The 234,647-nt window shown below is 38.9% G+C and overlaps 18 protein-coding genes and 1 non-coding gene across 27 annotated transcripts in view; 10 read left to right on the forward strand and 9 right to left on the reverse strand.

Annotated features, from left to right (window-relative positions):
* Positions 1-5,401: 5,401 nt before the first annotated feature.
* trpv4 (transient receptor potential cation channel, subfamily V, member 4) lies at positions 5,402-27,075 on the reverse strand. Of its 2 annotated transcripts, none has more exons than XM_061729122.1 (17): positions 26,784-27,075; positions 25,799-25,882; positions 21,249-21,700; positions 20,512-20,687; positions 19,275-19,427; positions 18,228-18,368; positions 13,455-13,753; positions 12,344-12,523; positions 12,054-12,212; positions 9,982-10,074; positions 9,766-9,839; positions 9,369-9,534; positions 9,219-9,285; positions 8,809-9,113; positions 8,256-8,383; positions 6,844-6,965; positions 5,402-6,730 (listed from the first exon to the last, which is right to left on the reverse strand). In XM_061729122.1, exons 2-17 carry the CDS (start codon positions 25,805-25,807, stop codon positions 6,630-6,632), a joined length of 2,625 nt encoding a protein of 874 aa, XP_061585106.1. In that variant the 5' UTR covers positions 25,808-25,882; positions 26,784-27,075; the 3' UTR covers positions 5,402-6,629. The 2 variants fall into 2 exon arrangements, with proteins under 2 accessions (XP_061585106.1, XP_061585105.1); XM_061729121.1 differs by having other exon boundaries at positions 25,799-25,880; positions 26,780-27,075.
* Positions 27,076-30,971: 3,896 nt separating this feature from the next.
* Positions 30,972-35,995, reverse strand: gltpa (glycolipid transfer protein a). 2 transcript variants are annotated; one of them, XM_061729990.1, is made up of 6 exons: positions 35,883-35,995; positions 35,635-35,764; positions 34,091-34,149; positions 33,862-33,995; positions 33,616-33,766; positions 30,972-33,486 (listed from the first exon to the last, which is right to left on the reverse strand). In XM_061729990.1, exons 2-6 carry the CDS (start codon positions 35,735-35,737, stop codon positions 33,304-33,306), a joined length of 630 nt encoding a protein of 209 aa, XP_061585974.1. In that variant the 5' UTR covers positions 35,738-35,764; positions 35,883-35,995; the 3' UTR covers positions 30,972-33,303. The 2 variants fall into 2 exon arrangements, with proteins under 2 accessions (XP_061585974.1, XP_061585973.1); XM_061729989.1 differs by lacking the exon at positions 35,883-35,995 and having other exon boundaries at positions 35,635-35,870.
* A 622-nt stretch (positions 35,996-36,617) lies between these two features.
* tchp (trichoplein, keratin filament binding) lies at positions 36,618-43,129 on the forward strand. Its single transcript, XM_061729991.1, has 13 exons — positions 36,618-36,704; positions 36,873-37,067; positions 39,609-39,819; positions 40,470-40,526; positions 40,736-40,804; positions 41,088-41,261; positions 41,352-41,464; positions 41,559-41,625; positions 41,722-41,894; positions 41,966-42,047; positions 42,139-42,324; positions 42,430-42,573; positions 42,659-43,129. The coding sequence occupies exons 2-13, from the start codon at positions 36,877-36,879 to the stop codon at positions 42,689-42,691; spliced, it is 1,500 nt and encodes a 499-aa protein (XP_061585975.1). The 5' UTR covers positions 36,618-36,704; positions 36,873-36,876; the 3' UTR covers positions 42,692-43,129.
* A 287-nt stretch (positions 43,130-43,416) lies between these two features.
* git2a (G protein-coupled receptor kinase interacting ArfGAP 2a) lies at positions 43,417-57,114 on the reverse strand. 2 transcript variants are annotated; one of them, XM_061729123.1, is made up of 20 exons: positions 56,872-57,114; positions 54,085-54,218; positions 52,907-53,019; positions 52,660-52,765; positions 52,465-52,551; positions 52,234-52,364; positions 52,020-52,114; positions 51,800-51,845; positions 51,326-51,377; positions 51,167-51,239; positions 50,920-51,017; positions 50,698-50,809; positions 50,463-50,605; positions 50,224-50,373; positions 48,324-48,563; positions 47,467-47,556; positions 46,122-46,204; positions 45,786-45,977; positions 44,822-44,885; positions 43,417-44,663 (listed from the first exon to the last, which is right to left on the reverse strand). In XM_061729123.1, exons 1-20 carry the CDS (start codon positions 56,921-56,923, stop codon positions 44,451-44,453), a joined length of 2,274 nt encoding a protein of 757 aa, XP_061585107.1. In that variant the 5' UTR covers positions 56,924-57,114; the 3' UTR covers positions 43,417-44,450. The 2 variants fall into 2 exon arrangements, with proteins under 2 accessions (XP_061585107.1, XP_061585108.1); XM_061729124.1 differs by lacking the exon at positions 47,467-47,556.
* A 1,823-nt stretch (positions 57,115-58,937) lies between these two features.
* On the forward strand, positions 58,938-68,270 carry ankrd13a (ankyrin repeat domain 13A). The gene is made up of 15 exons (XM_061729126.1): positions 58,938-59,386; positions 60,211-60,346; positions 60,642-60,766; positions 60,863-60,908; positions 61,219-61,362; positions 61,552-61,741; positions 64,651-64,717; positions 64,819-64,900; positions 65,032-65,093; positions 65,174-65,304; positions 65,457-65,614; positions 65,720-65,851; positions 65,947-66,107; positions 66,252-66,316; positions 66,444-68,270. Exons 1-15 carry the CDS (start codon positions 59,279-59,281, stop codon positions 66,640-66,642), a joined length of 1,806 nt encoding a protein of 601 aa, XP_061585110.1. The 5' UTR covers positions 58,938-59,278; the 3' UTR covers positions 66,643-68,270.
* Positions 68,271-77,954: 9,684 nt separating this feature from the next.
* Positions 77,955-85,582, reverse strand: slc6a4b (solute carrier family 6 member 4b). Its single transcript, XM_061729992.1, has 13 exons — positions 85,266-85,582; positions 84,373-84,507; positions 83,975-84,194; positions 83,682-83,820; positions 83,427-83,561; positions 82,046-82,149; positions 81,177-81,304; positions 80,947-81,059; positions 80,473-80,604; positions 80,137-80,236; positions 79,903-80,003; positions 79,270-79,437; positions 77,955-79,166 (listed from the first exon to the last, which is right to left on the reverse strand). The coding sequence occupies exons 1-13, from the start codon at positions 85,453-85,455 to the stop codon at positions 79,086-79,088; spliced, it is 1,746 nt and encodes a 581-aa protein (XP_061585976.1). The 5' UTR covers positions 85,456-85,582; the 3' UTR covers positions 77,955-79,085.
* A 6,366-nt stretch (positions 85,583-91,948) lies between these two features.
* Positions 91,949-126,764, forward strand: sgsm1a (small G protein signaling modulator 1a). 2 transcript variants are annotated; one of them, XM_061729127.1, is made up of 26 exons: positions 91,949-91,988; positions 92,130-92,173; positions 103,208-103,283; positions 111,815-111,977; positions 112,247-112,399; positions 112,490-112,557; positions 112,993-113,138; positions 113,575-113,712; positions 114,093-114,217; positions 114,824-114,891; positions 115,037-115,200; positions 115,646-115,781; positions 115,880-116,020; positions 116,564-116,693; positions 117,172-117,236; positions 117,364-117,509; positions 118,012-118,140; positions 118,231-118,413; positions 119,201-119,272; positions 119,499-120,455; positions 120,611-120,735; positions 121,246-121,328; positions 121,470-121,579; positions 121,692-121,788; positions 122,862-123,029; positions 125,105-126,764. In XM_061729127.1, exons 1-26 carry the CDS (start codon positions 91,970-91,972, stop codon positions 125,191-125,193), a joined length of 3,795 nt encoding a protein of 1,264 aa, XP_061585111.1. In that variant the 5' UTR covers positions 91,949-91,969; the 3' UTR covers positions 125,194-126,764. The 2 variants fall into 2 exon arrangements, with proteins under 2 accessions (XP_061585111.1, XP_061585112.1); XM_061729128.1 differs by lacking the exon at positions 115,880-116,020 and having other exon boundaries at positions 125,105-126,763.
* Positions 126,765-127,931: 1,167 nt separating this feature from the next.
* Positions 127,932-128,004, reverse strand: trnak-uuu (transfer RNA lysine (anticodon UUU)). Its single transcript has one exon. It is a non-coding gene; the product is annotated as a tRNA-Lys (tRNA).
* A 257-nt stretch (positions 128,005-128,261) lies between these two features.
* On the forward strand, positions 128,262-134,193 carry gatc (glutamyl-tRNA amidotransferase subunit C). Its single transcript, XM_061729993.1, has 5 exons — positions 128,262-128,527; positions 128,615-128,665; positions 133,100-133,269; positions 133,351-133,454; positions 133,598-134,193. The coding sequence occupies exons 1-5, from the start codon at positions 128,354-128,356 to the stop codon at positions 133,657-133,659; spliced, it is 561 nt and encodes a 186-aa protein (XP_061585977.1). The 5' UTR covers positions 128,262-128,353; the 3' UTR covers positions 133,660-134,193.
* A 1,690-nt stretch (positions 134,194-135,883) lies between these two features.
* LOC133451064 (polyubiquitin-B-like) lies at positions 135,884-136,922 on the forward strand. The gene is made up of 2 exons (XM_061729994.1): positions 135,884-136,176; positions 136,267-136,922. The coding sequence occupies exon 2, from the start codon at positions 136,279-136,281 to the stop codon at positions 136,753-136,755; it is 477 nt and encodes a 158-aa protein (XP_061585978.1). The 5' UTR covers positions 135,884-136,176; positions 136,267-136,278; the 3' UTR covers positions 136,756-136,922.
* Positions 136,923-143,607: 6,685 nt separating this feature from the next.
* Positions 143,608-144,607, forward strand: LOC133451066 (polyubiquitin-B-like). Its single transcript, XM_061729997.1, has 2 exons — positions 143,608-143,842; positions 143,933-144,607. The coding sequence occupies exon 2, from the start codon at positions 143,945-143,947 to the stop codon at positions 144,419-144,421; it is 477 nt and encodes a 158-aa protein (XP_061585981.1). The 5' UTR covers positions 143,608-143,842; positions 143,933-143,944; the 3' UTR covers positions 144,422-144,607.
* On the reverse strand, positions 144,452-147,849 carry pxmp2 (peroxisomal membrane protein 2). The gene is made up of 5 exons (XM_061729995.1): positions 147,667-147,849; positions 147,110-147,232; positions 146,312-146,474; positions 145,507-145,626; positions 144,452-145,399 (listed from the first exon to the last, which is right to left on the reverse strand). Exons 1-5 carry the CDS (start codon positions 147,774-147,776, stop codon positions 145,331-145,333), a joined length of 585 nt encoding a protein of 194 aa, XP_061585979.1. The 5' UTR covers positions 147,777-147,849; the 3' UTR covers positions 144,452-145,330.
* Positions 147,850-148,653: 804 nt separating this feature from the next.
* Positions 148,654-155,710, reverse strand: unga (uracil DNA glycosylase a). 2 transcript variants are annotated; one of them, XM_061729999.1, is made up of 8 exons: positions 155,668-155,710; positions 153,353-153,411; positions 152,435-152,635; positions 151,054-151,149; positions 149,805-149,902; positions 149,527-149,615; positions 149,230-149,408; positions 148,654-149,128 (listed from the first exon to the last, which is right to left on the reverse strand). In XM_061729999.1, the coding sequence occupies exons 1-8, from the start codon at positions 155,693-155,695 to the stop codon at positions 148,988-148,990; spliced, it is 891 nt and encodes a 296-aa protein (XP_061585983.1). In that variant the 5' UTR covers positions 155,696-155,710; the 3' UTR covers positions 148,654-148,987. The 2 variants fall into 2 exon arrangements, with proteins under 2 accessions (XP_061585983.1, XP_061585982.1); XM_061729998.1 differs by lacking the exon at positions 155,668-155,710 and having other exon boundaries at positions 153,353-153,577.
* Positions 155,186-156,323, forward strand: alkbh2 (alkB homolog 2, alpha-ketoglutarate dependent dioxygenase). The gene is made up of 3 exons (XM_061730000.1): positions 155,186-155,503; positions 155,576-155,774; positions 155,845-156,323. Exons 1-3 carry the CDS (start codon positions 155,242-155,244, stop codon positions 156,164-156,166), a joined length of 783 nt encoding a protein of 260 aa, XP_061585984.1. The 5' UTR covers positions 155,186-155,241; the 3' UTR covers positions 156,167-156,323.
* A 115-nt stretch (positions 156,324-156,438) lies between these two features.
* On the reverse strand, positions 156,439-162,026 carry usp30 (ubiquitin specific peptidase 30). 2 transcript variants are annotated; one of them, XM_061729129.1, is made up of 13 exons: positions 161,923-162,026; positions 160,570-160,679; positions 160,318-160,491; positions 160,127-160,230; positions 159,931-160,029; positions 159,718-159,763; positions 159,551-159,645; positions 159,404-159,463; positions 159,224-159,310; positions 158,959-159,039; positions 158,586-158,808; positions 158,390-158,498; positions 156,439-157,771 (listed from the first exon to the last, which is right to left on the reverse strand). In XM_061729129.1, exons 1-13 carry the CDS (start codon positions 161,991-161,993, stop codon positions 157,519-157,521), a joined length of 1,512 nt encoding a protein of 503 aa, XP_061585113.1. In that variant the 5' UTR covers positions 161,994-162,026; the 3' UTR covers positions 156,439-157,518. The 2 variants fall into 2 exon arrangements, with proteins under 2 accessions (XP_061585113.1, XP_061585114.1); XM_061729130.1 differs by lacking the exon at positions 161,923-162,026 and adding an exon at positions 161,681-161,876.
* Positions 162,027-164,370: 2,344 nt separating this feature from the next.
* On the forward strand, positions 164,371-169,931 carry svopa (SV2 related protein a). Of its 2 annotated transcripts, none has more exons than XM_061729131.1 (16): positions 164,371-164,504; positions 165,547-165,704; positions 165,800-165,885; positions 165,972-166,070; positions 166,731-166,802; positions 166,969-167,093; positions 167,169-167,232; positions 167,339-167,464; positions 167,561-167,689; positions 167,796-167,869; positions 168,012-168,088; positions 168,182-168,286; positions 168,509-168,620; positions 168,713-168,794; positions 168,906-168,995; positions 169,096-169,931. In XM_061729131.1, the coding sequence occupies exons 1-16, from the start codon at positions 164,470-164,472 to the stop codon at positions 169,294-169,296; spliced, it is 1,635 nt and encodes a 544-aa protein (XP_061585115.1). In that variant the 5' UTR covers positions 164,371-164,469; the 3' UTR covers positions 169,297-169,931. The 2 variants fall into 2 exon arrangements, with proteins under 2 accessions (XP_061585115.1, XP_061585116.1); XM_061729132.1 differs by having other exon boundaries at positions 168,509-168,602.
* Positions 169,932-172,117: 2,186 nt separating this feature from the next.
* On the reverse strand, positions 172,118-177,579 carry LOC133450479 (D-amino-acid oxidase-like). The gene is made up of 11 exons (XM_061729133.1): positions 177,520-177,579; positions 175,921-176,121; positions 175,713-175,827; positions 175,204-175,280; positions 174,816-174,881; positions 173,906-173,960; positions 173,609-173,713; positions 173,423-173,505; positions 172,944-173,061; positions 172,702-172,800; positions 172,118-172,624 (listed from the first exon to the last, which is right to left on the reverse strand). The coding sequence occupies exons 2-11, from the start codon at positions 176,112-176,114 to the stop codon at positions 172,499-172,501; spliced, it is 1,038 nt and encodes a 345-aa protein (XP_061585117.1). The 5' UTR covers positions 176,115-176,121; positions 177,520-177,579; the 3' UTR covers positions 172,118-172,498.
* Positions 177,580-179,415: 1,836 nt separating this feature from the next.
* Positions 179,416-203,886, forward strand: ssh1a (slingshot protein phosphatase 1a). 2 transcript variants are annotated; one of them, XM_061729134.1, is made up of 15 exons: positions 179,416-179,654; positions 183,476-183,513; positions 189,857-189,957; positions 192,406-192,470; positions 193,574-193,695; positions 193,935-194,003; positions 194,192-194,257; positions 194,562-194,756; positions 194,885-194,978; positions 195,345-195,473; positions 195,699-195,745; positions 195,861-196,007; positions 199,508-199,708; positions 199,804-200,497; positions 201,226-203,886. In XM_061729134.1, exons 1-15 carry the CDS (start codon positions 179,574-179,576, stop codon positions 202,330-202,332), a joined length of 3,156 nt encoding a protein of 1,051 aa, XP_061585118.1. In that variant the 5' UTR covers positions 179,416-179,573; the 3' UTR covers positions 202,333-203,886. The 2 variants fall into 2 exon arrangements, with proteins under 2 accessions (XP_061585118.1, XP_061585119.1); XM_061729135.1 differs by lacking the exons at positions 179,416-179,654; positions 183,476-183,513 and adding an exon at positions 187,664-187,978.
* Positions 203,887-213,316: 9,430 nt separating this feature from the next.
* coro1ca (coronin, actin binding protein, 1Ca) overlaps positions 213,317-234,647 on the forward strand; it is a 31,415-nt gene continuing 10,084 nt past the window's right edge. The window contains exons 1-3 of the mRNA XM_061729136.1: positions 213,317-213,452; positions 224,962-225,158; positions 234,537-234,647. The exon at positions 234,537-234,647 is cut by the window's right edge and continues 12 nt beyond it. Of these exons, the coding sequence (XP_061585120.1) occupies positions 224,964-225,158; positions 234,537-234,647 (306 nt within the window). The 5' untranslated portion in view covers positions 213,317-213,452; positions 224,962-224,963. The remainder of the gene's footprint in view (positions 213,453-224,961; positions 225,159-234,536) is intronic.

Below are 234,647 nucleotides of genomic sequence, written 5' to 3' on the forward strand. Positions count from 1 at the left end.
CTGAGAGGAAGTTGGCCACTTTGAGCCAAGTCAACTGGATAAAAACACAAAGCCCAAGCAAATGCATCATCTGGCACAGATGTTGTTTTCAAAGCATTTTTTTTTTATTAAACTAAAAATACTTTCGAGGTCTTTGTGATCAAATTTTTTGATGCACAGGTTCCATACTGTCTGCCTCTCCAGTCTTTTACACATATTAATGAGCTTGCATTAATATGATATATAGTAGCCCTGTAACTGGTCCATTCCACTAGTCCTGATTTGGACAATGGACCCTTAGCTCATATTAGGATAACAGAATTAAATTTCAAATAGATTTGTGACTAAGCTGATCCAGCTATGGCTCACTCAGCTGCAGAGGCAGAGTGGCATATGGCATGTCATTATCTAAACCCTCCCTCCCCCTGTCCTGGGCCAACAGGGTTCAGCAGTGCTTAAACAAACTGAAGGTTAGGACTAGCTGGTTGGCGTCGAAGGGGACAGCAGGGTTTGGGTGATGATGGTGGGGGATGCTGAGTTCTCTGCGCCTCAGAGAGCCTCATCACTGCACCATGGTGCCTGGGCTGAGAGGCCTATGCTAAAAGCTGGGCTGGGTTTGATTGAGGGGGTTTGTTTTCTGTTGGATTATACATGCTTGCTCCCTGTCTGACAGTGGGGCCCTGTGCAATGTGACAGGGGAAAAAAAGGAAAGAAGAAAGAAAGGATACAGGGAGGGATTTGAGGGTCAGAGAAGCCTCAAAGCATCAGTAATCAGGATAATTGCCACGTTCCTGGTCCTGTTTTCAGCCTCTCCTCATTGTCTCAACAGTCTCATATTCAGTTTTAAAATGAAGGGATCATCTTTCTGACTGCAAGACTTATTATACCTCAATCTACTAATTTAAGTGAAATCCTTTATTTTCAACACATTTCTGAAAAACTCAGAAAAGCATTTTTACACATGTTTGACAAGGGAAATGAATAGTCAGACTGCCATCAGCATGTGAAAGAGGACGTATAGATCTACGGTATACCTTATCTCTGTGGCTACAGACTGCTATTGACTGTTAACACATTTTCAAGGGCAATGAGATGCTCATGAGGATGCCTAGAGGGCAAAGTTGAGGAGAATTGACTTATGCCGGTTGTAAAAATCCCTTAGTAAATCCCAATAAGTCCATGAAGACCTTTACCCAGCATAAAGGTCTAGTCGCATATTATGCACCTTAAATACTGCTGAGAAGGAAGGAGAGCAGACGGGCCGTTCAAAGCAGGGTCAGCTATTACGCTCTCAGAACAGAGGGGATGAGAGGGGAGGTTTGGAAAAAAAAAAAGAAAGACAGCTGCTCTCTCTGTAGAGACTTGGCTCTGCTTCTCTAACCTAGGGATGATGGCTGGGTGGGTGGGGGGAGTCCCATCTACAATGCTTTGGTCAACCTCAGTCACGTCCCCTGGCTGCCCTTGGGCTCCTGAGGGGTCTCATCTCAAAGGTCTTCCCAACACCCCTCCTTAATATGTAAGAGAGGATAAATTCATGAGGCCAGACCTCTCCATTTGGCTCATGCCTAGCCTGAGAATACTTTAATCAATAATTCAGATGGTCCTGAGGAGGCTTGTACAGTTAACTCACAAGTCTTATAACTATTGCAGATTTTCTGTTTTCCTTCACAGTTAGAGCACGTATTTAAGTGCTGAATGGAACTGGATGGGTCAGATGTGGGTACCAAACAGTTTAAATGCTGGTTTTAGTATTCATTAAATGAGTCCAAAGGTAAAAAAATCAGTACAGATGACAAATTTAATAAGCATCTTTGCCAGAAGTCACAGCCCCAGAGCCCTTTTCTGAAAAGGCAGTGGAGCAGGGCATAATTTCAGAAGCCAACCACTCTTTACTTCTTCTGTACAAAAACTGCAACTGTTCAACTGAAAATGCTCTTGGCCTCTAAAAATCATTTCATTTATGTAGTGGGTATAATACTGAATCTAATATAAATGCAAAAGTCTGGGGATTTTGTTGTTGTTTTTTCCCTCCTGATTCCTTTGACTGTTTGTAAGGCTCTCTGAATGTTCCTTTGGACAAACAGGGCTTTTTTGTTTTTGTTTTTTCCCAAGATGATCTCATGTGCACCAACGCTGCCAAAGTTTGAGGGTGCCACAACCTTGAGAAAATAATATATATGGAAATAGGAAAATCTATGAAGCATCTTTCTTATTGTTTCCTTGCAGTGTTGTGTTTAAAAAATATTTTGTCTCCTCAGGATGAGAAAAACTGTAAAGAATACCTTGCGTTCAATTTTCTTTTAGTTTTATTTTTTTTAATGATAATATATGAGTCTTAGATTTCAAAATAAGAAGTCTGAATATAAAAAAAAGCTGTAAAAACCTTTAGTCATGGGGTTTTCTACTTTTGAATGTGCCTACAGCCAAGCGTCCCAGTGATTGCTTACCTTCTCCAGTTCTGCAATCTCCCCTCGACCATCATCTTCAATTTGCTGAAACTGCCACTGTTCCCCCTCCATCCCAACAATCACAGTAGATATTTTGTCAATTCCCTGCTTTTTGTCAATCTCAGGACTGAAATTTCTTTACTTTTAATGTAGATGGCTGTTTTTCATTTGACTTCTCCTCTCTTATGTATCATTGTTTGACAAAAGGAAATAAAGCAGATGACTTCTATGTCTGGCTCTTTCTTTCTTTCTTTCTTTCTTTCTTTCTTTCTTTCTTTCTTTCTTTCTTTCTTTCTTTCTTTCTTTCTTTCTTTCTTTCTTTCTTTCTTTCTTTCTTTCTTTCTTTCTTTCTTTCTTTCTTTCTTTTTTACCTGCCGTAAACATCTTAAACAATTCCCGACACACAGGACTAACCTTTGTTGTGATGAAGGTAAGCATATTAGTCTTTGGATTCACTTTGCACATCACCACCATATGCCTGCTCCGACAATCCTGTTGTTCACTTGACCTATTTCACCCATACGGCAGTAACATCCTCACCTGCGTGGGACAAACAAAGAGGAAAAAAACAACACTACCAGTTCTATACAGTAGCAATGAGTGACCCTTTTCCTGGATGGTATGTTAGAGAGAAAACTCCTTAACATGCAAGAGCAAGTTAAGTTCTTTTGCATGTAATTTATCAACAGGGTCATGAAAAGGTGTATACCCTGAAGGCTTGAAACTCTAACCACTCTTAATTGTAATTTGTAAGAGATTGCAGCGCAGCGACGTTGATCTTTCACCCTCATTGCAGCTCCAGTGAACCCTTCACTTTTGAACAACTGACAAAAATAAAAGGCTGCCTTCCTTCCGTTTATAATATATTCAATTATAGTTATTATAAATATCTGTTAACTGTTTTGAGCTGACCATGTTTTAGTTTTCAAGTTACTACCAGGAAATATCCAGGAGAAAAGCAACCTCCAGAGTCACCAAATCTGCATGTTTAGCAACATGGGAATCTTCGAAAACTCAATAACAGACACTTTCCGTGTCTTTTCTCTCCTCACTCCCATCCTCTCCACCCACCTAAATCATCAGATAAGCTGCAGACTGATGAGCCAGCCGCCTCCACCAGAGCGTGCGGTACTGGGAGACTGCACACTGATTTCATACGCGCTTGCTCAGACAGAAAAAGAGCTCTGTGGAGCAGAAATGCTCCTCTTATTAGCAAAACTCATTCACCTGCACGCCACATTGAGTCCCTGGCAATTTCACAATAAATCATGAGAGATCCCTACAGAGGCCAGGCAGCAGGCTGAAACTCTGTCGCCGCCATGCCCTCGCCTGTCAGTTTAGACACTCTGAATCATTTCGGGTTCACTGGCCTCGCTTCATCTTAGATGAACTGAAAGGTCATCTCACACACCACCTGACCAATATGTCTCTAACTCTTCATCTCCAAATGCTTCCAGTGATTGCTCATTCCACTGAGAGATGTTTCACCTCTGTGAAATACTTCACTGAGGATCATGGGAGAAGTGATTTAAAAGAAAGGAAAATTACTGCAAACTTAAGACATACTGAAAACTTGCACATTTCAGCGATAACAGATGCACCTCTTTTGAAATTACAAATGTGTGTGAGCAATGCATGTTTCCTCCTCTGGGTCAGGCAGCAGGACTTCAGGCAGTCTTGAAGCTATCCGTCACTCTGAAGTCTTGTTTAGTGATTAAAGAATAGGTTAGCCCAAGTTCAGCCCTGTATCCGCTTGAAACTCATCAGCCTAAACACCTTAAAGCCTAACTGGCTGAACAATGGCTGAACAATTTGTACTGCCAATATCTAAGCTAGTTAGTATATCAAAGACCATCTGGCTGTCACTGTCAACTTTCCCTTCCATGCAGTTACCAAATGAAGGTCATTACAACACAATCCCCCCTTGGTTTGTTGAGACACTTTTGTTGCAGCGAGCACACGCCTGCTGCAAGCGAGTGAGCCATTTTGTTAACAGCTCACACTTCCTGTGCAAAGCGTGTGGTTCAAGAGTTGCTGACAGTGACACTTGCAGGACCGAGCCCTGCCCTACTTAACAGGCTGCAGGGAGGAGGGCAGGCCAACTTGTCAGCAGCGCTAGGTGCTCACTGCTTAGATAAACCTGGAGGATTAGTGGCCCAGTTAAAGTTGGGGCAAAGAGGATTAGCCTCTTCTCTGAGGTGGTGAGAGATTCCCTGTGTCCTTCAGCGCTGCTGGCCTCAAAGAGAGGAGAGGGAGGAGGATGGGAGGTGAGCAGTGACGCCCCGGCTAACATGAGCATAAAACACTATCAAGGAAAGGAAAAGTGATGTGTGATGATGAAAAGTGAAAGGTTGTGAATCTGTTCATAAATGGCTGTCATCTTGTCATTTCATTAGGAAGCCCAAAGCCCACGATTACTGTAGAGGTGATCCAGAGAAATGCAGTCTGCTGCTGCTACTGTTTAAAAAATAGATGTAGTCTACAAAGTTAAATCTTTCATATTAACATAATTTAGACCGGCTAATTCAATATTTACAGCGGAACTCAAAAGAATTTAGATATTAGTGCCCCAGAGTCGCTGCAGTAGACATGGCTCACGCTCATCTTTCCAACCGGGGTGCATGTGCGCCCCAGCAGAGAAATGTAGAGCTCTGCAGCCATCAGCAGGCCCACAGAGGAACTGCAGACCACACCGGCAAGACTAAAGTCAACTCACATCAGTGACAATTAGCCTTATTGGAGAGGTAATTGGAAACGAGGCTGGAAGGGAACAGACACATCTGAAAGCCTTTTTCTAAATATTGTGTTGAGAGTCTAATTATATGAATGAGTGTATTAACAAGTTCATGCCACCATAATAACATCTCTCAGCAACGCATTTTTTTTTGTTTTACATATTGCTGCTGGTACAACACTAAACAAAAAAAAACATCTGATGTATTACAAGTTGAAAAAAGACAACTGCATAGTTTATGAAATATAGAGTTTACTGTTCTGTTCAGCAACGTACAAACAACATAAAATGCATAGACTTCAGTAACGTAAAGCCAGAGAACGATGACAATGTAAACTTAGTAGGAAAATGTATGAAACATGTGTACGTCATTTATGCAAAAACATACACATGTGCCCATATCTAATTGGTTTGCATTAAAAAGAAAGATTGCTATGTAGAGCAGAGAGCCAATTGTGATGAAAATACTCCAGCAAATAAGGAAAAAGTGCATAATGGCAAGGAGTGATTATGCAAATACCCCAGCTGCAAAGGAACAATAAGTTTGCAAATTCAGACAAACCATAACACGGAAGGCTATTATCTGGCATTTGCATACATGCTTGACAACTATAACCTGCTCATCATGCCCGCCTTGTTCATAATAACATCTTTGTAGTCATACAATAATGCACACATCAGAACATGGCAGAGTGCATTGTTTCAGTTCAAATGAAGACTGTATGGCCTGAGGTGGCAGTCAAATGTTGAGACATTCAAGTAGTATATTCAGTTAGTACAAAATAGAAAAAGAAAAATCAAAATATACAATATATTATAGAAATATCCTGCTTCCACACTCCTAAACCTTCCATCTGACAAACAAACGATCAAATCAGGATAATTTTTATGCCAAACTCATCTCATAAAATGTAAGGCAAGCAAAGCTTTTTTATTCTAAAAAGTCCATAAATATCTCTTAGAATATCTTCTTGGAAATAAAACATTCCATTGTGATTATACCTGCAGACGTATATCAAAGCCTTTGTACGCAGTGCAAATGCATGGACATGATAATTACTCCTGGCGACAAGAAAGGCCTCAATTTTCTTTTCTTAAGAAAACAAGAACACTGGAAACAGTGAAAAGGTTTGATTTGTTTCAAATCCCTGAGTGATGACAAACTGATCTCTGACACGCAGAGTTAACAGGTTTTGTATTATTTTGTAACAATTCAAAAATCAAATCAACACTCACCTACAGCATCTAATTGAAATTTAGTGTCATTATTTGATGGATTCTTTTTTTCCAGTGTGTTTTTGCACGTTCAGTTCTTTTTCCTATTACACTAAACGTATTTTAAAACTCAATACACTCCCTCAGAACAAAAGCCAAATGAGATGTGTGCAGATTGGTACAGTTATTCACCATAGTTTAATCAAATTGAAACGGAGAGCAATGAGAGAATGACACTCCTCCTCTGCAGGGCGTCAGTGTCTGGACGTCAGCGGCTCCATCTCTATCATTAGATCATGAGCCTGAGGATTCTTACTGAACTCCACTGCCCGTGGGACCACAGTGGACCAGCGATCTGAGGGAGTAGAAATCTTTTATCAGCATGAATGAATGTGAGCGTGGTTGATGTGAATATCCAGTCTATTATGTGTGTTTATGGATTTACTGATAAGAGAGTGAGAAACTCACCTCTCCTTAAGACTCTGATGCTCGGCTGTAACCCATTTGTTTGGATGGTCTCATTCTTCCCTGGATCTTCGTTGATTATTGCCAAGTTCTGGTTCCAGTGGCACCAGTTAACCTCATCCACCCTGATGGTAAGACATCATTAGGATTAGAAAGTGTACTGAGTAATGCTGCTGAGTGATGTCCTTGTGTGGCAAACTACACTTTTTTTTTAACTGCAGCTCATGAGAACAAAGTGAAATTTAAAAAAAAAAGCTACCGTGCTCCCCCAGTGGCTAGTGCTTTTTCTAGACAGTGATTTACAGTATGCTAGGAATCCTCCCCTATACAGAGAATCAGAATGACCAAAAAGGCTTTGGCAGAAGTATAGCGTTTACCATTTAGGAATTACTAACAATTTTAGCAAAGTATCTATGTTTTAAACATAAAATGTTTCAGATATTGTGCTGTTCTTTCCTTCTCCGTACTTTTATCTTCCCATCATTTTGATGGACGTTTATTTTGGTTCCATCTGTTCAAACAATCTGATTTCAGAACATATTTTACTGTATATGTTTTATGGCAAAGTCTAATCTGGCTTTCCTGTTCTTGAATGTTACCAGTGTTTTATCCATGTAGTAATCCCTCTATATTTACATGGATGAAGGCATCTCTTGATTGTAGCTTTTGAGAATAAAAACATCTAACTTCTCTGGAGTTTTCTTGACTTCTATTGATGTTGTGAACACGTTCACCACACTTCTGTGATTACCCACTTCAGTTGTGTTCCAGGTCTTTTGATGTGGTTGTTTTTACCAGTACTTTTTTTTCTTTTCAATAATGTCTTATAATAATGTACTGACGATGAGCCACAGCCAAAATCTTTGCTGTCTCATAGATTAGACCTTTAGGCTGTCTCATTGATTTATGTTGTTTTCAGACTAAAAATGACCTCTTTCACTTGCATTTAGATCTCCTTGGACTTCATATTTGTGTCTAGTCAAACAGCTGCCAAATGCGAACCTGATATCTATTCCAGACCTTTTATGTGGACAATTAACTTAAAAAAAAAAAAGAAAACATGTCCAAAAACATCTGAGCTCTTGAAAATGGAGGTATGATGGAGGTAAAGGCCGGGACACACCAGCGTCGGACGCTGTCGGGCAGTCGGGCGAGGTCGGTGACTCGAGTCGGGTTGGTGTGTCCCGGCCCAATGATGGCCGTAATTTCTAAACAGCAAATGCAATTTTGTGAACTCTCTTAAATTAAAGCTGGAACTCTACACCTTTGTTAAATCCTCATTGTTTTACCTCAAATCCACTGTGCCAGTGTACAATGCAAAAGCATGAAAACCAAAAAAATCTAAAATCTGTCATCATTCAGAACAACCTGTAACTATTGGAATACATTAATTGATTAAGCTTCATGGAAGATACCTGAAACACCGTCGTCGATCCGGCGTGCCATCAGAATTCTTCCCCACAGTCACCATTTCACCAACTTGAAAAGACTTGCGGAGACAGACGGGGAATGAGCGCTCGATGTCCAGTATTGTTGTTGCCCACTGTGGGTAAAACATGATAAAAACATCTAAGAGAAAGAAATTCCTCTGAAACACTGAAACATATTACCATCTCATGAAATATGGGGACTTTCGAGCAATTGCACCAAAACATCACCGTTTGTGTAAGGGAAAATATCTGAAACTTATGAAAGGGATATCCGTGGCATCTGCCCCAAACCCTGAGGATAAACTTCAACATGCTGTTGCCAGGTCAAATTAAAGTTCAGTTTCAAACCAAATAACTGTCAAACCCATTACAATCCTATTAAAAATAGCACATAATTAAGGCAATTGTTTACAAATTTACACAATAAAGGTGCTGAGTTACATTCATGCAATTGTGGCCCCTTTTTTTTATTCCCAGTGTGAATGAAACCTTTGACTGAATTCTGATATGCACATTTAAATGGAAACTCCTTTGTCACCTGAAGTTTCCAAATCTTCTTGCTCTCCTTGGAGACCTGCCCCACTGTCTCCCCCATCAAAGCGATCAACATGTTGAGCAGCAGCACAAAGGTGAGAATGATATACGTGACCAAGAGGATGAGAAAGACAGCTGGATACTGTGCGCTCTGGATCATGTCCAGTTCTCCCATCCCGATGGTCAGCTTGAAGAGGTCCAGGAGGAAAGCACTAAATGTGTCGTTGTCCCTGCAGTTGGGGTAGGTGGGACAACCTCCTTCACATTCTTTGCCCGGTGGAGGACACACTGTCAGCAGGGACACCAAGGCTGTGGGGTAAATATGCAGGAGGTTGTGTTTATGAACTCTTCCAGCAACAGATAACCATTCTGAGAAATACACTGAACATTGTGGAAAGAATCCGGTTAGCTCACCAGAAGCATATCCAATCATGAAAAGCACATAGACCAGCAGAAATCTGAAAAGATCTTTAAAAAGAATCTAAGAACCAAAGGAAAAGTAAGATGTTATGACACACCAAAGCATTTCAGCACAGTTATTGTTGGTTGTGTTAATTACGTAACCTTTTGTATCATGATACTGTAGGTGCCAGTGAGCTTCAGGCCTCTGGTGAAATAGAGTGTGTTCATCCAGCCCAGCACGAGTGCAAACACCATCACAGAGACATAGGCCTTAATGCCCGACAGGTAAAGAGCAGCCGTGATGATAATCAGCACAGAGTAGACAAAGCTGGAAAGGACGGAGAATACCTTTATGAATGAATCAGCTCCTTTAGCCTAGCCATATGTGAATGTAGGAAGATTTGAGTGAGATCATTTGCAGTTTTATCTGAATACAAACTTCATGGCTAATGATTCAAATCAACATGGATCACGCAAAATGCCCATTTATTTACGTTTGGATCATGGGACAAATCAAAGTTAGAGCAGGATCTGGAAGGACAGAGGACAGCTGACTTACTAAAGCAGCTGAAAGGATCCATCAATAAATAACGATTTCATCCCAGGGCACTTTTTCAGGAAGAGGTCCTTAACCTGGAAGAAAACAAAGGAAAGAACAAAAAATATTACCAGAGACAATGCAATGCAGTTTAAACAGGTTTATTTCAGAAAAGTAGGAGAGAGAAACCAGCAACCAACAATCACAGAACAGCAAGGCATCAGTCTGTTTTCTTACATTCGTAATGAAAAAGAAGATTCCGGACGCCAGTGTTATAATCTCTCCCGTCATCCGCCAGTAGTCAGAAGGTGTGGTGTAGGAGTACGGAGGCTGGAGGGGAAAATACGTCATTTACAGTAAATACATTGACATTTAGCAAACTATTGGCAATAACAGACAAAGAAAATATAGTTTAGAGAAAAATCTGAAAAATGATCAAGTTGGCTGGAACACACAGTATGTTTAATAAGTCTTTTCCACTTAGTGTTCATGTGGTTAGAAGAGAAGCTTGCCACATGACATTGAATGAAAGCTACACCTAACAGTGATTTATCTTAGATTGGTCTTAGCACGTCATCATGTGTATGAAATCCTATTTCGTCTCAATATAGATTGCAGTTTATATTTAGATGTTTTAAGTTTTAAACTTCACATGGCAGTAAAATAGCCCTATGTAGCGGCTTCTACCTGATCCCAAAGCTTATCACGGCATGTAAATGGAAGAAATGAATCATTGTACATAAAATTATATAATATATGTACATTTATTTAATTAAAATGACCCATTCATGTAGTAGCTCAGATGTGACTCTACATTTTTGTTTTTAATATAGAATGACTAGAAGCATTGAGTTGGCTAAATGAGAAAAAAATGATGTAAAACCTTTTTTAGGGATAAATAACTGCAAGATATTTACCATTTACTATTCATCCCAGCTGTCATGAGGCTGTCATTCATCAATAGCTGATATAACCAGAGACAAGGGAGTACTGTGGGAAAACCACACGATGCAGCTACATCTACAGAGCAACGAATAGCATTTAAAACTTTACTGTGCCTTTGACTTCACCAGATTCAGAGGCAACTTGTGGGAGCATGAAGTGGAAACATGTATTGTGGTCAGATGAATTAGTATTTCAGATCTTTTTTGGAAGAGAGATATTGTTGCTAAAAAGACAAAGATGAAAAGGATTATCCAGACCAGGGGTCACCAACCCTGGTCCTCAAGACCTATCCAGCTCACCTGACCTGTCCCCAAGATTGATTTATGGAGAAATTAAAAAAAATGAATTAATGTCAACCCTATGTTGTTGACGCAAGTAAAATGCATCAACTCTTGCTAAATTCAGTGCAAGAAAGCCTATTAAGTGTTGGGAAAACAGAATGAAAACATTACGAATCATGTAAAGCTTAGCTGGTTCAACTCTTTTTGTAATCTGTTGCAGGCCTGGATGTACGAGTAAAATCAAGGTGAAAAGACAAAACATTAAGTATCTTGCAGCTGTATGAATAGGTCTACGAAAACCAAATAATCATTTGGACTTTACTTGTTATTCTTGACACTCTTGATTTCACATTGGTTGTGTGTCTATTGTTTCAGTTTCTGACCTAACTTAATATTTTAGATTTAAGTTTATATTTAAGTCTTTTTAATATTTACATTTTATATTGAGTCTAATTGCATCCCAATGCTCGGAAATTGTAATCTAATTAATTTTGATGTACAGTATGTTGTGAATGACGGTAAAGGAGCTTTTTTTTATTCTATTCTATTCTATTCTATTCTATTTCTATTCTCTTGGGCTTGTAATATGCACATATCTGTGAGTCTACCATCCTAGCTTCTATTCACTGCAGTTTCCTGAATTAGTTCCTGTCAAAGTTACTGTCTGCTGCAAAAAAGCTCAAATGTCTTTCTTTCTTACCCCTAAAGAGGTAAGATGGGCTGCAGACCCCTGGTACTTTTACCTGGACTTTTGCTTGTACACTGTAGTACACTGTACACTGTGTCATGCAATTGCGTTATATGACTCACCTCTCATTTTGCTTAAAATGCCTCCAACACATAAAAGAATGACATATTAGTTTGCCGTAGCAAAGTTATATTTCATTTTCACTGGAAGGGGTCTCTAATACATTTTAGTAAATTATATGATGGTGAAAAGAACAGATATTTTCAGTTTTTGAAATACGATCTATTAAGTGTCTTGATTATAGCCTGCATGAGAACAAATAAAATGTAAGACAAAAACATGTTCATGTGATGCAAAAATTCAGCTAAGTTCATTTTCAGTAATTTCACACCCACCGTTCCCTCTGTTGGCTGGTAATAAGCCACTAAGGTGAAGATAATCATGGTGATGAGGTAGGACACCACGCTGATGTAAAAAGTGAGGGCAGCAAACTTCTGCCATTTGGCCCTCAGCAGCTCATTGATGGGCTCCACAGCCAGCATCTCATGGCGGTTCTGACAACAGGACCAGAAATGTAACACAATATGGATAAAAAAACATTATAACTTTGATGAATTCTTTTGTTGGGGGTTTTTCACATAGACAGACTGTGTTATTGTACTTTACTCACTCAGACTTTACTCACCTCGTTGCGGCTATTGTAGACGAGGATTTCCAGCACAGATGGTTCCTCCCCACACGTATCCACTGAAGACAAGTCATAGAGCGAGGAGTACACCGGACCGTAAGCCCAGTCCTTAAACTTACGTGAAAGATGACGAACTTCTTCATCTTTGATCTCACGTCGGATAATGTATTGGAAAACCTGAAATAATACAGAGAATATGCATAAGGAAATATGATGATGGAAAAATAAACTACAGAGTCAAAAGTTTTAGAACACTCAAGTTTTTTATTTGAAATTCAAGCTGTTCAGATCCAATGAGTAACTTCAAATGGTACAAAGTTAAGTGCTGAACATCCAGAAGTGAAATAAAAAATGTATATCACCCAAAATTGAAAAATAATGTTCATTTTAGAATTATACATCATGTGTGACATCAACAGTCAACAATGAAGGAGGAAGTGTGACGGTCTGGGGCTGATTTGCTGGATCCAGGGTCAGGGACTTGTACAAAGTGAGAGGCACCCTGAACCAAAACGGCTACCACGGCATTCTGCAGTACCATGCAGTCTCCTCTGACTATCAGCTATCTCTGATCCACTTCAGGATAAAGAACAAGATTGTAAGCTTGAAAACATGAAGCAGTCAGCTCAGTTTGCAGACTTAAACCACATCAAGCTGGTCTGGGATGAACTGGACAAAAGAGTGAAAGAAAAGCAACCTACAAGTGCCTCTCATGTATGGTCACTCCTGTAACAGAGTTGGGAATAACCTTCTGAAGAATATATTTGATTTCCATTGTAGACAGAATACCAAAGAAGGAGCGTGTTTGCCTGTTATTGCTCCAAAGGAGACTCCTTTGATGAGTCAAAACACATTTTGGATGAGAAATTGATTCCATGATGTCTTTCTTCTTTTTAAAAGTCAGTTGTTTGTGCTCTATGCTTTTATTTCAGAGCACAATGAGACAATGCATATAGTTCAATCACAAACTAGATAAAACTGGAGTGTTCTACAGCTTTTGCCCAGTAGTGTGTGTATATATATGTATATATATATATATATATATATATATATATATATATATATATATATATATATATATATATATATATATAGTTAATGTATTTACCCCTATCTTGCCAAGTTTGGCAGCCATCATTAGAGGAGACATGCCATCGTTGTTAAGTACTGTCTCAAGGCTGCGGTCTGGGTAGAGCTTGGCACACTTAATTAGCAGCAAGTCATACATCTTTGTGAGGAAACGGGTGTTGTCCTTGGTGTTGTCCGCAATGTGCACTAGTGCATGCAAAACCGTGTTTCCACGTGAATCCTGCCGTCGCAGGTCAGCCTTCTTGTGTGTATTCTCAGTCAAGTAGTTCACGATGTCCGGCTGGTTGGTGCACGCAGCCAGCGAGAGGGGCAGCTCACCTGGGCAAACAGGGAGAAAGCACTCACTTAAATCGGAAATCCTATGGGACTAGCAGCACTCAATCTCAGGATAAAAATAAACAAATCAACAGGAGGGTTAATTGAGAACTGTGGCTGACATCAGTAGGTTTTCACAAAGCGTACTAAACATGGATCAAAGATCTGACTTAAATCCTTGCCATGAAAGCAGCACAATTAGTGGTTGTTTGAGGGAGGGGCGCAGTGGGACCGGAATGCCAAGAGCAGCTGCTGAAAATGAGTCGTTGCCATGGGTGACAGATTACTTTGTCACCTCACATAGAAACGCTCCTCTTCATGGATTTGCACGGGTGCATACAGAGAGTTAGCGTGAGCCTAAATCCCATTATCCATCAGCCCTGCCAGGATCCTGTTCACCTCGCTGCAAAGCTCCGCAGCAAATTACTCACACTGTGCCTGGACACGCTGGGATGTGGGAATGACAACCATGCTAAGTGAAAATAGAAATCATCTCCTCTGTGATGAGAATGCAATCTGGCATCTGATAGTAATCATAGAGGCAATTTAAGCCCTTTTTAAATTTGTGTTCGGTAAAAAGAAAAAAAGTATAGACCATAAAATGTTACAAATCCACCTTCACTCTTGGGAGAGTAATATATGAATATATATTTGCTTTAGTTAACATCAAAACATTCAAATGAACATAAATAAAGTATATAAATATATATAAGTACATATAAAGAGGGTTTTTCTGGGGAAAAATAATGTACAGGGATGGCTTAGGCAGCAGCCAGCAGAGGGCAGTATTGAGTTTAGATTTCCAGGTCCTCACTACTAAAAAAGCAATATATTAGTTCTATGTTTTTAGCTATCTTATGAGAGGCTTCTTAAGTTCAAACAAGTGAAGAGTTTTAGCCTTCCAAACTTTTGTTGTGACATTAAAACCTGGAGTTGCTGAAGTCTTGTGTCCCTCCCATCCTTACTGTCAGTCATTAAGGTTATTATTAACAGTGACTTGGTTACGTACAGTACCTGGCCAACATGGGAGATATCTTGATTATTTAACTCAAGGTGTAAATTGCAGTAAAATCCACCTGCTAAACTTGCATTTTAAGTGTAGGATAGGTGAACAGACGGAAGCCTCTCAACAGAAAGTTTACATTACTGCCCTAAAAAGAGCATTCAGTACTTAAAATGTGTGCATATGGCTGAATCTTAACTTGTGGATGTGATTCTCGTTCATCCTTGTGTTTGTGGACTGTTCCTCACAAATGATGTTGCAAAGTTTTGCTCTGATTTCTTGTTTTTTGTTTTGTTTTGTTTTGTACTGTTTTTTTTAAGATTTCATAGCTGACTAAGGCCTAATTTGGGTATTTGTAAGTTTGAAGTGTTTTCTTGATTTTGTTTTCTTTGATCACTTTTGTTTTTCTCAGTTTTGGCATTATCAGTTTGTGAAGGACACTTTATGTTCCAGTGTGGTGCGGATCAAAAGCAGATAATTGTTTCTCTGGAGTAAAAACTACATACTTTCCAGTGAATTGCATGTTGCTGTCCACTGAGTTGACGTGTATGGTGCAAAACCTTGCTCCCCAAGTTTGACTTTTGAAACGGATGTCATCCACACATCTGAGCCAGTACACTTTGAGTGAGCTTGCACAAGTCTAATGCGCTGCTTTCCACCTCCTAAATGTAGGGACATGCAACAACAGACCACTGTGAACAACCATGAGACATCCATATGTCTGTCTGAAAAAAGTGTTTAAGAGGCAACGATCAAGCAGGCCACTGTTCTGATCTGGTCATGGGGGACATTTTCCACTTTTTTAAGGTCCTCAACCACTCAACAAGTGTGAATGACTCAACAATAGCTTATATAAAGTTATAAATCATGAGGTGATCACCGCTAGAAACAAACTTCCATGCTAAAATGCTGCACGATTCAGAGCCTAAAAAAAGTATTGAAAAGCTGGACACAGGTGGTGGAAAACTAATTTAGAGGTTCATTATATTTATAAAGAGAGACTGAGTACATATGATATGGAGAATGCAAGCCAATCATATTTTTCTGATATCATTGCTTAAAACAACAATAATGCACGCATTCTGTTCACTACTGGACACAGGCTAACAAATCCTATCCAGCCTTGCCCGCAATTAATGAGTTTGCCTCTTTGCTACTGACAGTCAGTGCTCCTATGCTAGACTAATGCAGGATTTGTGCCACCTCTGTGTCCAATGAGAGAAACCATGGCACAATTCTGTCCAGTTCACCCATAAGAACCTGGATAACATCATAAATCAGCTGAATTCCACCACTTGCTCCCTTGATACTCTGCTAACAGGGTTTTTAAAGTGTGTTGCACATTGTATATCCTCAGATCTTCTAGACATTGTAAATACATCTCTGTTTTCAGGTATCTTTAAGGGGTTCATGAAAAGCTATAAGCCCGTATCAAACCTCTGCTTTCTTAGTAAAAAAAAAAAAGAAAAATCTGTTTTTCAACAGCTGCATAACCTCCTGCCACCAAATGACTGATGATGTTTTCCAGTCAGGTTTCCTGCCACATCACAGCACTTAAACAGCTCTTGTAAAAGTCCTTAATGACATCCGCTCCAATATGGATACTGGCAACATTTTAGTCTTGGACTGGATATTTTGATAGACATCTTGATAGAGCTATTGAAGAACTGTGTGGGACTTTCTGGCACAATACTTACCTGGTTTAAGTCTCATCTAAAAGACAGGGACTATTTTGTGTCTTTAAATAACTACAGATTGAAGCCTCTGTTGTTTAACGTCTATATGCTCCCACTCACTCAAATTATTAAAAAAAAGTGTTACCATAAATACACAAATCTATACAACCATCTCAGGACACTATAATCCAATTCAAATATTGATCAAATTAAAGAGTGGTTGTGCCAGAATTTTCTTCAACTAAATAAAGACAAAACAAAAAATAATCGTGTTTGGAGCCAAGAAAGAAAGATTAAAAGTCAGCACTCAGCTTCAAGCATTGTAGCTAAAAACCACAAGCGAAGCCATAAATCTGGGAGCGCTTCTGGACTCAGACCTGAATTTTAAGTCACATTAAGACAGGAGTGAAGTCAGCCTATTGTCACCTTAAGAGCATATTGAAGATTAAAGGACTGATGTCTCAGCAGAACATAGAAAAACTTGTCCATGTTTTTATCTTCAGTAGACTGGACTACTGTAACGCTGTTCGGGTCTCCCTAAAAAATATCCATCAAACAGCTGCAGTTGGTTCAGAACGCTGCTGCCCGAGTCTCTAAGACCAGGAGAGTGGACCATATAACTCCAAGTCTAAGATCTTTACACTGGCTTCCTGTCTGACACAGAATAGATTTTAAAATCCTGCTGTTTTATAAATATCTGAATGATCTAGGGCAAAATAAAATCTCTGATCTCCTGGTCCATCATGAACCAACCAGAACTCTAAGGTCGTTAGGGTCACGCCTACAAGCAATGTTCAGCTTTTATGCTCCCCACCTGTTGAACAAACTCCCAGAATGCATCGGGCCTGCTGAAACTCTCAGTTGCTTTAGTACAAGGTTGAAAACCTTTTTATCTACTGCTGCATTTCAGTAATCCACCATGATGCACCTCAACCTTATTTCTTGTGTCTCATTTGTTTCATTCATTTTAACTTATGTCTGTCTTTAGTTCTGCTTGCTCATTTTTACTTTTAGTGCATTTTATTCTTAAATGCTTTTATGTAAAAGTCTTCTAATTGTCTTGTACATGAAATGTGCAATACAAATAAACTTTCTCTGCATTGCCTTGCCTTGCCATGAGACCTTTGGATGAGAATTAATTGTCTCAAAAAACTAACACAAAAAAGTACTAACTCTAATAACTGAGAATCTACACTGCCCATGTTGAGGTCACTGAGATCCTTCCCACCAGGGCAGGATGTTTACTTTTCTAGACAGCAGAACACAGACACCTTTCACTGGACACACAGCTTGAACACATGACATAATGCTAGTCTTTTCATTTAATGTTCCGTTTTTGTGGCATTTCTGATGACGGTTTCTCGTACGATACTTTAAAAATATTTGGCTATAAGGTGGAGTTCACCTCAGCAATGAGCTGACTGTATTCGTCCTGCCAAAACCTGCCAAGTTAAAAAGTAAAAGGGTGGGGTTTAGTGTGACTTCCTTTTTATGTGGCACTGAAAAAGTCTGCAGGAAAAATGTTCCATGACTTTAATCTTGGCAGCTGCCATGGTGCATTGCACAAAACACAAATGTCAAGTTGCGCACAACCAAATGCTTCTGGACAAATGCTTTGGAAACTGACTATGTGAGAGTATATTTATAGAATGCCACATCATCAGTAATGTTAATGCAGAAAATGCAGTAGCAACTCTCCAGAGCTAAGTGTATGGCACACTCAATGACATCGGCTCATTTCTTTCTTCTTTGTGTGTGTGTGTGTGTGTTTTGTTTTTTGATGACCAGAAGCTGTTACCGAAGTAGAAGTAGCCTCCCTCATCTTTGGGCTGGAAGAAGCGCCCCCTTGCCTGGGCGTGAACATCTGCTCCCTGCTCCACAAGCAGCTTCACATACGGCTTGCAGCGTCGCTCGATGGCAATGTGGAGCGCCGTCTGGCCTGACAGCAAAACAGAAGAGTTATTGCTGCTGAAAGCACTTCATATCGCTGCTTTGTGATGTGTAATTGAAACATTACAAACTGAATGAATGCGTCTGCCAAGACATTATTAGGAAGTTGGGGTGCATAGTTATTTATGTTGACAGTAAAAATAAAAGTTACATAAGAGAGTTTTTGTCCTTCTAGGCCCAAAACAAAATTGAGTGCATAGGTTAAGGTTTAAAAAATGGAAAATATGCAGGATTAGAGCCATCTTGTGTCAGAGCTTGTCTCTTTAGGACCTGCATCAGCTTTAGTAGACAGTTCTAAAACTGAACATATTCTAATTTAATCTGCGTCCGAAATCGCATACTTCCACCCTAATGAGCATGCAAAATGAATGTGCGAGATTTTTTAGTGCGTCCGAAACATTAGAACGCACTCAATAGTATGCTCTATCAATACTATTTTTTAGTGTGGATTGATGGACACTAGCCGAGCAGAAACTTCCCACAATGCAATGCAGCGGCGTTTGGTTGCTAAGTGATATGTATATGTCATAAGTATAATATTAAGTATAATAATATTATTATATAATATTAATATTATAATATTCGTATTTAATAATATTATATAATGTCATCTTGTTTAGGCCAGAATAAACGGGAAAGAGCGGAGCGGTGCGCTGCTACTGTGACAGGTTACCATGCTAACCACCCCCCCTACGGCAGGAAGTGCCGTGTGCGCTCTTAAAAGTACGTCCGAATTAATGCACACTACTGATATTTACTCAAAAGTGTGCCGAATTTAAGTATACTTTTTAGTATATACTTTTTAGTATGGCATTTCGGACGCACCGAATGTCTTTTTTTTTTTACTATACAAGGCTTTTATGGAATTACATGATTTCATATAAGGTCATCATACCTCTGTAGTAGACATCCCTGAAGGGTGTATTTATGAACTCTCTGAGGTTTCCAGTCTTCTCTGCGATGTCTACAAGCAGCGGGATTGCGTTGTTCTGACCGCCATAAAGGTTCAGCAGGGCTTTAGGCAGACACGTCTTTCCGGTGGATGGCTCTGTTGGACGTATTACATATAAGCAGACAAAATCTAAATGCAAACAGATTAGCAAAGAGAGAATAGCCAATGTAGTTGATGATTAGTCCAATATGTGGTGTGAAATGACCTCTGTCCTTTTTAGCCCTCTCCAAATCGAAAGACCTTCAGCAATTGTTAGCAGCATATTGGACACTGGTAACTTAGGTAACCCTGTATATTTCCAATCTGTGCTTGTGCGTGTATACCTCTTTAAGGCACTATTGTCCTGTCGGATAAAGTAATGTGTCAGTAGTAAAGTTTGCATTAAAATTGAACAGTCGTTTTCATTTATTTATTTGCTAATATTTGCTACATCATGCTCATGAATCACATTAGATGGAGCAGGAAAATAGCGTAATGCCATTGGGTAAGAGGTAGAGTTTACCCTGGACAAGTCACAGGTTTATCACAGTGTTTAGGAATCTCTTTCAACTTTTGAAAGAGCTGCTCAGGCTTGCCTCCTGCTTGTTTCATCACTTGTCACGCAATCTACAATAAATACAATCTGTGGAGTTCACCTGACACGTAACTGACTCATTATTGCAACAAGTATTTTTTCTGAACTGCCCTGGCCGGGCCACTACTGTCATATAAAATGTGGCTTGCTGATGATCCTATAAAAGAAACAGGAACATGCTCAAAATGAAAGAACTGTCATGGGAAAATTATTGTTTGGACTTTCTAGTGATGGACACTTAAAAACAGGTATTTCCATTTTGGTAGACCACCAGTAAAAAACGCAAACAAACAAAAAAAAAATAGAGAGCTATATTTAACTCTCTCACTGTTTCAGCAGTTTGCTGTGAGTTCTCTCTCCTACCTGTTATAAGCCTTACCAAGATTTTTCACATACTCAGGAAGCTTTCTTTTTGCAGTCTTTTTTTTCAACCTTCATATCATCAGAGTCAAAAAAAAAGCGCCCAGAAAGCAGGGTGGGGTAATACAAAAGGTCAAAGGTTTCTGCTTTGGAGCGGAGACCGACTCAGAATTTAGGAGATGGAAATTTCACAGAAACTGCATAACACAATGAGATCATTGGGATCTGAAGGCAAATAAGTCTTACCTCTAAACTCCTCATCTGTCAGCCTCTTCCCTTGATCTTGCAGGTACTCCAACAGGCCCTCGAGGTCCTCAGGTTCTCCACGTGACACGCAGTCAAACAGTAGAAAGCGATTGAATATTTTCACTACTTTTGGTGGGTCAGGCGTTTGCTCATCATCACAAGATGTTTCAGTTTTACTACGAACACACAGAAATCTATTATGGTAACTTGTTGTCACACATTTTATTTGTACAGTGAGATAACACAGCAAAAGTGGGGATTCCCTTTGAACATACAGTTCCTGACTTCTAAATGCCAGAATTAAGAATTAATTGGGTTTATGTTGCACAAATAATGTTTTAAGCAAATACTAGCACCCATGAGTGTTCTGATAAAGGGACTTCTGTCTACGTGAGGCAGGTTGAGCAGCACCATAAATATGACCTAAACGGCTGCAAAGGAACCAACAACATACTCTCTGTTAGGTCAGGGAATGGGCTGAGTGGAGCTCTGCTTTGCCCACAGTGTATGTGTAAGTGTGTGTGTGCATACCTCTTCATGTGGCACCTCTCTGTCTACAAAGCTACAGTATAGGAGGTTTTTGTTTTATGACAGCATTTTTCCAAACTGGCCTTTTTACCCATGAAAAAAATATCCAGTAAGAAAAGCAAGCCCCTAAACCAAGATGCTAGAACACATTCATAAAATCCTGGAAACACACAGGAGTTGAAATATACACATAGTAAAGCTTCTCTCACCCTCTTGGGAGCTTTTTTCTGCGTCTCTTCTGGTTGCTGGTATTTCTACAAGTACCATAATCAAAGAGTGAGTCCATGGGTGCTTTCTTTGCACCTGGAGCCACACTGGACTCATATATGGTGGATTCCAGTAGGTCCATTGGGTTAGAAATGCCTTTCTTGAAAGCACCCTGGAACTTCATCCGCAGGTTCTGTCTGCTGTCCGTGGGCTGCCCGGGTTGGACCGGCTCCAGGACTGAAGACTCCTGACTTGTGTTCTGAGCTGACTGACAGCCATCCTCACTTTCAAACAGGTCTGAGAGTTCAGACAGGGGAAAGGCAGCATCGCTCTCAGCCTGAGCAGCAACGCCATCCGCAGAGTCTTCAGACGGAGCAGCCCTTCCCAAAACCGAACCGACGGTGTCGGTCTTGGTCAAGGCAAGGTGGCACCTTCTGAAGAGTGTAGAACGGCTCTGAAAGAATGATAACGCCAGTTTTATTTATTACTTTTCTTAGAATACAGTGGCCAAAAGTCTTGCTGAACTGTGTACTTTCTCAGTTATTAATGATAAGTATCTCATAACCATCACTGTTCTCCATTTTTCTTGTAGTTTGTTGTGCTGGTCTGGCCCCTCTTTTTTTCTTCTGTACATGTTTGCAGGCCAGAGCCTCAGGAGCTGCACTGCTTGCTTCCACCTGTCTGTATGGATGTCTTGTAGAAGCCTGCTGACATCCTGACCTGCTCAGCGTCTGCTGTCTACATCTGCTTCTATAGTCATCCCTGTAGTGCACCAGCTAACCATTGTGTCTGTGTCTCTCCTTTATCTGTTCTTCATTCTCTCTGTCTGTTCTCTCTTTTCCTGCTTTGCCCAGCTGGCCTCGGGCAGGAGGGTCCCCCCTTATGACCCAGGTCCTGCTCAAGGTTTCTTCCCTCCTAAAGGGGAGTTTTTTACCTGCCATTGTTTATGTTATGTTTAGGTAATAATTGCTTGGGGGTCATGTTCTGGGTCTCTGGAAAGGCCCTATAGTGGTGCAGATAACCAAAACCATTGTGCATTTTGTGATAAAAGTGTCAAATTTGGTAGACTTATAGCCAAAGACATGTAGAAAAAAATTAGATATGGAGCCATCATGGATTTTCAATATGGCGCCCATTTTTCAAGATGGCCGCCGGTGACCACTGTTTTAGATACAATTTCATATAAACAATGGATAAAATGTGATAGAAACATCAAATTTGGTACAGTTATGGCCAAAAACATGAAGAACAAAATAATGATATGCAGCCATCATGAATTTTCAATATGGCTGCTATTTTTCAAAATGGCCGCCATTGACAACTGTTTTTAGGTCAATTTTCATCTTAACAATGGACATAACGTGATATTGAGGCTTTAAATTGAATTTATCTACTATGCATAGCACTTGGGAACTATCGTTAAGATAATACATTTTTCAAGATGGCGGCCAAGATGGCAGCCAACTACCTGTTGCAATATAGCTGCATATACTTGTCTGATTTGAGTTATCTTTGAGTCGATTCACTTTTTTTGGGGGGTGAAGTTCAAATTATGAACTTCACTATTCCTCAGAAGCTACAATTCAAGACTCAAAATATGTCATGACAATATATTTTTTCAAGATGACGGCCATGCCAGTAGCTTATCAAAATTGTAGTTGCATTACAATTGCATTTATCAGATTTGGATATCTGTTAGAGTTAGGGTTCGAGTTCGGTTATTGTGTGTAGAGTTGTGTCCATTCACATTTCTATGAAACAAAATTGCACAAAATAGAGTGGATGTCAAAGCACAACCAGGGCACACTGGTGACACCACTGCTGTGGTGGTTTCAAATGGTTTCATGCAATGGACCATACCCATTATGCCAGGTGGATTCCAGTTCACCTGAGAGACATGGCTGAACTCCCAAGGACACACCCTAAGATAGACCAAGAATTCAGAGCAGGTAACTTCACTGTCCAGAAGACTAAGAGGGTGTTTTCCTCCATGGCCATTGACCAGGCCCATGAGCAAATGAATGCTTGCATCAAAGGAGATGGTGGTGCTGTGGGCCTCACTGACCACCCCTCAGCACTGCTGCGTTGGATGGTAGCAGGACCAGAAGTTTCCCGAACCATACAGGAGTTTGAGACTAGCTCCAAGAAACCAGGAAGACCAGATGACACACGTCACCATGATCAAACAACAAGTGTCCAAGTTGCATTCATCAAGGATGTACAGTACGCTCTCTGGTCAGCGCAGTGGAACACCTTGGAAACCCCTTTGAAGAGGAAAGTAAGGACCTCATTGCACTCCACTCAAAAGAAATTGCTGGGCCTTCAGCTGTTGAGGCAGTCAGCAAGGTGAAGCAGACAGGACAGCACCAGTTTGAATCTTTTACTAGAGAGTGTCTTGTGAAAAGAACAAAGCCAATAGATGATCCCATACCAAGGAATAAGCTGATGGTGTTCATGGTTCATGGGACTTCACCTGTGAGGAGAGTATCAAAAGACAAGCAGAAATTGGTCTCTCTCAAACAAGACATGCAGCTCTTTTCAAGGCTCTTCATTGCTTGCCAGACCAGATATGGAAACCTTCATGAGTTCTTCAGACACGAGAACCAGCCATGTCCCCCAGCGCTATCTGAAGGGGGAGGCCTTTGCTTCGGAATGAAGAGTGATCTTCTTTCATGCCTGGAAGATGTTCATAGTGCATATTCTGATGGCCCCAAGGTTACCTGCACTATTGTAGATGGGGCAGCCATTATCCAAATGCTCAAACCAAAGTCTGTAAAGAGTACACCCAAGAGATCTTCATTCCATATCTGAAGAAAACTTGGACATGTGACCAGGCTTGATTTGGTGTGGGACCGCTACTTGTCTGAGTCCTTGAAAGCTGTTACAAGAGCAAAGCGTGGAGAAGGGGTGCAGAGACGTGTGGTAGGCTCTGCACCCATTCCCAGGAACTGGCAAAGCTTTCTCAGAGTTGACAACAATAAGACTGAGTTGTTCACCTTACTCTCAGATGCTCTGCTCAGGGAGTTTGTGCTGGACAACAAACAGCTTGTTGTCACAAATGATGTAGATGTCCTCAGCCACCACTTCAGGATCTTTCTTCAATTGCTCCATGTACACACGAGGAAGCTGATAGTCGCATGTTATTACATGTGGCCCACGCAGCAAGAAATGGCCATCAGAAAATCATGATACAAACTGTTGATACTGATGTTGTGGTGCTGGCTGTCGCAGTTAGTCAGGGTCTCCAGCCAGAAGATGAGCTTTGGCTGGCATTTGGAACTGGAAAGGGTTTTCGATCGTTCATCCAGTGGCATTTAATTCCTGTGTGATCTGTACACCATCCGGGTAACTAAATGAAAGTCATTTAAAGCCCTGTTACCCTTGGCTCGGCTCTCCCGCGCTGGCACATCCTGTCAATTCAGGTGCGGCTATCTAACTACATCTTTATGTGCATTAACTAGATGTGGGGCTAACATTAGATAGCATTTAGGAAACTAAACTACACTACCACTAAACTATCACTAACAAGCATTATTAAGCAGAGTGTATTTAGCTGACACTGTACTCCATGCTGAGTTTCACAGCAGTGGTGTCACCAGTGTGCCCTGGTTGTGCTTTGACATCCACTCTATTTTGTGCAAACTCAAAGATAACTCAAATCAGACGAGTATATGCAGCTATATTGCAACAGGTAGTTGGCTGCCATCTTGGCCGCCATCTTGAAAAATGTATTATCTTAACGATAGTTCCCAAGTGCTATGCATAGTAGATAAATTCAATTTAAAGCCTAAATATCACATTATGTCCATTGTTAAGATGAAAATTGACCTAAAAACAGTTGTCAATGGCGGCCATTTTGAAAAATAGCAGCCATATTGAAAATTCATGATGGCTGCATATCTTTATTTTGTTCTTCGTGTTTTTGGCCATAACTGTACCAAATTTGATGTTTCTATCACATTTTATCCATTGTTTATATGAAATTGTATCTAAAACAGTGGTCACCGGCGGCCATCTTGAAAAATGGGCGCCATATTGAAAATCCATGATGGCTCCATATCTAATTTTTTTCATTATGCCTTTGGCTATAAGTGTACCAAATTTGATGCTTTTATCACAAAATGCACAATGGTTATGGAATTTCTAGCTAAGCTGCCCCACTACTAGAGACAACTTCTGTTGTAATAGATGCTATATAAATAAAATTGAATTGAATTGAACTGGAAAAACATGTCATATTCTGTAAAATTCAACCTCACAAAAAAATGGTCACTATATATTATTTATTTGAAAATGTGTCAGTTTCTAGGAGGAAAACAACTTAAACAATATGAAAACAGCAATGGTGCACCTTAAAGATAGCATCCAATTTTGTTGTACTTGTACAAATGACAATAAAGACACTCTAATTCTAATTCTGATAGGTTTCTGGGAACTTTGCTTATAAAATTAGTAAATTTGACCGAATGATAACAACATCTCTGTAGTGACTCAAATTTTAGTCTCAGATTTCTTGTAGACACATTTCCAATATAGCTCCACTCTACAGTACCTCATTCATCCCTTTAATCACAATGATGTCCTTAATTCCTCTTCAGGGGAAACTGGAAATAATGTTGACACATGCATGCCGTCTGAAAAAAACAAAAAAGAGAAAATAGCACATAAAACGTTGACAAATAATGTTCAAACAAAAATCTATGTACATCTTATAGGACGCAACACAAGAGTTCCGCTGTGAAGGTTTGGAAAACGTAACAAAGGAGGGATTTGCAAAAATCAACATCTGTCTGAGTCTTACTCACATGTTTTTCTCAAGCAGACAAAGTCTCAACACCTGTCTGTAGTCACTAAGAGAAATAAATCATTATCATTGCTCCAACTTCACTGTCTTTTCCAAGACACACTGTATTGACGGGCTTTTCCCCAAGAGTTTGCATTGCTTTAACTTCATTTCCAACTACAGGACTTCCTGAGATTGTTGTTGAAACTGACAACCTATCTAAACCGGTGTTGCAAAGGAGCAGCACAAATGGGGAAACTGGGGTCCCACGAAAGGGAGAAGAGTGCTGTCATAACATTGTCTGACACAAGGGATTGTCATGCCTTTACACTTCAGTAGACATAAAAACAATGACTAACAAAGATAGGCTACCGTTAATAAACCGTTATAACAACCTAAAATCAAAGAACTGCATCATTACACCAAAGCTCGTCAGAGTTTCATCATAAAATATAGAGATAACCACTTATTTGGGTCCAGAAATGCCACTGTTTCAAAAACCAATAAAAAATGTCTCCCTAGAAATAATGGAGTCACTGCTGATGATACATTATCCAGAAGACAAGGGATCGGGAGTGAAATAAGACATGAAAACAAGGATAAGGCATACATGTATAGATTAGTTGTATTAATTTAAAGGTTTTTGGTGGTTCTGTTATTAATTACAGTATTAAAGGAATGTCAAATTCACTGACAAAATATATGTTTATAAGAAAATCGAGTTAAATATAAACATGAAATGGTACTTACCTTGTTTTAACCAGTTGATATTTTTTTCCTTGAAATCCTCTCAACTTTGTTCCATGGTTTGAAACACCTCGGATCTCCTTCCTCTCTCCCGTCGAGCGCTCCCTGCTTGTCTCTCCAGGTTCAATGTGAGCAGAGCGACTTCAAATCCTTCATAAACTAACTAACCCGTTGCCCTGCTCCAGTGTCTGACCACCGTTACAGTCCCCCAGAACAAAGATCACTTTCACAGATTTTGGGTGGGACAAAGTAGCCGCCACCTTTTTCTGAAAGATGGAGTCAACTGACGTTTGAGGTGCAGTACCGCATATGAACGCTAGAGGATGACTTACTGTAAAAGAAAAAGAAAAGAAAAGCTGCCATGAAAACTTTTTAACCAGGTGTTGTCTTCTCTTAAACCTCTTACTTAGTCCTGGAAATGAACCGACAAGTTACTACAGGTCACATTGCACCACAAACTTTGAACAGGATTCTTCCCCTTTTTCACAATAAGGTGGAGTCCACGCTGTTGAATGTCTGTTAAAGGAAGTGGTTTTACAAATTCTGAGCCCTTTTTTATCTATTCAGAAACCACAAAATATAGTGTTAAGTTTGGCAAATATCTTTATAAATATATCCTTAGGTATATATCTTTAAGTAAATATATTTAAGGAGGGTGTGACAGGCATGCAACCAAGCAGAGTATTATTTATGTCACACAAAAGAAAAATAAATACCGATGTGACAAAGTCCAAGTTTCCCTAGTTTTTATTCACAGTTTTTGAAGCCTTTTCATTTTAACATTTTGCTGATTTATACTTTATCACTAACTTAAAAAATGTGTATGCAAGGATGTGAACTATAAGCTTATGAGATTTCTTTGAAAGAGGATGTTGATATCATTTCAAATCAACTGATTGCAAATAAAACAAATCAACAGTCAAAAACAAAAATCCAAAATTATCTAAATTATTATTATCACCTAAATTATCAATAAATTAGATATCAGATATATCAAAGTGAAAGAAAAAGAAAAAAATAATTCCATCCATCCATCCATTATCTTACCCGCTTTATCCCTTGCAGGGTCACGGGGGTCTGCTGCAGCCTATCCCAGCTCATTTTAGGTGAGAGGCAGGGGTTACACCCTGGACAGGTCACCAGTCCATCACAGGGCCACATATAAACACACAAACCATGCTCACAACCACACTCACGCTCACACCTACGGGCAATTTAGAATCATCAATTAACCTCATATGCATGTTTTTGGACTGTGGGAGGAAGCCGGAGTACCCGGAGGAAACCCACGCAAACACGGGGAGAACATGCAAACTCCACACAGAAAGGCCCCTGCCGGGCCTGGGAATCAAACCGGGGACCTTCTTGCTGTGAGGCAACAGTGCTAACCACTAAGCCACCGTGCTAAAAAAAAATAATATCTACAGTATATGCAGCATTTCAAAGTTGCAGGGCATAAAGATCAGTTCCACTGCTTTTTATTGTGTTGTTTTGCTCATTTTACAACAATGTGTCACATTTTATTAAGTTACTTAGGCACAACACGCGATGTGAAAGCTAAGACACTCTTCAATCAACATTCCGGCAAACATGTTTCAGGTATTCAGCTTTTGCATGTTATTTTTGCCTTTTTATGTGTGGTTTTACAAAGTTTTTATACTTTGTGAGGTCCTTCTGCAATATGTGTGTCATAATCTTCAGAATTATTTCCAACCAGTGTTATCAAACTGGTCCATATACACACCCGCACAGATGTAGACAAAGTCGTTGATGCCAATTCAACAAAAAGAGACTAAAAAGAATAAAGAAAAAATGAACAATAATCTCTGACACAGCTTGAAACTGACAATTTAATTGCATTTAGTATTACTTATTTAATATTTAACTGAAGTAGGACCTGCTTTTGATTTTCTGTTCATTTAATCATTTTCCGCAATAAAACAAAAGAAGTGGGCATCAAAAGTAAACCATGGAACCCTTAATTTAACATTTTGTTGCACATCTTTTAGAAATAGTCATTGCCAATAAGGGATTTTAGGTAAAGGGTCTCATATAGGGTCATTTAAAGGCAGTCCATAGATTTGATTTAGCCATTCCCAGGCGCTTTTGTCTGTGTGTTCTGTTGGAGGACCGTGGATCTATGTTACGCTAAGCTTCTATGTTTTTGTCAGATATCAGATCAGATCTTGAGAGTAATTTGTGCCCTTTACAAATCAAGGCTCCCCATGCCATATGCAGCAAAGCAGCCTTAAAACACAATCTAAATCGTCATTGATGTTTCCCAGTGAGTACATGTGACTTTTTTGATTTTGACGATTTTTCAGAGCTTCATTCTTAGTTATATTTGGACTGATGTGACTTGCCAAAAAGTTCTAGTTTTGTGTTACATTCCCTCAGAAATGTTGTGGCATATATTAACCCGAATTTTAGCAAATTAGAGACTTCTTGGGTTTTCTTCCAATTGTTTAAAATGAAGCAGATAGTGCTGTGAGACAGTGCTGTGCTTTGAACCTGGAGATCAAAGTCTCTTTGGATGTTTCTCTCAATGCTTTGTCTTGGCAAGGCAAGTTTATTTGTACAGCACATTACAGCAACAAGGCAATTTAAGGTGCCTTACACAATGAAAACATGAAGAGCAAAGAGACGAAAAATATGACTTAAAGTGCATTAGCATGATAAAGAAAAGTTAGACTTAAGACTTACAGTGGGTAGTTCTGAAATGAACATTGTTTAAATTCATATTCAGAAGGGTCTCAATAATTCCATCAAAGGCAGCTGTAAACAAATGAGTTTTTACCTTGATTTAAAAGAACTGAGGGTTTCAGCTTTCCTGCAGTTTTCTGGAAGTTTGTTCCAGATCTGTGGAGCATAAAAACTGAATGCTTCTCCGTGTTTCACTCTGGTTCTGGGGACACAGAGCAGACCTGACCCAGATGACCTGAGAGGTCTGGATGGTTGATATGGCAAAAACAAGTCTCTGATGTATTTTGGTCCTAACCATTCAGTGATTTAAAAGTATTTTAAAGTGTTCTCTGAGATACAGGGAGACAGTGTGGACCTCAGAACCGTAGTGATGTGGTCCACTTTCTTACTTCTAGAACCCGCGCAACTGCATTCTGGATCAACTGTGGCCGTCTGACCTTTGACCTATGAAGACACAGTTGCAGTAATCGATCAACTAAAGATAAACACATGGATGAGGTTTTCAAGATCCTGCTGAGACATTAGTCCTTTGATCCTGGAGATGTTCTTCAAGTGATAGAGGCCAACATTTTAATTGTCTTAATGTGTCTCTGAAGGTTCAGGTCTGAGTCCATGACTACACCCGGATTGTGGGCCTCATCAGTAGTTTGTAGCTGTAAAAACTAAAGGTGTGTGCTAAATGCTCTTCTTTTGGTTCAAAAACCACTATTTCAGTTTTGTTTTTGTTTAACTGTAGAAAATGATGGCACATTCACTCATTGATTTGCTCTATGCATCTGCTCAATGCCATTTGGATCATCCATGGAAAGGAAATCCAACCATGAGATGGCATTTTCTCTTGCAGTCATGTCCTGGGGGGTTGTTATCCATCCCATGGACCTTACACTTGTCAATAATAAAAAAGTGTAGTCACATAATCACATAAATCTCTTAATTTCATGCTATTCGTTGTTTACTCAGTGAGACAAAAGCACGCTTTTCATGAAGATGTAGCAATATCTTGAAAAAGCCATTAGCTCCTGGTCAGGGTGGCGTGTGGTAACGGACCACCACAAGATGGCAGAAAATGACCAGAAACAAGACGGTAGAGAGGCTTATGTATAAGAATCCCTTAAAACACACAAGAATTAAATAAAGAAAAAGATTTTTTAAAAAAAGAAAAGGAATAAGCATGGGCATAGAGAATCTTATTTCAGAAACAAAAATAGAAAAACACTATGTTAAGAAAAAAATCTATACTTCAGTATCAGAGGAACATGAGGTTGTACCACTGGAAATTCACGGGCACAAAAGTCTCTAACATCAATAATGGTTGACATAAAAATAAAAACGTGTCAGGCCCAAGAACCACTTTGTCCATTTTACTGTGCAGAAGTGGTATAAATACATTTCTGTGCAATGAAAAAGTAAATTGCAGGGATGTAAAGGATATAAAACTGAATAGAGTCCCTTATAAAGAAGACACGTTTCAATGATAACCCATTTGTGTTTATTTTAAATTAGATAAGATAAAAGCAAGGCATTAATTATGCTTTGTACACACACTGCAACATGATGTCAGAAGAAGACAGAAAACAAGCTTTTTTCAGTTTAGAGAAGAAAAACATTGTAATGAAGGACATGGTCTTCCGACAATGAGGTTTAAAGAAAATACACATCTGGTAACGTGTAAACACCTGAGAGCAAAGAACAGGACATTAAAAAGAAAAACATTTAGAGCTGATGAGGCTTTTCTTTGGAAAAATAGCAAACAAAAAGACGTCTTGTAGCTAAATAGAAAATCAGCGGACGAGAAATCCAATAATAATTCATATTTCTCTTCAAGGTTTACCTGTCTGGTCCACACAAAGTGGCACAAAAAATATACATAATTGACAGCAGGCATTCTGACACATTCACTTCATTAGATTTTACCATGTGTTTAAAACAGTAATATTACAGGCCATTTACGGCACATGTTCTTAAACTGTTAAGGCAAATCTCTTTCAATAAAAAAAGCTGGGATTCTTACATTTACTTGAGTTTTATTTTGATACAGGCAGTATGAAGGCAATATATTTTGTTTAGGATTGTCAAATTCATTTATTTAGCTGGTGTACTATTTTTCTATTTTAACCCTGAAACATATTCCGAAAAAGATTTGAGACAGGGGGAATTTACAGAGATGTAGATAGATGAAAGGAGGAAAAAAAAAGAGAAGATTTTACTGCAAATGTATAAAGTCAACATAATTGATTTGCAGGAGCCATGAATGGCGCAGTCACTGAGGAGCTACAGTTTCTGTAAAATTTGAAAGTATTTACAGATCTCTGCACACAATATCAAGAAACAATTCAAGGAATATGGAGACATTTTTGTGTATAGATGGAAGTGGTGAAAGTCCAGCTGGACACTTCCCAGATGACAAAAGATGTTAATTCAATGTTGAATTATGGTCAAAAAAGTTGATTTTTGGTTGAGGTCGACGATTGATGGTGGATCAATCATAAAACAATCATCGAGTTAACCAATGTTGAAAAGATGTCATTGTCATCACTGTTCTTTTGAGGTCGAATTTTAATGCCAATGTCTAATCAATGTTGAATCAACGTATGCTGTTTGTTGCCGGCCAGGCTTCAACGTGGCTTCAACATGGATTCAATATTTCTGCCTAACCATATTTCAACGTTGATTCACTCACATTTTGCTGTCTGGGTTCTGATTTCTAATTCCTCTGATGGATCAAGAGCTGCCCCTCAGTAATAGCGGGTATAACCACATGCAGATCAACATGGGAAACCTCTTTCAGTACAGACTTATGATCTCAGCCACTTAAAACTCTTCATTTTAACCTTGTTGAGATGCAGAATTGACTTCTATTAATGGAGCATCGCTGTGTGATGGTCCATCTCACATGCCTCTGAGCCAGATGAATCAGTAGTCCAGACTTTTTTTTATAGGAAACTGCCACCATATGCTTCAAATCAAAAACAAAAAAGGAACACCCAGACTGTTTTTAGCAGCTAATCTAAACGCCAGGCTCTGTGATGATATGTGGTTGTGTCGGTGCCTTTGGCAAAGGCCCTTTGCACTTCAGTTATGCAGCATTAATACAAAAATGTATATTGAGAGTTTTATACCAAAATATGCCACATTTATTTATAATAAGAAAACATTTTATAAATGCTGTCATGTTGATTTTTTTCATTTTTAAGTAGTCTCTTTCTTCCTTGTAATTTAGACTAACATGGATCAGTGTGACTGTCCATAACTCTAGATAACAGGTGTCTAGTGTTTTGTAAAACATTTCATTTTGAATAACAGAAAAAAAATCTGCTTATTCTATTTTATAACATTTAATTTATGTAATTTATTTTCTCATAAAATGTCAGTGATGCATTTATCATGTGTTTAGTCTTATTAGTTTGAGTTGAATTTTGATTTTTGCCTATTCTAAGAATAGTTTTGATGAATTACAAATTTGACAGTACTTAGAAATCTAACATTTCCACCTAGTTGAGGCACATGGTGCCCAGGCTGGGTATGGTTGTGCTGGAAGTTTGGATGCCATCAGTTTTTTTTGTTTTGGTTTAATTTGTTATTTTATTTCTTATAATTGATGCAATATAAATGTGATAACTGAATCTTATAGGTGAAAAAAGACCCCCCAAAGTCAAAGAAAAATGAGGAAACAGAGAAGCCACACAGAAGAGTAAAAGGGAAGCACTTGATGTGAAGTATGTGAGTACCATGACTGCATCCACCCGGTGAGAGTTTAATGACCTGAAGGACGCCAGAACGCAAGACAGCATTGTCTCAGTTGAAGAAAGAGGAACATCATGCAATCACACCTTATATTCAAGATCAGCATTCATTTTGTTATATATATCATAAACAGCATCAACTGTGGCGGAGAAGTTAATGAGAAATTTTCTAATTTTTTCCAGGCATTCTTCCTCCTTGACTTCCCGACCCTTGGAGAGAGCCTTCAGGAAATCTGACTTATAAGGAGCAGCAAAAAGAGCAGCCTAAAAGAGTAAAAGCCATTTAGTCACATACAACTATGTGTATCGGATACTCTCTTTGAAAAACGTCTCAACAAATAACACACATTTTTTTAAAGTTGTCATAAAAAATAATTTTATTTCTAAACTCACCTTAAAGAGCTGTTGCACAAACCAGCTATGATAGCGTTTAAGGGCTATTTCATAAGCTTTGGTGATATTGACTCGCACAAGGTGAGGGTTGTTATCATCCTTTTCGCCATCCACCAGGCTCTGAAGGAAGATCTGGATGAATCTAAGACCCCTGTTGCAAAAGAAGATGTGTACAGTTACTGTAGCTTTGATGAACAAATTCAATATTTAAGAGTATGAAACTGAAAGTTCAAAATTCCCCCAGACCTTTTCAGCCACATGAGGGACAGTGTTGCTCCAACTTTGGGCCATTCCCCTCCGTGCATTTCCTTCTCTGCCTCCAAGATTAACTGGAGTGTCTTGTACCGTCCCGGGTTGGTATCATAAACTGCCTTGATTTTCTGTTCCAGAAAATAGTGCGCATTATTGTGATGTAATGTCACCGGGGGAAAAAAAAGAATGACAATCTAGAAGGATAGATTTAAATGACACTTACTGTGATGTTACCAGATATGTCGGCCTTAATTGGTGCGAACACAGCTGAACCGAGGCAGTCTGAGGAATATTTACACGAGACATGAGAGGAACCTCGCAAGGATCACTAACAAATATGACAATTAACAAAATTTGTCTCTACAATTAGCACATGAACTTAAAAAAAAATAGCTCAAGTGAATGTTTTCACTTTTTTCCACATTCACCCAAGGGCAGGATTGATTATGTATAATCGTCTTTGTTGTTATTTAAAATTAGAATGAACCAGCAATCCCCAAAAAACGCGTAATATTTGAAGTTTACGTTTACATTAAAGGGTTTACTTACTTTTGTGTATAAATGAGCTTTTTACTTATAAAAAAAAAATCACAGGTAATCCTGACTGAACAAGGTTAAGAACTGTGTATTGACAGGATGGTGAACAATGAAACATCTTAAGTGCCGATCACACTGGTTGACCTGCTGACACACTGGACTGAGCTGTTAGTGGAAACTCCTCATGACTAAGCCCTCTCTATTGTGCCAAAGTAACACTGATGGAAACATATCTTGTTTCAGACACATCCTCAGCTTGTATGGCTCTCACTATAATTCTAAGACCTACCACAGGTTTGAGACTTTAGTGATACATAAACTGCACTTCTGGAAACTAAAACAGATTAACCAGACTAAATCTAAAAACCTTTGACAGTACTTTCAAAGGGTCCAAGTCAATTACTGTCCACACAGCGCAGGAGATGTGTTCGTGAGTAAGAGTCTGCAGGACCTTGATATCTTACAGGAAAGTTGGCCTACTGTAGAAGTTTCTGGGTCAGGACACAATGGTGACAAGGAGAAAAGAGTTTATTACTAGCATCAGACTTGGTTTATCTCAAGGGTTTCACGTGGCAAATTCAATGGAAGGACTTTGGCATATTAATACAGAATGAAGTCAAACAAAGATGCCCCGGTGCACCATGCCACTCGTGAAAGGACGAGGGGAACTCAACACCGTACTAATCAATTTTCACAACTAAAAATCCAGGCCAGTGGATTAAATTATGCATGGTAAAGGATTGTGGACAGCTTGATGAAGAGAAATACGATCCAAAAAAGATTATCATTTTGAAAGACTAACATTGTTTTTCTGAGCTTTGTGGAAGGGTTGGAACCAATTTCACCTCTGTACAGGTTTCTTTTTTCTTTTTCTTTTTTTACTACAGTTGATTCTATAAATCTAATATAGATGTAAAACATTGTATTTTGGTACCTTTTCAAATAATTGTATTAGTCAACATAACTTAGATTAGATACATAAAAAGTAAATACATGATATATTACTGACACTTTTACATAGTAAATATGAATTGGTTGGTGCTATTAATTCATTTTATGATAAACCTAAAACCTTCATGTCATAATAAGCCTTATTGCTTGACATTTGTGTGGAAAAAAACTCAATTTCCTTCCGTCACTGATATTTAAATATTCCCCAGATAAAATTTGAAAGGAGAAGTGCGTCAGTGGTCACAACTGTGGCATATTGAGGAGGAAAACTTCACTTACCAAAAAACGGTGGAAGGTATGACACAGCCTCCAGAAACGGTCTTGTTTCCACCTGTCTGTCAGCTGGCAGCTGTCTGAACTGGTGCTCCATCAACAGAGCCATCTCTTTAGTGTGGACCCAGTGTAAGCTCTAAAATAAAAGCAACAGGCTGCCAAGTCCTTCACTGAAGATTCACTGTGACACCAAGAGGAGGAGAACCAACACACACATAACCACCCCTACACACACACACATTATAGTCACCTACATTGAACCCTGCTTGTGGCAGGACCAGCAGCTCATGTGATCGCCTTGTTACTGATACATCCAGGCCATGGCCATTTGTCAAGTAAAAGGTGGATAAATGGTGCTCAGAGGTCCAGAACAAATACAGCTGAGGCACCTGACATCCCCCCGTCAGCTGACACTGCTTTTCCTCTGCATTTCATTATATCTGAGGCTTTACTGCCAACTAATGGAGTTTTGTACACTGTGGCTTTTGTGTTTACATGTATTTTCTTTTACTGATTATTTTCTTATATATATATCATCTAATTCATAATATTAAATCCATCAAAATTTGCTATAAAAGTGTGGCACCACATTCTTAGTTCTTAGATGATAACTAATAACTAATGAGATTATAACTAATCTTATTAGATAATCTTATTAGTTATAATCTTATAACTAATAAGATTATGTTTGTGGTTTCCATTATTGTTTAGAATTGTAAACGGCTTTTACTATGTCTTCTATTACTACTATGAACAACAGCAATAATAATAATAACAATTATCATTATTATTATTATTATTATTATTATTATTATTATTATTATTATTATTATTATTATTATTATTATTATTATTATTATTATTATTAATATACTTATAATAAGTAGTAATCGTAAAAAACAACACAATATCTTTCTGTGTAGGTTTTGTACATGTCTTTTTTTTTCTTTTTGCAAGTAGAGATGTTTGTCCCTTCGAGCTTCCCGTAGCGTGGGAGTAACTAGGAAGTGTTTAAGTAACTAAGGTAACAGGGGCGGTTAAATTAAGGCTGCAACATTTCTACAACTTTAATAAAGGTATGGTGTCCTTTTCTAATTACAAATCGTAAATGTTTTAAATACGTTTAATGAGAGGACATAGCACCTTAGTGTTGAATGGCTAAATATGTTTTTTTTAGGGACCTGCGAGGTCCTTAACGTGAATAACCAGCGTCGTTGTGTGTGTTTGTTTTTGTTGTGATCCAGGGCGATGGCTCTGCCAACCATGTCCCTCCGTGGGCCGGGTCGGTCCCGGGCTGTGGCCGAGCAGCTGTGCCGGCAGCGGGAGCAGGAGGCGCGGCGGCGGCAGCAGTGGGAGATGCATGCGCAGTATTTCAGACAGCAGGGCGTCCGCAGCAGCAGGCAGGCGGCGTGGAGCTCCCGCCGCTCCCACCAGCACAGGTCTGTCTGCTGACCGGCTTAAGGATTACAGGGCATGGGCCACACCAGATATCAGTGCCCTTTTAAAGGGGACCTTTAAACCCTGGTGCTGTCTTCGGGTCAAGGGAGGGTGAAGGGAGAAAAGAAGGAAGAAAGGAGAAAAGAAGGAAGGAAGGAAGTAGGAAGGGAGAAAAGATGGAACGGAGGAAGGGAGAAAAGATGGAAGGAAAGAAAGAAGGAAGAAAGGAGAAAAGAAGGAAGGAAGTAGAAAAGGGAGTAAGGAAGGGAGAAAAGATGGAAGGAAGAGAGAAAGGAGAAAAGAAGGAAAGAAGGAAGGAAGTAGGAAAGGGAGTAAGGAAGGGAGAAAAGATGGAACGGAGGAAGGGAGAAAAGATGTAAGGAAAGAAAGAAGGAAGTAAGGAAGAAAGGAGAAAAGAAGGAAGGAAGGAAGGAAGGAAGGAAGGAAGGAAGTAGGAAAGGGAGTAAGGAAGGGAGAAAAGATGGAACGGAGGAAGGGAGAAAAGATGGAAGGAAAGAGAAGGAAGTAAGGAAGAAAGGAGAAAAGAAGGAAGGAATGAAGGAGGTAGAAAAGGGAGTAAGGAAGGGAGAAAAGATGGAACGGTGGAAGGGAGAAAAGATGGAAGGAAAGAAAGAAGGAAGAAAGGAGAAAATGGAGTAAGGAAGGGAGAAAAGATGGAAGGAAGAGAGAAAGGAGAAAAGAAGGAAAGAAGGAAGGAAATAGGAAAGGGAGTAAGGAAGGGAGAAAAGATGGAAGGAAGGGAGAAAGAAAGGAAAGAAGGGAGAAAAGGAAAGAAGGGAGGGAGGAAGGAATGGAGAAAGGGAAGAAGGAAGGAATGGAGAAAATAAAGAAAGAAGGAAGGAAAAGCAAAGAAGGTAATAAAGGAACGAATGACGGAAGGGAGGTAGGAAGAAAAAGGAGTAAAGGAGGGTAAAAAATGAAGAAAAGAGGAAAGGAAGAAGGAAGGAGAGAGCATGGTAGGAGGAAAGAAGGATAGAAGAATTGGGTCATTTTGACCCAAAGACAGCACAAGGGTTAAGCATTCATTCAAGCTAAGATGTGAATCTTTCTGACCAACATAGAGGTCACTGCAGCTCTTTAAACTATAAACAACACATTTTTACACAATTTTCGCCTAAATGATATACTATCTTTTAGCCCTGTGTCATCTAGGAACAACAGAGACACAAAATACAAAAACTTAGGGACCATAAGGATTCAGGAAATGTATCACATCTTAGCTTGAATGAATGCTTCAAAGGTCCCCTTTAAAATGATTCCAAAGACAATATTGTGAAAAGTTGACAAACCAGGATATGCACCAGCATCTAAAATGTAATTTTCTGAAGGGGGTGGGTGACTTCATGAGCCGGTAACTATGATACAGCTGCCACTCGGGAAGGGTTATCATACCAAAATATCATCTATAGACATGGATCTTTTAGAAAATCATAACTAAGTTTTGTCACCTTGAGTGGTACTGACAAGTGAAATGTTGGGCTCGGGCCCATGGACTATTAAGCCTGAATTATGGTTCCGCGTTAAATCGACGCAGAGCCTACGCCATACAGTACGCCGTAGGCTCTGCGTTGGTGTAACGCGGAACCATAAATCAGCCTTTAGCGTCTCATCCAGATTCAAAATGATTGAAAAAAAAAACATTTGTGTCAGAAGATGCATTCTGTCTCTGGCCATATTTGTGTTATTGTCAGATATATCATAAATTCCTGCAGGACATTATACTTCTTCATTCGCACTGCCATCATTGGAAGGGGAACAGTCTAAAGACACAGTTGGTTATAGACCACTGATCTCAGTAAATTCGTGTGGTCACCAACTCAAGGACTCTCAGGAGTAAATGTAAATAATAATAATGAGAATTTAATCAGATTAGCTTTAGGCTATAAGTCAACAAGCTTCAAGAATGAATATGCAGTCTGAATCATAGGTCAGAAAAGTAAAGATACAGTAAATATGCAATAAGTAATGCAGTTTGCATCAGCTGTATACTTAACTGCCATTGCCAACTGCCATTTACTGTACAGGGAGCGAAAATAACCGAGTCAAATTCCCGGTCTTGTTTGACCTGACTTGGCCAAATAAACATGATTCTGATTCTGATGCTAGGAATAAATACTCCAATAATTTGTATTTAAAACAATACTAATAGACTGAGAATAATGTCCTCAGGTAACTGCCTTTTTTGGAGTGTAACATTGTATGTATCTTGCGTTGATGAGGAATAACATGTAAACATATTTGCCCTTATATTAGTGTAACAGTGAAGTAAGTAACTGCTTTCATGTTTGTGTGTGCACATTTGCATAAAATGGAATTACCATGAATATATATATTTTTTTTATTTAACCTTTATTTACCCAGGCAAGCAATAAGAACAAATTCTTATATGCAAATGCAAATATATACATTACTCTTTCAGGAAGTTAGGTGTCAGTATGCTACCCTTTCTTGTTGGTCAGTTTGATCAATTGAGATGCTAGCAAAAAAACAACCAACATATTTTTCCCTTTTCATTTTGTCAGCATGTCAGCATACCATAACCAGAGACTGAAGGAAGAGAAGGCGGCCAACCTTGAGCGTCGCAGGAATCTACTCAGGGCCCTGCTTCAAAAGGAACAAGACCAGCTCGAGGCACAGCTTAGGGAACTAGTTCCTGACAGGAAAACACTGGCAAGTCAGTTGGTGCAGAAAACCGAAGAGCTCCGTGTGGCAAAAGAAGAAAGAAGGAAAAAGGTAGTTATACTGAATTACCACAACAGCCGGGCTGACCGGGCCATTGCAACACCTTCACTCTTTTTCTTGACTTATTTTTTTCAGCTTTCCAGTCGTAGATTTTCTGGTGTTCTGTTGCATGACCTAATATGAATCAAGCTTTAGCTACTGGACAGATGGTCTTATTGTTCAACATTACAACGTTTTGGCATACAATTCATGGCTGACTCAGTGACTGCAAGGTGCTCAGGTCCTAAAAATAAAATATAAAATAACTATGAAATAACCTCAAATTATCATTCCTCTACCATCATCGTTTCTTGGGCTTGGTATGAGGTGTGCGTATATGCTGTGTTTGTTTAACCAAACATGGCATTATTTATGCCAAACGTTTTCACTTTGGTCTCGGAGACTTGTGAAAAAGTCTTATGATTTGCAAATCACAAGCAGCCGTGCTGTATCTTTCTTTTTATAGAGAACAGACTTTCTCTGAGCAACTCTTCCAAACAAGCTTAGTGTTTTTTGTTTTTATTTTATATAAATGGTGTATTATGTCATGTGTTACTCATCTGAGGTAGGATTTGCCTCGTTGTTATCTCTTGCTACATCAAGCAAAAGAATTGAAGGATGCGGAAATTTGTTTGAATGGCTATAATTTTGTTTGCTTTTAGCTTGCACAAGAGCTGCTGAGGGAGCACTGGAAGAATAACAGCGCAGACCTTAGAGAGGTAGGCAAGCTTTTATGAGGATTTTTTTTGTTTTATCTGGTAATTTATAACTATTTTAAAAGGACCACGTTCTAGGTTAAGCTACTGTTAACTTACCGGTACATCTATGGTTTTCTTAAGCAAATAAATGTTCTGACATCCCTTCAATGAGGTTCAGGTTTATCAGTATCACTTTCTTTGGTTTGGCACAACTCTTGTTCTGTCTGCAGGTAGAGTCAGCATTACATAAAGATCATGTTGTCACTCAGTGGCAGGACCAGATATCTGAGAAGACGCAGGTAAGACAATCATTCCGGCTGGCAAAATACCTCAGATTCTGCTCATTCCAGTGTTAATAAAACTAAACTCTGCAGGAACTCCCCTGCAGTCAGTAAATTTGCCATTATCCCTCTACATGATCAGTTATTATATAACGTATCCATTTTTAATTAAACACTACTCGTGTACTCTGTGAGCACAGTATCAAGTCTGAAATCTACACTGGTGAATCTACTCGACATAGTGCATCGGTGAGGACGTATTGACACCTGTTGTAAGTGACCCATTTCATCAAACATACAGAGAGAAGTGGCAGAAAAAAAAGAGAAGAAACGCTTTGAAAATGAGTATGAGAGGACTCGAAAAGAGGCTTTGGAAAGGATAAAGCAAGCAGAGGAGAAAAAGAAAGAAGAGGGGTATAAGCGAGCAGAGGAGCTTCGCAGCCAGATGGAAGAGCTGAAGCTGAGAGAGGAGGAGGTATTTGGAGACCAATTTGGAGAGCAAACTACTTATGCTACGTAAAAGAAGTTTGCTGAGCATTTGTACTTGTGGTATATTCTCTCATAGGCCACTCGTCTTAAGAAGGAGCAAGATGCTCTTCTGCTCAAGCAGTGGGAGCTGGAAAAGATAGACGAGAAGAGGAGAGAGATTGAGACGAGACAAAAGAAAGCTGAAATGAGGTTTTGGAAGCTCTTTCTGCAGATTTAATCATGTCACCTGTCATACCTAATGATTTGAAGGTACTTGTGGCTAATTTAACGTGTGTTCCAATAGGCATTTTTTGATCCATCAGTACCGAACTCAGCTGAAGAGGAGAGCCCAGCAAGTGCAGGAGGAACTGGTGAGTTTACTTTACCTTGTAATACCTTGCAATGTTTTTCCTAAATATTCCTTTATAAGCTTAACTTTTCTTCTTAAATTCCTGTGTGAACAACAGGAGGCTGACCGAAAGATCCTAGCAGCCTTGCTGGAAGGGGAGCAGGAAGACAAGTGGCTGGAGACTGCACGAAGGGAGAGAGCTGTTGCTGATGCTGCCTGGATGAAACATGTGATTGAAGAGCAGCTTGAGTTGGAACGAGAGAGAGAAGCTGAGTTTGACAGTCTACACAGGTAAACTGCAAGATCCATTTAACACTGAGCTGATACTTCAAATGTAAACTGATTTATTACACATATTTTAGAGAAGAAGCTCAACGTGAGTGGGAAAAACGAGAGGCTGAATGGGAGAAGGAGAGGAAAGCCAGGGAACGTCTCATGCATGAGGTGAATTTGTCTACAGCAGTTTTGATGCATCAAGTCAAATTAAAAAGACTTAATTACTGACTAAAAGCATTCTCTTGTTTTTCCTGGTAAGGTGCTTGTGGGCAGAAAACAGCAGCTGGAGCTGAACATGCAGAAGAACCGTGAGACTCAGGAGAAATCCTTAAAGAGACGAGAAGAGCTGATTCAGGAGCTGGAGTTGGAGCGGGAGCTCAGACGCCGGGATAAGGAGCAAGAAGAGGGCCGTAAGACAACAAGGATGCAGGAAATACAGACTCAGGTCAGTGCTAATTATTTGGCGTGTGTGATTGTGTGTGTGTGTGTGTGTGTGTGTTTTATCTCACTTAATAAAACAACAATAAAAAAACCTGTTTGTTCGATGCAGATTGAGCAGCAACGCCAGGAGCAGTGGGAGGAGCAGTGTCGGTTGGAGCAGGAAGAGGAGGAGGATAGGGAAGCCCTTCAAATCCAAGAGGAGGAGTTGAAGCTTGAGATGCACAGGATGGCCAAGAAAGGGTACCAGGACAAGGTAAAAGATGAAATTCAAGCAGCTGGAGGCTGATCCTGCATATTAATCTCCCTAATGTGGAAATATGTTTGAAACTCATTTTCAGATTCACAGCAGGCCACGATCAGCCTGGACATAAGCAACCTGCAAGACCAAACTCCATCTGAATTGGGAAGTGCATGTTTTTTCTGTTCATACTTAGCTTTAAACAACAGGTTACACATGCTCCATGTATCTTTGTCATTCATACCAGCCTTATCTTACAGTGCTGAGTCCATATAGTTGCGGCAGAAGGGGACAGTTGACCCTTTAAGAAGGAAACTGATGTGCACAAGACTTCACTGGGCTCTTTAATAGGTGCCAACTTGACTTGACAAGAACAAGACACTTGAAACCACATATTACCTGTGAAATTTACATTGTTGCACAAAGTATTATAATTTTGTCAATTGTCTCCTATACTAAAGTTGTGTGGTGAAGAATTGTTTTCATGGTCATGATGGAGCAGATCAATTTTAGCAATTCTTCTAAACTACACAAGGATATTGTCATGAGACGATAACCGAGGAAAAGGGGAACCTGTTAGTGCCTTTTTAAAAGATGAAATATTCATGAATGTTATGTAAGTAATATATTTCATCATCTTCATGTGTATCTGATAGTAGCATTCATTTGTAATGAAGAAATGTTCCTTTTTTGCACTTTTAGAACTGTTTAAGAAGTACATATTTTCTGTTCTGAATTAGTTTTTTTTGTTTTTTTAAAATAAAGTGATTGTAATCAAATCAATTCGTCTCAAATCAAGTCTATGAAATGATAAACACGATACAATTTGACAAACCACCAAAAGGTTATGGATATAAATTAAGTTTATTTAGAAAATAACTATCTTCTCAAGTGCAGCTGAACAGCTGCATCACATACATCCCAGCACCTCAGTTGAGCACAAAGAGGGACATTGCCCTGATCAGATTTGAAAATGAACACAGGTGAGTTGCTCAATAATACAGGAAACATTTAGATTTATATCCCATATGTTGCACATTAAATACAAAAACTAGCAGCAATGGAACAGCACACAACACAGACGCACAGACTAAAAATATGGATATTAGCTCTAAATGACCACCAACAGTGAAATGGCTGCAGTATACAACAGTGCAGTGTGTAGCCTGTTAGAAACACCCCATATTACTAGAACTCAAAGCTACAATATCTTGGTGCACGTGACAAATTCAGCTTGGTGTATGAATAATTACTACTTGCGTTCACCAACTTGGAGAATGGGAATACTTTAACAGCTGCAATAAGTGCACTGCAGGCAGGGTTACTCTTGAGCAAGGGGACAGACCATATAAATAGCATTTTCAACGCAACAAACATTAGCAGTGTGTAAGAACAATAACTCCATCAATCTTCATGGTGTGATTTTTGTAGTGCAATACATGAGAGGAAGCTCCTTTAGCAACAATAGTGTTTATAGTACAGTATTGACATTGCATGTTGTTTTTTAGCATCCATGTGTAGTTTGGACTGATAAACATTGCCATCCTATTGTGCTTAATTCATCTTCTCAGTGCAAGTTATTAACACTATGGACTGACTTGAGATATTTTGTTGCTACTGTACTTATAACAGAGCTCACCAGCTGGAATATATTATTTTACTTCAAGAGAAATTGTGCTACTACCACAGGTGGATGTCCCCAAGAAAAGTGTCTGACTCCCTTGACACCCAAATTGCGTTCAAATATTGTTTACATCATTTATAAATACAAAAATAAAACAATGCATGCATACACCACAAAAAACAACAACATAATGGAGAGAAAAAATAGATAAAGTATATATAAAAACAAAATTGAGATGTAGTCTACTTTGCAGCCGTTTAAGTGCTGTTTAGTTGGTATTCTCCTTTGTTGTGATGGTGACAAGCTGCTTGGCAGCTTTGGCGATGTCATAAGCACATTGGATGACCTGCTGGGTGACAAGCTGCATGTCCGGTCCTGGGCAGCCTTCCGATGGCACGGCCTTCCGGCACTCGGTCTGAAGGCGGCACGCACTGGAGGTCAACAAGCGCAGAGAGCCTCTCACCATCTCTGAGCGAGGCTTCTGCAGAGCAGCATTTAAGCATCTTAATACCAATGCCAAGTGTCTGTTCATATTTATGCAGACTTTTGCTGGAAAATGGAGCTCTTACAATACTAACAAATACACAAATAGTTGGTCAGCTCGGTCCAAGCAAAATAAATACATGAGTGTTTTCAAACCTTGGGAAAGAGAGCAGCCATTTCTGTTACAGCCACGTGTATTCTTTCTGAGCAGGGTATGAAGCTGTGAGGAGAAAAGATTTATAGATGAGTTCAACATACTGATGCCAGACTATATTCTTATAATGATCCCAATGCAAAACCAATAACCTGAGAAAAAATTAACCTCATCTGATCAACAATGTCGATTTACAGTACTTTACCATTAAGTATTCACTACAAACCATGCACCTTTAACTTCAAAAACATGCTGTTTATACAACACTTTTTTTCTGTTCAAAAACCTGAAAAAAAATCACAGATTTTTCACAGCCTGAAAAACTAAATAGGATTAGTTAAATAAGTAAGTTGTTACACAGATGTATCTTACCTTTTCTGAATAGAGAAAATTAAAAGCTATAGTGCTAAACTAAAAAAAGGAAAGGCATGTTTAAACTTGATGTAAATAAACAAAAAAAAAACAAGCAAAATTAGTAAATAGAAGAAAAAGACAGTGTGTTAGGAGGTGCAAGAGAAAACAAAACCATGTGAGGGAGAGGAAGAGAAAACTGTGCCTGGGAGGCAGGGACAGAAGCCAGAGTACCAGGAGGTGGGATCAGGGGACCGGAAGCTGAGTGGCTGAAGGGGGGACGGGGCCTTCTCAGCCCAGGGTACCAGAGTGCTGAAACATCCCAGGCTGTGCCTGAGCCGACGCACACCCTCACGCTCACATGGTCTGCTCGCAGGAGGGAAGGATGGGGAAACCAAAGGAACAGCATAACAGCAGCGCACAGCGTGAGTATGATAGGGAGGAAGTATCAAGATGGCAGAAAATAAGGGGAAATAATAGAACATAAACATAACTAACTGTAACAGAATAATAATGAATGTTGGAAAAATTAAGCATGAATTGGAGACAATGAATTGAGAGCTGAAACTTGGAAACAAAAACTGATCAAATACTTTTTTCGACCCAAAGCCTGACCTGTCGTGTTTATTCTCCTGTGCACCTCGCAGGAGTTCCTGAATGTTCTTGGTGATCTGCTCGGTTTTACGGATGACGTCTTCTGTGCTGGGAAGCGCAGGGTCCGTTTCCATGTCCAGATCATCCAGTTCAGGAATAGACATGCCCTCTCCCAGCCAGCCACTGCTCCTCAGCCTCCCTCTTCTGCCCATACTACAGAGGGAAAACATGAACATTATCTACTCTTCTGCCAAAGTGTTGTGTTGGAGTTTCCAAATCATTCAAGCATACATGAAGACCCCTTATATCTTTTTGGAGTCATAACTTCCATTTGTCATTCTCCATGTCATCTCTTACCCCGAGTCATCCATCTCAGGTTCGATGAATGTGTTGTCATAGTCACTTTCTGGCATGCTGCTTTGCTTCTCCAACTTTGAGGCCTGGAGGGAAGAGAACAAATAAAACAATTGATGATCTGTAAGAACTCCCAGAAACAGTAGCGGTGAAATCTGCATGACAATAACATTGTTAAAATGACATTAAAATGATCCCTCTTTTTTCCTGTGCAGTTGCAACAGTGTAAAAATAAAAGCAATGCAGATGACTGAATAAAACAAGCCAATAGAGCTAGAAAGCCAGAGCACATGATTTCAAGAATTCAATGATTGGTTAAAAAAAAAAAAGGAAAATGTATTCCTCTAAAATCATCTGAATGTTGTTTATATCTGTAAAATGTTGCCAAAATTAACCAACTTGAGTATGTGCATGACTATGCTTTGTTCAACTGACTGTTTATCCTTAAATCTGAAAAGAAAAGTAGGCCATATGAGAAAAGGTACATGAAAGCTCTTGAACTCTGATGGAAGGGTAGATTTATGTGCGTCAGTTAAAGCTGAAAAAAAAAGTGATATGCAGATAAACCCTAGGGGATCATTATTTCAGGACACAAAGTCAAAGTTCAGGTAAGTTTATTAGTAGATCCAAATCTTACGATCCTTACACAATGCTGTAGGAATGCCTTATCTTAACACCAGACAAGTCTCCCTATGACACTACACTCCAGGCTACATTTTAAATGGGAAGCAGAGACAGACATGTGTATTCATGCCTCACAGGCGCACATTCATCCACAGACAGTGTCTTTCTCCAAGAATTCATACCAAATTCTTGCATGCAGCAGAGGTTGAAATAATACAATTTAGATCAGCTCATACTTGTTTATCTTAATCTCTGTTCTGCCTGAACAGATAGTCACTGAAGTATGTAGATGCAATCCGAGTTGCACTTACATAGAACACCCTTATTTTGAGTGTATTTGAGAATTTAAAAAAATGAGTTAACAGATAAACTCATCAAAATATGCAGTTTGCTCATTTCCTTTTATAAATTTAAACTACAGACGCGCAGCTTTTTGAACATCATCTGCTACACAGCTGTCTGAAGGTGCAGAGAGAACAAATTAGCAGAAGGTTCAGCGGTCTGGCAGAGGTTTTCCAAAGCCACATCATTCCACATGTTCATTAGTGCAAAGATGATGATGCTGATGGAAGCAGATATTTGATGGTGAGGGCAGCCAGTGGAGCCTTGGCTCATGCAGCAGGACAGATAAACAGCAGAAGGGTGAGAAAGGAGGAACAGGTAGAAACGGGCTCCGAGTGGTTTTGTTGTTTTCCCACAAAATGCAACTGTGGGTGTACTTAACCTTTTGAGAACCGTCCTCCTTCGACCAAGACAGGGTGGATGGAAATGAAGGGAGGGATGAAGATGTGGTCACAAAAGTGCCCCTTTCTGTCTAAAGACAGGGTTCAAACCAGATTTTAAATATAAGAAAATTAGCTTTTTATGCAGACTTAAGATATTGCATAAAACAATAATACAGTGTTCCACTTATCCCTTCATTTAACCTGCTGCTTAATCAGATGAGTTGATGGATGTGTATAAGCAGTGACCATGAATATGAAAACGGTCGATTTTTTAAGGATCAGCTGAGGGTAAATCACAACCAAGTTTCCAAACAGGTGTTTTCACAGAACATTCATTCATTTATTTGTTGAGCTGTTTAACTAGTGTGAATGAGGCAGGCAGCTAATTCACCAAGAGTAGTACCAGTAATTCAGGAGCTCACATTTATCAAAACTTTTCTCTCGCTTACAAAGAAAAAATAATTAACAGATCAAACTTGCCCATGAGTGAATCATGCATTAAAAACAAAGAGTATTTGTATGGTAGTTTTAATGCTTCATCAACATACAACACAGTACAAACCTTCACAGTTGATCCTCGTAACAGAATCTTCTTGCTTTGATGACGTTTTATTAAAACACAGAAACAGCTCCCCCGTAATCAAGAGATATACATGCAGATAAATGTGTCTGTTTCTCAAGAGCACAAAATGGAAAGCAAGTCGCTGCTAGTCTTTGATGCAACAAGAAATTACCCAGTGGGAAATGAGTGAGATGGGGGGGGGGGACTAAGGGGGGAAAAGTCTGCAGGCAGGGTGAAGACGTGAGGCGGTGGAGAGGAAACTGCAAAGGAGAGCAGGGAACAGGTCGTACTTACATGAGGTGGGAAGGATTGGAGGGTGGGGATAGCTTCCTCTGGGTAGTGAGTTTCCCCTTTGGGGAGATATGGCTTCAGGCCTGAGCCGGTCTCATACATAGACATGGGCCGACTGGCCCGCGCAGACTGCCGGCGTTTCAGGGCTGAGGGGTCAGGGTGGTCTGTACTGCTGGGGGTCTGATAGATATTGGTTGTGACCTGCCGCCTGAGACAGATGTTCTCGCTTTGCAGAGATTGCAGCTGGAAGAGACGGTCAGCAACACACTAAGAGGTGCTCTCAGCAAAGCAAGCGTTGTTCCCTGTTCTGGTCTGTCCTCCCAGAGTACTGTCCCAGCTTTTATCCCAACGCTCATCTAAAGATTTATCCCAATAATCTATATTATACTACGATAAGTCGGCATGGGAGAAGTCACTTAACTCTGCCAAGCTTTTTAACTTTGGCAAAATTAAAAATGTTTCCATCATCTTTCCAAACCTGAAGCTGCTTGAGTCATTAAATTATTAGCTGAGCTTCTTTTCCACAATGAAATTATATTCTATGAAAACATTCAGAAAAAAAAATATTATTGTGCGCAACAGCTTCAGATTTTTTTTTTACGTCAACATCAAGAAGTTATTAGCTTTAGTAAAAATGTCAGAGCTGGGATGATTTCTTTTGTTTGTTTTTTTTCTGTCCAGAAGTGCAAAGCAAGCAACAAGCAAGCAAAAGGAAGTTGTTTGAAGATGCAGCTAAAGCACAGACGGATTGATATGAAAAGAGGCATTCAGGAGAAGCAAAAACTGTCTCTTAATAATAGAAGTACTTTGCATTCATTGAAGAGAAAATAGAAAGATTTTGTAGATAAAAGACAGAATACAAAACAGTTCAATTACAACATTTACGTTTGATAAAGCCTCTGATTCCTGTTAAAGCTAAGGACTGTGCTGATGTCAATAAAATATTTTAACTTTTGGAAAGGAAAAAAAAAAAGTAATGTGCTTTAAGTAATGGCAGGTTGCCCCCCCCCCCCCACACATTTTTGTTTAAAATGCACATACTACCCACTTTGTTGTACTACAAGAAAATGAAAGATGCACGTCCATGAGAATCGTCCGAAAACTGAGATAAATTTTCTTAATCCTCCTTCCAAACATAGCCATATTAAGACAGGTTTCACTTTTGAAATATAAAACTTTGTATTTTTCACTATGCACAAGACATATAAAGCCAGATATGATCATTTTCAAAAGTAGGTTAGGGTTAGCAGGACACATATCACTAAGTTGAAGCTAAGTGCATACTTTTGTGCTGAATCTCAAACTTCACAAGTTGCATCCACAAACATGCTGCTTTTTTTTTTAGGAGTATGCTTTCGGTGAAATGTGACCATTTAAAAAAATATACCAAACAATACATTTCCACGATCAAAAAACAGCTGGAAATCTTTCAAGAACATTTTGTGCAATAACCGAGCATAAACATTTATGTGACAAAGCAAGACACACGCATACAATCTAGTTAGTTACTGTAAAAGAATTTAAAAAAAAAAACAAAAACACTGTTAATAACATCATGCTTTTTCCTAAAACATGCTTGTTAGTAACGTTATATGACATAACTTAAAACTGTATTGAAACATAGCAAAAATGAAAGGATGGAATTGTTTGTTGTTAAATGGAGTAAGGATGCATTTCTACTTATGGAAAAAAAAAAAACAATCACAAAATAGTTAACAAATAAAAGGTAAACAACCAAACACATAAAAAATCTCCAGTTTCCATTAAAATTGAACATGCTGGCATGAACAGAGGACGGGTGATCCCTTTTCGGTCGGCTCAGCATTGGGCAGGAGAAGTGCCCCCCTCCCCTCCCGGTCCAACCCCAGTGTTAGTGATCTTATTGGTGGAGCGAGGGGGATACCTTTTGCTGCATCAGTCTCAGCTCTTCGCTCAGATTGTTGTTGGCTTTCATGAGCTGCTGGATCTTGGCTTCAGAGGCAGAGAGCGCATTTTTCACCTCAACGTATTCTTGCATAGATATAGGACCGTCAGAAAGGTCAGAGTCCAAGCTCTGTAGGAGAGACGGGTTCAAAACAGAGGCACCAGCAGAGAGAGCGTCTCACTCACGGGTTTCATTTGTGAAAGTCAATGGAGAAATACCTTGGTCCTATCTCCTTTGCTCGAGGGGAGTTCCTGATCTGTATCCTCATCAGATGCCACACTATCATAGTCAGGCTGGTCGTTGTCCTGGTTGTCACTGAAGTGTCTGACAGCCACGCCTTTCATGATAAGTTCTACATTGTCTGTGGTACAAAAAAAAAAAAAAAACACAAGATGAAATGATCATCTGTGAGCAGAACTGCAGAATAAAACAAGAAGAAGATAAGATACCAACCTTTGGGGCTGACTCCAGAATTCCCTTGTTGTCTGCGCTTAGCATCGCTTAATATGTCGATGACCAGAGTTGCAAATTCATGTGCATTAAATCTTGCAAGCTTCTGGCGTCCCTAAATGAGAATAATAAGGTTCCATCTGAGACTATCCAGCAGATCGTGGAATAAAATATCTTCAGAAGGAAAACAATGCTCGCAGATGCCTTTTGTAACTGTGGACTTGCCTGATTCCGTGTTGACGAATATTCTGGATTCACAGGAAGGAAAGGAACAACAGTTGTCTCTGTGACCAGGGCGCTGTGATTCTGTGTGGCCAACCACACTGCAAACAAATGAGATGAGAGTGATGTCAGTGGTGCTTTAAGGTGTAATTATAGTTACAGCACTAGTGGAGCTTTTAAAGCTTTGGGAGAACAAACCACTTCTCTGCATGCAGGACAAAACCACGATCACTTATTACTCTTATCTTACCTGCGTCAGTCTCTCGTCTGTCCACTTCATCATACACGTCCATGGCCAGCTCCTCAAATAAATGATTACTGAGCTGCACGGAAATCATGAAGTCACTCTTAGAGTTAGGTATGGAAAGGAAACAAAAAAAACAAACAAAAGAAAAAAGAAAGTACTCACAGACTGCAGTTTCCTCTTCGCTGCTTTTGCAAGCTCAGATAAATCTACACTGCTGTAACAGAAATATCTCTAATAAACATTTGTGAATTGAGTTTTATTTCATATAAATATTTTTTCCTGAGTTAGACTTACACATTTCTGATCCATAAAAAGACAGCAATTAAATAAAAGAAAAAAGGTCAAAGGCATAATTTATATTAGTAAAACCATTCTAATTATTTTGCTGTAATCTAATCCTCTACTTGTTTACAAGTAGTTACAGAGGTCTTGAGCATGTCAGAAACATTTTGTCTGTTTCTTCTAACAAACAGACGGCAATAAACAAGTCAGTGCAAGCCTCAGAGCAAAACTACGATCACAAATAACTTCCCCACTTTGCTGGCTCAGGACAACTTGAAGCATATTCACTTAATGCAAATGTGAGATGAAACTAAGATGGACATTACATAATTTGAATAGCTTCTGCTTTCTTACCTGTCAGCCATTTGGGGAACAATGAAATGCTGACCATTTTTATGATCTGAAAGAAATGACAAATCATTGCAGGAAAACACCATAGTCATTTAATAATAAGACAGACAGCATTCAATTTATCATCAGGTCCAGGTAACTTTCTACTCACATCAAGTATGTGCATACTCTTCCTCCAAATAAACCGAAAATAGAGAAAATTTCAACCCCTCACACTGCATACCTGGTTTTCTCCCACATAAGTAAAACGCCAGTCGATCTGTGAGCTCATACTGAATCTCCACCAGCCTATCTGCCAGGTCATGGTGGCCAGCTTCTCTGGAAACACACAATGACATTTCAGACTTAAAAAAATAAAGATCAACTTGCATACGATATAGATGTGTGTGTATGTATGTATATATATATATATATATATATATGAAAAGAAAGCTTACTTTGCATAATCAACAGGAGTTTTGCCATTGCTGTCAGGAGCTCCAGGATCTGCCCCATAAACAGTTAACAGTTCAACCTGAGATGCTTGCCCTGCCTTTGCAGCTATATGCAAAGGAGTGTTTCCCTTTTCCTGGAGACCAGAAAAAACAACCTTGAGCTAAAACCAGCAGAATAAAATAGTGCTAAAAATATGAAAATGGTGGTTTAAAATACAGAGAGTTCATTCTTACAGGGTGAAAAAAATTTGCTTGCGCTCCCAGAGACAGCAACCTTAAACAAGTCTCGAGATTACCGGTGCGTACGCTCGAGTGAAGTTGCTGAAAAACAAATAGGTTCAAGAGCTGATAGAGAAACCCAATAAAACTTTGCTTAAAACGACGTTTCAGTTTTGGTGAAACAACTGCGGAGCTGCAGTTTCTCCTCACCTTACTTAAGTCCTTCGCTGTAGAGCTGTCATCCTCTCGGCAAGGCATGCGATGGACAAATGCCAGCATTTGATATTTGGCTCTTATAAACTCTGATTTGTTTGGGCTTTTGAAACAAAGACATAAAAAAAAAAAGAAAACAAGAGGCCATGAATGAGAAAGCAGCACATACAGGAACTTTAGCTATTTTATTCTTCTTCTTAATTTTATAACATCAAACAAAGAGACAGTTGTAATCATAACACACTGAAGCTTATCCTGAGGGTTGGCCTTGCGTTTCCCACTCATCATAGATGCCGGGTCCAGAAGGGAGTGCTCCCATATTGAATTTGCACCATTGTTGTATAAGGTCTGAACCATCTAGGGAGAAAAAATTAAAAAATAAATAAAAAAGATATTTTAAAATGTGTCCCACTGATTTAGATGCCAGAACACTGACCAGCTGTTATTTGCATCTCGAAAATAAATCTCATCGTTTAATGATCAAACTACTAGTAATGGTGATTTAGGTGTTTTGAACTGTTGTACTTCAAACTCTTCCGGAGCTGCATTGCAACACATCTAAAGCTTTAGAATGACTAAATATTTTTGCAAAAATGTAACTACAATATAGAAAAACGTACTACAAAATGAAGAAACAAGTCATTTTATGTCGACATTTGAAATGCAAACATAAATCTTCCTGAGCAAACAATGCTCCTAGAAAGAACGAAATTTCAGGTGAGATTTCACCACAAGACGTCTTAATCCTTCTGAGCTGTCGTGTACAGCCCCAATTACTTATGCAGCTCTATGTAAGCAGCCACAAATTATTCTCCTATGACAGTAGTTTGTGGGACATTTTGTAGTTGAATTGTACAAAATTACAACCAGGTGGCAGCGACTAGAAGGAGATGTCAGGTAAAGCCACTGCTGTACACACAGTCCTTTTCGTCCACTTTCTGTACACTTAAAAAATGAAATTAGTTTGTCTGTAGGAACCCTTACCACACTATTACTAAAATGGAATAATGGTTTTCAATCTCGTCAGAGACTTGAAATAGCAATCCAGTTTGACGTAGCTCTGTCTCCCCCCAAGTTCACATTATTTGTCATTTTGCAGCAAAAACACATGACATTCTCACTCTATAATGCAGTGATTCACATTATTTTGGTCCCTAATGAAATTGTATACTTCTTACCATCTAATAATACACCTGGGTTTTTTAACTCTAGAATGTGCCTTTGAAAAAAACAAAAAGCAAGATATAGATATATATAAAAAAAAAGGTAAAAAAGAAATCAGGATCCAATACCAGTGAATTTCAGGACAGATAATCCAACTTTGAAGCCCTATGAGCTTGATTTAAAAAAAAAATAAAGAAAAGAAAAGGCTTGATTTCTGTGAATGCAGAAAATCTGAAGTTCAACAGGAATGCAGCCAACCTGCAGCTGTGAAGGGGGCCATGGCGTATGCGTCAGGTGACGGACTTGGGAGCTGTGTCGGCCCAGACTTCGATGAACACTGCAGCATTCGTCGCAAATCACTACACCCCTGTTCACCGATGCCCAGCGAGGTTCTGAGAAGGAGGAGAAACCCAAAGAGTCAATGCCAGAACACTTTTTGATTTATTCAAGAAGCAAGTGCAATATTTCATCCACTGGTTCCAACTCATTTAATTTGCTTTAGCTTTGTCAGTCAGGCTGGAGGTGTTAGCAATGTTTCACAACTTATTTGTCTAACTCTTCATTGTTGTTACATATTTTACTCTGATAGCATAAAAGAAAACTCTTGGTGCAATCTGTTTGTTTCCTTAGCAAGCCCTTTATCTTTTTAAGTGTCTTTGTAGTAATTGGACTACTTTGGAATGAGCTGAATTATATTGTTAAAGTACCTTGAGATGATATTAGTCAATAAATAAAGCTGAACTGAAAAGCTGAGAAACGAGTCTCTTCCTGCTTTCCCAAATTATTCAGGCTTCTTAAAAGATGTTACATTATATTTGACCTTTCTTTAAATATCTTTACATTCATTAGGATCCAATAGTCTAAGGAGGGTTTCTCCAGTCCTGGTCGCCGAGAGCTACTGTCCTGCATGTTTCAGATGTTTTCCAGCTTCAACACAACCCTGGTAGACGTGGCTGTGCCACCAACAGAGTTGTGTAGACGTTGATGACATGCTGATGACCATTAATCAGAATCAGGTGTGTTGATGTGGGGCAACATCTAAAACATTCAGGACTGTAGCTCTTCAGGACCAGGGTTTGAGACCCCAGGTCTATGGGCTTGAAACATTTAATTACCTAATTATTAACCTTAGTCTTTTCATGAGATTCCTAAACGCCCATCTCACACGGCAAGATTTGTACTTAAACTCCATAATTCATTACATTCTTCATTCAGCGTTTTGCTCTGACAATATGCCTGAAGGGAAATAATAGCCACTTAGGTGCAGTTTTAGTAAATGTAAAGTCTGCACATTTAGGTGGAGCGGTGCATTGTGTAAAAAAAGGAAGTAACACTAGCATTCGTAGGTGGAAGTACAAATGAAAAGAGCAGCTTCCTCTTTCAAGATGGTGTAACGAAAACAGAAGAATGATTTTAGAGCTGCTGCATATTTGGGTAATGCATGGGGAGTAGTTAAAAGTTACAGTATGCTCTGTGACCAAAATAAATGTAAACCCTACTTACCCTTGACCCTTCTAGAAAACCTCATCTACTACAGGTGTCACACATGTCTTATACTGATTCTCCCCACCTGCAGATGGCTCTTTGTGACACCAAACACCTCAAGACCTAAAACATTGTACACTCACGTGACCTTCATACAGCTTGTATACCATTAAGCAGACAGCGTGCCTGGTACAATGACAGGACAAACAGTGACGACTAAATGTCTTAACAGCAGCTGAGGTGCAGAAGCAACAGCTGCAGGGGGTTGCTGCTCAGATTCTGTCTGCTAGTCCCCATTTTTCAGACTCTCAAAGACTCAACAACCACCAAGACCTGCTGGCACGTCTCTTTTCTGTTCCTCAACAAGTGCTGCTAAATTTAATACCACATCTTGAAACTCTAAAAATATTGCACCCAACAACTGGTACCCGCCATATGGCGGGACAGTCCAGGCCAGCTGTTCCAAAGAGTTTAGGGTTAACTAATTTGAATGACAGGATGAGAGAAGAGGTAGCAAATGCACAGAAACCAGTTGCTGTTTTTATTTTGTTTGGATCTTGTTTAGTTGTCTTGATAAGAAATAAACAAGTAAAGATAGTTTATACTGGATGACCATTTCATGAATAAAACAATGCTATTGTGTGTTATTTTCTTGTCACAGGAGCAAAATACATTATGGCAGGGCAAAGGAAAGAAAAGAGTGCTTTGAGCTTATGCGGTCAATTCACTCAGCATCCTGTTTTACTTCCTGCAGTTGCTGAAAACATCACGTCACATCTTTATACTCTGTATGGGATCTTTGAAACACCCTCAAGACACAATGAAAAGATTATTTTTGGTCTGCAAAAGCTTAATATATTTTCTAGGTCATCCTCAAAAGCAGTTTTGAACAAAAATATGAATATTCAAGGAAACTGCCATGGTCTCATGTTGAGTTGGAGACAGATTAAAGTTGAGAGATCTGCTGCCACACACCACAGAGCAGTGTTTCGTTCTATCGGATGAGTAACTTGCAGTTTATATTAAATCGTTTTTATCTATTTGCAATAACTTTTGGACAGTAATTTCAAAGCCAGTGGAAAAAAGTCCTGCCAGTAATTCATATTGCTCACAAGCATCCATCTCCGATCAGAGTTAATCATACAATGTCTCCAGGGACAGCAAGTCAGGAACACTCTGACTTTTTTTTTTCCTTATTTATATATTTTATGAAGGTTGCAGTCATCCTTAATATATCTCAGATATGGCAAACAAATGTTTACGTTTTCCACAGGATCAAACTGTTTCAAACTGAATAAGTCACAGATGCTGGGACACAAAGTTAAAATAACTCTAATAAAGTTGACACAGTCTGAAAATCGGAACCAAAGGAGAAGTTTGAAAGAGAGTATAACCCATGCACACCATTACCCTGACAAAAACAGCACACTGAACTTCATGCATTAACTACTTTGAAGAGGAAAGCTGCGTGGGGTGGCACTTGTAATCTGATTTAACCCAGATTTATGGAGTGTTTATCTGCAGCAGATAAACACCCACAAGCATGTGTTTAGTTCTTACCTGGAACATTGCAATCTGCGCAGACGTCGGTGTTTCGCAGGCGTTTAGACATCTTTTACTCAGGAGGAAATACCTTTTAAAGGGTGTGGAGTGTTATGTCCGTTATGGTAACCATTGATTACACTGCCAGCCTCCCTCTTTAGTTAGCTAGACCCAGCTAATTAAAAACAAAACCCCAACTCCCGCCTACTGCGCTCTTCAATTAGCTGTCGCTCGCGTTTGTTTCCCAACATGAATACATTACCACTCACAAGCTGACTGCAGGAACCCACCTGACTTGCTAACTGGCCTATTCCTACCACAGTCTCTGATTCCTACTTGGTAGTTTACTTTCCAGTCTGTGCAGACAGCAGTGTTTGTTTCAGCAGTGTTTCCCCACGAGCAGCTGCCACTGCGATCAATCCCCACTTCACCCAGAACTTTGGCTGGCAGGTAGTATAGCCCTCAACATGATAGCGGCAGCGCCTCCTACAATTACTTTCATCAAAATGTAATTATGCCAGTCTTAATTATGAATTAAGGAAAGTGTATTGTGAATCCACTTCGATACACAAGAAAATAAAACGTCAATGTAACCTAGATATGACCTGACAGACATGAATAAGGAAATCAAACCATCATCGCATGGGAGGGATGTTTGATCTGTACACCGTGTAAAGCGGTTCAACAGGAGTTAGCTGTACATCAAATTTTGAATGTTATTACATACGTTAAGATTCACTCAGGTTATATTTTTATGTAAGCCACATTTACAAATTTAAATGAAATAAATATACATGTATAAAGGAGACGTATTTTTTACATGGTCAACCGCCTGTAACATCAGAGGAGTCATGATTAGCAGAACCAGATAAGAGGCCCAACAAATCAGAAACCCCTGCTCCCTGCAATCGGTCTGCAATTTGATTTATTTTATTTTTGTACATGTAAAAAACAACACTTCAAGAGAACTTTAAGAAAACAAAACAAAACAAAGAATTTCATCCTTTAGCACTTGATATCTTAATTTACATGTGCAAAAAAGGAGTAGGAAGGAAGAAGTGTAAATTTATTTAATCCTACCCCAATTCACTAATCATTTAACCCGTATTTATAAATACTCACACACTGTACTCACACTTCTAAATAACAGTATTATTATTATTATTATTATTATTATTATTATTATTATTATCATCATCATCATCATTATTATATACTGTAATTATACTCATACCTATACATACATATACATAGCAATGACTGACAGTATTTCTAAATAAATTACCAAACAACCATAAAAATAAGAAAAAGATAGAGGTAAAGAGTGATGAACAAAAGCAAATGAACAGTACACAGATGAACACAGACACACGGCACACAAATGCCAATGACAAATAAGACAAAATTACCACAAAGAGATGGAACATGAACTTGAAGCAAAACTAAATATCTCCGAACAAATGCAAAGTGTCAAAAAAAGCTGTAAAGTGAAAACACACACAATATATATATAATGGAGAAGTACAGAACAAAGTACAAGGAGACCAAATGACATCAAGTAGAAACAAAGTTACATTACATTAATCAAAAAAATAACCATAAGAGGTACAAAAGGAGCCAAATGAGATACAAGATTATTAGAGTGGGCAAGAACGGGAGGTGAATGAATTACAAATTATAAAATAAGATACAATCAGCAAAACAGATGCCAGTAGAGATTTGATTTAACAGTTGACAGGTTAGTTATCCAAAATGACTTGAGACCATCGAACCTGGCGGCGCGGTGTTACAATTTAAACGTCCCTCCGAGACACGGAAATGAGCCAATGAAACAACGTCAGGAGCAAAAGAAACCGATATTGTCTCTAAAGTTTATTTTTTCGGTCAGTTCATTAGAAAATTAAATTTATGAAAAAAATACATGTTAAATATTGAATGCTCAGATATTTGAAAGAGTTGATTTTAAAGTGGTTAGGGTTAACACGGGCATGATGTCTCCCCCATTGTGACATGTTATAATGGTTGCGCCCAAACTGAACTGTTTATTTTTTTTTACAAAAAACAAAAAAACAAACAGAAAACATTCGCTACAAGTAACGTAATTGTCATGGACAATAGAGACAGGGGTCAATTTGTTTAAATTGAATTAAATGTAAAAGGCTGTCGGAACGCTGTGTCATTTGGATGAGTTGCGAGTGAGTGTGTGTGTCGGACAGCCCTGTCGCTGCTGCTGCTGCTGCACTCACTTCCTGGTTCAAAAGTTTTATTTAGAGGAAGACTCCGGGGGGAAAGTTAGCCACTGCTTTGGGTGTTATTTCGCCGTGAAGTCATGGATAGTATGTATTGTACTTTTTTTTGGCGTGAATAGCGTGTAATTGCCGCTTGTTTCATGGCTGGAGCTGATAGACGCCGGCAACACTGAGAGATGTCCATGGCTAACATTAGCGACAACACCAGAGGGAAGTTTCCCCTGCACTCCGCTGTGTGGGAAAATGATTACAGGAGACTGGAAGAGCAAATAAAGACACCACAGGTTGGTTAAAAACACAGACTTTGTTGATCAACCACACAGCCGTGCATCGGTAGCTTGATGTAGCCAGTAGTGAGCTGCTGGAGCCTGATTTATGGTTCTGCGTTAAGTCGACGCAGAGCCTACGGTGCGCGGCGACGCCATAGGCTCTGCGTCGGTGTAACGCGGAACCATAAATCAGCCTTGAGTATAAAGTAGGCCAGCGGTGGAGACAGATGCTCTTCAGTCACACACACACACACACACACACACACACACACACACACACACACACACACACACACACACAGCTGGTTTATCTGATGAGAATCAAGTTAGCTGTTGACTGATGAGCAGATTTAGAAGACACAGGTACTTAGAGATATATATTGGTCAGTTTTGGTGTAAAATTATTGTTGAAGCTGATATGTTATATACAAAAAAAACCCAACTAAAAATGGTTTGCATGCATGTATTATAATTTTGTAGTAAATAATGGAGTATTACTTGTAAAAGATTATTTCTCCTGTGTTTTATTGGTACTTTAAACCCAAGGGGTGAATGCTTGCTTCAGCACTGGTTGATAAAACTAACCCGTCATTGGTGCCATGTAAACAGTGTGTTCTTGTGTGACTCACACAAGAAGCAGACATGACGCTTGTGTACTGCAGTCATAGAATGTTACCAGCAAAGATAGACAAAAGAGTGTGTAGAACTATTGTATTATGTCAATAAATGACAAAGCCGGGACAAAAATACTCTCTTAATGCACTTGTAGTATTTATTGTAAAAAGTATCTATATTTATTCATACAAATGGAGTTCCAGAAGTTGTTTTTATTTTCTCAGAATGACATAGAGGCTGTGGACCCCAGAGGTCGGACACCTTTGCACCTGGCTGTGTCTCTCGGACACCTGGAGTCAGTGAGAGTCCTTCTGAGACATGGTGCTGAAGTGACGAAAGAAAATGCCAAGAATTGGACAGGTTAGCTCTGAAACTGTTTACACAATACCATGTGTGTTTCCTTTACAAATATACTTCTTAAATGACTTTGTTGGTTGTTTGATTAGGGAGATCACTTCCTTCTTTCACATTCACATTAACTCCTGTTGATTGAATTTCAGGGGAACATCCATAACACACTCCATGAATGGCAGTAAAACATTTACATTAATTGTTGAGCGTTATTTATTTTTATTTTTTTAAAAGATAACCTCAGCACCAGGGAACAGATGTGTTTTAAAAGGGTGGATTGTTATTCTTGACTGTGTTTGTGTAGTGCTGCAGGAAGCAGTCTCCACCGGAGATCCAGAGATGGTTCAGTTAGTGCTTCAACGCAGAGACTACCTCAAAGCCTCCACTGCTCTGGGAGGAGTGCCTGATCTGCTTTCAAAGATCAGAGAGGTTTTGCTTAATACGTTTTCTCCTTTTATTGTTATCTTTACATGCATCTGGAAACGTGCTATTGGAGTAACCAAATATGTGTTTTTTCATCTCCAGTCTCCAGACTTCTATATGGAAATGAAGTGGGAATTCACCAGTTGGCGTAAGTTTTTCTTTGTTTGTGTCTCGATATGTAGTATATTATAAAAATTTGGTGTATATAAACGACAACACAATAATTCTAAATGGGATGGTTACCTGCAATCAGTATATAAAAAGAAGTATTTATCATCAAGTACTTTGGAACCATGTAGTACCCAATGGTTAATCATCTGCACAAAATACAATTTCTGTGCCAGCTAAAGGGTTTAATCTAGTCTTACTGGCAAAACTACATACCTGTTTCTCATGTTTCACTTTAGTTATGAGTCACATTCTTTCTAGTAAGACTTTTTTGTGGTATTGCTTTACAGTCCCTCTTGTGTCCCGGGTTTGTCCAAGTGATGTCTGTTGCATCTGGAAAAGGGGCGCCTGCTTGCGAGTGGATGCCACTCTTTTAGGCTTTGAAAACATGACCTGGATCAGAGGCCGTAGGAGCTACATCTTCAGAGGAGAGGGTGTGTGTGTGTGCGTGTGCGTGTGCGTGTGTGCGCGTGTGTGTGTGTGTGTGTGTGTGTGTGTGCGTGCGTGCGTGCGTGCTTGTTTGAACTCTTGAACAAAAAAAATAATAATAATTACAAGTGCTTTTCATACATTAGATTGATTCCATGCAAATCTGTGAGATTACTCCTGTTTGTATCTCACAGGCTCATGTGCAGAGTTGATGGAAGTCAACCATGATGATAAAGTGGTTGATATTGAACGCTTCAACATATCCCAAGAAATGGAAGATGTCACATTAGAGTCGATGCAGCCAGCTGAACAGGAAGTTGCAAAAAGGTTGACAACACCAATTGTCAACACCTTCTTGGACACAAAGGATATTGCTTTTGAGAGGTAAGAAACTTTTTTTACAACATGAATAGGTTTAGCTTCCTTCGATCAGCCATAATCAAACTCAGTGACATCTCATTGCATTTTCACACCTGTCTGGGGGAAAAGTATTTAGATGTCAGGCCTGTTATACAGTTTTTATACTAATCGCATAGGTGGCATTTCCCTAAATTATATGTTTTTTGATTAAATGTGTGACGATACACAACTTGACAATGTTGCCCCTCTTGAAAGAATAAGAATTGGAATTGTCTTTATTTTCATTGTACCAGTACAACAAAATTGGTAGTACAAACCCTTAAAGTGCAGAATAAAAAGACACATTTAAAACAAGAATATTACACCCACACACTCACACCGTGGGCTGTGTTAACAACCCTTTGGAGGGATTTCCGGTCAGCCTCTGTGCAGCTGGCAAACCACACACACATGCAGTGTGTCAGGATGCTTTCTATGGAGCAACAATAGAATGACACCAAACGAGTCAGATTGTTATTCCTGAGAACTCTCAGAAAGTACAGTCTCTGTTGTGCTTTCTTGATGGTGGTTGTGGTGTTAATGTTCCAAGTTAAGTCTGTATGTGCACACCGAGAAACCGGAAATCCCCTACCCTCTCGAACTGTTTTTGCCCAATGAATAGGGGTTGAGTGTCTGTTTTGGCTTTTCTCCTGAAGTCTATGACCAGCTCCTTGGTCTTGGAGGTGTTCAGAACATGGTTATTGTCTGAGCACCACATTGACAGCTGCTCCACCTCGTGCTGGTAAGCAGACTCATCTCCCCAGAGATGAGCCCCACAACTGTGGTATCATCAGCAAACTTGATGCTGGCGTTGAGGGGGTGTAGTCATGCTGGACTGTTTCTGTCCTTTTGAGCTTTCTGAACTGGGGGAGTAACAATAGCTTCTTCTAAACCATAAACATGTTTCTGAGACTCCACCTTAACCATTGTTAAATGCTGTTTTCCCCTTATTCATACTTGTATCTTGATGTAATGAATCTATCTTTACCATTGTGCTATGTGCCTTAGACCTTTAAAGTTGCTGTAATTAAAACTCTACCTTTTTACCATGGCTAGGCAATTTTAGATTGGTATCCAATTTCCTTTCATTTATAAACTTCTGGAAAAAACTGTAACAAAGGAAATGATCAGCAATTTGCATAGGAATGATTTCTTTTGAAGAGTTTCAGTCAGAAGTTAAATCCTAACATACTATAGAAATGGCACTTGTGAAAGTCACCAAGAAGTAGACAGTAGACTTGTATCTGTACTTGTTATTTTAGATCTCAGTGCTGCATGTGATACAGTTGATCAAAATAAACTAATACAGATGCTTGAACGTGTCATTGGGATCAAAGGAAGCACGTTAACTTGATCTAAATCATATTTATTTATCTGATACCAATGTGTTCTTGTGAATGGTTGGTTTTCCTTAAATGCCAGAGTTGGTAGTGGTGTCCCACAGGGTTCTGTACTTGGACTATTGCTTTTCACTCTACAAGCTTACATGCTTCCATTTGGTACTATCATTAGGCCGCATGGCATAAGCTTTCATTTGCAGATGACACTCAGCTATGCCTTGTATTAAAGCAAGATGAGACCTGTAAACTAGCTGGACTCCAAACATGTCTGATGATGTCAGACCTAGAGGACTGCTAATTTCCTGCTGATAAACTCTTGTAAGTCTCAGGTTGTTGTCTTTGGCCACTGAGCACTTCAGAAATAGACTGTCTAGTCAAAGCTGGAAACTCTAGATGGAACTTTAACTCTAGATTACTTTGGCATTTAGTACTGTTGTTGGGAATCTTGAAGTAATTTTTGATTAGGAGTTGTCTTTTAAATCACTCAGAAAATATGTGTCTAGAGTTGCCTTTTTTGTAATATTGAAAAAATAAGGAAAATATTATCTCAGTTATGCAGAAAAACTAGTCCTGTTACTTAAAAATTGCACTTCTGCACTTACTTGTTGGTAGTGTGTCCTTAAATGACTCTGAACTCAATCTGGCAGATCCAAAATGCTGCAACCAGAGTTCTGTTGAGGATATCGTGGGAGAGATTACATTTCTCCAATCTTAGCTTCCTTTAAGTTCAGTATGTAATTCTAAATTCTTCTCACATCACCCCAACATTTTTCTCTGACTGCAAGTTTACTTGTGGTTTCCATAGTTTCCAAAGGTAGAATGGGAAGTAGAGCCGTCAGTTATCAGGCTCCTGTCTTGTGAAACCACTTCTCAGTGATCAGGAAGTGAAAACCGTTTCTATCATTTTAAGATTACACATAACACTTTTCTTGTGAGTAAAGGTTATCCTTGGGAATATCTTCATTGATTTCATATGCATACTCTGATTGTATGTATATGTCATTATTGTTATCTCAGACCCCAGTTGGTTGAGGGAGGTGACTATCCTCCCTGAATCTGGTTTTTAGCAGCGTTGTTCTGTTTTTTTTAACCTCCCCACTGTTGGCTAATGCTCTCTCAGGGTGGATCATTGCAATGAAGGGAAGTTTCTATGCTATCCCTTGGGTTTTTTAGCTAAATTATTTTGTTTTAATGACCATGAATTGGTATTACATGAAATTTGACCTTTGGACTCAATTTGAATGAATTAGGAGGACATTTGCATTTAATTGGATGTATGTGGGTATGTTTTAATGTGTTAACTTCGTTTTTTGTGTGAAGGGCCTTTTAAATGACTTTGTTATGAACTGGTGCTATACAAGTGAATTGATTTAAATTGAATTGAAGTGCTTAATTTTAAGTTGCCCATTATTCAGGTAGGTTCCCTGGATGCAGGTCTCAGAGAAAACTATCATTACAGCTGTAATTATTGTGTTCTGTAATTTTTAAAGTTATTCATAACAGATAAAGCTTGCAGTGTTGATTTTGTTTTCTGTCATTACCATTTCTTCACAGGTGCAAGGCTGGGGTTTGGGGCTGGAGAACTGACAAAAATGAAGTGATCAACGGATTTGACGCAAAGGTTAGCAAAAATGACGAATTACCCATTTGTTAAAACCAGACTGGACAAAAAAAAATCATACTCTTTATGATATGATGTCTGATCCTGGTGGTTTTTCTCAGGTTTTCAGCGTCAACAATGTGAATGTTGTAATCAGGACGAGAACAGAGCATCTAACAGATGAAGAGAAAGCCAGGATTAAAAGTATGTTGAAAATATGGCTGATTATGTTACTTTTTCAACCTTCAAGATACATGCATTGTTTCCATATTCTGTGATTTATGTAATGTTATGGTTCTCATAACTTAGAACTACATCTGATGTTTTTGTTCAAGGTGAAAGGAACATCCTGGAGTCTCTGCTGGGAACTGTGGAGCAGCACATAAGTGCACAGGGGGTAAGCGGTGCAATTTTCCTTCGTATTTAAAAAGGACTCTTGTTTTTCCACTACACACTCTACTTGATTTTTTTTTTTAGGATTTAACTCTTGAGTATGCAACTGCAACAAATCCCACTGCAATCACTCCAGAGGAATATTTTGATCCTGACTTTGACCTGGGAAACAGAGACATTGGACGTCCTATTGAACTGAGCATTCGGACTCAGAAGTAAGATGCAGTTTCATGGCTTTGTTTGTTTGTTTGTTTTTCTTCTTTATGTAATTGTTTTGAACTGTTTATATCAGTCATTGGCATATTTAAACTAAGATTTATTTTGTTTGTCTTAAATCTTGTTTTAAATCTTTTAAATGTCTGAATAGGTTCAAAGGTACATTATGGATGAGTGAGGAACACCCTCTGTCTCTGGTGGAGCAGGTGACGCCCATCATTGACCTAATGGCTCGAACCAGTTCCCACTTTGCACGGCTACAAGACTTTGTAACACTGAAGTTTCCACCGGGATTTCCTGTCAAAATAGGTCATAGGAACAGCTATTTTGTTTGTTTGTTTTCTTAAAGCCAGGACTACAAAGAAGAGAAACACACTGATTCTCGCCTCTCTCTTCTCGTGTTCTAATTTGCAGAGATTCCCTTGTTTCATGTGCTGAATGCCAGGATTACATTTGGTAGTGTGAATAAATGCAGCAACGAAGAGGAAGCGTACGCAACCCCAGAGACCACGCCAACATCATCAGGAGAGGATGAAGCATCTTCAGGTAGCAGTGCAGCCAGATAATTTCTTTTTCATGCATTGCAAACTGTATGTGTGTTTGTGGTTTCTAAACTTCTTCTTTTGTGTTTTATGGCTCAGAACCCCCTCCCTTTCAGGTGTGTCCTTCAGTGTTTGAGATACCTGGGAACTACCACCGCCGAGGAGGCAGTCGCCACATGCCTATATCTAACAATGACGAGGATCTTTTGCAGTATGCCATCCATCAGAGTCTCCTGGAGTCTCGGAGAGGACCAGACCAGGTAATTACCATGGACCAGTCCACTCATATAGAATTTGACACTTAAATTAGTTCATGTATTTTGCATCACTGTATGCATATGTTTCAGTATTTTATTTTGGGATGTGCCGTATGCTTTAAATGCCCCTTGTTTGTGTGGTTGTAGGAGGGGAACTGGGATGATGCTGATGGAGATTTAACAGAAGTAATGCCAAGAAGCAAGAGTGATGGGTAAGAACTGGTTATTAGCATAACAACACATGATCACTTGTGATTACATGACTACTCTTTCCGTATGAATCGGTAAAAGCAACAGGGTTGAGCTGGATCTCACTTGCTCACTGAAACTACTTTCTAGGAGTGTCCCTGAGGGAGTGCTGGTGGAATATGCAGACACCTCGAGCCCTGCCAGCTCTCCCTCTGCCTCCAGCCCAGACTCAGAACTCCACCTGGCTATGGAACTCTCTGCACGAGCACAACAGGAAGAGGAGAGGTTGAGAAAGCAGGAGGAAGCGGACCTGGAGAGGATATTGCAGTTATCACTCACTGAAAAGTAAATGGAATAAAAGGGAATAATAATAATACAGTTTTTTCACATGCAGAAGCAACAGAAACACCTCAGTTTTCCTTCCTAACGGCTCTGTCTCCATCTATGCAACAACAGATTTCCTTCTGAAATGGATCAGCCTCATACAGGCAATATTAAACTCCATTATTCTCCAAAACATATTTTTGCTCAAGTCATATTTTTGTTTTTAATATACATATATATATTTCTGTCTTGGCATTTGGTTATATTTGACTTAAATCTAAGATTGTTTGAGACCATTTTCTTTGGGGTATTTTTTTCCTTTTTTTTTTTCTTATTTAATGTTTGTTTTTTTCAAGTTCCGACTACCAACAACATCCATGTGTTCGTGTTGTCTAGAATGGGATTGAGTGTGTAAATGAGCTTCTATGATTTGGCACTCTAATGTAGCACTGAGGATTTTTTTTCCCCCTCGGTACTTGTTGCCTCAGATTTTGTTGTAGATTGAAAACATCGTAGCACAACAGAAAGTTAAAAGTACTGTGAACCTAGGAGGATCGGTTTGAGTGCTTTCAATGTGAAGTTTTCCACCAGAGTCACTATTTTGAAGAATCTAGGGCTCATAGAGTAACCGAAATCTCAGGGTGTCAACTTTTTAACTATCTTGTCTTCACTTGGACGTCATTTATCAAATGCAAAACTGTTGGAAATTGTAGCCTGGTAAATGTTTTGGGGCAATATGGTACCAACCATACATATCATTCTATGCTATAAATTGATTTCAAAAGGTTGGGGTTATACATATTTCCATGTACTTTGTGACTGTATACCCTACAGGTGGGTAAACAAAAGTGTATTGCTGTGAATGAAAATTTAAATTAATCGTATGGTAACCTGTCGTTGCTGCAACTAAGATGGATATTCAAATATCTCGGCCTAAGTTTTAATATCGCTCCCTCATTTTGAGGTTGTAAAGGAATTATTTTTGTAAACTGTCACTGAGCAGCTTCACGGCAATTAAAAAAAAATGCAATAGCAGAGACCGGTCTGTCTGTGGATTTACAACCACCATGCGATTTAGCAGTAGTTACACAACTACTGTAGCAGAGATTACTTAATTTCCCAAGGACATTTTGCCTTTTATAGCCATGAACAACTTAAGACCTCTGAGTGGTACAAAAGACATTGAAGACTCAGTAGTTTCTTCAGCATGTGCCAAGGGTTGCTTTGCTCTGAAGATGCTTTGTGAGGTCGAGGCGTGGCTGCAGTTTTATGGAGTGCCACTTAGACTAATTTTTTCAGTGTACATTTTTTAACTTTCTAGTTCTCGGAAACAAGATGCAAGGCTTTCATTTGTAACAGATTGATGCTGAGCAATAAGCATTAACCACTATCGTTGATTTCACTGACAACCAACCACTTTTAAAAGGTCTCCGTGTAGCTACATCAGAAGCTTCACCTCAGCAACTAATTGTTAAAACCAAGTTGCCAAACTGCTGAACAGTCAACTGTGTAAAGGCTAACTAAGGTTAATTTAATGCATATATTTACGCACTGTTTTAAGATAATCTTTTTTGTCTGTTTGTTTTTATGTTGAGATTTTAAGAGACTGTCTGAAAATTGTGTTCTAAAATAAAAGCACTTTATTTCCCTGAAGACTCTACATGTGGTTCATGTTTATTTCCAAAAAAAGCTGCTAAAACGCAGGACCAATCGTGTTCTTTTGTCACGCAACATGATGGTTATGCTGATCTTATCAAAAAATAATCATGCTTGCATCGTATTCATTAATCTTTTTCAGGGGAATCACGTGATTGACTCCACCACAGTTGGCAACATCCCAACTTCCTGCTCGACTCCACTGGGGAAATAACATTAGCAGTTTACTGACTGACCACTAGAGTCTGCCTCTAAAAACTAAGTCAATCTCAATCGACTCGCATGTTTACAGCTTGGTTGAAAAAAAGCAACAAATGTATGTATAATTATGAGCGTGATTTTCATAGCTGGATGTCATAACTTTTGCTACACTTTTGACTTGTAAATAAAAATCCAACAGAGCAAAGGCATCCATATTTTAAAGAGAGCACATTTTGTGGTGTTGAAACAGATGTAGACAAATCTGTCTTGCATTACATGTCCCAGAAGCTTTGTGGCTTGTCAATATACATTTGAACAAATTTCAGTCTGGCTTTTTTATGATTTCCTCACAATAGTGGAGTCCTCCTCAGTTTTCCTCTTTGGCTCAGTGATGGATGGTGCGATCTGACACCGATGTACTTTGGCCTCAGAGTTCTTCTTGAATCTGTTTGGAGGTTTTTCTGGGCTCTTTGGTTACCATTTGTATTATTCACTTCAATATGTCATTAGTTTTCCTCTTGCAGTCACATCCAGGTAGGTTGGCTACAGCCCAGCCGACCCAAAAGTTCTGAATGAAACTTCCAACTGTGGTTACAGGACCCTGAAGCTGTTTGGAGATGGTTTTATAGCCTTTACCTTTTACACGCTTGTCTAGACCACTACAGTTCACTGTGGGATGGCCTGGGACGGGTCTGAGGACAAAGCTTAGTTATGCAGCAGCCAGATTGAGATAACTGCATCAGCTAAACTGAATGAAATGACATCTGAAACGAGAGTTCACACTGAACGTTTGCTCTGATCTCTGCATTCCTGATCGACAGTCAATCAGACTGGAAGTTACAGGTTAGTAAAAGCTAAGCTTACCAAGATAGAAATAGCCAATTGTGTTTGAATTAAAGTAGGCATGTTTTAGTTGGCTTCCAGGCTTGCTTGCTCCACCAATTTGGAGGAAAGAGGTTTCAAGGCATTCAATTAAAAAACAAAAAAAAATCGTGTTAATCTCTGAAGGTAAATTAACATTCCTCAGTAAACCTATGGGTGAGCTTGTCCAGTTCTCCTTATGCAGTCTGTCTGCTATGTACAGACGTGTAATGACATGATTGAAAAGGGTGCAATTGCAAAGTATCTCTGTGGTATTCAGTAGCTTCCTCACGTGTATTGTGTGGGATTCACAATGAGATTCAGTTCTACAAACAAAGTTGTTGATGTACTTGATAAAAGAACAGGAGACAGTATCCATTAGATATTTCCAAATTGAGTCAACTGTCTCCATTTAATTTTGCTGCTGTACTGTATCTGTTGATCTCAGTTTTGATAGTTAAGTACAACAGTTACCAACCACGTAATGAGGCACTTCCATTATGCCTATCTTTAGTCATAAAGCAAAATAACATTAACCTACAGTTTGATTTTCAGACTTATTGAAAAAAAGTTTTTTTTTTACTCAATCCACACAGTTGTTTGCATTTTTAACATTCTCACAGTCTGCGATGGACTGGCGACCTCGTGGACCCCTGCCTCTCGCCTGAAAATTAGCTGGGATAGGTTCCAACAGACCCCTGTGACCCTGCAAAGGATAAAGCGGGTATAGAAAATGGATGGATGGATGGATGGATGGACATACAGCAGAGTAATCGAAGCGCTTTTCATTTATTTGTCAGCATTTATTATTTCAGTGCAATGACTTACAGCAATTTATTTCCATGTCGATTTCTTATCTCACAAGGTTGAATATATAGGTATTAAAAATAAAAATAAAAAATAGCTTAATAGATCTACAGCTGAGCTCATTTGATTGAAATCCAGCGATCGCATTCACATTAGGAAACGGTCATTTCAACAAACACTCGTCATAAACCAAAATAAATACAATTAAAGGTTTTCTTTACTCAAGTAGAATAAATAAAAACTATCTAAAGTAACATGCCGACATTTAACATCAGCCCTCTGTGCCTATATTTACCAAAGTCATTTTATTAATGATCTATGATCCAGATAGACGTTTAGATGTTCTTGAAGTCTTGAAGTGACACCACAAATTTTCAGTGAGGTCAGGCAACAATGCAGGAAAGAGCATCGTTCCTCTATAAGTTCTTTTTAAATTGAGGATGTTCCTTAACCAGCTCGGACAAACTTCACGTATTCATTCATTATCTATTCATGTATTGATCTTCTGATGGTCTAATATGCAAAACCTTTGGTTTACAGGACCAAGAGTTTACTGAGTGCAGTTGACTGTCTTCTGAGTAATCATCAGATTTGCCCTGATGTTACTCCTCTCCTCTAACGCTCTTCATCTAGATCTCATGTTTGCTGAAATGACAAAGCAAACTTTTGCACACACTCTTGCACACACTCTTGCACACCCTTTTGAAGTTCGACGTAGCTGTCCTCACCATCCAATCATGAAAAGAAGCAGAAAAAAACTCACTGACTGAGACCATGAGATAGTCTTAATTTACAATCACAAAAATAGTGTAGTATAGTGTGCATATTTTGCGTGAGTTTTTGTGGTGGCTCAGATTTGTCCCGGGAGAACAGCAGGAGTGTTTCTGGGTGTCAGGGATCTGTTTCAGCGACGGGACATTGGCTTGTAGACACAGACAGCCATGATGATCATCAGCAGCAGCAGGACAGCGAGGACACTCCCCAGCGTCACTGTGAGGAGCAAAACACGCTCAATCTCCGATGCAACACACGAACATACACCAGCATACGCTTTTAAAAAGGGTCTCTCGGAAGAAAGACAATAGGACTACAAGGCGATAAATGCTATGTTATGGTGGGAGAGTCACGGCCTGCATTGAGCGGTATCAAACATCAGGTCTCACCTAAGTTTTGCTTCTGCAGGACCACATAAGCTCTTTCTGTCGGTTTGGAGTCGTCGTGCAGAGCGCCCACTATCACACTAAAAACACTAAAACACATGATTACAGCCTGCGGGAAGAGATGCAGCATCATAGTGATGAAGGATGGAAGAGGAGGATGAGGATGAGGAGGAGGAGGACGTTCTTCTTCCGCATTTTCAGGGTCCTAGAGCCGGTGTATTACAGTTTAGTCAAATGAAAGTGGATTTTTCAGTGTAAAAGAAGTTTATTGGCTGCTATTCCAGTAAATTATGTATCTACGGAAGAGTATTAGGGCCATGCAAGAGAAAAAACATTTGAGACTGGAAGATATTTATTGTGCACTTCGAGAAAAAACTCATAATGTCGAGAAAAAAGTCGAAATGTCGAGATTAATGTTGAAGTACAATTTCGAGAATAAAGTCAAAATTTAGCTTTTTTTCCTCCACATTTCAACTTTATTCACGACATTTCGACTTTTTTCTCAACATTTCGACTTTTTTCTCTGCATTTCGACTTTTTTCTCAACATTTCGACTTTTTTCTCGACATTTCGCCTTTTTTCTCAACATTTCGACTTTTTTCTCGACATTTCGCCTTTTTTCTCAACATTTCAACTTTATTCACAAAATTTGGACTTTTTTCTCAACATTTCAACTTTTTATCGAAATTGTACTTCAACATTAATCTCGACATTTCAACTTTTTTCTCTGCATTTTGACTTTTTTCTCAACATTTCGACTTTTTTCTCGAAATTGTACTTCAACATTAATCTCGACATTTCGACTCTTTTCTCAACATTTCGACTTTTTTCTCAATATTTCGCCTTTTTTCTCAACATTTCGACTTTTTTCTCGACATTCGACTTTTTTCTCAACATTTCAACTTTATTCACAAAATTCTGACTTTTTTCTCAACATTTCGACTTTTTTCTCGAAATTGTACTTCAACATTAATCTCCACATTTCAACTTTTTTCTCGACATTTCGACTTTTTTCTCAAAGTGCATAATGAAAAAAAATCTTCCTCCTCTAAAATATTATTTTTATTTTTCTCCTGCCTGGCCCTAATACTCTTCTGTATTTTTGGGTATTAATATTGCTTACAGTAAATATTCAAATAGCATTAAATTGTTTATTACAAGTCTGCTCTTTTCTTTTTTTTCGTTGACAAATGTGTAAAAATTACAAAAAAAAGCCACAGAGTGTAATTCATTTTCAAATTTAAATACGTAAGGTTATAATCCTTTGACAGCTAGGTGTAGATGGGTGAAGAATAAACCAGTAGATTATTTTCCAACTCAGGCTGCTGGACAACATTTTTTTTTCCAAGCAGTGTGAAGTAGAAACCCAAAAGCTATAAAATCTATTGTCTTAACTAAAACAAGAATGCTGCATCCATCACATTTCTGAAATGTCAAAGCGGTATAAAGAGCAGATAGAAAAGTGAAGTTCCTTTAGGGTGATAGCCTTACATAATTTCTCTGCATGGTCTTTATCATCATCAGTGCATTATTATAAACTCTTCCAGCCGTTGATTGCATGGCAGCAAACCCTAATGAACATTAGGAAATGTCACTCACGGAGGCCTGAAATTGACACTGGAAGCTTCCTGGATTAAGTCACAGTAACAAGAAATATAAATTACATTAATTACTGCATGAAGTCAGAGGTCTTGTTGTGAAAATAAAAAGTTTTAACAGATGATTATCTTTTGTGATTGACTTAAACAAGGACGTGACGATGACAGAGGTAATAAATTAGACAAGAAAACCGATCCAGGTTGTAAATTTATGAGCATAAGCAAACGACTTTCATGTTTTTTTATCGGTTTCAGTGATTCACGAATAGCTTCAGCAACTACTTACTGTTTCATTTATTTAGAAAAGAAATCTGGAAGTCCTATCTATTATTTCACATCATTTGACTTAGTCTATTTGAGCTTATGATGTTTTATTTGACAGTATGGAAAATAACTTGTCTTTAGCATCAAAATGGCAGCTGAGCATGTCTTGAAATCCAAATTAGTCAAGTGAAAACACCCTCCGGGAAAGGATAAAAACAGTGATTAATGAGCTATTGAGTCATCCTGAAGTAATTATGTAACATACAAACTGTTAATGTAATACAACAGCATGTTGAAAAACCAGTAGGATAGATTTGGTCACCATGTACCACCACAAAAATTTTATGCAGTAGCCTACTGATATTACAAGTTTGTGTTACTATTGGCATGGATGATGGACAGTGGTATCAAATACATAAGTCCAAAATATCTCACCCGCTTGAGTTGAATTCTGATGTGGAGGCGCAGAAATATGGTTCACATCATGTTTATACACATGAAACAGTTGTGCCTTAGTGGTTCATGGAAGGGCTCACTGAGACCATCCCCATGGGATAAAATAATTTTGTTCCAGGATAGAAGTAACTTTAAATCATATTGCAGTGACACTTCCATCTGTTGGCACAAGTGCAGTCAAAATAAGCTAGAAAAAAACAACAGAACATTGTTACCAGATCTTGTCACTGCAAGGGTGTTATGGTACAAGTCATTGCTATAACTTATCGCTCGTCTCCGTCAATACAAGCTAAGTTCCCACAAAAGCATTTCAACTGAGTTTAATAAGCCACAAGATGCTTGAGAATACTTTAAAAACAAAGAACATTTGAATATTGTATCTGTTTTTGTGTGATCAAATTTGAAGTAATGATTGCAGTTTTACCTGGTTTTATTCCCTTTATTTATTAGCTTTAACTGAGCTTGAAAAAACAGATAAACAAAAAACCACGGTGAAAAACATGGGTTGGGTGTCAGTGCTCCTTTAAAGGAGCCGTCTGTAAGAAATGGCCAAAACTGGTACTGCAGTCACTTTCAAAATATTGTTGAGCGGCGTGTACCCTCCCCCTCCTTCCCCCGACCAGAGGTTGCCAGTAGGGGTGTAACGGTATATGTATTTGTATTGAACCGTTCGGTATAGCGTGTTCGGTTCGGAATGGAGGCGTACCGAACGAGTTTCCACACGGACATATTAAGTAGAGGACCGCTCGTTGTGGAGCAGAGCGCTGCTGCAGTTGCACATGCAGTTGCGCTCACACCGAGAAAGTATTAAGATTAAAGAAAAAAGCACTAACTAATGAAGAACTAAAGAGCTAAGCACATAATTGTGACAAGTCCAGTGTTTCCCCTACCATCGAGACCCCGCGCCAGGCCTGAAAAAAAAAAAAAACAATGATCATTTACGTTTATGAGCACCGTACAGCCGCTCGCCGCGTACCCTACGCCGTAGGATCTGCGTTGGTGTAACGCGGCACCATAAATCAGCCGTAACGATGCGAGTACCGCTGCTGAGAGCGCGGGCATATTATTATACATTATGGGATGTATAGAGTTTGTAGCCAGCCAACTATGGCGCCGGCCAAAAAAAGAAAAAATATCGCGGGCGACAGCCAACATGATATAAAGAAATGTTTCTGCAGGTCCGTGTGTTTGTGTTTGCATGAGACACTGCAGGGAAGCATGAAGGAAAAAACCGCCCGACGACACACCATGCGTCCGCTGGGTCCTATCGCCGGCACACGTAGAGCCAATGTTATTTTGTGTGTGTGTAATAAAACAACTAGCACGTTTATATTTTGCATTTTGTTTTCTTACTGTACCGAAAATAAACCGAACCGTGACCTCCAAACCGAGGTACGTACCGAACCGAGATTTTTGTGTACCGTTACACCCTTAGTTGCCAGGTAGGCTGCAGAATGCAGCAGGAACGTAGGCTGCCATGGCTGCGATAATTAGAGCCGAGCTGGCAACCCGGATGCCGAAACAATACTGACTTCGTGATTGGGAGATAGGTGGAGGGTGGAGCTTCAGAAACAATACTGACTTGGTGATTGGGAGATAGGTGGAGGGTGGAGCTTCAGGCCAAAACAAAAAATGACAACATAAACATCAGTTGAGGGCTGCAACTCCTCTTTTTAAACTGGAATATCCTGGCTTGAGTGCTGTTGTCAGTGACATAAGTATTTGAAATGAACATGATTTTTAAATGTCTGTTGACATATCGGGGTCATTTTATGATTCGTTTTATTATTGCTCTTACATACAGCTCCTTTAAGATGATTTATTCAACTTTTATATAAAAACATAGTATCTAAGATTCTTTGGTCCACCTTTTTATACTGGTTCTCTCCTCTTTTTGTTTTCTTTCTGTCCTCTGACATTAAATAAAACTGCATCAATGCTGAAGAAACAGTTAGGACCATAAACCATGCTCAAAACATTTTTAGTGCAGGCTTATTTTCTCTGTAATTCAACTTTATATTTTTAACAATATTGTGTTCATCCCTTATATCACCTTGCTGCTGCACATCACCTGTCGGCAGTTCTGAGCTTCTGCTATTTCTGAATCACCTTAAATTTGCATGTTTTCATGCAACTTTACTTCATCTGATATGAAAGAGTTGAGTTATGATCATATTACACCGTTAGTGTCTTGCATTAACCAGGAGCCAGAGTCAGCTTGTTATATATTGCAGAGGTAAAATGGTGCAATTTTAGGTGGACTGGTTTTCATCTCTCTTCTCCTCCCTTGCACATTTTTACTTCCTGTTACAGCATCTTAAAAAATTACCCGGAAAGGCGAGGTGAATGGGATTTTGAAAAGTGAGGGGAACTTTTCCCCCCTATGCTGCGATGTACATTATGGATGGTATTTGTTATAATGCCATTATTTTTATACATTTCAAAAGAATAATTCATTATAAATGTGATACTAAACTTCAGCTCCTACATGAAAATCAATCTTTCTAACTATTTCTACAACTCATTTACAGCATTCTGCAGACTGCTCTAATACATCCCACAAAATGTAGCTAAGGATAGAAATAACGTATTGAAGAGGCAGGGGTGCTGTGCTAAGTTTTAAGAGCATTGCTGTCACAAAGGTAGTGTATTTTGTTATGAGGTTATGAAGTCTATTGAAACAAGTTCAGTCATAATTCATGAAATTGTTCATTTGTTTGTTCGTTTGTTCGTTTGTTCGTTTGTTCGTTTGTTCGTTTGTTGGTTGGTTGGTTCGTTCGTCCGTTCGTTCGTTCGTTTGTTTTCATTTATTTCGAAGATGCATAAAAAACAAGAAAAAAGATAAGAAAACAAATACAGGTGGACATTCCACCACATAAAGAAAAAAACAACATCAAAACATATATTTCGGTTACATGTTCGAAAAGGAGTGGGAGGAAGTATAAACGTATTTAATCCCACCCCCTTTCCATAACAAAACATAAATTATATGTCTGTATTTATTTTTTATACTATATACTAATTTGTATAAATATATATCATTTTTACAAAAAATAACCTGTTTAATACAAGATGTAAGATCTATCATAAATATAATATAACTATTATATAAATATAATACATATATCTAAGTATATAAACATACAAAGACAACATGACAAAATAGCAGTACACACACAGCTGGTGATCTTTAAACACAGTCTTCACTTTTATACCTCAAATAAACCATTTCTTTATATATATTCTTAAATTGTTTTATGTTTGTACAATTCAAACCATTCCACAGTTTAATTCCACAAACTGATACACAAAAATGTCTTTTTGTTGTACGCACAAATAAAGACTTGTGAAATGTGACACAAAAGTAAGTAAATCAATGAGTCAATAAGCAGGAGCTTGTAGATTACACCAGGTCATACTGTCAGCTATATGAGATAACATACAAAAATGTGTGTCATGTTCATCTTGATATTTTTATTTTTTTTAATCAAAAAAGTCAGACCAAACATATTCCTTTGCCTGCAGAATTATTAAAGGGAAATGTATCGAAGTGCAGTGTAAAAGATATTCTCTTCTAGTATCCACATTCTCCTCACAGCTGAGTATAACACTGTTCACCAGTTTCAACAGACATTGAACTAAATAAAACTTGTAATTGTTCCTTCTTTTTTCCTCTTGTGTCCACTTGCCTTCTATTGTAGCGTATTCTGTCAGAATGAATGGCATCAGCAGCAATCTTTTCCTTAATACACTCTTTGAATCAGCGGGAGGAAAAACCACCATATTTAACAGGGTCTCTTTTATGCGTCTCCTGTGATTGCCTGTTCCCTACTTCAATAGCAGTCACTGACACAAAGGGGCTTTGATCTGCACGTCCATCAACCAGCAGCAGAACAGCAAGGAATTATACATTTTGAGCCACTTTCTGCTCTGTAGATTTATACCCGCTCTCCTTGAAGTAATTGGAGCTGGCTTGAATAAATTTCACCTGTGTAAGTAAACATTTCCAGTAAAAGAATCATGTGACACAATCGTGTGTCACATGAGAGAGTTTGATGACCATGTGATGGTTTAGGCTGCTATGTTTCCTTGTACGTTCATGGATTCTGGATGATGCAAATTAGTTTGTTAATTAGAATATCTAATAGAGGTGAACGACCATAACAAAGACATGAAGACCTGCATATGGATAATTTTAAGAACAAGAAACATGAGGGCCTGTTGCAACATAAATAGTGTAATTTAACTGTTAAACAAGAGTAAGAGTATCTAAATGTTTGTTAATGTTCATGTTAAAGCCTCAGCAATGAAAGGAAACCCACATATCAAACACGTTGGTCAAATTCACTTTATATGGATCTTTATAGAAACCATGTTGAGGAGGACACAATAATTATCACATATCTCTTCTGAACGTAAGTATAGGTGAAGCTTTAAAATAAGTTAACGTTTGTGACTAATACATACTATATCTGCAAAAAACATCTGAACAGTCTTCAGTTAGAGTGTCTTTTGGAGAGGAACAATATCAACACCACCTTGACCAGGTTTATACATGATTTCAGATTAAGGCAAAACTGTCTGACTGGAGTTCAATAAAGCCAGCAAATGAAGAACAAACATTTTTCATTTCAAGGACTAAGATGGAGCACAGTCATAAAAAGGCTTTGCTAAAATTGTTTAATGAAAGAAGAGGATATTGGGTTTGTTTGTGACACAATACCTTGTAAAAAATTTGGTTAAAACATTATAGTTCTTTGTCTTTTTCTGCCTGCTTCACTTATCACTTGCAGGATACACAAAAGAGGAAAGCATCCTCTTTTGGTTGTTCGTTTACAGATATATCGGCATCTATCATGAAATCCACCTCAATAACTGAATTACTGACCTCTACATTATAATATAATACTTCAAATAACTGTTTGGTTGCTTTTACTCTGAAATTAGATGCAATATACTTTTTCTATGATTAGTTTAGTATTGAAAAGGGCTGATAGTCATATGTTGCAATTTTGTCATCGTCACTATGTGGTTCAGCATGCGGAGCTGATTTCATCCACATTTCACACAGTAGAGAAAATATTAAATAAAATGTTCCCATGCTGTATAAATTACATTTACATTTAAAAATATGCATTTTTATTGTCTGTGGCATTGTGTTTTTGTAAGATAAACACTGACAGATCATGGAACCACTGACTCCTACAACCACAAAACTCACACTTGAAAATAGCAATATGAAAAAGCTATAAACTGTCTCAATAACGTAGGTCCAAACCACATAAGATATGAGAACTGCTGTCTCGGGCCCTTTTAGCATTACAAATGTAGCAGCAGAAAGTTAACTGAAAAGGTCAACATCATTAACAGGTGAACAGTCATGATGTCAGATGACGCTGAGGTTTGATCACATGTAACTTGTTATTTGAATGGGAATTCACAAGCACACGGAGGTATTTATGTCTTTAAGGTACAATAACCATGTTGAGACTGTCGGTGTGGATGTCAGGAAGGGTCCTCTCTGGTCTTAGGCATACCGCCAACCTCTGTGGAGAACAAGGCCGGGATGGGGAAGAAGCAGAGGTTTCGTTAAGAAAAACATGGGAGTATTTTTTTCAGTATTTTGGGTACCTCTTGTCATTCACCTACCTGTTTCAGAGAACCAGGGGTCCACACAAGCTTGTAGACCATATAGATGGGGATACACATGAAGGATGAAAAGCCGATAAAGTACCCCACTGTGATGCTCCAGTCTGGGTACTTATAGTCAAAGAGCGTGAGAGGCGGCGCTTTCAGGAAGGAGCTCACTATAATATACTGAGAAGAGTTGAGAAACATTACACTCCCACTTTATACAAAATGCCAAAGGAGAGATGGATGCAAATAAAAAGCAAAGATATTCCACAGTGGCTGAGTGACATTTGCTCAAGTGTTTTGGAATATGCATGCTGTGTAAAAAGTTTGAGGGAGATATTTCATGTAGAGAGGAGTTTCATCTACAGAGAGTACTTGAGCGTTTGGTTTCTGCAGCCTTCAAAGGCTGCTGGTCCAGGAGTCTTTTGATCTCACAACAAGCGTTCACTCATATCTTATCTGCTATGGTCCATTGATCTCTGGATATCTTAAATATATTATCCTTTTTTGATCCTTTTAAAAGGGCTAAATCTTAAAAAAAAATCCTTGTGTGTGAACATATGTACATCTCAGCATTTTAGACATTTGAATTTACTTGTTGTGCTACTACAGTAAATACAGCTTAGAATACATTTTTCTTTCTTTTACCGCCAGAAATGCTGGACTGATGGCGACCCAGCACACCCTCCAGAATAATCCCGGAGCTTTGCCCAGCATTGCCTGAACATCATTGCTAAATCTATTGATACCTGTTAGCAGTCGAAACAAAAAAAGTTGTTACAATCTTTCTTTTTTAGACTATCAGTATTTGTGATTTGAAGGGAAGTAAATCTAAATAACACATTTAACGAAAAAAAGTTGATAAAAATAATATGTTTTTACCATAAAACCAGGAAACTGCGATGGCCTCCAGGAAACCTACTGCAATAATGGAGCATCCAACTCCAAATTCCTCCAGCAGCTTCACCACATAAGCGCCTCCCTGCCAATGAGATTTTTCATGAACTTATAGCATCATTAGTCAACCCTCTTTTCTCCTATTCGAGCAATAGCAGTGGCTATTTCAATTCATCACAATAAATATTTAACTCTTCAAGCTTTATAATGGTATTGTGTAATTTTTACTTGTAACAGTAATTAGGAAGTGATTTCTATTGGTTAGGGTAATCAGTCTCATATGTAAAAAATAACACAAAAAAACAACAAAAAACGACTTACATTTGTGAGTGTGCTCAGAGAGCCTAAAAAACAAATAACTACCAAGCACAGAACGAAAAGTTCACGTCTGTGATAGAGATGATCAGGGTATTCATCCATCACGGCGGTGATGATGGCCTCCAGCCCTCCAAACTAAAACATACAGAGACATCAAAATGAAAATAAGTCACCTAGTTGTATTGCATGTACAGGATTTGGAATCTCCGTGTCAAGGCTTGCATTTGAATAACTGAGATTAATGTACAAATCAAAATGTGTCTGAGATAATACGCACAATGAACAAAGGGCTATATTGTTATCGTCACTTTAATTTACAGTCTATTGTAATACATCTTGTAACTTGTCAAGGTGGCTACTAATAGATCAGGTTTAAAATGATCTAATACCCCGTCCCACTGAAAAGTGTTGTTGCATTTTTCTTTTCTGAAATTAACATTTCATTGACTCCAATCATGCAGAAGTTTAAGCTGATACCGTGCTGTCCAGTCCCAGGGTGATCATCATGACAAAAAAGATAATCGCAAAAAAGGTTGAGCCCATCATGTTCGCAATTGCCTCTGGGTACGTGATGAAAAGTAAACTGGGTCCTGGAAGGAAAAACAATGACAAATGGAAACGGATCAGTGTGAGTATTTTGTTTTGTGTTTTAGTTAAAAAATCTCTTTTCTTTTGCTGGCTTCATTTTATTTGATAAATTTGCTGACCTTTATCTCTGGCAACGTCCTCGACCTCCACCTGCCTCATCTCGGCCATGTAGCCCAGCACCGTGAATATTACAAAGCCAGACACAAAGCTGGTCAGACAATTAACCAAACTGGTCACGATGGCGTCACTGATGGGAAGAAATGAAGAGATTACAGTAAATACTGATCAAGAAGACAGAGATGTATAATTGTAATTCATATTACTCGTAGTCAAAGAGGTCTGGAGCTGACGTTTTCATTTCTACCAGAGACATAGTTCACTGAATTTCTGTCTGCGGTGGAGGTTATTCACCACTGGCCTTTTCACCTTTATTTAATTTAGTTATAATATCAGCTTTGTTATAACTCTGATAATAATAATGCAATAGAATTTGTACATTCATTTTCTCAACCTTAAGCAATAACTGTGCACTGTTTCTTTCAAAGCATGTGCAACTACAGTATTTAATCTACATTACAACAGCATTGATATATGCTTTTAATATACTGTTGTAAATGAAGAAACCTAAATTGGTATCCAGTTTAACCCCAAATAATCTTCTGTTTTCACAGAAACACTAATAATGTAAGCATGCACAGGGTTATGTTATGTATCTGCATGCAGCTTTGCATTTTTGTCTGACCTGCAGTGTTCACACCTCCTGCTGCTAAAATTGTCATCCTTTTCAACATTTTGCAATGTGTTTTAACAATTAAGCCTTTGCTCTCAGTTTTTTAACTGACACCTTAAATTTGGCAATAGATGTTTTCACATTTGACTGATGGTATATAATTGTATCACCAAGACTATCTTACTCTTATGAAGCTGTAAACTCTCTGATTTACAGGATTAAGAGTGTCATATGTCAGTGGATATTGAGCGACTGTACCGATAGCAGTTATTTGTGAAAGGGTTGTAGCTGGACAGAGCCAGGAGGACTCCAAACCCGGGGCCCAGAGAGAAGAATATCTGAGCAGCCGCGTCCACCCAAACCTTAGAAAAACATAGACAGAAAGACTCGTCACCCACGGATGCAAATGGCACATGTTCTGTAGGTTTCTACATAAAACGATATAACAAGTATATTAACCTACTCGTACCAAACTCATTTCCTTCATGCCTTTTAGCACTTTTAACATCATTTCTTTTTTTTCTTGTTTTGATTCTGATTGCCGAATATCGTTTTGGCAAATAAAGAGATTATTTCAGTTGTATGTAGGACTCGTAGCCACACAGCTGTAGGCAGAGAGATCTGAAGAGGAGCTTGCATTCGGCATTAAAAAAGGAAAAGGAGAGCGTAGGACATTGGTGAGTGAGACAGAAAAGGAGGCCTTTGTTAATGGGCAGAAAATCTAAACCAATTATGCATCTTATTATCCACCTCTGTGGTTTATTTATGCATCTCATTTCATCTCATCCATATTCTCTTCCAATTGAAGCACTTACACATGTTTAGCAAACAAAAACAGCGAGCCTGGACTGGAATAGACAAGGTTTAAAGGTTTAACTGAAATGTTGTCAGGTTGTTAAGGTACTAGTTTGTAGAAATGACATGTATATTATACATCGTGAAACATAGCCTTTCATACTTGAAAGATTCAGGTGTGTCAATTTATTTCATCAGTTTTTACAAGTTAGACCCTCATGAGGATGACTCCTAAATATCGTTAAAACAGTGCAGAAGTCTAGTCCACTGTCAGTCAGAGTTAAAGTTCTTATCAAAATAACATAATTCAGTTTTTGTAATCCTCATTCTCTGGGGAAAATCTATCTCAATTCTGCTTCTTCTTTTCCTTTCTGCTGCTCCCTTCAGGGGTCACCACAGCAAGTCATCCATCTCCATCTATTCCTGTCCTCTGCGCCCTCTTCTCTCACACCAATCAAATCTAGCTGGATTAAATGGATATGGATATGGATGAAGATATGTAAAGAAGATAAATAAACTGTAAAATTAATACTGTAAAAAGACTGTTAAGTAGACTGAAATAATTGGACATGGTTAAAATATGTTAGAAATATCATAAACTCAGAGGATTTTGTCTTTCTCATCTATCAATACATCTGTTGCCTGCATCAAGTTAGGTTTTGAGCAATTTTAAATGTATTCTCTTACAAATGACAATTGATCAAAAATATTTTGTCTTGGAGCTTAAGATTTGGAATAGTTTGATTGTCAGGCAGCCTAACTACTGCGGATATAACCACGGATATAAGAAAATGGTATCCTTTTCTGGAAAAATGGCTCCCCATGTGGCTTTTTAGCAACTCACACTGGTTTCCAACAGCTTTCCCCACTGAGGTTTTAGGTAAAAGACCACACCTCTCCAAGCTCCTGGCAAAGTGGCCCCTCGAATTAACAAGATGAAGAGTACAATATAAGGCAGGGTGGCAGTCACCCATACAACCTAGAATGAAAGAAAGAAATATCAGAGTAAGAAACACAGATTATGGTGAATGAGATGTCAACAATGTCTGATCAATGTAAAGAAAATGCATAATGATACTATATTTCTGTCATATGCTACCTTTCCTGAAGTCTTCACACCCTTCCAGAGGCTGAAGTATACGATAGTGAAAATGAGAAATAGGCAAAGCATCAGCTGCCAGCGAACACCCCCGACATCTCTCAACCCTGATGACTTGTGGATCTCAAGAACGTTTCTCCTGTTGAAATAAAACACAAGATTTACCAACTGGTCAGCTGACAGGGCAAAAGTTACTCTACAAATTCACAATCTTGTCTTATTACAGCAACATTACTGTAAAGCTATTTATATATGTGGTTTCTATTACTGTACTCACACTTACATGCACTTACGTGTAAAATTCCTCTGCCGGAGACCTTGAGGAATTCGTCCAAGTCACGTTGTTCATCCCAAAATAGTTGGTGCAGTCGGGGGTGTTCCACACGTTGTCACAGTTTGTCCAAGGCAAGATGCTGGAGAATGAGGAGTAGAAGTAGAAGAGGGCCCAGGCGATGATGGTGTTGTAGTAGAAAGACACATACAGAGCGATGATGCATATAGCATATCCTATACCTGAAAAAGAAGAAGTCAGCCATTTAATATTCCTTTTCAATTTAATGCTTTGCTTTAATTGACAGTCATAAGATTCATTTTGGACAAGATAAAAAGAGAAGACAAGTAGACTTTTTCAATTTTTTTTATTAATTTTATTAAATGCGAATATGTGCAGTAGAGAAGTGTTGGGCCTTACCTTTGAAAATGGGACAGATGTGTTTCCATATCGATATGGCTCCAGTTCTGTGGAATTGTCCCAGTGCTAGCTCCATGTAAAAGAGTGGAACACCACCAAAGATGGCCATCAAAATGTAGGGAATCAGGAAAGCACCTGCACGCAAGGTGAGGGTAGGTGTTATGCAGAGGTGTTACATGAAAGTCACAAAGACTCTTTGTGGATATGTCTCACAGTTCCTGGAAATGACAAACTCAAAAATGACTTCAGACTTGTTTGCTCCATGACACTCTTTTCAAATGCTTTTCAGAGGACACATCTGTTAAACAAAAAAAGTCTATAGACCTCACTCTGTTCTATTCTCCTTAATACTCTTCCTTATCAGTTTATATGGTTTTCCCAATTCTGATTATCTATTTATGTAGTTTTTATATATTTTTCCCTTAATAGATTTGTATGAGTCATATGAACACAAATGTAAGTAATCTGCTATTGAAAAGAATGGTTAACATAAATCTACCCAACTTTACAATGTAAGAACCCTTAGCATGGTCATATGAAATTATGGAGTGGAAAATTAAACTATGCATGATTTTTTTTCTTTTCACCAAAAATACATTTTTATATGTTGAAAAAAAAAATATTGATACTGATTTGTAATTTTTAAATGAATACATCAACAACACGAATAAATGCTGTCTTATGAAAATGAAAACATTTTATTGGACGTCTCAAAGACGTCTGTTTAGCTCAGTACCGTGGACAGTTCCAACTATCAGTCATTTTAAGCCTTTCTGATATTTAATTGATATCTCAAAATATGTTCATTGAGTGTCATAGAATTGTCCAAGTTAAGACAGACTTTTCAAAAATTCAGCTGAATGACCTGGTTAAAATTTCTAGAGTATACTCACCTCCACCGTTTTGATAACATATGTAGGGAAATCTCCAAACATTACCCAGGTCCACTGCAAAACCAATGACAGACAAGAGAAAATCCATCTTTTTGCTCCACTTGTCCCTGGAGTCAGTCTGCGTGAGGACCGGCCCCGGGGCAGCGCTGTTGGGGCTGTAGCCGGGGTTCGGGGGGCTGGGGTGCGTCATGCTGCCGGCCGTGACCGCTGAGTCCCGTCGGGCCACCGGACTGTGAAAAGTCACCCAGAGGAACCGGCTCCACACGGAGGAGGACGCTTCTCCCGTGGTGATGACAGGCCGAGGGGGAGGAGTTGCTGGAGCCGCAGCGGACACTTGGGGATACCTGTTTGTGAGGAAAGAAGAAAGGTGCTAATTAGTCCATGGGCCAGAGCCCAACATTTCCCTTGTCAGTACCACTCAAGGTGACAAAACTTACTTATGATCCATGTGATACTTTTCCTGAATCCATATGGTCCTGTGAGTATTTCAGTTTTTGTATTTTGTCTCTGTTGTTCCTAGATGACACAGGGCTAAAAGATAGTAGGTTATATCATTTAGGCGAAAATTGTGTAAAAATGTGTGTTGTTTATAGTTTAAAGAGCTGCAGTGACCTCTATGTTCGTCAGAAAGATTCACATCTTAGCTTGAATAAATGCTTAAAAGGTCCCCTTTAAAATTATACCAAAGACAATATTGTGAAACATTGACAGATGAGTCTAAACCAGGATACGCACCAGCATGTAAAATGTAATTTTCTGAAGGGGGAGTGACTTCATTAGCTGATAACTATGATACAGCTGCCACTCAGGAACAGGGGCGTCAATTGGGTATGGCAAGGTATGGCAGCTGCCACACCTTGGCTTCAAGGGAAAATGTAAATGTTTGTTTTTTAAATACATTTATGGAATTACTCTGTGTCTATTTGTATTGATTATTCTATTACTTAATACATATAGAATAACTACAAATGCAAATCAGAACAACATGATCGATTTCACTAGTTATTATACACTGCAAAAACTCAAAATCTTAAGAATATTTGTCTTATTTCTAGTTAAAATGTCTCATTTTTAGTCAAAAAAAAATCTCATTACATTTAAGACAAGACTCAAAAACAACCATTTTCACTTGTTTCAAGTAGATTTTCACTTAAAATAAGTGGAAAAATCTGCCAGTGGAACAAGATTTGTTTTGCTTGTAATGAGAAGATAAATCTTGTCCCACTGGCAGATTTTTCTACTTATTTCAAGTGAAAATTTACTTGAAACAGGTGAAAAAGTTATTTTTCTGGTGATTACTCTTGTTTTAAGTGTAATGAGATTTTTTGACTAAAATGAGACATTTTAACTAGAAATAAGACAAATATTCCTGGTAAGATCTTGAGTTTTTACAGTGAGCAAGACTGCATTTGAAAAAGATCAAATTTTCTTGACCACACAGATAAGCTCCATATCAGACTTCTGTGATGAGTATTTGCTGGACGTGTTGATTGATACTCTAGTTAAGTTCTGTGACTCGTAACCTTGCCATACCTTAGCTTCGACTGAATTGACGCCACTGGTTATCATACCAAAATATCATCTACAGACATGGATATTTTCAAAGATTATAAGCAAGTTTTGTCACCTTGAGTGGTACTGATATCTGCTCTGGCCCATGGACTATATTTGAGAGCAGATTTAACACCTTTTTAATTGAAACATCCAGGCAGATTTAGAGCTTCTAAAGCTGTTGTATTATTACGACTAGTTAGTTTTCATTTGCAATTTTTGCTGCAGACAGAAACTACAATGTGTTACCTCAAACCCACAGGGATATCCTTGAGTAGTTGGAATCTAATTTTCTTAGCATCTTTTTTTTCAGTTTATGTGTTGAAATAAGAGCCTCTGTCAGAAAGAAAAAAGTGTTTCATTCCCTAAAGCAATATTTTGATTAAAAAAAAATCTCTTATTTCAGAGCACTCACTTTAATTTAGCTGAAATCTACTTTAGTACTGCAAGTCACATTCACATTCACATTGGACATAACAAATGTGTAGATAAAGAAAAATTATCTATGGGTGTTTAGTAACCATTTTATGCTCATTATTTATGTACAACATCAGGTAGGAGTTGTAAATATTCATGTTTCTCTTTTTTCCTTGTTATTGAAAGCCTACGTGCATATATAACATTTTGGCAGCTTAATTAAATGGATCACTGTTGATGTACAGTAATGGCTAAAAATATTAAACCACACTTAAAGCTTATGGGGAGTATTACTGGGAAACAGCTTAGTTCTGTGCAGTTCGTACAAAAATGATATTTGATAGAGATTTAAATTTTACATTTTAAAAATAAAAATGTATGTAACGTTTTAATAGTCTTTGATTTCGATTTAAAGCCAAGGAAAGTTTTTCTTTAAAGCAGATATCTATATTGAACTTTAAAGTGTAAGATGTAAAGGTGATGAAATTACAAAATTCCTTCACAAAAAAAAACGTAACGAAGCAAAAAGAAAAAAAAAGAAAAAAAAAATATATATATACATACATACATATACTGTATATAAAACTGTTGGTGTGGTGTCTTGTGCCAGCCAACCGGGTCGGGGACCTAATTTTGGGGTTCTGGGTGTGGTCTGGTGGGGGAGACTGAACATGGGTGGTTTTGCTGATGGAGTGCAGCTTGGTGGGATTGGGTGTCAATGTGTATGTGGGTGTAAATGTACAGTGGGTACGGAAAGTATTCAGACCCCTTTACATTTTTCCCTCTTTGCTTTCTTTGCAGCCATTTGCTAAAATCATAAAAGTTCATTTTATTTCTCATTAATGTACACTCAGCACCCCATATTGACAGAAAAAAAACAGAAATGTAGACATTTTTGCAAATTTATTAAAAAAGAAAAAGAAAAATATCACATGGTCATAAGTATTCAGACCCTTTGCTGTCCATTTCTTCTGATCCTCCTTGAGATGGTTCTGCTCCTTCATTGGAGTCCAGATGCGTTTTAATTAAACTGATTGGACTTGATTAAGAAAGGCACACACCTGTCTATAAGACCTTACAGCTCAGGGTGCATGTCAGAGCAAATGAGAATCATGAGTTAGAAAGAACTGCCCAAGGAGCCAGAAGACAGAATTGGAGACAGAATTGTGGCACGGCACAGATCTGGCCGAGGTTACGAAATAATGTCTGCAGGCAGCTCTCAAGGTTCCTAAGAGCACAGTGGCCTCAAAAATCATTAAATGCTTCCTCAAGGTAAATATAAAGATTTTAGGAATTCATTTACGAAATAAAAATGTATGTAACATTTTAATAGTCTTTGATTTCCATTAAACGCCAAGGAAAGATCTGTCAGATGTAAGTCGCTCAGGACCTCAGACTTGGCTGAAGGTTCACCTTCCAACATGGCAATGACCCTAAGCACACAGCTAAAATAACAAAGGAGTGGCTTTGGAACAACTCTGTGACCATTCTTGACTGGCCCTGACCTAAACCCAATTGAACATCTCTGGAGAGATTTGAAAATGACTGTCTACCAACATTCACCATCCAACCTGACAAAACTGATGAGGATCAAAGAATGGCAGAGGATCCCCAAATCCAAGTGTGAAAAACTTGTTGCATCATTCCCAAAAAGACTCATGACTGTACTCACCAAAAAAAGGTGTTTCTACTCAATACTGAGCAAATGGTCTGAATAGTTATGACCATGTGATATTTCAGTTTTTCCATTTTAATAACATCCTGTTTTTCTTTCTGTCAAGATGGGGTGCTGAGTGTACATTAATGAGAAATAAAATGAACTTTTTTGATGTAAGCAAACGGCTACAATGAATCAAAGAAATCAAAGAAAAATGTAAAGGGTTCTGAATACTTTCCTACCCACTGTATATAGTATCAGTGTGTAGTTGGATGTGAAAGTCTATGTAAATGTCAATTTACAATGCTAACATTTAGCATTAAAATAATGGATGAATTTCTGCATTACTTTGTGTATACATGTTTTTTTGCTTTTTCTTGGGGTTTTTTGGTTTTGTTTTGTTTTTAATAAATTCATAAGAGTCAGAAAACCAGATGGATATCAAGTGTAATTATGAAATATTGGAAAGGGGGTAGAATTAAATATGTTACACCGGATTTATGTGTAATGTGTATTGTCATATATATATATATATAGAGATGTGTGTGTATTTACATTGGGTATAGATTTACTTTATAGATTGATTAATTTTGTGTACATTCAGTTAAAATACATATAGACACATATATTCATACTAATGTTAATGTTGTTATGCTCGAAACTATATATATATATATATATATATATATATATATATATATATATATATATGGATGGATGGATGTTTTTATTCTTTTATTGATTAATTTCTGTAAGAACTAAGAAAAAAAGTCAGACTTGGCAAAAAGGTCACAGTACATTTGAACTTCCACAAAAATGATGCAAAACATATAAATAGCACCTCAAACCATCTTGGCATCCTGATCCTTTGTTAATAGAGTTTGGCGAAGACAGCAAAATCAAATCACAGCAGCTCAACTGCACTCATTAGGAAAACCTAATAAAAAGTCTTACGGTAATCAAATTCATCGCTTTTTGCTCTGAGCAGTTTGAAAAGACTTCTGACTGGATATCTCGAGAGCAGCGGTCATGCATATGTGTGAGTGGGGAGAGTGCTTCAAATGCAGTTACTTTGGGAAATGGATATGACACAGTCTGAGATAGGACAAGAAGCATCAAGCACCATCGGGAAATTGTCACTTAGAGGCCAAAGTGGTAGCCAAACTGTCTGGCCTGGTGTCACATGATTTACTGTCTGAGTCTCTGTCTCCGTCACCTGGAACAAAGAAACATGAATTCAAATTGTTTAGTCAACAAAAGTTGTTTCAGTCAATTCCTGATAGATAGATAGACAGATAGACAATCAGCTGAGGGAAAACAGCTGTGTTTGTTCAGTCAATGTGCAGGAGCCCGCTGGGGGTCCAAAGCATCACAACAAGCCACTGAGTTTTTGCCTTCTCAAACACACTATGCTGTCTGTCTGCATCGGCACACATGGGCAGAAGAACATCAGACTGACAGGAGCCTTTATCACTTGCCCTGCTGCCTGTTGGAGCATGTCAACTCCAATCAAACACAGATATGTGCATGTTGGCCCCTGCCCAGATGCATTGCTCATGGACAGAGAGTCATGGATATGACAGTGGCATTGTTGTTGTTTATTACTGACACATCAGAGCATCCCTTCAAAAACTCATGAATTAGTGCCGTTCGTTGACTTACCTTTCTAGAAAATTTGAGACTCTATTGGTGTCTAAGGGCTCTACTGAAAAAGTAACATGAAAGCACACATAAAGGTTTTCTATCTCTTGATTAGTATGCTAGGGCTAACTGGTGAAGGGGTCGGGTGTGCTGATTACTCAGGCAGAAATCCTGCTATGACATTTGAAAAGACAAGCTATTACCACAAATGATCTAAAGCCACTACTGGTTGTGAGTCAGCCCAGACAGGGAATCCTGGGCTGAGGATGTTTGTGCAGTTAACAGGGGGAAACGTGGGGGGGGGGGGGGGGAGTCCCATTCTTCTCAGTTTGTCATCTCATGTTATTGCTCTGTCTTTTTAGCACCCGATTCACCTGACAGCTAAGTCCTCCAGGAAGAACGATTAGTATGGCCCAAAGACTGCGTACTTAAGTTCACTGAAGCTTATAACAACTGCTCCTGCTCATATTCTGACTCAAAACATGCTCTCACTTATATCCTGCACAAGAGTGAGAAAAACTGTAGCCATATTGAAATCAAACGTGAAAAAAACAAGAATTCATGTGGATTTATTGGTTCTTCATTGTGGTATTGGGCATCCAATCTGAAATGACGCTATTGCCATCTTCTGGTCAGTGTAATAAATCTTTGTAAAAGTGTGCATTCACTGAAACCTCAACGTACCAGTAACCTGTCAGTATTTGGCAATAATAAATATTCCGATATTTGGAAGCATGGAGAGTTTTTCAATAACTGCTATGGATTTTAAGGCAGGAATTATGCATTGATATGCCAAACAGTTTGATGTTTTACATGAAAATGTTCATCAGTTCATCAGTTAGTCTTAAAATGTCACCTGGGATTTGAAATACGATTTGAATATTGCATTGCGATATTTGTCCTTATTTTGTTCTGACTGGCAACAGCTGTGCAGTACATAATAAGGATATTATTTATTTATTTATTTATTTATTTATTCATTTATTTTTATTTTTTTTTCAATGCAACTGTCATTCTAGATATTGACCACAAGATAGAGCCAAAACAACAAGTCTTCTTGTCGGCACATTATATTTTTCTCTTTGCGGCACATTCATTTCTCTCTTTTTTTAGTGCATTCACACAATTTGGTCTACAGTTAATTATTTTTTTTATCGAAAGGTGGTATTATTCCATTTATTTAATTGCAGAACTAGTACAAGTTTAGTTTTGTTAATACTGAGACACAACATTTTTGAAATTTTAATCAAGTGTTGTACCCTTGCAAGACATTATTATTGTTGAAGGCATCGTTGAAGTTGAAGGCTGTGTGATTGACGTTTAGGCCAGCCAATAGCTACGCGGTTTGTGTTGTAAGGGGCGTGTTTTCACTCGAGGTGGAGTGAGCCAGATCCGATCTCAGTACAGAGCAGAGCTCGGCTGTTGGGAGACAGGAACCATGGCAACAGTAATGGCAGGTGGGGAGACGGAAAAAAAACAAGAAAGAACGTCTAGATTCATTTGTCTTAAATCCTACTTTGTGTTTATTAAGAACAATGACTCCGTTAAGTGTTGTGATGGGTAAAAATGACCTCTGTGGATCATTTTCTGTGTTTTAGAGGCAGAAACCCGTCAGAAGCTGCTGCGCACCGTCAAGAAGGAGGTGGGTGTTTTCAGCTCAGCAGTTATTGTGTCGGTAAAAATTAGCTGTTTGCTGATTGTTAATGTGAGCTTCATTCGGGAAAAAAAAAGAATCAGAATAAAAACTTCTTGGATTTTTCTTGACTTTTGTGTCTGCACCTTCTGTCTCTGATGACACCTGAGACAGAACATGGCTTGAAATCTCTTCTGTTTCACAGCTTCGTTCAAAAGATTCGAGAATAGTTTCAAATATTTATATATCACTCGTTTATACGTCATAAAAAAAATTTATTTTTGGGTATTCCTAGTTTAGATGAAGCTGACTTTTATTATTCAGGAGGAGGAGCAGCACAAAGGAAACAGATTGTCTGCAGTCATTGATTGTGTTCATGGCAAAGCAAACCATCAGCCTGCTACCAAACCGTTCGTGGTTTTAGTTGGATATTAAGTATTGTGTGTGTGTGTGTGTGTGTGTGTGTGTGTGTGTGTGTGTGTGTGTGTGTGTGTGTGTGTGTGTGTGTGTGTGTGTGTGTGTGTGTGTGTGTGTGTGTGTGTGTGTGTGTGTGATGCCTGTCATGAGTTATGTGATGCTGAGAAGCAAACATTGAAGTAGCGCCAGTGACTTCAAAGCTTTGTGTTTTTTCCTGTAGTGCCACAAAGGACTTTGAAATAAAGCAAAATCATTTCAGTCATCCTGATGTTTGAGGTCAAAGACTTCCCCTTAGAGGTTTATATCCCCGCAGATGATTAAATAGCAAATTTTTCCAGGAGACTTACTAGAGGCCTTAGCAATACAGTTTGGCTGAAATGGTGACAAATCGACATTATTGAATACCTACAAACAGATCTGTGACACGTTAATGACACATAGAGCATTCTATCTTTACATGAAAGCAAACAAAGCTGACGTAACATTCAAGTTGCATCAGCATCAGTTTTGAGAAAGTTTAATTCATGAAATAATCTGTCTTTAACTCCTCTAGTAACTGTCGGTGTGTCCTTTATTTTTGAGACAGCTGTGTAAGAGTTTGAAATATTAGAGCGTAATAATCTTCCCAACTGTAATGTGAGGGACTCCAAATTGTGTAGAAATGGCCTTGTATCATATATAATGGCTTGCCACACTGATGGGCAGTAATAGCGCTGACGCCATTGCTGATGTGTCATACAGGTGGTCACACTTGTTTTCGATGTATTCATCAATTGATTTTGATTAGCAGCACCTGGCTGCTCCTGATCATTTTAATTTTTATAGAACAAGTAAGCATGTACTTAGTTTTGTTGTTGTTGTTGTTCACACACTGCTTCTGTCTTCAGGCACTGAACAACATGTATACAAGCTTGAATATGCTTCTGTATATTAGAGCTTGTATTTACAAGATACTAAAGAAACTTTATAAGGACTGGATGCTTTTTTTTTTTTTTTTTTTCACTTATGTCCCCATATGTAGAAGCTAAGATTAAAAAAGATTGCTGTGCTGGACCAGTGAATTGTCTTCAGATGACAGATAGTATCATCTATCTTTTTTTTTGTCTCATCTAACTACAGGTCATTCTACACACTTGGCAGCCTTGTCTCATTCGCATGTTCATTCGGTTTTATAGCAATGGATTTCTTTTCGTTCCTCATATATATATATATATATATATATATACAACCCTAATGAATGCTTTGAATCTTATCTTACCCTCCAACTCTTGGGAATTTTACTGCACAAGTATACATGCTGACATTAGGGGACATTTGTTTTAGCCCATTTCAATATAGCAGTATGTTGCAGTTGAGTACAGCACTGTTTCACAATTATTTGTATTTTCATCATCAAACATTGTGAACCAAAAAAACAAACAAACAAGTGTACTTAAATATGGCATCTTTCCCTCTGCCTTCAAGCAAGCTTGGGTCACCCCACTGCTGAAAAACCCACACTCAACCCTGCCAAGGATTGAAAACTACTGGCCGGTCTCACTGCTCCCATTCATGTCTATAATTATAGAACAAGCTGTCTTCAGCCAGATCTCACAGTTCCTTCATGACAACAAGTGGTTGATCCACATCAGTCAGGCTTTAGACAGGGCCAGTCAACTGATCCGCTCGTCTACATCAGTCCTCATATTGCTTGACCTGTCTGTTGCCTTTGACACGGTCAACACCCCCTCTCCACTCTCTCAAAGCTTGGCATTTCAGGATCTGTCTTCTTGTGGTTCATGTCTTACCTCGCATTAAGATCCTTCAGAGTGCCATGGCAAGGACGAGTGTCCAGATCGCATGAGCTGGCAACAGGGGTGCCACAGGGGTCGGTGCTTGGCCCTCTTCTCTTTTCACTATACACCACTTCACTAAGTGAAATCATCAGCTCTAATGGCTTTTCCTAATACCGCTATGCTGATGATACCCAGCTTTTCCTTACCTTCCCACCTGACAACACTGCCGTCTCAATGCGAATATCAGCATATTTTTCGGATATCTCTGCATGGATGAAGGATCCCCACCTTCAGCTAAATCTGTCCAAGACTGAGCTTTTTGTCTGTCCATAACCTCATTCCTTACCTCCTCAGATAAGCGTGCAGTTGGATTCCATCACACTTATGCCCACATCTTCTGCTAGGAATCTCTGTGTCATGTCAGACAGCCAGCTGTACTTTAAGGACCAGGTTGCTCGGTTTCGCGGTCTTGCCGATTTGCTCTTTACAACATCAGGAAAACCAGACCCTACCGGACAGAACACTAGCATTCCAGAACCTGTGTACAACTGGACTCTCAGCAGTCTGACCAGCACTTATCCATGCTGTACCCTCCTGTATAATGTCTTGCCCATGTTGTTCTCTCAGATGTGAGTCGCTTTGGATAAAAGCTAAACTACTAAATAACAGTAGTGGTAGTAGTAGTAGTAGTAGTAGTAGTAGTAGTAGTAGTAGTATTAGTAGTAGTAGAAGAACAGGTTTTTGCACCCTTCTGTTTGGGTACCAAAATCTGTTGTGTGGCATGCTCAAGGCAGAGCTAGAAAAACTCCACATACAGTAGCTGGTTGGTCAACAAAGGATAATCTTTGACATGAAGATGAAAAAAAGATACACAATTTGGACATTTTTTCTCAAACAAAACTCAGTTCCTTGTTAAGAATATAAATACGACGTGCTAGATGTTGTCATTTCTTAGCGCACCTGCATTTTTCTTCCTAAACTTTTATTTGTAGAAGACGCTGTGTAGCACAGGTACTGAACAATATATGTCACTTCTGATGTTAACTGTCAGCATCAGACTGTAATATTGGGCTTTAAACTAAAGAAGGTAAACACATGTGCACACACTAACTCTGTGTTCTGTTATTCTGATTTTTTTTTTTTAATTTTACATTATTTTCTCCTGAACTAAACTAATTTGTACTTTTTTTATGTAGGTCCAAAAATTCAAACCTTTGCCTATTTAAATAAAAATTGTAAGCTTAGAGCTTCTCTCTGTGTTCTTGATCCAGTATTTATAGGTTCAGCTAACTATAACACACAAACTGTATTGAAGATAGGTAACTGACAAATAAATATTGACAGGTGAATATAAGCTGTGTTATTGGTGAACCAATTTGTGTTACTCCATTATGTTTCCACCGTCTTTCCCTGTGGAGGTCTTTTGTTTCTCTCTGTTTGTTCAGGGAAGGTTTTCTGAGCATCACCCGTGCATCAGTAAACATTTGCAGTAAACACTGTTAATCCTAGGAGCTTTCCAACTCAACCTCAGCTTCCCCATAGACGTTGGCTATAGTCACAAAAAAAGGAAATAATACCAAGATTAATAGCAGTTATGGTAAAAAAACGAATAGACTTCTGCACCACTCACATAATCAAAATGCTATAGAGAATCTGTTATTTGCAACTGAAAAATTATAATGAAATTGTTACTGTTGCAAAAAAAAAAGTAGTCTGGAACTTTCTCCTCCAGACCTCATTTTGGTTCTTGTGAGCGGGAGTTTGATTTGTCTTCCTCTGTATCCTGTTTGCAACCTTATCTGCGGATACCAGGCCCTTCCCATGATTGAAGCACACTAGCTCTTTCTCTGTTTACTTATAAGCACCAAATGCAGACTGGTTGAGTCTGTGGACTGTAGTTTCACAGTGTGAGAAATAGGTCTCAGACAACTTTAAATGAAGATAAGCCTTAATCCAGGTAGTCAAAGAACATTTCGTATGCAGTCATATTATAAAAATACTTCCCATGGGCATTGTTGATTTCTAATTAAAATAACGCACATAGAATCGAATAACATTTAGTTGCTTTTGCTATTAAGATGTGGTAATAGTATCCTTACTTGCAGGACTCTTTCAAACAGGATCAAATGTTCATTTGTACAGATATGACAAAATAAATCATCTTTAACTTACTTACTTTTGATGTGACCATATTTAGGCATTTCACTTATATATTTCTGTTCCCTTAAATGAAATATAAGCTTGTTTGTGCCATGTTTCCTTTGCCATATGATTGTTATTGGTCAGTGTGGTTTGTACCATATGGCGTCTCTATGCTGTGTGTTTACGCTTTCTCCCTGTCCAGCTGGTTTTATGCCATCAGTCTGCTCTGACATACCTGGATGTGGGCCATTATCCAGAGAGCTGATTACATCGGTGGCAGTAGAATTACCTTCCGGAACAAAATTGGTTTTAATTATTTGCCACGGTTTTAACACAGAGCCTTTCTCTGTAGGTCTTTGTCACTATGTCACACTGAGGCAGCTTCTCCTGGGGCCTTTTTTAGATAGCTCACAGTTACGCAAACACAAATGCACACCTTTGTTTGCCATAAGGGACAAAGAAAGGAAGAACCGTCTTTCACTTTCACATGTATTATTTTTTTGTTTTCAAATGAGTGCTTTCCTCTACCAGTTTTATTCTTTTGGTCTCGTGAATCGATTGAACAATCACTATGCCATATGAAATTGAACAATTATAAGAAATTCTTCTGATTAAACAAAAACTAAGTGCATAATAATAATGTACACCATTACCGCTTCCACTGGAATTAGTAAATTCATTAATTAGGTAGTCAGATGCATTTTTAAAGACCAGCAGTGACAATTTATTAAAGTGAAATGAGAAAAAAACAAGTATGCTTTGTTTGGAATGGTTGTCAGGAAAAAAGCTTTTTCTCTCTTAAAAAATGCATGACAGCACAGCTTAGGTTGGCAAAGTCTCTTCCAGGTGAACCACAAGACTTACGGAACAGCATCATTTGAGAGATGATATACCAAAGTGATGTTTGACCATAATACACAGTCCATTGCTGGCAAAACTCCAGCACAGTATATCAACACAAACACATCATACTAACTGCCAAGTACGGTGGTGGAGGGATGATGGTTTGGTCTGGTTTTGTAGCCACAGTTTCTGGGCACCTTGCAGTCCCCGAGTTGAGCATGAACTCCTCTTTAAAAGTATGCTAGAGTCGGTTGTCAGGCCCTCTGTCAGACAGAGTTCAGCCAAAGTTCAAGTTCATCAACCTTGGCTTGATGACCCAGCCAAAGTTGAAACCTCAACCCAACTGAAATAATGTAGGAGACCTTAAGAGAGCTACGCCTAAACAAATATTTGCCAGTCTGAGAGAAGAGTGGTCCAAATTTCCTCTGCAACAACGTGAAACATTGATAACATCATGCAAAAAGCTATTATTCCACATTACTGGATGTAAAGGTGGTCCATAATCACTCAATTAAAAGGTAAACATAGTTTTTCACAAACTTCTTATGCTTTTAAAAGCCTCGCAGAAGACTTCTCAGGGAGATTTCTTTGTTTCAGCTTTGTTTTGTTATAATGTTCATTAAATTAAATATCTTAATGGAAAAACTACAGCTCTGTGTAGATTAGGTGAATATGAATAATGGTCAGGATGTTGTCGTTCTTGTTTTTTCATTGTCTGCTCTCTTCATTCATCCCTGCCCAAATGGATGATAAATAATGAAGGATGGATATTAGTGGAGATGGCTTTCTTTCTGGCTCTGGATTTCTTGGCTCTGTGTATGCGGGACTTAATTGGAGTGCTCTGTAGATCTTTTATCACTGTGTCTGTTGCCTTCGAGCTGCAGTGATTAGTTACAGCACATTCATCAGGCTTTGCTGCAACGGAGATGTTTGATGACTGCTGTAACATCGTCCACATTGTTGTAACTGTAAATTCAACTGAGCATATACTTTTGTTGGCATATTTGCAGATGTGGGAACCTTAAATGGCCACCTTTGTGTAGACGTCTGCTTTCCTGATGCTGAAACTCTGATTTGATGATGTTTAACATGACAACATCACCGTGCATCTAGATGTGATTTAGTGACTCAAGTAGGGGAGCTACAGTTATTACTATGACTGTTTCTTTCTTTCTTTTTTTTCTTTTTTTTAATGAATCTCTTCAGCAGAAGTGATCCGCTAGACCTGCAACGTTTCCATAGAAACCTGCTGGTTGCCTGTGTTCAGACACTTCACCTGATATATTCCTCAGAGGGCTGATTGCTAGCTCAGATAAAGAGATGAGGAAACAGAAATGAGCAAAGCTCCCAGCTTTCATGAATGTCAGGTGTACTCAGGAAGAAAAGTTAGGAAGTAAGTCCTCTATTTAATACCTTTGTGTATGTGTGAAAGCAGGTGTCTAATGCTAATGCTGATGTTTCTGTCAAGTTGGCAGCATAAAGGTGTTCAAACTGTGTTACGACTGTTGTCTAAAAACTAGTTTAAATTGATACATTTTTCTATTTTTTTTTTCATATGTATAAATATTTACAGGCAACAAGGCTCTCTCAGATTTTTCTTGGCATCCCACCATGTGAGATGCTTTGCATTCATTTATCAGTTTTGATTTACTTATAAATAAAGTGAGAGACATACCATACGTTTTTTACCTAAATTTGGTTTTTGGTTTGGTTCAAGTATTTAATAACTAAAGCCACCTTTAAATTTTTAGCTATTTTTGAAATGTCAACAAATTACTTTTACCGGTATTCTTAGTTTTCGAAATAGGCCATCATGTATTATAATGTTCTTACATATATCATGATATAACAGGAACGGGCAAGGACATATGGACTATAATAGCAGCATGATTGGACTGCTTTTATAAATTCATAACAAACACTAAATTACCGAGATACATGCAGTATTGGTTTATTGACAATTGAAATGAAGAAAAAAAATGCAGTGATTCCTACATTTACTTTGATTTTTGTTTTATTTCACATGAAACCAAAATATTTCCTTTGTTGTCATCAGCTTTTAACACAATCCAGTGTCATGTTTTAGTAGATAAACTTGTTCATTGCTTTGGCCTGGATATGTGTCTTGTGGGTTGGATTTTTGACTTCCTCATAAAAAGATCACAAAAAGTAAGAGTGAATGAAACTGTCTAGCCTTTTATCATCCTCCACCGGGTCACCTCAAGGCCCTGTTTTGTCTGCCCTGTTATACATTTTGTACACAAACGACTGCCGTAGCCACCACACCGACAGATTCATCATAAAGTATGCAGATGATTCTGTTATCGTCAGCCTGCTTAGTGATGATGAAGTTAGCCATGGCCAGGTACTTGATGATTTTATATCTTGGTGTGATGAAGCCTTCCTTCAAATTAACGTTTCTAAAACAAAAGAGGTTTGCATTGATTTTAGACTTAAATCCCGAGTTCCTCATTGTAGTATTCTTCACAACCAGCCAGCCAATATGCTCAAATTTGATGTGAACTGTGATACGCTTTGCAAAAAAGGTCAACAACGCCTCTTTTGTCTGATGAAGCTCGCTAAATTCCAGGTAGACAAAACCCTGATGAAAATGTTTTATAGTGCTTTTATTAGGGCCCGAGCACTTACAGTTCGAAGGCCCTATTGTATCTGTAGGAATTCTTTATTCTTATTCTGACAAAAGGAGGGCCTTTTTGCCCCCCTATACGTGCCCCAAAAGTCACCAAATTTTGCACGCAAGTCAGGCTTGGCGAAAAATGTCATATTTAATGGTTTGCATTAATGGGCGTGGCAAAATGGCTCAACAGCGCCCCCTAGAATACTTTGTGCCTCAAGCCCCACAATACGGTTTGACGTACATGCACGAAAATCGCTACACACCTGTATCATGTCGCAACTTAAAGAAAAGTCGCTTGGTGCCATGGCCGAAACCAAACAGGAAGTCGGCCATTTTGAATTAATCGCGTAATTTTGGCGCAATTTATGCCATTTCTTCGGCAGTTAATACGGCCCGAACCGCAACGTGCACCCTGGTGTGTTATATATCAAAATGTGCGTCTCCATCCTGCGACTACGCGCATTACTTTTCTCTTTCAAAATCGTTACTGTGGCGACGCTAGACGCCAAAAAGTGCGCCCCCCCTTCATCTGATTGGTCCATATTTGATAGTTCCCCAAAAGTCACCAAATTTTGCATGTAAGCCAGGCCTGGTGATAAATTTGATATTTCATGGTTTGCATTAATGGGCGTGGCCTAATGGCTCAACAGCGCCCCCTAGAAAACTTCTCTCTGCCATAACTTTTGAACGGGTTGTGATAAAGACATGTGGGTGGTGTCATCGGACTCGGTTTTAAGTCCTTGACCATAATTGATTAAAATTAGCGCCGCCCCTTCTTCTGATTGGTTGTCCTTATTTTCTGCTATAACTTTTGAATGGTTTGACATAAAGACTCGTGGGTGGTGTCATCGGACTCTGTATTGAGTCCTTGACCTTCATTGGCCTGAATTAGCCCCGCCCCTTCTTCTGATTGATTGTCCCTATTTTCTGCTATAACTTTTGACTGGTTTGACATAGGAAGTCGTGGGTGGTGTCATCGGACTTAGTTTTGAGTCCTTGACCTTAATTGTTGCAAATTGCACCCGCAAGGGCCCGTTCATCGCTGCTTGCAGCTTTAATTGAATCTGTTATTTCATTTTGTATCATTTGTTGGTATGGAAATCTTGCCAGCAAGGAAAAAACTCCCTGGGGAGAATTGTGCTCAGGTGCTTAAGAAAGCAAAATCCATTCGCAGGGATGATACTCACCCTCTTAACGAAGAATATAAGCTTCTTCCCTCTGACCTTCGCATAACTGTTCCGCCAGCTACAAAAAATACATACAAATTTTCCTTTGTGCCTCTCTCCATTAAGGCTTTGAACGCTGCAGAGAAGAGGAGGTAATTGTGGCACTGTGGTTTAGAACCCGGTCCATGCTGCCACCTGAGTTGTTGAAAGTTATTCAAAACTATTTATGCTGATCGGTAGTCTCCCTTTTTATTGCTTCTCCCTCCTTGTGTTCTGTGGACTATGAGCTTGGTGCATCTGATGTAGTTTTTCTCTGCTCGCATCATGTATTTTTTTTATGTCTGAACGTAGCTGTATGATGAATGTGTACTGAATGTTTATATCTGCTGCAAACCTAATCGCCCTTCAAAGGACAAATTAATAAAGTGAAGTGAAGTGAAGTGAAGTCTTGCCAACTTAATTTCATTTGTTGACATACATCATTTTTTGCATTTCTGGCCTGCAACACCTTGAAAACATGGGACAGAGGTATTTATCTATTTTATGGAAGTTTTAAATTAATTATGAGGTTATTTCTCTCAACTGTACTCACAATTTAGTACAAAGCAGTATCCACTGAAGGTTTTCAGAAGACAATATAGTCAAAGGATCTTAAATTTCTCAAGAAGACATGAGAAACTTCTTGAATTCTGACATTCTGAAGTGATCAACACCCATTAGAAACATGTAATGTGATCAGACTAATCAGTATTCCAGATGTGTTTTAGAAGAAGTGAGGGTTATGCGCTCCAGACCAAAAACTAAAAGGAGCATCCAGACTGTTGCTCAAGTTGGTGCCAATTGTACTTCTTAAGATGTGTTTACAGGAGGCATGGGAGAAAACAGCACCTAAATGCACTATTGCTTGATTTCTTCAATGTCTCAGTGTTTTAAGTCTTGTGAGAAGAAATGGTAACATTAAAGTGGTGACAAGCTTCACAGTTTAAACTTTTTAAAATATGTGTGTGATTGAAAAAACGAATGTTTATCACTGAATTAAAATTGAAAAAGGCAAAACATTGTTGTTATTTCTTTTTTGGCAAAACCTCCTATGATATTGTATGCAATAATAAGTATGCTAATTGTTGAGTTTTCTCTCATTTTAATGACCTGTCCTCGCTGCTCCATCAAGTTGCACTGACATGTTACTACAGTAGCTCAGAAGCACCAAAACAAATATTAACTCAACCATGAACTTTGTGTGCCTTTCTGTGTGCATTATATTATTGGAATGTCCTCATATAGGCATAAAAGCCAACACGTGCAAGTTTGTGAAAGAGTGTTTATTTGTGTGTAGATGATGAACTTGGCCGTGTAATATGGCCATTGTGGACAGACTCATTTCAGCAGGAAATTACAGCTATCTGTGAGACTGTGTCCGGAGGTTGATATTCCCCATGCAGATTACAGAGCAGTGCTCACACAGGAGGACGTCTCCATAGTCACCAGACAGATTGATTCACATGCCATCTTAACTGCTGGTCTGTAGCAGTTGTTGGGGTCAGCGGTGAGAAGGACAATATGCAGTGACGACAAAGCAAAACTAATGAGTGGTGTCTTCCGTGTGTGCGTGTCTGACCTGTGTCGTCTTTTTTAAATAGTAGTTATGATTAACTTCATCAGCATTTGACATAACAGAATCATTCACTGTCTGCTCAGAGACAAGGGTCAATCATGTATGAATTGCCCCCTCCCACCTCTCTAACTAAATGTACCAATGGCTTTTCCCAGTAGTCCTTGAGATGAGAGTGGGTGACTCACCCACCAATTAAACACACTTGTCCTTGCTCAAAGTTTTTAATCCTCTAAACTCTCAAAGCTTAGTTCATCACTGATCTTTGTGCTCTCTTCTATCATTTTGCCTCTTTTTTTCTTTCTGTTGTTTAACACAGACGTGCATTAGACTCATTAATTGACATAATTATTCTATTATCACTCAGTCAAATCCCTGCCAACTAGCTCCTCACAGACTGTGCCAGTCGTGGCATATTAACAGATGAGTCATCTGCTGTATTGTTGACAGGTGAAGCAGATTATGGAGGAAGCCGTCACCAGGAAATTTGTTCACGAAGACAGCAGCCACATCGTGTCCTTTTGTGGTGAGTATCCAGAAAAATAAGCACACCGTTTTTGCTAATTTTTAACCTTCGAGATTAACATTAATTGTCTAATCATACTGACATGATCTCAGTTTGGATTTACTGTTTCAAAACCAAACTTATCAATAATTGTAATTGTCAACAAATTTTTATTTAGTCATGTAGTCACAAATCGCATTAATCAGATGACTCCTGTGTACAGCAAACAATTCATTTATTGGTCTCAAGACAAAATTAGATACACACTGAATCAGAGTGATATACGTATATATGTAGGTGATATGTGGTAAAGAACATCCACATTAATCCCAGGACCAAGTTGTCCCATAAGTACATTTCCTAGAGCATCACAGAACATTGGCTCCAGGTTTCTTTCCATATTACATTCTGCTGCCATTTCTTCCCAAAGCACATGTAGGCTACCTAACTGAATGACAAAGAAACACATTAATTCATCAGAGCAGGGCACCCTCTTCTATTGCGCTTTGGCTGATCTAATATGGTAGTTACTGTCAGCAGATGACAGGGGTCAGAATGGGCGTTCTTCATAATCATTTTCTCCATAGCACGATATGCAACAAGCTGTGATGCACACTGGGTTCCAGCTTAACACATGACTACGTAAGCCAGTTTTTCTCTGCACTCACTTCACTGATAATGGCTCCATCTTCAGTTAATTAGTTGTCCTTCCTTCTACCACTGTGTACCAGGAACAGTACAGAAGAACTGCAGTTTTGAAGACAGTCTGATCAGATCCCTCAGCTATAAACATTTAGCTCTTCACTCAAACCCTTAACCACTCATTTTCCAACTTCCAGTATATAAACCTAAGGAACTAACTGTCCACTTGCTCCCACGTAGTGTGATGAATATTATTTACTTCCCCTGTCACTACTTGTAAAATCATGGATGATCTATTTATATGAAATGCAGATTACCATAAATAGCCCTCATTACCCCTTTTTTTCTTTAAAGGTGGGGGAAGTAGTTCTTTGCTATTTCTAATCTAGAAAACCTTTCACGATGTGTCTTCTTGGGGAGAGAGTGTTCTTAAGTTAATAACACAGTTATATGTTTTTGTGTTTTTACTGAACAAATCCATTAAACATTCACAGTGCTAGACATAAAAGTAAGTGAACCCCTGGAATTATTACTTCGATGAAAGCTAAGTTGAGTCAGTAGTTAGCACACTTAAAATTATAAGTGATCAAATTAGTTTGGGGGCATGGTTTAGAGTTACTTTGATTGATAAAAGGCTTTTAAACATTCTGAATTTGCTGTTCCTAAGCAATATCTGCAGACATGCCCCATGCCTCGCAAAGAGAAGATTTTCTAAGGCTGTACAAGCAAATGTTATTGCTCTTGAGTCTTAATTACAGTAAATGATTGCAGAAAGATCATTGTGCAAAATACACTGCCCACATGCAGACAGTCACACTCAATAGACACCTACTTCATAACAGAGCTCTAGCCTAAAACCATATATATTTGTGGACTTCAGTGTAAAAAAAGTAACTGTCACCTTGCAAAATACTGTATGTGTTGTTTTCAGAAAGAAAGTCATGTCTCCTTTCCAAGGGATAGAATAAGACTTTTGAGAAGACATTAAAACTGTTAAAAGCATCTTTAAGGCGTATGAAAGTTCAGAGCAACATATTTTTATTTTTTTGATTGACTGGTTAAGGTGTTGATAAATAATATCAATAAATGAGGTAATGTCGTGACAGATCTTTGTAAATATGTGAAAAGGAATGCACCAGGGAAAATATGCAGAAACTGTCAGACCTGTCTGCTCTTTATTGCTGTGAAAATGCAATTTCACGCTCACATGGCACAAACCCGGTGTGGCAGTGGGGGAAATAACTACTGTATATTCACTGACAAGCGTGAGGAAGACAAGGTAAACTCTGTCTCAGTAAAAGTCAAAGTTTTACCAGCTGCTATTAGAACGACATATAGACACACACTGACTTCAAACCCAACAATTTTTTATTTCACTGAAATTATCCATATGAAAGATTTAATTTTTTTAAAAAGCAAAGTATTAAGGAAGCAAAAGTGAGTTGAGGTTTCACGTGTCATCAAAATCATAATGAATCCAGAGCAAAACTTTGTGAGCTTTTTGGGTTATTACATAAAATTCCCACATCATGACATTGAAGTATAACAGGGGTGATTTCATATTGTGTGTGGAGCACTTATAAACATGAACATGAAAGTGAATTATATTTAACATCTTTACCAACATCAATAATCAACTTAAAACAAAATGCTTATTCTCATTCGATGCAGATAGTTTGTCACAGGACAGCGATGCTTATCAAAGGTTAAATGTTATGACAAAAAAGCACCAACAAAAAACACTTTTTCAGCACTTGAGAGCATAAAATTGGGTGTTGGGTGTGAGTCAAACAGCAAGGCTTTCAAATTTGTAATGCAATGTGAAGTCACAGACTGAGAGCACAGCAGAATGATCAAACCTCCCCAACTCTAGCTCCACGCAGTTTCACTTCATGCTCCGTGTGCTTTATGTCAAAAGCGGGAAGCACAAAGCTTTCATACCAGTTTCACCACCTAAACGTGGCCGCTGTGGACATGGCATTAAATATATGGTTAAAAAGCACCACACCACAGGTAGATTTGTTGTCTCTACTAAAGTGGTATTTTTTAACTCGCCTGTGTGGTGAGGATTTGATGTGCTATATGCATGTCCATCTGTGCTTAGTGCCCGTTTGGTATGTCCACAGATTTCTTAGCCTGTTGTGTGGACTTAATTGTTGCACACATCTGTTCTGCTACTATGATAAATCCCAGTTGCAGTTCATGATGACCCTCTCATCCCTCTCTTTTGTTGTCAGCAAGGTTCCGCCTCCTCCTGCACCCCTCTTAGTAGCTCTTCCTATGTGCCTTTTCAGCTGTGGACTGTTCAGAGATGAGAGGGAGTGGAAGATGGCAGAGGAGCTCGGTTTGCTCACTGGGGAGCCATTAACCTCCACCATCATGGCTGCTTTGATGAGCTGCCTAGATGAGTCTGAGTGAACACAGGAGAGAAAGTGTGTCAAAGCAGCACTGTTGACTCACTTTAAAGGTGATGAAAAGACTTCTCTTAGTTTACTGTTACAGATTTATTTTTCATATGAACGCAAGAGCAGCGAGCAGTTTTTTTATCACCTCTTGTGGATGTTACCATTATAAATGTATGCAGGATAAAGTAAAAGTGGATTTTTGCTTATTGAACTGAATAGGCAAAATAATAGTGTATTGGGAAAACTATAATTTTATAGGGGAAAAATAATAGTGCATTTGAAATGGCAATTTGGATTTCCACGGGGCTTGAAATATGCTTGTTCTCTCCAGAGAAGTACTGAGATGAACCAAATCTTGGCAAGCGAACATCTGTATCCATGCATATAAATATACTGGAGAGTAGTGAACTACTAGGTGACACAAAGGCTTTGGCAGTGAATGGATGCCACTTTAGATAAGTATTCACTCAGAATTTTAGCTTATTTGAATGTTAAAGAAAGGTGTACAATGTAATAAGACTTCAGGTCAAGGGAAATGTTGTGGTTTTACTGGTAGGAAATAACTCACTCTCTGTTTGAAACTGTAAGCTCCAACTCCGATCATTAATGTTAGCCTATATGAGTCATTGTTAGATTTTGTGAAAGTCTGCTCATCAACTGGATTGAGGGATGCACAGCTCCAAAAACTCATCTTCGTTTCAACGCGCTCACCTTAGCAAAGGAACTACTGAGATCCGAGCTTTGACTCATCATTAAAAACTCATAAGCTTAGAGTTCAGAGGATGGGGTATGGTGCTCAGAGATGTCCCAGCTGATTGTGTTGAACCACAGCATGGACGACGACGACGACTCCAGAATGCTTTGAGTGATAGATTTGGAAATCTTTAAGGTTGAATAAATTGTCTATATGGACAAAAATATTCAGACACCTGACCTTTACACTGACAGGGAATGTAATGACAGTATATTCAAATACATTTACTCTAATATGGACTTGGCCCCTCTATTGTAGGTATAATAGATTCCACTGTTCTTAGAAGAGTTCTCAAAGGTGCTAGAAGTGGTTGAAATTGGGTCTATGAGCAGGCCAGTTACGTTCTTCCTCCTCTTTCATGGAAAGCACTTTGAATTGTCCTGTACATAAAATGAACTATACAAATAATCTTGCCTTGCCTTGCCTTTCCCAAACTCCTCAAACCACATCTTTGTAGTTTTTGCTTTGTGTGTCATGGCACAGTCATGTTGGAAATATTGTAGAAAAGGGTTTTCCATAAACTACATTTAAAGCATTTCAGATGACTGGAAATAAAGGGCCGACGCAAAACCCTGGAAAACCTCTCGTATACCAATATCCCTCCTCCACCGAAATGTAATTGGCTGATTAGTAATTATCTCAGGCCCATCTGTGTGACGATCTTGTGTTGGTGTCGTAGCTATTCTGAGTGAAGTGTTGGGAGGCTGAATGTCACTGACAACTGTCCCTGTTGCCACAGTTACAGGATAATTAGAGGCAATTTACAGCTTTAGTTGTTTCCCCAGGTGTGACCCCGCAACAGACTTTCTTCCACACATAAATCACTGATGCTTTGAAACACATTTAACTGCTGTTTGTTATTATTCTAGTAAGAGAACTGCTTCTTTTCAACAGGAAATTTTAAGAAATAAACTAAGATTCCAGCATGTGAAAGACATTATGTCCAATTCCTTTGTTTGTGCCATTACTACTAATGCTGATGGCCATTTAAAAGGTACAGGTACAGACCAGGAAACTGAAGAATTTTGCTACAGTTTTGTAGACATTAGCTTTTAGAAAAGTGGCCAGGTCTGTGATTTTTAGTCTTTGAACTTTTGCCATCTGAGGCCACTTATGAGAGATGAGAGAATAAGAGCAAAAGCTAAAGTCCGAGACCTTTTAATGTGATGCTTTGTTCTGACATTTACTGTCTAGCTCTTGTAATTATATTTAGAAAAGGAGAAAAAAGTATGGAGCTAGAACAGTCTCAATATTCACAAATGCACAGGAGTCAGGACGATTTAAAAATGCACTGGACAATATTCACAAATATATTTCTGATGCACACACAAATATAACCTGATATATAAATGGCTTTTGGTCTGTGGACTTCTCTGCATTTGTGTGTGGATTTTTGAGACTCTCCTGACTTGCCTCAACCCACTAATGTCTTTTTCTAAATATTGAATGATCTGCAACCAGATATCTTCCTTGTTTCAGCCAATCATAAGAACGCATCCCACTCGGGACGATTTACTCATAAGCCAATCATATTAAGCCTTTCGAACTATATGCATGTGCATTTCAGTCGGTTCAACATGGCTTCCAGCAAAGACAGCGGAGCAGTTAATGAAACCTCTAATTTAACATGTTTGGCCCTTTTTTGTTTTAAGAAGTTGTTTAGCTATTAATCTTAATTGCTTTAATGTTTTAAATAATTAATTTGCATTTTATTGCATGACATTAGTATTTGATACATCAGAAAAACAGATCTTAGTATTTGGTACAGAAACCTTTATTAGCAATAACAGAAATCAGATGTTTCCTTTAGTTCTTGGCTATGTTTGCACAAGCTGCAGGGAGTTTGGCCCACTCCCTACAGATCCTTCAGGTTTCAGGGCTGTTGCTGGGCAATACAGACTTTCAGCTCACTCCAAAGATTTTCTATTGGGTTCAGGTCTGGACACTGGCTAGGCCACTCCAGGACCTTGAAATGCTTCTTACGGAGCCTTCTTAGTTGCCCTGGCTGTGTGTTTCTGGTCGTTGTCATGCTGGAAGACCCAGCCACGACCCATCTTCAATGCTCTTACTGAGGGAAGGAGGCTGTTGGCCAAGATCTCGCAATACATGGCCCCATCCATCCTCCTCTCAATATGGTGCAGTCATCCTGTTCCTTTTGCAGAAAAGAATCCCCAGAGAATGATGTTTCCACCTCCATGCTCCACGGTTGGTATTGTGTTCTTGAGGTTGTACTCATCCTTCTTCTTCCTCCAAACACAGCAAGTGTAGTTTAGACCAAATTAAAAAGCTTTATTTTTGTCTCATCAGACCACATGACCTTCTCCCATTCCTCCTCTGGATCATCCAGATGGTCATTGGCAAACTTCAGACGGGCCTTGACATTCGCTGGCTTGAGCAGGGGGACCTTGCATGCGCTGAAGTATTTTAATCCATGACAGCATAGTGTGTTACTGATGGTTTTCTTTGAGAATGTGGTCCCAGCTCTCTTCCCTCACCTCATGATCATTGAGGCCTCACCAGGTGAGATCTTGCATGGAGCCCCAGACCGAGGGAGATTGACCATCATCTTCAACTTCTTCCATTTTCTATTAATTGCGCCAACAATTGTTGCCTTTTCACCAAGCTGCTTGCCTATTGCCCTGTAGCCCACCCAGCCGTGTGCAGCTCTACAATTTTATCCCTCATGTCCCTGATGTCCTTCCCATTGTGGAGAAGTTGGCATTTGTTTGATTGAGTGTCTTTTATACAGGTAATTAGTTCAAACAGGTGCAGTTAATACAGGTAATGAGCAGAGAACAGGAGGGTTTCTTAAAGAAGAACTAACAGGTCTGTGAGAGATAGAATTTTTACTGGTTGGTCGATGATCAAATACTTATTTCATGCAAAATGCACTCACAATTGAAGAGTACCTATCATAAACAATACAGACTTCTACATGCTTTGCAAGTGGGGAAACCTGCAAAATCAGCAGTGTATCAAATACGTGTTCTCCCCACTATGTTTTTTGGAGCAATGACGATGAAAACAGAGAGAATATGACACTCATGAGTTTCCACTGCCCCTCCCTTCGTTCACTTCTCCTGGAGCTCGATCGCTCCATCAACCAAGGTTGCCTTGGCAACTCTACCCTCCCCTCTGACCCCTTGTGAACAGAGCCGCAGGATTAGCTCTGACAGAGAATTCAAATGTCAACACAACTCCAGGCACTGCCACGTAGGTCTGAGTGGGAAGCAGGGTTTCTGATCTTAGCCAAAGTCAATTAGGGTGTTTCAGCATGTCATTAAACCGTGTCCTGTAGGCCTACTGCTAATTGTTGAGAAGGAAAAGATAAAGTGAAGAAAATCAAACCAATGTTTGATAAATGATCAAGTATCTGAATGGAAATATTCCATCAACCTAAACAACAATTTAAAAAACAAAAACATTCTGAGGATTTAGCAGACTGACTTAATTTTTTTAGCTAAAAGATGCTAAAGGGTTCATTTCATTTAGGGGTACAGTAGCAGCAGTTCACACGGTTACCTCACAGCTGAAAGGTTATTGACTTGAATTACAGCTCAGTTTTTTCAGGTTTCTTGGTTCTGCGTGTTCACAGCATGTTTACATGTGTTTTGTCCAGCTTTGTCCATCGGAGGGAGTGTGAGGAGGCATGGCTGCTTGGCATTGTGTGGCCCTGTGATAGACTGGTGATCTGTCCAGGGGGTACGCATTGACCCTGAATAAGATGAAACTGGTATCAAAACTGATGGTTTGGTGGCCCAGCACTTGGGTGTCAACTTAAATGATCTAGACGTGCACAAAATAAGAATGTAACTGAATGCTTGTTATTTTGCATGTTGAGCACAGATTGAGTGTTGTTATTGTTTAATTGTAATGTATATAGTGATTTCCGAATGGATTATACTGCTGAAGTAACTGAAGCTATTTTGAAATAGGTTCATGATGTGATAGAAAATCATTTACTAAAAGCATGCAAACAAGTATCTTCTTTTGGCTTTCTCGAGGTCACCACAGCTGATCATTGAATTGATCATGTCACAATCCTCACCATTTATCCAGCCTTGGTAGTGGTTGGTGGAAATAGGTGCAATATGAGCTTTGTTATCCTCAACCCCACTTTTGAAAATATTTTAGCAAAAATTACATTTTTAGGGAATACTCGTTGTTAGTTGCAAAATTGCAATAATGGAATAACAAACAAAACTTCAACTAACTATCGTTTGTATTAGGATGTGATATTTACCATTGTGAGAGTTTACAGAGACTTTTCACCTTATAGTTTTGGTTTGTTCTCTTAGGATACCAACAAGCTTTTAGCTTTTTTCTGATGAAGACCAAAGCAAAGCTAAAAATCAGAGAGAAAATGACTGCTGGGGCTTTGTTCTCAATGTAAAAAGAAATAACTTTCCATTGATCCCAAACAATAAAGAAATATCTTTTATTTCTTCTTTCAGCTTTTCCCACAGTTGATCATTCAGTCTTAACCCATCTCCTGCATCTGTCACGCCACCCAACTACGTATTTCTTTATAGCCATTATTAAAATAACAAAAGAGTATTCTAGAAATTATAAGAGCAGTTTATCAGACACAACAATGTATTTTTTTGGCTTCTCATCACATTATTGTTTGAGATGTTTATACTTCTTTTCTTCTTTTTCTCTTCCTGTATACAGTTTTGATAAAGTACCTCCAAATAAGGATGTTTTTTGTGTCTTTTTTTCCCCTCGACCACATATTTGTGGCCACACAGTTGCAGTGGAGGCATGTGTGCTACATGGGCTGAAACGGCGAGCTGCTGGTTTTCTGCGTAGCAACAAGATAGCGGCACTTTTCATGAAGGTGGGAAAGAGCTTCCCCCCTGCTGAGGAGCTGTGCAGGAAAGCCCAGGAGCTGGAGCAGATCCTCGAGACAAAGTGAGAGATGCCTGCATCGCAGCCTGTTGCCACACATGACAGTGGGCTTCAAAGCTTGCATCAAAGTGTATTTGATTGCGCAATCAATGAATTCAAATAGCTGTCTCTCTGAAGCACACACTGTTTCTGCTTTGCTTTGTTCATTGAAAAGCTTCTAAATAATTCATGCTTGTACGCTTTTTGAAATTAGGGACCATCAAAGCTGTGTGTTGGGTTCAGATGGTATGGTTAGATCTTTTGGAAAGATATTTATGTATTTTCTTGTGCAGGCGAAGTCAGAGCTTGCAAAGTCAGGACAGTATTCGCAAGATGCCTAGGTTGCCAAGCCTCAACCCACAGGGAGTGAAAAACCTGTGGATCCGGACTGCTCTATTTGAGAAAGTGCTGGACAAGATTGTCCTGTACCTGGTAGAGAGCAGCAGGTATGTTGAGGAGAAAAAGGGTGTTCTGTTCTTCCATGCTCCAATGTTTCTGTATCCTGTAAAACGTCCCTTTTTATCATTGTCTTCCAGTAAATATTATGAAAAAGAGGCTATTCTAATGGACCCTGTAGATGGACCTATCCTTGCGTCATTGTTGGGTAATAATGTGACATTGCAAGCATTCATATAATTGAGTGTGATGATTTGATATCATGTTCCCAGATGATATTTGCATGGAAGTGTAAGATTACTGTCTGAAAATGAGTAGAGCAGAACATTATGTTATTCAACTATTTCTTACAAGGCAGTTTTTATACCACACTGCGCATCCAATTAGCCGTTATTGGTTTTGCACCAGTGAACAGATGAAACAGTTAGGAAGTCCATGTACTTTCATGAGATTCTTTGTATTTAATGTAAATAAGAGTAAATGTTGCATGAAGCCTCCTAATAGACGTTTCTAAAAAATGAACCTGTTAGTACAAAATATACTTCTACCCTCATTCTGTATTTGAATGTGACTTTAATGTTTAAGACAACTGAAAGCCAATCGTGTTGTCACTGACTAACTTTGCTCCTGCCTCCTGTGACAGTTGGCCCTTGTGCTTTGGAGTACACAAAGATGAAAACAGCAGATCACTTCTGGACAGACCCATCTGCGGATGAGTTGGTCCAAAGACATCGCATCCACGGTGGCCACTGCAGGCAGGATTCGCCCACCAAGAGGCCCGCACTGTGTGTGAGTGTGACATTATGGAGAGCACCAGTTGACCGTGAAGAATCAGGCTCAAACTTATTTTATTTTTTTCCCATGTGTACACTTTTACTCTGATAGATTGGCTCGCATGCACTGGCAGATGTTCTCGTCTGAGATGCATTAAGTGAATCACAGTTTGTCCCAGGAGAAAGAACAGCGTGTATCTGCACCCATCTCCTTTGTTCAGTTGTCGTGTTGTCAGTCAACCAGGTCAACTCGGCCTATTTTACACACCGCAGTGGTTTTTACGGCTGAAGGTGCTGCGCTCCCTCCGTGGGTGTGCGTACGGGTTACTTGCAAAACAATACTGATCTCTGGCCTCAGGATCAAGGGCGGCTGCATCGGTGCACATGAAGGAGCGGGTGTTAGTCATCACTTTGTTTTCTTGTTTAATGTTGTTTGTGTCTGTGCCGCGCAGATCCAGAAGCGACACTCCAGCAGCAGCATGGATGAGCGCCCTTCCCCCTCACCATCAGCTCGTGAATATGTGGAGTCACTGCATCAAAACAACCGGGCCACTCTGCTGTTTGGCAAGAACAATGTGCTTGTGCAACCGGTAACTTTTTGATTGCTCTTTTAAACATAGAGGTAAAGACCATGTAAAACTGCATTGTATGCTGAAACTGTTAATCAAATAGTTGTCTCTACAGAGTCTTAGTTTCCTATAAATCTCAGAACATCTGTCTCTTTTTTTTAATTTTCTCTTCAACACAACAATATATTCAAAAGCCTGCATTTCTTCTAACCACAGACAACAGTCTTAGTAAAAATGTTATTTCATTTTGTCATTTCTTTTTCTCACACACAACATAATTGATTAGTCTTTCCTCATAGCATTTTTTTCTGTAACATCAGCACCATCTTCTTGAAGTTTGTACTTGATACATCCTCACCTTGTGCTCTTAATGAAAACCTGTGTCCTGGTGGCTGTTTCAGAGGGATGACATGGAGGCTATCCCAGGTTACCTGTCTCTGCACCAGACTGCAGACATCATGACACTAAAGTGGACACCCAATCAACTCATGAACGGCTCTGTTGGAGACTTGGACTATGAACGCAGGTGCAAAGTCACACGACCACAAGTGAATTATTATGATTATACTGAATCTATCTGCAGAGCCTGCATTCGATGATATTAGTAGTCTCCTTACCAGAACAATAACTAACATATGAAGGGCTTCCGCAAAGACACGTAGGCACTGCGTTATTGCTTTGCTTGTTCGCCGTGCCGTTTGTGCAACACTTGAGTGTTTCTGAATAATGCAGTGCATTTGTTTGTCGCTCAGGGGCTCAGCGCACTGAATAACGCCGCTGATCTGATGAGGCCTATTTTCAGCACACAAGCACACAAGCAAATGGTCTATTGACTGAGACGCTGTCAGACGTCTCTCAAACTTGCAAACCATGTTATGTTTAAGTCTCTGCACATGGTTTCTCTCAACAAAAATTGATTATACTGTTAGGTAACTGCACCTGCTTATGTGTTGTTTACATCCAAGATACCAACTATTTTTTTTTTTTTAGACATAAAATGAATGTCTCTTGATTTATTTTGTTAATCGTACATAAACATGACCAATGGATTTGTTCTTCCCTTGTAGCTCGTGACCTGGTATGCAGACAAACCTGAGCTGTAGATTTACGGACAATATTTACTTTTTTTCAGTGTATACTGGGACTATGCCATGACTATCTCTTTAGAAGACATAGTTTATTTGCACTGTCATCAACAAGGTAGAAACCTCTACTTTGCACTACAATTTTAAATCTGAATATTTACCTCAATGTATCTTATTTTGAAATTATTTGCAATTAGACAGAAATGGAACTTAGTGTAATTGAATAAAGAAATCCACTCTTGTACATCTGCCTCCTGTAGTGGACAGTGGGGGGACGGTGGTGCTGGTTAGTCAGGATGGGATCCAGAGGCCTCCACTTCGCTTCCCCAGAGGAGGCCATTTGCTTCAGTTCCTCTCCTGCCTGGAGAACGGCCTGCTCCCTCACGGCCAGCTGGAGCCTCCACTCTGGTCCCAGAGGGGAAAGGTCAGCACATCTTAATTGACTCTGTAGCCTCAAATCCAAACATAACACAAAAAAATGCTTGACATGCATTCAGAAAACATCAATTATATACTAAATTTGCCTTTTCTGATAAAGAAATCAATAAAAAACACATTTGGATTTCATAAAATGGATCCTTTGCCTTACTGATGTGTTCCGTGGAGGGACACTGAATATGCAGCTTAATGCTCTCTCAGCACCATCACACAACAAATGACTACTTAAATCAATAGATGCTTTTGTGAAACTATGAACAGGTTTTGTTCTTGCAGTTAAACTGAGAAACAAACACCAACCACATGTGTTCAAGCTCTATCAATAGGATTACACTGGCGGCTGTCGTCATCTGTACCCTGGTGTGTCTTAAATTAGCTCTAATTTTGGAGCATCTCAGTTGCCGGCTTCATTTTGATTTGTTTTTTTTCAGGGAAAGGTCTTTCCTAAACTGAGGAAGAGGCTTCCTCCGGGATCTGGATCGTCAGACTCAGTCTCAGACAAGGAGGAGGACGAGGCCATGGACTATGTCTTCCGTATCATCTTTCCAAACAGTCAGTCAGAGTTTGGTGGGTTTCTACGCTGAAAAGCAATTTGACATGAGCAGCGCCCCCGAGCTTCTAGATTATTACATTTTGATGAAAATGTTACTCCTTGTTTGTTACAGTGACTGTATCTCACCCTCTCCGTCTGACTTCTCTCTCCCTTCAACTGAGTGAACATCCCCCCTCCAAAACAGGGACCCTGGTGGTACCCAAGAGGTCCTTGAGCTGTCACGAAGAATCCTGCTCACTCACAGGAAGCAGCTGTAACACTGTCACACCTCGGCTTTTACGTCCATCTGTCAGCGTGCCTTGCTTTAATTTCTTACATCTAATCTCCTCCTGGCCTGACCTGTGCCTCTGGCAGAGTTTATTGATGTGCTGTGTTATTAAAACCACATTGTCTCACACCGCAGTAACCTTTTAACAACCTTTTAACAGCGGATGGGGTGATTGATCAGATATGGCTGCTGAATTGAGAGAAGCTCTTTCTCTTCTGATCTTTCTCTTTCCTAATAATGTGATAACTACAATGGCTTTGGGCTTTCTAATCAGTCATTAATTCCAGACTACTAACGTGTTCTTGTTAATGTGCTTTCTCTTGGCTCTAACAGGAATCGCGGTCAAATGGACATTTCTAAATGATTATTAACAAGTCATAATAATAGCACTGTTCTGCTTTCATAAAAGTGTTTACAGCTGTGCATCTATAGTGCAAAATTCCTTTGCTTTTGTGAGCTTAAGTTGAGTAAGACTTTGAAGGGATAATGAGGGTGTGTGTTTTTTTGGTTGTTTTTTTTTTCATGCAGCGACTCCTCCAGACCTGATGGATCAGGGAGGTACAATATGGCACCCCACGCTCAGAAAGTTGTCGTGTTCTTCCTGCTCTCAAGGGAGCTTCTCTGATGGGGTGACGCACAAGGGTTGCAAGCATGAGAGGTGAGAAACTGGCACAAGCGCGACTGAGTCGTGTTTGATTGTGAGGGGGAAACTAAAGGTTGCATTGATAGTCACGAAGAGGACGACAACCACAAATTGGAAACTGAAGATAAAAGAAAGATATAAGAACCTAGAAACTAGCAACGGCATGACATTTAACTCACTAGAATGGGGACACTTTTGGTGAAATACTTGATAAGCATGTCGGAAAAAAGACAAGCATCTCGGCTAATTTGTTCTGTATGCCAGAACAATACTTTATTATTAGATAAAGGCCATCTTCAAACCTATAATAAGCCTTAGGTTAGAGATAGAGGACTACATATTCAGAAGAATATGAAAAAATATCAGTGTCTTGAGATGGTTGGTTATATTGCCGTTAAATGATAGTCTTATAAAGAAGGAGCGCTGGGTAGTTGAGCTATCGTGAATGGTTCTTTGAACCAACTCAAGTAATCTTTGCTGTATCTCTCTGCAGGACTCCTCTGAAGCTGCTATGTGACAATATGAAGTATCAGATCATCTCCAGGGCCTTTTATGGCTGTATGTGACTGCTTACTCAATATTATCTGTTTACGTTCTCTATGAAAATGCTGCATATTTAAATACAGTAATCTAATGATCATTTGCTACTTCAGCAGCAGACTAAATAAACTGTATTGCCAATCAGGGCTGGCGTACTGCCGTCACCTGTCCACTGTTCGTACACACCTCTCTGCACTTGTCAATCCCACAATCGTGGCATCTGACGGGCCCTGCAACGCCTACCGAGGACTCACCACAGACGTGTGGCAGACATTCCTCAAGAACAGCACAGTAAGCATCACCCGCGCGACTCTGCTGCAAGACAGACTTCACATTAACGGCTGGCAGAATGCTGCCCACACACTCATACACATTCACATGCACTCCCAGCATCTCCCTCTCATTCTGTCAGTCTCCCATCTCATCTTTATTCATCCTCTGTCTGCTAATCATGCAGCTCCCACTGTTAGTCTGACAATAGTGTGCACGAAGTGTGACTAATGACTGTCCCTCTCACATGAAGTCCATATCTACAGTTACTTAGGACATTATCACATTTACGTTGCATCATTGATAGTTTGACTGGGGAATGAACATCTGCTTATTTCAAAATGTTAAAGCTTTCAGGCTTCGGTCATGACTATGATTCTCACTTCATCAACGGCAGCTTGTAGTTGCCGTTGTTTTGACGCTCCAATCAGTGGATGGGACATAATTGCCTTTAGTTTAAATGAAAGAGGCCAAATACAAAGATAAGCACTGAATATCTTAAAGTCATGCCATGCATTTTCAGGCCTATGAGGAGCAGGAACTCCACCGTCTGGTCTATTTTGGTGGTGTGGACTCCTCGCTGCGTAAAGAGGTGTGGCCTTTCCTGTTGGGTCATTACCAGTTTGGCATGTCAGAGACCGAGAGGAAGGAGGTTTGCTGCTTTCAAGATTATGCCTTCACTTATTAACTGTCTTTTTTTTTTTTGAACATCTGACCCCTGGTTGTTCATCTTTTACCACAGGTGGACGAGCAAGTTCGGGTGTGCTACCATAAGACACTGAGCGAGTGGCAGGGATGCGAGGAGATAGTCCGCCAGCGAGAGAAGGAGCAACATGCTGCAGCGCTGGCAAAGTGCTCCTCTGGGGCGAGCATAGACAGTCCGGGTCAGAGGATGGTCCATCACGATTCCACTGTGAGCAATGAGGTAAAGCAGTAATATATCCACAAGATTAACTGCACCGAAATGGTAATTCAGAGTTGAGCCTGACCTGACAAGAAATCAGTGCTTATACAGGACTGTCTCAGAAAATTAGAATATTGTGATTTTCTGTAATGCAATTACATAAACAAAAATGTCATACATTCTGGATTCATTACAAATCAACTGAAATATTGCAAGCCTTTTATTATTTTAATATTGCTGATCATGGCTTACAGCTTAAGAAAACTCAAATATCCTATATCAAAAAATTATAATATTCTGGGAATCTTAATCTTAAACTGTAAACCATAATCAGCATTATTAAAATAATAAAAGGCTTGCAATATTTCAGTTGATTTGTAATGAATCCAGAATGTATGACATTTTTGTTTTTTAATTGCATTACAGAAAATAAAGAACGTTATCACAATATTCTAATTTTCTGAGACAGTCCTGTAGATGACATGACAGAAAAGCAACAGTTCTATTGGAAGGATTAAAAACATGATGAGCTTTGTTCCTAGGGATCAGAAATTCACAAGCCTGATCATATAAACTTGGTTCTTTTCATTTACATCACGGTTAACTCAACTAGTGTAATGTATAGCGTTCAAAGCGTAATTTTCACTTGGAACTGGAGAGTATCTTCGCGCCTCCTTTGGCAAACTTTTTAACAGTAGAGATCACTGGAATACACTTTTTATGTGAGCGCAGCATACAAGTAAACAATAAGGAAAAAACAACAATATATGACCATGTTTTTTCTCTTGTCTTGTTTTTCATTTTGTAGTCCCAGTCATCCCAGAGCTCAGACAGGCAGAGTCTGGCTCGCCTGCAGAGTGATTCTAGCAGCAGCACACAGGTATGAAAAAGCCACACTAATACAACATCCATGGATTTCTGCAAAACAATTAAGCAATAATAATAATAATAAAAATATTTTATGCAATATTTCTAAATATACAACTCAAGTAATGCATAAAACATTTTAAGCAATACTTCTCACTGCTGCATTCTCTCTCCTACTAGTTTACATCCTTCCACCCTTGCCCTGGAGTAGTATATTTTCCTTTGGCTTGTTTTTTCAGGTGTTTGAGTCTGTAGAGGAGGTGGACCAGATTGAGATGGAGACCAAAATGGAGGAGGCTAAACAGGCACCAAAGATGCCAAATGGAGCTCTCCAGAATGAGACAAGCTCTCCCGACTCTGGGCATCCTTCCTCTCGAAACTTTTCTATCACCTCTGGCCTGTCAGACGGCTCCTTTAGCACGGAGGACAGCTCTGCACCTGATGCCAACCACAGATCTGCAGCGGCGCTTCAGGTGTCACAGAGCTCTGTCAAAGCAGCAGCAGGGGGAGACACCGAAGTTCTGCCACAGTGGCTGCACAGCCAGGTGACAGGTGAAGAGAAGGACAAAGGGAAGGAAGTGGAGAAAGCACCTTACGTGACAAAAATTGCAGAAAATGCTAAGACTGAGGTGGCAGATGAAGACACCAACAAAAAACTGTCCGTTTTTGTGCCTGAAACACAAGAATCAGTTGCTGCACAACATTTTCCAAAACAAGCGGGTATGAATACTGAGGAAGCTCCCAAGCTTGAAGAAAAAAATGTGAAAAAGATTAAAGAAACTGAGAAATCAAAGGTTTCACTGACACAAGAGGAAGATAAAATACTCAAAGGCACTGCAGCCCCTGAAGTTGAAAACGATCTCCCTCTGTCTGCAGCCTTCTGTGCCTCTCAGAGAGATGAGGCTCACGCCATGACTGAGTCTGATGAGTCTCCTTCAGCTATAGAGATGGAGGAGATCCCCAAGGCCAAAGTTTCAATGGTGCCTTGGAGCAGGAAGGGACATTGTGAAACCTCGTCCTCCTCTGAGGACTCAGCTTCTCATGTTGAACAGAGGCAGCTGGAGGCAAAGCTCAGTCCAGATGCAACAGTATCCACCCTGTTGGAGCCAGCGATGGAGAGCCTTTGCCCTCCTTTTGACTCTCTGGCCACATCTGATGGAGTGACCTCGCAAGAATTATCTGGGAGTCCCTTCTCTGTATGCACTCTGTTTTTAAGATAATTAATTCATTTGTGAATGTGCTACTTAAAGTGGTGTCAGGGCATGCCAGAAAAATTAGTAACTGCTTTATTCTCAGGTTTATCAACTTTATAATAAAGTAATTTTATCTTTCATTATTTTGTTTGTTTCAGCAAGAACTTTTGGACCTATATACTCTTAATTTGCACCGCATTGAAAAGGATGTCCAGCGCTGTGACAGGAACTACTGGTACTTTACTCCCGCCAACCTGGAGAAGCTCCATAACATCATGTGCAGGTAAAACACTGACACCTGCAGGGAAATAAAGGAATAATTCAATTAATTTTCATCACCAAGATTTATTCTTCCCTTCTTAAACAATGTTCCTTAATTAGAACAATTATCTTTATTATTTTTTAGCAGTGCCTACCGCAGAAAAAATCTGTCATAATGTTAAATAACGCATTAAGTTGTGTCTGGTCATTCCTTTTTTTTTTTATTACGGTAATAACAAAATGACAATGTCTTCTCTTGTAATTAAATGAAATGAATGCGTCTTCAACTCTAGTGTATCAGCTAAAAACTCCAAAAAAACTCCAAAACTTTATCCATGTACTGTAAATACCTTCATATTCATATATTTAGAACTGTGAGAAGAACAGTCAGGGGTAGCTTACTTTGGATTAAGAGGCATAGTAACCCTGATAAATTGTGAAGATTTATTTGAAAAATGTGGGGTGTGTGGAAATGCCTTTTAAATTTAGAAGAAATCAGATAAGTTTACCTCTCTTGGTTCTATTTTTATAGTTATATATGGAAACACCTTGACATCGGATACGTTCAGGGAATGTGCGACCTTCTGGCTCCACTTCTAGTCATTTTAGATGATGGTGAGTCAACAGGCTGATTCACTTCTTACTCGCCTCGTTCTCTGACATGTGATGTATTTTTACACTTGTGAATAAAAAATCAAAGAAGACTTGCCCCAATCGCTTTCTCACTCCAGCTTCCCATCTCTGTCCTCCTTCCAGAGGCCATGGCTTTCAGCTGTTTCACTGAGCTCATGAAGAGAATGAATCAAAACTTTCCACACGGAGGAGCTATGGACACTCATTTTGCAAACATGCGCTCTCTAATCCAGGTAGAGGCAGCGCCAGTTTTACACATGCTATAAAAGCCACTAAACCAATTTGTTTCTTACAAATACTTTTTTTTTTTTTTTGCCTGAATCTCCCCTGATCCCCTCGGCAAAGATCTTGGACTCCGAGCTGTTTGAATTAATGCACCAGAACGGCGACTACACCCACTTCTACTTCTGCTATCGCTGGTTCCTTCTAGACTTTAAACGAGGTAAAGTGACAGCAAAGTCCCAGAGCGATGCCAATTAAGAGAATAAAAGATTTACTACGTCTAAGCGGCTGTTTGAGGTTAGAATTTCCAAACATTTTGGAACATAGACATTTATTAAGGCTTGGAAAGAATTTTGAGTTTTATTCAGTTTTAGAAAACAATTTGTTAGAGTTGTGGTCCACAGCATAAAGTCACACCACACACTGCAAAAACAGCCCCTCTAGAAATAACCCTAATATTTAGAAATGTAGTCAAAATGGTCTTATTTTATGAAAAAATCTCTGCGTTGTTAAAACTAGCAAAATAGTCTTAAAAGGTCCTTTTTGTCCGTTTTGATCTAAGCTGTTTTCACTTTCTTTGAAATTGGTCTTTGCAGTGCAGTTCACTATTTCTTAATCACATGGGTTTATCCTTGTGTTGCTTCCGCATAGCCTCAATTTCAACACATCTACTGTGCCTCCTCGGCTTTCTTATCTTCTTCCAGTGACAGGCTAGTCTCCAACACAAATTCCTAAACACTGATAGTTTAAACCAAGAACTAAATGGACACGTGCTTGTTGGTGGCACGTTGGCAAGCAAACAAAAACTTTATGAGCTGAGTTTAGAAGCTGCTGAGCCAGAAAACTGGAACTGAATCCCAACATCAATCTTGACCCTGCTGAACAATTGTAGACTTTACGCCCCATCTGACTGTGTAGATGTGTGAAGAAGGCAATAACTCTAGTATGGATTTTTACATTTGCTCTGAAGGCATTTTTAATGTCACTATTAATTATTCTGTTTGTGCAGTATCCATTTTCACACACTACCAGAAGTGGGAAACGATAAAGGACAGCCCCGACCTCTTAGCAGGAACATGCATCAAAGTTTCCAAGCGAGATAATGTGCAGTTTGGGATTTTGCAACTAGCAGCTGACAAGAGTGCCAATACATAGACAAAATAAAACAAAGTACCTAGAGATGTCCTGGGAAAGACAGGTTAAACCAAAGAAAAGATCAAATAAACACATGACTAGGAATAAGCACAAACAACCATGGCAAACTTCTGTTCCTTTGTGTGTGTTGTGTTCCAGAGCTGGTGTATGATGACGTGTTTGCAGTCTGGGAAACCATCTGGGCGGCAAAGTGTGTCTCCTCAGGTCACTTTGTCCTCTTCATTGCACTGGCGTTGGTGGAGATGTACAGGGACATCATCCTGGAGAACAACATGGACTTTACCGACATCATTAAGTTCTTCAATGGTAAAACACAACAGCTTACAGCCACTGTTCACAAACTCAGCAGTGTGCTGTAATCTGTGTGACAAAAGTACAAAAGAATATTCTTGACAGTATGGCAAGAATATTTGCAACGCTGTCAAGTGTCAGCCACTGTCAGGTGGCTGTCATGCTGCAGACGGATAAAAATAAAAGAATTTAATAGCCCTTAAATGTGTGTACAGCACTATATCGTCTCACATCTGCGAAAGCTGCAGATTAGTATATGCTATTTGTCATTTCTGCCTGTAAATATACAAGTTGTTGTGTAATCTGTGGCAAGAACTTGATCGAGTTTGAAAAAAAATGAGAAAAAGATTAAATCAATCCACAAAAGTAAATCTGTTTCTCTAAGCTGGTGTTTAGTCCTTTAACATCAGCAGGGTCTGTAGGCAGTTCAATGCATTTCTGTGAGGAAGGCAGAATAGTTGGCTAGATGGAGTGGATGGTTGGTTCATGAGTAGCTGTATTAAGGTAAAGGTGAGAAGTTCAAGGTCCTCACTGCAGGCAGCCTCAGTTTGAGTCCCAGCCTATTGTCCTCTGCTGCATGTCGCCCCTTATGGCCAACTGCTTTACTGTGTAGACCCGTTTAACCCACTTCTGGCAGGCACCTTTTGAACTTGAAGGTATCCACTAGTGCCTACAACTTCTTTCAAAAAATTAAAAAAAAAACACTATTATGAATAGGGCTGACTTAAATTCCCACTTAACTGTCACACCGAATCTGTATTTCATTCAACAGCACTTTACAGACACAGTCTTATCCGGGCTTGTCACCATCTACGTGACAGTTGCTTGCTATCAATGTTTGAAGGCTGTCTTTCAAACAAAAAGATGATGATGAGTATAAGGTTTGATTGGATGGATGTTTGTTTCTTTATTAAGCAAGCAAAGAAAAATGAACTTTCAATTAAAAATCAGTGGCCAATAAACACTCGTCTTACATGTTTCCAGTTTAGGTCCCGCCCAGGAAATCCAGCACGGAAGCTTGTAAAACTTTTAGACTCGCAAACAAAACTTTTCAAACAAAACTTTTTATTTCAATTAAATATGTTTTTTTACACTAAATGTTTTTTAAACTAAAAAAAATCTGATTTTTGATTGACAGTTCATTTTTCTTTGCTTGCATAATTAAGAAACAAAAATGCCTCGATATTTGATGGTCTCTGTCTGTTGGTCTCTGTTGCAGAAAGATGTGAGAGATGCAGAAGTGCTGTGCAGATATTATAAGCAAGCCTGCAGCTGTGGCTATACAATATGAAATGGACACCTACTGCTGATGCGTTGGAACCTGGAGCAGTGTCTGGCAAACATTGGTCATTTTGGAATTACGGTTTAATGAGGATCGCTGTGCTTGTTTCAGTAATGGCATAAAGATTAACATAAGCGTTCTCTTTGCTTATGAAGCTCATTTAGAGAGTGTGCATTTATTATTTATGAACTGGTTCCAGCCTAAAGGTCCCTCTACCAGGAGAAGACCCAGCAGCTATTAAAAGTTGTATTGAGAATATTCAAACTGAACATTGCTGCTCTTTATGCCCTCAGTTTTACACAAGCTGAGAAAAAATGCATAGTATTTCTAGATCTCACTCCTCCCTGGTGATAAAACAATGAGACTTCTGTATTTCAAAACTCCCCCAGGTGTTTGTTATCCACAGAGCTCAAGGTTATTTAGATTACAGTAATAATCTTACAGCTGTTACTAACTACATTTGGAGATGTTGTTTTCTGCTTCAAGGCTTAAGAATTGAAGTGTTCCTGCACAAGTGCACGACTGTGCAATTGTCAATCAAACAAATTCTCAATTTGATTTACGAGTCTATCTCTGTGCAAACTAAGCAAGCCTCAAGGATTCATGAGACCCACGAAATATTTTTATCAAAACACAACTTGTCTTCATTAATGAACTAAGAACTCATTTTGAGAGAATAACTGACAATTCTTGCAGGCACCTTTTGAACTTGAAGGGATCATTTTTGTCCCATCACACAAGTCATTATTGGCCCTCTTGCAGTGGTAAAAAGATTAACCTTCATTCTTTTTTCTTCCTCTCCTTTCAGAAATGGCAGAGCACCACAACATGAAGCAGATTTTGACCCTCGCCAGAGATTTGGTGAGCAAGGTGCAGATGCTGATAGAGAACAAGTGATTGTGCTGTTTGTCTTCGTTTCCTTCCAAGTAAAGTGGTCAGCTGTAGCAGTGCAGAAGCAAAACAGACATGAACACACACTCTCACACAAATGCTCACCAACACTCCACAAAGATGTTATAACAAAAAGTTTGCTGCTATGAGCCTTATTGACAGTATCTTATGTGTTATTTGTTCTTTCAGCAGGTATATGAGAATATTATGCTTAATATATGTTGTATGTGCAGATGAAAACAGATGTAACTGAGAAAATCACTAATTTCTACATATTTTGTCAAAAAATCCCTCAAGTGTCAATATTAATCCTAGTGCACTTAATATCAAATATCTTAATATCCACTTGCACATTTCAAATCAAAGACAAAGCTGAATTCAACCAGAGAATATATTTATAAGAGTTTATAATAGTTATTTTAATAGTTATCAGAGATATGTATCAGCAAGTTATTCTCTTATTCTCATCCCTTAATGAAAGAAAGAATGTCTTTAATATTCTTCATGTACAACTAAATCAAATAGATTTTCACTGACTGATTCAGAAGGCTGGTGGCCTGAAATGTAACCCAAACTCTGGTTCTGTTTAGCACTAAAGGTTCTGAATTATTTAGCTTTCAGTCCAATTTCATTGATTTAACATCCAACTGTGTTTTCAATGTCCTTGAGCTGCCTTGTCTGCCAGATAGCCTACTACTTGTGTACTATGTATGAACTGTTGTGTGTCCTCAGAAAAAAAACAACACTAAAAGTATGATGAATTTATGTTTAGTCTTGTAAAATCATAATCATTGATGGATTTATGGGCAGAGATTTATATATAAAAGGACCTAATTTAATCATCCTTGTGAGTTATTTTCAATTATCCAGTGAACCTCTGCATATTTTGTAAATTGTGTGGTTTTCTCCCCTTGATTTTTGTATTTTATTGTATTGTCTGGTGCCTACTTATTAAATCCGAGTTTAATTTCAGTTTTCATATGACTATTAAGCAGCGATATCAGAAGCAGTGGTAACTTTTAGTTACCCAATTGAACAAGGTTGTTGTTCCAGATTCTTGGGTTTAACAGTGGTTGAAACCAAGAGATGGCTATACGAAAGATGTTGTAAAACAAATGTTCAACTTGAGCTGCAAACGATCTCATGTCATGAGGTGAAGTGTTTTAAAGTGTTTGAAATTTGGAGCGTGGCTTTAAACCTCAATTTACCAAATCTCTTGCCAGTCATTCATAGCCAAAAACTTTAGTAGTGTTGACATTGTTTCTTTGTGAATGCTAACAACTTTCAGAAAACATGTTTTAATTTATTGTAACATTTATTTATTTAATTATTTATTGATACATTTTCTCACTCAGATGCTGCTCTCTTTGTAAAGCTGTAAGGCTTAATTTTGTGGCCTGTTCTAAATGTGTATTGTAAAACTAACAAATTCTCTACCAGTGGTTGATATATACATATATATATTAAATGGTATTTGTCCTTATAAGAAAAATAAAAATGGAATCATTATTTTTCCAAAATATATTGTCATGCATTTTACTACATTCAATCCAACTGATGCTAAAGAGAAACACATAATTAAGGGCATTTTTTGAAATGGTTCAGTTAATATTGAACAAAAATGATTTTCTTATTAAATAGTTTAAAAGCTATTAAAAATAGCTGCTTGACAATTTATACTTTTTTCTGAAAAAGTATACTCGTAAAGAGTTAGTAAGTAGCAATCCTGTATTTTTTTGTGTACAAATCAAATAAAAATGATCTGATCATAATGACTCTGGGTATTAGAAAAAGACAACCACAGATGAACAATTCATAACAACTTGTCTTCACAGGAATAGATGATCCAGAAAATGTATCTCAAAGTCAAACCATGCAATCTTCAGAGACATACAAGACCAAAAAAAACACAAAAACAATAGTATATTTCAGACCCTATAGACTCCACTGAGTATATTAGAGTCCTTAAAACAATAACCGGCGTACACTAAAACTGACCAAGTCATACCCCATATAGCATTACTATATTTTCTTTTTTTTTTCAATATTTTTTATTGGATCCAGGCAAAATACATATTGACAGTGATGCAGTCAGTATCCATTTTCTTTTTCTTTTTTTTTCTTTTTTTTACAACAGAAACACTTAATCCCCAAACCCTATTCCCTTAATAAATTCCCTCCCATCCCACCCACTCATGGACCTCGTATTAACCACATAGCCGGTATGAGAATAATCAGTTCCATTGATATGAAAATGGTAAAACAAAATAGGAAGGAATGACATAATAGAGGAGGAGTAATTATATGAGTAATACACAGCAAACAACATAAATTAAATGAAATAAAATAATTAACTATCAGCTGTAAAATGATATAATGAATCATCACTTGCCATTTATTAAAATGCTAATTGTGTAAATTGTGGAGGGGGGCTCAGTATCGGCAGGCGCAGGGCAACATTGTTATTTCTCCTATTGCGTACCTGAGCGCCAAAAGTTTATATAGTGGACTGCGGACAGGCAGGAGGAAAGCAGACCACTATGGGGACACTTCACTGGAAGGGAGTTGAAGTAGTTGAGTAGCGGCCTCCAGTGTGAGTAAAATCTTCCAGAGCATTATAACATTTTCTGATGAAATATTAAATATTGTAAATAAAAAGAAGAATGTCTGTGAAAAAATAATCATTACAACTTTATGTGCTGCATATCGTGATGCTGAATGAAAACATGATAAAGAAAAACATACGCCCGAACAGGGACTTGAACCCTGGACCCTCAGATTAAAAGTCTGATGCTCTACCGACTGAGCTATCCGGGCGCTCTGTGGACAGTCATAGTCTAGCTGGTTTTGAAAGAGCCGACACTGAAATCTGCATCAGTTTTTTTACTGTTTGTTTTTGTCTTGTAACGGTGTTGTGAGGCATGTTTTTATAGATTTTGACAGGAGCAAGCGTTGTATGCGAGAAATTAGCGCACAAAGAAGAAACAGTAGCTGGTTCCGTGTTCAAGAAAGTCAGTCCTCCTCCTCCAGTCACGTGACCACATGTCACGTGACTGCCTGGTTAGCCAGCCCAGCTAAGCTAAGCCCCAGCTAGTTTAGCTCGTAAGGTTCCTGTGTGGGAAAAAAAAATGTGACTCTCTCAAATCACGGTAAACGTGTGGCAAAGATGTCAGCATTTCGTGTCGCTTTCTCCCCGACGACGGTATATCGGCCGTCATTTTGTCGGTTAATAAACCATGTTTTCTCACGAACAAACATGGGTAACCTCCACAGGAGACGCACCATGGCCTGCCTGCGTCTCCTGAACGCACCGCGTCTGTTCAGCTCACACCACCCAAAGGTGAGGTAACGTGTTCAGTTTAGCTCTACGAGCAGTCCATGTGAAACGGTAACCAGTCAAACTTGACTTTGGCTGCCTTGTCTGCAGGTCCCACAAGTGCCAACATGGTCACCAGCATCAGAGGACCAGCTTCCTGAGGTAACTCCTCATCCTTAAGGCGGATTTATGGTTCCGCGTCACACCAACGTAGGGTACCCTACGCCGTATGGCTATGAAGAAACATTACTTTTTTTATGTGTGTGTGTGTGTGTGTGTGATCTATACAAAAATACACATTCATTCAGAAGAGAAAATAACATATTTAAAAAAAAAAAGTTAAATAATGATATCATTTTTAATTATAATCTAATAATAATATAGTCTTGCTCATAATAATGCACACATTTTAAAAAGATAAATAAATCAATAAATAAAACAAAAAAAATCAAATACAGGAGGAAATAAAGAAAAAGAGTTTACTATGGGCTTGTGGAGATCTGTTTTAATATGGTAGTAAAGTAAGAAATGGATTCCAGGTTTCCTTAAAGACTAGGGGTGGCTATTGGGAAGGACCTCACGATACGATACGCATCACGATACTTTTATGCGATATAAAAAAACAGAATTGGGATGGAGTGTATGTAAATGATGTAAATATAGCTTATGATTCATTCATGACGCTATTGATAGATTTGTATGAAAAACACTGTAGACTCAGGAGTATTGCCAAGAAAAATGCTATTGACAAACCATGGATGACCAAAGGTCTACGAAATGCCTGCAAGAAGAAAAACTATTTATATAGATGTTTCTTAAAACTAAGGTCAAAAGAAGCAGAAGAAAGGTATAAGAAATATAAAAATAAATTAGTATGGATAATAAGAAGACATAAAAAGGAATACTATGGTGATTTACTAAATAAAAATAGAAACAATATAAAGGCTACATGGGGAATAATAAATGGTGTAATAAAAAATGATCAAATAAAATCAGCTCTTCCAAATTATTTTGTGAAAGATAACTATGACATTATTGACAAAACTGAAATAGTAAGCGAGTTTAATGATTTTTTTGTAAACATAGGCCCTAGTCTTGCAGCAAACATACCAACAATAAAAGACAATACAGATGAAAACACAATAATGGATAATGTGAATAGCATTTTTCTTGGTAAGGTAGAAAAAGAAGAAATACTGAATATTGTAAAAGGTTGTGCAAGTAAAGGATCTACTGACTGTGCAGATATGGACATGATATTAGTAAAGAATATAATTGAATTGGTTATTGAACCATTTACATATATATGCAATCTATCATTTTCAACGGGGATATTTCCTGATAATATGAAAACAGCTAAAGTAATTCCACTCTATAAAAATGGAGATAAACATGTTTTTTCCAACTACAGACCAGTATCCTTGCTTCCACAATTTTCAAAAATATTAGAGAAATTATTTGTAGTTAGGTTAGATACATTTATAGACAGATACAATATTTTAAACAATGGTCAGTATGGATTTAGAACCAATCACTCCACATCAATGGCACTTATGGAATTAACTGAAGAATTTTGCACTGCAATTGATAAGAGACATTTTTTTGTAAGTATTTTTGTTGACCTCAAAAAAAGCCTTTGATACCATAAATCATACCATACTTCTAAAAAAATTGAGCAAATACGGTATCAGAGGGGTGGCACATCAATGGGTCTCAAGCTACTTGGAGAATAGAAAGCAGTATGTGCAGATAAATAATGTCAAATCTGAATCACAATTTATTAAGTGTGGCGTACCTCAGGGGTCGGTTCTTGGGCCAAAACTGTTTATTTTGTATATTAATGATTTTGTTTATGTTTCCAAACTGCTCAAATGTATTTTGTTTGCAGACGACACTACTTTATGTTATTCTGGGGAAGATTTAACATATGTGTTGAATGTGGTTAAAAAGGAATTTAAAAAAATAAAAACATGGTTTGAGGTAAATAAATTATCAGTGAATCTTGAAAAAACAAACTTCATGATATTTAGTAACAGAAAAAGAGAAACAGACACTTCAATTAATATAGATGGTATTGAAATTAATAGAGTAAGAGAAACCAAGTTTTTGGGTGTCATGCTGGATGAGAATTTGAATTGGAAATCACATATCAATTATACAAAGATAAAAATATCAAAAACAATTGCTCTGTTACACAAAGTTAAGGATTTATTGGACAACAAAGCATTGTACATTTTATATAACACTCTGATTGTTCCATATCTGACCTATTGTGTTGAAGTTTGGGGAAATGCCTGTAAAACATATATTCAATCAATTTTCATTCTGCAAAAAAGAGCCATAAGGATAATTAGTAGAAAACGATATAGAGATCCAACAAATCCATTATTCCTTCAGTTAAATTTGTTGAAATTTCATGAACTAGTAGACTATAGTATTCTGCAAATTATGTTTAAAGCTCATAAAAAAACTTTACCAATCAACATTCAGAAAAGATTTGAAAAAAGAAAAAGCAAGTATAACTTAAAAGGAACAGAGATTTTTATAAAACCAAGATGCAGGACAAAATTGATGGAACGTTGTGTTTCTGTGAAAGGAATCAATTTATGGAACAATCTGAACAGAGAAAACAAAGAATCCAAATCTAACATTACATTCAAAAGAACAATTAAAACCTGTATGTTAAGGAGATATAACGAAAAATGTTGAGTTTGATTGACATACCCGTAGGCGGTGGTAATTTTATTTAATGTTATTTTAATTTTATTTTAGTTGTTTTTATTCACTTAGTTTTTTTTTTTTTTTATTATTATTAATTTATGTTATTTGTGAAAGGGGCAGATCAGATAAGATTCTTCTTCTTTCTGCTCCCTTTTCATTCATAAGTTAGCAACATTTGTATTTGTGTTTGTATTAAATTGTTTGTTTTTTGAATGAAATAAAGAATAAAATGAAATGAAATGAAATATATCCCGATATATCGCGATATTCTACATAGTTCACCGAAAAATTTAAAAATGCATTACACATCTTAAAATCCAAGTTGTATATATGTACATCAGATGATAGTGATAATGCATTGGACAGACTGAGTCAAAACAATTCAAACTTTCCATTTTAATTATGCAACATATTTGCATGAAAAACACACTGAAACACAATGAAAAGTGCAGTGTGTGCATTATTCTTAGATACAAAATACTCAAAATAAAATGCAGTGTCTCACCCACACTGAAATTGAAATCACAAAAATACAGTACAGCTACTTGCCCCTGACTTAAAATGACAAAAATAAAATGCAGTGTCTCACCCACACTGAAATCACAAAATAAAGTGCAGCTAGGGGTGGGCAAAAATATTGATACGGCAATATATCGCGATACATACATTGAATATCGATATTGTATCGGGAGACTATGTATCGCGATATATTGCCGTATCAATATTTTTGCCCACCCCTTAATTAAAGACCGACATATTGCTTTTGGTAGAGGCTGCCATTTTTCCATTAACATGAATTCTGTGAGAAGGTTGGTCCAGTGGTTGATGTGTAACGATTGTTTTGATTTCCAATTTAGCAGAACTGTTTTCTTGGCGATAGTTAGAGAAATGAGCAGCGGGTTACTGTATCTGGTTGGGAGATTGATTTATGTGAAACATTACATTTTAAGAGTGCCTATGGTCTGACAAAACGTAAGATTTTAGATGTACCAATAAGGAAAATAGAAGAAATATGACTGTAATGTATATTGTGGCGTTGCTAGTTAGTATTCTGTATTCTCGTTTTAATGTACTGTCTACACTTATATTGTTAACAAAAAACGACTAAATGCACAGTTTGAAAACATAACACCATCTCTTAGTCTAATATAAACATGCATGAGAAAACAAACCGCGAATAATTAGCTAATGCTCTCCATAACAGAACCAGGGAATGTGTTCATTAGCTACACAAGCAACAAATTATATATATTTAATCATATACTGGAGTATCATAATAGACTATTTGTTTGTCCTCGGCTCGCATTTCCATTGCGCCTCTTTTGATACTTGGCCGGGGGTCATGTTCTGGGTCTCTGAAAAGTGCCTTGAAACAATTTCTATTGTAATAAATGCAATAGTAATAAAATAGAATTTGGTAGAATTCCCTTTACATAAGGTTTCACCATCATGTTGGTAGGAAATAATGAGTCATCTGCAGTAAGGTGGAGCATTGTAAGGCAAAAATAGAGGAAAGGAAACAGAAAGTATGTGAGGGTGTGACATCAGGTGAGCAGGTAGTTAGAGTTATGTTTACTGGATATAAAAATAACTCTGTGTGTACGTCATACACACAAGGTTCATGCATGGGATTTTATCTGTTGTTGATATCTGCCAATTAGTTCTTCCCCTACCAACGTCACATGGCTATGAGGAAACAGTTCAGAGATTACAAACCCTGAAGTTGAGACATGGGTCATGAGTCAAGTAATGAATTTATTAATTATTTATTTCAGGTCTAAATGCTTCTTACTCCTAGTAAAAGGTGTTTTTAAGTAATGATAGATAAAAGCTATAACATATTCCTTTGAAAGCAAGACACTATTGATTTTGCAGGCTGCACACATCCCTGCTGATCTGGTGGACAAGCTGGAGCGACTGGCCTTGGTGGATTTCCGCACCAAGCAGGGACTGGCCTGTTTGGAGAAAGCCATACGGTTTGCAGATCAGCTTCATGTTATTGACACTTCAGGGGTAGAACCAATGGATTCAGTTCTAGAGGACAGGTAGCGCACATTCAGTTTTGATATCTTACTTTCATATAAAATTAGCAGTACAAAGCTTATTCGTTGTTTTTATCCATTCAGGGCTTTATACCTCAGGGATGACAAAGTAACTGAAGGCGACTGTGCTGAGGAGTTGCTGCAGCTCTCCAAACAAACAGTGGAAGAATATTTTGTTGCACCACCAGGTATGAAAACCCTAAATATGTTTACTTTTGACCACCACTGTTCTCAATTGATGTTCTGAATAAAATGTTTTTACACATTTCTTTTCATACTGTTTTGTTTTGTAACCGCAGGATCATTAACAACATTTATTTTTATGTGACAGGAAATATTCCTCTACCTAAGAGGGAGGAGAGGACTGCTATGCTGAAACACTCAGAGTTCTGATGTGCAGAAACTCATCATCGCTATTTTTGTTGGTTTTTATATGAAAGATTGGGTGTGGCTGTCGTGAAATCAACGAGATTATATGGCTGCAGTGTTTGCTGAAAGTTGAGGACATAGCTCCTAACTTTGCTTATCTATATCTAAAAACAGTGTGCAAGAAACTATCTAATGTCCAGCAGGTGTCACATTTAGCTACAAAAAACTAAACATTTCCAGGGTTTCAGTTTCAATTGGCACCCATGTTTAAGTTTCACTACCATTTTACAAAAATAATTGATCAGCATTGCAATGCCTGATGTATGAGGATTAAGGAAAATAGCTAAACGTTTCTGATACACACAAGTATCTTTATTTAATGTCTCTTTTATTTTAAGTCCATTCTTTCAAATCATTGTTGTATTTATACATCTAGTGTCCATTTCCACTTAATGATGACCTCCTGAATGTCTCATATGGCCTTCCTTTAATTGAAATCACCATAATTGTCAAGAATTTCACACTAAAGATGATCGGAAAATAAAGTTATAATCAGAACTTTGGTGGTGTTATTTATTAATATCCTGTCATCATTCAACTCGTGACTTCTCAGTATTTTCATATAAATCTTGGAAAGTGCTCCACCAATATGAAGTATACTTCATATATATAAGTATACATAAGTATATGTGCAAATACAACAATAAAGTGCAGCTCATAAAGATATTGATCATGGGCGAAACTTAACTGACTGTTTTGGCTTGGAGAAAACTACTTTCATGGAAGAAGAAAGTGCAAAGTACAGAGGAGCAGTAGCTGCATCATCATCCCTCAACCATCGTACCTGACATCACGTATTGACATTCCTTTTTTTTTTTTTGTAAAACAAATGTTTCTAGCCATTGGAGAGTCTGGCGTAAGAATTTCCTCAGACGTTAATTGCTGGGAAAATTGGGATCAGTCTTGGATGGGAATAAGCTTTAACTTTAGAACTCCAAAATGGTTGGAAATGACTATAGCTCCCCCGGCTCTGACCTGTTTGACCTGCTGCCTTCAGGAAGACGCTACAGAGTCATCAGGTCAAAAACGAACAGACTTAAAAACAGTTTTTTCCCCAAAGCCATAATCGCCCTGAACAACATGTGAATGTCTTCGTTACTGTTTTTTACCATGCAATACTTATCCCGGACTATCTGTGCAATATTCCACTACATGTGTATATACTATCATCTGTAAATAGAATCTCAGGTCTTCACCATTCAAATGCACCTTAACCTTTTTTTATATTTTCTATATTATTTATATTTCTTATTGTTTGCACTATTGTTCTTATTTGTCTTGCACTGGAGAGGTGATGCTGCTCTAATCTCACTGTACCCAGGTACACTGACAAAGTATTCTATTCTATTCTATAAAACCCTTCATAGATTGCTGGGGTAATTGCTGATGTCCTTCCTTTTTGGGATTGTGTTAACACAGCTAAATGTAAAATCTATTTTTATAGAGGCAGTCACACCTGTTGAGGATCAATTAATCAGGTGCACTTGATTAACAGTATCTGAATGCTACATAACCATCTTAGTTTGCAGTGGAAGCAGTAAAGGTGTATTTAGGTTTCTACACCCTGCTTCTGCATTTTGACCAAGTGTTTGTTATATAAACAATAATGTAGTGAAATTCGTGATGTGTTTTTGATTATCTGATGTGGACTTACTTAACTTTGAGATCCGATAAGCATTTTTAGTGTTCTAATATACATAAAACCTTAAAAATTAAACAGGCTGGACTTTTTCTTCCAAATGACATTACATTTTGCTGAATACCTCTTTGCACTGATGTTATATGGAAGATGTTCTTGGTCGACAATATTGAAACTTTGTTTTTTGGTACTTTTAAAGGATAAAGATAAAGGATTGTCTGTAATTTTAAGCTATTTAAATGTGTATTCCAAGTAATTTGAAGGAAAAAAGTAATTTGGAGTCAGTTACCTTGCTCGCTACATGCAGAAGACCTCAGAATTTTGTTTAAGACAATATGTTTAAATTTTAATTAAAAAAAAACAAACTATGTCATACAGTGCCTGTGTATATATATATATATATATATATATATATATATATATATATATATATATATATATATATATATATATACACACATATATTTATAGGTTAATATTTACCTTTTGTATGTTTTGTTTCCAATTAATGATCTCACAATCATCTCAAAGTTCATTTAGTCATCATCATTATCATGTGATTCAAGTTTCTATTGTCCTGGATTGACCCACCTCTGCTCAACCTGTCTGTTTAAATATGTTTGTAGAAAACATTACAGCAGTGTCATGTTTGGAGAATAGAAACCGAAAGTTATTGATGCTGAGACGGAAAACGAATGTTAAGAGAAGGGGAGGGCTGTGATGCGCTGCTGCGGCTCTATATAAACAGCTGAGAGAAACTTTCTGGACAGCTGAGCATCTTTGTTTACCTGTTGGAGATTCAACGTTTACAGAGAGGTTATTTTGCTGAAATTGGTTAAAAGGTAAGAAGCTTTTCTCACTAGTTCTTACCAGATAATCACTTATTATACTTTTCTTGATTATTGAAGTAATTAAATTATTTTATTCTCCAGACGACGGTCATCATGGATATAACCATCACTATGCTGAATGGGAGGTCGGAGACACTGAGGGTCAATCCGAACAGCACAGTTGGCTCTCTGAAAAAGCTCATCGAGAGCAAACTGGAGGTCTCTGTTTCCAAGCAGAAACTTGTCTACGAAAACGGCCAGAGGATCTTTCTGAGCGACGACTCCAGGACGCTCAACTCGTACGGGATACCACCCGACTCCCGGATCCACCTGCTGGTCACCGAGCCAGTCCCGCCCAAAACCATCCAGGTGTTCCTCAAAAACGAGAAGGGTCAGACCAGCACTTACGACATCACAGTCGACGAGACTGTGGAGAAGTTCAAGACTCGAGTGGAGCACCGAGAAGGAGTGGCGGTGAGCCAGCAGAGACTGATCCATGAGAGCCGGGAGATGAGCGGGGGAAAGCTGCAGGACTACGGCGTGAGGGAGCACAGCACCATCTTCATGACTCTCCGTCTGAGAGGAGGATGAACACTTTTACACCCATTCATTCACCTTTTACTTCTTCTTCTTTTACTTTTATTCCGATACATTCCTTTGCATAATTTTATTTATTTATTTTCAATGTGTCATTACATTTATATGTCTACAATGACCACAGGAGAGCATATCAGTGATTTATTTTAACAAATACATGTTAATCGTGTTTTTTCAAAAACTTTAATAAAGTCTGTGATGAAAATGTCACATTTCCTGTTGTTTTTTCCTCAGCTCAGTAGATGGAGGTCACATCAATATCAGAATCAGAAATACGTTTATTGCCAAGTAGTTTAACACACACAAGGAATTTGTTGTGGTGATGGGTGTAATACAAAAGAGCAAATAATATTAAAAGAAAAAATGTACAACATGTTTGTTTTAGCCCTGCGATGGACTGGTGACCTGTCCAGGGTGTAACCCCTGCCTCTCACCTGAAATGAGCTGGGATAGGCTCCAGCAGACCCCCGTGACCCTGAAAAGGATAAAGCGGGTATAGATAATGGATGGATGGATGGATGTTGGTTTTAAAGTGTCGCAGTAATGAGTCTGTACAAAGGTGACCTGGGATGTGCGTTAATGTGACGCATAAGGTCAGGAGTGGAGTCTTTACGTTAATGTAACGTAGAGTGGGGTGGGGGGCAGTCCGTGGTAGACGGGGGAGAGGGGGGTCCGGGGCCTTGTTGATGAGACCAGCTGCAGTCGGGAAGAAACTGTTTATATGGCGTGAGGTTTTAGTCCTGATGGACCGCAGCCTCCTGCCAGTGGGAGAGGTCTGGAACAGTTTGTGTCCGGGTTGGGAGAGGTCTGCCACAATCTTTCCTGCACGCTTCAGGGTCCTGGAGGCTTGCAGGTCCTGGAGAGATGGAAGACTGCAGCCAATCACCTCGGATGATACGCTGCAGCTGCTCCTGTCCTTTACAGTGGCAGCATACGGTGTGCGTCGCAGCGTACCCCTACGCCGTAGGCTCTGCGTTGGCGTAACGCGGAATCATAAATCAGCCTTTAGATTGACAGGCGACAGCATTGTAACGGAAGAACGACAAATGTAGCGTATTTACATTAAAAAAAAAAGTCTGACCAATCCAAGGGCCCCTCCACACGTGGGGCCCCTAGGCTGCAGCCTAGGGAAGCCTGTGCATTAATCTGTGCATGCGTACCAGATGGTGATGGAGGAGGTGAGGATGGACTCAATGATGGCGGTGTAGCACTGCACCATCATTGTCTTTGGCAGGTTGAACTTCTTCAGCTGCCGCAGGAAGTACATCCTCTGCTGTGCTTTTTTGGTGAGGGAGGTGATGTTCAGCTCACACCTGAGGTCCTGGGTAATGATGGTCCCCAGGAAGCGGTAAGACTCCACAGTGTCTGCTGGGGAGTCACACATGGTGATGGGGGCCGCTGGGGCTGCGTTCCTCCTGTAGTCCACAATCATCTCCACTGTCTTTAGAGCGTTGAGCTCTAGGTCTTACCTCACTGACCGTCAACAGTTTGTCCAACTAAGGAACCATAAATCCGGGTGCACGGGTGTCACAATGGGTGTCCCCCAGGGGTCAGTACTGGGTCCACTTCTCTTCACCATCTACCTCCTACCCCTAGGTTCAATTCTCCGTCACCATGGGGTCCATTTTCACACTTACGCCGATGACACTCAGATATATATCTCCTCCAACCCCACCGCTGCCATTCCTCCCGCTTCCCTCACCACCTGCCTACACAACATCAATACCTGGATGAGCAATAACTTCCTAAAACTCAACGGCAATAAAACGGAGGCTCTTCTCATCGGCTCCAAATCCACCCTCACCAAGTCACAATCCTCTCCCGCCCTTCCCATCATCATCGACGGCTTTCCGGTACCCTTTTCCCCCCACGTCAAGAGCCTCGGCGTCATTCTGGACAGTACACTCTCCTTTGCACCTCACATCCACAACATCACCCGGACTACATTCTTCCACCTCCGCAACATCTCCAGACTCCGTCCAGCACTGTCCCAATCCAGCACCGAAATCCTGGTCCACTCATTCGTCACATCCCGTATCGATTACTGTAATGCTCTCCTCACTGGCCTCCCAACCAAACTCACCAACAAACTACAACTCATTCAGAACTCGGCCGCCCGGATCATCACCCGCATCAAGTCATCTGACCACATCACCCCCGTCCTTATCCAACTCCACTGGCTCCCAGTCCAATACCGTATCATTTATAAAAACCTCCTCCTCACCCACAAAGCTCTTCACAACCTAGCCCCCACCTACCTCTGTGACCTACTGAAAGAATACACCCCCTCCCGTACCTTCCGCTCAACCTCTGCTGGACTTCTTTTCACTCCCACCTCACACCTTAGCAGCATGGGTGCCCGAGCTTTCAGTTGCTCGGCACCCAGACTCTGGAACTCCCTCCCCCCATACATAAGACAAATAGACTCCATCACCACATTCAAAACGCAACTCAAGACTCACCTGTTCAAACTTGCCCATTCACTTTGACCGGTCACCACACACTACTTCCCACCATACTGTTGCGTTATCTGTACTGTTGCTCCTCGGTTGTCTATTGTATGTATTGTGTATGTGTGTATGTATTATATTTTCTATTGTATTTCCATTGTATTTCCTGTATTGTATTGTTTTGTTTTTATTCTGTAAGGTGACCTTGGGTGACGTGAAAGGCGCCGCTAAATAAAATGAATTATTATTATTATTATTATTATTAGGTTGTTCCAACCGCACCGGGTCACCAGCTGGTTCACCTCCCACCTGTAGGCGGACTCATCACCATCAGAGATGAGTCCAATAAGGGTGGTGTCATCCCCAAACTTCAGGAGATTGACAGACTGATGACTGGAGGTGCAGCTGTTGGTGTACAGGGAGAAGAGCAGAGGAGAAAGAACGCAGCCTTGAGGGGATCCGGTGCTGATGGTCAGAGTGTCAGAGACATGTTTTACCAGCTTCACATGTTGCCTCCTGTCAGACAGGAAGTCTGTGATCCACCTGCAGGTGGAGTCAGACAAGTTCAGCTGGGAGAGCTTGTCCTGGAGCAGAGATGGGATGTTTGTGTTAAAAGCAGAGCTGAAGTCCACGAACAGGATCCTGGCGTAGGTTCCTGTGGAGTCCAGGTGCTGGAGGATGAAGTGCAGGGCCATGTTTACAGCATCGTCTACAGACCTGTTGGCTCTGCAGGCGAACTGCAGGGGATCCAGTAGTGGGTCTGTGATGTTCTTGAGGTGTGACAGCACAAGGTGCTCAAAAGACTTCATTACCACAGAGGTCAGGGCGACGGGTCTGTAGTTGTTGAGTCCTGTGGACCTTGCTTTTTTACCACAAGAGTAACAAAAACAAAAGCTTTCCCATTTAAACTACTAATTGTAAAAACAATGATATAATTCCAGTAGGTTTACTAGCATTTTTCAGTCATTTAATTCAAGTATTATTATATAAGCTTCAGGCAGTACTGTGTAACAATAAAAAAAAAAAAAAAAATACAGTCAAACTGCTACAGCAGCATTTTATAAATGAATTAAAATTGTTGTACAGTGTTAGGAATACATTTATTTTAGCCTTTGCAGGAGTTGCAGACAACTAAGAGATAGATTAAAAAGACCCAAACATCATTTGTGTGTTGTGGCCTGGCTCACACTCACACACAGGCAAAGCCTGTATGATATGGAAGTATCACACACATTTATGTAGTTTAGCTCTGAATCGCTTGAAGTAGATTCTCTTATCTCAACCAAACAGCAACGAATGTTTGCAGCGAAAGAAGACGAAGAGAGCCGAGTGATTCAGATTCAGAATCAGAATCAGCTTTATTGGCCAGGTTTGAACATTGTCCAACAAGGAATTTGACTCCGGTACTTTCGCTCTTTGGTAGTAAAAATAAACAATAAACAAATAAACAATAAACAAATGTGGTATTTCTATGTACAGTATAAACATTTTAAAGGTGCAGCAGTTTGAGGTAGTGAGAAGGACAGTTCTGAATAAAAATAAGAATAAGTATAACCTATTTACAATTTTAACAGAGAAATTATACAAAAAATACAAGAAAAAAATTATACAAAAGAAATACAAAGGTGAGAGGTGCAGCAGAGTGAGGCAGACATGATTATTAAAGAGGGGGGCTAGATGATTTTTTGTGTTTGGTTACTGTGAGACTGTTAGTTGTGAGAGTTCATCAGAGCAACCACTTGCGGGAAGAAACTGTCCTTGTGTCTGGAGGTTTTAGCGTACAGAGCTCTGTAGCGCCGTCCAGAGGGCAGGAGTTGGAACAGTCCATGTCCTGGGTGTGAGGGGTCTGCAGAGATTCGACCTGCCCGTTTCCGGATCCTGGACAGCTACAGGTCCTGGATAGATGGTAGGTTAGTCCCAACTATCCTCTCTGCAGACCTGATTGTCCGTTGCAGTCTGTGCCTGTCTAGTTTGGTGGCTGATCCAAACCAGGCAGTGATGGAAGAGCAGAGAACAGACTGGATGATGGCAGAGTAAAAGGTGATCAGCAGCTTCTGTGGCAGGTTAAATTTTAAATTGAGACCCATCAAGGCTACAACAAAGGAAGGGCTAAGTCTAAATGACGGTTCCTCGCCATCAGTTTAGCCAATTATATTGTAATTATTTATCTAAATATTTGCATTTTTGTAAGTAGATTACTATGATGCATATTCTGATATGTGGCATTTCTGGGAGGTTGTCCGCCAAACAGAAAAGGCCCGTGTGTAAGTTTACGTTGAATCTCCAATAAGAAAAACTTTAATTGAGAGTTTGTCTTTATTTCTAACTAAGTGTTGAATGTAACATGTCTGTTCAGCTCCCAACCACACAACCCAAAGGTGAGGTAACGTGTTCAGTTTAACTCTACGAGCAGTCGATATAAAACAGTAACCAGTCAAACTTGAGTTTGGGTGCCTTGTCTGCAGGTACCACAAGTAGCAACATGGTCACCATCATCAGAGGACCAGCTTCCTTTGGTAACACCTCATCCTTACCTGGGTGGACACCGGTTGAACGATCAACTAATGTCTTGAAGTCACTGCTATAAGTTACCCATGTAGTTCCAAGGATCATTAACAACATTTATTTTTATGTGACAGGAAATATTCCTCTACCTAAGAGGGAGGAGAGGACTGCTATGCTGAAACACTCAGAGTTCTGATGTGCAGAAACTCATTATTGCTATTTTTTGTTGGTGTTTATTTGAAAGATTGGGTGTGTCTGTCGTGAAATCAACGAGATTATATGGCTGCAGTGTTTGCTGAAAGTTGAATATGGACATAGCTCCTAACTTTGCTTATCTATATCTAAAAACAGTGTGCAAGAAACTATCTCATGTCCAGCAGGCGTCACATTTAGCTACAAAAAATGAATAAAAGCTGCTAAACATTTCCACGTTTCAATTGGCACCCATGTTTAAGTTTCACTACCATTTTACAAAAATAATTGATCAGCATTGCAATACCTGATGTATGAGGATTAAGGAAAATAGTGGAACGTTTCTGATACACACAAGTATCTTTATTTAATGGCTCTTTTATTTTAAGTCCATTCTTTCAAATCATTGTCGTATTTATACATCTAGTGTCCATTTCCACTTAATGATGACCTCCTGAATGTCTCATATGGCCTTCCTTTAATTGAAATCACATTAATTGTCAAGAATTTCACACTAAAGATGATCGGAAAATAAAGTTATAATCAGAACTTTGGTGGTGTTATTTATTAATATCCTGTCATCATTCAACTCGTGACTTCTCAGTATTTTCATATAAATCTTGGAAAGTGCTCCACCAATATGAAGTATACTTCATATATAAGTATATGTGCAAATACAACAATAAAGTGCAGCTCATAAAGATATTGATCATGGGCGAAACTTAACTGACTGTTTTGTTTCATGGAAGAAGAAAGTGCAAAGTACAGAGGAGCAGTAGCTGCATCATCATCCCTCAACCATCGTACCTGACATCAGGTATTGACATTCCTTTTTTTTCTTTTTGTAAAACAAATGTTTCTAGCCATTGGAGAGTCTGGCGTAAGAATTTCCTCAGACGTTAATTGCCGAGAAAATTGCTGATGTCCTTCCTTTTTGGGATTGTGTTAACACAGCTAAATGTAAAATCTATTTTTATAGAGGCAGTCACACCTGTTGAGGATCAATTAATCAGGTGCATTTGATTAACAGTACCTGAATGCTACATAACCATCTTAGTTTGCAGTGGAAGCAGTGAGGGTGTATTTAGGTTTCTACACCCTGCTTCTGCATTTGGTGCATAAAGTGTTTGTTATATAAACAATAATGTAGTGAAATTTGTGATGTGTTTTTGATTATCTGATGTGGACTTACTTAACTTTGAGATCCGATAAGCATTTTCAGTGTTTTCATATACAAAACCTTAAAAATTAAGCATTCTTTCTTCCAAATGACTACATTTTGCTGAATAAATCTTTGCAATGATGTTATATGGAAGATGCTCTTTTGAAACTTTGTTTTTTTGTACTTTTAAAGGATAAATGAAAGGATTGTCTGTAATTTGAAGCTATTTAAATGTGTATTCCAAGTAATTTGAAGGAAAAAAGTAATTTGGAGTCAGTTACCTTGCTCGCTATGCAGAAGACCTCACAATTTTATTTAAAAAATATGTTTAAATTTTAATAAATAAATAATATATATATATATACACATATATATATACACATATATATATACATACATACAGGTTAATATTTACCTTTTGTATGTTTTGTTTCCAATTAATGAATGACACATGTCAAAGTTCATTGAGTCATCATCATTATCATGTGATTCAAGTTTCTATTGTCCTGGACTGACCCACCTCTGCTCAACCAGTCTGTTTAAATATGTTTGTACAAAACATTACAGCAGTGTCATGTTTGGAGAATAGAAACCGAAAGTTATTGATGCTGAGACGGAAAACGAAAGTTAAGAGAAGGGGAGGGCTGTGATGCGCTGCTGCGGCTCTATATAAACAGCTGAGCCGAAACTTTCTGCACAGCTGAGCATCTTTGTTTACCTGTTGGAGATTCAACGTTTACAGAGAGCTTATTTTGCTGAAATTGGTTAAAAGGTAAGAAGCTTTTCTCACTAGTTCTTACCAGATAATCACTGATAATACTTTTCTTGATTATTGAAGTAATTAAATTATTTTATTCTCCAGACGACGGTCATCATGGATATAACCATCACTATGCTGAATGGGAGGTCGGAGACACTGAGGGTCAATCCGAACAGCACAGTTGGCTCTCTGAAAAAGCTCATCGAGGGCAAACTGGAGGTCTCTGTTTCCACTCAGAAACTTGTCTATGAAAACGGCCAGAGGATCTTTCTGAACGACGACTCCAGGACGCTCAACTCGTACGGGATACCACCCGACTCCCGGATCCACCTGCTGGTCACCGAGCCAGTCCCGCCCAAAACCATCCAGGTGTTCCTCAAAAACGACAAGGGGAAGACCAGCACTTACGACATCACCGTCGACGAGACTGTGGAGAAGTTCAAGACTCGAGTGGAGCACCGAGAAGGAGTGGCGGTGAGCCAGCAGAGACTGATCCATGAGAGCCGGGAGATGAGCGGGGGGAAGCTGCAGGACTACGGCGTGAGGGAGCACAGCACCATCTTCCTGAATCTCCGTCTGAGAGGAGGATGAACACTTTTACACCCATTCATTCACCTTTTACTTCTTCTTCTTTTATTCTCATACATTCCTTTGCATAGTTTTATTTATTTATTTTTAATGTGTCATTACATTTATATGTATACAATGACCACAGGAGATCATATTAGTGATTTATTTTAACAAATACATGTTAATCGAGTTTTATCAAAAAAATTCAATAAAGTCTGTGATGAAAATGTCACATTTCCTGTTGTTTTTTCCTCAGCTCAGTAGGTGGAGCTCACATCAATATCATAACCACAAAAGTAACAAAAACAAAAGCTTTCCCATTTAAACTACTAATTTGATTCCAGTAGGTTTACTAGCATTTTTCAGTCATTTAATTCAAGTATTATTATATAAGCTTCAGGCAACAGGTAACAATAAGAACAAAAAATACAGTGAAACTGTTACAGCAGCATGTTATAAATTAATTAAAATTGTTGTACAGTGTTAGGAATACATTTATTTGAGCCTTTGCAGGAGTTGCAGACAACTAAGAGATAGATTAAAAAGACCCAAACATCATTTGTGTGTTCTGGCCTGGCTCACACTCACACGCAGGCAAAGCCTGTGGAAGTATCACACACATTTATGTAGTTTAGCTCTTAATCACTTGAAGTAGATCCCTTATCTCTTGTCAGCCAAACAGAAAAGGTCCGTGTGTAAGTTTACTTTGAATCTCCAATAAGAAAAACTTTAATTGAGAGAAGTTGTTTGTCTTTATTTCTAACTAAGTGCCTTCTTTCTCATATCAACAAGCACGCAGGTTTAAAACACCTAACAACATGATAGTAAAATGTTAATCCGGAGAGAAGATGCATGTAAGAAATTATTGACCACTTGAGGAAGGTGTTTTCTTTTTTGGTCCTTTGCTCATCTGGGAAATCTCAAGAGCTTTCATTTCCTCACAGATGCAAGGTATGCATACCAGAACAAGGCGATCATGTTGGCAAACAGCACACGAAACTAAAACAAACAAACAAAAAAAGACATGGGAACAAACACAGTGTAAGAAAAAATAACAAAAGTGCCGTTGATATTTTTTGATGATAAAACGCCAGTAAAAAGCATACCTGAACAGGCACAAAGTTGATATTTACAAACTGGAAGGGGGTCCAGACTTTCCAATTCATCTTCAGAGCAGTCCAGTAGCTTCCTCTCATCTTCTTTTCAAAGTCTTCCCATCCTTTAGCCTATACAAAACATTTCAACAGATTACACATTCATTACATTTAACAGATGCTTTTATTCAAGGCATCTTACAATAGAAGAATGTAATCAAGCCCCAGTACCACAGTAGATAACAAAGTAGGTCATCTTGCTCCCTATGTTAGCATAATACCTGTGTCTTGTTTCATATATTTGTTACATGTATTGAATACAGAAAGATGGAACACTTTATCCTTAGATCAGGATATTACCATGCACTTCGTGAATTTTACACTCCAGAATTAGTTTACTGGCATTGAGGATGAACAATACCAACAAGAACACGTTGACTAAATATGTATAAAGCTTACATATTTACTGTATCAGTCAAACCTACAATGATGAAACTGATGTTGCCAGTAATGTTACAATCTCTCATCAAAGTAAAGGGTTGGTGAGATAAAAAAATCTAAATCTAATCAATATTGAACACTATTACCACTTTTCTGTGACCTAAACAACTCAAAATGTGAAATTTGGTGGTTTTGATGTCCTCTATAATGACTTATGTCAAAAAAATGAATACTACAAGAGAAAAGCCTGTTAACTATAGACAGTTACTCTGTCAGATAAAAAGCTTTAAGAGTTACAGAAGGAAGAAAGAAAAGTGATATTGAACGATGTGGGTTACTGAGCTAATTTGTGTGAAAGTCTTCTGAGAAAACAGACCTCAAGGACGTTCATAACAAAGTAGAAAAGGAGGAGAAAGCCGGGGGCAAAAACGAGGCGATCCAGCATCAGTCTCTTGACTATGCAGAGCGGGTCTGTTGTGGGCATCCACAGCTCCATCAGCTGGTAAAACACATGGCTCACTGGCCCTGTGATAACCAACCTGCAATAGACGATCCTTTTAAATACAGCTACAAACACAGTATGTATGGATGATTTTGAGTGTGAACATATTAAACCACAACCAGTACTCGAGTTGTAAAAAAAAATCAGGGGGGATGGTGGATTTTATCATATAGGGACAAATAATTTGTGCTGATTACAAATAATATAATATATTACAAATAATAACAGGATAAGTCAAATTTAGTTTCTAGTTAAAATGTCTCATTTTAGTAAAAAAAAATCTTATTACACTTAAAACAAGACTCATCACTGGAAAAAACAATTTTTAAGCTTGTAATGAGAAGATAAATCTTGTCCCACTGGCAGATTTTTCTACTTATTTCAAAAGAAAATGTACTTGAAACAGGTGAAAATTGTCAAATAAGTTATTTTTCTGTTTTTATTTTTCTGGTGATGACTCTAAATGTTGAAATAGCAGTAATACCACATTCATTGATGAAATGACATAAGGGATGGAAAGGGGGAGGGCAGTTTTACAAGGGGGATGATTTTGACCGTTTTTATTTCAGGGGGGATGCCATCCCCCCTCATCCCCCCTCAACTCCAGTACTGACCACAACACAACATTACAATCACAGAAATGCTCAGTTGTCTTTTTGTGATAAATCTTACCCATAAATGGCATAACGTGCAATTCCAGCCACATCGATGTCATTGACCGAGGCTCCACTTTTGGCCTTTTTTCTTGCCTCTAAACCCTGAGAAAGTAGATTACCTAAAGCTGAGAGGATGCCACTGAAAGTAGGAAAAACAAACAAGACTATCAGTGGGCAAGTATTCAACAGGTATTTTGACATGGCTCTATTGGGGGAGGTCCTCCTGTCAGCTGCTGATTGGGTAAAACTAAAATGAGAAGGGTTAAGCCTGATTTATGGGTCCGCGTTAAATCGACGGCGTAGGGTACGCGGCTACGCGCACCGTACTGCGTTGGGGTAACGCGGAACCATAAATCAGCTTTAGACGTCTGGAAGACCAAACAAGCAAACAAGTGTGCTAGAAAACAGACAATTATGCCCATAAAGGTTACAGTGTAAGAAAACAATAAAACAAACATGGAAAAGAAAAAGGAAACGTTATCACCCTAAATGGCAGGAGTTAGGCGGTTTGTAAACAAGATCATCCACTTTGTAACTCCTTCAGTAAAGGTACCAGCTGGAGACAGCACTAACCTGGTCACAGATTTAGTGAGGATCGGGTAATTCTTCAGGAGGACTAGATACTGCTGTAGCAAGCGCACATGGAAGGAAGCATCCCGGACTGGCAGGCTCTGCAAAGACATTGCTGCTTCTCTAAATGTGTCAACATCACAAACTACAACAAAACTGTAGTGAAAAACACGAGCCACGCCAGTCTTCCTGTCCACGTGCTTGCGTCACTGGCAGGGCCACGCCCCTCACGTACACGTCAAACCCGAGGGTAAATAAGTCAATACTTTCAACTTCACAAACCTATTATAAAGGATGCGTTTTATGCTTTTTTTTTTTTTTTAAACCCTTACTATTTCATTATTTTTTAACGTGTTATTTCTTTTGATTATATGTAGTAACCACAAGAACAAAGATGTTAAAGTATATTCATATCAGTTTAGCTGCACATGCACCTATCCTTGAAAATTTTGATAAAATTTACACTAAAAGACACTGAAAAATACATTTTCTGGATAATTTGGACCTTATCTGATTTTTCTTTTGAGATGATTATCATCTCAATTATGATAAATGACAAATCTTGTTAAATAAAAAGAAACTGATAATACTTGGTGGTAACATTATTACACTGTGCCTACTATTGTCTTGGTGTTTGTTACATGTAAACACCAACTGCCTGAACTATGTATCTGCACTTAAAAAGAAGGACCCCTGGCAATTTTGTTGTACACATACCATCTTTTGTTCTTCTACAATAACAGTAAAAGGGTCTTAATTTCTATACTATAATCTAACTATGATCCCCAAAAACAAATTATGGGTGAGAATTTCCCTTGAAGGCTCTTTTTCCTTTGCAAACTCAAGAAATAAAAGTACATAAAAGTAACAATATGGACGGAAGACCCAGGGAGATGAGCAGTAAATAATGCATGAAGAGATGCAACAGAGCACCGGTAAATTGAAAATTCAGAAACGACAAACATACATTCTTTGGAATCCTTTAAGGGACTGAACATTTTATTTGAAAAAAATAAAAAGGAAATAAAAAATGTAAATGTGCAAACTAAAAAGCCCAATAGTGTACAAAAAAATATTTACAACAGTGGAAATGACCAATGCACAATACAAATAAGCATTTGAGCAGTAGGTTTCTGGATAAGGGCTGTAAAAAATAAAAATGAAGCAAAATATTGCTAATACCTTTATACAAAAAACGAAATACATTAACTTCTTAATAATACATTACTGAACGAAGAAAAAGTAAGAAAGCTTATGGGTGGGTTTTAGTTTGTAGTTCAAGAAAACACATGTTGAAAAAGAAAACATACAACAGAATTTAAATTTAAAGTGCCTTCCAGTCTATGGGAGACTTCCCAGACTTCTTCAGCAGCTCATTGGCCTTTGAGAAATGCTTGCACCCGAAAAATCCCCGATGAGCAGACAGAGGAGAAGGATGCACAGCCTGCAGGACGTGGTGGCGTTTCTGTGATCAGACAACAGAAAACCTTAGGAGTACAAACACTGGGAAAACATTTTAAAAAGGTTTTAGTTGGAAGTGTTAAAAATTAGTAAGACTTTACGCACCCTGTTTATGGCAGCTCCTTTCTTCTGAGCGTATGATCCCCACAGCATGAAGACGAGGCCCTCCAGGTTGTTGCTGAGCTTCTGCACAACAGCATCGGTGAAGGTCTCCCAACCTTTGTCTTTGTGGGAGTTGGCCTGGTGTGCACGGACAGTCAACACAGCATTGAGCAACAACACACCTAGAAACCAAGTTCAAAAATGGAGAGAGCAGCAGGTTTGTTGATAATAATCCTTTTTTTGTTTAAGCAACTGCATGTGAGTTTAGTAGTTCAACAGGCTGCATCTTTTTACATGTACCCTGTTTGGCCCATCCAGTCAGGTCTCCATGACCTGGGTGCTGAAAGCCTTCAATATCTGAGGCCAGTTCTTTGTACATGTTCACCAAACTGGAAACAAAAAGAGATTGTTGCTGACTTTAAAGAACTGTGCAGATAAAATAAACTTATCAGCCATGGAATAATTCCATCTTCACTGGGTTCAAATGCCGACATGGTGTTCATACATACGAGTGCAGACCATTTAGATATGTTGTGTTCATTTCCTATCAATGAGAAAAATCAAAACCGTCTTCAAACCTGGGTGGAGGAGGAACGGGTCTTTTCACACTGAAGCATAATCCATGAGCCTGGTTGGGACCGTGATATGGATCCTGGCCAAGAATAACCACTTTTACCTTGATAACAAAAACATTAATTAATAAATAAAATTGTAAGCAGTTAAAGTAGAAAAGCATAAGTCAAGAAAGGTAACTAAAAAAAAAAAAAACAGGTTCATGGTTGTCATTCTAATAACATTTTGCCTTTGCAAAACAAAAAATAAGCCAACAGTCAAGGAGCGTTGACAGAAATATGGACAAAATTAATACTTTCAAACAAACAGGCAAATCCTAAAGAAAAATGTCCTTTACTCACAGAGTGGGTGGAGAAAAGTGTCGGGAGTAATGTGTTACAAGAGGAGTAGCAGCAAGAGGCAAAGGGAAGGTCTACAGGACCTTTGTGAGCCCAGCTGTGTTACAGCGTCGAGACAGTGGAAGTGAGGAAGAGATGGGAGGCAAAACTGGAGGGAAAAGAGCTGGAGATGATGATGTTCTCTTTAGGAGTGACAAAGACAAACAAGGTTAGGACCAAGCACATCAGAGGGACAGCTCAGGCTGGCTGGTTTGGAGACAATGTTAGGGAGGCCAGATAAAGATGGTTTGATCAGGTGCAGAAGAGGGCTAATAGTTATAATAGTAGAAGGATGCGGACGACAGAGTTACCAGGCACGTGGTAACAAAGAAGGCCAAAGAGGAGATTTATGGAAGTGGTGAAAGAAGCCATGCAGGTTGTTGATGTGGGTGTGGAAAAGGTATAAGGAAGCGAATGATTTGTGTGAAGACTTCTAAAGGGCAAAGCAGAAGACCTAGAGAGGTGGAAGCAAGATGATACTACCCAGGGAACATAAACAAACTAATATATGGGCCCCATGAGTTATACAAATGAGCTACATGGACATGGGCTCATGAAAGGACAAATTGTGTGGGTCCCACCGTGTTTTAATAAGATGTGCCCCATATACATTTTTTTTTGTAATCATTTATTTTTTAATATCCACTTTGGGCCACACCTAAAAATCAGGTTGATCCCACTCTAAGCCCATATGGACTTACATATGGTTAAAGAAGCTAAATGAACCTGTTTAAGAGTTAAGTTGTTTTCCTGAAAATGTATCAGCTTCTTTTATTTTCTCACAAATTAATGCACGCAGCAAGCAATGTGCACTTGAGTAGACATTATTAAATTAACTAAAGGGGAGGTGGGGGGCGGCACGTGCAGCTAAACTTACATCTCTAATGTCACACATCTGAGTCCAGGTAAAGACCTGTTCGGCAGGTGGGTACACGGTGTGGCGTTTCCTCTCCTCAGAAACTAAATCCATCACCTGTGGCAGACGTGAAATCATTAAAACTTTAGCGAAACAGCAGGAACACCAAAGGCAAAGGCAAATTTATTTATAAAGCACATTTCCCATGATGAGCATAGACTCAATGTGCTCCAATACATAAACAAAATTACAGGTTTACAATAACAGAAACAGACAAAAGTATGTCAAGAGAAAAACAACAATAACAACCATTATTCCATTTTAACAAAAGTGCGATCACCCAGCCAACCATGTAGAGTTTACTCAAACGCCTGTGGAAAAATGTAAGTTTTTAGTCTGCTTTTGAAAGAGGGCACTGTTGGAGCAGACCTTAGTTCCTGCGGCAAGGAATTCCAGAGAGTGTAGTAGTGACTGAAAGCACCATGAGCAGATCTAGTGTAAATTCTAGGTATGATGAGAAGACTTATTTGATGATCTAAGCCTTAGAATCTAAGCCTTAGATCATCAAATAAGTCTTCTCATCATACCTAGAATTTAGATTCTTAGATTCTAAGGGATCTGTCCGGCATGTATTCGGTGAGCATGTCAACAATGTAGGAGGGAGCTAAGCCATTCATAGATTTAAAGACAATAAGAAGCACTTTAAAATCTACCCTTTGTTTAACAGGGAGCCAGTGAAGAGAGGATAAAACAGGAGTGATGTGTTCATACCTACTGGTTTTTATTAGAATTCTAGCCGCAACATTTTGAATAAACTGGAGTTTATGTAACACCTGCTTTGTTAATCCTGCAAAAAGTGCATTGCAATAATCTAATCTACTGGAGAAAATGCATGAACCAAATTTTCAGAGTCTGATTGTGACAGAAAGCATCTTACTTTAGATATATTTCTAAGATGATAGAAGGCAGTCCTGGAGACATTAGCTACACACGTGGACAAAATTGTTGGTACCCCTCAGTTAAAGAAGGAAAAACCCACAACTCTCACTGAAATCACTTGAAACCTACAAAAGTAACAATAAATAAAAATTCATTGAAAATTAAATAATCAAAATCAGTCATTACTTTTGAATGGTTGATTAACATAATTATGAATTATTAATAATTATGTTAATCAACAATTCAAAAGTAATGGCTGATTTTGATTATTTCATTTTCAATAAATTTGTATTTATTGTTACTTTTGTAAGTTTCAAGTGATTTCAGTGAGAATTGTGGGTTTTTCCTTCTTTAACTGAGGGGTACCAACAATTTTGTCCACGTGTGTATGTGTTTCTGGAAGTTAAGATCAGCATCTAACATAACACCCAAGTTTCACCGTGTGCACAGTGACGCCTCTCACCTGTTTGAAATAGGACTTTCCAAACTCGGTGGCCAGCTCCTTCCTCCAGCTCTCCCCGAGCCCCGCCGGGCTCTGGGCGGAGCAGAGTCTCTGCAGCGCCGCCTGCTTGTTGCGGGAGATCCGCTGCAGCTGCTCCGGGGACAGAGCAGCCGCAGGCGGGCTGAGCGGCTCCCGCTCCTCCGCGGCGGACTTCTGCTTCTTCTGGATGATTTTAGTGTATTGAGCAAAATACAAGGCCGATGATGAGAAACGTGCTGTTTGTGGCTTTAAAAACAGCAGACCGCGCGGTGCCAACATGCTCAACAACAACAAGCTTCAGGTTTGACAACGTTCAAAAACACAGATGTCCGTGAATGCAGCCTGGAGTTCGCTCCACGTGGGGACACAAAAACGATATGAAATATGCCGCGTTCCATTTGTCCTCGGAATTGGGGATTTCTCAGTTCCCAGTCGGAATTTTCAACTGGAACGCCCCTCGAAGTGGGATTTCCCACTGGGAAAGTGGGAGAGTCTTCACCTGCCCCGAGTTCACATTCCGAGATGGCTGCCCCGGTTGTAAACAGTAGAAGAGAGCTCTGTAAAAATTCGTAGTACTTCATTCTAGTTTTGGTCACACTAAATCAGTCGTATACAAGTATTGTTCGGCATATATATGCTGCTATAGTGTAATTTACATTTTTTCATGTGGTATATGCAAATTACAAACTTGTTTACCTACTTTGTAACTGGAACGCTGATAACTCGGCTGTGACGTCATTCCCAGTTCAGAGTTCCGACTTCCGAGGTAAAAGGAACGCAGCATCTCACCAGTGTTTTTACCGTAATTGTTTCCAAATAGAAGGTTGTATTGGATCTATGATTACTACAAACGTTTCTTATATTACGTTGTGGTATATTAGAAGAAAGGGTGACGCTCACCGGCTCTTTATGGTCCTCTTCAGCTTCATTTAACTCCTTAGAAACCCTCTTCATGGAGACTGGAGAGAAAAATGACTTAATAGCTTTCTGTCCAATCATTCTTCTGAGAAAAAAACAATTTGCCGACAAACGTATTGTTACTAAGTTCGCTAATTAAGTTAAAAATAGGCAAGACAGAAGTAGTACTGCCACTTAACAAGTGCTGGTTAAAATATTTGGCGCCTAAACAAAGTGACGACAGAGGCTGCTATGTTAATGAGCTGAGTTACGTTCAAGACACACGGGGGTTTGTTTATACGACGTGGACGCTGCTGCTCTCACCTAGGCAGGTTACAAAACATAGTTATAAAATCCTGCATCAGGATAGCACGATCTTGTAGAGCAATATAAATCGCCTTAGGAGGTAGAATAATAAAAAGCTCAAGTTGTTAAAAGTAAGGGCAGTAGAGTGCAGCAGGTAAGTATTTAATTTAAGAGTACGCTTGAGTAAACAGTAATGTTTTTAACTCTGATTTAAAGGAGCTGACAGTTGCAGCAGACCTCAGGTCTACAGGAAGTTTGTTCCACCGGTGAGGAGCAGAATAACTGAACGCTGCCTCACCTTGCTTGGTTCTGGTTCTTGGGAACCACAACAAACCAGATCCAGATGAACCTCAGGGCAGGGGCGTCAATTGGGTATGGCAAGGTATGGCAGCCGCCACACCTATTATTCTATTACTTAATACACATAGAATAACTACAAATGCAAATCAGAACAACATGATCGATTTCACTAGTTATTATACACTGCAAAAACTCAAAATCTTAAGAATATTTGTCTTATTTCTAGTTAAAATTTCATTACATTTAAAACAAGAGTCATCACCAGAAAAATAACTTATTTGACCATTTTCACCTGTTTCAAGTAGATTTTCACTTAAAATAAGTGGAAAAATCTGCCAGTGGAACAAGATTTTTTTGCTTGTAATGAGAAGATAAATCTTGTTCCACTGGCAGATTTTTCTACTTATTTCAAGTGAAAATTTACTTGAAACAGGTAAAAATTGTCAAATAAGTTATTTTTCTGGTGATGACTCTTGTTTTAAGTGTAATGAGATTTTTTTTAACTAAAAATTAGACATTTTAACTAGAAATAAGACAAATATTCCTGGTAAGATTTTGAGTTTTTGCAGTGAGCGAGACTGCATTTGAAAAAGTTCCAATTTTCTTGAGCACACAGATAAGCTACATATCAGACTTCTGTGATGAGTATCTGTGATGACGTGTTGATTGATACTCTAGTTAAGTTCTGTGACTCGTAACCTTGCCATACCTTAGCTTCCACTGAATTGACGCCACTGCCTCAGGGGTCTGGGAGCTTCATAGGAACTAACAGATCAACCATGTATTTTGGTCCAAGACCATTCAGTCCTTTGTAGCAGCACCAGTAAGATTTTAAACTCTATCCTTTGACTCACTGGAAGCCAGTGTTGCAATTTCATGACCGGTGTAATGTGGTCCAGTTTCCTGGTGTTTGTAAGGACTCTGGCAACAGCGTTCTGGATCAGCTGCAGTTGCCTGATAGATTTCTTGTTAAGGCCTGTAAAGATGCCATTGCAATAATCCAGCCCACTAAAATGAATGCATGAATATGTTTTTCCATATCTTGTTTAGACAGAAACCCCTTAATGCAATGTTTTTCAGGTGGTAATAGGCAGATTTAGTGATAAACTTTATGAAGTTCAGGTCTGAGTCAATAATTAGTTATATGAAAGTTGAGTCGCTTTTCAAGCAAAATTGATCTACACCTTTTTTTACGGTTTGTATTTATTTATTTGTTTGTCTTAACAGGGAGAACTTATATAGCCTGTACATTTAAGCTCCTCAGACGGTCACCAGCAGCTGCTGCAATGGAAACATTTATTCAAGGACAGAATAAACGCTTGTCCTCAAATGATCTCCGAAGAAGTCCAAGGAAGAAGATTAAAACGGACAAAGATGAGAGGATAAAGGAGGAAGATGAGGACCCAGCTTTAGGAGAGTTCTCCCATCCTGTCCCTTGGCAAAAAATTGAGGCGGAGGGTTTAGACTGTGATTACGCATTGCTATTTCCAAAAGAGGAAGCTGATAACCTGTTTCAACTCTTAGAAGAAGAAGTGGTGTACTCAACAGGTACAACATCAATGTGTGTTTTGTTTTTTAAGTCTTATGACAGGAAGTGAACAACTGCTGTTATTCTTCTAGGAGAAGAGGCAAAGGTCCAGGTGTTTGGAAAGGTATATAATATACCCAGAAAGCAGGCAACATGTGGAGACGCAGGTCTACAGTACACTTACTCTGGAGTGACACGTTTAGCCTGTCCATGGACTCCAACGTTGAAATACATTCGAGATGCAGTCACAAAAACGACAGGCCAGACATTCAACTTCGTCTTGATCAACAGGTGACAAAGGACTAACGTCAAAAATAGGGGTCAAAGGTTGAGATGCTCAAAGTGTCCTCATCTCCACCAGGTACAAAGACGGGCAGGATCACATGGGAGAGCATCGGGATGACGAGAAGGAGCTGGACCCCTCCTGTCCCATCGCTTCTGTCTCTTTGGGAGCAGCGCGGGACTTCATCTTCAGACACAGAGACGCTCGAGGGAAACAGAGTAGCCGGCAGATTGGACCCGTGAAGCTGGAACTGGCCACTGGCAGCCTCCTCCTCATGAACCCACCAACCAACACCTTCTGGTACCACAGCCTTCCTGTTCGGAAGAAGGTCCTTTTGCCACGAATTAATCTCACTTTCAGACGTATCTTACTGGATAGCAAGAAATGCAAACCATTGTAAAGCTTTTGTAAATTATTTACTTGTCAACTGGCAAGGTGGAGCCTCGGTGTCGGTGTTAAAATAATGCACTGTGGGGATTCATTAACAGACCTTCAAACTCATCTCCAAAATCAGACAGGTTGAAATTTGCACCCAACAAAACCATTAAAAAATATATAATTATCTGTGGCTTGCAAGGTTTAGAAAAAGCTGGACGGTGGGCTTGTTTAAGAAGTTTTTTTTTCAATTTAAGAACAATTGCTGTTGTAAATGATCTTGCTTTAATAAATACATCTCTTAAATAAAGTGTTTAATACCCAAAAACAATATCTCTCAAAGACTGTACACAAATACAATCTCCCATGAAAATACATTAGTGCAAACATCAGACCACACCATTGATTTCAGATGGCTGTTAACAGTAAATATTCAACATGACTTACTCAAATACTTGGACACAGTCCAGCTTTAGCGGATATCGCTAATATTCTGTTGAACCTAGGAACCAAGTCAAATTACACTGGTGGGTTATATTTTAAGGAGGGTTCCCTGCTGGACACTAACATTAGTGATAGTTCTAGCACTGACGGTTTCACTTGTTAAAAATCTCAAGCATTAAACAACATGGCACTTTAACCTCAACCATGCAGCTGTGCAACTCATGACAGTGTAAAGATGATCAGAAAGTGTAAATTATAGCATTAGAGCTTGTGTACATTACCTGGAATGATTTGACAAATATGACAACCCAGAGTTGAGAACTACCTATCTGACGTTCATATGTTAAAATAATTTCTAAACAGAATCGCTATGTCTTTAGCCTTTTTTGTGTCTGTAATTTACCGGCTAATAACAGTAAAAATCTTCAAAATCTTTCTAATGTAGCTCCTTACATTACAGTATAACAATGCTACAGAGCTGAGTCAACAGCACCACAGAAAAACATCATCAGCCAACATGAACAGTAGAAAGAGGGCTGTTATCTTAGTACAATGTTGTCAAGCACTCATGTTTCCTTGTCTTAACATAAGCTAGAATATCACGAGTCACAGGACTTGTTGCATGAGTTTAAAAAGAAAAAAGACTTTAGCTTACTTGATCAAAGATGTCTGCCTAAAACCCTGTAGGTCTTGTATCTTTGGGATTAAAAGCCTCCTAATGTTATCAGAGCAGCAGGGAAATGTCCACAACACACCATACTACCACAAGACACTGTGATCCATAATGCAAAACTATTTAATAACTCTGGGATGGCTCTTTTTTCTCTTGTCTGCTTGGAAAAAGCCACCAAATGGTAACCGTGTTATGACTCCCATGCCAGGTGTGATAGTATGACTGGAAATGCACAAGTCAGTCAGACTGCAGGGTTTTGGTCACTCCTCTGACCGTGGACTGACGCCAGCCGTTCGCACTCTCTCGTAGAAAAGCATGTAGGCATTAGATGATAGCACCTCGTGCAGACTGGCTTTCCGCACCGAGTCATCAGACACCCAAAGCCACTGTGAACTGAGGGCTGACGGGCTGCGAGGCGATGAAGGACAGCGACGGTATGTGACGAAATGTCCTGAGTGCATGTCGCCATGATGAACCAGCACAGCCATGAGCTGGAAAAGGTACTCTGCAGAACTGGAAGAAAAATAAAAAACATAATAAACAACCCGTAACCCTGCACTTCGTTTACTCACAGTAGATTATGAATGTTTATTTTATTCTTTCTAAACATAATGTATTAGTTACAATTGACTGTATGATGATGTATTAGACCATGTATTTAATTATTAATATATACACTGACCCCCTTTGGGACGTTCTGTGTGTTTTTTTTTTAATGTTAACATTACGAAACATTTTAAAAACATTACACAACTTTTCAAGTTCTTCTTGCATCTGTCCCAGCTTCTCATTCTGCATGTTTTTGCATACAGGGTTTAAACAATGTGCACATCACTGCGTTTGTCTTCATTCATATTTCAAACGACATTCCAACATTTTTTGAAGCAGGGCTGTGTGTCACAAAAATAATACGATTACTCTGTATATGACGAGTAAGTCTTGAGTGGCTTTAAGAGGACACATTACTCTTTAGATTGCTGGTCACCTTTAGTTATTACATTTACCGGTAACCAAACGCCATCAGTTTAGTTAAAAGGAAGCATCAAAATAGGATCATTTTAACACTGAACATCTTGATATGGAGGTTTTTTCTACTGTTGTACCTCCATAATTTGCTGCTGTTGAGTTTACCTGTAGTCATAAGTGAGGCCGAGCTGTGAGTTCACACCAGGAGAGTGAAGAAATAAAGAAGAGCATGTTCCATTAGAAAGAGGTTTGTTGTTGTTATGATGTTCCGCATCTGGAAAAGACAGCACGACTGTGTGATGACAAAGCAAAAATGAATATGAAGCAAACAGACATTCCCCATGTAATGAATCTAACTCACCTGTCTCATTAGCTGTGGGCTTCTCTGCAGAATCATCTAAATTGTGTGCCGTTATGGCTTTGGGAGTACATTTGATCCTCCGACTCCTCTGTGCAGTGCTGTTGTGTTTATACCGGTCCATCGATAGATACTCTGAGAACTGAACATGTTCCTGTCGTTTGATGGGGGTTCCTTCACTGGACCATGTCAGTCTTTGTAAATGGATACAAAGGCACTGGGGGAGCTAACAGAAACAACAAACACATTGTAAATAAAAAAAAAAAAAACAGAAAAAGAAAAAAGCTTTAGCTGTGGAAACATTTTCTAACAGGCCAATAAAATATGATGCTCTTCATACTTTACTAGTTTTAAGTGATGTGATGAATGCAGTCACCTTTCCAAGTTTTAACTGTTTAACAAATGTCGTCCTCTGGCTTTCTAGAGCTTGACCGTTTATTGCTATGCTTTGATGATGCTGAAGAGAAATAATGAAAATGAAAATGAAAATCAGTGCAACAAATGTCAAGTTAAGAAAAAACAACCACCACAAAAAAAAAAAAAAACAAGGTCTAAGAGACACCATATCACATACATAAACTGCCAGCTAGTTTCCAATAACACAACTTATTAGCAATATCACAACACTGCTGTGACTGTACCTTGGTGCAGTTTCCACACTCCACTTCTTTGATGGTTTCTGAGGAAATAAAATGCTGCAGACACTGATCTAGAGAGATAGGGCGACCCTGAGAACAAACATGGGTTCAATTAGAAATAAAACCAACCAATGACCAGTGATACTATAAAAATGTGCATGTGTTGCTGACATTTTTGCTTACCCACTGAGGTAGAGGTATGGACAAGGATAGGCTCTCAAATGAATCGTATCGCACAGGACTCTACAAAAAAACCCACACAGAGTTGATCATTTCTAGAAAAGAATAACTAACATGCTATTTACTCATTTGCCCTTAAAACAAACTCACTCTTATTTCACAACGCTTGCATGACATGTTGCTAGTTAAACGACCATGAAAAGGATGCTGAAATTTCCAAGGGCCTGGCATTGGATGAAGAGGAGCTGCAGAAATGAATACATGTGAAAAAGAATTCTCAGGTTTTCTCATGTAGGATCTGATTTTTGTCTCCTTACCTCTACTTATGCAGGTCATTGATTTTTCATCTTGATGAGCAAGAGTCTGGTAATAACATAAACAAACAGAGTTTAAGTACAAGTGCATTTATGATGCTTCAACAGGCTAAAACAGTGCAAAATCTCCAACCTGTACATGTGGAACTGCAGAGTCCATGGTAAATGGTGTAAGATGCAAGAGATAAAAGTGTGCATTTGCAGGTGGTAACTTGCCTCAAGGGACTGCATATCAAACAAATGAGTGACTTTGGGCTGACAATCTCGCTCCTCCTCCAGAGAGGACGTGAGGACGTGGAAAAGTTCATGTGCATCCTTCAAAAGGGAGGGATTGATTTTGTTAAAACTGCACCATATACACATTACATTGTTTTTAGAAATATATTCAAAACAGCTTATATTTCTAACAAACCTGCTCTTCAAATGAGCTGATGTGCCAACGATAAAGTCTGAGAACATCCAGGACGCATCCAGCATCAAGAACATCTTCCTCTCCTGGCTCTTCACTGGACAAAGCTGTCAGGATAAAAATAGTGTAAAAAATGAATGTATGACATGTTCTTTACATTTGAGTTACTTATATAACAGACTTGGTTAACAAACCTCTAAGAAGCTGCAGCAATGTGGTGGACAGCTGGTTGTCTTTGCATGACTGAATTGTGGGCAGACGTGAAAACTTTTCCAGCCACCTGATGAAGGACGGACATGCTGCCAAGCCCTGAAGCAAAGAGTTCAAGAAGCAGGTGTTGCCCAAATTTAACAGGCCAGGAACCATACCTGTGAAGACATGCAAGTAATTGCAAATTACTGCAATGTAACATGTGTCTTACATCTGTACTGTAGACCAATTCTTACCTCTCTTCCTTTTCTTTCTTTCAGTGATTGGGCCCCACAACACGTACACTCCAGCGGCAACCGCAGCAGCGATCCCTCCAATAACACTCCAGTTTTTTATCATCTTGTGCCTGGAGAAAGAAAAACGACATCCAATATTAAGAATTTTCACGCAATTATCTGTACTTTTTACTCCTTACATTTTAAAAACAGCCTCATTACTCTATTTCATTTCGGCCTTTAAAAAAACTATCCAATTAAATTGCTCCATCCGGATAGAGTGAATTTGGTTGGTTGTTTCAGATGTTCTTGTCCAGTTTTGTTCTTACATCCGTTCCCTCAGATTCCTGCAACTAAACTTGGATGTACATTCCAATAAAGGTTAGGATAAATGATAACATGCCTCTGAAGTTTGACTTTTTGCACCATTACAATACTTATAGGCAACTAGTCATCATATCTCCTGCTCTCTGAAACACATGTTAATGCTCAATAGTACACATATATGGTTCTTTAATATATTTGCATTATACTAAGATGAATTCATTTTCAATGGCTTTTGTCCTTAATGGCTTTTTCCCCCCTTACATTACTTTTACTTTTATACTTTAAGTAGTTTTGAAACCAGTACTTTTCTACTTTTACTTGAGTAAACAACTTGAGTTGATACTTCAACTTCTACAGGAGTATTTTTAAACTCTAGTATCTATACTTCTACCCGAATAATGAATGTGAATACTTTTGACAGCTCTGGTGTTAATGATACTACAATGAATGTTTTGTTTATTCCATCTGCTCAAGATAATAACAACAACACTCATCCTTTAAATGTCAGAAGAAATATGTGTATAAATATAAATGTGCAGGCTGTTTTATGTAACTAACTAGTGCTAGAGAGAATGTATCTGTATTTGCGGAAGTGTGAGTACAGGGAACCTACACGGGTCTAAAAACATCCTTAACCCGTACTACAAAACAGCAGACTGTAATGCAAATGAAGCAGATTAAGAAGATATGTTATGTTGATTTGTCTGTGACAAAAGCAGCACGAACACTCAGATATTTTAGTACCTTATAGTGTGTAAATGGTAAAAGCGAGCCGAGCTAGCCATTAGCGTGTGAGCTAACTCACCGACAGCTGGTATAGACTAGGCTGCTAAGCAGAGTTCATTGAAGCCACACATACATGAATATGACGCCTCCACGAAACAAAAGCATGCCGTCTCATTACCGACACCGGGAGCATTAAACCTGACTGCTGCGTGTTCGCTGCGATCAATGGCTTTAAAGTTCAGCCACGGCCCCGTGACCCGCACTTCTGCTCCCACTAAACACTAAACCACAGTCCTTCTGTGTCAGGGAGAAAGGTTTTACCTAATTACGGATCCTGCGCCAAGGAACTCCACAACGAGCTTATCGGAGCTTTTGGCTCTGTACCATAACATCCTTTCTGTGGCATGGGAACTCTCGCCTCGGAGAGCTCGTTTCCACACGGACCTGCGGAAGAGCGCAGTCGGGTGTCACTCTGTTTACACTCCGACTGTCAGAGGTTTGTTGACTGTCTCAGAAAATTAGAATATTGTGATAAAGTTCTTTATTTTCTGTAATGCAATTAAAAAAACAAAAATGTCCTACATTCTGGATTCATTCCAAATCAACTGAAATGTTACAAGCCTTTTATTATTGTAATATTGCTGATTATGGCTTACAGTTTAAGATAAAATCCCCAGAATATTCTAATTTTTTGAGATAGGATATTTGAGTTTCCTTAAGCTGTAAGCCATGATCAGCAATATTAAAATAATAAAAGGTTTGCAATATTTCAGTTCATTTGTAATGAATCCAGAATGTATGACATTTTTGTTTTTGTAATTGCATTACAGAAAAACACAATATTCTAATTTTCTGAGACAGTCCTGTATGTTTGTTACACACACACACACACACACACACACACACACACACACACACACACACACACACACACACACACACACACACACACACACACACACACACACACACACACACACACAGTAGTGGTAGAATTATGCATGTCGCATGAGGCTGCAAAATATGAAGCATGATACACTAACAGTAGTTGCATTTTCAAAAATACTTGTTATCCTTCACTGTATTCATAGCAATAAAATCTTAAACAAAAATATCACTGTTTATCTTTAGACTGACTAAAGATAGCTTGTGTGTGTGTGTGGTTTGTGGATCTAAATAATAACACATACTTTTTCTATAACCACTCTGTTTTTTCGGAGTCAGAATTAAATCTACATTAGCGTCTGCTTTTATACAGATTGCTCAACATTTCATCAACTCAACTGCCTTTTTGCTACTATTTAAATCTGGGCACAGTGAGCGAAATAAAGAGTCAAATTCCCTGTCTGAGATGTTCAAACTTGGCCAATAAAGCTGATTCTGATTCTGATTTTATAATTAAAAATACAGTAAAAAATTACAATTAGTTGAGATTCTACATGGCAGGAGAAAACGGAAGACTGGATATTTCTCATTCAATGTCAATTCAATTTAATTTAATTTATATAGCATCTATTACAAGAGCCAGGCAAGAGTGCACAGAACTGTCAAATATCTTGATATGGTATATCTATTTGACCACAATACTAGCAATTCATAACATTGTTTTGTTTTGTTTTGTTTGTTTATTTTGGTCATCCAAAAAACAATGTTATTACATCGGTGCAACCATCATCATACAGCACACATGGGGAAAACAGCAAAACCAGAGAGGCACTACAGAGATGGCTCAAATAGATCTGACCAAAAAAGGTGTAGGCTGAAGCATGAGCTTATGATGCCTACCCTATTATCATACAATCAATACTAGACAATGTTTATAAAGAGGTGCAGGAAAAAAAGTTAATGATTGCACAAAAACTAAGACAAATAAACAAACAGTTTGGGCTATCAAAGTATAAATATACATGTAGTGGGATGTTAATACAAATTTGCATCCATGTTTTTATAGTATCAGTACTGTATACATTAACTGTATAGCAATGTATAGCAATGTATGAATGTGTTTACCCATACATGCACAACCACAAACATACTGTCATGCACACAGACAGTACATATATTCACACATTCAGACACTACACACTCACACTCTCTTGTATTCATAACATTAAACCACATTTAGTTTAGTTTACAGTTTATTTACAAATAATTAAATAAAAAAACACAAATACAGATAATAATCAATCGAGGTTTGTAAAATGGGACTCCCCAGAAGCTACTGTAGCTTATGAATAGGGGCCCAGTCACACAGCAGAACAACTATAAATTACACATATAATACATATACATACAGTATAATAACCTTATAACCTAAATAAGAAAAAGAAACACACAAAAAAACAAAAAAAACCCTGAGACCTCCTCAGATTTCCTAGATACAAATATATTCTTATAAAAATAATACATCAGGTATTGTAATTTAATAACAATTTTAGTTTTAGTCTTTAAAAAAAAAACATTACAGAGAGTTTAATGTTCTTGGGCTTTTACATAAACGTATGGCAATCTATACACTTTTTTTTTCGTCATCTGGACAAACCTTTAAGGGAGCGTATGAAGTGAAACGCTGCTGTCTGATACTCATCACGTCTAATAAACTGTCTCTTCGGGACTGTTGATAAAGGCTGATTTATGGTTCCGCGTTACACCAACGCCTTACCCTCCGGCGTAGGCTCTGCGTCGATTTAACGCAGGACCATAAATCAGGCTTGAGCTCATCCTGGTGTCTCTGCTGAGCGTGGCGGAGCCGCCTGTGATTGGCTGTCAGGACCAGGACCATGTCGCTGTCCTCGGTGCTGAAACCGCTGCTTACGAGAATGTAAACGGCGATGAGGCCAAACAACACTACAGCCAATAAATCCCAAAATGGACGATGATCTTTTCCAGCTGAGACAACTTCCGTGAGTAACCAACAGCCTGTATGTAGATGCCTTTTTTTAGGTTGAAATAATCTAATCTCCAACCGTGACACCATGTTTGTCCGTCGTCGCCCTCTGACTGCTTCATGTTTATTTCATTCGCTTGCCTGACCATAAATAACCCGACGTTAAACAAAAAAAAAAACAGCATTCATTTAAAAACATGCATCCCGACATGGTGCTTTATTTATGAATCATTAATATATCAGGGCACCCCCTGGCTTTTCCGACGTGCCGTTTGTTTACTGTCGTTCCCCCATAAACCTTCATTTATTCACAGGAGATAGTTTTGTTGTGATTTCAAAGCTGATTAAGTTTCCCATCTTAACTTGTTCTTATGCTGTCATGACTCAGTACATTTCATGATTTATTTAAACCTCCCTGCACATAGCTCAATTATGCTTAAAGCTGGGCCGTGAACTAGCCTTAGATAATTTTTTAAAGACACACCAAAAACAGAGCCAGTCTTCAACTAAAAAAATACATAAAATCTTGCTCAAATATTTAAAAAATTCAGTACTACATTTAGAAGTAAACGTCTTTTAAATACATGTATACAGGACATGCATAGATATGTCAAGGACTTTTACACCAGGTTATTGCTATAATATTCTGCTATACGCATTCTGAAGGAGATTAAAATGGCAAACATATCTACATAGACATCCTGTAAAGTCATCTTTAGCACTGATCCTTCACATTGCAAAGAGGCTATGTTATGTAATTACTGTGATTAAGACATCATTGGCACACTTCCCTTTCTCTGTAAGTGTTTCATCCTGAACAAACCACCAATTATGTGCACGTGGGAGAAGATTATAAGCCACCTTCCATTTCTAGAAAAACATGTGTCCGGGTATTTAGTCTTTATAAAACTGCCAGGCAAGAGTGCACAGAACTGTCAAATATCTTGATATGGTATATCTATTCAACCACAATACCAGCAAATCATAACATTTAATTACAGAGAGTCATGGGCTTTTACCTAAGCGTATGACAATCTATACATATTTCTTTTTTGTAGTGTTGTCCGCTTCCGGCGTACAGGTGAGAGTACACGCTCTGAGGAAGATACCGAGAACAGAGAACAAAATGCCCGGACAGCAGAGCAGGGTGATCTTGAGTCTGTGGCCCTTACAGAAGGAGCCCCAGTGCCTCGAGAGTTTGCTAATCCAACTGATGGTATAGTATGGCGGGACTCAATGTTCTTATATTTGTCTTATGCATTCCTATTTTACCCATGACCCTCAACATTTTCATCTTTTTCATTCTCTTAGACACATTCATGGTAGAAGATGCTGTGGAAGCCATAGGCTTTGGGACATTTCAGTGGAAACTCTCCATCCTCACTGGTCTATCCTGGGTGAGTACTGTGCAGAGACCAAACAAGCAAAATACAAAGTATATGTCCTTTTCACAATAATTCAGTGAGGTTTGCTTTTTGCTCAGATGGCCGATGCCATGGAGATGATGATCCTCAGCATCTTAGCCCCACAGCTCCACTGTGAATGGAGACTGCCAAGCCTCGAGGTGGCACTTCTCACATCGGTAATGCCTCTCTAATGTCTGTGCAGTTTTCCTGTTTTCAATGCCCCATCTCTGTCCTCTTAGTTTTAATGAAGGTCATATAGATAATTTCAAAATAAGTATGTATGTAAAGCGAGGATGACAATTTCAGAAGTTAGCCCGTTCCACACCTACTGCAGGGAAGCAGATTGGCATTGAAAATAGGCTGGAGCTTAACGGGTTAGGGACCTCGACAAATTTTGTGTTGGCAGTGGGTTGTAAATTGTTCTCCAAATGAAATGTTCCTGGAGCAATCCTCATGTCATGTGCCGAAGTGTCTCTGGACATGAAACTGAACCCCACATGGTCCACATTGCCCCAGCCCTCCACAATGTCATTCCAAGACTTGATAAAGGGGAGTGTTGTGTCAGGATGGGCATCTGATGTAAAACCTGTATCAAATCAATATGGTGAACACAATAATGATTCACTGTTATAACTCATAAGGGGGGGATTTTAATGTCATTAGATACATGCTGCTTGATTTATTTCAAACCAATACAATTCTCTGCCTTGACAATATGCACAAGAAGTTCTGCTTAAGATCATCTACATGTGATAACTTCCTTACCCAGATACATGTTTAAAATGCTGCAATGTTCCCAACCCCACTGGCAGTTATTGCTATTTTTTCTTTTAAAGGCAGTGTTCATTGGGATGATGATCAGCTCCTCCCTTTGGGGAAACATATCTGATAGATATGGCAGAAAGACGGTGAGTTCTGAAAATCCCATTACAGTAGCTAGAACCTTTCAGAGTTTCTAACTGTGGTCTTTGATAAGTTTACACAACAGGACTGTTATTCATGATATCGTGTAAGGACATGTAGGATATGAAAGAAAATGTTGGATCACGGTTCTATTTTGATTTGCACACACAGGGATTGAAAATGAGCGTATTGTGGACAATGTTCTATGGCCTCATGAGTGCATTTGCACCCGTTTATGGGTGGATCCTCGTCCTTCGTGCACTGGTGGGCTTTGGCATTGGAGGGGCACCACAGTCGTGAGTACCTCTCTTTCATCCTACTCAAATAAGCAGTCATATGGATTTACACTGACGTTCTTCCTTTCATAATAGGGTGACCCTGTATGCTGAGTTTCTGCCCATGAGGTCCAGAGCAACATGCATCTTGCTCATTGAGGTATGAGTTACCTCGTATTGGTATTTCATTTTATAATAATCCTTAGGCATAAATTATTTATTTTTTATTATTTTGCTTTTATAACTTCTGTTTGCTAATGTTGTAGATATTTTGGGCTCTGGGTACTGTGTTTGAAGTACTCTTAGCAATCCTGGTGATGCCCACTCTGGGCTGGCGGTGGCTGCTGGGACTTTCCACCATCCCTCTCTTCATCTTTGCCATTCTGTGTTTTGTAAGTATAATGGTCTTCATTCAAAGCATTAGAGCTTTTTTTTTTTTTTTTTTAATTACCACTTCACATGCATGTTTTGGGGGTGTGTGGTCACAGTGGCTTCCAGAGAGTGCCCGATATGATGTGCTGACAGGGAACCAGGAAAAGGCTCTGGCCACACTGAAGCGAATTGCCACGGAGAATGGAGCCCCCATGCCTCTGGGGAAGCTAATAGCTGCCAGACAGGTGCAACACAGTCTGTTTCTACAAGAAATACATGCTCAGAATATAGTTTATGCTAGATACCCTGATGTATTTCGTATTTATTTATTTGTCTGATCTTTTAAAATAGGAGGATCGTGGGAAGATTCAAGACTTATTTTCATCACACTTCCGCTGCACCACATGTCTGCTGTGGTTTATTTGGTAAATGAGCAAATTACAAAGCCTCCATATCTTGTTCCCATTATCATTTCAAACATCACTGTCTCTCACTGCATTTATATAATTCAGTTAGCAGTTTTAACATGCATTAGCCTCATTTGAAGTTGTGTCTCTGTCAGTGCAGGTTTGCAAATGCCTTCTCTTATTACGGCCTGGTGCTGCTCACTACTGAATTGTTTCAGGAGGGAGGTGCATGTGGAAGTGAGTTTCAGAAAGATTCTCACACAAGTGGAGGACAGTTAAAAACATTACAGGAGTCAGTCTGAGTAGCTACTGTCTGATGTCTCCCTCTAGTGCCCAAAGGAAATAAGAAAGAGCTGCGATGCAGCTTGGAGTGTAAATATCTGAATTCTGATGACTATAAAGACCTGCTGTGGACTACGTTATCTGAATTCCCAGGTACTCATTTGCATTTTATAGTTTGAAGTAAAAAAAAATGTTTTAAAACATACTTGCAGTTGTTTTGAATAAAATTATGTTGTAATTTATGTGCAGATGAAGGATTGTTTAATGAATTAGTTTTCAAAACATTACACATTATGGGGAAAATATGTGTAGAGATACGTTATTTTTGCAAAAATGCAGTTTTAACAGATTACTGATTATGGTGATTTCCTGTAGGACTGTTGGTGACTCTGTGGGCTATTGATCGACTAGGAAGGAGGAAGACCATGGCGCTGTGCTTCCTCGTCTTCTCTCTATGCATCATTCCACTGTACGGCTGTGTTGGGAGGTAAGCTTGGCTGTAGTTTATACTTTCAGGCATTTCATGAAGTGTAGATCCCATTTACTCACTCCTACTGTCTCTGATTCCCCCCGTCACAGAGCTTCCATGACAGTGTTGATATTTATTGCCAGAGCGTTTATTGCAGGAGGCTTCCAAGCCGCCTATGTTTACACTCCAGAGGTAAAGAAAATCCTACTAGTGTAATTTCAGCTTAAACTCCAATTAGCATGAAGAGTTGAGTAAACAGAGACAGAAACAGAGGATGTTAGCTTCCTCTGTGTTTTTTGGCAGGTGTACCCAACAGCGACCAGAGCTTTAGGTTTGGGAACCAGCAGTGGAATGGCCAGAGTCGGTGCCCTCATTACACCCTTTGTTGCACAGGTGACATTGTACAATCTTAACAATGTGGTTATCTTAATCAGGCTGAATGTAAAATAGCTAACATAATAGATTCTGTCGGTTCCTGGGCTTCATTTTGCAGGTAATGTTGGAGTCCTCTGTGTACCTGGCTCTCTCAGTGTACTGCTGCTGCTGTCTCTTCGCTGCCATCGCTTCCTGTGCACTGCCAATAGAGACCACAGGCCGGGGTCTGCAGGAGTCCAGCCATCGGGAGTGGGGACAGGAGATGATAGGCCACCGCTCAGAAGGAATCCCCAACTCTGGCTCCGGCTCCCAGGGCTGAAGACAAGTCTGCCAGGGTACGATAACGGCGTGACAGCAGTGACGAGAAGAGGGGAGGAGAGCCAAAAAAAAAAAGAAAAAAAGCTGGAGCAGCTCTCTGGCCTTCTTCTATGTTGCTTCTGTTTAGGCATCAGTGGCGTCAGAGACCCAGGCTGCAGAATCCTTTTTACATGTTACTGTACTTTAGTCTGTAAACACCATCGCTGTCACACTGGTGCCACTGTATAATTGCACATAGAGCGATATAGAAAGACCAAATAACACACATGAGGGCAAAAGTGGAAGTAGACAAAATGGGAAACCTTACCAACACGGTGAGAAAGTGTGAATATTCAGCTTCAAACAACTACCTTCTTTTCAAAAAGCCTTAAAACTACCTATTCAGCTTGTGACTGAGGAACCCACCCTGGATCCAGTGAGACAGCGGCTTCTCTTAGCAAACTGAAATTAAAACTGTATAGAGGAAATGAGATTGATTTGCACATACAAGCCTGTTGAAATACACTTGTACATTTTTGGAGTAAAATACAACTCGTCAAATAACACCTGGGGTAACTGCATTTAAGAGTCACTGTTGTCAGATTTACAGGATATGCTGTACAGTTAATCATGCATACAATAGAAAGACCCCCCCCCCCCCCCGAAAAATCTCAAGTATTACTGGAGGAGGGTATTTATGCCGACCAAGGGCATGAGGAAAATACAGGAATAACTTTGGAAGGTTTCAAATCTGAATCATGAGTTTGAAATATTTATACAAACTGTGGATAATAATAAACATGGCACTGTCAACAATACTTACTGATCACAACACAAGTGGAGCGAGCTGACAGATACCAGTCAAAAAAGTTCAGTGTTGGAGCATTACATATCAGGTTGTATCTAGTAGATATTGTCTTGAATGGGTTAAAATACTTTTTTAATTTGTAAACATTCAGATTTTAACACCGTGAGGAAGCATATTTAATGCTTATTATAAGGGAAAGGCAGCAAATTTGCAAGCTGAAACCATTCAATTCTGGCTATGGTTGAGAGTACAAACAAGCCCTTGTACATTGACGCTGAGATTTCAGCCTGGGATTACACCGCAGCTGGTTTGCAGTTCCATTTTTGCTCTGTTTTGTGGCAATTCAACCATTTTTGGTCATCGTAGTTATTTAGAACTAAACCTCTGCGGGGCAGTAGGACTTGGGTCAAAATAACCCAAGTCAGAGCGAAGGCCCTCAGTTCCTCAGAGGCCTTGCCTATCCCCTAGCACCTTGTAAGGGTAAAATAATGGAATGACTGGAATGTATATATCTAAAATCATATCTAAAACATCAACAATCCCCATGACAGTGCTATGTGCATATTTCCTGTAAAGACAGAATTAATGGATGCTGCACATCCTCTTCAAAATGCAGAGCTGCTTTGACAGTTCATCTGCAGTGCTCTGGTCAGACTTCTACCAACATTCATCAGCTCACAATTAGTACTTTTCCTTGAGTGTGGAATAGGTCATGAACATTTTTAAATCATTCAGCAGAAAAATGAAAGACTAAGGTGGAATGGTAATGGAAAGTACAACACAGATCACATACTAACATTTAAACATAAAATGTGGTTTCGGTGGGACTTTAAGACACTATGCATTGAAATCAAAGTTGGGAAACTTAATCACGGTATTCCAAAACTGTTTTGATATCGTGAATGATCTCTCTTGCTCTCCACCAGACAGACTAACTCTGCACGCACATAGACCCAGACATGCATTTCAACAGGATGTTGCATTTAGTCCCTGTAAATAATGTTTCAGTACCCAGTTTTGTTGTTGTCTTTGCTTTTGTTTGTAACAAAAGTTATGTGGAGACAGACTTTCCCCAATGTTGCAGAAAAAAAAAGAACAAGCACAGGTCTGACTACCACCCTTCCAGTGTTTGAGATATAGTGCTGCATTAAATGTCTATGTGCACACATTCTTGTCAATACACTGGATGTAAATGTGTAAGATACTGTAGTAAATATCTTTCAAAATCAAGTAGAGGGCTTCTTTTGTGATTTATTCATGACAAAAATGTGAATTTAATGCTTACTACAATTACAAGGACAAGTGCATTTCATTCAATTAGGTTGTTTTTTTTAAGATAAGAAGTTTTCTTGAAATGAAGCAAAAAAGTAAAGTTGCAATTCATTAATGGACTTGAACTTTTATTTGACAGACACAAGTAGAGTAGATTTTCAGTCAATTTAGAACATGTTAACAAATCTAGACTTTAATGCCAACAATGCACTAAATAAACATCTAATAAATTATTTTTGACTGATCAATTTTCCAGTGTATATGATATAAGGAGAGGTTTGAAATATTTGACTTTAAGTAGCCTTAGCACGTTGCATTTTAATTAATTAACTTGTCTGAAAAGAGGCAATCCACACTTTCGTGAAGAAAATAAACTGGGCATTGATTTTCAGATCTAACTCCTGCCTCATCTAAGTTTATCCTGCATGTTTTCCTCTGTATTATTGCTTGACTATAAATGTATTTATAGCCAGTGGCTTTTGATGACAACTTGAAGAATCACTCGTTATCAATTTCTCTTAATCTGTCAGTCTCTGGATTGACAAGCTGATAGATGATTGGGTCACTGCTGGTCTTCTTACATTCTGACAGCTATCAGATGACCTCTGCTGTGTACACCTTTGTAACTGTGCATTTTCACTCTTAATATCGAGGGCATTGAAATTTCTCTTTCCTGCCTCTCAAAATAGCTGGAAACTGAACCAGAGTAATAAACTATTTTAGCAGATTTCTGTGGGATGGGATCAATTATTCAAATTTTATTTTGCCATCATCATATAATATTATATCAATAACTGAAAATTGCAAAGACCCGTTGCATAAGTGCACACCCCCAGGCTCATTTGGCCTGGCCAAGCCTGTACATGACCACGAATTAGCCACACGTGTTAAGGATTTATGATAACATCTAGCAACATCTCTTATTTAATAATATACAAGATTAGCATGTGTGTACTGTCCCGAAGCACACAAATAGTGTTAAAGAGATGTCATCACCCATTAAATGTAGTGTATTGATTATGTTTGCAGTTAAGAACGCTGTGTGTGCTGATGTTGAATTTTTTAAAGACAGTACAAAAATCATTCTTTCTAATCACTTACAGTACAGCCCAAAGGTTTGGACACAGTTTGGTCTGCACTGTATCTACAAGCGAGCTTTTGCACGTTTCCCATTTTGTCCCACAATCTGACCAAAAAGCCTCGCTGCCTCCTCAGCGCATCCTCTGTGACTGGTGAGCCCATAACCTCCATGGCCGTAGTTGTGTATTACCTGCATACAGAGCAATACTTTAGAAGGTGAACAACCAAAGCCCACGTCTTAATAGCTGCTTTGATGTTTAAAATTACCTCTATTGTAGATGAACCAGCCTTTATAGTCTCTCGCTGCAGTCGGACTTTGCTGCGGACAGGCCTAAGGCCAGCCCAGTCCTGTACGATCTTGGCATCCTGACCAGGAACAAGATGCAGGCATCACTAATGGCTTTAACAAAAGGAACTCTGCTGTTTTTTTACTCTTACATAATATTCATGTAAAATCTCATTCCAGTTGAGACAGAATGAACTTTAATGGCCTTCGGATATCATCCCACCTTGAGACTTGGCTCAAGCTGACAAGCGTCTTCCCAGATCTTTTTATGGTCAGTGGAGTTGTTCTGCTCGCTCCAGTTTCCTAACTGGAAAACCCCTCCGACTGTCACAAGGCGGCTCCTGCAGAAACAAAAGTCCTGTGCACTTAGTAAATCAGCCGTGGCTTTCCTGCGTAACTGTGAAACAATCCCAAATCAACCCAAACAACTGATGTGACAGCAGGTCAGCGGGTCAGAGAGGAAACACTTAATTACTGATCATGACAGGGAATTTAAAACAAAAAAGACATAGTTTAACTCTGTGTGATGCTGAAGTAAAATAATGCAATCAAAAGAAAGTAAAAGTAGAGTACAATTCACATGACGCGTTGCATACTGTAAATACATTTATCCAGAACTAAGAGTCAACTCTCCAAACAGAGACTCAGAGACTTGCTTGTGTGACATTGCAGTGCGGTGCTTATCATTGCAACTTCCACTACCCTGGAATGATGTATGGGGAATTGTAGACTCCAGTCTTTGCGTTATGGGTAATAATCCAGTGCTTCAGCCACGGAGCATCCACCTCAAACAGAGAGACACGACCAAGGTAGACATCTGTTTCTGACGATCCTTTTAAGTTGATTTATGAACAACTATTAAAAGTTCCAAAAGCTTCTCAGCCTCACCTTTACTATCTGGCCGCGGCCCGGCTGCAGTTCGGGGTCCGGTTGCAGCTCTCCCGATCTTACCCCAGTGCAGTTTATGATCACATCTGCCCCAGTTTCAGCCAGCTAAAAATAGTGACGGATGATACGACATAAACATTTCTAGAGAAATAACATAACATGAGTCCTTGTTGAAGGATGGAAACGTGACTGCATTGACAAGTGGATGTTATAATATGGATGAGAGTGGAAATTCCTTCTAAAACTGAATGAAAATGTACATTAGTGCAACTGTAATGGTGCACGGCCTTCACCCACTTCTTTGAAGGACTTTATTTTCCTCTGATAAAATTTCACACCTCTTTTTTCCAACCTGCAAATATATAAAAGTGCATGAAACTTACAAGCATTTGAAGACCTAACCTAAAAAAATAAATAAAACTACTTTGAGGATTTGGGTGTATAATATGTAGTAACTTTAAAAAGACAAATCTCTGTTTATACTGTAGAGAATTCCACATAGACATTTGAAATGAGAAATTATTTCAGCTTTGCTGTTAAGAAAAGGTTTAAGCTGCTGAGTAGGTGGTGCGTCTAAAATGCAGGCAGGACAGAAATCCAGCAGGTTACTTGGGTCCAAAAAATCTAAGCGTATTTCCTGCACAGCTGGACAAGCTACTGGAGCAATGTGCACTAATGCTTCCTCGCACTATCATGGTTGCTGACTGTTGAACTTTTTGTGATGATAAAAAGCTGTCTGGTCCCTTTCCCTTTTAAACTTGAAGGATACTATATATATATATATATATATATATATATATATATATATATATATATATATATATATATATATATATATATATATATATATATATATATATATATATATATATATATATATGTATATATATATATGTATATATATGTATATATATATTTTATTTTTTTTCCCTTCCCATGTGGTTTCCTACTGACTTTCTGAATCTTTTAAGATGGTGATATATGTAATGTTATGTACTCTATATCATGATATTCCCAAATAAGTTTTTCTGTGTAGTTTTTTTGTTAAGCCACGTCATCTTTTTTCAGACACATTTCTAGTTTGATACCCTCCATTACAAAGAAATCAATGACATTGCAAAAGAAAGAGAAAAACAAGCCCCCCCCCGCCCCAAAAAAAAAAATGCTGATCAACACGACTGGCTTTAAAGATGAGTTAATCACTCACCACTCCATCAACCACGGTAAGTATGATTTGCCTTCCACCATGAGAGCCGTGTTGAACCAGCCATAACTGGGTAAAAAAGAAGAAATAAGTGTGTTGCAATGGGAGACTTTCACAATTACTGATATATTTTATTGTTATTGCACTGGTTAAGAAGATAAGAAATTCAGCTGATGTGAAATATGCAGAGAAAACAGCATTTGGGCACAGACACTTCTTTTCACCATTAATCCTCATTGGATGTGAATTATTGGCAGGTATTTTGTTGCATTTTTTAAACTTTTAAAATGTAGAGTAGGAAGAGCAGGATGTATCAGAGAGAAATAGCTGACTGTACCCCACTTCTCATTCATTCATTTCAGTTCCACAACCATTTTCAGAAAGAACTCACTTGTATCCAGGAAACATCTGCAGCTCTCGTTCTGTGAGCTGTCTAAAGCCGAGGACAATGTCCTTGAATGAGGGTTCCTGCAGACGAGAACTATTTATTTATAGATAGATTATAGATTTATTTATATTAGAATCGTGTTACAAGTTACCAAAATGTCTTAACTGTGAAGTCAGAATCCGGAGTCCCAGTTACAGTAACCCTGTGTGCAACTTTGAACCTCAGTGAGGCCTCTCTATAGACATGTCCTGTGTACTGCTGGCAGCACTCTTTTGTGTGGCCGAACAAAGCTCTATGTGACTGAAAATTGATGGACTTTGTCTGTTGTGGTTAATGTACTGGTGTGTGATACGTTTATGAATTATCTTTTTGATGGTTAAACTATAACCGTATCTAAACGCTTCATCGCACTGGACCTTCGTTCTTTATTGTGTAAAAAAAGTCTAAAAGGCCAAATCTTATCTTTGAGCTCATATTTATAGCACATCTTTCAAGATCAAGGCAATACTCACCGGCATCGGTTCAGTACAGAGGTTGTAGCCAGACTGAAGGAATATACCCATTTTTACAGACTCTGGTGAGCTAAGCCACCTCAACAAGTAGTCAAATGTCTCCTTGTTCCATTTTCTAAAGTTAGGGGCACATTCAGGATTAAAATGAAGGTTGTATTTTTGTTGCTAAGGAAATAAATCAAATGACAGTGAAAGAGACTGCACTCACGTCTCTTGGATGTTGCCCTTATCGTATAGATATGGCTGCCAGAAACCAGCGGCTCCATCGCTGGTGGTCATGGGAGTGAAGCAGTCTGCATACACTTCGATGGTCAGAGGACTTACTGTTGCATGATAGCGCTCATAGATGCTCTGAGCTGTTGACAAACCGATGACTCCAGCTCCAATCACTGCCACACGCATCTTTGCACTAAAATGAGAGGCACCAGGCAGGCAGTTCGTGAGCCACATAACATGCAGGCCAGTTGACATGAACCACTGTAAGACTACTAACCTGTATCAGTTATGTACAGTCATGACGAATGTATTACATATAATTATGCATCGATGAAAGTGTAGCTTTATTGAGATTAAATATCAAAAGATGGGCAACATGAATAGAAAAAAGTCACAGTTGTTTTAATCTTTAGATAAAGTTCATGCACTACACCTCTGCATCAATCACACTGCCTTATACCGGTATGTTTTTTTATTATGTAACAACTAGAGCTGGTGCAGATTCTCAGTCATCCAGGTCAAGGTAACTTTTAAAGACTTCAAACAAGGCGACTGGACTTTCTTTTCTTTTGTTCTTGAAGATGTTTCACCTTTCATCTGGAAATAATCCTCAGTTTGAACAGGATGATGGGGAGTTTCGAGTTTATATGGTGGAAGTCTTATGGAAATCAATGACCATCCATCCACTTTCCGTCTTTTTACCACTGTCAGTTCTTAAACCAAGTTTCGGCGAATGGTTGTGAAAACCCCTGGGTAAATGATTTGGAGCTGTATTATTGATGTTTAGGTCAAATCTGAGTCCCACTCAGATTTGAAGTGCTTTCTTGATGTACTTTTTTTCCCCCTCTGTGTTAGTGGGAATATTTTCATCCCGATTATGTAAACTTCTGATGATGGGCAGCTTCTGTTCCAGAGGGTGGGGTGAATCAAAAACCAGGTACTGGTTTGTTTGTGTCTCTGATAAACATCTATATTAAGAATTCAATGTGTAAATAGGTGTAATTGAATTGTTGCTGTCCCCTTCCTCCTCAGTTTTTCTGCTTCTGGCTCATCTATGTTGTTGTTCCTTATAGCTGATTCTGTTACAGTAAATAAGTCTAAAACAGTCATTGTTGTGAAGACGTGGCAAAGTTGAGTCCTCTGGCTAAAACATCCTTGTATGTGTAAACAACCAGTCCGATTGGTTTTCATCCACTGGTCTTGGATTTCCATAGACAGTGTGTTGTGTCCTTGTCTTTTTGTTTTGTGGAGTTAAAATGTCAACTGTTTGCTCTCAGCTGTAGAATTTGAAATCTGTGTTTTTGCCCTTCCTTACTCTTCTGATATTGTGAAACCTGTGCCTTTTTCATTAAGTACCTCTTCAATGACTGTGTCATACTTATTGACGGGTTTATGTGGATCTGATCAATCCTGTGTGTAGCTGGTAAAGGGGACATGTCATTGCCAATGTGACATATCGGTTAATATGCATCTTGGCTAAAAAAAATTTTTTAAAGTCATATAAAATTACAAAATAACTGCACAATACAGACAATGTCAAAATAATCCAATCAAAATATCATGCAAAAGTTTTGAAAAAGTTTTGTCTTACCTTGTTCTAGGCCTAAACAAGCAGCTGCCGCTCACAACCTGCTCTCTCACGGCCGGGGCGGAGTCTGCAGCCAATCTCTATTCAGCGGTGTGCCGCGTTCATGGCCCGTCGGTTAAACTAGTATCACAACAGCCTTGCGTGGAATCCTTCTAAATTGTATTTTTTGATACTTAGGATATCTTCTGACATGTAATGGCACCACAATGGTGTAACAGCATACAATCTTACCGAAACAAAATACAAAACTACGAAACACTAGAGGAGCACCTAGAATTTGGAATAACAAGTGCTCCTCTAGTGTTTCGTATTCCGCCCGCATCACTTGAATGCACCAGTTCTACACTGGGGAAAAAAGTCAAAAGAAGCAACAAACAAAAATACATTCTGACTGGTTTTGGTTTTTACATGTTCATCAGTCTCGTTCATTCATTCATAGTTACAATTTAGGTGAAGGAGGAAAATCATAACTCATATGCACAAATGCAGCTCATATTCAGCTGCATTTACTGTATGTACTCTATTAAATAAAATAACATGTAATACAAGTCTAATAAACTAGTCACTGATAAATCAACTAATATAAAGCATATGATTTAGATTTGATATGATTTAATTTGAGTTTTGAATAAGCTTGTTTTACGAAAACCGATAGATAGATAGATAGATAGATAGATAGATAGATAGATAGATAGATAGATAGATAGATAGATAGATAGATAGATAGATAGATAGATAGATAGATAGATAGATAGATAGATAGATAGATAGATAGATAGATAGATAGATAAATAGATAAATAGATAAATAGATAGATAGATCTGTCATGGAGAAGATGGGAAGGATGATGATGGAAAACTGTGAACTCTTGCTTTCTGATTTCCGTAACCTCTTGATTTACTATCCATTTCATATCACGATAACTCATATACTGGTAAACTTTTTTCAATAACTAAGGGGTTGTGTATTTTAAGGTTATTGATACTATTACACAAATCTATATACTGGTAAACATACTGTCATGAACAGAAAATATAGTATTTTGTCCGTGAAGTGTCCCTCTCATAAAACAGTAACAGGTGCTGCTGATGAAACCATTAAATGGGGTATTTTCCCAACAGACTATAATACAACTAACCACTATAAAGTGGCACATCACTGGAATTAAATCATTCGTTTTTTTAAATTTCCTATACACATTTGAATACTGGATCTGGTGCAATGACACCAAGCAAGCAGTAAAGAAGACTGCAGCCTCAAGTTTCACTGCTGCTATTACATAGTTCAACCTTTTTATATGTTACTTCCTTAAAAAAAACTAGTGTAAAGGTTATTTACAATTACATTAAGTTCTGTTTAGTGTCTTTGCTGCTTAGTAAATATTAATTATTGAGTAGTTATTGTATTTTAAGACCGTAAATCTGCTATTAAATCTGATATTACTTATTTCAACATTTTTATATGTTACTTCCTTAAAAAAAAATTGTGTAAAGGTTGTTTACAATTACATTTATTTCTGTTTAGTGTCTTTGCTGCTTAGTTAATATCCTCCTGACTACTAATTATTGAGTAGTTATTGTATTTTAGGACCGTAAATCTGCTATTAAATCTGCTATTACTTTTTCAACATTTTTATGTTACTTCCTTAAAAAAAAACTAGTGTAAAGGTTGTTATAATCACATCTATTTCTGTTTAGTGTCTCCAAGTTAAGACTGGTTTATGGTTCCGCGTTACACCGACGCAGAGCCTACGGCGTAGGTTACGCGGCGACACTCACCGTACGGCGCGCGTGGCTGCGTAACCTACGCCGTAGGCTACGCCGTCGATTTAACGCAGAGCAATAATTCAGGCTTTAGACGGAGCCTGTGAGGCTGCAGCTCCTGCAGGGAGAGCCCAGCCTGGCGAGCCTGCAGGATGATAACACCCCTCTCCCCCTCATTATTCACTAGTTTCATGTGTCGTTAGCCCCAGCAGCTAGCTGCAGCATCATCATCACCACCACCACCACCACCACCATCATCATCATCATCATCATCATCATCCTCAGCTTCCAGCCATGGCGTTGGTCACTCTGCAGCGGTCCCCGACCCCGAGTGCCGCATCCACGGCCAGCACAACCACCACGGCAGCGGGGGAGGTGAGTGTGGGGCTCCGGGGGAGCCGGGGGTGCTCGGGGGAGCAGCTGCGGGAGGAGGAGAGAGATGCTGCGGGAGGAGAGGCCGCTCAGTCCGGCTACACTAGCTCCATGCTGCCGGGCTAAGCCCAGCTACTGACAGCTCTCAGGCAACTGCCTTTATATATAGCTACAGCTGGGCAACACATAGGCCGATTTGTTTAAAATGCAATTGCCCCAAATATATAAAAGTGTGTGTATGTAAGAGAAACCAACAAGCGTCAAATGCTTCCTACTAAAGCCTGAATTATGGTTCCTTGTTAAATCGACGCAGAGCCTACGCCGTAGGGTTACGGCGTAGCCTACGGCGTAGGGTACCACGGCGACGCGCAACCTACGTAGACTCTGCGTTGGTGTAACGCGGAACCATAAATCAGCCTTAATCTGTTAGCTCGGTTATGAATGATGTAAGCCGCCGCTAATGTCACTGTTAGCTGTTTGTGATTTGTATTATCACGTTTTAATGGTCACGTCTGTTTAGCCTGCATGTGTCTAAAACAGGCAGCTACTTATAGTGGTGTCGTGTTTAATCTTGTTCTAAATGTGCTATAATGTAGATCTTAAGCTGCTGATATGAGGTCTTGTTATGGCAGCTGGATTTCTCTGTAGACTCTCTTAAAATATCACAAATAGGAAACACTCAGATATCTGTGTACTTGACCATCGGTAGGAAAGGTTAGTTCTTTCCTCAGATGCACAAAAATGCACTAGGAAAAATACAACTTTCTTTATGTTTTATACCAATCTAGAGTCAAATGTCAGCTTTCTTGGTGTGTGGGGCAATAAAACCGAGATCAAGTAATCACATACAGAGTTAAAAAAAAAAAGAAGGGGTAAAATGCAATAGTCAAAGATAAGTTCATTTGTCAATTTTGATCATATACTGTAGATTAGTTGCCAGATTGCCAGATGGGGGCGCTACAGACCAACTATAAAGTGAAGAGTTCACCTTGTGTGAGATAATCACAAATAACAATTGATATAGCCTATTATGTAGCTGTTTATTTACAGTAAGAAATGTTTGAGCTAGTTGGATTTGTTTAAATCAAAAGCTTGCCAACAAAAGAGTGCGTCTTTTAACAGCGTAATAAAACCCACACTGTGCAGCCCCTTAATACATCTTAATTCTGAATAACTATTTTATTGCAAAGGAATTATTTATTGACCTTGTACGTCATTGTGCCACGAGTGTTGGGTGGAAGTGAGATAGAAGAAGCTGGCAGAAATCTGCTGCAACTATGATGTCATCTATTTAGCAGGGACGGGAGGGGTGGGGAGTTGTGTTTTGCTGTAGTGGAGGAAAAGAGCAGTGAGGTAAATAGTCATGCAGAACTTGCTGGGATGAGGGCATAAGATGGTTAATGCATGGGATTCACCATGTTGGAAACAGTCACAGTTGCTTGTGCAGGACCATTTTTGTCCATTTACAGGCACTCTGGAGTTTTTTTTTCTGCTGCAGTAGCACCAAGAGTGCAGTAGTAGTTCTCCAAAAATGGAGAGGCGTCTCTCCTTATTTTCCATTACTGATTTTTTTTTTTAACTCTTGTGCTTATGCACCTTTACAGATACAGAATAATTTTCAGTATTTTTACCAGTTAATGCTCACTTTGTCGATAAACACATGTTTATATTGTCTTTAGATTTTTCAAAGGAGGGTTTTTTAGTTTGTATACCCAAACACAGGACTCACTAAATGGAGGAAATCAGTGAAGATGAAAAATACCCCAAATCAAACCCTTTAATAACTAACGAAACTAAAATAACTGGAAATGCTTGAAAATCTTAGCAAAAATGCCAAAACAAAGCTAGATGAACAGAAAACAACAGAACTTGCATAAGGGGATAAACACAGCAATCCGTCAAAAAGGAACAGAAAACCAGGTAGCGTAGATATGGGTGAGGTGAGAACTGACGTAACCCAAACTAGACCGAAAACAAAACTAAACAGGATGCTTGAACGAACAAGCTCTACATAATAAAGCAATACGTGGCTATATTTAAGATGGAAATGGAAATAGAATTTCAAAGTAAAGCAGAAAAAAACTAAACAGTCCTCTGAGCCTCTTGTGAGGAAATGCTGACATAAGAAGATACTCTAGAGTGCAGCTCGTGCCCGGGCAGACTATCAGGGTTGGTTTTGAGAGTGACCAGGAAGATTAGACCTTTGTGGGGTCTGCCAGGTGCCAGGTGAAGTCAGGACCTCCGTCTGCAGGCAGACTGGGAACGTGAAGCAGCAGGCGCTTGAGCAAGGTCTGCTGGCCTGTCTCTGGCTCTTGTGTAGCAGGATCTAGGAAAGGAGCTGAAAAGAGATCTTGCTAGTGTCCTTCAGAGTCTAGAACCCCTACCCCTGAGAGTCTGTTTAAGGGAGATCCCACAGGACGGACGCCCTCAAAGACCTGAGCCCAAGAGATGAAAACCTCTGTGGTGTCATCTTAAAACTCATTTTCATTCACTAGCTTTCATTTATGTGTTTTATGTTTTCCGTTGTCCTGTTTTGTTTTTGTTTTTCTTTCACTCGTCCAGTACTTTGGTCAGCTGTTGTTGTTTTTTAAAGTGCTTTACAAATAAACTTGAACTTGAACTTGAACTTGTGGGGACGTGAGTTCAAGAGGCGAGGACCATCCATGCAGGGTCAATTCATATTAAAGTCAACATGGCATGCTTTTGTTCATGTTTTTGGACTTATGTAGAGGGATTTGACAATAAATATTTTCTGCCTTCTGGCCGTGATGTCACTATCCCAGCCAATGGGAAACAGTGCTGTCTAGTTTTAAGGAGAATATGGGCACCACAGTGTGTGATCAACTTCTGCTTCATACAGATAATTTAGTTTTTGTCCCTATAATATATTGAGTGGTGTCTATATTTGCTTGTGATGATGCAACAAACATTTTCCAGTTTTAGCTGAGTTGCTTTTGCAGTCATCCCAAACTAAGATGTCAGCATTTAATCTTTGCTGTTGCAGTTCCTCCAGTTGATGACCTTCAGCCTCAGGATTTGATTCTGGCTTGAACATGTGTAGTTTCAATTCTGGAAATGTTATTGTTGAAAATATTAGCAAGATCTCAAAGTTTTATGTTGGCTTTGGTTGGAGTGTTGTGTTCTTAAGAGGCAACAGAAGTTGGGCATGTTCAGGCACTTCTGTGAGGCAAATCTAATTTTGAAGTGCCTTTAGATAAGACCAAATGGTCAAAAATGGCCATCTGATATCCGCTATAAGAATGGGAAACTATCATAGAAACCAGCATCTGTGGAGACAGGGATTGTTGCATACATTAAATGTTAAAAGGCCTTAAAAAAAAAAGGAACGACAGATCTGGATAAGCTAGATTGCCACTACTTGTCTAGAGACTGCAGCATTTGGTAGCGTAAGCTGGATTGCATCAGCTGGGGCTACAGTTATATCTTTCAGATTTCCTTGGGACAAGGTGGACCGGTTTCAGTTGAATGTTGGCAGATTAGGGCCCCCAGTAAGACCACTTTTCCTCAGCCCAGTCCCGTGGGTGACCACTCTCAGGCTGGAAAACCTTTAACCAAACTCCTGCAGAAATAAAACTGAATTTGATGTACACTTTGAAGAAATTATGCTGTTTATTTTATCATTTTGTATTGGACCTCCATTATGAATTACTTTGTCATTAATTTAATAGAATGAATCACTGGTAAATACTAAGTTGTAGCTTCTCTCTAACTGCAAGGCTCAGCATGTTTATCAGTAATGCTGTCAGCTTTTTAAATAAAAAAAATATATATATATATTTGAAACCCTGTTATCTGCTTTGCAGGATTTTGGGAGTGAAGATGAACGGCGAGTAAATCAGAGGTAAGTTTACTTGAAAGTGTACTTTTTTCCTTCTATGGCACGGTATGTGTTTATAAAGCAGGTTGCATTATTTCAACAGGTGTTATTGAACGATTGCGTGTATCTTTCTTTGAGTCATATTGTGAAATCTGGAATGGTGGCAGACTAACCGGCATCAGTAAATAAAAACAACTGTCTTGTTGGCATCAGTCTTGTCTGATCATCAGTTCTTAATAGCAGACTATAAAAACATTTTCTTTTCTCCAGCAGTCTCTCTAATTATTTGTTGACAAATGTGTCTGCTTTTTTTATTATCACTTGGACTGATGAACCTGTTTTTGAACTATACGTCATCACACAAGTCACTTGGCTTTGTCACAGATTTTGTGTGGAAATCTTTTTTTAACACTGCATGCATTTTGGCGAACAACAGAAAGTTAATTACGGTTTTGGTGCTTGATTGTTTTTTGTAATTTGCAAAGCTGGCATTGCTTCAAATGTGAACATTTTAAGGTTTCAGAAATAATAGGCTTGTAGTTTTTTGAGCTTTTAGGCTACTTCTACAAAATAGTTTTTATTATACCTGTCTAGTCCTGTACTGTTTCAGTTAAGTGGCAATGAAGTTTTGAACTTTTTAAAGCAGCACAACGTAACTTTCAGCTTTTGTTGAGTTTGGCGTCTCCTTTGGACAGAAGCGGTAGTGCTTTACCAGTAGTGTGGAAGGGTTCCTACCATCCACCTCAAAGTTACATAGTGCCAGTGAAGGCGATACAGACCCCTCAGACCATGACAGAGGTGTCATTAAACCTGTTGGAAGTTGATGTACCATCACAATGACTCTGGAAATATGATATTAAGGTGTAAAAGTTACGTAGTGTCGCTTTAAATGGTTTTAGATGATAAAATTAAGACCTATCTTATGTAAAGAAAAAAAGCCATGGCTGGGAATTTCCACCTTGAATCTGTGGTCCATTAGTGACAAAACACACAAAGATTAAATTGTCATGGTGACATTTTTAACAAATATGAAAAAAATTTCCTTCCAATGTTAGGGAGGGCATTGAGGACACAGTTTATCACACCTTAGCATTTAGCAACACACAAACTGTTTGCGCACATTCACTCCTCAAATCTGATCAATAAATAAACTTGTTTAATAGTACATGACAACATAAAACTGATGCATCAAGACGGGACAGTTATGACAGTACAGGGCTTTATGTGACACTCATTTTGACAAAGTCCTTTGTTGCCTTGTGCGTGTGGGTTGTTCCCGTGACTTTGTGATTTGCTGTGAATTTTACACATAGATGTGACAGTAAACCTTACTTCAGAATTGATGTGAACTGGAGGAATCTTTGAGGTTATAGAAAAAGTTGTTTCTCGACATCCAATAAACAATACATCATGTTCTGTTCCTTGTCCATTTTACAGCAATCTATGCTATGTCCCCAAGCTATTCATGTGTGCATGAGGAATCTATGCATGACGCAGGTCTTGACTTGCAGCTAGATTTCTTCCATTTTTTGCAGGGCACGTAAGCTGCAGTATGCAAAAAAATTGGATTTAAATCAATGTTTATAGTATAAAGATATTAAGATGTGTTTTATTTGGCAGCTTTATTTATTAGGGTGTACTGATTTGGTAAACCAGGTGTGTGGTTACATCTGTCAGTAGACAGCTGTACATCTTGCCAAGTGGGAGTATTTGTGCTTGCTGTTCCTGGCTGTACTTGATAATGATAACACCAGGGGGTTGATGAAGGCCAATATAAATATTATGCAGGTGTCTGTGGCACTGAACCAAGGAGTGATCTCATTCAACCACCTTGTACGCACAGGAACAGTTGGGCAAGGCACGTGGTTGGACAAGAATGCGTCTTAATGTGTGTTTTAGGATGTGGTCTTTGGGGTTAAGGAACGGGGATTCAGCACCAACATCAGCAGATATACCAAGGGGCTCATCCTTTTTGGAGATGTTATGTAGCAGAAGCGTCACATCTTGTCTTCCGTGGGTGCAGATTTTCCTCAGTGAAATGATTGTCATGTATTTCATGTTCAGGCCATCCATGTCTTTATTTATACCTGAGATCTATCTCTCCCTTATGCCCTTCCCTTTATATACACTTTTCAGTTATGTCAATGAGAAGAATGACAGTATTATGCAACATATATCACCAGGAGGGTGCTTTTTTCTTCACTGTACTGTTTTTAAGTTGGAGCCACCTCTTCTCTTTCAACCGCTAAAGCCCTGACTTCAAACCAGGACAAATGGCGTGAAAGCAGTAGCAACAATTTCCTAGTCAAGAGAAAGGAGGCAAAGTTTCATCAGGGGATTTGGATGGGGTGATGGAGTTCTCCTTTCCATGTTTAAAACAAAACAGGAAGTGTAGTGCTTTGTCTACTTTCCAGGAGACAGAGTGATAAAGATTTTGCAAGATCATGAACTTGAAGTCGGTGCAGACTTCAAGATCATGAGCTCAGTGTTCCTTAGTTGTTCCAATTTATTATTTTACTATCACCCTTGTCTCTAAATGCTGACAGTGCACTACATGTAGCAGCAATCACAATGTTTGAATTCATATACGGCATCTCCAGATCTCCTGCATGATAGCTTTAAGAGGTCCCAGTCAAAAACTACATTCATAAATCCTGTTTCAGCTTTATGAACACTGAAAACAGGTGAAAAAATAAACCCGTTCTTAAATATTTTTGATGCAGAAGCCGCCCTGAACAGGGTCTAAGACCAGCTCAGCAGCACTAGCAGCACCTGGTCGGAAGGGTTTTGTCATTCTATGACTAAAGCAGCACAGTTACAGCCTCTTTATAGTGTCCCTGACTGCAGCTCTGTCACACACTGGGTTCATCTGGGAACTCAGGACAGTGGTTCAGAGAACAAGTGGTTGCTCCGTCCCGATCATTGTGGAGAACCAAACCCGAAAACTATAGCTTAACTCTGTTATATGCTATCACGCCTAACAGCTGTTTCCCCAAGCTTGACCTGTCTTTCCTGTATTTCGTGACTTTGTTTTTCCTCTGCTGAACATATCAAACCGTCTCAGCCTTCATATGTTGTAAAATACTACACACTGGTTTTGCTCGTGTCCATTTGCAGCAATAGTTTATCTGTGTTGCAGTTGTGTCTGTCAGCAAACCCTCCCAGATAAATGAAGTAATGTTACTTGGCTGTAAATATCTAGATGTTTTTAATTCTTAGTAACAGAAGGAAAAGAGTAATACAGGCTAAATTATCGTTCAGTTCCTTAACCTATGCAGTTTCAGCAATTATTGTGAACTGTTTTTACATGGCTATATCTCATTTCGGTTCTCTATTTTACCATCCTTGTATTCAAATGAAGGGAATATTCCCTGCTGTTGCAGATGTGTAGCATATCAAAGGTATGTCCTCCTTAACTTGCTATAATCTCTAATAATCTCATGCAGTGTGTTTGACGATACATGTGATGGAGTGACAGCTAGCACTGGCCACTTGAAGAAGAGGGACAGGATAATCCGTCCCTCCTAAGCCTGTGTATAATGAGATTTGGGAGGTTTGGGACAATGCCAGTTCTCTCACTGCCTATTCCACCTAGGCTCAGCTCCTGAGTTCACCTGTACTTACCCCATGTGTTGAGATCTGTGAAAGCACTATCTTGGGGTCTGTTGACCTTTTTATACAGTATGTTTGTGCAGAAATCCCAGCAGGACATTTTTATTGTTGTTTTTTTGGGGGCTAAAACTCCCCCAAATCTCCCCAAAGTTTTTTTTGTCCTCCAAGAAGTTTTGCTTTTCACCCTGAGAGAGAAGGTGGTTTGTTTCAGCAGCACAAGACTCTGCAAATGGATATGTCTTCTGTTAGCTAAACAGGAAACATTTTCATCACCTTGTGTAGATTCTCACGTGATAATGAAGGAGAGTAAAGAAGCGAGTTCATCCTGAAGGAAGAGGATATTGTTGTCTTGATTCTTACAGGAATCTAACAATTCTTGCTTATAGATTTTTGCATGTTTAACCTTCATTATGCTGCAAAAAGATTGTGAGACAGACCAAACAGCCTGAGACTGAGGGACGTGGGAGCTTGGTTGCGTGCGCTCAGGGCAGTGGGTGGCGGCTGCAGTTTGTCCCTGCAGGCAGGAGGCTGATTTGCCATCGGAGCGCACAGATGAGGGAGGAGGAAGAGGCGAACTGAGGGAGTGGCATCTGAAGAGACGGCACTTTTCTACTGAGCAGCACAGATGAGTTGAGACTGTCAGGCAGTCTGTCACTCAAAAGCAGTTGAGGAAGCACCTGAACGTATCCTCCCTTATTAGCTTTTTCACTGTTTCGGGATGTTGGTGAAGAGGAATTAGCTGGTGCCGGAGAAGCCTGTGTTTGATTCCGGTCCACAGGATGCATCTGGTTGTAGAGCCCATTCAGGAGGCCGTGATGAAGATGCTACCTTATTTTGTGGAGAACGCCGTTTTGACCCAGAGTGAAATAGACCGCATGTGAGTGGCTCGCTTTTCTTAAATCGGGTTAAAACGCCTTGGAACAAAGTGATTTACAGACAAGAGCTGTTAAAAACTTGACTTCAGGTTGTGACAGTTGGATCTGAGCTAAGGTGTTGTGATATTGAATAACTTTTTAAAACAATATATGATTTATTTTAAGCCTTTTTGAGTCCTTCTGTCTTTTGAGAAGTGAGATATAATTATGCAGAGTCATTTAGATTTTCTGGCAAGATTTTCTATTATGCTCTGTGTTGCTTTGATACAGCTATACTTTTAGCCCTAGCATTTGTGGACAAACTGATAGCAGGGTATGCAGGGAGGGAGACAGTAGAACCGAGCCTGTTAGGTTAGGATGTCTGCAGTTTGGGCAAGAAAATACATTTCACACATCTCCAGATTTCACCTTTTAAAGTATTTTGTTTTGCTTTAAGTTCTAAGTTCTTGCAAGTTAATATCCGTGGACTAAATAATAATCAGTAATCGGTAGTGTTGTCGCCCAGTAGACGCCCCTGTCGGCCTTATAAATCTCAAGCAGAGAACAAAGTGAGAGAGAAATGTACCAAAGAGACACAAAAGCTCTTGTTGTGAAGTGTCCACCCAAGTGCCTCGTCACTGAAACATTTTTTTTTCTACAGTGCTGGGGGCAGTCAGGATTTATTGTGAGGTGTACAAAATGAAATCCATTGTTCCCACGAAATGTTTTGTTTGGGCCCGGCCTGCTTCTCTGTGTGTGGGTTTTGAATATCTGGTCAGCAAGAGTTTAGAGAGCAGTTTGATGAGGATTTTATTCAGAAAGCATTTATTAAAACTTATTTACAATATTTATACATACATACATACATACATACATACATACATACATACATACATACATACATACATACATACATACATACATACATACATACATACATACATACATACACACACACACACACACACACACACACACACACACACACACACACACACACACACACACACACACACACACACACACACACACACACACACACACACACACACACACACACACACACATACATACATACATACATACATGCTTCAGTACACTGTTATGATCGCCATATTTAGAGACAGGTTCGTCTTTGAAACCTGTCAGGATTTGGTTTTAATGCTGTCATTCAGCAGTTGTGCACTTTGCTGATGATGATTTGGTTTGCAAGACTGCACACGCAGTGAACATGGCGTAAGCTGTCAGGTAGATTTATGAAGAAGTGCACATTGTTCTTCAGTGAGTTGTGATGATTAAATTCAGCCTGGAGGAAACACCTCACTTCTCCTCAGCGCCGTTGCTCACTTACGTCATTTTTCAGGAGTTTGAAAGCATAACCTAGAAAAGTTTGGATGTTTACAAGTAGGTGAGAGGTGGTAATGGATGCTTTTAAGCCACTATGAATGCTGAGCGAAACAGCTGCAATTGGGTCACTTATTGAGGTCTGTATTGCATTATCGCAAGCCAGAAAAGACCTGACAAGTGGAATCTGAATTCAGCTCATGCAGCAGCAAGAGTACAGATAAGCATTCAGGATCACAGCTTGATTCATGGCGTCTGCAGACCTCAGGTCTGCCTCTGTAACGTGGCAGCTTAGCTTGTCCTCTCAGCTGTTGAGTTAATTCACCAGCAGCAGACATCTACCCTTAATGCTTATCTCATTGGCTCCTTCTAACTAAACTAAACTATCATGTTTAAAGAAAAAAAAAAGTTTTGTCCTTTGGATTGCTGTTTGGTTTATCTGCTAACTAAACATTTGGTGCCATTGTGCTGAGTTGTTACACAGCGGTATGGTCTCTGATTTAAAAAAAAGTGTGTATGTTTCAAAAACTGTAACTTTTGTTCCCATTTGCTTTCAGCTTGAGCGAGAGCTTCTTCATGGTGAAGGGCGCTGCTCTCTTTCTGCAGCAGGGGAGCAGTCAACAGGGCCAGAAAGCACATCCACATCACAAACATGCAGGTGAGAACCACACATCATTTTGCTCTCATCAGTCTCTTCATCAAACTTGTGTTGTTTAGCGCACTGCGAGAGGAGTTCAGGTGCTGCACTCCTTAACGCTGCAGCAGATGTTTACGGCTGAGATGATAAGGATGGAGGCTGCGTCGTTGATAAGCATGTTCCAGGCCTATAGCTTAGGCAGATTAGCTTAAATCCAGCGTATGGTAGAGGTGTGGGGGCAAACTTCTGTTGGTGATTCAGCCTTACTGTCCCTATAACTGTACACATATTCTTTTATTTCCACTGTGATAACTGTACTGAATATATAAGGTATGTGATTTACGTAAAGCTTGCTCTGATAGCAGGTAGTTGCCATAAAGGCTTTAATTTTTTTTTAATTAGTAATAGTAATATTAGTAATATTTGCTAAACTGCTGTGTCAAACTGAACGCCCCATTTTTTTTTTAATAGTTCTTCCTCAGCAGTGTTTGCTTTTGCTAAACGTAGCCAGCGTTGACCCGCCTACTTCAAGTATCTACAGAAAATGAACTGATGTGCGTCTTTATTCGACTGAGTGAAGAATGACAAGTTGGACTGAGGTGCTCAGTTTCATTAATCAGGGGCTGTCTTTAAAACAGCATGAGTGAAAGCCACAATAGTTGCTTTAAAGGTTCGAGGCCGACTTAAAAGTCCAGTGCCATGATGGGAATTCACCAGCAGCCAGCAGCCAAAATGTTGCCAAGTCATTTGGCATGCCATGGCTGCAACTGGCAGCTTTGTTAATCTTACTGGACACTTTTTTTCAGGTACCTCACACATTTTCAGGACCTACTTTGTGCCCAGGAATGTTTGCCAATGGAAATAACTGAGCCTTTTCTCGGTAACTGTGGTTTTTTGCAGAAGAAGTTAGTGACAGTGAGCTTGACTCATGGAGAGTGCTTGATAAAGGCTTTCTTGTTCTAAAAGCTGGTGCCTATCCATCGGTGGCCTAAAGTTCAAGATCAGCTAGTTGTGTGCAAATAAATTATGCTAGAGAAGTTAAAAATATAAAATGACTGTAGTTTGTTAAACCATTTTCATCTGGATTGACCAGAAATGTAATTTCTGTTGAGCATGACTGCTTGTATACACCTTGGTGTCAGTTTTCTCTTGTGAAAAAAACCCAGCGAGGAATCAGTCCATTCCCGATATGAAATGAGTGTAGCTCAAACTGACACTATGGATACATGTTACAATTATCTAATAGGGTCCATTTGTACATCTGTGAGACTTTGGGACGTGGATCATTTATTGTACAATGCACATCCAATTAATTACATTTTATTAGTTTGATATAATGCTTGAAATTAGTTCCAGATTTTTATATGAATATATAGTCATCTGTTAATTTAAATAATACTGCTGGACCACATCAGGTTGTAGAGAGTGTATTTGCAGTTATCGGGTAATGATTTATATGCAACTCGAATCGACGTCAGAGTTTGAACACCTTGATCATCCTGATGCTAAAGTTTTGTATTTTAATTTCAATCATAATTGTACCAAAAAACATTTTCATTTTTTTTGTACTTTAAAATAAGAAAACAATCATATAAAAGAAACTTTTTTTTAGTTTTCCTTTCACAATTTTCACAAAGATGTTCTAATCATTATGTAAATATGAACCACTGTATTGTTATGCAAACTTAAATCCCGTCATCAGGCTTAATTGTTGTGCTTATTTTGGGAGCCGCTTGTTTGTGCCAGCCTCCATTCCCACTGAGCTAAAGCAGTGAAGTTAAAAGTATTCGTGTCTATGTATTTTGCAGAAATATTAATTTAGATGGGGAGGTTTGCTATCATTCACATTTTGTCAGATGTAATTTGTCTCTATGAAACTTTGAAGCATTCATTTAGATTAATTTTACTTTAAGCACTTCAGAACTTGAGATTGTTCAGGAGAAGTGACCTTACATACTCTGTTTGAGGCCAATAACTGTAGGGAAAAAAATCTGGCTTATGATCAACTGCTACTTTATATTGTTGCTGGTTCAACTCCACATGCTGTTTCATTATTATTATGTCCTGGCACAGAGACCTCTGAGGGGGATAAAAAAAAAAAGGAACAAAGACTGTTTCTTGAATTGTGGTTTTGCGGCTGATGAGTTTAATCATCCTCGGGTAGCATGTTATATTATTTCTGTTTTATAACACGTCAGCTATAAAATTTACTGACCATGTTATATGTTATGTTACCGGGTGGATGCTTTAGTTTTAACTCCAGGAGGAAAAGAATTTGACGTTAAACACTACAGAGAGATGCAGCTTAATCTGACGTCATAGTCGGTTGCCTTTATTTCTATTGAATTGTCAACTAAAGTTTTAAGTATGCATCAAATTCTCAATAATAATCTTAATCAATGTTGTGACAGTAAAACAGTGCATGATGAATTTATAATCATTGAAACCACACACCATCTTCCTCAACAGGTGACTTACCTCAACACCTGCAGGTGATGATAAACATTCTCCGCTCTGAGGACAGAATCAAACTGGTAAGAGACAATGCAACTGTGGATATATCAAAATAAAACCACATGAACACATTATGGTCACTGACTAAAACCCTCCAGACTGCATTTTATTGTGCACTTAGGGTGCTCATTTGCTCCCTGTAATTATTAGCTCATGGGAAATTTGAACCCGCTCATGAGAACGTCACAAAAGGTTTCCAAAGTATGTGTCTGTTTGTGTTTATGGGAATCTGAGTTCTTTTGATTTTGATCTACCACCTCTGTTTCTTTTACACATCTTAAGGATATTAAGCTACACATTGACATAAAGTCCGTAGTCCATTATTCTCTGTCCATGCACCTGTGACACTTTGTTGGATGCATGTTTAAGCTGGAGCGTTATTGTTGCAGCTTTCAAGATAGGTGTAGTGATGGATTCAGACCTATATTTGGAAAAAACACTTTAGGGCAATAACAAAGTCAGCCTACTATCACCTTAAGAATATATCAAGGTTAAAAGATCTGATATCTCAGCAGGACCTGGAAAAACAAGTCAATGCATTCATCTTTACCAGGCTTGATTATTGTAACAGCATCTTCACGGGTTTGCCTAAAAACTCAGTTAGACAACTGCAGCTCATTCAGAACTCTGCTGCTCAAATCCTCACTAAGACCCAAACAAGTGGACAACATCAGTCCAGTTGGTCTGTAAAGCTCTGAATGGTCTAGGACCAAAACACACCAATGACCTCCTGACCCAGTATGGACGTTCCAGACCCCTCAGGTCATCTGGATCCAGTATTTTATCAGTTCCCATAGTCAGAACCAGATATAGAGAATCTGAATTCAGCTCCTATGCTCCACGTGTCTGGAACAAACTCCCAGAAAGTCTCAGATCAGCTGAAACACTCAGTTTACAGTTTACTTAAGTCCAGGTTGAAGACTCACCTATTTTCAGCTGCATTTGAGTAAAGCTCCAAACCTGCACTGTTCCCTTTAAACTACAGATTTGATCAGATTTTTTTTCTATTGTTCTTTTTTGTTTAAATTTTAAATAATGCTTTTTATTTATTAAAGCACTTTGAATCACCTTGTTGTTGAATTGTGCTTCAGAAATAAACTTGCCTTGCCTTGCGTCTGTGCAGGCGGTCCGGCTGGAGAGTGTGTGGTCAGACCGTGTGCGGTACATGGTGGTCGTGTACACCAGCGGGCGGCAGGACACAGAGGAGAACATCCTTTTAGGAATCGACTTCACCAACAAAGACTGGTACAACGAGGCTCATTGTGGTGCCTTATAAAATGACACGCCATCCATTTGAAAGAAAATGTATCTTTTTCAGTATGATTGGTCCCTCTCTTTTTTTTTTTTTTAATTTTCAACTCAAATATAAATAAACACGTTTTATCCTTCAAAAAAAGGACACAAAATATCTACCTTTTATTCATCTGTGTTATGGACAACTTTGTCTGATTGACTTCTATATGATTTTTATTCTTTTCTGCCAGCAAAAGCTGTTCAATCGGCATGGTGCTACCTCTGTGGAGCGATACAAAGATCCATCTGGATGGAGACGGGTGAGTGGGCTCTATTTCTGTGAACCCTGTCGTAAGGACAGGGAGCGCAGCTGCAGCGTTATTTGTCAGATTTCTTTTTTTACCCAGCTTTGCATTAAACCCCCTGACACTTTAGATGAGCTCCATTCACACATAACTGCATCAAACTCCAGCTCAGGGAGTGACCATCTGTTTTTTCTCCTCCTCAGGGGCTTTACTGTGAATACGGCGGGTCGGACTCATGTCTTCAAACCTGTCTCCGTTCAGGCTATGTGGTGAGTAATAATCAGCCTACTGTCGTTACAACGGTTGTGTACAACTGTTTGGTGTCAGCATTACTACCGTACGTCTTAATAGACACAGTGCTGCAGCGATGCAGCTTGAGGCAGCGCTGAGTCATTGTGCCATCTGCTGGCATGAAGAGACATGTGCACAGACTTGCATAAAACCAAACTGTAAATACTGCTATCGTTTGATTTTTTTTGTTTGATAAACTTAGAAAAAGTCAGACTTTATGAGGCATCTACATTTTAATCATTTATTGTGTATGATTTATTTTTCTGATCAACAACAATCTAGGTCAGCCTTGCAGGTGCTGCATAAGGCTTGTGAGGTTTCACGCAGACTAAACTACTTCCCTGGGGGCATTTATCTCACCTGGACGAGCTACTACGAGAGCTGCATAGCTTCAGATCAGAGCTGCATTAATGAGTGGAACGCCATGAAGGACTTGGAGACCACTCGGCCAGATTCACCCATCATGTTTGTTGACAAGTAAGTAAATGCCGTGCAACAATTCCTTACATACAGCTATTGTTGAAGTAGTTTCACATTGCAGGAGCAACTCATTAACTCTGTGGGGGGGGGGGATTCAACTTTAATTAAACAAAATTGTTTGCTAGGCCTTCAGAGAGAGAAAGGACAGAGTGCCTTATTAAAGCCAAACTCAGAAGCATCATGACATGCCAGGACCTTGAGAACGTCACCTGCAAACAGGTAAAAGAATAACAGCATAAAGAAAAAAAAAGTTATAAGCTGTTGTCTTCCTTGTGACTCAATTTCCAGTGCCATTCTCTAAAGGTCAAAACATTAATCAGTTTATAATTCCTAAATGGAATTTGTCATAATTACTGAAACCTTTTAAATTAAAGCTGAAAATCTACATTTTGACCACATTTTGACTGTTTTCTACCAAATCTACTGTGGTGGTGTATAAAGGCACAATCATAAATCTCTGTGTTTGTCCGAATACGTCTGGATATGGATGTGTCTAATTCCTCACCATTTCCCATCTATTGCGGTATATGTTTGTGCCAAAAAACCATTCAGACAGAAAACCTTGTATTTATTTATTTTGTCCAGATCCGCACAGAGGTGGAGCAGCATATGAACTGCAACCTGAAAGAGTACAAAGAGTTCATTGACAATGAGATGTTGCTGATCCTCGGGCAGATGGACAAAGCCACTCTCATCTTTGACCACGTCTACCTGGTGGGAAAACTCAAGCTGTAACTTGCATTTACAGAAATGTCTGCAGTACTTGCTGCTGTGAATATCTAAGATAAAAGAAAATGACTCCCTTGTCCTTCCATGCCAAACAAAGATTGGTGTTGAAGTAATCTCCTCTTTGGATTAATTTTTTTGGAGAAAGAACAACCTAACGGAGATTTAAAAATAAACTCAGTCTAAACAGCATTTTCTCTCATTTGTTTTTAGGGATCTGAATGGAATGCATCTAATTTGGAGGAGCTGCAAGAGACAGGGTGATTTATTTTAGATTATGGAGGAGCTAAGAGAACTGCACACAACAGATATTTTCCTTATGATTTAACCAAGAAAGAATCTTGTGGATGAGTTAATGTTATCTTTCTTCCCCAGGGTGGGCTACATCCTCAATGTTACCAGGGAGATTGACAACTTCTTTCCAGGGACATTCAGTTATCACAACATACGAGTGTACGATGAAGAGGCCACCGACCTTCTCGCTCACTGGAACGACACATACAACTTCATTGTCAAAGCAAAGTGAGTCCTCAGTGGAACCAAAAACCTTCATTTATCAGTTAACTACAAATACGTCCTTGCCTTATAAGACTCTCCAGCATGAACTGTCATAATGTTTACATCTTTGTGTGTGTGTGTGTGCGTGTGTGTGTGTGTGTGTGTGTGTGTGTGTGTGTGTGTGTGTGTGTGTGTGTGTGTGTGTGTGTGTGTGTGTGTGTGTGTGTGTGTGTGTGTGTGTGTGTGTGTGTGTGTGTGTGTGTGTGTGTGTGTGTGTGTGTGTTTTGAGAATCCAGTTTTGACAGAGAACAGAAAACTAAAGTGACATTTTCATCCAAAGACTGATGACAGAAGTTTCCATTACTTCTTCCAATATTTTTTCTTGTTTCTTCTCAGACACAGCAAGGCGTTTGAACAAACCAGCAGAGGGAGTCTCTCTGCAGAGAAACACACCACTATAATCTTATGCTGGCTTGAGAAAGATTAATTTTGAATGAACCTATATGTAGTATTTTAGGAATATTTTAATTAGTGTACCCTGAAGATAAATAGGGAAACATATTCAACCAGTATTAAGTAAAATTTCTAAATGTTAAGTGCCATTTTCTACCACAGATGATACGCTGTTTTGAAAAAAGGACTAAAACAAACATAAAGCTAGTACGGTACAGCTAAGAACATGTACAGAAGAACGCCATGATTTATATTGAACAAAAAGTATTTATGCAATACATTTTTCAAAGCAGTTGGAATTCTGTGTAAAATATACATATAAGTGGAAAACACTAACATGCAAATCGTTTAAACTAGTTGAAATAGTAGAAGAATTGCACATCAAATCAATAAAGAGGGACAATCTATTTATTTCTTCACATTACATTTGATGCCAACAGCATGCTTTTAAACGCTGTGACATGGGCACGTGTGTTTGCTTACCTCTTCTTGTTACACACTCAGAAAAATGTACCATTCTTACAGGATAGAGGATCGCAAGGGCTCAGCAGGGCTTCCTTGTTGTATTATCATCATGAACTTAATACTATCAGTGAGTAGCAGGTTTGGCTGCAGATCAGACTGTTGAACACTTGCACTCTTTTACAACTGACGCATGTTATTACAATGTTATACTGAAATAAGATAGATCTTCCCTGAAATCTTTCCCAGAGTTCCCTTCTGTACGGCAGCAAATGTTGCCCCAAAATCTGTTTACAGGAATTAGACAAACTAATGAGATCCATGCGTCAAACAACAATTTTGCTGTTTAATATTAAGATGATCCTCTTTTAGCAGCAGTAATCAGAACCGGGACCAAAGGTTTTTTTGAGCATTTTGCAATCATGAATTTGTTCTGAATGAGGCTAAAGAATTCATCATTACACACACTATCACACACTATTTTAGTCTGTAGGGGGTCCTGTTACCATTTTTTTTTTTGCCATTTTCTGAACATTGACTTGGGAAAGAAAAGCTTTGGCAGTGGAAAGCCTTCCATGGTGTCCAGCTGCACTGAGCTCTCGCCAACTCTGTTGCTTGATCCTGGGTGGGAATGACATTGACTTAACCCTGAAGTTGCTTTAGTAGTTAAGATCTGTGATTTCTTTATGTAATGAGTTTTATTTCTCCATGGTACTGGTTTTAGCTTCCCAGAGCAAGGTTTTCCTAGTTTATGGTTTACCACTATGACTTTTAACTGAGTTTTTGTTTGGAATCAGAAAACCACACATATTGATATATACCGATGCACAGATCTATCAATTTGAGAAACAGGTTCAGTACTGCATCGAATACCATATGCCAGGGATATTCAATTGGCGGCCCGCGGGCCACATGCGGCCCGCCAGGAGCTTTTATGTGGCCCCTGGTCATATTTCAAAAAAGGGGGTGTTTGATTAAAAAAAAAATATTATAAATCTTTTTTTTTTTTTTTTTTTTTTGTCATAAGGAGCTTATGGTTAATATTTTGGTTGCTTATTTATAACATCAAACTGGCTACTATGGACTGAAATGCTTGTGCTCAATGCTTAATATAATATTCAAATAAGGAAATCTTGGTGGAAAGTGGTGCTTTGTCATTATGGCGTGTTTTATTAAAAGTAGGTCAATATCAATTTCATTAAGTTTGCACAATGCATGGTTTTAAATTGAACTTGCATTTAAAATAATATTTCTTTATCTGAATATTATATTTAACATTCACAATTGTGCGGCCCTCTCCATACAGTCCTTTTGCAGATGTGGCCCCCGGCCGAATCTAGTTGAATACCCCTGCCATATGCTGACGTAAATATACAATAACATTTATAATTTATGTACCGTTGATATACTAATTTACACCCCAACATTGGTGGGCATCATGGTGTTTGAAATGTAACCATGATACCTTTTCATGTCCATCTCCTGTATACTGTATATGCATCTGAGCATGAATGGAGCCATTGGACAAGCTACCCATTCTTGGTGCATTATTGTACCTGAGCCTATATGGAATTTCTGCAAATTTCTGCATATTTTTAATGCACCTCAGGGCTTCCTGATTAAAGCTATACAGTACTGGTTTGCAGCCTTTTTCTTTGTGCAATTTTCTCTAGACTCTCTGACTTGGGCAGTTACATGATATGTAATTTAGATGACCGAATCTCCAAGTCTGTGCTGTTTCTTTGAGATGACCTGTTATCAGTTAACTCAATTTGAATCTTGTCCTGACATTTCCATTTTTGAATCGTTACACAACTTTGGAAGTCTGTTGCTGCCACTGTCACCTTTTGGAGCCCTGTTTCAAATTCAAACTAAGCATGTGTTTTTAATGAAAAACATAACATTTTGGGCAGCAACATGATAGCAATTCCAGCCTAAGTTTCTAATGTCAAGGTAGTTCAAGAGGTTCCAGAACCATCGGAGCAGTTTCATGAACTGATTAACATTACTAATTGGTAAAAGATAAGATCTTATTGTGTCCAGTTACAGGAAACTACCAGTTGACCTATTGAGAAGAGGGATATGCATTTGTCATAATGTTATTGAATTTTGAGCAGCAGATAGAGGGAGATGAAATAAGTGAAAAAGGAACCAGAGCAAATAAGAGTCAGTTATCATGTAGTCAAGAGACCAAATGAATAAGTGAGGAAGCAACTCTGTGGGATCAAAATAAATAAATTAAAGACAAATGTATTGAGTTGAATACTTCATTGTTGTTATAATAGGGTGATATTGATAAATGACCATATTTTAAAAAAGAAAATATTTTCCTGAGGCTCTATTTTCCCTTTAGTTGGTTTAAAAGTTGAAGAACAGTGAATACAAATAATGGAGAGGACTTATGTAGTTGATTCCTCGTGTGGCTTTGTCTCCTGTTTCATTCAATCCATTATTATTCCCACATGGCTCATTGTCAAAGTTCTTCAGATTCATTGGAAAGGAAAACACAAATGTGCAAATGGGAAAGTACCCAATTGATTTCTTGATTGAGAAATGTATTCACATGTTGTGTATTACCCATCTAAAAATAATATTATCCTTACCCACAGAAAAAACCACTCCAAGTGTCTTGTTCACTGCAAGATGGGTGTCAGCCGGTCCGCCTCCACTGTCATCGCGTATGCCATGAAGGAGTTTGGCTGGTCACTTGAGAAGGCTTACAACTTTGTCAAACAGAAGAGGAACATCACACGACCTAACCCGAGTTTCATGAGACAGCTGGCAGAGTATGAGGGCATTTTAGATGCCAGGTATAAACCCTCACTTGATGCATGTGTATGCAGTGTTGAGCCAAAAAAAAAGTATATTTCTGACTTCTCTCTATGTCTTTTGTGTCTGTTTCCAGTAAACAGCGACACAACAAGCTATGGCATCCAGACTCAGACTGTGAGATGGCAGAAGGTCAGCAGGGGTTGACTCAGCGTTGTGAGGGGGAGGAAGGAGGACATCTGACTCCAGAGCCGGGGATGTCTCCTTGTTGTGAAGAGGCACTGTCTGATAAAGGTGCAGCATGCCCCTCCCCGTGCAGAACTGTTGCGCTGGATATCGACCCAGCTTATAACAACTACTATTTCCGCCGGCTCTCTGACTCTGCGCTGGACAGTGAGCCATCAACACCAGTACGTGGCCCGCCACTTCTCGGCATGGAAAAAGTCTTTATAGAAATAGAGGATGTGGAACGAGATGCTCTGCTGGACGACGAGGCCTTTGACGGCCACGAAGGCCTGCCACTCCCCCACTTTGGGCCTACAACGGAGGGGACTGCTGCCCAGACCTGCAGTCGGGGTCCTGATCCCCTGGAGGAGCTGCGGCTGAGGCTGGAGTTCAGCACAGTGGAGGAAGAGGATGAGGAGGATGTACAAAAGGAGGAAGCAGAGATGGAGGTACTAATGCAGCCAGATGATGGAGGGGGCAGTGATGGAGGAGGTGGTGAAACGCAGGAGGCAGAGGGGGATGCAGAGGGTATTGGGATGGATCTGGCGACCCTCAATGAAAATTCCAACAACAACAACCATTTAAGCAGTCTACCTAACACTAATGTAAGTTTGAGCAGTTAAATAAACCCTTTAGGGCTGGGCGATATATCGAGATTTTAATATATATCGATATATTTTCAAACGCGATATGGTACGAGACAATATCGTTTATATCGATTAAAAAAAAAAAAGTTTTTTTGATTTTGATATAGCTTATTTTGTGACAAATTGACTTGAATGTTTTATTTGAGATTTGCACAAATGCTTTGTTATTTGCACAACTATCAACCTCAGTGGAAAAGTCTGCCTGTTACTGTCTACATTGTATTAATTTTACAGTGTATTTTAATTTAATTGTTATGCAGGAAAGGGATCTTTGTTTTATTTTATTCAAGAAGCATTTTTATTCTATATATGCAGGCAGTTTATTTTTATTTCATTTGTTTTATACATTTTGATATTGTGCAGACCTCTGTTAATAGAGGAACCTGTGTGACATTTGGCACGAGGCTTTGTATTAAAACTGACTGTTTTTTTTAAGGGTTTGCCTCAGAAAAAAATGAAGCTAACAGAGATGCTATGCTATAATGCTTTGGGGGAAACCCCAATTATGGCACATAAAAAATATCGAGATATATATCGAGTATCGCCATTCAACTAGAAAATATCGAGATATGACTTTTGGTCCGTATTGCCCAGCCCTAAAACCCTTCATTCAAAAAGAAAATGTTTTTTGGAGCTATATGACTCATGTTCATCTGGCACTTGTTTTTTGCTATTTCCTTATTTAGGAAAAAGCTTCCTTCATCTTTCTCCCAAGTGATGCTTCCATGCCTTCTACATGGGATCAGACGACGTGCTACCAGAAAGAAGATTCTTCAACCCCAGTTCCTAAGGTTTGCCTTAACCTCAGCCCTCCTCCTAAAGCCCCAAGTGCATCATTTCCACAATCCCATTCCTCTACTGAAGGCCTTGCATCGTCTCTGCATCTGCTGTGCCCCTTCGGTCCTCTGTGTGACTGTGCCAACTGTGCTGCCTCCCTATCCACTGCGTCATTTGACAGAGAAGAGCATCCAGAAGAATCACTGGAGTTAGTGGAGCCTGAAGACAATGGGGAGATCTTGGAAGTAAAGATGAATCTTGATGACAGCCAGCCATCCTCAGAGGCTCTCCCTGAGCTGATGAGATTAGATTCGGAGGACGGGAAGCCGGCCGTCGCTTGTTACCTCGGTAAACAGCAGGAGACCCTTTTACTGCGCCGATCTGGGTTGGTCCGCCGCCACGCAGAGAGGCTAGAGAGACTCACAGGCTTGCCTCAGGAGAGGCTACACTCTGCAAAGTCTTTGCCATCATGCCAAAGGCCCCAACAGAGTTCCCCTCACAGTGAGGAGGAGAAAGAGTTCTCCAGCTTTACCGGTGACTTCGCTAAATGTTCAACACCATGCCAAGTGCGGTTGGAGCCATTGGAGGTGCCCCTGTCCAACGAAGCTTTGTTGGGGGTGGCGGGGTCTGGTCTGCTCACACCCACCTCCTCACCGCACGGATCCACCCTGACGCGTAGCTCCAGCACCGACAGTATCCGCAGCGTTAGGGGGAAGCCCGGCCTTGTACGTCAGAGGACACAGGAGATCGAGACCCGCATGCGACTGGCAGGTCTAACCGTGCCATCAAGGCTAAAGCGCTCCAACTCACTGGCCAGGTTGGGCAGCCTCAACTTCTCTTCTGAGGATCTGTGTTCAGCCTGCTCATCCGATGCTGGGACACTGCTGCTCCTCTCCCTGTCCCCTGACCCAGAGCCCAGCCTGGATGGGGAGTCCCCCACCGCCTCCGCTCTGCCCCAACCCCGCAAGGGCCTGCACATTCCAGAGAGAGGGCTTCCCGGGGAGCCCAGAAGCTGACACATCAAGTGGAACCAATATATTTAAATGCTCCTCTGTCATGCTGTGGGGCTGAAGAGGGCTGCACAGATTCTGTAAACAGGATATTTAAGTCAGTGGAAACAAATGAAAATGAAACAACTAAAATAAATAAAAACAATGCCAACTGTTATACGAGGAGGGTGCAACCCTCCTTTGCCACATTGTTTCTCAAACTGCTGTTCACAGTGATGAAAAGTCATATTGCTGTATCTGACAAATGTGTTAAGCCATCAGTTCACCCCTTGCTTTGTTTGAATCATGGACGAACAAGTGCCTTACCCAAGAGACCAGGGGCACAGAGCTGTGTGATGGACTGCAGGATAAGATGGTACAAGATGCTCAATAACTTAACCTGGTATCTGCTGGCACTTGCATTTTCTTCACCTGATTGGTAGCCTACATTGATTAACTTGAATCCTTTAAAGAAAACAAAAACTATGTCTAAGTTCAATGTAGAGATCTTTATGACAGCTTTTGTTATAGGGTTGTGAGATTCAAAGGTTACCTCATGTTTCATTCATAGAGCTCTTTCCCAGATTAACCCCAGGCCACTTTTTAATTCAGTTCCTTTGGTGATGTGAGTTAGAGTGAGCAAATACGTTTTTAAACATATAAGTGTATGAGTGAGTGAGTAGGGTAAACGTGAGGAGAGAGAAGGTTTTAACCTTTGATGGAGGTACGCTCACTGTTTTCAACAAACAGAAGAAATTCAGAGTTTGTTGTTTCTTTGCACTGCTTTTTTTTTTTTTTTTTAAATCGAGTGAATACTGGTACACAGAAAGCTATCTTCCAAAATAACATCGGATTAATGTTATTATCCTCATCACTCCCCACATTGTACAATATTCTAGGGAGGGCAGGGTTATGAGGAGTCACGCTTCTTGGCTTCAAATCATAATAAAAATCTCTTAGTGTGTGTCAAATCTTGTAAAGTCTTCGAGAGATTTCCCAAGCTAAAGTGAGCTGAACATTTCTGACATTTTATACACATATATATATATATATATCTATATATATATATATATATATATATATATATATATATATAATGATATAGCATCAAGAAAAAGTTGCATCTAAACATTCTCTTGCTTATATTAATTTTAAAGTGCTGCTAATATTTTAAAGTCATTTGTGCTTCTTTTGAAATGTGGAACACCAAAGTTATTTTTGGCTGTCTTAACAATTTGGAATCACAGTTGAAGCTGTAGAAAATATGTGAATCATCATGTCAATCGCATACATATTTAAATGCTGTCACCTCTTTTTGCACCTTTGGGAGTAACGACCGAGACTCAGAAGAGTCGTAAGGCTCATAGCTGTTAAGCTTTTATGCTCATATCATCAATGAGTTTTAAAGCTTTTGTCACTCTGGTGTGACAATGATCACAATAGGTTACTTTACAGTTTTGTAACCATTTTCTTTTTATATTTAAGTATGCAGTAATTTTTGTACTGTACATTGCTGTAATTTGAATGCATATTGCACTTTTTATGTTGTTAAAAAACAATGTACTGTGTGTGTCAGTTATTGAAATAAACATTTCTTTTGCAGAATTTACAATGCTTCCTGTCTTATACTTTTACTTTACTTTGCAAGTTGTTCAAAACAATGAATCCTGAATTCCTTAATGTGATGAAGACATGACTAACATCTTTTATGAATGGGGAAAACAGTCAGGCACTGATGTTTAGGTAAAAGTAAAGTATACTGTAAGCGTTCTGGTTGGATTTTAATGAAGTGTGTACCCTCAGATTACATCATCGTGCCCTCATCTGTATACTTTGGCAGAGAAGCCATTTTCTAACAGCCAGGTTATATAACATCTGGCTTCCCGTCACTGTTTGCATGACATCACTGAATTACTTAACTTATACGTTCTGGTTCATCCTGGTCTTTTTGGCCGTGTGGTGGAGTACTGGGGTGGTAAAGATCTTACTTAGTTTTGCTTTTTACAGATGTGTGAAAATCTGTAGAAAGCATTGCAAGTTCGGTTTTTACATTTACATAAAACCAGTATGATAATGTTGGATATGTGCACTGGAAAACTGATGAGACGTGTCTGACTACTGCAACTTTTTTAAACATTTTAATGACACGAGGACTGCACTCATTGTTAGTGAGCCAGGAAACGCGTGGAAGCCGCTTTTGAAGTAAAGATTATCTTGATTAGAGTCGGGATTTTTTGCAAGATGAGACTGAAAATGACCTGTGATACTTTCTAAAGACAGAAACACCGGCTGGCGGGGACACTTGGGGGCTGTCTGTTAACGGTAGCTTTCAGTGTGCAGCCGGAGGGTGTGGCTCAGCCCCTCTTCCCCTTCTTCTGTCGGTGAATTCTTGGCTGCTGTACCACCACTTTTGTTTTATTATCTGAGGACATATCCTGTTTTGGTCATTACCTTAGAAACCAGGAGAAACAAAAGAGGTGGTCTCAGCTGTTTTTCAGATATTGTTCCACACGCCTGGACATACCCACTTCACCTGCACTGTTCCACCAGTAGGGTGGCCTTGACGTGCAAAACAACAACACACGACTTGTTTTAATATTTTACGAAACACACTCATTATTTAAAGAAAATACAACAAAAAAACATAATAGCATTAAAAATAAGAAAGAATAAAAACCATCAGCAAATGAGACTACACAGTAATTTTCCAAATGCATTTCCCAAAACATCATAAACAGGACAAAACAGAAAACAGTACTGTGAACACACTTCACAGAAGTAAAGCCATAATGACTTGATGGAAAAATGCAACAGCAACATAGAAAAAACAAAACCTCAAAAGTTTCAAATAAACAAAATAAAAACACTAAACACAAATGTGTTTTGTAAAACATGGCAATATGTGTGAAAATATCTCAAGCGCTTTTGTATTCTCTGTTTTGTTGTGCTTCTTTGAAAAGTGCTTTAAGTATAAGGTGAAAAGGTCAACAGCATAAAAATCACAGGACTGGATCACACTCAGAACATGCTCCATGGCTCCATATCCTAACAAGAAAATGAAAATCTGACTTTCCCTGATTCTATTAGTCAAATGTGCTGTGACATCACATGGATGTAATATAAGGCTCCCATTGCTTGTGCATTTGAGGGAGGACTGATCATCACCAAACAACCAACAAAGAGCACTCTGTCGGTTCAGCGCAGGAGCAATCAACTTGTATTCAAGGTCTAACCGGTAAGTGTCTGCTGTAACATATAAAAGTCATTTTTACATTCACCGTACTGTCTGGACGGCGAGCGGTCATTAGCTGGGCCTGTGCTACTGTGATGTGATGTACTTATCAAAACTGATAGAGAATATGGGCGATGTATTTTCCAGATGCTGAAAACTTTGATCGGTGAGAAGTTCATAGTTTCACGGTTTCGAATTCCTGTATGTCTGAGTGTGTTGGGGCAGCAGAGCACATGGTGATCAAATGACCAGAACTGGGAGGATGGGGCAAAATAATAGACTAGTTGTTAGCTGGGAAGAAATGCCTTAAAGGAAGCAGTCCCTATACTCACAGAGCAAAAGGAGGATAATCAATTGATCCAAATGCTTCTGTGTCCCGAATCTCCATTCAGTCTGAGTTGAGACACAAAACTGATCTTTAACATGCTTTATTAATGTTCTTTATTCTGTATTTTATGTGGGACATTTCAGCATTAATTTCTTCCTCATTATCACAGCGTCCTCACACAGTTATGCCAACATAGTGTGATGACATTGCCTCCCTTTGCCATGTGTCTGGTCAGTGTGTAGGCCTGTCAGATGATAAGACAAGAGCAGTCATATGTTATCACACAGATGGGCCATGAGGACATAGACAGGAAACAGACTCATGGGCCAGATCATTGTTCATTGTGCCTTGCCATTTACTCTGCTTACTGCTGCAGTTTAGTGGTTGAAAACTCATTAGGCAATTAGCCAATGTCATGGAAGAATTTCGAGTCAACAACACGATCGTTCAGCTCATTCCACTGATAACGCTTTCATATGTTCTGTAAATATTCATCTGCAAGCATCTCCATCACCTTGGTATGAGTAATTACTCGACTAAGGCTCAGGGTAGTATTCGTCTGGAGATTTCTTAAATACAGACATTTTTAAATCCAAACTGATAAGAACTAGGTTCAGTTGGTATGCAAATGTTTGTGTGAATTGATTAAGTTATTATCATCATTATTATCATTCCATTAACAGATGTCTTGCTAAGTTAGAAGCATGTCTTCTGGAAACAAGTGGGAAGGCAAAATGTCAAGACTTACTGGCGCCCTAACAATAAAATGAATCACATGAAGCTAAATCAGTAAATATTTATGACCACGAGAAGTATGAAAAGACCAGCTGACATTTGTAATGCGGAGTAGTGTGATGACTGACTGTCATGAGACTTTTTGAATCTTAAATATTAGGTGAATTAATCAATTACTCTGGCTGGATATTTCTGTCACTGAGTATGAGTTGGAAATCAGTAATTTTTATGTTAAATTATCCAATCAATCTGCAGGATTGTTATTGAGGTGGAAAATGCTCTTTTGCATGGAGCGAATACAGACAAACAGCTGCAGCGATTCTATTAAATTACCCATCAGTCCACAATAAAGCATTGATATTTTGATTGAAACTGTTTCTAAATGTAATTGCTGTCATTTGGCTTGAAGATGAACGTGTATGCGTTTTGTAGTCCTTATTAACCCAAGAGTGTTTTGCAGGGGTTGCATTTAGACATCCTGGTTATCATGGCATATCTCTGAGCTCTTATGCCCGTACTCTCGTGGTCAGTCTCTGAGTTCATCTGAGCTGGTGCCACTTCAAACCCAGCAGTGATCTGGCTCTTGTGGTGGAGACACAGAGACTCTGGAACTCTCTATCACCTTTTCTCCATCATATAGTCTCAGGGAACTTTTTAAACGCTTTTAAAAACAGCTGAAAACGTTCTCATACAGACAGGCTTTTTAAGTGATGTTATATGTCGTTTTATGCTATGCCGTTTTTTTTTCATGCCTTTCGCAATTATGTTTTTATTATTATGCTTTTATTGTAAAGCGCTTTGTGACTGCTGTCTGTAAAAGGTGCTCTGTAAATAAATGTTACTTACTTGCTATATTACCATTACTGTATTACCTATACTATATTACCATGACATCTTTTTTTAAGTTGAGATGAATTTTTGGTGTCTTATTGAATGCCTGTGATACATTTTGTTAAAAAACCACAACAACAAAAACACAAAAATTGCGATATGATTCAAAAGGACCTTTTTTTCTTTTTTTTTAAATCTTTGCTAGATTTATGATTTAGATGCTAACTGCTTTATTCATAGCAGCTTCTGTAAATGGGCGGGGATGTTGTTTGCCTCTTTTGGAATCTTTGTGCTGCCCACTTCAGTGGCACAGCAAATATTGATGATGTGGGTGAGAGATTAGGAGGCTGGTTAATTGTGTTCTGATGTTTGTAATATCACAATACCCTGAAAATCTAAATGACTCACTGAATACATATTTTCAGACTTTGGTGCACCCGTGCAAAGTGACTGGGTGGTGTTATGTGGGACTCTTTGAGATGATATTTGGATGAATGAATGCTCCCTACAAAGTCATAAGAAAGAAATAAACCACTTCCATGAAAGGAACTCTTGTGTAAGTTTATTGTGGCTGCTCTGTGGTCTTTTCCTAAGACTAAAACCATATACTGTGATGTTAATACCAGTTTTCTGGTCTTCTCTTACACAAAGTGAAAAAAGAAGCCCTTTAGTGTTTATGTTCTAGACATGAGCCTTAGATTGTTATGGATGTGGTCTTGCTATAAGTTTAATATCATGTATTTGTCTGCAGATCAATATGGGACAGAACCAGGACAAAGTGGAAGAGGACGAACAGGCGGTGGAGGAATCTAGTAATGCAGGTGATGTCATGGAGGGAGAAAACTTGTGTGAGGATAAGACTGGTAACACCGGAGAGGATTCAGGCGAGCCAGACTCTCAGGATCTGGATGAGAGCCCTAACAAGGAGCCAACAACACCTTCTATTGAGAAGCACTTACATTTGTGTGAGAGGGAGGTGAGACAGGGAGGGGCTGCAGGAAAAGAGGGAGGCGAAGGACAAGGAGGAGGAGACAGTACTGCTCCACTGGTTCCACAGGAGACGGCCAAAAACCAGAAAAGTAGTTCAGCAATTGAGAGGCTGTTTTATCAAATCAACATTGACAAAAGGAAAACTACAGAGGACCTTCGAGCATCTTCAAAAATCAAGATGGAGAATGAGGCTGGAGGAACCTGCCCGCTGAAAGATGAAAACGTTGGAGACTCCAGTTCTGTTGCCAACTCTGGACAGGACTTTGTAATGCTGAAGAGCAATGCCTGTGGAGCTCATACAGGAAGTGAGTTACCGCTGGTTTCAAATCTGAATGAGGGTATTATGGTCGAAGCTGAGAATGAGGATATTAAGCTCTGTGCAGGAACAGCCGGCGACTCGAGAGAGAGGAAAGAGCCGTCTCCTGGTCAACCACAACATCCCTTGAAAAACAGTTTGCAGAGAGGCTTTTTATTAGACAAAATTAATGACATTTATCTTGGAAGTCTTGGAGCTTCGAAAGAGGGCACAGACAAAAAAATTAAGGAAGAAACATTATCATCTGAAGAAAACTCAGCTTTTAATTTCTCTTCAGCACAACCAAATAGCACTGGTGCAGATAATCAGAGAGAGTTAGGGAAGCCACACCCACTAATGGGCTCCACTGAAACACTTAAAACCATGTTCTCAAGTTCGTCTTTTAATGTAGACTTGGCCATTGAGCCCAGTTCTATTTTGGAGAAGCTACTAAGGAGGAACAAAAAGGAGGCGACCCCACATCTGTCTAAGATAAGTGAAGCTGACTCTGACAGCAAGGACACCACAGATGTTCCTGTAGAGGTGGATGGAAAGAAGATCCATAACAATGCAGCCTCCGACGTGTGTAGTTTTCAGCCGGCAGTGGCTGGTCATGCTGTGTGTGACAGCTCACTCACAAAATCACACGAGAACATCAACTCCCTGGATGTTACAGGCCAGGCAGATAATGAGATGAAGCCAAAGATGGGACCCTCTGAAAGTGTCGCCGCAACCAACTTCCAAACATCAGTTTCACAGGAAAGAATGTCATGCAAGGTCAGTGGTGTTATCTCTAAGGAATCTACACCTTCCACCTCTGAATCTGACACGTCTGTTATTCGGTCACTGAGAAGATTAAAGGTGAAAATTTGCAGCAAGGATGCTGCACCCGTTGGGGATACTGGTTCAGTTTTGGTTGCAAGTGGGCCAGCTTTAACGGAAGAAAATCCAACACTTCCATTAGAAAATGTGCCACCAGATCAAACTGATAGCAAAGAGAGAGATAATGGTTTCTCAGAGACAGAAAAAGCCCAGAGCACTCCTAAATCTAGGCCCGTCTCAGAACTCATAAAGGAGACCATCGAGCTGCATGAAAAGCTGCAACACCACGATCGGCCAAAACCAGCAGAAGTCAAGTCTGATGAGCAAAGCCAGTCTGTGAAGGTGGCACAGATGAAGGCGGCTTTTGATTCCCCTCAGAAATCCCCGGATAAGGGAATTGAAAGAAAGCCATCAGTGAGAAGAGGTAAGGTCATCAAAGTCTATGTATGCACAATATGTGCAAAACTAAAATTTAAGATCATACCTCAGTTTATTGTAACATTACATCACAGACTTTTTTCCAAGCTTCCTTGTGTAGAAAAACTTGCAACAGTTCTTCACAGGATTTAGGCTTTTCATTTGCTTCTTCCCCTTCATTTAATCCAAGACTGACTTAATCATGGTGAGATCAGAGCTTTGTCAGGGCTAAACCATCTGCTTCAGGACTTTTTATTCTTCTTGCCTCTGAGTGTCCTCCATGACTCTGATGTTATTGTCGACTCCCTTGTTACTTGGAAGAATGATTTTAGGACTAATCAAACACCTCCTCAGTAATTCTCATGATTGATACTAAAACCTTTGGCGCTGCTTTTTATATGTTGAAGATTAAAATGGTTTTATTTAATGAAGACATGAAACATTCATAATAACAGTGGTAGAGTAACTGTGTCATTTGTCTGTTAACTGGTAAATGAATCATGAAATATTGAGTAGCCAGACTCACTGCAAACACATCACCCTTAATTTAAAAGACTGAAGGAGGTTGAAGAAAACAGATTGGATGATTGGCTGCAGCTGTTTCCTGCTGGAAGAATTCAGCTTCACTCTTGATTTGCAAAATAACGCCATCTTGTGGTCATGTATGGCACTAGGGGTACATCGTGTTCTTCGGAACTGAAATGCATTTTTAATATCAATGGATGTCTAGAATATTAATAATACATAAATAGGCGTTGCTGTGTTCCTAGCTCAAACAACTCACAAACTATAATATTTTTTTTTCTTCAACATAAAAAGCTATCCTAGTTGGAATAAAGTAGAAACCCCCGTACTTATAGACCCCTTTCCAGCCTACGTCATCACAGGATGCGCGCGCATTGTTGCGGCAGAAGAGCGGCAGAAGTTGTATGAGTTTGAATAGAGCGAGGGAAGATTTGTTTCTTAAATTGCGTTTTTGGAGTTGCAGTAACGTTATAGAAGAACAACATGCCCACCAGCTGTTGTGTGTATGGGTGTACAAATCGAAATCCTGAGGAACATACATTTTTTGCAATTCCCAGAGGAATAATGATGATATTGTTATTGTGTGTGCTAGTCTCACAAACCTTAGCAAAAGTGTTGTTCCGAAAAAATCTAAGAAACAAGGGTTCTGAATAATAACATCACGTCTTGACATTTTTTTATTTTCTCATCAGTGATTTGGAGCTGTGACTATGAATTGAATATCAGCCATTAATGATTTACTTGACTATTCAAATTTTGCTAATAAACTACCGGAGTTATTTGTTTTTTCTCACTGATTGTGTAAATGTATTGATTATTTTCTCTTTTTAAAGCTACAAACATCCAACTTCCACAGCTGTAAATATGCTGCACAAATATACATATATTCACTATAAGTGTTGTTTATCAAACTCAGGTATATTATAGATATATTCATCCCCACAAACCCTCCAATAAAAATAATGAATTTACCTAAAAATAATGAACTAAGTTTTAAAAAACAGTATTTTGCATTATATGCCTTTTAATGTTTTTCTTTTTATCATATTAGTGGGAATAGGTTTCTGTAAATTACTGGTGATAATGTGAGATGCAGGATGGACAATAAAGCTCATATAATTTTTAATTTTTAATTTTTTTAAAAATAACTATCAACTTCATTCAGCCAGCACAGACAAAGGTACACATGACATGGCTTTCATTCAAAGGCAATGCTTAATGAAACTCATTAAGAAACAAAGGGGACACAGTAAATTAACAAAAATAATAAGATAAATTAAATAAATATGAAATAATAAAATAACTTAAAATGTCTAGTGTATAAAATACATTCAGTTGACTGTCATAATTCTTTACAAACTTCAGCTGTGACAGCTGCTGACAGTGTCGCAGCTTCTCCTGAGTGTAAACACTAGGTTTCTCAACCAAATACAGATGAATATCTGGACATTGGACATCGGGCCACTTTGTGATATCTTCCTCCGGGAAGGAAGTTGCTTTCCATCTGCCAAAGTTAGTTTAGTAACGTAATTTCCACGATCTTTTTCCGTCAATCGGCTGGTGTAAACTGTCATGAACTCCGTCTTTCTGCCGCAACAATGCGCGCGCAGCATGCCTACGTCATACTTGTTTACAAACACGGAAAGGGGTCTATAGTTGAGTCACTGAGCCATATGTACTTGTCTCAGTGTGTGTGTGTGTGTGTGTGTGTGTGTGTGTGTGTGTGTGTGTGTGTGTGTGTGTATTGGCAGGCCATATGCTTATATTCTGCAACCATCTTTTTAATGCCACCCGTTTTTTATGGACAAACGCAAAGAAAACCATGGTCATATTATTGTAGCATTCCCATGACTGTATTAGGTTACCTCCTAATACAGTCATATGAATCATTATTAAGATGCATTTGTCAGTCTCTTCTCAGCAAAATGACCCAAATCTTGGTAATTGATAAATGAATTAATAAAGCTACTTTTATAACTTGTATCACTGCAAAATAATAGCCAGGGATTAATATTCAAGTTGTTGAATTTGTAAAAAGAAACAAAAAAACATGAATAAATAAATAGATAAATAAATAAACATGCAAGATTAGTCACATGTAACGTCGACACGGTTAAAGGTAATATATGGACATTTTATTTTTTATTTTTTTATTGAACATACAATAACACAGTATCATAACATTTTAGTATAAGCCATGTACAATATATATATATATATATATATATATATATATATATATATATATATATATATATATATATATAATATATATATGTAGAAATGAAACAAAACAAAAAACAAAACAAAAAGGGGTTGTTATTTTAAAATACAAGTAAAAAACATTTGCATATATTTTCAAAATAGGAGCAAGGTCTGAGGCATGAATCACAAAGGCAAAAAACAAGATATGTCGTCACAAATCTTTTTAGCCATTTTGCTGGAATCAATTCTTTTGAGGGACAAAAAGAACAATTTAAAATCATTTAAAAACCAATCAAAGGAGGGTTTACCATTTCTCCATTTACAGCAGTGAATATGATATTTACCCATGAGAATAATTATATTAATCATATCAGATATAACAGCCTTCAAATTGTCTACATATAAAAAAATATGAGAAATATCCAAAACTGGTATGTCATCTATTTTAAGTAATAACCAACTTCTCAATTAATTTATGGAAAATGGGAACCTGAAGAAAGAAAGTGTAAAATCCGGTCCCTTTATCCACAAAGCGTCTGTGATTGGCTGCAGGATGTGTCTGTCACAGAGCTTTGACCCAAACGTTGCTCGCTAGAGCAGAAAGAAAGGAGAGGAAGAGTGCAGGGCGGTGCTTGCGGCAGAGAGGGGAAAAGCAGCGAGCAGCTTGTGTCGGCTCCAGCGGAAAGTGGGATCATTTGGGTGACGCTTTTGGAACCACATATCTCATCCTCCAGTTTTCGGGACTAGTTTTATTTTACTCTCAGAAGGTAGGTCACCAATTACGTGACTCGTTTAAGATGTATTTTCCTGCGGGTTTTGTGCCAGCCTGGTATCAGTGCTCCTCATTTATCCACCGCAGCCCAGACAGGAAAGTGCATGCGCTAGCTAAAATCAACCGGGATTGTCTTTTTTTTTTTTTTAAATGTGAACACTTTCTCAGCCAGCATTTGGCCTCTGGGAGGGGTTTGGCGACATCTGAAGTAGTTTTCTCACTGATAACCAAATAAATCCTGGTTCCCAGTCAGGCTTTTGTGATCATTTTAACGCCTGTTAATGGTTCTGCGTTAAATCGACGCAGAACTACGCACGTAGCCTACGGCGTAGGGTACGCGGCGAGGCGCACCGTACGGTGCGCCTAGCCGCGTACCCTACGCCGTAGGTTCTGCGTCGGTGTAACGCGGAGGCATAAATCATGTTAAGGCGGAGGACTCGGCAGGTCAAGACGAGCTGCTGGTTATTGAACAGGGCGGGGTGGCTAACCACAGTGCGGCAGGAAAAAACTTATCTCCCAAACGACACACGGAGGTGCAGTCGGCACAAACCGCGCCCTGGCCCGTCGCACTGTCTCCAAACTGCACAATACCCCCCCCACAAACTCAAATATCGTCCATTTACATCGACATCGAAGATGTCTCCAGATGTGAGGTTCAGGCGCCAGCCGTCAACACAATGCTGGGAAAGATAAAGGAAATGATTTCACGGTGCATAGATTAGTGTTTTCTCAACCAGCTCTGCTTCCCTGATCATAACACGTGGAGAATTGTTAGTATAAAATCTCTCATACTCAGTTATAGTTCAAGTTGATGTGGATTTTTTTTATTTATTTATTTTTTATAAATGTAGTGCGTTTAAATTTGGTTGTTTTGAACGAAATCGGTTCACACCATCCAATAAATAATTCATGTTTCAATCAAAGTAGATGGGGTACATTACTTGTTGGTGTGTTTTGTTTGCTTATTTTTGTTCTAACACTATTATTGCAATGGATAGTTTCCACAACTGGAACACGCATGTTGAAATTAAAATAGATTTGCTCATTAATGATTGGTTGGATTACATTGTTTTTATAAATTAAGCTGCAACCAAAACCTTGTCTATTAGGTTTCTAATTTGCAAGATTATTACACAATCTTGTCTATTAGAGAACTATGCCTATTACATTTGGTTAATATTTTTTATAAAAGTATATTTCAGTATCTGAAACTTAAGAGCATTCTACATTTTTTTTCCTTTTTCTTTTCTGTGACAAGTCTTATGGCCTTTTTCTTTAAACCTGACTTAATAATAATAATAATAATAATAATAATAATACATTTTATTTATATAGCGCTTTTCAGGGCACTCAAAGACGCTTTACATTAAAACAAAACACATAATACAAATTACAATACACAGGACTTGGGTATGTTCTGCAGCAGTGACTTTTTAAAAACCAATACAGGAAATTGATCCACAGCTGAGAGTTTCAGGGAAATGGTTAATGACTTGCATTCTGGACATAAATGAGCTCTTCTGTGGAGTACTAGTGGCTGGATGATGTCCCAAATAGTCATCTCTGTAACTCCTCTGTGCGAACACTGCCGTGGGTTCATTTGCTTGCATGACAAAGAGGTAGCTTGATTTTTAATGATGAGCCAAGAGCACAGCATGACTTACATATTTGACCCCTATGGTGAACTAGGTTACTTCCCCCCCATGTGTAATTAGCAAGGAGTTTCTTGTAAGGGTTAAAGGAGCAGGTGAAGGATGAGGTAGCACCTCTGGGTCAACAGTCTGTTTGGATTAGTTCATCATTCCAGACACACCAACCCCAGCTTGTTGTGCTGCTGTGTAAGGTTTAAGGAAGTGTGCAGCCGGCCTTCCTATGGCTCAGTGAACTGAGGAAGTGGGTCAGGAAGCAGAAGAAAACTAAGCATAAGATCTGAATGAATGTTGGTTTGGGTCAACAGCGCTAGGGCACTCTTGTATGGGCTGAAATGAACTTTTCAAAGTGCATTTTAACATCTTGTTTTACATGGTATGCTACGTTTGTCATACATATTATGTAAATTATTTAAAAAATGTAGCTTTATATTACTGCCCTTTTTGATTACATGTAGTCATTTTCATCCTTAAGAAAGAAGCTAAATATTTTGTCAGCCACTTGGCTTTTTCAACTCAAGATTGCATTCTTTTAACAAGTCAGACATACTTCAGTTTTTGTCCTGTCTGTGTTAGATCAGATGCTATCTTAACCCCTTCTTCTCCCATTTAACGTTCTGCCAGACTGTCAAAATGAAATGAAAACCCCCGATAAGATAGACCAGTAGTTTTTTCCCTGAGCACAGATGGAAAGAAACATCCCATTAACAACCACCTGCTTACTACATGGAACTGTTTAGACCAGGATGGTAGTTGAACAAGATCACAGGACTAAATCTGTGTCACTAATTGTTTGCAGAATAGAAAACAGGCATGCAACTGAACTTGCTTTAAAAATGTGCAAAATATACAAATCTAAATCATTCTTAGTTTTTATAGACTCCATCCATGTCTTTTTTTGTATAGGTTAACATTACATTATAGATGAAACTGAGCTATCCCTAATTGTATGGAAAATGTTAATTTTGTAATACATTGTAGTTTAGCAATTCCATTAGGTGCGCACAAACACTTTCCTGGCACAACTGATGACATCTGTTGAAATGGGGCAGTGTTTTGAGCATTACTCATTGGGGGAGGGGGAGCAGTTCCTCAGGAAGAGGAGGTGACTGCTTTGTACTCCAAGTTTTTAGACTTTAGCAGTGACAGGTTTTGGCGTTTGTCTTTGGAGCAGTTTTGTGGATTGGCCATCAGCAGCAATGGCTGGAAAAAGTCACATGTTTGTTTGATTTCTGTGAGTCTTTACACACCCTGCTTAAAACAATATCCTTTCCTATTTTGATACATGTTATATTACTTTAAATGAGAGCTATGTTAAGCTATGACTTTTATGTAAGATAAGGAGTTTAGAATTTAGTTCCCACAGTTCAGCAACTGACAGAGTTGGAAAGGGGGTTTTATGCACAAGTACAGCAAAGTCACTGTCACGCTAAACATACAGACTTTTTCTAGCACCTGTTTCTTCTGGTTGCAGTTGAGGACTCTCCTTCTTTTCCTGTTTTGTGATGAGGACTTTGGAAAGCTAACTATATTACCTGAGATAATTTAATTACTAAATATTTGAGATGGCATGTCCATGGTGTATCCTGCCTCGGGGCTGGTGGTTGCTTTAGGCCCAGCTGCACTTAAACGGGATTAAATCCCTATAGAAGATGGATGAGGTATTAGAGGAATTTAACTGGATCTGGTCATTTTCAAAGTTTAAGGCACACTGCACTTCTGGTTCAGCTTCAATCATTTCCTCTCCTTTTATTATATATATATATATATATATATATATATATATGTATTAGTGATGCACCGAAATGAAAATGTGTGACCGAAAATAATAATAAACACTAGTTTTTGGTTGGCCAACGATTTTATGTGGTGCGCAACCATTACGGGAGCGTTATGTGGTTAGTTTTTGGTTAGCCAACAATTTATGTGATGCGCAACAGTTACGGAGCGGCCAGTCTATTTCCTTATATTACAACGCCGTTATTAATTGTTCATTTTTCACTTTCGAACACCGAAAGTGTTTTTTTTGCCATTTTCGGCCGAACAATTTCGGTTACCGAACAATCGGTGCATCACTAATATATATATATATATATATATATATATATATATATATATACACATATACACACACACACACACAGATACATTTTCAAACAAAACTGTATGTTTCATGGTTACTTGCATGGTGGGTGCACTGGTTTTCATTGTTTCAAATTGTTGGAATATAACTGGTTTCTGATTACAGTGCTGCATGACCTTGCTTACAAAAGGGAATGTGTACTTGGTTCACACATACCTGCTTGAAGCGTCCCAATTGCCACTGTCTTTGAATGGGGTGATTCAGTCGGTGCCGAAATTAACTGTGGGTTTTCTTGTGTCGTGGGGGCAACTTTTCACACATTACCAGCTAGTGCTACCCAGTGAAATAAGCATGAAGGTGGCATTGTTTCAGATCATGTGGTTTCTTTATGTAAAGAGCAGGAAGCAATTTGGTTTGTCCCTTATGGCACGCCAGAAGCACCATGTGAATGTTAACGTAAGCTGCTATGGATAGACGGTTAGGTGGCCTTGCGTTCAGTCTTGGTGAGAAACTGTGGAAACTGTGTCCAGTGTATTGAGATGACGTCACTGGATTATGTGTCTTTGGGCAGCAGGAAGACATGGCGAGTGAAGTGTGGACACAGATTCAGAATTAAAGCTACAAAAATCAAATTTGGTGGGGGGGAGGGAAATCAATACAGATCTAATAAATAAATACATTTTCCCTTCGTAATCCCACAATGGGGAGATTTTATTCTGTGCATTTAACCCATTTCTAGTCAAACTAGGAGCAGTGGTCTGCCATGTAATGGCATGTCGCCCGGGGAGCAGTAAGGGTTAAGGGCCTTGCTCAGGGGCCCAAAGTTGGTTGCAATAGAAGTGCTTGAACCTGGTCCTCCAGACTCCAGCCGTCTTCTGTAACCACGAGGCAACACAACCTCTTTCAGATTTGTCCAGTGATCTCTACGGTGGTAGAGAGTTGTACCCCATGCAAGACAAATGGGGAAATTGTCTGTTTCTGCCAAGATTGTTTTAGTGATCAGGCCAAAGAAAAACTAAGAAATTAAGGATCCAAACCAAAAAAAAACGGTCTAATATTTGTGATAGCAGTAACTTGCCTGTAGCGCATAAGCTCAATGTCAGAATTATTATTGGTTTGATGCTTAGTTTAAAAAAAAAAAAGTTTCTTTAAGTTGTCCTCTTCAGGTACTTTATCGATTACAGTATTCAACCATTGAGATATCGCCTTCCTAGATCACATGATCAGTGGATGTTCTTCCAGTAATAACACACTTAAGGGAATAACATTCTGCTAAACAGGAGCGCTCACAAAGTTTTCCTCTTCTCTGGTTTCCCCTGTCTTTTTGATTTTTGGGTCAAAGCAAAACAATTTCCCGTTGGTGTAATGGAAAGCAGCCGTTGGTGGTGTCACAGTGAGGTGGTTATCTGGGGAAAACCTTCCATGGTTTAACTTGGTTATATTAAAAGTGAGCATTCTTCATTTTGATTTATCATTGACATAAAAAAGTGAAACATGTTGGTCACTAACCTAGTGGCCATACTTGCTGTTGGGGGAGATTAAATAATAATAAAGGGGTAAGAGAGAGGGGAAATGCCTTGCACAAATGCAGAAACTTTTTAAAGCAGCACTATGTAACTTTTCCACCTTAATATAATATTTCCAGAGTCATTGTGATGGTACATCAACTTACAACAGGTTTAATGACACCTCTGTCATGGTCTGAGGGGTCTGTATCGCCTTCACTGGCACTATGTAACTTGGAGGAGCATGGTAGGAACCCTTCCACACTACTGGTAAAGCACTACCGCTTTTATCCAAAGGAGCCGCCAAACTCAACAAAAGCTGAAAGTTACATTGTGCTGCTTTAAACTTGCTAATTACTTTTGAGTAAGGGAGTCTGTTGAAGTTAACCTCTCTGTTTCACGCTCAATGAAGTGTTATCTGAACTGTAATGACCAAGCAAATCTGAAAACTGAATACCAGACTGCAGCCTGGTCAGTGGTATGAAAACATGCAAACGCAGGAATGTAAGAGGAGAAAATGAAGGCATTATTTTGCTATTGTTATCATGCAAATAACAGTTTCACAAGACCCATTATGTTTCGGTGCGAAATGCTGATCTCCATTAATAGTAATGATGATAATAAAAAAGCAAAATAATTTCCCACAGAATCATGTTCTTTGAACAAGATGATGTGCTGTTTTTCTATATTCCTTTTTAAATGTTTTAGAAATGTTGGACATCAAACTGACACCACACTCAATTGATGTTTAACTGATGCCAACTGCTTAGTTTTTATTACAGTACCCGGTGTACCCATTTTTCATTGGGGGGAAAAAAAATACCAATGCACCACTTTGAGCTCTAGGTTGATGGGGAAGAAAAATGTTAGCCCTAATCTCTGGGAAAGCCCTTTCATCTCTTGCAGTTTATGATGGCCACTATTTCTTTTCAATAAACACAGTATGTATTAAAATTTGAATGTTGAGTTGAAACAAAAATAGTTTTGCATGCTATTGATTGCAGTTCATAGAAAATTGGAATTGCAAGGTCTTGCTTTTTTTTAAAGTCTTAGTTGTTGTTTCCAACTGCATCTCTTTAGCATTAAATGGATTTAAATTCCCCCCCCCCTCTTGACTTCTTAAAACACTTTTGCAATGATCATGTTCACCCATATGCTCCCATTCATACTATGCTCTGGTCCTCCTCAGCTGGTCGTGGTGGCACAGATGGGACAGAAGCAAACGAATGTTAATTGACAGTTTATGGACACTTGAATGGAAATACTTTTGTTCAACAGTGGTGAAATCAGGATGTTTGGGCCCTGTCATTGTTTTAAGTGCAGTCTCCGAATACCGGTCACTTATGGCGCTTTTACACTAGTACCTACTCTACTCTGCCTTCTTTTCAATATCGAGATGAGAAGTAGGCGGGTTGGAGCGAAGCTGCTGTGACGTATTTGATTGTGTGATTTAAACAAAGAAGACAACAACACTAAAGATGTAGAACATGGAGTAAATTATATATATCTGCTGCTGGGTCTATGGCTTGTGTTCAATATCAAGTTAAAAAATGAGAGTGAAAGAAGCTTCAAGCGGCAACGCTTTTTTTTTTTTTGGTCTCGGCGCTGCTGAAGTGTCAGCTGGGAGCCGCGAGCAGCTGAGAATTGACAGAGCTCCTGGTGGATCTTGTTGTTCCTTATCACCGTCTAGATCCCTTTTTAATTCTCTCCTCAGCCACCAGGTTTAGGAACATCTGCACCTCAGAGTTGGATCACGAAACAAACTTTTGCGCTGCCATTGCCTGTCGAATAAAATGAACAAGAAGCCGCGAGTCGCTCTTTCGCTGATTTACGCCTCCTTACTCAGACGTCTGACTCCAACCCCCCGACCAATCGGTGGCCTGTAGTGTGATGATGTCAGATGCAGCCAGACTCAGCCGCTTAGAACCTCGGCAGAATAGATACAGAAAAAGTATCTACTCGGTACGCTTCGACCCCTAGTAGAGAAGCGCAAAGTCGAGTCGGGCTGAGTGGGTACTAGTGTAAAAGCGCCATTAGAGGTGAGAGTCAAAAACCAGTTCCACCACAAAAACGGTTCCACATTTCATGACAAAATCGGAACCGTGTGCCTCTCAACTTATTAGTTCTGTTATCAATGCCAGCTGTTGCTGAAATTGTGTAACGCATATCAGCAGAACATACCATCTATTGGGACATGCGGAGATTCCCTACTGTAACAGCCCTTTGCATCAATGATAACAGCGTAGAGTTCAACTGGTACAAACATTTTTTTTATTCCATCGTCAAATGCAGTGAAACTAAAAACAACAAAATATCAACAGTTGCACACTTAAAATATCTTAAGTTTACACATTTTACTTTAAACCCACACATTATTACACAGTCCCTTGAACCAAACAGAAACGCATGCCACTAGTATTTAAATGCCACATAACTTTCCTTATAACGTAGTGAGTAGAGACAGATACACCAACTAAACACACTTGAAAAAAAGTGCTGTTTAGTTGTTTAATTAAGCCTGTGAGTCTTGACTCCCTTAGGCTACATCTACATTAGCCTATCCCCATTTGAAACCAGTTGATGCATGTCCAGATTGCAGTTTGCATGTGACTGAAGACAGACTGAAAGGTGTTAGAACTGAGCTTGGTTGCAAATTACACTCATCATAGCTTGCATCCAGCACATGTAGGCAGTTGCAGTGGCATTAAATGCAAAATTTGTCTGCTTAATAGTTGATACAACCACATATTGTATCGGTCATCAGTACTTTGGATAAAAGCGTGAGGTGGTGGTGGAAGTAGGAGAAGAACAAAGTTAGCAGCCTTTGCTTTTCTATCTCTGTGGTCGTGGTGCTTATCTTCCAGTCATGGTCAAATGATATACACTTTGGTAAATCTGAGAATATAGTGGCCCAGAAGACCATATCATGAAGCGAGTCTGTTATATAATTTCGAAAGGCTTTTGGTTTTGTCCATTCATATTACAGTTACCCTAGCATTTACAAAATGAAACCATGCCAAGTTGCTTCAGCATTTTAAAGTTGATCTTGCAGAAGTAGTGTGAACTTGAGGTGCAACTTTAAAAATACATTTTATTTTATTTGAGATGCACCAGTGGGTTAGACACACCAGGCTCTCCTATCTTATGAATCAACATGCAAACGTGCGTTCATTCATTCAAAAGATTCTGGAATTGGGAACGTTTTTTTTTTTTTCTTCTTCTTCTTTTTCTTTCAATCGTGAAATGTTTGATTTGCCAGCTCTGAATTGAAACTAACCATTGAAAACGGCAGTTAGTAGTTTTTTGTTTCTTCCAAAAACATGAACTTCATATCAGATGACCAAATAACTTAAAAAAAAAAAAAAAAAAAAAAAAAAAAAAAAAAAAAAAAAAAAAAAAAAATTGAGTCTATTGAGTCTAAATTTCAGCAGGGTGCACATGTGCATGGAACCATATGTATTTAAATAAATAAGATATATGAGGGAGTTCTTATTGTGGGGTCAGATAATCCATTGAATTTCTGTACTCCATTCAGAAAATGACAGGAATCCTATGAATTTCTTCCTAATTACTTTACTTTCGCCATTGATCAGCATTTCCCTTAGAATCAGATTATGCTTGTGACATTTGCCGTTTACTTTACAATACAAGCAACATAATAACCTAAATTCCCTCTTGTGCAAGTCATTGCAAGCTGTTGGGGTCAGTAATGCATGTGTCTTGGGCTGGTTTGAAAATACTCAACTTTGAAACTACATGATTTGTTTCTTTATAATCTTGAGTTTTGAAGTCTCTTCACTGTTCACATACAGTACCTGATTTAACTGACAGTGACTCGGATCATCCAGCTGTACTCTAAAAGCATGTTTTGTCTACATAACACATGTGGGAAATGAAGCGTGAGCACATTTCATTTCTGGCTGCTCAGAGCAGAACCATTCTGAAGATCCACCATATTGTTGTCTTCGTGAGCAGCAGTTAAGAGTTATCATACCCAAACTGGAAGATTTTAAGTGCTCAGTTTTTGGCTGTACATGCCAGCACAAGATATTGTTTTCCATGCCAGCAACAAAGGAGGAAGGAGCTCTTTGGATTAACTTCCCATTTAAAAAATGAAGTCCAGGCTACAGTGTGCAGAATTCGAGTGGTGTTCTCAATCACTTTGACTACCTGCTTCAAAAACTTGGGGGAAATATATGTATGCGTGTGTCTGTGTCAAATATTTTATCAGCATACCTTTTTTAATGAGAAGAAAAGACGGAACAAAGACTGAACAATTTATAGGGTTTCTAGAGAATACCTTTTGTTGTTTTTTGATTAGATTTATGTGTTTCAAGCACCAGTTATTTCACAGCCAGCATCAGTTTCTCCCATAAGTTACTCACAATTTTATGTAAAATGGAGAAAAAAACCTGCTTTTCCTTCCTCACTAACTTTAAATATAAATAGAGTAGTGACCTTGCCAACTTGCATGTAATGTTGTGATTGCTGACGTGGTAATGAGTGCTTTGATTATCATGCTACGTTCTTCAATTAAACATTTTTTTGTGTGTGTTTATGGTTGGTGGTGGTTGTTTGTGGTGTTTTTTAATTTATCTGTCCCTGCTGTTGAAACCCAAGTGTCTGCATGTGACCTCTTTTTGATAGATTTAAAACTTTCTGTGAGATGTATCAGACTTACAGGAACATTACCCCAGTAACATTATTGTTGTTATTATTATTAATAACATCATCATCCTCAGTTTGACATACTGCAACAAACGCATTCGCTCACACACTCAGTAAAACGACATGGGAATGTTTTTGTTAATGATAGTGTTGTATCAGTCACATGTACTTTATCAATGTTTTATTGACGACATCTACTTACTTCTTGTGTCGTCATCAGGTTATCTCAAAGTTATGTTTACATGATTTATGGGAGACGGGAAGATATGAACAGGATATGAAACTCTGTGGGGTGTGCCTGTTGAGATTTCAATTGATGTTTTCAATGTTGAGTTTCCATGGAAATGTACACTTGGAGACTAATTCAAATCTGTAACCCTTGAAACGCATTATTACTGAAATGCAGTGCATGCGTTACCTGATTTAACCTGGCCTCATGCTATTGCACACCCAATTGATTATAAAATTGCTAATTAAGTATATTTAAGACCAGCTAGGATCCAAGTCATTCACTGACGTATTAGTAGAATATTTTTTGCTAATTTCTTTAACAGGATAATACACCTCTTTATGATCCTTGTCATAAAAAAAAACTGTGCGTGTGTTTTTGTTTTTTTTTCACTGACCCTCATTCCCACCCTCCACAATCTTTTGGAAAACAACCTTCAAAACATGTCCCACATCCTGGGCAGCGCTTGGTATGGGTGATTCAGAAACTGTTCCTATGTGACTGACATACACACAGAAACACACACACACTTGAGGATTTAAAGAAGAAGAAGAGAGGAAAAAAAAAGGGAACAGACCATTTAAGGTTAACATTTTCTTTTTTGAGATTCTTGTTGCAGGTGAACTTGTCTTTAGTATGACGCTTACTGGCTTTCCGCATATTTAGAACTGGGCTGTTTATAAAGTTGAGGCTTTTTGAGTGCTTTTCCAAAGCATTCTCCTCACAAATTGTCTTGATGGTGCTTTCCACTGAGCCAGCCACTGTTCTCTTTTTTTTTTAATTTATTTATTTATTTATTTATTTTAAGGCTCTAGATGTCACCAAAAGGTGTTTATACTTATTTTTATGCTTGAGTTACTTGAGATAATTGTCTTCATACCAGAAGTTAATAACAGAATCGGTTGTTGCATACATACATGAATGAATGAATGAATGAATGAATGAATAAAATGCTGCAAGCCAACTGAGGCATATTTTCTTTTGTAACTTTTCACTGAAGCAAGTAAACAAGCTCACTGTTTAAGAGCAGGTAAGCATTCATGTTGGATAACTTAAAAAAAAAAAAAAAAAAAAAGAATTCTAAATTTTTCACTCAACAGAGATATGAAATTGAGTTATACCAACTGTAACATGTTGCAAAGAAGCATGGTGTTGCTTAAAGAATCAAATAAAACGCTTTCACCATAATATACTTAAGCCTCATATCCCAATTTCAAAATGACAAGTCAAATGATCGCAACATAAAGCATATACCTCATACATATAATTTCCTTTGGGGTTAATAAAATTATTGTGATTTCTTCAGTTCACTATCTATTCACTATATATGTACACTGCTGGTCTTGACTTTTTTTTTCACACTTTTGCAGATATGAGACGAGTTGTACGGCAGAGCAAATTCCGTCATGTCTTTGGCCAGGCGGTGAAGAATGACCAATGCTATGATGACATCCGTGTTTCAAGGGTCACATGGGACAGTGCCTTTTGTGCAGTGAACCCGAAGTTTGTTGCCCTAATTATTGAGGCCAGTGGTGGTGGAGCTTTCCTCGTTCTCCCTCTTCACAAGGTAAGGATGTGTTGTGTAAAGGCTTGAACATGGCTATGCAACCATTGTACACTAGTGCTTCAAAAATGCACACCTACATGTTACAGCCTGTTGCTGTCACTTGAGCCCACACGTCAACAAAGGAGGCGTTGGCTAGTGGTGTCATTTTAGGCCAATTAGCTTTGCTTTTAGAAGGCTCAAAAATCCTAATGGTTCAAATATCTACTTTGTGATGGAGTAAAACTAAGGGGTAAGACAGTTGTCTAGTACACGCCTGATATCTCGTGATGACATTTGGTTGGCCCACATAGATAATATGAACAGTAATACAGTAATTTCTTTAAGATAATAAATGGGCTGACATGAATTGAAGCAAAATTTAATTAAAAATATGGACTCCTGTCTCTATTTCCAGGATTATTGCTATTTCCCATGTTTGCATACAGCAGACAATCATTTGCTTTGAATCCTGTACCTTTTTACAAGTAGGATTGCTGACTCCTCATGTCGATGTACTGTTGAGATTAATGATTACCAGCAGGTTGTTTCCCACACCCTCATGTATAAAAGAGAAACTACCTCAAAGCACTGGAGCCAACAGTCTCCTGATTCTTTCCTCTGTATAAGGGATTAACTTCACAAGTGCTGGGCAGGACTGTATTTAAATAATTATTGGTTCTAAACAAGTTAGCTGAGTTAACACTGCTTGCCCTCTTCTATTTATTGATTTATTTTTCTTAAACCCTGCTGCCATAATGGGATTAATATGTAACTAAGGTCAGACTGAATTTAAGATTGACATTGATGAATCTTAAATGCCGTGGTTTAATAATATTGAATTGTTTGCTGCTTTTTTCTTTTTTTTTTAATCAGCCCTCAGTAACAGGTCCTAACACTGAGCAGCATAAGCACTGCAATAATGTTGACAGATCTACCTCGACTCTGTTATAAATACACACCACTACACTCATGTCACATGAGAAGGCACTGGCATAGGGGAACGAGCCCATAGAGCTGTCAACACAGTGCTTACACCTCTCATCACCTCATTCAATACACGGCTTGTACTGAAGTTGGCTGCTTTAATGTTTCTGATCTTCTCCCTCTGTTTCTTGGAGCTGCCCTCTGTATGCTATGTCGCAGTACCACAATACTGTATTTACTCACCAAATGTTACTTTTTTACCTATGAATTAAACAATGTGGGTGGCCGAGATCTTTTATGTGCATAGAAATCCTCCAAGAGGTTTTTCTGAAGTGAGGCTTGAGTTTTAGTTCATCACACAGAAGTTGTCAGACTTGACAGACGAGTCCTTCAGCTCTAGTCTTTTTATCATTTCAACACATCATGCACTCAGATGCATTTTATGATATGGTAAGCCTTAGCCTAGCTTCAGCTAGGGGTCCTGGTCTCAAGTGGTATATTTCTGTTCATTTTAACAGTGCGACTGAGATGAAATATAGTGACTGTTTTACAGGGTGGATGTAGATCTTTTATGTGGATTTCCACTAGTACCTGCTTGGCTCAGCTCCATTTTTAAGGGTTTCTCACTAGGTGATAGTAACAGTTAGTACCTCCTTTATCACATCTATTTGGGCGGGGTTCCAACCGAGCTGAGTCGGGCTGAAAATACGTCACCAGGCTGCAGGATACCGATTAGGGATGTTAATAAATAATCGATTTTCGATTAATTGCCGTTATGAAATTACCCGATTAAAATTAATGATTACAATTAATCTATTTATTTATTTATTTTTTTCGTTTAATTTCACCAGCTGGTATTACGCCCGGACCATATTTAATGCGACACAACGCGCCGCGTCGCGCACATAAAGTTAGAAGAAAGAGACGGATATGTTTGGTTTTAGTAATATCCTGCTCAGGCAATGAGTCTGCAATGGCCCAGACGGGAGACACATGTAGCTCAGTGCTTAACTTTTATTTTTAATCCACTCTATATTCTTCTGGTTGTTCTCCGATATCTTCCCCTAAAGCCTGAAGGTTCCGCCTTAAATCGACGCAGAGCCGCCGCCGTAGCCTACGGCGGCGGCTCTGCGTTGTTGTAACGCGGAACCATAAATCAGCCTTCACCCGGTACATACATAGGTTTCTCTAAACATCTGTCCCCGCTACAGTTTTAACTAAAAGAAAATGTGCTCCAATACAGCAGGTCTCATCATTTTATTTTGAACACTGCAGAAACTCTAACTTAAAACGTAACTAGAACTTAAAATTTGCTTGACACAAATGACACTATTATGGCTGCTGCTACTACTAATAGCCTTGAAGTGCACTTTATATTATATTCCTTGTGGTACAAAAATGTCTTTTTGTTACTTTTGTATCAAATAAATATTTGATTAAGGAATACATTAAAATGTCCTTTGTATTTTATATAAGCAAAAAAAATTATGTTTGTATCTCAGATGGGGGAAAAACGCCGCTTATCAACTAATCGATGATCGATCGATAAGGTTATCAACTATCAATTAATGAAATAATCGATAATTTGCATCCCTAATACCGATTGGCGTAGAGTTGACAAGAGTAACTCCTACACACCCACCATATTTAATATCCGACTACAGCAACCGTGATATTTACTTAACTAAACTGTGGCACAGTGAAAAATAGCAAGCAAACCTACCCCATAGTGCAATGAGGAGGTCCACAAGTTTCTGTGCCTGGTGGCTGATGTTCTGGTCCAGTGGGAGCTCGACAGGGAAACGTTGAAGGAAAACGAGGCCTCATCCACATGGAGGTTGCACTGGACTCTAATGGAACGTGACTGAGGTCAAGTCAAACTGTACAATGGAAAAAGGGCATTATTTGTGAACAGGGCTGGAACCATTTAGTTGGGATGTATTCTTAAAAAAAATTACATTTTACAGAAAACAAGCCACTGAGAGCTGGTGAAAGGTGAACTACCAAAAATAAGTGTTGGTGGCAGCCGTATTTGCTAACAAACCTTCCATGAGAGCATGACGTTGCCTCTTGAATTAACAATTGAATGCACTTCTGTAAGGTTTTGGTGGTCAGTTCTACTCTATAGATGAGACTGAACCTGAAGATGGTTTTGAATTATGTTTGTTTAAATTCTGCAGCAAGGCCGCTCTTTCCCCTTCAATGCCCCTGCTTCTAATGTCAGGGTGCGTCTGTCTAAACTGTCTACTTGTGTTATGCTCCTGCAAATTTGTGGGCAGCCAGCTAATCAGGTCCTTTGTTCTACACTTACTCAGCGCGCACAGCACCCATCCCTAAACAAAACCTGAGGTCTGAGCCTCATTTTGAACAGTCAACCGATGGGGATGTGTGAGTCAAGATGTGGGTTAGTGCAGCAGCCTGTCCTGACTCAGCACAGCAATGAGTATTGTCGCTTCCTCTTGTCGGAACACAAGGATATATAGAGGGGATCAGATGTCCTGCTAAATGTATGCCATCCCCTTGCCTCATGCTTTCAGTCTCTCCTTTCTCATTCTTAGCTGGATGCCTGCTAAATTATTCCCTGATTTCCATATGAAGGAAGTTGTGGGGGTGTATAGTTGTTGCGAGTGAGTGTTTGGGGAAAAATTCCTGTCTGCTTGCTCTGCACAAGTGAAGTGAACATATTGGTAAATTATTACAAATGCTTTTTATTTTGATCCCTGAAGTAGAAATCTGACTTTGATTTGTACAACTGTGGATGTTGGAGATTCTACAATGTAATTCTCTGACCGCCTTCATTTTCCAAGTAGTGCGTCTATTGCTGCCACCGTACACAAAGGATGATTAAGTGTGAAGTGTGTTGGATTTGGATTCAATTCCTTAATGTTCCATTCATTCTGTACTCTGCCGTTGCTGTTAATCCCAGGGTGTGTGTGCAGAGTGACACATTTTCAGCTCTCTCTCTCATGTAAAGCAGCCTTGCTGCTAACTAAGCTGCTCTCTCTTCTTGCAAAAATATACTGGGTGTGCATGATTTCCAGGGTCTTTCCCCATACTTTGGTCAGTTTGTGTTTAGATACCTCAATGCTGCTCGGCTGCCTTAGCCGCTCAGTCCTGCTGACTGCAGATTTTACCATATATGGTCATTCATTGCTCCCTGTCTGACAGCCTTCCAAGACCATTTCCTCCCTGCCCAGCCATTGGCTGTCTCATGCAGTGTCGATACACATGTGAATTCTGGGATAGGCTGAGCTGTGAGGAGCAGTTAAGATGAGAGAATTGGGTTGAAGTCAGATGTTGTTTCTGTCAAAGTCACTTACTATATCCAAATACCACATTTAAACGATTATTGTAGTGTGGTTGGCGTGGTTCCTGAATTACTGAATAATATAGTATGTCAGAGCCAGAACATCCAGGCATTCTTTTTAATGTAGCAAATCTCAGAAGAAGTGTTATGTTCTTTGTTTAAAATCATTAAAACGTATTCAGTTTCAATGCTTTATTTAAAAAAGCTTTCTAAAACCTTAGGGTTTCTGGAACAAGCTATGAAAGGATCAACTGGGTCAAGCTATGAATTAAGGTTGTGCAGTTTATTTAATTTTAATTGTGATTTAAAATTTGTCTCTGACAAAAACAATGTCACGGGGAAATTATGATTTTTGCAGCCTTTTGTATTCTGAATGTTGCACAAAAAGGATGGAATTACTATTGTCTGAAGTATACAACCATTAAGATGTTAAATTTGTATCGGGGTCACACAGGTGTGTCTGGCCAAAAATGTTTTTAGGAGATTGTTTGAACAACTTAATCATATGTTCATAGATCCCTTTTTTCCCTCCATGCTTAGTCTGCAATTTTATTTAAACCAATATGTAAATGTACCATCAAATTGTAAACATTTTGTCAAGATAAATGCTTCAGATATGGATAGATCTTTTTCGGTGTTGCCCAAAAGTGATCATGATTATCTCAATCAGCTAGCTACACAGCCATATTATTAAACTGTTAACATCCTTTTTTTTTTTTTGTTGTAGAAAAATTAGTAAACTGCTGCCCAATCTTGTGCTTTGTCAGTATATGAATACTGATTAGGGATGGACAGTTAATTGCTCATTTTTACTTTGATTATGATCAATAATAGTGTTTTTGGTTTTTTTTTTCTTCTCCTTTCCTTCCTCAGGTCACTGACATGGTTTTTGCTCTAAATATGCTGAACTATTAAAACTAGGATCACAGTCCCATCTGACCATGGAGGCAGTAGCATGTTTTTTTAGGGAAATGAAACATGAAGACACACGATGGGGAACCAATTTTATAAAAAAAAAAAAAAAAAAAAAATGCCATACCTATGGAGCGTAAAAAATATTTTTTAAAAGATGTCTGAAAGGCAGGATCGTCTATATATATATATATATATATATATATATATATATATATATATATATATATATATATATATATATATATAAAATATGTATGTTGGTAAGAGTGTTTCTCAATTACTGTCAGAAAATCTTACTTCAAATGTTTTAAGGTTTAATGGACTTGTACGTGCCTGCATCATCTAAAGATAGTTTTCCAACAAGTAATTCCAGAAAGATACTTAACCTTTTAATGTTTCCAAATATTTGTTCATGCACGTTTGTTTGCCTGAACGCTATGTACATATTCTACATATTTCTCAATTTTCTGAAGCTGCTGCCTGAGCATGGCTTCTGTAAAAGCAACACTCGCTTGTCTGTCAGCAGTAAATGGGAACAAAGTGGGACATACTGATTAGAACATTTTTGTTGATGGCGCTGAACTATGATAAGCAATACCCGTTGGCTCTGGACATGGGTATTAAATGCATCAGTGAAAAGTTGGAAATATCACAGCCTCAGGTCTTTATGAAGCTCTCTTTTCTCCTTTTTGTTATCTAGGAAAGCTGTGAAGACTTGTTTTACTTCCTTTTGTTGCCTGTCAATGATAAAGTGCTACCAAAAGCAATTCCACGTGGCACTCAGGTCATATTTTTACTGCAGTCGGTAGAACTTGTAACGGTGAACAACCATGACATTGCTAGCGTAGACTGTTCCACATGTAAAGGCCTCCCTTTTTCTTTTTTTTTTTAATGCTTTTACTGCCTTTAGCCTTTTGTTAAACATACAGATCCAGAGATGTGTAAAAGTGGAAATTTCCATGGAGCTCTTAGTGGCTCTGGCCAGTGTGCATGGAAGACTCTTAGTGGCGTGCAACGCCATGCATGTGTGAATCACATGTTGAGCTGCAAGGAAAGGAAGTGTTCAGGCCTCCGTGTGAATGAAAAGAATGTCCTCTCTTGCCTTGGGGGAATGCCGTTCATATGGTGGCTTTTTGTATTTCAGTGTTGTGCTTTGTATTCATCGTCTTGTGATTCACTGATTTTCTGCAATCATACGTGTTGCTATGCAACGGGTTGTTTTCTGGGCCTTATACATTCCTCTCGGCAGAGTGTAGTGTTTTTATGAAATTCAACTGTTTCCCTGCAGACTGTGAACCCCCTTGGCTTGGTTTGGGTAGCTTTATTTAATATATAATATATTTAATATAAAAAAAGTGTGTGTGTGTGTGTGTGTGTCTCTACTGGACAACACCTGCATTTTCCTATACTTGTAGAATGGTTGCCGGGGAGGTAAATTTCTTGCCTGGCTGGTTTATTCTGTTTGGGTCCTGTGCTACTGTAGCTCTAGTGTTTTGATCTATGTCTGTGTGAGTGCATTCAGCCCTAAAAACAGACCAAAAATACATTTTTAATGTCTTCTGCAAAGCAATAGTGGATTATGTGGCCTTTTTGTCAAGGAATCGCCAAAAATAAAGGGCTATAGTTTTACTGAATGGAAACATTTTCAAAATAGTTGATCTCCCTTTATGAACAAGACAACAGAATTGTATGGACAACAAATGTCCATTAATTGTGCAACAGTTTTTGGGAACGCAAAGTTGAATTATCTCCTGCACCATATTGTGTATAAGGGCTCAGATGATAGGAAGAATATCTGTCCAAGGCTGTAAAGATTGGCTAATTTCCAGTAAAAAAAGAAGTATAAATGTTTTTTTTTTTTTTTTTTTTTTTTTTTTATACCAGAGCAGTCTTGTATTACATGTATTCAACAAGTTTAAGTTAATATTCATTTTTGTTTGATAAGCAAACCTGCCAAGACTTGTTACATATGTTGAAAAAATCTTGTCATTTTGATATCTTCAGACTTGGATTTGTTTTAAAATTTAATATGCGCCATTTTTATTTTCTCCTGGTCAGTGACCTAGACTGTTGACCTCATTATATGCTCCTGTCGGCTTTATTGGCTTCTTTCTGGCCCTTAATGCGTGTGATTTGTACATGGGCGGTAGTCTGAAAGGGCAGTCACATATCAACCCATGGGCATAACTATATGCTGGTGATTCCAGTAATGAAGTGTGAGACAGTTTATTTATTTTTGAGCGCATTTACTGCAAACATTTGATTTGTGTGCGTTAACATCTTTTATGCAGGTTTAAGCAAAATTCACGAAAATCCTGCTTCTGTAAATCAGATGTCACTTTCAGTCAGATGGTGGAAGTCACAAATTTACTGCAAATTTGATTGTTTTATTTGATTTGTCATCAAAATGGTAAAGTCTGCACATCTTGCACCACAGTAGGAGTAACAGTAGATAATTTTAAAACATGAGTTTGAAATGTAGCATTGCTGAGCGTACTGTGACTAAATAGTGATTACTCTATCTGGAGTGTGGTAAATTGGATGCATATCATTTTAATCAGGTGACGTGAACATGGTCCAAGTGACGGGTGATTGAAACCGCCAGATGCCTCCGCTGATGATGTTCAATTCAAAAATACATTTTTATTATTCCCTGAAGGGAAATTAATTGTTGCAGCAGTCATGATTTAAGTCCTCTTCAAAGAGTTAAGTGTTTGAAGCTAGAGGTTCTGTAATATCCTGCTTTGTAAAAAGAATTGTAAACACCCTTGCTAGCATTATTTTGATGGCATTGTCTTACAAGTCAGATTTTTTTTAACTCCCACTGTGCGCTAAAATAAACAATCTATAAGCAATAAAACACAAGCATCATTAATAGCTCAAATGGTGCTATATACGACACCCTGGAGGACCTCTTAGTTTTCATTAGTCACGTTCATACCATAGCTGCCTTGAACTTGGGTGTGGAATGTAGAATGCGCCTGGCTCTCTGAATAGTTGGCCCCTCATGCTCTGCTTACGGATGGTAAGCTTCAATGTAAAAGAGGGGGGCGTGTAGTTCATCATAGACAGTTAAAGACAGTTTAAGCAGTTTCAATGTATTCATTAATGTCAAACCTTAAAAGAAAAAGTGCAATCTTCTTAAAGTCCTAACAGAAAATTGTGAGGAACCAGAAACTTTAAACAACTTCTACAGGTGGTTTAAACCTTTTGAGAGATCTGTCAAAAAGGCCTCTACATGGATAGAAAATCAGATCCACGTCTATCTACTGTGGATGTGCTATATGCAACACTGGTAACATTTACACCTCACTGTTTTATGTATAGATGGATGAAGAAGGTACATTGTCCTTACAGTGGCATCGAAAAAAGCTTTGTGTACAGAACTGATGTTGGAACTGTTGATCCCCGTCATGCATGTCAGAACTAGTTAGACAATGTAAATAATCCAAAAGATGTTTGCTTATGTTTTGGGTGTCAAAATGTTGAAATGAACCGAGCGTGATCCATAGTGATGGTTTAAAAAAAAAAAAAAGTCCAAGTAACTTTTTTTTTTTTTTTTTTTTTTTTTTTTTAAATCTCTGACCAGTTAATTCTTTGGCTTTGTTTGCACTATTTCTGTCTCTACACCTGGTCATCGGTCCATTCCCTTCCTGCTTTACATCCTGTTCCTGCTTTACACATACTCCTTGGAGTAAACAGTATTTTTTCTTTTGTCTTTGTAAATGCATTGTGCTTTTAAAGAGTTACACAGCCAGACATAAATATGCCTTTTTTTTTTTTACACCTTCATGTGTGTACTGTGCAGGAGTTGTTATTCTCCTGTAAGCAAATGTTATTTTTGTTGTCCTGTCATGCAACCCAAGTCTGAACTTCAAGACAAGCTCTTTGATTCCCACTGACTGTCTTAAACTCACCATTGGTGGCAACTCTTTCACAGATTGAATCAGGGGGAGTTGCATTTGATACTTCATCTGTATTGTCTTAAGACGATGACCTCCCAGCCCACAAACTTAAATATGTGAAGTTTGTTTTTGTGCTCTTAAATGACATTCAAAATGAAATAGTTGCCGTCACTCACTCCATCACCCACTCTGACTTTTTTTTTTTTTTTTTTTGGTTCTGGATTATGTGAAAAAGATCCGTTTTTAAATGTGTGTGTTGGTGGGATTTAGGATTATGCTGCAATTGTCCTGTTTCAAACCAGGATAAGACTAATCTCATTATTCGTTTGTTTATCTTTGTCTTCACAGACAGGACGCATTGATAAATCCTACCCCACAGTATGTGGTCACACAGGTCCTGTGTTAGACATTGAGTGGTGCCCCCACAATGACCAGGTCATTGCCAGTGGTTCTGAGGAC

This window comes from Cololabis saira, chromosome 9, assembly GCF_033807715.1.
Source record: "Cololabis saira isolate AMF1-May2022 chromosome 9, fColSai1.1, whole genome shotgun sequence".
Taxonomy (NCBI): domain Eukaryota; kingdom Metazoa; phylum Chordata; class Actinopteri; order Beloniformes; family Belonidae; genus Cololabis; species Cololabis saira.

Bases quoted from the DNA above. Each gene is read 5' to 3' on its own strand.
- trpv4 (XM_061729122.1), bottom strand. The intron at 20,688-21,248 runs GTGAGAGAAGCT...GTGTGTTCGTAG, and splicing joins AGAAAAAAGCTCCCAAGAGG to TAAAACTGAAACATCTTGTG. The intron at 9,114-9,218 runs GTGAGCTAACCG...TTTACCCCACAG, and splicing joins CATGATTGGATATGCTTCTG to CCTTGGTGTCCCTGCTGACA.
- gatc (XM_061729993.1), top strand. From the start codon at position 128,354: ATGTCAGCATTTCGTGTCGCTTTCTCCCCGACGACGGTATATCGGCCG. The intron at 128,666-133,099 runs GTAACTCCTCAT...TTGATTTTGCAG, and splicing joins CAGAGGACCAGCTTCCTGAG to GCTGCACACATCCCTGCTGA. The intron at 133,270-133,350 runs GTAGCGCACATT...TTATCCATTCAG, and splicing joins GATTCAGTTCTAGAGGACAG to GGCTTTATACCTCAGGGATG.
- ssh1a (XM_061729134.1), top strand. From the start codon at position 179,574: ATGGCGTTGGTCACTCTGCAGCGGTCCCCGACCCCGAGTGCCGCATCC. The intron at 183,514-189,856 runs GTAAGTTTACTT...ATTTGCTTTCAG, and splicing joins GAACGGCGAGTAAATCAGAG to CTTGAGCGAGAGCTTCTTCA. The intron at 193,696-193,934 runs GTACAACGAGGC...CTTTTCTGCCAG, and splicing joins GACTTCACCAACAAAGACTG to CAAAAGCTGTTCAATCGGCA.
- LOC133450479 (XM_061729133.1), bottom strand. From the start codon at position 176,114: ATGCGTGTGGCAGTGATTGGAGCTGGAGTCATCGGTTTGTCAACAGCT. The intron at 175,281-175,712 runs GTGAGTATTGCC...TCTCGTCTGCAG, and splicing joins TCTGTACTGAACCGATGCCG to GAACCCTCATTCAAGGACAT. The intron at 172,801-172,943 runs GTGGGATGATAT...GTTCCTGGTCAG, and splicing joins AGCTTGAGCCAAGTCTCAAG to GATGCCAAGATCGTACAGGA.
- ankrd13a (XM_061729126.1), top strand. From the start codon at position 59,279: ATGTCCATGGCTAACATTAGCGACAACACCAGAGGGAAGTTTCCCCTG. The intron at 65,852-65,946 runs GTAGCAGTGCAG...TTTATGGCTCAG, and splicing joins AGAGGATGAAGCATCTTCAG to AACCCCCTCCCTTTCAGGTG. The intron at 66,317-66,443 runs GTAAGAACTGGT...ACTACTTTCTAG, and splicing joins CCAAGAAGCAAGAGTGATGG to GAGTGTCCCTGAGGGAGTGC.
- alkbh2 (XM_061730000.1), top strand. From the start codon at position 155,242: ATGGAAACATTTATTCAAGGACAGAATAAACGCTTGTCCTCAAATGAT. The intron at 155,504-155,575 runs GTACAACATCAA...TTATTCTTCTAG, and splicing joins AGAAGTGGTGTACTCAACAG to GAGAAGAGGCAAAGGTCCAG. The intron at 155,775-155,844 runs GTGACAAAGGAC...CATCTCCACCAG, and splicing joins AACTTCGTCTTGATCAACAG to GTACAAAGACGGGCAGGATC.
- unga (XM_061729998.1), bottom strand. From the start codon at position 153,451: ATGATTGGACAGAAAGCTATTAAGTCATTTTTCTCTCCAGTCTCCATG. The intron at 152,636-153,352 runs GTGAGCGTCACC...AAAATCATCCAG, and splicing joins AAGAGGACCATAAAGAGCCG to AAGAAGCAGAAGTCCGCCGC. The intron at 149,616-149,804 runs GTTTGAAGACGG...TTTTGTTTCCAG, and splicing joins CCCGTTCCTCCTCCACCCAG to TTTGGTGAACATGTACAAAG.
- gltpa (XM_061729990.1), bottom strand. From the start codon at position 35,737: ATGGCTCTGTTGATGGAGCACCAGTTCAGACAGCTGCCAGCTGACAGA. The intron at 33,767-33,861 runs GTCTGGGGGAAT...CTTTTGCAACAG, and splicing joins TCCCTCATGTGGCTGAAAAG to GGGTCTTAGATTCATCCAGA. The intron at 33,487-33,615 runs GTGAGTTTAGAA...TTACTCTTTTAG, and splicing joins TTGTGCAACAGCTCTTTAAG to GCTGCTCTTTTTGCTGCTCC.
- git2a (XM_061729123.1), bottom strand. From the start codon at position 56,923: ATGTCTAAACGCCTGCGAAACACCGACGTCTGCGCAGATTGCAATGTT. The intron at 53,020-54,084 runs GTTGGCTGCATT...TTTTCTCCCTAG, and splicing joins GGCCCCCTTCACAGCTGCAG to ATGGTTCAGACCTTATACAA. The intron at 44,664-44,821 runs GTTTGAAAACAC...GCTGCTCTGCAG, and splicing joins TGGCTGCTCTCTTTCCCAAG to AAGCCTCGCTCAGAGATGGT.
- LOC133451066 (XM_061729997.1), top strand. From the start codon at position 143,945: ATGGATATAACCATCACTATGCTGAATGGGAGGTCGGAGACACTGAGG.
- sgsm1a (XM_061729127.1), top strand. The intron at 111,978-112,246 runs GTGAGAGATGCC...TTTCTTGTGCAG, and splicing joins GAGCAGATCCTCGAGACAAA to GCGAAGTCAGAGCTTGCAAA. The intron at 118,414-119,200 runs GTAAAGCAGTAA...TTCATTTTGTAG, and splicing joins ATTCCACTGTGAGCAATGAG to TCCCAGTCATCCCAGAGCTC.
- slc6a4b (XM_061729992.1), bottom strand. From the start codon at position 85,455: ATGACGCACCCCAGCCCCCCGAACCCCGGCTACAGCCCCAACAGCGCT. The intron at 84,195-84,372 runs GTAAGGCCCAAC...CTTCTTTTTCAG, and splicing joins CATCTGTCCCATTTTCAAAG to GTATAGGATATGCTATATGC. The intron at 79,438-79,902 runs GTAAAAGAAAGA...AACTCTTCTCAG, and splicing joins TCAGTCCAGCATTTCTGGCG to TATATTATAGTGAGCTCCTT.
- svopa (XM_061729131.1), top strand. From the start codon at position 164,470: ATGGACGATGATCTTTTCCAGCTGAGACAACTTCC. The intron at 166,803-166,968 runs GTGAGTTCTGAA...TTGCACACACAG, and splicing joins ATAGATATGGCAGAAAGACG to GGATTGAAAATGAGCGTATT. The intron at 168,621-168,712 runs GTAAGCTTGGCT...CCCCCGTCACAG, and splicing joins CTGTACGGCTGTGTTGGGAG to AGCTTCCATGACAGTGTTGA.
- pxmp2 (XM_061729995.1), bottom strand. From the start codon at position 147,776: ATGTCTTTGCAGAGCCTGCCAGTCCGGGATGCTTCCTTCCATGTGCGC. The intron at 147,233-147,666 runs GTTAGTGCTGTC...TCCTACTTTCAG, and splicing joins CTCACTAAATCTGTGACCAG to TGGCATCCTCTCAGCTTTAG. The intron at 146,475-147,109 runs GTAAGATTTATC...CGTCTATTGCAG, and splicing joins GCACGTTATGCCATTTATGG to GTTGGTTATCACAGGGCCAG.
- LOC133451064 (XM_061729994.1), top strand. From the start codon at position 136,279: ATGGATATAACCATCACTATGCTGAATGGGAGGTCGGAGACACTGAGG.
- usp30 (XM_061729129.1), bottom strand. From the start codon at position 161,993: ATGTTATGGTACAGAGCCAAAAGCTCCGATAAGCTCGTTGTGGAGTTC. The intron at 160,231-160,317 runs GTTTGTTAACCA...TTATCCTGACAG, and splicing joins ATTGCTGCAGCTTCTTAGAG to CTTTGTCCAGTGAAGAGCCA. The intron at 159,311-159,403 runs GTAAGCAAAAAT...GTTTGTTCTCAG, and splicing joins CCATACCTCTACCTCAGTGG to GGTCGCCCTATCTCTCTAGA.
- tchp (XM_061729991.1), top strand. From the start codon at position 36,877: ATGGCTCTGCCAACCATGTCCCTCCGTGGGCCGGGTCGGTCCCGGGCT. The intron at 42,325-42,429 runs GTCAGTGCTAAT...TGTTCGATGCAG, and splicing joins TGCAGGAAATACAGACTCAG to ATTGAGCAGCAACGCCAGGA. The intron at 42,574-42,658 runs GTAAAAGATGAA...ACTCATTTTCAG, and splicing joins AGAAAGGGTACCAGGACAAG to ATTCACAGCAGGCCACGATC.